The sequence below is a fragment of the Meriones unguiculatus genome, chromosome 2 (assembly GCF_030254825.1).
Source record: "Meriones unguiculatus strain TT.TT164.6M chromosome 2, Bangor_MerUng_6.1, whole genome shotgun sequence".
Classification (NCBI taxonomy): Eukaryota; Metazoa; Chordata; class Mammalia; order Rodentia; family Muridae; genus Meriones; species Meriones unguiculatus.
Window position 1 is genome coordinate 103,724,032 of NC_083350.1, and position 288,358 is coordinate 104,012,389.

The following is a 288,358-nucleotide window of genomic DNA, read 5'->3' on the forward strand; positions in this document are numbered from 1 at the left end:
AGGAATTATTGTTTTAAAACAGAGTCTCACTGTTTCAGAGGTGAGTTGCCTAGGCTGGCCTTAAAGCTTCTGTCTCAACCTCCCAAGTACTGAGAATACAGTTATACAACACCATAGACAACCTCCAGTCAATTTTAATAAAAAATAACATGCTGGGCCTCTTCTGGTAGCTCTAAGGGCAAGTGACTCTGTCTTCTGCCTGGCCTGAGTGGAGAGATACCATATTTTTTCATAATAGGGAAACCATAACTTGAGCCTGAGCCAATCACCTTTGTCTCCAAAGGGTCTCAGTTTCTCTAAGAACAGCAGAGCTAGAGTCGTCTACATCTGAAGCCAGGATGCTTCGCTCAAGACTTTTAGGTTATAAAAACCAATGAATCTAGATCAGAATTCATTAAAAATGTTTTCAGGGACTGGAGAGGTGTCTCAGAGGTTATGAATGCTTGCTACCCTTCTAGAAGGCCCCAGTTCAGTTCCCAGAACTCATGTCAGGCAGCTCATAATGCTGGTGACTCTAGCTCCAGGGGATATAACACACTCTGCTGGCCTCCTCAGGCCCTATCCCTGATCACATGACATATGTTTATACAGTATACACACACACACAATAATTATAAAAATAAGTCACTCTTAAAAATGTTTTGGGTTGTCATTTAAGCACTCAGAATGCCTTTCTGTCTGGCACTCTGGCTTCTTGTTGGTGCCTCTGAGCAGTCTACAATAGAAAAAAGAAATCAAAAAACAGAAAACAACAACAACAAACTGAAAGGGAGTTTTTACTCTCCACCCCCCACTCCCACCCCTGTTGCCAAGGGAAAACCTTTCAATGTGGGTAGTGAAAAGACTGTAAATAGTGCTTAGAATTCCATGGCAAAGTCTAACAGCCTAGTTTTAAAACTGGCAAAGGGCCCAAACCCACGTATCTGCAAAGAAAATGGACAAAAGACCAAAAGTCACCCAAACCATTCTTGGCAGCATTAAACATTAAGAAAAGACAGATCAAAACCACAGCAAAATACCAGTATACACACACACACACACACACACACACACACACACACACACACACTACAACGGCTCTCAACAAAAGCAAACAAAATCAACCAAGAAAGTAAGTAAAGGTGAGGATGTGGGGCCATCAGAACCCATGCATAGTGCAGACAGGAGTGTAAAATGCAGTCACCTTGTAATGGTTTCCCAAAATAAATAAAGGTAATTACTGCGTAACTCAGCAATTTCACTTCTGGGTATATGTCTCAAAGAATTGGAGGCCGAGACTTAAGCAAGTATGTGTACACCTGTGTTTAAGCCGGGACTAGTCATAACAGCCTTTTACTGACTCTTAATAGATAAAAACAGTGTGGGTGTGTGAACACAAGGGAATGTAATCAGCCTTTGTTAGGAAGGAAACTGACACAGGCTAAAACATGAATGACCTTGAGAATACTCAGCTAAGTGAAACAAGCCAGCCGCAAACATGAGTTCTGTGCAATTCCACTTCTATGAGGTGCCTGGAGTGGCCAGCTTCACACAGAAAGAAAGCAGAACGGTGGTTTGAAAGCTACTGAAATTTACTGTGACAATGGCCACTCTCAGCTGCTCCATCGTAGTATCGAATTCTCCAGTCCAATTACCTAAAATATAGCTCGACAATTGTTTAGACAGATTTGCAGCACAGGAAAAATTCTCATGTTGTATGCTAGTGACACAAAGTCCAGCATACTTTCATTGACAGCCAGGTTGAGCGATTTGTCATAGGGTATCAATTTGCTCCTGCAAGAGGTCAATCCTCTGATTGAACACCATCAAGCTTCCTTTTAGTTGAGCATTAATTCCTTTATGTACAACTAAGGCATGAGAGCATGTCTGATTGCATGCGGGTTGATGCCCCAGGTCCCGCCTCTGAGAAAAAGGTATCGGACTGGTCTGATGCTCTTTGGGTGGATGACACCTAAATGAACATCTGTACAAAGTCCCAATTTATTTCTAATATCAGAGATCAGACCTCTACTCTTGCCTGATACGTCTAAAACAAAAAGGGGGAACTGTAGAGAGCTGCGGAATGCTATGCCTTAAAGATGGAGCTGGTTTCCGCCTTCCACCTTCCCGATGGTGAGTGCTCTCTGTCACGAACAACTCCACATTTGGCTAAGGCCGAGGGTCTGGCTTGCTTCCATGTATGTGGACCTATCTGCATTGCCCCCGTGGCACGCCTGGGTTGGCTACCCAGAGGCTATTTAAGCTGTGGGCTGGCTTTCCCCGGGGTCCGAGGATTGTTCAATGTTCCTGAATAAACTGCATTGAAAAAAAACAAAACAAAACAAAACAAAAAACAAAAAAAAAAAAACATAATTTACACCCAAGAAAAAAAAAAAGAAAGCTACTGAAAGAAAGACACGGAGAGCTATTGTTTACTGTTTCCGTGTAGGATGATGGAGTGTTTAGGGAGCTAGATACCCGTGATGCTTGCACAGGAGTGTGCCTGCACTTATAGTTCCACCATATTGTAAACTTTAGAGTGGTTTGGATGGCTTTGTAAGCTCAGCATTTGGGAAGTAGAGATAGCAGAGTTGGGAGTTTAAAGTTCTGCTACATAGTGAATCTGAGGCAAGCCTGGGCTACTGATGTGTTCCTATTCCAAAACAACAACGAAGTTAAGTTAGAAATTTTTGTTTTATTTATTTTTACAAAAATAAAATATTTTTATTTTAACAAAATAAGAGCTATTATTATTATTAACCCTTCTATCTTCCAGAAGACTGTTACTTCTTTAGTCTTAATCAGGTATTAGACTAGGATATGGAAGGGAGAGGGGCAGTGGGTAACAGTGATTTGGATTTATTGGCAAAGCGAAGGTTCTTAACTTCAACTAAATGAAAACACTGCATCATTTTCAAGTGTGGAGTCTGACAGCGTGAGCCACATCTCAGGGAAAGCTTGCGGGGAGGAATGATGGACCCTACGCACAGATGCTCTCTACTCTTGGCATCTTCATTAGTCACAGCAGAAAACAAGAAGTCTGCCTTCATCTTCAGCACGGCAATAGTTATGTAAGTATTGCTCCATTTCATTGTCAACATCATTCATTTCCTTCTAATGTTGCTAATATAATCCAATATGACATAATGGTCGGTGGCTTTATGCACCTGTTCACCTTTTCCCACTATTCCATTTGTTCTTCCAGCCAGATCATCCTCAGCCCCTTTGTGTATTGTTCTCTGCTCCAGGAAAAGGTGACCCTGGGCGGCATCCCCTGGGCTCCATCAGTCTTGTTGGGTGGGGAGCCATTAAGTGGTGGCAACAGGAAATCAACAAGTGAGAGGAGATTGGTCTAGGGTTTCTTATTGCTTCTGCCTCATCCCCATTTGGGCATGACTGTATTCTCCTTGTTCACCATGCAAGCTGAAAGTGGATTGGCTCCCTTGACTCACTGCACCCTGAAAATGCCATTTCTCTCACGTAGTCATTCAAACCCGTGGGAGGTAACAGCTTTGCGCCACTGGGGGTCCCTGCGCCCTCTTGATCTCTTCTTGGTTTCCTTGGTCTGCTAAATACTTGCACGATCTTTTGGTCTATCATTTGAGCTTATCACTCCTTTATTCCAAGACTGATTTCCCTAGCGACTCACATGTCACCAAGGTAAAGACTGTCCTGATAATCGGACTTTTTTAATGAATAATGTCATGCTCACAGAGAAGAGACCAAATGGTTAAGCTGTTTTTGACACTTCAGTATCCACATCTCCTAAATGCTCTGAGTAATTTTCATTCAGCATAGGGGCCTGGGCCAAGGTGACCCCCAGTAACAGTTACTATCATTGTTTTGTGAGCACCACTGTTCATCTTATTTACTCATTTAAAAGTAGGTGATCCACCCTTTTTATTTGCTGCTATTTTATTATATTTGTTACTGAAGGCTTAATGCATGCTGGACCATTTAATCACACCTTAGACTGGTGCTGTTGAAGTTAGGATTACAAAAGAGCCATTTGGACATAGACGCAGGCTTCAGGATTCATGTTCTTCTCAAGAATCCATGGCCTGGCAGGACAAGCAGACGTGCTCCCTCTGTTCTTGAAGCTGGAAGCAAGCATTAAGCAAGTGATGAAAGATACAATGCCTCCTACCCGACAAACCTAACCTCCCCCAGAGAAAATGGTCTTAAGCTAGGAAGCAAGAGAATAAGCCAGATGCAGAGAAGCAGCTGGCCAGGCCTCTCCTCCACAGACTTGGGAACAAGTCGAGGCAGAGCCATGTCTCCTCTTGGATTTCCCTCTGCAGAGTCTTCCATGTTGATCTCATGGAATCTACCCAAAGCAAGTGTTTTCTTGACCACTGAAATACTGATCTTATTCTCCCCTGATTGGCCGCTGTTTCTGATAGAGCTCTTCCTTAGTCCTTGTCTATGCAACAGTTTCCACAGTGCCTTGGAACTCACAGGACCATGTTTTCCCGAGGTACCTGTGCGACACCCTTTCATTTTAGTGGGAGGGACCTGTAATTACTTGAAGGGAGAGCTTGGCTGATGGGTTCATTGACAGTGCCAGCCCCTCCAAATGCGCATTTACACTCTGCAACCTCTGTTTAAGAAGACTGCTTGCCGCATGAATTAGAGGTTATGGGCTGAAGCCACATCTGTCTTTATTCATGCATTCCTTATCTTCTTCTCCAGTTTTTTTTTTTTTTTCTCAGATTCCAAGTTATCTTTTTTTTTTCCTTTCTAACATCCACTTTTCCAGATTTCAAAAGGGTATCTGAAGTTAGAGAGACACTGTCTTTCTAAAGAGAGGGGTCTTTCCTAAATTCAGTTGTAAGAGGGAAAGTTGCCAAATGTTGGTCCTTAGATGTGGCAGAGGATTGGACGCACTGGGACTCCTGGATGGTTCCGCTGGGATCTGTCATCTCCCGACCCCTGGATCCGTTCTGGCCTATTCATCTGTCCTTTATTTTCTTAGCATTGTGTCAGGAAGGAAAAGAAATGCTGTGCCCTGCTGAGGCTGCGGTTTAGGGTCTGTGACTCATTGGTGCCCCAGAGTGCTGTACACAGTTCATGGTGAGCATGATCAGGGGCTGGAAGCTGCAAGTAACAAGTGGAGAGGTGTCCAAACAGGAGCCTTTCAAAGAACTTTCCAGCAACGCTCTTATCTACTTCCTACCTCGATTCCTCCCCACCCTTTCCTTTCTTCCCTGTTTACTGCCCTCAGATTATGTCATGAAAAAAAGATAGAATAAAGACCTTTAGAAACTGAAGTTCTAGGTACAGTCCGCTCCTGACTTTGGTATTAGAGAGAAGCCACTGAGTGCCTCCTGCATCTAGTTCCTCCTTTTTGTTGGCTAGATAACTGTTAAAAACCTGCCAGAAGCGTGATACTGCTTGGGGATGAGAGATGAAGAGAGCATTTGTAGTCTCTGCTCTCATGAGCTGACGTTTCCATAGGAATAAGAGTGGTGACCACAGAGAGAGAGAACCCAGCCTCATGATATGAAGTCAAAAGCATTTGTTTAGGTGTCCGTGCATTTGAAGCTATGAAATTGGCATAGGATTATACCTGCTTTACCTCCCAGACACTAAAGAATCCTTTAAAATGCAGCCTCGGCAAGAATGACTTCTGAAAGAACAAAGGTGGGGACTTGCACTGCCTGATTTTCGTGTTTACTATAAAAGCTATAATCACTTGGCAATGCGGTAGTCGAAGATAGATGTGTAGATCAATATGACAGAGTTGAGAGTTCAGAAAGAGACTTGTTTGTGTGGCCAATTGAGTTTTTGTTTTGTTTTGTTTTTAAATATATATATTTTTATTTAAATTACTGATATTTTCAATCTGTACATTGAATATACACAAGTCCTTTTTTTATAAATGCTCAAATATTTGACATTCAACATAAATTTTTTTTTTTTTTTTTCAATGCAGTTTATTCAGGAACATTGAACAATCCTCGGACCCCGGGGAAAGCCAGCCCACAGCTTAAATAGCCTCTGGGTAGCCAACCCAGGCGTGCCACGGGGGCAATGCAGATAGGTCCACATACATGGAAGCAAGCCAGATCCTCGGCCTTAGCCAAATGTGGAGTTGTTCGTGACAGAGAGCACTCACCATCGGGAAGGTGGAAGGCGGAAACCAGCTCCATCTTTAAGGCATAGCATTCCGCAGCTCTCTACAGTTCCCCCTTTTTGTTTTAGACGCATCAGGCAAGAGTAGAGGTCTGATCTCTGATATTAGAAATAAATTGGGACTTTGTACTGATGTTCATTTAGGTGTCATCCACCCAAAGAGCATCAGACCAGTCCGATACCTTTTTCTCAGAGGCGGGACCTGGGGCATCAACCCGCATGCAATCAGACATGCTCTTCTCTGGGTCCAAAGCCGCTGACCCTGAGTGCAGTGCTTAGCCTCGCATCCTGAGCGTATCATTTTAGCTTTTTATGGTATCCAACCATGCTTGGGGAGAATGTCCTGCTTCAATGGCTGTAAAGGCCTGAATGATCATGGCTGCATCACACTGTTGTGAAACTCTAATCTTGCATATATACCACAGGCAAACCAAGGAGACCAACACCAGAAGGCCTGCTAACACTCCCATGCCCGCCTATTCCTTCAGATGATTCATGGCTGCAGCAATCCATGGTGATAATCCTGTGGCTAGTCCTGTGTCCACTCCGGTAGAATTTACTGTCTCAACATAAATTTTTAGTGGATCATTTCTTCAAATTAAAATATCAAAAATATTTTCTATAATATCTAAATTTATTTGAACTGAAAGAATTGTGTTTTTGCAGTTTATCAACTACTTCTTTTTTTAAATTTTATTTTTATTAATTACAGTTTATTCACTTTGTATCTCAGCTGTAGCCCCCTTCCTCATTCCTTCCCAATCCTACCCTCCCTCCCTTATCTCCTCCCATGGCCCTCTCCAAGTCCACTGATAGGGCAGGTCCTCCTCCCCTTCCATGTGACCCTAGCTTATCAGGTCTCATCAGGACTGACTGCATTGTCACCTTCTGTGGCCTGGCAAGGCTTCTCCCCCCACAGGGAGAACTGATCAAAGAGCTAGTCACTGAGTTTATGTCAGAGATGGTCCCTATTCCCCTTACTAGGGTATCCACTTGGAGACTGAGCTGCCATCGGCTACATCTGAGCAGGGGTTCTAGGTTATATTCATAAATGGTCCTTGGTTGGGTTGTCATTCTCAGAAAAGACCCCTGTGCCCAGAATTCTTGGTTTTGTTGCTCTCCTCATGGAGCTCCTGTCCCCTCCAGGTCTTTCTATCTTCCCTTTCATAAGATTCCCTGCACTCTGGCCCAATTGAGTTTTGATAAATGGGGGGGGGGGGGTGTCAAAAGGAGAGTCCTCAGTATACAACTAGATATTTACATTAAGAAAAGTGCCTTGATCTATTTTCCACAATGTATTGAAAATTCAATTCAAAATAGCTCATAGAACTAAATCTGAAACCTAATAACATAAAGATTCTAGAATAATATATGTAAGAATAATCCTTGTTGGTGTCGAGTTATGTTCAATTTCTTATTTAGAACCCAGAAACATAAGACAAAAAAAAAAAAAAAGCACTTATTTTAAAACTTTGTAAAGGCAGACATGATGGTGCACACATATAATTTTAGCACTTAGGAGGCAGATGTAGTAAGACACTAGAAGTTTGGGGCCAGCCTGTTGTACATAGTAAATCCCAGCCTGTTCTGGCTACAGAGTGTGATCCTGACTCAAAAAGCAATCAAACAAAACAACAAAGAAAAAACAGACTTCATAAAGTTTAGATACGCTAGCTTGTCAAAAATGTAATTGAGAAAATTTAAAAGTAAGCCATTAACTGAGAAAAATATTTGTGAGGTATGTAACTGACAAGGGACTCACATCTGGATATCATAAATATATCCTTTAACTCGACAAAAAAGAATGCAAGTCAATAGCATAATAAAGTGAAGAAAATATTTCATACATGCTTCTCAATGGACAATATATGGTCAAAAGGAACATGAATGGATAGATGCTTAGCATGATGGGAAATTCAACTTAACACCACAGCGATGCTGTAGCACCCACACCAACTCAGCTAGGGTAAAAAAGGCTGATGACAACAAGGGTTCCTGCTGGCGGGAATGCAAAAGCAATACAGACATTTTGAAAAATGAAGTTCTTAGGATGTTAAACATACACTTACCATATGACCCAGATATTCTGCTAGTAGTTTTTGCCCAATAGAAACAAAAATGTAAGGCCACAAAAGACACACACATACTTATAGTGGCATTATATTGTAAGAGCCCTGAACAACAAACAATCCAATGGCCTAACAACTGATGTACAGATAAAAAGCGACCAGTGAAGATCAATGGAATGTTTGTAACTAAAAAGAGCTGAGTACTGACTGACCTGTGACCCAAAGGAATCTTAGAAACGTCACAGTAAGCAAAAGATTGACAGAAAAGAAAAATCTCATATTGCAGTGTATTCCTCCATTAACATGAAATTTTACATGAAGAATATAATAGACACACACACACACACACACACACACACACGTATGTGACAAAGCCGTAGAGAGAACAAGAAGATTGGCAGTTACAGGGGTTGTGGTTAAGAATGGCAATCAACTGAGAAAGAGCTCAAGAAAAATCGAGGGTAGGGTTTGGGTGATGGAAGCGTGTTCCAGCACATGTTTGTGATCACTCACACTTCAAGCTGGTGATTTTTATTGGGTATACGTTATACTTTAGCCAGGTACGGTGGCACACACCTGTAATTCCAGCACTCTGGGAGGCAGAGGCAGGCAGAGCTCTGTGAGTTCAAGGCCAGCCAGTAGAGAAACCCTGTCTTGAAAAACAAAACAAAACATAAATGTAAATAAAGCTATCAAAAATGTTATTTAGCACTGAGTGGTAGAGTTCTCATCTAGCCTGTAAGGGGCCTGGTTTCAACTTCCAGCACTGAAAAATAAGTACAACCCAGAATAATATATGCAAAGCCAAGTCTCGGGAGCTAAGGAGAAGTTTGCAGACAATGGGAGAAGTTTTGAGGTTTTTCTCACTCACATCTGAACCCCAGGGATCCGGCCATAACTTAGGATGTCACATCTGGCAGGACATCTGAAGTGCTGAGCATTAGAAATAGCTCTCCTCTGTCAGAAGCTGTCAGAGGTCATGAGCTGTGGCCTTGTGCTTTATCTGGAGAGTTAAACCCCGAGGGGATTCTCCTCAGCTGCTCCCGGGATGAGGGGAGAAGACCTGTGGGGATGAGGGGAGAAGACCTGTGCCGCGGCGCAGCTCCTCCTGGGTTTGACTTACTGTTAGGCCACCGCGTGTTCTCTTAACTTCAAAGTCTCTGTAGCCATCCAGTCAGTTACAATGCTTCCTCCTAGAATCTCGAGCAATGCTGTCTCTGCATGCTGCAGCTAGGACTTTGAAATTCTGGGGCAGTTGGTGTCTCTAAGACAGTGATTCTCAACCCATGGATCACGACCCCCTTGGAGCCACCTGCCTGAGACCATCTGCATATCAGATACTTAAATCACCATTCATAACAGTTATGAAGTAGCAACAACAATAATTTTATGGTAGGGGCTCACCACAACGTGGACTAAAGGGTCCCAGCATCAGGAAGGTTGTGAACCTAAACAATAGAAAACCAAGGTTCATTTCTGTTAGAAAACTGAACCCAAGCTCATCCCCCCCCCCAGAACTCTCCCTGTCCAAGCAAGTGTCTTACATTCCCACTCAAGGTTTCTTTCCACATCGTCAGAATCACGTGAGAAATCAGTGGAATCCTAGTGCTACAGACAATCCAGAGCTGTATTTTCCAAGATGTCTTCCTCAAAATGAAGGGGGTGAATTGGTGCCTAATAGGAAATGGGTGCCCTGGCCAAATGCATTTAGAAAATGCTAATTAACCAGGGTTCACTGTGTACTCTGGGCAGGCTTGGCACACACACTCTGATGGTGAGCATGGATGACGTGGCATGGGGACAAGTGTGGGATGAGATGACGGTATTTGATCAGAAAAACGTTTTCTTCTTTCAGATTATGGAAGAGCAATATCTCACCCATCATCGGTTTACTCTTTGGGGCTGGGTCCCACTCTATAGCCCAGGCTCACCAGAACTATTGGCAATCCTCCTGACTGTCTCTTGAGTACTGGGATTACAAGTGTGAAGCGTCAAGCCTAATTTAGCATGTCTTTGGTTGCATATGTAAATTTAAAAGTTCTAGCAGCTACATTTAAAAAGGTTCAAAAAAAGAATAGGTGAACTTAATACATAAATTTTATTTCTTGATTTTACTTATGTATGTATGTATGTATGTAAACAGGCTTCTGGCGTTTGTTTGTTTTTGACTTCTTAAGATAGGCTCTCATTTTGTAGCTTGGGTTGGCCTTAAACTAGCAATGTGGTCCAGGATGGCCTGCATCTCATGGTCCTCCTGCCGCTCTTCCAGAATGCTGCCCTTATAAAAAGCATGTGCTACAATGACTGACTTATGCATTCTTGTTTTCAAAACAGCTTTAGGTTTTTGTAGCAAAACTAAACAAAAGTACTGGAGTCCACACACAGCCTCTGCCTCAAATCTGCCTTGCGTCTTCTGCTGCCCTATTCTTTAGCTCAGTAGATAAAACTACCATTGTTTTTAATATTAATCAATATAAATTTATTCAAAGGATGGGTTGTATGTTTGTTTTGTGTTTTCTGTATTCTGTTTTGGTCTTCTCATTTGAAAATGTGGGCCCTAGCCTCACTGCAAGTGCTCATCAGTTACATGTGGCGTATGTCTCCCATGCGAGTACAGGTCTAGAGGGCCGGAGATCAGAGAGCCCAGTTCTGGGGACAGGGCTGGGGAGGCCGCCTAAGCCTCTTCCTGCAGTCACACAAATGCATTTCAGGGCCCCAAAAGTTTGCAGTGATTTTCCTGAGATAGTACGAATTAATACCACAGTGCACAGATTTCTTGACCCTAGAGAGAGATTCATTCCACCACCCCGTGATTCAAGCACAGATCTTTTCCTTCAGAGGAGGGAGCATTTCCAGCTTCCTTCTTTTGCCTCTGGGAGTCAGGCCTTTGATGCCTTATCAACCCAATTAGAATGAGAGACTTTGTCTAGGGACATAGATAGATAGATAGATAGATAGATAGATAGATAGATATAGATATAGTGTAGAATTTATGAACCCAGAACTTGTGGTTATAGAGAGTTAATGGTACATATTTATTCGTAAGTATAAATCTACACAACGCTATTTCCTTGTTTATCACCACGTTTCAGTGCCTTTAAAAGTTTTGTGAACATGTGGATCTATTTATGTAAAGAATAAGAATATGTAATGACAACCAAAGAGCATGTTGTTCACCCAGCACTGTGTTGAGTACATGGCATTGGTTCAACCATTTTGGGAGAAAGACAGACTTCACTCTCTGAGTGTTCATTATCCAAGAGGTGTCAGGGGCGAAAGGTATCACAAGAACTGGCAGTTCACTAAAGTAACCCCCACTTAAGTCCCGTACCATTTTGCTCCAGTTTCTGGACTGGCCAGCAAGCAGTCACTTTGTTGAGCGTAGCCTGGTTTGTTGTCAGATACAACATAAGCCTGAAACAATGGAAAGCTTGAAACAGTGGTTACAATCGGGGGAATTGCCAAAATTCCTGTATATCACCGAGTTGGTGAAAGTAAAACAGAAAAACCACAGAGATTATTTGTAAAGCCCCTGACAACTGAGACTTGGACGGTGGTCACCTGGCCTACAGTGGAGGAAAAGGATGAGGGGAACAATAACAGAGGTGTTTAAAGGGAAGGGCCTAATAGCAAAAGAACAGAAAGGTGCTTAGAAACTAGTTTTCAGTGCGTGTCCTATGAAGACATGGAGTCAAGTGTGAAATGAAGAACATTATGTCAGCTGCATGGTGCCACATGCCTGTAACCCCAAAATTCAGGCATCTGAGATAATAAGATTCCAGTTAGCCTACGCTGCAGGGTGCAAACATGTCCTAAAACAGACCAAAACAAGGAGACAGGGTGGAGCTCAGCTGGTAAAATGCTGGCCTAGCATGTACGATGCTCCGAGTCTGGTCACCAGCACTTTGTAAAACTGAGCATAGTGGCAGAAATCCCAACCTTTTTTTTTTTTTTTTTTTTTTTTTTTGAGACAGGGTTTCTCTGCGTAGCTCTGGCTGTCCTTGAATCACTCTGTAGACCAGGCTGGTCTTGAACTGCCTCCTGAGCACTGGGACTAAAGGAGTGTTCCACCACTGCACAGCTTATTTATTTTTATTCTATGTATGTTGGACATTGGCGTTTTGCTTGAGGGAGTTGGGTCCCCTGGAACTGGAGTTACAGACAGTCGTTAACTTTGTGGGTTCACAGACGGTTGTGGAAATTGAACCTGGAAGATCAGCCAGTGAGTGTTTCTTAACCCTGGAGCCATCTCTACAGCCCTTATTTAAAATTTTTAATGAAAACCTTTTTAAATTTTTTTTTCCCTTGAGAAGAACCATACAGTTGAAGCTTTAAATCAAATTTGATAAAATATAAATAATTTTATTTTATAATTTTAGAACTTGTACAGTTCTTAGCTAACTTTCCAAGAAAGTATTCTGATAACACACTCATTTGGGAGATAAGTCTTAGTTGACTTGATTTACTTTAAGTGATTTTTCCAGGTGTTTACCCTGGAAAGATAGGAGCAATTGTGTCAATGATATTACCATTCCGACTTTGCAATTGAGACAGAGAGATAAGACATGAGAGAGAGACTTACAGAGAGAGACAAAGAGATGGGGTGGGGGGGGTGGCAGGTACAAGTTTCCCAAGGTCACACAGCTGGGGTGAAGGGTGTTCTGGTCCTCAGTGAGAGCAGCTTCCAGACCACAGCTCACTACACAACACTGCCTCCTAGAGGGCGCACATATGCCGAAACTTGACAAACCTAAGGTTAGGTATGGAAAACGATGCTATAATGCACTTTTTATTTTTTGATTTTTTGCATACCTCACAGAAATGATTCTTCATTAAACATTTCATCTCAAGGTACCTTTGGAGTGGCAGATATGTGTGCTATCTAGTGTCTTGCCACTGTCTATTATACAAGCTAAAAATTTTGAAGTCTGAATATCCCAACTGCTAGTTAAAGCCTATTATCTTGTTTTCTTCCTGTCTACAGGGCATAGAAGGAAAATTAAACACATCTGATAAATGTTCGGTATCTAAATACCTTACCTTGTAGTTCATCTGGGAGGCAGACGCTAAATAAAAAAAAAAAAATAAGATAAAATAAAACCTTGCCGCTCACAATGATATGCTGCCTTTGTGTGTCTTTCAAGCACAGGGAAGATAATGGCCATGTGTAACTCTAGGCAAGAATGCTGATTTGCAGTCTCTCCAGGAAATTGTAGTGCTTCCGAAGACAATGCTCCCAGTCAAAATAGAGTAAGGCAAAGGCAAAGCTGGAGCTAATGATACTGTGTGTTTGGTTGGAAACAACCGGAAGACAACTAAGTTATCATAGCAGACAAGTCCACCCTATAATCCTCCTTTGTTCTTAGGTCTCTATCACCCATAGAATGGGAAAAAATAACATTTTTTTTCTGTGAGTACTTTGAATTTTTTTAGATGGGTCAGAAAAAAAAAAAAGCAGCCATGTCCTCTAAACAAATGGAATCTAGGGAAAAGAGAGACCAGTGTATGTCTTAAGGAAAGACTGGCCCTTCACTCTGATTTTTCCAAAGAATGTAAGAAAAATCCTGCAGAGTTCTCTAGGCTATGAGAGGGGGTGGCTGAGGCCAAGCAGCCAGAGAGAAGAGACAAGACAGGGCAGCTTCTGTAAAGGTAGACTACCAGCAACTCACTCCGTATTAAAATGAATTGTAGGCGGGGATTCGAAGAAAGATGTATACACTTGTGTTTGTAGCAAAACTATTCACAATTGCCCCAAAATGTAAGGACTCTAAGTGTCCACGGACAGATAGTGGAGAATACAAACATGACGCACTTATACCCTGGGGCATAACCCAACCCTGGAGAGAAAGGACATTCTTAGCATGACGCAATATGCATGAGTCTTGGCATTGTGCTAATCCAATAAATCAACCACAGAGGAATCAATGCTGTATGATTTTCATTTTTATATGCTGCCTAGAATGGTCAAGTTCTCAGAGACAAAAAACAAAACCAAACAAAAATGTTCTTTTCCAAGAGAGGGAAGGAATAGAGGCACCGGTGTTTAGCAGATACAAGATGTCAGCTGGGGAAAGTGACGAACATTACAGAAATGGAAGACGGATGCTTACACAACAGCGGGGTGTAGTGACTGCCATTGCATTTCTCACTTATAGGGAAGATTGCAGTGGCAAATCTTAACGCTGTTCAAAACAAAAAGCTTAGAAGCTGGTGCGAGGTGGCACATCCAGTTCCAGCATCTGGGGAGTGGAGGCAGGAAGATCACCGCCAAGTTCAAGGTTAGTGAATTTTGGGCTAGCGTGAGCTACCCAGTGAGACCCTGTCTTAAAAGAAAGCGAAAACGGTTGGGAAGATAACACGAGGGAAATAAGAGCGGTAAAGCAGACAAAAAGGAGCAGAGACCCACAGCTATTACCAGGGATTCTCAAGAAGTTCGTGCCAGTTAAAAAAGATTTGAGGATGAAGGGCATTCATGTCAGGTGGTAACTGATCGATTTTGTGCTCGTTGCCAAGGATTAGAGTAGGCGTTTCACACACAGGATTCATCCCTCACGGTAACTGTGTAAGTGTGAATTCTGCTGGCACATGTTTGAAATATAGCAAGATTAAGTGTCTGCTTGAGGCATGGAGTTGATGAGTTTCAGCAAAGCCAGGAAGCGAAGCCAGGGTGTTTAATGAGCACAACGATTCTCTCCTTTTCTTCAAAATTTTGTTTTGTTTCCTTTTGAGCCAGTAAGGTCAAACAGCTACAGAGCTGAGAATCAGGGCTTCCAAGCCGTGGCTGCATGGTGTCAACTTCTCATGCCATTGGAGACTAGGAAAAACAGCTAAGTTTATTTTACCTTGGTGTTAGGGTGTATGTTTGTAAAATCTCTGTCTTCACTGTGCCAAAAGCTGATTCTGTGACTCTTGGGCCATTGCAGTGGGCTCAGGTCTTTTTCACGCTGCCTATTCAAGGGAGGATAAAGGAAAATGGCGCGGCCCCAGGGCTCTACGGCCTTCCCCGTGATGTCTCGTCCGGACACCTCCGTACACCGTCTCCCCACAGTGTAGGTAGAACCCATGGCTCGCCTCTAACCACAGGAATGGGGTAACTCTAGTGAGTGTATTAAGTCACGGGGGACTCTTTCTTCCTAGTGGACCCACTTAGGAGGTCTCCATGGCAATAGCAGATTCAGAAGAAGTGAATCTCCATGCCATGAATCTAATAGCAAGGAAACAAATTCACTAACTTGAGGAATTACAGAGGCAAGTCCTCAGCTGGGAACTCCGTCTTGAGCAACTGCATCTTCATTTTCATCATGTTAAGGCCTGAAGAAGACGTTTAAGCACGATGCCAGGCCTATAGTAGTTACAACCTAGTTTTGCAAGTGGCTGTTGGTGGTGACTTGTTATACAGAAGCAAACAAAAGCAGGGTTCTAGGGAGGTAGCTCCGTCGGTAAATGCTTGCTTCACAGGATCTGAGTTCAAATCCCACATGAAATTGCTAAGTCTGGAGGCGTTCCCTTGTGATCCCACCACTGAGGAGGCAGAGACAGGAGAATTCCTACTGGTCGGCTTAACTGGTGAGCTTCACGCCAGGTACTTCCTCAAGAGTTTTTGAGGATGTCCTCTGGCCTCCACACTCACGTGCATACACAGGTCCACAAATACATCCCTCCCCCGACACACACATACACAACATAAGACATGCACATACATACAGGCATTAACAAAACCCAAGAAGACCAGACCATTAGTTTAACCTGCACACACACCATCATACACATACACACACACCTTGTTTGATAAATCAGGTAAGAATTAGGGCTCCGAGTAAGACAAAGAACCAGTGAAATCAGTTCATGAGAGCCCTTCTCCATGGGTGTCAGAGACCTTTTTCTCTGTTCTACCTCCCTTTCTTCTCTCTTCAGCCTAGCCATGCTCAACTGGTCCCATAACTGGTCCTGCTTCTCAAACTTTCTGTAGAACTCATCAGTGGAGGGTGTGTTTTAATCTCTTGGAGCTAACAAAATTTATTACACACATACACACACACACACACACACACACACACACACACACACACCAAATACCATGAACAGGTGGCTTACCCATGGGCCTGTGGGATGACTCAGAGGATAAAGACAACTGCCACCAAGCTGGACAACCTAAATTTAACCCCTAAGAACTGGATGGTGGAAGGAGAGAACTGACTCCTGAAAGTTGTCCTCTGACCTTGGCACAGGTGTGGGGTTATTTGTGCCCCCACAGTGGACACGCTCATATGAGATGAATAAATAAAAATGCAATGCTCTCTCCAAAACATGGTGCTCTCAGTTCAGAGGGCTGGGAGATCTGATACCTAGGGAGAGCCTGCTGCGCCCTTCATGGTCCTCTCCCTGGACTTTCCACAGTAGATGCATGTCTCTGTGCTTTTTGATAAAGGTTGTGTTCATGACCTTTATCAATATGGCTTCCTCATGACTTAATGACTTCCAAAAGGCCTTCCCTAAAGTACCACCACAGGGAGACGGAATATGAAGACTTCAATATAAATGGGCAGGGGACATGGACATTCAGTCCCTTACAAAGTTTGCACCTTTTACATTGGGATCATTAGAGGAAGAGAAAGGAATATAGTATAGCTTCATGGATGAAGCATAAACAAGAAAAACATGTTCTTAAAAAAAAAAAACAACTATCTGGCTGTTAGATTCTTTCTATCTTTCTGTGATGTTCTCTGAGCCTTGGAGACATTAAAGTTTGAGAAGGGCTTCTTGGAAAGATGAGAGGGGAAATGGGGCATGAAAATTCGCTGTATAAATACCAAAAACTCCTAACCAATAAATAAAGAACTTTTGGGAACAGATGGAAGAAGAAAATAATTAAATAGATTGGGAAGTGCAATGCATTCTCTCTCTCTCTCTCTCTGATACACATACATACTAACCTAAAATTAAAAAAATGAAACCTAAAACCTGTTGATCCCTTTATTTCTTTGTTCTGTGCATTATTATGCCAGGAGATTCTGCAAAGAGCCCTTTCTTTTATTTTAGTTGGTGTGAATCAGGGTCCAAAAGACCTCTCAGTGGTTTGCCTAACCTCCAGGATGAGAGAGGAAAGAAGAAAATTCTACCAGGCCTCTCTCTTATCAGAAGAGAAGGTTTCCTAGTGCTGGGAGTGGGAAGCTGCAGGTGAAAGGCTAAATTCTTTTGGTTTCAATGCAACAATAAAGCCTTTTATAAAAAAAAATAAAGAAAAAAGTTTGCACTTAAATGAATTGCATGAGTTGATTTCAATCTCTGCCCCCTTGCTGTGTCATGTTTGTGCTGGCTGAAGCCTGAAGTGTTCCCATACTGGGTCTCCTGGGGACTGGGGTGGGGGGAGAGGTCAGAGGACTGACAGACAGCATTCCAGCTCCCTGCCCATAAACCAAACAACCCTCCTGCCACTCCTGGGCGCTGCAGGCTTCACATGCAGCCAGGAGGGAAGAGAGGCCAAGGTGGCATTCCTGTCTTTTTATTAGATGGCTTGTGCATGAGCAGCTTCACCTGTCAAAACACAATGAAAAAATGGAAAGAGACGAAAGGGCAAAGAGGCTGGAACCAAGGGGACAATGATGTAAACTGAACCGGGGCCCAAAACCCAGTGTGAAATGTCTGAGTGTACCTCATTTTTTGGCTGCTTTCCTCTTAGCTGGTGTGTGTGTGTGTGTGTGTGTGTGTGTGTGTGTGTGTGTATGCATGTGTGTGTTTATATGTATCTTATACAGCAAGGATGTGCTGTATAGACTTATGTGCATGTTGAACTTCTGTCTTGCATAGAGATGATCAGAAGTAATGAATTTCTACACATTAAAGATCAAACATTGATATGGACCAAATGTGTCTTCTGCAAACCCAAATCTTAGAAGCTTAATCCCTAGATTCACACCAGTGGTGTTGGGAGGGGAGTCCTTTGGGAAATAATTCAGATTGGATGAGCTTGTGGTTGTGAGTTCCCCTGTACTAATAGAGCAGTGCTGTGAAAAGAGGGTTCTGAGGTAGCAGGCTTGCTCTATCTGACCGTGTGACAACCCCCATCAACCACATCAGGATGCAGGAAGAGGGCTCTCCCATAGGCCAGCCCCTGTCTGGAGTCACAGCCTCCTATCCTGTGAGTCAAGTAAATCTTTTTTCTTTATAAAGTAGCCTTGTCTGTGGTACCCAGTCATAGCAATAGAAAGTGGCCTAAGACATACATTGTCTTGCTCTGAGCGGGAACTTTCATTATTATCATTAGCCAATGATACCCAGCTTTTTAAAGATACAGTTTTAGGCCAGTAAAATGCCTTAGTTGGTATCCAGTCTTGCTGCTCATACTTGGAGACTTGAGTTCAACTTTAGAACCAGAGTAAAGGCACAGAGAGAGCCAACTCACAGTGCACCATGGTGAAAGTACCCATCTCTGCCTAGATTTCTCTCTCTCTCTCTCTCTCTCTCTCTCTCTCTCTCACACACACACACACACACACACACCACATATCCATACCCTTGATCACACAAAATCATAACATTTAAAATATAGCTGTGTAAATGAAATACTTTTTCATATTGTTCTCATCTAGTGGCCTGAACATTTGTTAATTTCTTCTCTCTGAAACTTTGGAACTTTCACTTTTTATTTATTTATTTTCTCTTTTCTTATTTATTTTAAGACAAGGGCTTGCTGTGTATCCCACACTGGCCTGAAACTCACCATGTTGCCCAGGCTGGCCTTGAACTTGTGACTGTCCTTCCTGGTGCTGGAATTATTTATTGGTCATGTGCCACTATATCCAGCTCGGGAGGAAGTTTTTACTTGCACTTCAGAACCCCTGTTGTAGAAACTCTCCCAGCTTCCCACTAGAAGGCAAAGAAGCCATCATGATGTTGGCTTGAACGTGAGAAACAACAGTGGGACATCCTAGGGAGATGTGGGCTTGTTTTCCGGGATACCTCTGCTTCATTGCCTACCTTCCAAGTAAAGAAACAGCCCTGGGACATGGGAGCTGTTGTTCCTTAGCTGTTGTTTCTTAGCTTGTCTTGACTGTTTTAAATTATTGGAACAGTCCAGGGCTTCTCAGAGGGCAGTAAATGGACAGTCAGTCCCATAAACAGTGTCAAGGCTAGTAGTTTCAATCTTGCTCCTATCTGAGACAGATTGTTTTTATTTGCGTGCGTGTGTATGTACAAGAGGAAGCACATTCTTACAAGAATGCGTGTGCGTGTTGAAGCCAGAGTCAATACTGGAAACCTTCCTCAGTTACTCTCTATGTTTTTATTTATTACCTCTCACTTTACTTATTTGTTTATTTATTTTTGAGACAGGGTCTCACAATACAGCCTTAGCCTCGGACTCCAGAGTGTTGGGATTAAAGGTGTATGCCACCTCATCCAGCTATTTGATTTCATTACGGTATTTTCAAATGAAGTGTGTTTTCAAACCTTCCTCTCCCCCACCCCTCTGTTAGCTGAATCACCCTCCCACTCCCTTGTACTCTCCCCCAATCTCTTTCTTCTTTCCTGTTCACACATCCAACTCAGGTCCCGGTGCTATTTAGCAGGTCCCTTTTGTCCCAGGCTCTGAGACAGAACTTCTAACAGCAAGTTGCACTTTAGATCCATGTAAGTTCAGAAAACCCATGTTAGATGCACACTGTACTATAAAATCAAGGGGACATTTATACCAAGCAAATGTACTGTGTCATTCAATGAAATTTAATGTTGTAAATATTTCTGTATTTATATGAGCTGGAATGATACTGTTTTGAGCTCTCTGTGGTTAACACACACATTTCTTGGGAAGAGCTCTCCTTTGTTTTGAAATCATTGAACTTCCCTTTTCGTTGGTGTTGAAATATCCTTTCCTCTCTGAAATGGTGACCTTTTATTATTGTTATGGTCAGCAAAATGAATAGTTTGGCAACCCTGTGGGGCTCTCTCAGTTTCTCTGGGAATTTCTACTGTTCCCAAAAAGTTAAGTCTGGGAACGACTAACCTAAGAATGCAGTCATTCCAAAATACAGAATAGACAAAATTAAGTTCTGTGTACATTACAAACTCAGAAACTTAGACTGTTGATATTCATTTGTGTTTCATATAATCAATGTATAAAATTTTGCTTTCTTCAACTACATATGTCCTTACTATGTTATTTTATAAAACCAAATCTAAAAAGAAAGTTACAATACAGCATTGTTTTGTAGCATCAAATATCAAAATACTTTAGAACATGTATTTTTTCATTGAACAATATGCTATGGAGTTGTTTGTTTTAACTGTTTTCTGTTGTGTTGTTGTGTTCCGTTTGTGAACTTGTACTGACATTTTTGTTCCTGCTGGCTGCTGAACCCTCTACAATAGTGAAGCCTGAAGTATGAGCTGAAGTATTTCAAATGGTTCTTATGTTTTGTATCAAAGGCTCTGACCTCATGGGAATGTGCTTCTCATATCGTAGTTGTTTTCCTGTACATTTTGTTATGGAAGGGAGCCATTCCATTGATGTGTGAAAATAATTCCCTTGTGAATTGGGTATCCTACTTGCAAATTTTTGAGCATAGGTACAATTTTGCTCTTCTCTAGAGCTTTCCAAAGTTGTAAAATAGGCACAGATTGGATCTTCCCCTCCTTTCAGTTCATGCCCCAATTCGGGTACCTCTGATTTACCCTCATTAGAAAGCAAATCCCTTTTCTTGGTTCATGCTGTCTCCTCTGTTTGAATGAGCTATGACAGGAAAACAATCTTTCTGACTCCTAGAGTTTCACCTGCAGCAGGCGTTTTTGAATCAATGTGTTAGCAGTAAAAGTGGGAGTAGTTTGTGATATTCTGCACTTAGTCTATAAACGGGAAGGCATGCTGTTGAGTGCAGATTAAGGCTTCTGCTGTGGACAGCCTGAGATCTCCACCTCTACTTAGATAGATGAGAGATTTTACTGATGCTTTTTAGAGGTTTGTCACTGGTAGGTGCTTAGATTAACTACTGAACAGTTGTTATGACTTAATTTTTGCTATTTAACGTTTTGTTGTTTTGTTTGATTGTTGTGTGTTGTGTGAGACAAGATCTCACATAAGCCTGTGGTCCAGGCTAATGTCTAACTTGTGATCTTTCTGCTTCAGCCTCCTGAATGCTAGGAGTATAGGTGTGTACCACTACAACTGGGTTCTCTCTCTCTTTGTGTATGTGTGTGTGCGTGTGTGTGATTTATTTAATCATTCTTAAATTCTGAGATAGAGCCTTGCTGAGTTGGCTATGCTGGCCTTAACTGCTCTGTAGCCAGACAGGTCTGGAAATGGAAATCCTGTTGCCCTCAGTTTCCCAAGTAACTTGGATTATAGGCCTGTACCAAGTCTGGCTTTTTGAGGGAGGAAAGAAAGGAGGAATGAATGGAGAATGGGGGAGGGGCTGTGTATCTGTGGCTGACATAGGGCCTTACTACCACTGCATAGCTCAGGCTGGCATCAAACTCAAGGCAATCCTCTTGCCTCATCCTCCCAGATCCTGGGGTTATAGGCCAAACTGGTACCATGCAGAGCTTTAGCTTCTCAAATAATGAAACCTTTGGCATGGATTTCTTTGCAGGAAATATGGAAGTGTAAGTGAGGACAAAACAGTGGAAAAGGAAGAGAACTATAAGCAGAAGATGTACAATTGTGGACATTCAGAGAAGGAAGAGGGTACAGAGATGGGAAATAAATATTCAGAAATTATCTCAATTTCTCCAACACTTAAAGCCAAAGCGGTATGCATGACTTGAGTTACTGATGAAGAGAAGAGGTTAATGTTTTTGCAGAAAGAAATCATTCGCTAATCCACAAATCATACTTTTATTTATTCTTCCATTGTGAAGGATACACATTTGTTAGCTTAAGTGAGATCTCCTGCCTTCCACAGTCTCCCTGTGGAAAAAATAATATTGACCAAGCCTCCAATCCTGCCTGACATGAAACTGATACACACTCAGAATCATGGAAATTTTCAGCTGGAAAGTACCTCTGAATGGAATTTAGAGGCATTAAAACCAATTGTGACCTTCATTATCATTTATAGGAAGTGCTGATAGATGCCAAAAAGCTAGAATGTTTAAACAGTTGCACAGATCAACAGCACGAATGAGGTCCCAGTTAACACATGCAAGATGACAGTCTGGCTGCAGGCTTTTGCACAGCTGAGGAAACTGAGATCAGGAAAGGATTGTTGGCAGCACAGAGATCTCTCAGTCCTTTGGCAATACAGCCAAATGCAGCCTACTGTCAAAGTCATTATTAATAATTCATATTGTTTCCTATGATTAGTAAAGCAGCAGTTACTATTTAACTCACTTTTATATAAATTAAAGACACAGACACCTGTTAGATTTTTAATAGCCTTAAGCCACCTGGGCTGGGCAGATACAAACTCCCTAAGCTCCTGGGTTAACTCCCAGCCACACATCCCAAGTCATCTGTTCCAATTGTTCCTATCTGGGCTACTTCCCATCCATCATACCCATAGATACCTGCTCATTGCTTTTCATCTGGGCTGCTTCTCTCTATTACGCTTATCCTCAGAGCCAGCTCCTCCCAGCCACATGCTTCTAGTTTATGCTTAACCCATAGTGACTGCTATCTTTGTTTTCTCTCCTCTCCTCTCTCTCTCTCTCCTATGATTCTTCTGCCCTTCAAGCCCATGAATCTTAGCTCCACCTACCTCTCTTCTGCTCAACCCTATTGGCCAATCAGGGATTATTTGGGAGGCAAGATTACACAGTATCACTTGGTGTACATGAGCATTTGCTCATAGAACAGCTAAGATCCTGGGGGACAAGCAATTACCAATCAATTACAAATTGCCAGACCATGCCATAGCAACACACACAAAAATCATAGGTCGTCTGCAAACAGAGTGTTAAGGCCTCACTCAGTTCAGGCAAACAGACTTTTGCTGTAGATCAGTAGAGCCTCAGAGGATGGTGGGAGCAAAGGGTGGGAAAATACTGAGGTAAAGAATCCAGACTCTACTTTGAAGGGTTCAATGGAGGGCCAGAATGCTCCTACCTAAAATGTGTTGCACTGAAGATCCTAAATTAGGATGCCAGACAGCTGTCTCACATCCTTCTCTGCAAGAGCAAGACACAGATTTCTAGAGACAAAAATCTGCCCACCTCCTATCCCTTCAGTATATACGCACTACTAAAGAAAGAGAGCCAAACTTATCTACTAAAGACACTTTGAAGCAGGGGGTCCTGCCTCTCATCTGGAATCCCAACAGCTGCAGAGTCATCCTCTGACTACACATGGGGTTTTAAGGCCAGCCTTAGTTACATGAAACCCCATCTTAAAAACAAATGAACAAAATTTTAGAAAGGACAGCTTGAAGAGGAATATAAATTCACTGACTTTGCTTAAAGACCTTTATCTGACAGGTGTTTGCTTTCCTCATGTAACTTGTCATAGACACAAATTTCTTTTCCTCTCTCTTATTGCATCAATTGCTGTTTGTTGCTAAGCTGGAATTGTTTGTTCACAGCATAAGCTGGAATTCAAAGTCATCTCTCTGAAAACAACTTACTCTTTAGATGACTTCCATGTATATATAAAACAGACACGCAGGCACACATGCCTATAATCCTAACAACCCAGAATCTAAAACAGGAGGATTGATGTGGGTTCAAGGCTAGCCTGGAATAAATGGTGATAGTTCGAGGCCAGCCAGTACTGCATAGTCAAGTCCTATCTCAAACAGAAAAGAACAACAGCAAACCAATAATCAGCAGCTGCTCTTTGAATTGAGCTTCATATCTGTTATTCTTCGAACCCTAAAAACATGAATCATAACAGCTGTAGTTTGAACGCACCCCTAGTTTTCATGTGTCAGAAACTTGTTACCTGTGGTGGTTTAAACGAGAATGGTCCCCAGAGGCTCATATATTTGAATGCTTGGTCCCCAGCTGGTGGAACTGTTTAGGAAGGATTGGAAGGTGTGGCCTTGTTGGAGGAGATGTGCCATTGGGAGTGGGCTTGAGTCTTCAAAAGCCTCCTGACATTTCCACTGCTCTCCTCCTCCCACTTGTAGACTGTAAACTCTCAGCTGCTGCTCCAGCCACGTGCTGCCACACCTTGGCTCATTCGTCATAAACTCTAACCCTCTGGAACCATGAGCCTAATTAAACGCTTTTTTTTTTTTTAAACTAAGTTGTCTTGGTCATGGTGTTTTGTCATAGCAACCAAAAAGTAACTAAGACAATTCAGGTACTTGAACTTTTGATCCCCTGTCATCACTGCTTGGAAGGTTATAGAACCTTTAGGAGGCAGAGTCTTGCTAGAGAAAGTACATCACTGGGGGCAGGCTCTGAAGTTTTGTAACCTGACTTCACTTCCTGTTCTCTCTGTTTCCTGTGCATAGATGAAATATGATCTCTCTGCTTCCTGATTGCCAGGCAGGCCTCCTGCTTCTGTTTCTGGTGCCTGTCCCACCAAGATGGACTGTATCTATTTTGAACCTGTAAGAGGAAACAACCCCACTCCTCCACTCCCCACCCCCCCCCAACCACACACACACACACAAACTAAACTGCTTTTGGTCCTGGTATTTGTCATAGTGGCAGAAAGTAACTGTGTATGATGAAGCGGTGTGGAAAAGTGGGGTTTGTACATTCACATGTTTAGGGCTTAGCACATTATTGTGTCTTTGTCATTAAGCCAATTGCTTTCTTGTACACTTGCTCTGTCTCATCAAGCAGTGATGCAGGAAAAGGATCCTCAGTAGGAGCTAGCACCAGACCTTTTCCCTTTCCAGCCAAAAGCAAAAACCAACCAACCAACCAACCAACCAAACAAACAAACAAACAAAAACAGCCAAGCAAATAAACAAACAAAAAAAAACCTTAATTGTTGATAAACTACCTGGTCTTGCAACCTTTGTTACGGTAACAGGAAACAGACTAGGACAGACTCATATTGAGGAAAGACTTCCCCAATTTGGCAGTTGAGAACTGATAAAATCTGGGTAGTACCTGAATCCAGTTCTCACGGCAGTTCAATGCTTAGGACATTTTCCTGACTCACCATTGAATCCAAGCTCTCAGCACAGCCATCCAGATCCTTCAGAACAGGGTCTTCCTGTCTCGTTCATGCCCTTTCACCAACCCTGGCTTGTTACTGACAATTCAGCAGCTGACTCACCTGAGGCTGTTCTTCCTCTTTCACACTGGGGCTATTCTTCCTCCTTCATGTTGAGTGTTCCCTCCAGCCTGCACCTCCACTCAGGTGCATGCTCAGTCCTCTTTGGGGCATGTGACCTTTGTCTATCAGGAGGTGTCCTCTGGTGTCTCTGAGGAATCCTTGCCTTCCAACATCTGCCTCCACAACTGATGCTGGAGCAGTGGTTTTTGCCAACGTTCCCAATGTTGTGATCCTTTAACACAGTTCCTCCTGTTGTGGTGACCCCCAAACCATAAAATCATTTTCACTGATACTTCATAACTATAATTTTGCTACTGTTATGAATTGCAATGTAAATATCTAATATGCAACCCCTGTGAAAGGGTCACTCAACACCCCCAAAGGGGTTGTGACCCACAGTTTGAGAACCGCTGTGTTAGAGTCTTTGGTTCTCCGTCCTGACTCCGAGCAGGCTTTGTGTCTCTTGTATTCAGTGCCTACCTTATAAAATCTGGCATCATCATGAGTGAGTCCTTTGAACTATGTCTCAGCATTTATGAGTGCTTAGAATTTTCAAAATTCTCCAACTCTTGCTCTGAGTACTACGTACCCTTGGTGTTGCTCTTTATTTCATTGTTTGTTTAGGTCTTCTGAATGAATGCAACAAAGGCACACCTTATCCCAATAACCTCAGACTGTCATGCTTGACACATAGGGGTCAGTGATAGAAGCTAAGCTCTCTCTTCAGACTAGGTTCTACCCTCTCCCCACCCAATCCTACTTATCCTTAAGGTCTACTCCTTCCGTGGATTCCTACAGTGATTGTGTGAAACCAAAACAGGTACAAAAAACCAATACACCTTACAGGATCAAAATGGGAGAAATATACATTGCCAGTTAAGAGGTCTTTTTTTGCCATTAAGACAGGAATAAATTCCTGTCTGTCCTTTGTTTGACCCATCTGTACTGGATGAACTTGATCACGAGTGGGCAGAGGATACACGGGCAGGAAATATGTCAGGATGTATGCTTGCTCCTGATTGGATGTAGGTTAGGAGGTACTCAGGCAGGAAGTACATCAGGATATATGCTTGCCCCTGATTGAACTTGATGGGGAAAACCTGTGGTTTTGCCTTTGTGAGCTCCCATAAAACCTGACTCATGGCCATTTTATGGGTGCCCAGAGATGGCCAGAGTAGACTTGATCAGAGTCCACCCTCCTGGCCAGTATTTAATTAGAGCTTGCTCCAAATTTGTCTTTAAATTATGGTAGTGGTCTTATTCTTGACCAGTGGGATTGGCATTTCACACAAACACACATACACAGTCATGTAATTTATCTATTCTATGTATGTCCATTTTTTATCATACAAGTTTTTTTTTTTTTTAATCAAGAAATGTCTACACTAAGTGTAGTAACTCATGCCTGGAGTTCCAGCAGCACTTGGGAGGTAGAGGCAGGAGGATTGTGGTGAGTTCGAGGCCAGCTTTGGCTATATGGCAAGATCTTGATTCAAACCAAAAATACAAGCAAAAGCATTGCCTGTGCCTCTTATTCTTTTAAACACTTCCTTTCCCTTATGGGTAAAGTTATCTTCCATCTTAAGTGTATCAGGTTTGAAAAGTTATGGTGTTGTCTGGAGAGTGATAAAGAAAAAAAAAACCTGCTATAATCTGCCTTCAAGGGAGAGATCCTTAAGTAATTACTATAGACATTGTCTTAATGAAAACACTTCATGAAACTGACAACACTCAAAATTCACATCTTTCCAGAAAGGCAAGTCCAGGACTGGGGAGACAGAGACATGAAAAATCATGGGACTGAGACCAGCCTGGGCCATGTCAAGACTATACAAAAATGGAAATGGGATTTAGACTTTATCTCATTTCTGACCTTTATTAAACAGACCCTTTAGAAGCCTCAGCTTCTACAGTTGTGAAACGTTGAGTGATTGTAGTTACTGGGGAAGGTAAGAAACGCAGCACTACTGAACACACAGCATAGCATCCTTTGTCCAGTGCTTGTTTCGAGTTATTAACAAAAACTTAACATTGTTTTCCATGCTCCTTTCATTTTTCCTCCCTTTCTTCCTGTCTATCTTTTGAGATAGTATCATGGGGTCCAGGCTAGCCTCGCCTTCCCTGAATAGTTGAGGATGACTCTGAATTTCCGATTCTTGCCCCCTCTATCTCCTCTGTGCTGGGATTAGAGGTGTGCACCATTGTACTCAGCAGCTCCTCTCTCTTGATCCCCAAATTCAACCAGTTGCTCAGCTCTAAGGGTTATGGCCCTTTCCATGCAGCCTCCCTTGACCTCAGCTGCTTCTCTCTCTTTGTCCTGTCACATTGACTGTCACAAAAAGAGTTCCCCTCCCCTCCTCTCAGTTCCTCTCCCTTCCCCTCCTGAGCTCGGGGAGAGCAGGAGTCCCTCTGGAGGAGCCATCTGTATCTGCACACAATGATGTATCTGCACACAATGAGATGAGTCAGATCCACTTTGCTGCAAGTTTCCTCCCTTTGCAGGGCTCACATCCACATTTAATTTGCTGCCTGATTTAACACCATCATCTGCTTTCAGCCCGAAATACACAAAAGAGAACATTTCCGGTGGGGGCGGGGGGGGGGGGAAGAGGAAAAACAAAACCCAGGCAGCTGAACTGGTTTTGCTTCGCTAATCCCACGTTGGAGGTCTGCTGTTGGCTTGCTTTTTTGATTATTTGTGGAGGGGCTGGGGTGTATGATGTTGAGAAGGTTGGCTTGGCCTGGTTATATGGTCCCCATAGTTACTAGAACCCCTGCGATTTGCCTTTCTACCACTGGGTTGTTTAGAGAAACGCTCACTGATCAGCAATGGTGTGCTTTTGCCGCCTCTGCCCTCGATGCTCAATATCCACTGCAAGCAATTCCCCTGGTGGGGAAAAGAGAAAGCAACGAGCCCAGTACTGAGGCATTGAACGGCTGGCAGGGAGTTTTAGAGGTGATTTCATCTACCCTTGTTTTGGACACAATCCTGCTTCTGCTATTTCAAGTAAAAATGTGTGGTGTTTGAGTGGGTCTTGATCAGCAAGTCTTCAAAAATATTCCAACCTTCTAAATGAGGGATGACTTCCTCTCCCCATGAAACAACCTGTGCAGTGGCTACCTGAGCATCTCCACTCACTTTCTTCATGTGGGAAAGAGCCACATGTTAGGCTTTTCATGTTAGGTGCTCGTCCATCCTTCTTTCATATGTCTCAGAGGTTAAATATGGATCTTCCTATCTGGCTGGTGGTTGGCTTGGAGAGGGCATATTAATTTGTAACTCTATTTTTGTGACACTAGAACTTGCACTCAGGGCCTTGAACATGCTAGGCAAATGGTTTGTGGGTTTTCTGCCCTAAAATATAGTGTGCAGCTTGTGTGTGTGTGTGTGTGTGTGTGTGTGTGTGTGTGTACATTTGAGTGTATGTATTGGCTTCTGGAAATGTTTCTTCACTCTTAGAAGTCTTAGCTAGGTGTGGTAGTACACACCTTTAACCCTAGTACTTAGGAGGCAGAGGCAGGTGAGTCTGAGGGCAGCTTGGTGTGCACAGTGCTTTCCAGGGTAGCCATGGCTAGAGAGAGAGACCCTGTCTCAAAACAAACAAATATGACTCAACAGAAAAAGCAGTACTTCCTTTTATCTGGGCATATTCCTTAGAGATGCAGCAGCATCCTGAATCCAGGACATGGCTGCTATGGTAATGACAGCAGAGCAGAGGTTAGGAAAGGATGGAAGTCTCTGATAATAAAATCGAACTGTGGAATAGACCCACTGAAGCTCACCACACCACAGATTTCTTGTTGTTAGATAGTAGAACTGTCTTATTTTTAATAGACTGGTGACTATCTATCTATCTATCTCTATATTTTTTTTAATTAAAAAACCCGACATTGAACTCTCTCTATAACCAAATAAAGCCATCTTGGGCAATAGAGCAATATCTCATACTCGATCCCATGGAGAAAAGAAAATAGTAGGATCTACTTTGTAATCAATAAATAAAACACATGCCAAGATACACATTTTATTCTAGAGGACTAGTAGGTTCTGTGTTAGGGAAAAGTAGTAGACATCAAATGTCACTTGCACTTGTGATGTTTTTAGTCAAAAGCATGAGCAACTGTTGAAGAGAAGATGTAGTGAGGAAACAAAACAAGAAGCTGGGGGATGACAGAACTTGTTTACAAGCGTGGCATTTGAAAGGTTCTGTGACAAGCTTAGGCAGAAATTCTGTCATTTGTGACAACATGGGTGGAACTGGAGAGTGTTCTACTAAGTGAGAGAAGCCAGGGACACAAAGACAGTATTTGGACCTAGCTCCATGAGCTGCACAGAGAGAGGAGAACGGTAGGGTTCAATGGGGAGGCAATGCCCAAAGTTAAATATGCAGAATAAGGTTTACTCTTTGTTTTTAAGTTTGTAGAAGCATGGGGCTACAAGAACTCTGGTATTCCCATTGTATTGGTTTATCTTGGTTGTCAATTCAGGAAGATCTGGGATCAACTGAAAGACACGTTTCTGGGTGAGCGTGAGAGCATTTCCTGGAAGGATAAACTGGGAGCGGAAGCACCACCTCCCTCAGAGTGGGCAGCATCTCCGAGCGCAGTCCAGATAGGAAGACAGCAGAGGGAGAAGCTGTTGCTTTTGCTCACCAGCCTCTCTCCCTTCTGGGAACTGGATCCACTCCGTTCCTGCCACTGCTGCTGCTGCCAGCCTTTGCCGACGTCAGACCCCAGCTCCTTCAGCCTTCCAGTGTGGATGGAATCCTCCAGGCCGCCATCACCGCACGGGAGCCCCCGGAGCATCAGCCTCACGACTGAATGACTGAACGACTGTCCCTTCTTAGGATGTGTGGGTGGCTGTTGTCGCGCTACTCAGTTCACACCGTATACCGTAGTGAATCACCCGTGAATGAATTCGTTCCCTCCTTTTTGTTCCTCTAGGGAACCCTGACAACTGTAAGCTTAGCACTTGTGGAAGCAGGAAGATTGGAAGTTCAAGGTCGGCCTCTGTTATGCCTCAGCCTTGCCAAACTTGTCTCAAAAATAAATGAGTGAATGAATAAACAAATACATTTCTAGGGAAGAGTAAATGTCAGATATTATCCACTAGAAAAAAAGTGCATATTAAAACTGATAACTGTGCTAATTAACTTAGTTATTCTACATCATATTCACAAATTATGACACTTAGAAATTATAAGTGATGACACTATAACAAAGATATTGTGACAGATCCTAGTAGGTAGTGGACCACAAACCAAAGAGGAGACTGGCAAAGTTTATTAGAAATGTTGGGACCTGTTAAAAAGATGGACGGTGTGGCTAGAGTCAGGTGCAAACAGTGAAAGGCCAACGATATGAGAGTACAGAAGAGCGGCCAAGTTATCAGCTTCTAACGCAGAGGTTCTCAACCTTCCTAATGCTGCGATCCTTTAACACAGTTCCGCATGTTCTGGCGACCACAACCATAACGTTTTTTTCACTGCTACTTTATAACTAATTTTGTTACTGTTATGAGCCATAATGTAAATATCTGTGTTTTCCAAAAGGTGATCCCTAGGGGTCGAGAGTACTGTTCTAATATTTGCATTGTAACCTAGGGGGTTACAATTAAAGGTACATCAAGCTTGAATACCTTCTAAAGTGCTCCAGCCATAAGATAATATGGATTAAAAGGAAGAAAGTTTATCAGCTGAGTCATTTAAAGAAGCACCCCCTGGCAAGAACTTCGTTGTCAGCTCTTTCCTGAAGGCCACTGCTGTCTTGGTGGGGTCATGACCCACGGCTGAGTTCTAGAATGGCTAGTGGAGACCTTCTAATTCCTAGTATTGTTCTTGCCCACATAGGAGGCCAAGCCCATAAATGAAGGTTAGGTGACTTCAGCTGCAAAGTAGGGATACAAAGGGAAGGGATCAGGAAGTGCCTTCCCCAAACACTGTGGGTTAATCAGTGAGGCAGTGTCAGCTCAATGGAAAAATTCTAAATTATTTGTGTGAGGGCTTTCTCCATGACCCTGGCTTACTCAAATGTTTTCACTATGGACATGAATGAAAACAGATATGGTAGCCAAATTTGCAAACAACAGATGCAGGGAAAACGGGAGTAATAATAATAAAAGCTGAAAGTACTTAAGCCCAGGTGTGGCTGTCATGCCCTTGTGTGGCTTCTTTCAACTTCATAATAAAATTCTTCTGAAGAAATAAAAAGTTTTGACAGCCCCAAATACCCTGTTCTAGAAGCATATGCGAGGACTGGCCTATTATGAGAACTTTTCTCAAAGGAGAAATTCCTGAGTGACCAAGAAATAGTAATTAAAGAGGAAAAGTGTGTTCTTTGTAGGAAGCCATACAGGGTCTGTGGCTCCTCTGCTCTTGACCTCTGGGTTAACATCAGTTCCCATGAAAACCAGAACACACTGCAGACGTCTCTCCCTTTACCCCTAAGTTACTGGGGATTGCACCAAGGACTTAGTAGCCACTACACATTGGGCAAGCATAGGACCACTGAATATACCTCCAGCTTCCCTTTCGCCATTTGCTTTTACTAAGTTTGTTGGCTGACCTTAAAGTCACTCTGTGACCTATACCAACTTTGAATTTTGGTCCTCTTGCCTGGGCCTCCAGAGTAGCTGGAATGGAAGGCCTACACTGCCGTGTTTTGATGGCATCTCTTTCAGTAGATGAGGGTCATAGGCCTCTGGGCTTCCTTCTCTGCTCTTGTTTTAGTGCTTTTCCTGTGCTGTCACCAGCTACCAGTGTCAATGAGTGGCGCCTCCCCCTTAGAGAAATGTTCATCCAAAGCCAAACTACAACAAATTTAGCCTAAACTCTCTTTTATTGACAATTCTCAGAATCAAGCAACACACAGTTTAAATAAAGTATATTCTGATGGGGTGAATGGAGATTGGTTTTACTGAAGGAGAGTCGCTAGGGAAGGTAGAAAGAGAGACACTAGGGAAGGTAGAAAAAACAAAACTGAACCTTTCGAACTTATTTTCCTCTTAAGTGTGTGTTTGTGTGTGTGTGTAAGCTCAGTAAATATCTGTCCTTCACTTCCATTTTGCAGGGGGTTGGTATTTACATACTATTTTAACAGGGAAAAAAGAATTTTGGCTTCAAGGGATGTTAACGTAGAGTTAAAGATTGCAACATTCTGCTATTTTCCTCATTCCCAGAAAGCTGAAAAGAGCTCCCCCTACTCCAAGTTCCAGCCAATCATTTTAAAATTATTTGTTTGGCTACCTAGATCCAACACAATACAGTTGGAACAAAATTGATTATGTTTAGTTAATCAAAATGATGTAATGCTGCCCCTTCCAGCTCCTACACCTGGTTACCTGGCTGTTTCCTGTTTACGGTTTTTCACAGGAAAGACCTGCCTTAGAAACAGACCGGCCTCACAGTCTGGCTTCCAAGTCCAGATTATGGCCCTGAGCAGTCAGTTTTTGTTCAGCATTCAATAAACTTCCATCAGTCTGAGTCTGGTGCCGGAACAGTCAGTATGCGGCTATTCTTGAACCTGTAATACATGTTTGGAAGTGGTGTAAACTGCTTCCATTAAAACTGTTGAGGTGAGGGCATCTCATTTACACTCCACCAAAATAACCATGCTCAGATGTGGTACTTACAGCACATCTTAATGTGGACTGAGACCAGCAGAGAATCTTTTTTTTGTTGTGGTTGTTATTGTTGCATGATGCTTTTCATATCGTCTTCAAAGACAGCCTCTAGCTGTTTAGAATGTCAGGGACAACCAATTCTGAGTTGACAGAAATAAGCTCAGGCTCAGCCAAAGGTGGATGGGATGAGCTGGGAAGGTAGGGCCATCCCTCCTGTACTCAGCGCTCACACTCAACACTCACACCCAGAATGCCACCACTGATGTTGGCACAATATGATAAGGGTTACCCCCAGCTCACATCGACCTAACAACTGAAACAGGAGTACAAAGCAGCAAACAATTAAAGGCTACTACCTCTCACTCGCTCACAGCTGCTGATCTTTGGAATGTGTTACTGCTTTCTTGATGGCTGGAGATAGCTATAGAAATGACTAAGTGAGTCTCAAAGGATCTTTTGTCCCACCCTTCTTCTTGGCTCCCTCCTCCTGAATTGGTCCCACTCATTTTCAGAATTTTTGAGAAGCAGAGATGGCCAGCCGATGACCTCCAGTTACACCTGCTTCCCTGACCTGGGTGGAGTTCGGGTCACTCTTCACAGTTAGCCAGCCCCACCCCTGCTCTGAGTACCCAGAGCCACCTGGGCCTGCTCCCCAGGAAACCAGACCATCCCAGCTTCTTTCCTTCCCTCTTTGCCCTGATGTAAGGGCTCGGCATCTCAGGTTTGTTTTGATTTTGTGTTCTTTTCCCTGAAGGTTAAGAAAACCCTCCACCTCATTATGTTCTGGAAGATTCAGCATATGACTTAATATCCCCCTAGTTTATGTTAAGTTTCAAAAGGGACAGATGACTGAGGTGACTATTTAACATATCAGCCTGGACCTGGTCTTCAGGTTCTCCCAGCATGTTCAGCCCCTACCTGTTACAGGTCATACCCTGCTGTCTACCCTGCACTCTCCAGCGCGGAGACTGGGCTGCCCTTCCGCCAGAGGCTCTTTCCTATGTAATCCAGACATTTTTGTTATGCACCTTTTCTTACCTTGGGCCTCCTGGCTGTTGCACCTGGTTCCCCTTTCCCCCTTCTCCCTTTCCCTCCTTCTTTTCCAGATGGCCCAGCTCACTGTGGTCATGTCCTGGACTCTTCCAAATATTCCTGCCTCTACCTATGCTCTTCCTTTGATCTACAATAAACTCTCTCCTCCACCATACCACGATAGCGTACCTAATCATGTCCCTTTCATTCTCTCCTTTCCTTTTTATTTCTTTTATTTCATTCGTTTGTTTATTGATGCTATGGCCAGACCAGGACTGCTAAACACCCATTCTTGCTCCTGTGTATGATTATCTGAACTTCTTGTTCTAAATGATCAAACAAAATGTCTGTCAATCATATTAGTCAGCTTCCTGCTTCCCCAGGGGCCTTCACCTTGGGCACACCCTGAGCCAGCATGCAGCCTTTGAGGACTCTCCGTGCAAACAAATGGCCTTCAGTAAAACATTCTCTGAGCTTCCCTCCCATTCCACCTCTCCACACCTATTTCTTGTTTATTCCTGTCTCTGAAAGAAGACAGTGCCCCCTCCATTTTTTTTTGTGTGTGTGTGGGACATACATGTGTGTATGTATAGAGACCAGAGGTCAATGTTGAGCATCTTCCTTTACCACTCTCCATCTTGTTTGTTTGATAACTGAGTCTTTCACTGAATCAGAGCTCATTGTTTACACTATGCTGGCTTCCCAGCAAGCACGAAGGATCTGCCTGTCTCAGTTACCTGCACAGATTGCCCCCAGCTTTTACCAGGGTGCTAGAGGTCCGAGCCCGGCTCCTCATACTCGTGCAGCAAGCAAATTTATTTATAGAGGCACCTCTCCAGTTCCTGTTTTGTTTTGTTCTGTTTCTGAAGGTCTTTTGGTTTCGTATGTTTTGAGAGAGGGTCTTAGTCTGCTACTCTGTACCAAGCTAGCCTAGATCTCACGATATGACGCAGCCTGGCTTTAAATTCATGGTGAAGCATCTGCCTCAGGTACAGCATGTCCAGGCAAGAATCCTGTCTGCTATACTTTTTGATATGTTTACAGACTCAAGTGACAGTGCTCCCACCGTGCTTCAGGAGCGCCACCTTTACCTCTCATGACCTTTCTACCCCTTGAGACCATCCTTTAGGGTGGTCTGGAGTGTTTGATGGTTTCTTCAGGCAGTGGCAAGGATCTCCCAGAGAAGCTCCAGCCCCAGTCTTACTTGAGTCAGAAAGCGATGATTTGTGCCTGCTTCATACTAAATTACAAGAACAAGATTTATTTTTTAAGAAGAAGAAGAAGAAGAAGAAGAAGAAGAAGAAGAAGAAGAAGAAGAAGAAGAAGAAGAAGAAGAAGAGGAGGAAAGAATTGTACTACCCTGGCATACATTAGAAAGCTCTATAGACGCAATCAGCCAGCAGCGTGTATCAGTGTGTAAGAACGGTGAAAGGACACGTCCTGGATTCTGTGTGGCATGTGCTTTCCATTTTCCACCAGCCATTCAGCTTGATGCTGTTGTCTTGCTGAGCCTTGTTTTAACCCCCTACCTGACACTGTCAAGTGCAAAGCTTGTAGCCTCAGTCTACGTGGTATTGGAAATATTTCTCTTAATTAGTCATCTCGTTTTTCAAATCACTCGGGGACATCTCTTAAGCCTCTGGCTTCTCTTGGCAAAGTTGGACCCCGAAACATGGCTTTGTTTCCCCGTAAGGTGAAACTTGCATCTTTTGACGCATGCCTCACCTGAATCTTCATGCTGGCCCTGGTCCATGGTGGACATAGTGCTTCTCTTGTTCCTGCTATACCTGGAAGAGGCAGAAAGGTAGGATGGCTGGCTCCACTGGCGTGGGGGATGATGGCAGACTTGCCTGTAACAGAAGGGAAGTGTTAAGTTTCAAACCTGGGACGGATGATTGGGGTGCCTATTTAGCATATCATAGCGGACCTGGAAGCCAGCTTCCCCCTACCTGTGATAGGGTATGGCTCGTGTACCCTGCCCCCTTCCCTGAACTCTCTAGCTCTGAGGACTGGGCTGCACTTCCTTATATAATCCAGACATCTCGGTTACCTGCTCCTTTTATTGTACTTTTGGTCTTCCTGACTGCTGCATTTGGTTCCCCTCGCCCTTTCCCTCCTGCCTCTCCTCACATGGCTCTAGGCCATGTTCACTCGAGGCTCCCCAAATGTCCCTTCTTCTGGCTATGTTCTCCTATACATCTACAAGAAACTTTCTCTTCCACCATACCTAGGCCTTTGCTTTCCTTTTTATTTCTTTTTTTTTTTTTCTTTTTTTTACTCAAAAAGCATGCCAGAGAGCTCCAACTAGCACTTTCCATTATAGAAGCCTTTAGAACTGAAGAGCCAAGACCTAGGGAAAATTGTTCTGTGCCTAGGTTATATGGGCGCATATGCACACTCACATATACGTGTAAGGTTAATGCAGAATTGACAGCAGTGTCGCAAGCCACTGATCTGACCTGGAGGAAACCCAAGAAGGCCTGTCCATTCTGATTTTTCTTGACCCCTTTAGGTGGCATTCCTTCCTCCTGGGTGTAGGGCAGGACCTCACTCTCAGACAAGGTAGGCTGGAAAATTTCTTTATTCAGCTGCTATGCATAAAAGCCACCACCTCCCCCACGGGAGGCCAAAGTTGTATCTTTGTGGCTGCCTCTTGGGGAGAAGGTTCTTTCAGTGTCTGTAGCCTGCCTTGGAAGAAGGAAAGAAAAGGGAAAGGGGAGAGCCATTGAGGCCCTCTCATGGCCCCAAATTTCAGGTACTCAAGCCAAGAGCCTTACTTTCGGGTCTTGGATTTTTGAGTGCCAATGGTATTCAAAGATGCTAAAATGCAAAGCGGCTCCACAGTAGCCCTGGTGAATGTTCTTGTTGGTATTTGGGTTTGTGGGCTTACACTGACTCGTGCATTTTGACTTAATGTTTTGAATACTTTCACAGATAATTGTTTAAAACACAATTGAAAGATTAGCTGAACATAGGAAATGAAGTGAATCCTTGAGAGAAAGAAGCAGGGAAATCTTGAGAAGAATCTTGAAATCCTGTTTGAAAGATAAATCCTAAATCCTGATTGGGGGTGGAGGGAGCATACGTTTGTGTGTGAAGTAGATAAAGAAAACTTTGGAGTCTTGCTCTTGCTCTTTCTCCTGGTTGTGAGTTTTCAGGCCATTCCACAAGCCTACCCTTGGGGACCTAGCAATGTCTTACATCGTCACTAAAGGGACCATTCCACCACCCGCAGCTTTATCTCCATCTATCCCCACATTTTCTCTCTGTGTTCCCTCTCTCCATCTATCCTCTGCATTCAGGCTCTTCTACCTTCTGTCTTCCTGTCTACATGTCCAACTGTTGGCCTCTACCTTTCCTCCAGGCCCTAACCCCTCTTCCCTTCTCCAAATAAACCTCCTCCTACCAGATATTTTGTGTGGCATAACTCCTCAGGGACATACCTTGGTATGGGACTGCCTGGTACATCCCGCCGCCTCATTATATGTCATAATACTGGTTCCTTTGATAACAGGTCTCTCACTGTAGCTAGGCAGGAAGTCTACAGGTCTGAGATCCTTCTGTCTTTGTCATCTACAGTGTTGGGGTTAAGGTGTACACAGTCAGGCTTGGCTTCTTGTACTAGAGCATAGCTCACATTTAGGTACTTAGGCTTACACAGTAAATACTCTTAGCCACGGAGCCATCTCTCCAGCTCTGAAAGATAAACATTTTGTAGGAGTCAAATTTCAGACTATTATTTTATCTTCAAACAATCAGTTTAATTGAGGCAATTCATTGGGAAAACAGATGTTTTCCTACTCTGTAACAACAACAACAAAGTGTGTTTTGTTGATCTTGAAGATAGTTGGGAGAGGTGGATCATTGTTTTAACAAAACCATTTCCTGACCTTCACTGAGTTTTTACACATTTGTTCTGGGGCTGAGGTGGGGTGTCGGGTGGGTGTGCATGCCTGCCGAAGTCAGAAGACAACCTGTGAAAGTTACTTCCCTCCTACCACGTGCATTTTAGGGATTCAACTCATGTTGTCTGGCTTGGCAGTAAGCGCCTTTCCCTGCTGAGCCATTCCATTTTCTTATCCAAGATGTATTGATTTCTGCTTCAAGTTTAGCCATTAAGCATTATAACAAAATGACTGTCATCTTGAACTGGCAAGGAGCTTAGGAAGTGACAGTTCTGTGTGTTGATATGTCACAGCTTTAAGAATATTTGCTCCCTACTTTCCCTTGAAATGTATGAATGTCACCTTGCACTGTGGTGGCTGGAATACATTTCTTGGTAACTCGCTTGCCTCATTTCCTCTCTGAGAGGTGTTTTCTTCCCCCTTGTAGATCCAGGCATTATCGAACCAGTTTGTCCATGACCGCAAGCTCCCAGTTTGTCCTTCTGTGACAATTCTTAACTAATTCTCTCCCTCTGCCCCAACTGTGGGCTAGGTATGAACTCTAGAAGAACACAAAAACCAAGAATTGGTTTCAGGGATGCTTATGCCTGTCTGAGCCAAAGCTGAGGCACGCCTCGTTCACATGGTCCACAGGCATCTCTCACTTGGTCTTAAAGTTTTAAGGTTCCCACTTTCAGTGTGACATGGGGATGGAATGTGTATTACAGAGGAGGGCCCACCTTCTTTCCCTCCAGAACCCGCAACCCCTCAGGCATTCCTCTTCATGTTCACAGAGCACCCCTCTCCTGCTTGCGTCTCTTCACCTGGCTTCTCCTTCCATGGAAAGACCCAGACCCAACGCCATTTCTTTCCCTCAGGAGAGGACTTTGTGTGTCTCTCCCATTTTCACAAATTGCTTTATTATTTTATTTTTTCCATTAACTTTGGTTTTGAAGCAAAATGTGAAAATATAAGCCTGGCTTTCGTTAAACCTCTCTGCTCGCCTTGCTCTTTCTTCTCGGGCTCCAGGGACAGCTCTCCAGCTTCTTTTAGATCTTTTTGAAGTGATCTAGCACCCTCTGAAGGCCAACCTTTACAGAACACCTCCAACTAAGTCAGGCCAGAGTCTACAGCCAAACAAGCTCCTTTGTCAAAACTATCCAGGAAAAATCTATTTCATTACTGAGGGGCATAAAAGCCAAAAATTAGCTCTTTGTGTTCAATTGCAACATCCCTTAATGGGATAGTGGACCACTAATGGGAAAGAAGGTTGAATGAAGAATAGCATCTCTCTTTACCACTCTGTCTCACACCCACATGTTAATGCTGCCGTTCTTCATTCCACCTATGACCAATTCATTCATTCAGTAGCACTTGCTGATACTTCCACTGGGTGACAGCCTTCATCAGAAGGTCTACTATGGAGAAATAGATCCTGTTTGCATTTTAATGAAAAAACAAAACACTGACCTCTAGATTTAAAAAAAAAAAAATGCACGGTTGGGTTAGTTTCCTAGCTAAAAATAAAATGAGTAAACACTCTGAATGTATGAAACATCTGACTATATGAAACAGTAGTCACAAAGAGACTCTAGAGGACGATGCTAAACAGAGATCTGGATGAAGAAGGGACAACTTTATGAGCAACAAGCAGTCTTATGACCATGGGCAGTCCAGCCCCACCCTCGCTACTAATGTCTGTGCTTGTGTTATGTGTTGAGGTACCCCACCGTGACTCTAAAGAAGGAGTAAGCTATTGCAGCTGCCCATCCCAGCATTTTTAGGGTGTTAGAGGTTTCAGGCTAGAAATCCGATCAGCTGGGAGCCATGTGGTGTCACTTGGTGGGGCTTTGTATGGTTTCCTTAGATGTGCAGGAGGGCTCCTCCTGCTGTTCATGACTGACTGTAGAAGCAAGGAAATAAAATTCCACTGTGTGAACAGTTCTGGGGGTGAGGATCAAACCCAGGGCTTAGAACATGCCAGGAGATTGATTTGTCACTGACCTACAGCCCTCATGTCTCATGGTAGATCAACTGAGACTAGATTTATTCTTTGAATTGTTAAAAGAATATATATATATATATATATATATATACACACACACATATATATATACTTAAACTTTTGTTTAATTTATTTCTTCTATTGTTTACTTAATCCTTTGTTTTATTTTGAGACGTATCTTATTTTCATAGCCCACACTGGCCTAGAACTCTCTATGCAACTCAGGCTGGTCTTGAACTAAAAATGCAATTCTTCCACTTTAACCTCCCAAGTGCTGGTATGATAGGCATGAGTTATCATGCCTATCTATCATCTATTTACCTGTCTGTTTGCCTGTTCATGCATCTACCCATTGATCTAGCTACCCTTATCTATCTATCTATCTATCTATTGTAGTAAATAAAAATTAATGTTGGACTATATAATGTTTATTATTATTTCTATAATTATTGTGGCATTATCATTTGACCTGCTTTTGTAAATAATAAGATACAGACACCTGTTAGATTTTATAATTGCCTTATTACCTTGGGTCGGGCAGATATTTCTACCTACCCTATCTCAGTAACCTCACCATCCTTCTCCCATCTCCCATCCAATGTCATCCACCTTAACTATTCCTATCTGAGCTACCTTTCATCCATAATCTTATGAATACTTGCTTTTATTCTTCATCTGGGCCTTTCCAAGCCATTATTGGAGTCCTTACTCCTGGCCCACCTGGTTTCTTCTCCACACTAACTCATCGTGGCGTCCTCCTTCTTAGTCTCTTCCTGTTCATCTGTTTCCCATGATTCTCCTGTCCTCTAAATCCCGGGAACCTTAGCCACGCCTACCCCATTCTACCTTGCCCAGGTATAAGCCATTTAGTTAACCAATCAGGTAGTTTCACACAACAAAGATAGGTGTATCCAGGCAGTAACCAGCTTCAAATACAAGCATCAGACCAACCTCCAACAAATATCTGTTATCTATCTAGTGTCCTTAGTAACACAGGCTAGCCTCAGTCATGATCGTTTATCTTTAGCTTCCCAAGTTCTGAGATTACATATATGTGCTACCAGGTTTGGCTTTATTAAATTTTGAGTAAAAAAAAGTGCTTTTATGAATAGTGAAGGGACTCAGGATACCAATTCCCTACAGTTTCATTCCACAGGAATTGTTGTCTTAAATGTAATATGATACTTCCCAACAAAAAAAAAAAAAAAAATGGGGCCAGACAGTGTGGAGAACAGTTCAAGGAGATATTGTTATAAGTTGAATGTTGAATGTCCCCCAGTGTCTATGTGTTAAAGATTTGATCCAGCGGTGGCACTAATGGAAGGTGGGATGACTTAAGGAAATTCTTAAGTCATCATGAGCTCAAAAGAGATTGTGGGACCCTGCCAGTTCCTTCCTGCCTCTCTGGCTTCCGGTGAAAAAATTTGCTATTCCAATCATTTTCTACAGATACCATACAAACCCAAAGGATCTACAAAGTCTTGGGCCTGAATCTTAATGTGAGCCTTCTCAGTTAAGTGTTTCTTCTCAAGTTACTTGTTACAGCAGCAGAAAGCTGAGTAACACTGGGTAATTCTTTGGGCAGAAGGGGTACAGATAGAGCAAAGAGAAAAAAGACTTGGCAAATCAAATGGGGTCTTTGAGACCTTGTTTCCATGCTCAGTCTTGCCATTGCTGTTATACACTAACACAATTGACTGTTGCCTATAGTCAAAAAAGGCAGAGTGATAGAACGATGCTAGATACATTGTAGATGAATAACATGGCAAACTCAAGTGACCAAAGGCAATAGGATTAGAAATAGGATCTGAGTCATTCCCAATTTCCTGAGGGTGTTTTGAAGACACTAGTCAATGGTCTTTAAAATAAGAGCATTGTAGTGGGTTGAAATTGCGTTCCTAGGGACTGGAAAGATGGCTCAGAGGCTAAGAACACTGCTTGTTCTTCCTAAAGGTTCTGAGTTCGAGTCCCAGCAACCACATGGTGACTTATAACCGTGAGGTCTGGTGCCCTCTTCTGGTATGCAAGCAGAATGATGTATAAATAATAAATAAATCTTTAAAAAATTATTTTTAAAAAAAAGGAAAGGAAAAAGAAAAGAAATTGTGTTCCTAGGAGCAGAATGCTGCCTCTGAGGCCCAGAGAACATTATCTATGCCTGGAAGGTGTTTTGGTATTTTTCCATGCTTCACAACATTTTTCAGATTATTTTTATCTAAGGACTTTTTGAACTTTGAGTGGCTATATTCCAAATCACTTCTACCCCCTTGTGAATCAGTATAATAATTGATTGTTGTTAATGACTAATGAATTCTGTGTTGTGGAATAAACTATAGTGTAGTATTTAACTTCAGTACCTAAACTCTTTATCATCTATCTATCTACCTACCTACCTACCTAACTACCTATCCTCTGTATATTTATCTACCACATTCTCTAGTCCTTGACTTTACTACCAGACTTATTATCTGATTCGCTTATTCTGCTTTTGTACAATCTCTTTCTGATCAGATTTGAACTACATTTGTATTTTTCCAGCAACTGAACTGAGCTTGAAACTCTGGTTGTTCGGAGTGTGAATTGTAGTTCTTATTCAAAATAAAATCATGTTATTGCTGACTGTACGAAAAATCTAAGTAGGATGGTCACCAAATTAGTATATCTTAAAATGGCTTATTCCTATAGACTAGAAAAAGGCTTCAAGAGCCTTTTTTTTTATTTACTTGATTTTGTTGTTGTTTATCGATTCTGGAGATTGAAGTTGGGTCCTTGCCTGTGGTAGGCATGCTGTCTATCACAGAGTTACAACCCCGACTATTCAAAGATAACAAGGAGAATAAAGGATGCTCACTGAGTCATCTCATAGTGCCTTCACCTGTCATTTTCTTTTCTTTTTCTTAAAACTTGCTTAAAATTGGCTTTCTGGATAAGATAAAACACCAGATAAACATTTAGTTGCTGTTAGGTGACTTAACTGCCATCTAATGGACTGTATGGTTTCTAACACAGAAGCTCTGCCTGAAAACTACTTAGCTATTGAAGTCAGTACGTGACTCGGTGGGTAAAGTCACTTGCTCCCAAGCCTGATGACCTGAGTTGGCCAACAAGTTGTCTTCTGACTTCTGCGTACACCATGGCATACATGAGGCCTTCTTTCTACACACATAAAATAAACAAATGTGTTCCAGAACCCAGGAAGCAGAAGCAAGCTAATCTCTGTGAGTTTTAGGCCAACTGATCTACATAGAAAGTTTCAGGTCAACTAGGGCTATGTGATGAAGAGTTGGGGGAGAGAAACAGACACAGAGACAAAGACAGAAACACAGAGATAGAAGCACAGAGAGACAGAGACAGACAGACAGACAGAGACAAAGGGACAGAGAGATGGAGATAGAGAGACAGAGAGAGCACAATTTGCTTTTAATGGCTGAGGAATCCATGAATCTCAAGGATCCTTGTCATGAGCATGCTGTGTCAGGAACATGGACAGACATCTTTGCATCTTTCTACAATGTATGTAGAAAGTTTTGAATAACAATAAATTTAAATTTATACCCATTGCATCCATTTTGCTGGCAGCATTTGCCAAGTATTCCTGATGTCCTCAATAGCTGGCTGAGGCAAACACAGATTCTTCAGTTCCACTGAGCCGATAAAATTAAGGTCACATGTTACACATCATATAGTGTGTGTGTGTGTGTGTGTGTATGTGTGTACATGTATGCACGTGCATTATGGAATAGCTGCAAAGGATTAAATAGGCAAGCAGAAATGTATGAGAATGAGAAAATCTGTGAACCCTGTTGAAGGAACCACTTAGGTCAAGCCTCAGCATCAGCATTAAGCCAGTCTCAGGGGTGAGTGGAGTTGCATGAGCAAGGTGCCAGACTGTAGAGGCTGTAGAGGTGAAGGGCACGTCTAATGGATAGATGAGTAGGTAGACAAACGCACAGCAGGCCCAGATGTACAGCAGGCACACGGACAAATGGATGGGTAGATGGATGGATGGCTATCTGAGTTGCCCGATCAATAGTGGGTGCTGACTGAGATGAAAGGGTACTTGGGAGTCCTCTGCCTGTGCCCTCAATGAACATACTGGGCAGTCAGATGACACAGATCATTGGAAGCTATTTCAACATCAGTCTTGAGTCTCCTCCTTTTTATGGAGTCCGGGTGAGGGTGTTATACCTTTTCCTTGTTCTGATATGTCCAGGAAGGTCTTAAGTATGGTTTAACTGATATGATACTTTTATGATGTAATTGAAATATACCAACCTGATCCTATGGTCCCAATTTACTTTGATAAATTTACCGTTGTTGGAAGACCCTGCTGTTAAGGTCACAGTCCACCATATCTGGATAGCTCTCTGAGCTTGGCACAAAATGGAGACTCCTTTTCTCAGCATGGCTTTCTCTTCTCTGCCTGACCTTATACAGAGACTGTCTCCAAGCACAGTGTCTGACCTTGCTTGGAGGATGACCCTGCACAGAGCCTCCCGGAAGCTCTGTGTGACTTAGCACAAGAGTCCTTCCCCTGCCTGTATGAAAACTAGGTACTGTCTTATGACCAATCAGACCTTTCCACCCGAAACCCTGAAAACCCTTATACAACTTATCCCCGAAACAATAAAATGACCTGGCTCTCTGAAGCTGACTCCTGGAAGTCTCCTCTGTTGTACTCATGGCCGTCCAAACTCTATTTGGTCACTTCTGTTCGCTTTGTTCTCGTGGGCCAGTGGCCAACAACCCCCAGGGAAAGGGAGGCCCACAATGGTCTGGCACATCTCTCACTTTTAGGAAGACCTATTAGTCTGTGCCTTAAGGGTAGTCCTGGACAGATGGTAGAGAAACACCATTGTACATAATAAACAGTAACCGAGCAGGACATTGCCTGATTTCATCCTCTGTGTTGTACACGGCTAGAATGGTCTGGTGTCCTCTCAGGAGACACAATTATCAAGTGGAAGCATCAAATGCTTTTCTTACTATCAAAGTAGAAAGCAAGGATCTTGGAGGAAAGAAAGAGAAAGAAAACTTTTAAAATTTTCACTTTCATTATGTGTGTGTGATTGTGTGTGTCTCTGTGTGTGTGAGTGTGCTTGCCACCCAGTTTGTAAGTTAGAGGAAAACGTGGTGGACTAAGTTTTCTTCTAACTTTTCATGGGTTTTAGGATTCCAACTACTAAAGTAGGAACATCTGCAGGTCAAGAGAATGGAATCTTTGGCCTGAGTGGAGAGTCTTAGCATTCCAGTTGGGTTGACTCTGTCATGTTGGCTAAGGGAACAGCTCTAGGAAGGCAGGCTCGTCTTAGGCCATGCTAAAGAGCTTGGTGAAACAATTCATTCTTTAACGACCTGTTATACTTTTTCTTCCCTATGCAGAAGCTGACAGGCTGCAGCCACATAAGAATCTTTAAGTCTGCCCATTTTCCCAAATTATTCAGAAAAATATAACTTTTCTCTGTCTTTTTTTCTCTGTTTTCTAAGCATACTTTCCTTGACACTTTGGACTTCCTTCTCTTTCTCTCAAACATCTCCCATCCCCGGCCTATGGGCTGTGTGTCTGAACCATGCCAGTTTACATGGCCTGGCTTTCCCCTTCTTGCCTGCCTTCTCCTCTGGACAATAGCTGAAGTTCACAGCTTGCTTGTCCTAGGATTTTTTTCTTTTAAACTCTGATGAAATTATCCTTTAGCTTTCATTTGAGTCTGTTTTTAAAAGGGGACCCCAATGTCCCCACTTCCATTAGGTCATCTCACTGGCCTCAAATAAATAATCTTTGCCAATTGGTAATGTAGTGTTTTTTCATGCGCTTACTGGCCAATGGTATTCTCCTTTCCCCATTCATGTCAGTTTTCTGCCTTTCACAAACTCTTTCTCTGGGTAGCTGAAGCTGGCCTAGAATTTATAATCTTCCTGCTGCATTCTTCCAAGAACTAGGGTAACATACACAGGTTCCTCCATATGTAAGCTTTGCATCTGGAAAGTCAGATTATCCAGAACCACACTCAGGAAGAATGGTGCCACCTGGAGCAGGCTCTGCTTGGGACACAGCATCATAAGGATGACACTGGCATGTTTCTGGAGGAGGCTTAGAAATATGGATAGAGCATGCACCGAGTTGTCCGTGGTGCTCAGTGCTCTTTTGTGCATTGGCCGGGCCTCTAACACTGACATATCCAGAGTGCTAGTAGAGTTTACTCAGGCTCTGGGACATGATCTGGGCAAAACTGTTATATGAACTGTTGTGGCAGACTCTGCCAATTGGCTCTCCAGTGTCTGTTTGCCTTCAAATTCCATGATACTCTTGGTGATGATAGAGATTTTGGAAGAGCACATGGCTCAGACCAGCTTTGCTCAGCCTTTCTGGCAATTAAGGTGGCCTTTGTCATTGGGATGTGAATAGGTGTGTATGTAGCCACTTCTGGATTATGCCCTAAAGGATATATATTACCTAGGTGTTGGGTTCTGTTTTGTTTAAGAGACAGGGATTCTCATACCTGAGGCTGGCCTTGAACTCTCAAATTCACTACGTAATTGAGAATGACTTTGAACTTCGGGTTCTCCTGTTCCCAGCTGTTGTAATTATAGGTATGCTCTGCTATGTGTTGCGATTATCGGTAGGCACCACTCTGTGTTGCTATTATAGGCACACACCACTGTGCTGGGTATATGACGTACTGGAGATAAAACTCAGAGCTTTTGCACATACTAAGAAGGATTTTACCAACAGGGCTAGAATTCCAGCCCTAGATTGCTGTGGCTTCAGTTTGGTTGTTTTGTGGTTGTTTGGCTGGCTCCATTGTTTTGTTTGCCTTAGGGATTGAACTCAGGGCCTTGCACATGGTAAGCAAGCCCTCTACCCCTCGACGGTGCTCCCAGGTATGGATTCACTGTTCATTCATTGTGCAGTGCTGAAGATCAAAACTAGGACGTTGGCCATGTCAGGAGCACACTGAGCTCCTCCCTCAGCCTCTGGACTCAGCTTGTTCATCCTGCTTCTGACTTCAGCTGTTCTTGTGGCTGCTATGACAATTTTCTCACTCTCGAAAGCTAATAGTTCTGTCAGCTTCCAAGGCTGCTGGAATGTTTGCACATGGGTCCAGATAGAATTACTCTCTCAGTGGCTGTTGGTGGGGCTGGTAATACAATCTAGGCATATGGTACTAGGTGGGGTAATAGGACCCTGTGAGTTGAACTTGATCGGTGAGACGCATGACAGGTAAATTGCTCTCCTTTCCTGCCCCTGACAGCATGTCCAGAGAGACCCTGCCTACATATTTTTCACCTGATAGCTTGTCTGGAATGTAGAGACAGGCATAACCATGGACCTATTCAATTCAGACTATTTCATCAGGGACTTGGGAGAGTGAAACAATAAAGTGTGGAGAGCATGGCTGTGAGAACCAGCTGCTCCTCTCACAACTCGGCACCCACACCTACATGCAGTATTTTCAAACCAGTGCAAACCCAGAATAAAGTAGCTGCTTGAAGGCAGCTAGAGAAAAAGGCCCCTTCCAGATACAAAAAGCTAAGAACTGTGGTGATCTTGTCTAAAACACTGCAAGTCAGAAGGCTGCCAAAACCATATCCCCCCAACTCAAGAAGCTGTAGAGATATGATTGAACAAACAAACTCCCCAAATTATTAATTATACACAGACATGCAGTTCTAAGAAATGGTACAGTAATATCTTCAGTCAGAAGCAGCAATTATATTGGGCAAGGACTTGGCTCTGCTCAAGAATGTCAGAAATGATTTTTTTTTTTCAGTTAATTTTGTATCCGGCCACTTTGCTGAAGGTGTTTATCAGCTGTAGGAGTTCCCTGGTAGAGTTTTTGGGGTCATTCCCGTATACTATCATATCATCTGCAAATAGTGATAATTTGACTTCTTCTTTACCATTTGTATCCCCTTGATCTCCTTCAACTGTCTTATTGCTCAGTAGCCCTCCTGTATACAAAAGACAAAAGGGCTGAGAAAGAAATTAGGGAAACAACACCCTTCACAATAGCCACAAATGACATAAAGTACTTTGGAGTAACCCTAACCAAGCAAGTCAAAGACTTGTATGAAAAAAATTTCAAGTCTCTGAAGAAAGAATTAGAAGAAGATATGAGAAGATGGAAAGATCTCCCATGCTCATGGCTTGGCAGGATTAACATAGTGAAAATGGCCATTTTACCAAAAGCAATCTACAGATTCAATGCAATTCCCATCAAATTACCAACACAATTCTTTACAGACCTGGAAAGAACAATTCTCAACTTTGTATGCAATAACAAGAAACACAGAATTGCTAAAACAATCCTCTACAATAAAAAATCTTCTGGAGGTATCTCCTTCCCTGATCTTAAGTTGTACTATAGAGCAACAGTTATAAAAACTGCATGGTACTGGCATAGAAACAGAATGGTGGATCAATGGAACCAAACAGAAGACCCAGAAGTAAACCCACACACTTATGGACACCTGATCTTTGACAAAGATACCAAAAACATACAATGGAAAAACATCCTCAACAAATGGTGTTGGTCTAACTGGATGCCTACATGTAGAAAAATGCAAAGAGATCCATACTTACCACCCTGCACAAAACTAAAGTCCAAGTGGATCAAAAACCTCAACATAAAACCAGACACATTAAATCAATTAGAAGAAAAAGTGGGGAATACCCTAGAACTCATTGGTACAGGAGACAACTTCCTAAACAGAACACCAACAGCACAGGCTCTAAGAGCAACAATCAATAAATGGGACCTCATGAAACTGAAAAGCTTCTGTAAAGCAAAGGACACCATCACCAAAACAAAACGACTGCCTACAGATTGGGAAAGAATCTTCACCAAACTTTTATCTGACAGAGGACTCATATCCAGTATATATAAAGAACTAAAGAAGCTGAAAAGCATCAAACCAAGTAATCCAAATAAAAAATGGGGAACAGAGCTAAACAGAGAACTCTTTGTAGAGGAATATTGAATGGAAGAGAAACACTTAAAGAAATGTTCAACGTCATTAGCCATTAGGGAAATGCAAATCAAAATGACCCTGAGATTTTACCTTACACCCATCAGAATGGCCAAGATCAAAAACTCAAGTGACAACACATGTTAGAGAGGTTGTGGAGAAAGGGCAACCCTACTCCACTGCTGGTGGGAATGTAAACTTGTACAACCACTCTGGAAATCAATCTGGCACTTTCTCAGACAACTAGGAATAGCGCTTCCTCGAGATCCAGCCATACCACTCCTAGGCATATATCCAAAAGAGGCTCAAGTACACAATAAGGACATTTGTTCAACCATGTTTGTAGCAGCTTTATTTGTAATAGCCAGAAGGTGGAAACAGCCCAGATGCCCCTCAACTGAAGAATGGATGCAGAAATTGTGGTACATCTACACAATGGAGTATTATTTAGCAATGAAAAATAAGGAAATCATGAAATTTGCAGGTAAATAAATGGTGGGACCTGGAAAGGATCATCCTGAGTGAGCTGTCCCAGAAACAGAAAGACACACATGGTATATACTCACTCATATAGACATATAACATAGGCTAAACCTAGTAAAATCTGTACATCTAAAGAAAGTAATCAAGAGAGAGGACCGTTACTAAAACACTCAATTCCCATCCTGAAAGGCAAAGAGGATGGACATCAGAAGAAGAAGAAAACAGTAAACAACCTAGAAACCTGCCACAGAGGGCTTCTGAAAGGCTCTGCCCTGCAGACTATCAAAGCAGACGCTGAGACTTATGGCCAACTGTTGGGCAGAGTGCATGGAATCTTATGTAAGATGTGGGAAATAGTAAGAGCTGGAGAGGACAGGAACCCCACAAGGAGAGCAACAGAACCAAAAAACTTGAACACAGGGAACTTCCCAGAGACTCGTATTCCAACCAAGGACTATTCATGGAGATAACCTAGAACCCCTGCAGAGATATAGCAAATGACAGTTCAATGTCCAAGTGGGTTACATAGTAATGGGAAGAGGGACTGCCTCTGACATAATCTGATTGGCCTGCTCTTTGATTACCTCCCCCTGAGGGGGGAGCAGCCCTACCAGGCCACAGAAGATGACAATGCAGCCACTCCTGATGTGATCGGATAGACTAAGATCAAAAGGAAGGAGAAGAAGACCTCACCTATTAGTGGACTTGGGGAGGGGCATGCGTGAAGAAGGGGGAGGGAGAGTGGTATCAGGAGGGGAGGAGGGAGGGGCTTATGGGGGGATACAAAGTGAATAAAGTGTAATTAATAAAAAAATAAAATAAAATAATAAAATAAAATACCATTTGCAAAAAAAAAAAAAAAAAGAATGTCAGAAATGACAGATAAATGGGAAGCTCTTTTTAAAATTCTAGTAGCACCAAAAATGTTGGGTGTTTTAGTCTACTAAAACAGAAATAGTACACTTATAGGTGAGGGGCACACAAGGCTCCACCCTGGCTGAGGTAAGGTGATAGCTGCTGGGGAAGAGACGATCTTTCTTTTTTGGGGAGGTTGTCCATGTTCTCCATTGGATGGACCCATCCATGCTCATACAGGAAGCACGTAAGCACTTAATTGAATTTAAGGGGTTACATATACAGATAAATAAATAAATATATGTATATATATATTAAGCAAAGAATATGAAGTTGGGAGGAGGTGTTAGAGGGGATTGAAGAGTAGAAAGGAGAAATTGGGGGTAGACATAATCACATTTCATTGTATAAAAGTACAAAATTGCATTCTTTTTACCCACAAGTAATTTGAATGTGACTAAATAGAACCATGATAGCCAGAATCTATATGATCATCTCCCTCCCCTCCTGCCTCTTCATGGAAGAAGACTATATCAACAACAACAACTACTATTACTTCTCCTCTTCCTCCCATCCTCCTCCCCTCCTCCCCTGTGTCCTCCTCCTTCTTCATCTCTCTCTCCCTGTGTTAATATGCCCTGTGTATGTTAATGTGTGTGAGTGCATATGTGCCACAGCACATGTGTGAGAGTCAGAGGATAACCATGGGTGTGTAAGACCTGGGGTCTCACAGCTCAGGAGTTCAAGATCACGCCCTTCCCAGGAATTCCCACAGACTACAACTCGATGCAAAAGCAAGAGATTTTTTTATTTCAATCGCAATAGGGTTGCCCCTTCAAAGATAAGAGACGACCCCGAGCATGCAAAGCACAGGGTTTTTATACTTAAAAACCTGGCCACTTTTGCTCTATACATTGATTGGTCAGCAAGAATAGCATGAAGATAGTTTACAGCTAGTTGTTTGCAGTTTGGGGCCATTTGTGAGTTTTCTCAAAACAATTTACCTTGCCCTTAATTTTTAAAAACTATCTTGGAGCAGTTCATCCTGCCCTTTGAGAGCTATCTGCCTCTGGCTTCAACTCAAGGCTATCTCAGAACAGTTCATCCTACTGTTCGAGAGCTGCATGCCTCTGGCTTTAATTCAAGGATGGGAATAGTCACAGCTGTTTTTCTTTTACAGTTGTTTGCATTCTTGGGTGGGCTCTCATCCTCCCCTTTTCTTCTTGCTCCAATTTTAACCCTAAAATTGTGGCTCAAGCTCAGAGAGAGGTTGATACTGCCTCTGGAGCATCAGGACCTGAGCCACACTTACACGTTCCCTGACGAAGGTGAGTGATCAGTTAACAATACAGGGTGCTATTGTGACAAGGAGCAAAAGGGTAGCAAGGGGTCCCAGTAAGGGAAGCACATAAGGGAGCAGTCCATCAAACCCACTCTAAAAAGGAGATTCTATTAATTTTCGTCTCCTTTTTTAAAGATCTTCTTGTCATTTTCCTTTAACAATGCCTGACTTACTAGTGTGAAAACAGCATTGCTCCTGTAGGGCTAAGCAGATTCCTCCTTTCTTGGCCGTAAGGAGGTCTAATCCCCTCCGGTTCTGGAGAACTACTTCTGCTAATGAATTGAGATGGTCTTGGAGGTCATTGATAGTGCTCGAAAGCAATTGCACATCACTAATTAACTGTTGGGACAGTTTGTTGTATTTATATAATGAAACACCCAAACTAGCTGACCCAGCACCTATGGAGGCAGTCAGCCCAATTCCCACTAACAGAGGTATGAACTGAACGGCTCTCTTCATTCTTCCAGCCATTAAGTCAAAGCTGGGGACTGGGACCGGCTCATCCCCTGGAATGATGCTAATATCAGGGAGTAAGGTTGCCTGTACACAGGTCCCAGTCCAATCTGCGGGCAAGAACGTATAGGCTTCATTATTCCCGCATAAGAAAACAGTGTTATTTCAGGGCAGAGAGCTGTGGAGATGTCAACTGTTAAATCACAAACGGCAAAAGTAGCATCCCCTACAGGTAGATCTGAGCTATCATTTTTGCAGGATTTTGTCAAGCAGGTAACATCTTGGTTGAAGAGAGGCTGCACTCCCATAGGGGGTGCTGGGTGGCAGGACCCCTCAGCAATGAAATAAGTGGCGTTAGAGGCAGGGAGTGCCAGAGGAACAGGCCGCCCTTGTCAGAGGCAGAGCCAGCAGTCACTTGCAAGCGAAGGATTGGTGTCATTTAGGAGGCTATGAGTGGCAGTAATAACATCTATAGTCTGGGGGTCTAAAATAAAGTTTCCTCTATTATCAGGAAGAACCAGAGGGTGGTAATTGAGGGATGGGTATTTTTTTTTTTTAATTTTTTTTTAACTCTTTAATGCGTGGTTTAACCTGTTCTTGTCTGACCTGATCCTGCGGCCCTCCTCCGTCTGAGAAGTGAATGGGAGGTACCTTACTCCAGCATACAGGCTTCCCTACCATCCCTGTACAAGGGGCTTGGAGTAATTTAGATCCATGGCCTCCTATTGGCATGTTGTGGGACCAATCGTCTATCCTCATGGCCCCCCTGACTTGGTTCAATATGGCAGTGAAATAGGTGATGTTATCTTTTCCAGTACATTGTTGCACAGCCCCATAGCAACTGCTATGCACAGCCTGTTGATAGGTATCACAAGGGCAAGGCCCAGAGCGCCCATTTACATAAGGAACCATTTTAGGCTTGGTTACACAATGCCATTCTAAACTTGGAGTGCTCCCTGAAGGTTGTGGGGCTCTATATGCCCATTTATCGCCACACTCAACTTGAGCATAGACCTTGTTGGGCCCCCAAATCTCACCATTTAGTAAGGCTCTGCCATTCATCACCCCACCCTTGCAATCACAGGGTTTACCATACATTGCTTCCAGGGCCTTGCAAGCCTGGTGAAGATTGCCAAAGCTCCCGTCAATAGTTACCCAATGGAGTACAAACAGCACCACCCAGAGGTACCATTGTCTGTCCACGTTACTGGTCGGAGAGTTCATTGTCCCTGATGAATTTCAGTTTTAACGGGTTGCTGGAGGCCTGGACTTTCCAGGTATTGGCAGGTTGATGAACAGCAGGCTTGACGTGCGACACGTGGATCCAGGCTGTGATGCTCTCTACTTTGATGGCAGGTGGGTTGATGAGCAGGACGTAATAAGGACCCTTCCACCAAGGTTCCAGATTCTGGCTGCGGTGTCGTCGCACGTACACCAGATCTCCAACCTGGAACTGATGGGGCACCTCTAAGGACCTGGGTGCATATGCACTGCCAACCTTGCTCCAAATTTCTTTCTGAATAAGCTGCAGTCCTTTCAGCCTGGACAACAAGTCAGAGTTACCACTAGTTATGTCAAAGGGGTTCCCAAGAAGAGTCAGGGGAGCAGGAACCCCATATAGTAGTTTGAAGGGAGTTAAGCCTAGTAGGGAGGGAGTATTTCTGACTCCAAAGAGGGCCAAGGGAAGGAGCACAACCCAGTCACTGCCAGTCTCCATGGTCAATTTGGTGAGAGTCTCTTTTAGAGTTCTATTCATTCTTTCTACCTGCCCTGACCTTTGGGGTCTATAAGCACAATGTAACTTCCAATCAAGCCCCAGAAACCTGGCCACCTCCTGGCTTACCTGAGCAACGAAGGCCGGCCCATTGTCTGACCCAATTACCTTTGGTATACCGAACCAAGGAAAAATGTCTTCCAGAATCTTCTTGACCATGACCAGGGCAGTTTCTTTCTTTGTGGGAAAAGCTTCCACCCATCCTGAGAAAGTGTCCACAAAAACCAGGAGATATTCATTGCCATACCTGGCTGGTTTAATTTTAGTGAAATCTATTTCCCAATGCATTCCAGGTCTAGTTCCTCTCAGCTGCTTCCCTGGGCTCTGGAAACTCTTTCCTATGTTTATCCTCTGACAAGGTTTACATGCCCTAGTCACTCTCTCAGTCAGGGCGGTGAGGTTTAGTATTTGGTACTGGGATTGGTGGGCAACTTTAGCCAATTTCTTTGTCCCCAAGTGAGTCCACTTATGTATCTGAGTTACTAATCTCTCAGCGTCTTCCTGTGGTAGAATGATCTTACCTTTGGAGTCAATCCATGTACCCACATCAGTGTCAAATATCCCCTGTTTTTGTTGTATTAGCTTTAAGTCACTTTCTGAGTAGTTTAGCCATTCTTCTCTGGGCAGTTCAGCGGTTAGTACCACTGGGACAGAGTTTCCTCTAGCAGCTGCTTTAGCCTCCTGATCGGCCATGTTATTCCCCTTTGCTGCCCTGGAAGTTCCCTTCTGATGTCCCAGGCAATGAATAATGCTTACCTTGGTGGGCAGCAACAAGGCATTGAGCAAAGCCAGAATCTTGTTTTTATTTTTTATCTCTTTACCGGCTGATGTTAGCAGGCCTCTCTGCTGATAGATGGCCCCGTGCACATGGGCTGTTGCGAAGGCATGCCGACTATCAGTATAGATGTTTATCTTTTTACCCTTTCCCAGAGTTAATGCCTGGGTTAAAGCAATCAATTCAGCTCGCTGTGCAGAAGTGCCCTCCGGCAACGCCTGGGCCCATATTACCTTATGTCCATCTACCACCGCTGCCCCTGCCTTTCTCTTCCCGTTTTCCAAAAAACTGCTCCCGTCTGTATAGTATGTCACCTCGGCGTCAGGCAGAGGATGATCTTTCAAGTCCTTTCTCCTGTTCCTCTGCTAGAACCTGTGAACAATCATGCTCTGGAGGGATGGATTTCTGGATGCGGCAATAAGGTGGCAGGGTTTCACCCCGTAGCCGGAGCAAAGGTGACTCTATCTTAAGAGCAAAGCCTGGTAATGTGTCGAGCGGGTGTTCGTGAGCCAGCGATCAGGTGGCTGCCTTATGACACTCTCAAGGGCATGAGGAGCATAGATCGTGAGATCCTGTCCCAGAGTCAGTTTGTCTGCATCTTTTCCTAGTGCCGCCACTGCTGCTACTATTCGCAGGGAGGTTGACCATCCTGCCGCTACTGAATCAAGCTTTTTGGATAGAGAGGCTACCGGTCTCTTCCAGGGTCCAATTTTCTGTGTTAGCACCCCTTTGGCCATTCCCCGATTCTCGGCCACATAGAGATGGAAGGGTTTGGTCACATCAGGGAGTCCCAATGCTGGGGCTGACATTAAGGCTTGTTTGATATTATCAAATGCATCTTGTTTATCCTTTTCCCAGATGAAAGAGTCATTGCCCTTTGTCAGGGCATACAGAGGGGCTCCCATCTCGGCAAATCCCGGAATCCATAGCCGGCAAAACCCCGCTGTACTTAAAAATTCCCTCAGTTGTTTAGTAGTCCATGGAGGGGGAATATGAAATACAGTCTCTTTTCTAGCCTCCGATAGCCATCTCTTTCCCTCTCTTAACCTATATCCCAGATAACTGACCTGTTTCTTGCAGAGCTGGGCCTTTTTTGCCGACGCTCTATAGCCGAGCTCACCCAGCTCTTGTAACAGCCGGTCAGTGGCTTCAAGGCAGGTTTCTTTACAATCTGCAGCTAACAGAATGTCATCCACATATTGGAAAAGAGTAACCTGGGGATTGGTGGCCCAGAAGGGCGCCAGGTCCCGGTGTAGGACTTCATCAAATATGGTAGGGGAATTTTTAAACTCTTGAGGAAGTCGAGTCCATGTAAGTTGGCCCGAGAGCCCTGAGTCCGTGTCTTTCCATTCAAAAGCGAAAATGTCTTGGCTGTTAGAGCTGAGTTAGAGACAAAAAAAAAAAAAAAAAAAATGCATCCTTAAGGTCCAGGACCTTATACCAAACCCTGTCAGGGGGAAGGGAAATCAACAGGTTATACAGGTTGGGCACGGTATGGTGTGAGTCCATGACCTGTTTGTTAACTTTCCTCAAGTCCTGTACGGGTCGGTAATCGTTGCTCCCAGGCTTCCAAACTGGCAGCAATGGAGTATTCCAGGCAGATTGGTACCTTTTGAGAACCCCTAGGTCAAGGAGCCACTGTATGTGAGGGCGAATCTTGTCACGGGCTTCCTTAGACATCGGATATTGCCGCACCACAATCGGGGTAGCCTGAGGCTTCAGCTATTTCTAAACTGGAGCTGTTTCTCTGCTTTTCCTAGGCCAGCCGTTTCAGCCCATGCCCTGGGATGTCTCTCTAGCCACCAGTCAATGTCTTTTTCCAGACTTACCACCTTTTTAAACAGGTGGCATTCATCTTCCAGTTGAATTGTCAGGACATGAATGGGATCTCCTTTATTGTCTGTCACCTGTGGGTCATCTGGTCTAAAACGAATATGGGCCCTTATCTTAGTTAGGATATCTTGCCCTAACAGTGGGTATGGGTATTCAGGGACAACTAAGAATGAGTGGGATACCCGGCCCACTCCAAGGTCCACCATTCTTCAGGTAGTCCATGAGTATTGTTTACATCCAGTGGCTCCTTGGACCCATGATTTCTTCCCTTTTTTTAGCTCCAAAGTCTAGTAACAGAACCGAATGTGGGCGCCAGTGTCCACCAAAAAGTGGACTGGCTTCCCCTCTACCTTAAGAGTTACCCTGGGCTCGGGGAGGAGGGCCGAACCTCATCCCCCCTAGTTGCTGTTATCACCCAGGGTTAGGACCTGGGTCTCCAGGGCTCGGGCGTTCATTTTTCTGGCTTTTTCTTCCTTTTAGGACAATCCTTGATCCAGTGTCCTTTCTCCTTGCATTATGCACACTGATCCTTAGACAGAGGGCCTCCCCGATTGCCAGGAACTCTCTCCCTATCTTTATGATTCTCCTGCACTACGGTGGCCAGGATCTTAGTTAACTTTCTGTCTTGTCTCTTATCCCTTTCTCTTTTTCTCTCTTCCTGCTCTTTCTGCTTTCTTTCCTCTTTTTCTTCTTCTGTCTCCTGGCTATAGAAAACCTTCTCTGCTACCTGCACTAAATCCTTCAGTGACTTGTCCTGCAAACCTTCTATTTTCTGGAGCTTTCTATGAACATCTCTGGCTGACTGCTCTATAAAAGTTATAGAGCAGTTATCACCATTGCCCTATGCTCATCTGAGGTAGGATCATAGGGCGTAAACCGATGGTATGTTCAAGAAAGGCTGTGGGAGATTCATCTGGCCCCTGAACTGTCTCTTTTACCTTCATCAAATTGGTGGGCTTTTGAGCGGCTCCATGGAGACCCGCCATTAGACTCTGACGATAGACTTTCAGGTGTTCCCTACCTCCAGGTGTGTTGTAATCCCAATTGGGATGGGTGAGGGGAAAGCCATCATTAATCTCATTAGGGAAGATGGGGGGCCTCCAATCCATCCCTGGCACATTCTTTCTCACTTCCAGGAGGACCCATCCCCGTTCCTCGGTAGTCAGGAGGACCTGCAAGAGTTGCTGGCAATCATCCCAAGTGGGCTGGTGTGAGAATAGGACAGATTCAAACAAATCTGTTAAGGCTTGGGGATTTTCAGAAAAGGGAGGGTTATGGGCTTTCCAGTTATAGAGATCAGCTGATGAAAAAGGCCAGTACTGAAGGGGTTGATTTCCATCGCCATCAGGGGGCCCATAGGTCCGCAAAGGAAAGTTCATAGAGTCTGGCTGAGCTGCTCAGCAGGGAGTTCCTGCCCATGGACTGCTTTTGCTTTCAGATTCTGGTGGTGACTGCAGATGTGCTAAAGGGCTGGCGGCACCCTGCTGCGGACCTGCTGGGGGATGAGTGATGGGAAGAACTGACGGGTAGGGAGGCGGAAGGTCAAAAAGAAGGAGATCTGTATCTGGAGTGGCAAGTATCTTCTTCTCCTTCACCTCACAGATGGCTGCTGGGGAAGTCTCTGTGGGAAGAATAAAGGGGCGCAACCAAGGAGGTGATTGACGAACTAGATCCTCCCAAGTCAGAATACAGGGAACCTGATCAGGGTGGCCTCCTGGAGTCTGGAGGGTCTTAATCTTGACAGCAAGGATCTTGTCAAGGCAAAGGGTGCCCTCCGGTGGCCATCCAACCTGAAAAGTAGACCACTCTGAGGAACAGAAAGTTTGCCATTTTCCCTTTTTAACTTCAACTGAAAGGTTATGTGGTCTATTTCTCACCTCCGAGAAATGATCAAGGGTGAGGGATAAGGGTGTAGTCACAGTCTGTCCCATAATAAAATCATGCATCAAGAAAGTCAAAGAGGCAACAACAATAGAGACAAAGAGAACAAGACAGGCAATTAGACAAGGACGCCCTTGCGGGTGGTACCACAGAACTCTGATTGAGAGGCTGCCTGGCAGTGGCCGTCTCTGACAGGAAACAGATGGGAGGAGGACCATCCCTGTCCTAGCCTCCCAAACTGGAGCATCCTCCAGTTCCCAGTCAAGAGATATTCTGACTCATCTGTCTATTGCAATGACTGATAAGATGACCAAAAAAGGTCCTGATAGGCGCCTAAACAGAAACAGATTGGTAAGACAGAAATGAGCAAAGCAAAACAGAAATCAGACTAACCTGTTCCGAGCTCGACCTCTGAGCTCAGTCTGATGAGGGTTGGGGAAGGGGCATGCCCTTTCCCGGCCAACACACCAAAAATGTAAGACCTGGGGTCTCACAGCTCAGGAGTTCAAGATCACGCCCTTCCCAAGAATTCCCACAGACTACAACTCGATGCAAAAGCAAGAGATTTTTTTTATTTCAATCGCAATAGGGTCGCCCCTTCAAAGATAGGAGACGACCCCGAGCATGCAAAGCACAGGGTTTTTATACTTAAAAACCTGGCCACTTTTGCTCTATACATTGATTGGTCAGCAAGAATAGCATGAAGATAGTTTACAGCTAGTTGTTTGCAGTTTTTGGCCATTCGTGAGTTTTCTTAAAACAATTTACCCTGCCCTTATTTTTTTAAAAACTATCTTGGAGCAGTTCATCCTGCCCTTCGAGAGCTATCTGCCTTTGGCTTCAATTCAAGGCTATCTTGAAGCAGTTCATCCTACTGTTTGAGAGCTGTGTGCCTCTGGCTTTAATTCAAGGATGGGAATAGTCACAGCTGTTTTTCTTTTACAGTTGTTTGCATTCTCAGGTGGGCTCTCAGGTGTTGGTTCTCAACTTCCACCTAATTTGAAACAGGGCCCCTTGTCACTTGTGGCTCTGCATGGCAGGCTAGCTAGGTCTTCAACCTCTAGGGATTTTCTTGCCTCTGCCTCCCAACTAGGAGTACTGGAGTTACAGATCTAGTGCATCTAGATTTCAGTGGGTGGGGATCTGAATGTTATTCGAGTTTGTGAGACCCCCAAATACTACCAGGAATCTACTCCACTGCAAATATATGAGGGTTTATTACAAGCTCAAGCCCAGGTTGCAGCAACCTCCTTGGTGAAGAGGAGGAGTGTGGCTGGGCTATCTAGGGAAACAAGGTTTTTAAAGGGAAAAACTGCAAGCGGCAGGTTACATGACTTGGCGTTACATGATTGGGTAAGGGAAATTAACTTTTGAAATGATTGGTTTACTTTAGGCATTAAGACCACAGATAGTTCTGGCCTGGCCATCTGGGCCTGTTTCCTAGCAACTGTATCTCTGGTGGGCAGGAAAAGAATTCGGTAAGCCTGATTCCTCCCCTGCAGGTGGCTGGACATGTCTACACCTAACTGGCCTTCGTTCAGGCTTGTGCTTTAAACTTTAAACCAATACCCAAAAAATCTAAATTTTAATTCTTTGGTCTCTCACGAATGCATATTCCTCATGCCTGCATGAGCCATTATCCTATGAGCCATTTCCTAAACCTGATTTCTTTTTTCTCAAACATTGTCCTTAGGATTCCTTCTTGTGTATGTCTCTGGATATTCACTTTTGCTTACTATTATTTTTAGAAGAAAGGGTCTTTGGTAAGAAAGGATGCTGTAATATAAACTATACTGTAAGTTGTTATAACCTGTTTGAACTTGTCTAAAACAACCGCCACCTGCACCCTGAGCGTGAAAGGAGCCACCTTGTCCCAGACTCCAACATGTCTATGTCAAATGTACTCCAAAGCACCCTGTCCTAGGTCAGGCTCAGCCCTGTCTCTGTAGCTGGGAGAAAGGAGAACAACAAACAGCTAAAGGTATTAAGAATGCTGCACCATTCTTAATACCTTTAAGAGTGAGAACTCAGAGAGAGGCTGTTTCAGCTCCCCCAATCATTTCTGCAAGACCTTGCGAGCCCCTGATTTGATGACATTATTTTTGCTTGTCTTTCTCAATCAAGCTACTACATTGCTTCTGTTGCATGTTGTAAGTGCCTGGTTGCCTGGTTTGATGTTTTGCTATCTGTAAGTCCTCTGCCATGGTGGCAATGGAGTAAGCCACAGCATCTGTATCCCTGACTTTCCGTTCTGCTCCTCTTGACCAATCTGCTTCATTGATTCTGTCCTATGTTATAGTCATATCTCTCTTTTCTTTCAAACAAGAATAACCTGAACAATTTATCATTGTGACTTCAAATAAACCTTCTCTGGTGTCTCAGAGAAGCTCTGCTAATTTTGTTCTCCCCGGATAATCTGGTTTCTTTATGACATTTGCAACTTCCTGTCTGTCTTGTCAAGCTATATAATGATTTTCTTTCTTAGGAGACTGAACCTCTCACAAATTCAAGAATTCACAGACTATCAATAATGATTCCTGAATGAACCTAAAAATCTATTTATATGGAGGTAAAAGCAAATGCTTTTACCTGCTAAGCAATCTCACTGACCCACATTTTATTTTCGGTGTGTTTAATTCTTATGTGTATAAATGTTGTGCTTGAAGGTACCACGTGTGTGCCTGATGTCTACAGAGATCAGAAGAGGATGTCAGATCAGCTGGAGTTATGTAGTCATGAGCTACCTTTGGGTATTGAGAACAGAACTTGGATCCTTTGCAAGAGCAGAAAGTGTTCTGAAGCACAGAGCCATTTCTCCAGTCCTCCATACATTTTTACATTCTTTCTTTGGGCCCAGTTGCCCAAGGTAGACTCAAGTCTTTCTCACCTGGATCCCTGGTCATTTATTCAAGTGTGCTGTTTCATCACCTGGAGTTCTTAGGTTATTATTTTATCCTACTCTGTCTGAGAACAAAATAAAAATGTATCCTGCCAACTCTTCAGTCCATGCACTTTCTTGTCATTTTTTTACCCTGGTTTTCCTTAAGGCCCCAATAAGCAGATCTTTCCTCAGTTAATCATAGTTAAAGCCATTAGTAAAAGTCTACACACAAACCTTAACACATCAATTACAGTTCTTTTAGGTTGTAGCCAATAAAACACAGAAGTAAACAAGTTTGCCATCCTATGCACAAATCTGGAATGTTAAAGAACACGGTGTTCTCATTTCATCGGCATTTGTAAGTAATTAATTGCTGTGTCACCGTGGCCTTCTTCCTTATCTTCTGCTGTTTTGGGAAATGTTTTCCATTTCTTGCTTCTGTTGGTAAAATTTGCTAGGCCAGGCAGACCTTCCTGAGGAAGAATAGAAAAAAAGAACATCCCACTGACACCTGGCAAAAAAATTTTATGGCAGTTGGGGTTTCTCTAAGCTCTTCACTTGAAAACAAACCAGAAAATTCTGTATACTTTTCCAAACCGAAGTGAAGTGAGGATCATTTTTGTTTGGCTTGTTGTTTGTGTTTTTTTGGTGCTGAAGATTAGAAACAGGGCCTTGCTCATGCTAGGCCATCATTTTACCTCCCTAGGCCCCTGGTCTTACTAGACTTATATACCACCATAAATGAGAATTTTCCTATTGGCCAACAATTTAGAAACCATCTCTGGACATGACACTAAGAAGTAAGAATTAGCCCATGTACTCACTCATGAGTGGATATGAGCTGTAAAGTAAAAGACAATCATGCTACGGTCACAGACCCAGAGAGGTTAAGTCACAACGAGGGATTGGGGAGCGGGGCAGGCACAAGGCTCTTTTGGGAAGGGGAAATAGAATAGATTCCAAAGGTGGACTGAGGGCAGGTGGAGTTAAAAACAGGAGGGATCGGGAGAAAATACTGGGAGAAATTACTGGAATTGGAGAGACGGTATTTCTGGAGTGAGGTGGAAACCTAATGCAATGGAAACTCTCTGCAAGAGTAATCCTAGCAATTAACCCTGGTAATGGGGGACACAGTGCCTTAAGTGGAGGCACTGGGGCATCAACCCAGCCACAAAAGCTTCCACTCTGCAGGAAGTTTGTCCTGTCTGCAGAGTGTTCTGGGACCACAGCCTAGCAGAATTATCATCAAAGAGACCAGAGAGACTTCATCCATCAGCTGAAGGGAGAGGATGCAGAGTCCCACAGTTAAACATTAGGTGGAGCTAGGGGAGTTCTGGGAAGGAGGAGGAGGAAGGATCTGAGGAACCAGAAAGATCATAAGAACATGGCCCATAGAATCAACTGACAGGACTCATCAGGGCTCCAGAGATCAGGAAGCCTGTAAGAGTCTGACTTAGTAGCCCTTCTGCATATGTGTTATGGATGAGTAGCTTGGCGTTCTTGTGGAAATTCTAATAGTGGGAGAAGGGGCAGTCCCCGACTGTTTGGCTGACTTGCGGGACCCTTTTCCTCCTACTGGGTTGCCTTGTCCCACCTTAATGTGATGGTATGTGCCAGGTCTTATTTTAACTTGTTATGGCATGTTTGGTTGATGTCCCTGGGAGATCTTCTTTTTCTAAGAGAAGTTGGAGGTAGGGTGGATCTCGGGGAGAGGGGAGGTGGTTGGGGGCCATGACGAGCAAGCCAGTAAGCAGCACTCCTCCATGGCCTCTGCATCAGCTCCTGCCTCTCAGTTTGGTTCCTGTTCTGGACTTCCTTCTGTGATAAACTATGGAGTGAAAGTTTAAGACCCCCTCCCCAAAGAATTAGTTCATGTTTCAAGGAGGGGCTTTCCACAAATGTGCAGGCCTTATTTCAACACAAGGAGGGACTCTTAACCTATGCACAGGTCTCAGAACAATGGTTCTCAACCATTCTAAAGCTGCGACCCCTTCATACAGTTCATGTTCTGGTGACCTCCAACCATAAAATTATTTTGATTGCTACTTCATAACTGTAATTTTGCTACTGTTATGAATCATAATGTAAAGATCTGATGTGCAGATAGTCTTAAGTGACCTCTATAAAAGGGTTATTCAAACCACCCCAAGATTTTGTGACCCACAGGTTGAGAACCACTGTTTTTATACAACACAACTTTCCCCACCAGGTGCTGGTTAGTTTTATATCAGCTTGACACAGGCTAGAGTCCTTAGGGAAGAGGGGCACTCAGTTGAGAAAAATGCCTCCATAAGATTGGCTTATAGTCTATTGGGTAGTTTCTTGATTAGTGGTTGATTTGAAAAGGCTTATCCCACTGTGCAACCCTTCAAGGTCCAAGAGATCCTTTTTGGCAACTTTCCAAAACTCACTTGCCCAGAAGGCATCCCCCCAGGAGGAAAAGTCTAACATCCCATTTTAGGCAGTGCAACACTGAGTGTATGAGAGAGCAAACCAATCAAGCCTGGAGGAGCAAGTCAGTAAGCAGTAGTTCTCCATGGCTTTTGCTTCAGTTCCTGACTCCAGGTTCCTGCCCTGCCTTTCCTCAGTGATGGACAGTGACCTGAAAGCTGTAGGATGAAATAAACCCTTGCTTCCCCAAGTTGCTTTGAGTCATGGTGCTTTCATCCCAGCAATAGAAACCTAGGACAGCAGGCAACTACCATTCCAAATAGTGCACCTGAAATTCTTTAGGGCGGATGCATTTTTAGGGCATTTTGCTAAAAGAGTACACAACGGCATTCCTTCTCTGTCTAGATGGGGCAGAAGAAGAGGGCAGTGAGCATTCTTTAGAACACCTGGGGAACTGTCTAAAATGGGATGTTGGATTTTTCCTCTGGGTGGATTCCTTCTGGCCTGCATTTGGGTTACTACAGAAGGCAAGGGAGTTTGGGAAAGAGGCTGGGAAAGATCCCTGGGCTTTAAAGGTTCTAGAGAAACTTGAAGAACAGGTTGAAACATTTCCTGCTGCAGGGCTGCGACAGGGTTGCCATGAGAGCCGGTCATGCCACTACTGGGCCGAGCAGACACAACGTTTCCTGTGGATCAAGAAGCCATCGTAAGGACTTCCTAATAACTGGAATAAAAGCATGCAGGTCCCCTTTCCTCCATACTGGCCCCTGCCGATGAGCTGCAGTAGGAGAACAGGAAGGGGAGGACAGATCACCTGAGCTAGATAAGAAATTAAAGTTTAATTTGGATGGAACAGAAATGTTCCACAAATGAAAGTGAGATTCTTCTCGCATTTGAGAATGATGCCACAGCGGAAGGATGGGTCTGAAACACAATCCAGGGGTTAAAAAAGGGAGCTCTTGTTAGAGAGTAGATGTTCAGAAGAAAAACAGTGTACTTGTCAGCACAGACTCAGCATGTCTAACAAACCTTTATAGTACCTTATTATACTATATTATTAGTATAATATAATATACTATTATATAATAATAATTATTATAAACCTTATTATAGTTTACTTTAAAACTAAGCTGTTGTACCAACCCTAGTCTATACCTGCCTTTCCCCACACTTGTAAAATCCGGACCTGAATCCAGTGAAGCCTCATAAACCATGCACAACCCACCCACCAGCTTATAGGAGTATATGCAGGTGGAGGAACTAGTTAACGATCCCAAGGGGATGCTGTCAAACCAATCCAGACTATGAGACGTTCCACAGAGACATAACCCTACTTCTTCTAAAAAATACAAGGTTTGTTATGAAGTTAATTCATGGTGCCAGAGTTAAAAACAAAAGGGAGAGAACAAACAAAGGAAAAGTGTTGTTAACTCCTCTCTTTGCTGTGATGAAGTATCTGACAAAACCAGTTTATTTGGGCTCTGAGAAGGGAGCCCAAATATATATATATATATATATATTTATGTACCCTGGATATGTGTGCGTGTGTGTGTGTATATTCCATCACAATGGGGAGGAGGTGGGTGGCAATAGCTTGAGGCAGCTAGTCACATTGTTGTACATAGACAAGATAAAAATATACAAAGAAGTAGGAAGTAGGGATAAGGCCAGGCTCTAACCATCACGGGTCCCCCCGCTGCGACCCACTTCCTCCAACAAGGCTTCACTCCCAAAGTTCCACAATCTTCCAAAGCAGTGCCACTCTCTGGGAAACAAGTGTCGAAGCCTAGGAGACACATTTTACATTCCAACCGCAACCAATATGAACTTATTTTGAACTCTATTTTGGAACATGCACACCATGTGTTTGTTTTTATTTAGACAACGTTAAAGCGATACGTTTGCAATAATCAAGGAAAGTTGAAAGTCAAGTGAATGTCAGTAATCCAAGCATTCAAGAGGCAAGCCTGGGCTATGTAGTGAGAGCCTGTCTCAAACAATTAAAAAACGGGATTTATAAAAATGAAAGAAAAGTTTAACTTGAATTGAATATTAAGTATATTACAGAACTGTTCATTTTAGGAGTGTAACGTTATATTTTCATGTTTCCTTTAAATTTCTATGCATTAGGGAAACATACTGAAGTTTTATTTATATAAAATATGCCTGGATTTAAAAAAAATCTACAGCAAAAACTATAAATTTCAGGGGAAAAAACATGAAAAGAATAGCAAAGTGTAAATAATTACTGAGTCATTATACTGAGCTAGATTAATGTATTTTAATTGCAAACTTAAAGCACAAACAATAGCACAAAAGATAATGTTAAGAATGTGCGTGTGTATAAGAAAGCCAAGTTATAGTAAATGAATGGGATTTACCATATAGAAACAGTTGATTTGTCTTTTCTTGGGTTCCTGTCTCGCCCTCCCTCCAAGAATGGAGTGGGTGGACAGTAAACGAAGAACAAAGAGACTTTTTTTCTCCACGTGGGAGCAATTTTAATGGGAGAGTGTACACTTTTAACAAGAAAGTAGAAATAGGTGCCTACTGCTTGAGAGAGACGGGCGTGTCACACTTCCTGCTACCTAGCTGAGAGATTGTCAGAAAATTTACAGCTCTCAGCTCTCAGGGTGCTCAGCAACAGCCCATGGCTGTAGCCAGAAGCTCACCAATGAAAGTAGCAAATGTGGTGAGTGGTTAGGTGGGGGTGGGGGAGTGTCCCCCGTGTCAGGACGGGCCTCACAGGCCAAGCCAGGAATGATGCATATCAAAGCAGGGGCAGTCATCCTTTGAGGCAAAGGCAAATTCTCTGCCTGGAAGTAAGAACAGAAACTCTTGAGGCAGGAGCTGGGGGCACTTGTGTGAATTCTCCTGCTTGTGGACGGAATCCAAGCAGGACTGTCTGGTGCAAGTTTTCACCCTGTGGGTTATGATTCCCACAGAGGTCACATATTTAATAACTTGCGTATCAGATATTTACATTACAATTCACAACTGTGGCAAAACTATAGTTACCAAGTAGCAACAAAATAATTTTATGGTTGGGGAATCACCACAACATGAGGAACTGTAATAGAGGTTCATAGCATTAGGATGGTTGGGAACCATTGGGATGGGTCTCAGGAGCAGTCTTCTAGGGACACCTGGAACCAATCTGGTCAGAGCTAAGTGCCGGCTATGAGCGTCACTCCAGCCAGGAGGCTGACTGAAATCTTCAAGCATCGTCTTTCTAAGACAGCAGGAACATCTTGAGGTTCCTTTCCGAAAGTGCCAGAAAAGGTCTTTAGATAGGGGCAAGTGGGTCATGATTCTGTGTGTGTGTGTGTGTGTGTGTGTGTGTGTGTGTGTGTAACTAAGGCATAGAATAAGAACAGATCCGGAGACAGCTGTGAGACCAGGAAGGAAAAGCAAAAGCCCCCTCCCTCTGCAAAAACAAAACAAAACAAAACAAAACAAAAAAACACCAAGTCCTCAGTCATGACCACTGTCCTACTTCTTACCAGGTTAACACAGAAAATGGGGAAGCAAAAGGAGATGTGGGACACCCCTCTCACACCACAAGCTTTTCGCATTCCTTCCAGCCTGACCCCTGTTTTCCCTGTGCTTTGTCAGGTTTTGGGTGGGTTCAGCGCCTGCTGTCAGAATGCTGGCAGCTTCAGCCACCCTTGGGGCTGTCCAATGGATTTTGGTGGCAGGTTCTCAAACACAGCCACTACCTTCATCTCTTACCCTTGGGGCATGAGCTCTTGATCTCTATAAAGTCCAAGCCCTGAGCTCCGTCTGTCCTATCACTCCTGCTTCTGAAGGTGTAACTCCAAAATGCAGAGAGAAGTGTGGAAGGCTTCAAATAGCCAAGACAACCAGGCAAAAAGGGCGATGCTGGTGGGGTCCCAGTACCTGATTTTAAATTATACCACAAAACCATTATAAACGAAATCATTTATTGCTGGCACAAAAGCAGAAGTGAGGATCAAGGGACTAAAACAGAGGATCTGGAAATAAACCCACATAGCTGTAGTTACATAATTTTTTTTTAATAAATGCATTAAAGCATTCCTCTTTGACAGCCTCTTTGACAAATGGTGCAAGCAAAATTGCATATGCAAATGTAAAAGAATGAAATGAGAGCCCTGTATTTCATCCGGTGGGGTGAAAAAGTAGACTCTGAATTCATTAAAGATTTTATTGTAAGGCCTGAGACTCTAAAAATGCTAGAGGAAAAAGTGGGGAAACTCTTCAAAATACAAACTTTTTTTCAGAATAGGTGTCCAATTGTTCATAAAATAATGCCAACGATTGGAAAATGGGATTCATAAAATTAAAATTTCCAAATTTTAAATCTATGGGCTCATAAAATTAAAAAGCTTCTGCATAGCCAAATAAACAGTCAAAGACTGGATGGACAGTCTACTGAATGGAAAAAAAAAAACCCAAACCTTTGTTAGATTTGCCTATTAGAATTAAATCTAGAGTATACAAAGAACACAAAAACAAAACTACAAGCCATCAACATACAAATAGCCAATAAATATACGAAAACTGTTCAAGCTTAGTCGCCAGCAGAAAGACAGAAACTAGAGCTGCACTGAGAGTCCATCTCAGCGCAGCCAGAATGGCTATCATTAAACAATGTACTGTAAGGGATTCTTATACAGGGCTGGTGGGAAAGCAAACCAGGCTAGCCACTATAGAAATAAGCATAGAGGGTTCTTCAAAACCTAAAAATGAGGCCATTGAGATGGTTTGCTGAGGAAAGGTATATGCGTTTGACTCTACTATACTATACCATACCATACTGTGCCATACTATGCCATACTGTGCCATACCATACCATACTGTGCCATACTATGCTTTGACTATTCTATACTATTCTATACTATACCAAATACTATGCTATACTTTGACTATACTAAGCTATTCTCATACTCTAACCACTTGAGTTTGCTCTTCAGAACCTCCATAAAGTGGAAGGCGAAAACCTACTCTGCAAAGTTGTCCATTGATTTCTTGTGCTCTCCCATATTGTGTGTGTGTGTGTGCACACGTATACAAAAATTTAAGTTTCTTCCTATTACATGTGTCCTTGAAAGGCTGTTCCTCCCTCAGGGGCAAGGGGAGGTAAAGGAGTCAGTCCTTGAGTTCATGTCAGAAATAGTTCCTGTTCCCCTTACTAGGGTACCCACTTGGATACTGAGTTACCATGGGCTACATCCGAGCAGGGGTTCTAGGTTATATCTATACATGGTCTACTGTTGAGGTTCAAATCATAAGAGGATGTTGAAGGCCTATGGGTCTAAATTATACTCAAGTCTTCATTATCATATGTCATTGAGAAAGACCAGCTGGCTAGCTGTCAAGAGACCTCAGAAAGTTCATTCAGATTTGTAAACTCACTCTGGTACAGGCTTTGACTATTTGTGGGCTTAGAACCTGGAATTTTGTCAGAACATTGAACATAAGTTCTCTGAGCACATTCATATAATCTAAGCTTACAGCAACTGGAGGAAAAATGTCATATGGTCTACAGTGTCTTGAGTATGTGACCCATGGTCTTTTCTCTATGGTAATAGTTTTGATCACAAAATACAGGTCCTCATAGGCCAGGCAGCTTAGTTTTGGAGTGTTAAGACTTAGGTATGAGTCATAATTAGACAAATAAAGAGTAAGGCACACTCCAGACATGTGAGAATAGGAATAAGATATATAATGGTTCAGAAACAAGGGAGAGATTGTATGATAAGGCCAGAAAACTTCAAACATCCACATAAACAAATAGAATAGTATAAATGAGATAATGTCAAGAGGCAAAGATAGAACAATAGCTGGGACAAAGGCATGTGAAAGCCCTGAGAGCCACAATAAGGAATTTGGGTATTTATTTTCAATATGGGTGTGCTGGTTAATTTGAAATTTCATTTGTTGGAGAAAGGTTTAACTGTGTTTTCAAATTCTGATTTCAGTGCCTTGAGGTTTGGTTACCGCTCTGCCACGGGCATTGTTAATAATGCTGAACTATGTCCTGTAACTATGTGATGAGAAGGAATGTTCACCATTATTCCTAACTGGTTGATTAAAATGTCTATACTCGAGCAGGGCAGAAGGAGGTAGGCATGGCAAAGGTTCAAGGGTTTGGAAGACAGGAAAGAGCGAGAGACAAGGACAGGAGGAGGAAGAAGACCCAGCCACGGCATAGTGTGGAAAGAAGCACATGGCTGGCATGGATGGAGGAAGTGGCCCAGACAATGAATGAGCAGGTATTTATGGAATTATGGATGAGAGGCAACCTGGGATGGGGCTGGGAGGTAAAGACAGATTAGGGGTTAGAATCTGCCTTGCTCTAGGTGATATGAGGCTGTTCTAAAATCTGTCAGGGTCTGTGTCCTTTATTGATTATAATAATGGGTTTGATAATATCACTGTAATAATTATACGGCTAAAAATAAACATTACTAGGCAAACCATTAAATTAACAGCAGCACTCATTTGAAAAAAAATTCCCCCATCAGATTGGCCTATAGGCCTGTCTGCATGGCAGCTTGATTGTTGATCAATACAGTAGGCCCAGCCCACTATGGGTGGTGTCAGCCTGGGAAAATGGTCCTGGGAGGTATAAGAAAGGTAGGTAAACATAAATCTGAAGCAAGCCAGAAAGCAATGGTCTCTACTTCAGTTCCTGCCTTCAGGTTCCTGCTTGGCTTGAGTTTCTTGCCTTGGCTTGTCTCAAAGATGGACTGTGATTGGGGTCTGTAAACCAAATAACTCTTTCCTACCCAAGTTGCTTTTGGTCAGTGTTTTATCACAGTAATAGAAACTAAATTCCAAAATAGGGAACAGGTGAGATATTTTAAATAGAGGAGAAACAATGAAAAAAATTTGTTCTTTAAGAAGATCATTCCAACTAGAATGTGGAGAATGAATTGAAAGGGTGAAACACTGAAAATTGAGATGACTAAGTGACCCAGATAAAAGTAAAATAGGGCAAAATGAGTGTGGTAAAATGTATAAAATTAGTTTATTGATTGGACAGAGAAATAAATCAGCAAACAGGAAAGGATGATATTAAGATTTCTGGGGCATGGTGGTAACAATAACAAAATAAAGAACTACTGTATATAAGGATACTTTGATTTTGTTTTCTATTTGTATCCCTTTTATGGCCTTTTAAAAAAAATCTCATTGCTCTAGACAATACTTCAAGTACTGTATTGAACAGTAGAGGAGAGAGTGAACATTTTTTTTCTTGTTCTGATTTTAGTGAAGTTCCACAAGGCCAAACATTTTAGTCTTAACTTTATTATACCTCTGGGAATATTGGTGCTGGGTTCAGGTCAGGCAGCTTGGTGTTACAGAACCTGTGGAAATTATGGATAGAAGTTGTTGTTGCATATTTTGCACTGAGGACTTTGTCTATGCACCATGTAATATGGGGCTAAGAAATAGGGCTAGACCAGTACGTTTTCTACATAACTGAGAATTATGGCCAAAGTCAACAACTGATACTATGTTAATAGGATTGGAAAGAAATGTGCCTCAAGTAATAGTTTTTTATCTCAATAATGTATGTAAGAAAGAAATAGGCATAGCAGTGTTTATTTATTTTTTAGACAAAGTCTGACTATGTGGTTTGGCTTCAAATTCATGAACCTTCTGACTCATTTTCTTGAGTGTTAGGATTAAGGGCTTGCGCCACCCCATTTGCTTTGATCTGGGTTTTGATGGACATAAGCAGTCCAGAGACATTACTACACTAAGAAAGTAAGAGAGAACAATGGATTGGAGGTCTTGATATCAAAAAAGGGGTTTTGGAAATGTTAGTATAAAAAGGGTGAACAGACAAGAATTAGTGGTCACATAGAATAAACAAAACTGTTATGTGTAGGATTACTGAAGGGTATTCTTACTTGACTATGCCTCAAACACTGCTTATTTTCATCTGGAGCAACTAAGTTCTATACTATATTATTCTAGTGACGAAATATAAACCACACAAGAATACGAAGATTTTTGAACAACCTATCTCACTAAACAGTAGACACAAGCCTATTAATCAGAGTATACCTAAGAATTCCAGGAAAGACATGGCTTATACAATAGTTAGCAAATTTAAATTAATTTTGAAAACCACATGTCACTTTTATCATCCTATATCATTGGGTTCTTGTATTGTCTGAAATACAATGCGGATCAGAGATGGCAGTTTGCTTAGCATGTGTATTATCAGTAATGATTTATAATGTGTTCCTTATAAGTGTGACTGTTTTGATAAAGACCAATACATGCTTTTTAAAAGGACATATTATTTTGTTACAATTTACCAAATACTTTGTTATTAATGTTTGAAAATAACATTGTTCTGCATTTTTAAAAGTTTAACACTTAATTTTTAATAAGCACACTAGGTATTGCTAGGTAGAATTTAAGGTTTATGTATCTTCTTGAATACCCACAAAGGACAAGGTTAATTTTGTAGTTCCCCAATCTTTCACAACTTAGTCAATATTAAATAGTTCCATTCAGGGTGAAAGTTGACCCTTTTGGCTAGTGAATATTGGCACAACTGTGGGACATGAGAATGCTGACTTTCAAATTTAAATAATGACATTATGCCTGGAGGTTAGTTCCAAATCTACATCTTGTGTAGAAATATAAGCATTAACGAGTTTCTACTTCATTTATGTGTTAATCAGACTCAGACTTAAAATTTCTTAAACTGGGTAAGGCTTTTCAAAGTGCAACATTTTTAATGACATCAATCGATGAAATACAGTTAAGCCCCACAGTATTGAGAGTAGAGAGAGACCCAAAGACCACACAGCAAGACCAAAGTCTGAATTGAGATTCTGTATTATGAGTTGAGACTCTGTATTAAGCCAGCCTGTTACTGCCTGGACAGAAACTTCTCACAGAACAGCCTCAAATGTATATTACAGGGAGTTTTTAGAGACAAAGAACACAGAAAAACTACATCCTGGTTAGCAGCTGCAGGGAGAAGCAAGTAATCAATTTAACAGAAGCCAAGAACAAGCAGTTATCTGGGGCATTTGAAGCCTAAGTTTATAGAACAAGATTTTTTATGCAATGGGAGCACATAGGGGCAGGGGCATCACTTTCAGTTTATATTTAATGTGCATTGGCACTTTGCCTGTATATATATCTGTGTGAGGGTATTAGATCCCCTTGGATCTGGAGTTACAGATAGTTGTAAGCTGTCACGTGGGTGCTGGGAATCAACTCTGGGTCCTCTGGAAGAAGAGCCAGTGCTCTTAGCTACTAAGCCATCTTTCCAGCCTTGTTACTTTTAGTTTAAACCAAAGGTTTAAAAATGGTTCCAGCTGAAACACAAAGGAGAAGCCTTTGCTCTGTCACATTCTCCACTGGTCTAAGTGAATGATCAAATCATAAAAGGCATCCTACTTTAAAGAAGTAGAAGTTGGTCTCAAGGATCATTAATTTGACCAAGTTAATCCTTTGTTTTCCCATAATTAGCCATGAAACTTAAAATGCAGGTCTCCATTCTTAATCTAATCAAACTGAGATTTAAAGGCCCAGCCAGTGCTGATAACAGAGTAGTTAACCTGGGAGACCAAGAGAATAGACACTGGTACCAATTACCTGATTCATGTTTTTGGCTCTCTTTTTTAAGTGCTTCCCAGCCATGGCAAGATTTTTGCTAATTATTCCTGATTGATTAGTATAGAAACAACAGGTTTCTCCCAAAGCCATACATAATTCTTCTTGTCTCAAGAGATGTCTAAGTCTCTCAGATTTTGTAGGACCTTATTGGGAAGGAAACATGTTGTTCTCATTTAGAGATGAAAACTCTTAATACCGCTAAGTTCTGGTCAATCTATTAATGTAGTTCTTAAAACTTTACTTTCCCATGGAAAAGGATGATGTGCCTATGGCTTTTGAGCCAGCTATGCTTGCTCCAGCCAAGAGTGAGATGAGGATTGGTGAAGCCCCCCCCTTTTTTTCTTTGTAGTCTGGGGACCATATTAAAACATATTCTCCCTTCTTCCCCATTGTATAGGTATACCTAGGGCAGAATGTGTAGAGAGGTGCATAAAAAAGGTTTCTTAGTTAAGAAAGCATCAGAAGAGGCACACTTAGTCAACCTACTAGTACCTGACCACCAAGTAGTCTCGGGGGCTTGGTAATATTGCTGTTCTCTAAATGTATTACTCTGGAAGGCAGAAAACAGACATCAGAACAAGGGGAAATGACTAGGTTAGAAGTTTGGAATATTAGACAAATTCCTTCCCTGCAAGTCCTCTAATGCTAATTTGGGTTGTCCCTTGTCACAACAGGTTTTTGAGAGTGAAAGAGCTGACAGTATGGTTAGTTCTTATCCCTATGAAGTATTGGGGGATATGTGGGAGGGAAGAACTCTAAGCAAAACCAGCAATCCTGGCCAATTTCTGGCTGGGAATGATTAACTAAATGAACCTTGTCAAAAATAGAAAATATGGTTGGGGATCCCCCAGCTTCCTGGACAGCAGGACATGGGACTCCGGCCCCAGGTTTGAGCTGTTCATTCCTTCTTTTTCCATCCTCTTTTTCCTCTTGGTTATACCATAGAGTCACAAGCAACCCTGGGTCAGGGTATATCACCAGAATCAGTAGGTCCCACTGTTCTTAGGGCCACTTGTTGGGCAGCCAGGTCAGTAGCTCAGTTACCTCTTGCCTCAGGGCAGCCTTTTTTTTATTTTTATTTTTTATGTCCTCAGCAGAGAATAGCAACTTGTAGGGGAAGCCACATAACCTTTAGGAGAGACAAGATTTCTTCTTTTTTTTCTTAAAGCTTTTTTTTTTCCATTATTAATGCCTATGAGTACTCTAGCTGCATGTACACCTGCATGCCAGAAGAGGGCATCAGATTGCTTGTATAGATCGTTGTAAGCCACCATGTGGTTGCTGGGAATTGAACTCAGGAACTCTGGAAGAACAGAGAGTGTTCTTAACCACTGAGCCATCTCTCTAGCCCCTTCTTCTTTGTTTTTGATGTCCTTTCCCCTTGCAGTGAGGAGCCCTTTTTCCCTATAGATCATAACATGGATACGCACAGTAGCAAAAACATAGTGACTGTGTACATAGTGATTAGCTTTTCTCTTCTCTATCTGAGAGCCTAGATCAGGATGGTAATTCTGCTTCCTGGGTTGAGGTACCTGTCCCTAAGGCTTGGGCCCAAATCATTTCTGTTCAAGTAACAACTGTAGCCCCCTGTGTACCTGGTTCCATCTTTAATGAATCTGTTCCCATTCATGCGGAATACTGCATCAGGCTCTCTCAGCAGGGTGTCCATTAGGTGTAGGCTGATTCCCTAGACCACCCTAGACTTACCTCAAGACAGTCATGTATGAGTACCTTCAGGTTGTTGTCAGGCAAGAGGGTACCAGGATTGGTGATTGAGGGTTTCTCAAACTAGACTTGAAGGTGGTCCAGGAGTATGGCCTGTTACTGGGGCCTCAGAGATGGGCCTTAATTGAGTGAGTATAAGATTCTGGCCCACACTTCACTTGTTTGCTTCTTTCTTTAGAATAGCAGTAGGGACCACATCTCTTAGACAAGTGGGCCATCCTGAGGCCACATGGTCTGATCATTTGAACAGGTATGCCAGTGTGCATTATCATGGCCCCAACGATTGGGTTAAAGCCCCTTTGCTCTGTTGGTCTCCTTTTGGAGTTCCTGTCCCCTCCAGGTCTTTCTATCGCCCCCCTCTTTGCTAAAATTCCATGCATTCTGTCCAAAGTTTGGCTGAGCGCCAGCTTCTGCTTTGATACCTCAATCAGTAGAGTCTGTGGTAGGCTCCTGTTCTGTCCCTGGGGGCCTTGCAGAGACTGATACCACAACCAAGGACCATGCATGGAGAGGACCTAAAACCCCTGCCCAGATGTAGCCCATAGTTTCAGTCTTCAAATGGGTTCTCTAGTAAGGGGAGCAGGAACTGTCTCTGGCTTGAACTCAGTGGCAGGCTTTCTGATCACCTTCCCCTGGGGGAGGACACAGAGGAAGACAAATGAAGCCAGACCAGATAGGCTAAGGTCAGACAGAAGGGGAGGGGCATAGAGGGAGAAAAGGGAGGGCGGGTAGGGTTAGGAGGACACAAGGGAGGGGACCATAGCCCAGATACAAAGTGAATAAATTGTTAAAAAAAAAAAGTAACTGCTTTGATACCCTGCAGGGTAGAGCCTTTCAGAGGCCCCCTGTGGTTGGCTCCTGTCCTGTTCCCTGGTTTTTCCCTCTTCTGATGTCCATCCTCTTTGCCTTTCTGAATGGGGATTGAGCATTTTAGCCAGAACCCTCCTTCTTGATTAGTTTCTTTAGGTGATCAGATTTTAGTATATTTATCCTATATTATACGACTAATATCCACTTATAAGTGAGTATATACCATGTGTGTCTTTCTGCTTCTGGGATACCTCACTCAGGATGATCTTTTCCAGTTCCCACCACTTGCCTGCAAATTTAATGATTTCCTTGTTTTTTTATTGCTGAGTAATATTCCATTGTGTAGATGTACCACAATTTCTGTATCCATCCTTCAACCGAGGGGCATCTGGGTTGTTTCCAGCTTCTGGCTATTACAAATAAAGCTGCTACAAACATGGTTGAGCAAATGTCCTTGTGTGCTTGAGCATCTTTTGGATATGTGCCTAGGAGTGGTATAGCTGGATCTTGAAGTAGTACTACTCCTAATAGTCTGAGAAAGTGCTAGATTGATTTCCAAAGTGGTAGTACAAGTTTACATTCCCACCAGCAATGGAGGAGGGTTCCCATCTCTCCACATCCTCTCCAGCATGTGTTCCCACTTGAGTTTTCTTTGGGCAGAGTGCAGGGAATCTTATAAAAGCAGGGGGAGACAGTAAGACCTGGAGAGGACAGGAGCTCCACAAGGAGAGCAACAGAAACAAAAAATCTGGGCACAGGGGTCTTTTCTGAGACTGATACTCTAACCAAGGGCCATTCATGGAGATAATCTAGAACCCCTGCACAGATGTAGCCCATAGCAGCTCAGTGTCCAAGTGGGTTCCATAGTAATGGGAATAGGGCCTGTCTCTGACATGAACTGATTGGCCTGCTCTTTGTTCATCTCCCCCTGAGCAGGGAGCAGCCTTACCAGGCCACAGAGGAAGACAATGCAGCCACTCCTGATGAGACCTGATAGACTAGGAACAGAAGGCAGGAGAGGAAGTCCTCCCCTATCAGTGTACAGAGGGGAGGGTGGGATTGGTAGAGGAGAAGGAAGGGAGCCACAGGCGGGATACAAAGTGAATAAAATGTAATTAATAAAAAATACAAAATAAAATAAAAGTAATGTGATCAGAATAAACAAACAAACAAACAAACAAAAGCCCTTTTGCAATGCCTTTTGTTTCATGGACAAACAGATAAAAAGATTTTGAAATATGTGGAAGTGCTAGGGCTGGAGACAAAGTCAGGGCTGTTTTTAAAGCATTAAATGCTCTTTGTTCTGTCTCAGTCCAGATTAGGGGCTCGGTGGCCCTCCTCCCTTTGTGCTGGTGTATAGAGGCTTTGCTGTTTCTGCAACTTCTGGTATTCAGAGGCAGCAACACTCAACCATACTTAAGAACTCTCAAACCTGTCTCTTAGTCTTTTGGAGTTGGGATCAGAAAGATGGCAGCAATCCTACTCTGAAATAAAATCCTTTTCCCTCCCCTCAGCTGGTAGCCAAGATAGGTAGCCTTTGATGTACAAAGTTGGGCCTTCTTACTGACATTTTGTAGACCAGTGTCTGTAACTCTTCGCAGCAGTCTCTCAGTGGCCCCTTTACAATCTAGCTCGGTTTTAGAGGCTTAGAGGAGGTCATCTACACATTAAGAATATGGCCATGGGAAACTTCTGATGGAAAGGAAAGAGCTCAGCACTTAGTGCCTCATCAAACAGAGTTGGAGAGTTTTTAAATCCTTTGGGCAACTTGGTCCAGGTAAGTTGCCCACTGTAACCTCTTACTGGGTCTGTCCATTCAATAGCAAGGTTGGGTTGACTCATTTCTCATTTTTCAGGTCCAAAACATTGTACACCTGTTTCTCTGGAGGAATCAGACTCACGAGAATGTATGGGTTTGATACCATGGGGTGGATGGTCTCAATTCCTTTATTCAGTTTCATCAGGTCTTGGATTGGTTGGCATAATGAGGTCCCAGGTTAAATAATAGGCAGGGGAGGTGTTTTCCAGGATGCCTGTCTCTCTAAACTGGACAATAGGACTCCATTTCCCCCTATGTTTCTAGAGTCACTGGGTTATTTGATCTGGATTGGGATAGCTGAACTAGTCAACAACTGTGGGAATTTGATGTTGGGCTAGTCCCAGGGATGGGGATGGAGGTTGGTTTTGCTCATACCTCCCCAGAGGAATTTTTGCTGCAAATCTGAGAAATAATCCAACTGTTTGATTAGGGGGTAGGATTTTTAGCTAGAAGATAATTTTGTGACAAACTGCAAGACACCAAAATTTTGCTGGGTATTTATAAGTCTGTGTCTCATCATCAGAGGTAATGTTGGCTTTCAATTTATGGAACAGGTGTCATCCCCAAAGGAGGAGGGGGTAATCAGGCATGATGAAGAATGAGTGGGTTACGGTTCCCCTTTCTAGTGTTACAGGTCTGGGGTCATTCAGAGATCCACCAATCTGACCACAAGCAAATTCTAACTATGTGGAGGCTTTATTTAGATATTGATGCCAGGACTAAAGCTGAGTTTTGGATTCTCAAGATGTAGCACCAAGACACATTAGTCAGTCAGGAGTTTATAATGGCAAAAACCATACAGTTACTCTCTGGTTACCTGTTGGCATACATCTTGCCTATGTGCAAGCATGCTATGTGTGTAAGCAGGAGCTCAATTTAGCAAACAGATGTCCTGCAACTTTGGTTATGTTGTGAAAGCGAAGCTGGTTTACAGAAGTGGAAAACATTGTTAGCATTATGACCTGTTACCTTGCAAGAACAATAGTTTTTGTTAACTTGTACAAGACCAAGTAATTACAGGATAGTCCTTAACATTCCATGAAGTTATTTTGAGCAAGCTGTCTGACAAGTACAGCTTCTACAGACTAGAGGCTTACGGGCTGAAGGTATTTTTCTTTCTCACATTCCTCATGCATGCTAATTAAACTTTAAACATAATGTAAGCCATCCTTGAGTTGTACCCTGAGACAAATTCTTGACTCTGTGGTAGGTACCTGTTCATACTGGGATCTAGTATGCCCAGTTAAAGTAATTAGTGATGCAAAGGCAACAGTAAATAGCAGGAGAAGGGCTATGGGCATTACAATGTTCGTTAGGGCAGTAGACTTATTAGCCAGGAGGACCCTGAAAATGAGAAGGGGAATCATTCTTTTTCTTTTTCCACACTGGGTCCTTTCTTTTTCTTTTTGTTTTCTTTTTGAATGTAGTCAATTTATCTCTAATGGTCTCTGAGTGGTTTGCATAGAAGCCATTTTCTCCTAAAGCCATACAAGAACCTTGTTTTGCACAGAGTAGGTTGAGTGCCTTGTCATGTTGTAAAACCACTTCAGCTAATGATTTTAAACTGTTCTTTAAACTGTTCACGAAGTTGACCACTTTGTGAGTTAACTTTCTAATATGGATAGGCCACGGTCTACTTGATGTCCTAGGTTTTGAGTTAATGTCTGCCATTTCTGTACCTGTGGTATCAAGAGTGATCCCTAAGCTTATGAGGAGAGGTATGAGGGGCTGCATGCTTCCTTCTGAACAGGGAGTCTGGAAAGTGTGTGACTACAGGTGCTGTCTTCTTGAACACACATCTGGGGAAACATGGATACTAAGATGCAAAACTTTAGGGTTTTATGCACATTTAATATAGATAAACAAGGAGACAACCAGTTAACACCTGCAAACCAAATAGTTTCTGCTGCGCAGTAAAGGAGAAACTGTGAACTGATGGAGAGGCTCCTGGCAAGTTTGAAACAATGATATTGGACCTGCATTTACTCTCAAAGTGGGTTCTAGACGTATCATAGTTCTTGGAATAAAAAGAGGTCCCTTCACTGTGGATCTGATCTGGGTCAAGGAATGGATAGCTGAGCGAACCAGTCCCCGTATGTAATTTGCCCAGGCTGAGAAGTGGAGGCTGGGTCCTGGTGTACACCGCACTACATAGTGTACACATGCACTACGCAGTGCTGGGGTTTTGCAGGAAGGCAGGATCAGCATCCAAGTGCAGTGTTAAGGTGAGTAGTATTTATAAGCTGGCATACTGAGTCTATCATGATCATTAGGGATTCTGGAAAGGTCAGAAAAGCAGCATTAGTGAGAAGAGGGAGAAAAGGTGCGGTGTCAGAAAGTGGCTTGACCTTGTATGTTCTGCTGATGGGGGTGGGAGACAGGAAAAATGATAAAGGTGGAAGTAGGTCTGGAAGCAGAAGAGTGCAAATAGGAGGAATTGTGGGTAAGATGAGCCAGGGAGGAAAAGGCACAAATATCAAGTGGCCTCAGGTCCTTTGCTTGGGAGTGGGACCAAAGAAAGGTGTATACTTAACCAGTATTCTAAAGATCAGTATCTTGGATCCCTCCAGAGGCATCAACCTATTCCCATCTCTATAGAAAGCACTAATGACCTGTTTCCCATCTGTTGTCTCTGTGGTCAAGAATTTCACAGGTAACTCTACCCTACTTATTAACCAAGACAAGTGAGGATGGGCTTTCTCCTCCCTGTTGGTGGCAGGTACTCTGGTACTTGCAGCTTCAGTGTGGACACCACCTGTAATTACGGCCCTTGTAATCTGAGTTTGTTCATATATGAACCTGGCATCTAAGTTTCAGTATTTTAAGTTTTGGGGTCAGATTTTTTTTCTGGGTAGGTGTCCCTGACATCAAAAATGAGGTGTACATTTCTGCATAGCCTGCTAACAGGCAGAAGGCATAACTATAGTCTTGTTGTGGTTTCCTAGAGCATTTAGATGAAACTTCCATGCACTAGGGTTCAGATTGTTGATACAGGGACCTGAGCATTTGGCAGGAGGGGATCCAATTTGGATTTCAGGGAAAATCAGGAGGGTGTATAGTCAGATAGAACAACCACATTAGCCTGAAAGTATAAGTCTTCTCAGTCATGTCCAATTTTCTGGAGCCTTGTCATCGTTTTTCTGTGACATGCCTGACCTGGAATGTGATGATGTCAGGTATTGATGCTGTCTACCTTGACAGCAAAGGGGTAGTCAGGATAATCAGCTATGGTCCCTTCTGGCTGGACCCCAATGCTTCAGCGCCATGTCTCTTGATCTACACTGCATCTCCTTGCCAAAAGTGATGTGGATGAGGCAGTGGAGTCTGGAATGCAGCCTTAAAGTAGGCCATGACCTCCTGAGTTAGCTGTAGAGCCTGTACAGCCTGAAGTAGTTGATTTACTAACTTCAGTGGTTAGTTTTAACCCTATTCAAGGGAAAATGGGAGGTCTCCCAACAAAATTTCAAATGCAGTTAAACCTTTTACTTATGGAGTACAATGTAAGAAGGGCAGAGAAAGAGTCCCACTCATCCTTCTCCAGAATTCAAGGTTAATTCAGTCAAGGTCTCTGCCAGGTCTGATTTATCCTCTTTACCTGCCCTGAACTTTGGGGATGATACACACAATGCAACTTCCAGCTGATTCCCAGAATACCAGAAAGGCTCTCAGTAGTTCTAGATATGAAGGCTGGTCCATATTTGGTCTTATGGATAGTGGGATTCAAAATCTAGGTATTATCTCTTCAAGTTTCTTGGCTGTGATCTGAGCAGTCTTGGTGCGAGAAGGGCCTACCCATCCGTGTATCCACAAAGACAAGTAAATACCTATATCTATATTGTCCTGGTCTTGGATCTGTGTAAAACCTACTTCATTTATCTGGTCCTGGGCCTCATTCCTTAATGCCTGGGATGGCACCTTATTGAAGAAAGTGTTTGTATATTGACAGGATTGACACCTGGCAACACTTTCCTGTATTATCTAGTCCATTCATGTGAGAACTAATAACTTATTTATAAGCCCAGTTAACCTGAAAGGACTCCTAGGTGAGTCCCTTCATGGAGCTGACTTGCCAAATGTCTTCCTAGTGCTTGATGGAGCACTTTTTCCTCATCAGTTAGTTTGAGCCATGCTTTGGTGCCCAGTTTTTCAGCTGGCCATAAATGTTTTTCTGAGTATTGGGGTCTGTCAGGTAAAATGGGTTCTGGGATGGAAATCGGGCATTTTACTGCTTGTAGGGCAGCCTCCTTGACTGTATTATAAGCCTTTGTGCTTCCAAGTCCCTTAAGTGACTCTCCTTTCTGATGTCTGGGACAGCAAAATGATAGCCACTCATTTTGGTACCCAGATTCCAGCTTTTAAGTTCAGGATTTCAGTCTTGCTTTAAATAGCTTTTCCCTCTGTCATCAGAAGGCCCCTCTTCCTATAGATGGCTCTGTGCAAATGCATGCTGGCAAAGGCCTATTTAATGTCAGTACATACATTTATAGCCTTTTCTTTCTCCAATTTGAGAGCCTCAGTGAATGCAATTAGTTCAGCTCCTTGAGATGAGGTCCCTGGGGAATATGTTCAGCCTAGAGGACACATTCCACAGTCACAACACCTATCCCAGCATACTGGTGTCCTCCTAGAAAAAACTGCTGCCATCTGAGAACATTATCAAGTCTGGCTACACCCATGGGGTATCTGTCAGGTCCAGCTTCAATCCTTACAATGTGGTGGTAATTCAAGGCAGTCTGTTGGACTCACTGGTCTCTGTAGCAACGTGGCTGGACATAGGGTAGCTCTTTCAGGAAACTTGACTCTCAGCTGGTCTAAGAGCAAAGCATGGTAATGGGTTTTATGGCCATTAGTCATCCATATATCTGGGGTGGTACTCAAGAGAGCTTCAAGTGAGTCCCAGAATCAATTTATCAACTTCCTTCGTCAAGAGGGCTATGGCTGCTACAGCCTTATGCATGCTGGCTACCTAGCTGTCCCAGGGTCCAGCTTCTTAAGAGAGGTAGGCAACAGGTTGTTGCCAGGACCCAAGTCTTCATGTTAGGACTCCCTGGGAAATGCCTTTCTTCTCACCCACAAACAAGTGGAATGGCTTGGTTATGTCAGGTAAGGCTAATCTCTGGTAAGGCCAGAGATGAGGTCAGGGCCTACTTCAGCTCCTGAAAAGCATGCTCCTCTCTCTGGTGTGGAGGTCCTGTTCAGTACCCCAGGCAGCCAGGTATAGGGGCTTGGCCAGCTCAGCAAACCACAGGCTGTGACCCATCTAGCTGATTTAAAGCTAAGTAAGTGGCCTTTAACCACAAGGAAATTATAATTCTGTGCTGTCTAAACCTGGATCCCATGATATAGTCTCATTTTTTTGGTTTGGGTATTCATCTTTCCAATGGCTGCTCCCTTCAGAGTAGGCACATTGATCTTGGGCATTTGTCTCTCCAATCGCCAATTTCTTTACAGTGGGCACACTGAACTTTCCTCAAGGGGGTGCTTTTCTTGATATCTGTCTCTTTTGGTTTCTATTTTTTTTTTATTTTTTATTTTTTTAATAAATCCTGTGCACCCAGGTCACTCTTCCTGGAGGGCTGCCACCATATTCTCAGATAATTTCCTGGTCTGCCTAAATCCGCCAGAATGTCCCTATTGTTGTACACTTGGGAGGCAATTTCAACTTCAAATCCTCCTGTTCTCCTCAAAGAACTGATGCTGACGAAGAAACAAAAACCCTCCGATTTTCTGGAGCCTCTCGTCAATTGAAGTGTAAGTCTGATTAGCTTCCTGAAGGCAGACAGAAATGTGGCCAGGAGTCATTTGGGCCTTGGATTACCTGACTTACCTTAATGAGACAAATCTGTAGGGCATTTAGCAGCAGCCCAGGGACTTGGAAGAGGTTAAGGGATTTCAATCCCACTGCCTGGAAGGAAAAACCTTCTCAACTAGTATAGGGCCACTGGTCTGTCTTGTCTTCCCTCAAGAGCAGCTTGTGAGCTTCCTGTAGGATTCCTTACCGCTCTTTCGCAGTGAAGAGGGTCTGAAGTAGCCACCAGCAGTCTGCCCAAATTGGCTGGTGTGGAGAAAACACTATTTCTAGTGAGAGATTAAACTCTGGGACTTCTTTGAGAAAGAGAGGTTCTGTAGTTTCCAGTTATACAGACTACTAGTGGAGAATGGAACACAAATCAGCACAGACTGAAGGGGCCTTTTGCCTTTCCTACCCTGGGAAGTCCCCACACCGGGGGCCTCCCTCAACGAGAAAGTGGCCCCTGATGAGGAAAGGGGTGCCCGGGGAAGATGTTTTGCAGCTAGCAGTCTGAGGGAGGTCTGGTGTGTCCTTAAGAGGAGCAGGTGGGGATACTCCCCCAAAGGAAGTCAGAAGGGACTTGGGGTCAGAGTCAGAAGAGGGAGAATGACGGGTGGTTGGGGTTGGTAAGAGGATCTATGCCAGGTGGGAGCTGGGTTTACAAGTGCCTCCACTGACATGTACCTTTGCTTGGCTGGTGCCCCAGATGTACAGGGTGGCAGTATGACTTCTCTGAGGGGCTGACAGGTCCAGAGGCCAAGACTTATCCCGCTCCTTAGTTTCACTTACTTTCTCTGAAGCAAAAACGGTAGTGTTAGGGGAAAGGTCAGGTCAGTAATTTTTTTATCCAGGATTGGGACTTCTCCACTAGACACCTCCAGGCCACGATGTAGGGGTGCTGGTCTGGGTGTCCTGGTTTATTGAAGACCACGTGTTGGACTTTGTGTATAAGAGAAAGGATGAGGAGTCTTGAGCTGGCTGGCCTACCTGAAACGAAGGTCAATCAAGAGAACAAAAAGTAGTTAATATTCCTGTATAGACCTGTTCTCTGGACTCCTGGGCTTTTCTCTAGCAATCCTTAAAACAAGACTTCATCAGGTTCAGGGGGCTTCCTGGGTAGAAGAGTTTCACTTTTCTCAACAAAGATAAACAAACAATCTTACACAAAACAGAAAAGACAAAGTTCTAAAATCTGGTGGCCCCCACCAGAATCCTGATCTAACAGCGAGGGCACTTCCTGGAAGCCCCACTGTGTCACAAATCAACCCTGTGTTTAGGTTTCCCACAAATCCCCAGCCTTGTGAGTTACAGAGAAACCTTACCTCCGAGGTGTTCAGATGCCTCTTTTTGCAATCTAGGCACTGGAAGCTGCTATAGGCATCCCCAAACACTAGGCCTATCTGACTTTCCTCTCAGCTCCCAGGTCGCCAGGTACTCTGAAGGGTACCTAGCTTCCCTCGTGCAGTCTAGGTATCTAGAAGCAGCTGGAGGCCTCCCAAGCACTGGGACTGCCTGGAGAGAAACACCTCAGAGAGCAACCTAGAATCTATGATTACAGAGAGGTTTTTAGAGACAAAGAACACACAAAACACACACACCAGTTGTCAGTTGCAGAAGGACGCAGGCCAGAAGCTAAGAGCATGCAGTTAGCCAGGGGTGGGAAGGTGGGGTGGGCGTTTTGACCCTGAGTTTCTAGGACATGCTTGGATGCCTTCCTACAGGAGGGCAGAAAGGAGTGAGAGCAGTTTCAGCTTAAAGCAAAGATGTCTCCAGCTGAAAGAGATGAAGAAACCTTTGCCCTGCTGCAAAAGGATAAACCCAAACTACTCTAGTTTATTCATAACCCAACCTCTTCACAGCCCTCCTCCCATGCTTTACAGTGGCTCTGGCTGCAATTAGAAGCAGGAAGGAAGCGGGTCACCGGGGACTGGAAAAGCAGAGGGAAGCCCAACACGGTTAAGTACGCCCCTGTTTCTCCGGCCTACGTTGGCCTGGTGCTTAGCGATCGACTCTGACTTTCTAGCCAAGATGAGGATCCGGCTGAGGGTCGGCGAAGTGTCTAGAGCTCTAGCAAACTTCCATCATAGGCTGGAGCTCGGCCGAAGGTAGCTCTGGTGCCCTTTCCCCGTGCCCCGGGTTAAGGACACTTCCAGACGGGACCCAGGAGTCTCCACCCAGCCTCTCTGCTGGGACGCAGCAGCAAAGCGCGGTCCACGGCCCAAGAGTCCAAGCGCTCGCCGGAAGAAGCCGAGGCAGCAGCTTCCTGCCGCCTGTCTGTCACGCTAGCCTCGCTTCCGATTGGTCCAAGCCTCGGGCCGGCTCCGCTCGGGCCCCGCCCCCCGCGGACGGACGGGCCGGGGAGGCGGGGCGGCAGCCACTCCGCCCCTCGGCCACGGGCGGGCCCGCCCAGCTGTCAGTTACGGGGGCGGCCCGGCCAGGCGGGCGCTCGCGGCTTCCCTCCTCGCTGGCGCGTGCTCACTGCCCCTCGCCGCCCGAAGTCGGGGCCGCCCGAGCAGCGTCCCCCACCGCGTCGCGCCCGCCCTCCTCGCCTCGGCTGCCGGTCCAGCCGCGAGCAACCCGCGTAGGGCGCCAGGAGAGTCCCCGCGGCGGCGGCTGCCGGCCGAACCATGTTTCGGAGGATCCTGCAGAGGGTAAGAGCGAGCCCGTCCTTCCGGCAGCACGTGAGCGGGCCGGCCGCGGGCCACCGAGGCAGGCGGGGCGGGGGGCGGGGGTGCTCCCGGCTCTGCTAGGCCCTGCAGCAGCGGCCGCCGAGGCCTGCTGGTCCTGCCCGAGCCGGGCTGCGGCTGGGCGGGGCGCAGGCCGGAGCCCCGAGGCCCGGGGCCGGCTCCCGCGCCGGGCTGTCACCGAGGGCCGGAGGGTGTGGTGCCCGCGCGTCCCTCCCCGCTCCCCGCCCGCGAGTGCGCGGCGGCGGGCGGCGGCGGGCGGCGGCGGGGCCCTCCCCTGCCCCAGCGTGCCTCCACCTCCCCAGGACAGTCACCCGTTTTTGCCCCTTTACTCTTCTGCACCGAACGGGAGAGTAATGGGAGAGCCGGCCTGGCGCTGGCTGGAGTCCTGGGACTGGAAGACGGTTAACTGGCAAAGTCAGCGGAGAAGGAAGATGTTACTCACTGGTGGAAACTTTTTAAAGAATTACAAGTGCATTTTCCTCTCCAAGCCCCAGAACCTCATTTTAGTTATCCCAGGAATAAGTGGATCAAACGGAAGATGCACTCGAGTTTAGTCTCTACCGGGGCTATCTTAATTTAAAATCTGGAAAATCTTGAGGGTGAAAAGGTAAGAGTGTTAGGAAGCCGTAGGTGTTTTGTTTAGGTACCAGTTCCTAGAATAACAATTAAAATCTCTTCTAATAGGAGTTGCCTACTCAGGTTTTTTTTGGATAGCTTCAATTCGCTCCCCTCAGAGAATGGTTAATATGAAGAGATGTTACCTAGAGAGTAGGAGAATTAGTTCAAAGGACAAAAACTTACTGTGTAGTAGTTAGTCAAGGAATGTGCCAAGGAGGGTTGAGTCAGCCAGTACACAGGAAGGGAAGCCTCATGCTTACACAGCTTCTGTGAAAGATTTAAGTCATTTGGTCATATATCAGAGGAAGAATAGTTAACTTCTGTCTCTGACTCTCTGTATTGACATTTGGTTTTCTTTTTCTTTTTTCTTTTGCAGTTGTTCTGGCATTTTTTTTTTTTTTTTTGAGGTTTTGATAAGGCAGTAATTTGGCAGCAGGCAAGGGCATGTCCTTTACTCTGCCCATCAGTTGCTTCGTTCAACAGTAAAGGTTTCAGTGCCTGATTGATTACTTGATTTACTTAAGAGACTTTTATCAGTCCTGGAGGAACTGATTACCTCACACCTCAGATTTTCTTTTTTTGTCATAGTTACCCAAGAGAAAAGGAGTTTGCCTGTGGTTTGCTTTACAGTTTATGTGTTTTCTGATTTGGGAGTTGCTTCTGGTAGCTACAGTTTGGCTTTCAAAAAACATGGGATGCTTTCCAGTACTCTTGAAGCTGTGAACCAGTGGGATTATGTGAAGGTCATTCTTAGTGTTGTTGTGTGTCTAACTGTTCAAGAAGCTTCTGTCAAAGCTAAAACAAATGGTATTTACTACGCTCATTGCTGAGATGTGTTAGTGAATTATTGTATTTGAATAAATCAGATGGCAACTGGGCTTCCTAGCCAGGGAACTAGAGATGCTTGTGAGGAAGTCGCTCTTTGTTGTAGGGGTAGCCTTGTGAATTTGTATGGCTAACATCATCTCTGGCTTTTATGGAGTAAATGACAGCCACATTTTTCCCCCCAATATTGTACCTGCAACCAAATAATATCTTCAGACTTTACCCAAATGTTCTCTAGGGGCTAAATTGCCCCTGGTTGGGTTCCACTGTGCTAAATGTATATATTCTTCAATAGAAAGGTTTGTAATATCTGTCATAGTTAACTTTCTCTTATACAGTGTGTATGTTGAGCTTCAGTAGAATTCAGGCACAATGCTAAGAGCTAAGAAATGGTTTAATAAGATTTCACCCTTCCTTTAGAACTCAGAACCTGGTGAACATTAAAAAGTCATTACAGTACTGTGAATGAGAAGGACGAGGAGAGCTCTGGGAGCCACTTATGGAGGAGGGAATTAGGCAGTTATGATAAGCTTCAGGAAGAAGGGCATATTTATAGCTTGAGAAGGAAGGACATACCAGGCAGAGGGAATAGCCTTTATAAAAGTATGGAATCATAAAAGGAGCAAGTGATCCTAGGGGGAGATGAACAGTTACGTTTAAGAAGTGAGACGGTATTCAGGGTTGGGTGGGAGATGAGGCTACTCTAGTGGGTAGTGACCAATTTATGAGAAGACCTTGCATCTCTTGGAAGGTGTTCAGGATTGTCTTGTGATGTGTTTGTTTTAATGCTTAGCATTTATTAGGGGTATTTTGATGAATCTTAATGCATGTGATTTATACTACTAATTTAGATCCTAGAATGTGTGTTTTTTATTGACTCTACAGGTGGTTTTTGCTAACAGGTATAACATGAATCTTTAAATTATGTAAATGTCAATCCTTTTATTTAACCTTACCCTGTCAACCTTATTATTCAGCATTGGTACTAAGATATAAGATTAAAACTACACTTACTGATTTGAGGTTTGTTTGAAACAGTCTCTATAATTCAAACATGTTTTGAATTATAGTTCGCTTCTCTAACATTCTGTTTTTAGGTGATCTTTAATTTGGATTACTATAATTTTCTTCTGGTTAGTGTCATTTAGATAATATTTTGAAAGAAGAAAAGGACATTGCATGAATAATCAGTTGTAACTCAGTCTTTGAACATTACTAATAAGTCTTTAGGGCACTTCACAGAAATTTTATTCCTTCTCTTCCGTATCTTTAATTAGTTTACTAAAGGAAAGGTGTTATTGAGGCTTAGACAGATCTGGAAAAATGATAACAGTGATGAAGGCATATAGTTATGTAGCTTGACTTTTGGCTCCTTTATTGGGTTCTTTTACCTACCACCCTTCTTCACCCCAATTCCTTCCAACTCCCTCAACGCTAGGTAGAAGAGAAAGAAGGATAGAGGGGAAAGAGGGTATAAATTTCTTTAGATTACTTCCTGCTAATTAGGGGTATTGAGTTCCTTGGGATAAGTCCAATCTTCCTTGTCAGAATATCTCCAACCAGCAATGAACAGTCTAGCGGCCAGCAAAAGCAGCAGCAGGAACCAGGAGCAGCAGGGACAAGCAGCAGCAGGGGGAGCAGCAGCCACCACCTCTCTTGGAGTTCTGGCATTATATATATATACACCCTCTGCAGTTTCCTCAGAATTCCAAGCAGAAATTATCTTCAGCTGGCAAAATCACAACCCTCCTGGAGCATGAGACAAATTATAGTTAGTTACTGTGGACAGTCTGAAGCAGCCCCATATCTGACACCTGGGATTAAAACAAAAACATATTCACATAATGTTTCTATGTTTTTCAAAAAGACCAAAATTCTCAGTACACCAATATGTATGTAAGGAATATTTTGATTAATGGTACTAGCCTAGCTGAATTTCTATTGTAGTTTTTTTTTTTTTTTTTTTTTTTTTTTTTTTTAAAGAAACATGAACAAGGCAACTTATAAAGGAAGGTGTTCAATTTATGTCTTATGATTTTAGAAGTTAGAGTCCATGAAGGTGGAGAAAGGCATGGTTGACAGGACAGCTGAGAGCTCACATTTTGATGCACAATTTTGAGGCATTTAGGGAGAAAGCCTGCCAGGAGTGATACACCTCCTCCAAAAGGGCCACACCTCCTAAGCCTTCCCAAAGAGTTCCGTCAGCCAGGGACAAAGCATTCAAACCAATGATCTATGGAATACATTTTCTTTTTTTTTGATGTATAATTTTATTTTTTTTATTAATTACACTTTATTCACTTTGTATCCCCCCATATGGAATACATTCTTATTCAAACTCTCATGGATACTTTGAGAAATATTTAAGGCTCCCTCTCAGTGGCCAGAAAGATGATCTGCATTTACTACATCAGGCAGTTTTCAGACTTTGTGCTGTTTCTTTAAAAAAAAAATTTTTTTTTTTCAATGCAGTTTATTCAGGAACCTTGAACAATCATCTTACCCTGGGGAAAGCCAGCCCACAACTTAAATAGCCTCTGGGTAGCCAACCCCAGCGTGCCACGTGGGCAATGCAGATAAAAAAATTTTTTTTTTTTATTTAGTAGTGGAGATTAGATTTTCTTTTGCTGATAAATATATAAAATATTTCTAAGGAAAGAATGTATTTAATTCAGAATTGTAGAAATGGAAGGGTTGCTTTTCTGATCATTTGGTTTATCTCTTTGTTTTTACACATCAGAGAATAGAAAGTGAATGGGATTCCTTGATTTATCTACATCAGTAAAGTTAGTAGATTCCAAAAACTACTGGAGACGAGAGCCGAATTAAAAAAAAAAGTAGTTGTTTAATTTCTTTGTGTTCAACCTGCATGTAGATCTATGCACCATGTTCATACGTGTTGCCAGTGAAGGCCAGATGGAAGGGGTAGATCCCCGTAACTAGAGTTATAGACATGTGTAAACTGCCATGAGGGTGTAGTAACTGAACCCTGGTCCTCTGCAAGATCAGCAAGTGCTTTTAACTACTGAGTCATCTCTCCAGTTCCTACAGTCATTTTTTTTTTTTAAACAATTTCCAAGTCTGTTCCCTTTTTCTGGAACATTGTTCCCTCCCTCTCCTTACTGCGCATTTGGTGTGGTTAGCACTGTGGAAAAGGCAGGATAAATGTGAGTCCCAATTTCTCTTTCAGGGACCGTTTATATGAAATGCTAAAGTAAATAATAGAGTCATTAAAGGCTCTAATGAAGTGCAAAGGAAAGGTCACACTAGAATTATTGTCATTTGAGGGGGTCTTGAAGAATGCTCAGGATCGAGAGAGGGAAAGTTTTATGGCAGGAAAGGAGATATGATGTAAGCAAAAATTTAGAAAGGGTGACCTTTCTCTCTCTTTTGCTGGTGTTTCTCCCTTAGAATAATACCTTTTAACACAATAACAGTATGTAGCAGTACTTATAACACTTGCCATGTACTGGATACTCAAGACAGTGGTGAACAGGCACATAAGTTGTTTAAAACCAAATGACTTAGAGATAGAGGTGTATTTAAAGCAGAAAGGTACTAAGAGAGAAAGCTGTAAAGTCATGTGAAACCCAACACTGTGGGTTGACTGTCTGGTTTAGCTCTGTCCAGTGCAAACATGAGTCATTTGTAAGCCAAGATTGGAAGTAGTCATACTTTTAAAAAGTAAAACAGAAATAAAAAGTTTAAAGTGTTCTTTTAAACTAGTATTTGAAATATCTCTATGTGTGAGCCATATAAAATTATTAAGACTGCATTTTTTGTTCTTAAGTTTTTGGAATGTGGTGTGTACTTAACTCTAATTGCATATCCTAACTTGAGCTAACCACATTTCAGCCATTCAGGGTCTCATGTAGCTAGGGGAACAATTTTGAACAGAATGGGTAGTTGAATGTCTGCAAACTACATTTTTAATGTCTTACTTGGAATAATTTAGAACTTAGAAAAAGTTGCAAGAATTAAATAATGCAAAAAGCACTTATATTCTTATTCATGTGGTTGTTTGAATGAGAATAACTCCCATGTGCTAATAGTTTTGCATGTTCTGTTCCTAGTTTGTAGACGATTTGGGAAGGACTAGGAGGTGTGGCCTCCAAGAAGGTATGCCACTGGGAGTGGGCTTTAAGGTTTCTGAAGCCAACACTAGTCCTAGTCTCACTGCTCTCTGCTTCCAACTTGCTGATCATATGTAGTCTCAGCTACCGTTCCAGGACAACACGCCTATCTACCTGCTCCTGTGCCGCCACTATGATGGTGATAAACTCATCCTCTGAAATTGTAAGCAAGTCTGCAACTAAATGCTTAAAAAAAAAAGTTACCTTGGTTGTGGTGTCTCTTCACAGCAATAAAATTAAGACAACACGTATTTGGCTATTGCTAACACTTTACTTGATTTGTTTTAACATTTGCTTGCTTTTCTTACTACTTTATTTTTCTCTTACTCTATTTTTTTTTTTTTCTGAGTCATTTGGGGCATGGCTTATTGACTGTTCTTCAATGAGAAAAGAAATAATTTCCTAATATTGATATTGTCGTTTGTAGTAATTCTCACACTCTTATTACCGGAACTGGAGCTAGATGTTAAATGTTTTGATTATGTTAAAATATTGATTTGTCACATTACTTTGGCTTTTTTAATTTTTATGCTTATGTATTTAGTGTACCTTATGTGGAGGCCAGAGAACAACTTGGGGGAATTGGTTTTCCCCTTCCACGCATTTGGATCCCAGGGATTGAACTCAGGTCATCAGGGTTGGTGAAACATGTCTTTATCAACTGAGCAACTTTGCTGCTTCTACTTTGATCTTTTAATCTGGGATATTACCACACTGTTTACATGTTTGAAAAAAAAATGTGTTCCCCCATCTTAGTTGTATTGCTATAGCAAAAATAATTTATAAAGAGAAATTTACTGAAAGAAATCCTTACAGTTCTATAGACTGAGAATCTAGGATCGAGGGACTCAACATCAGGTGAGGGCCTTAGTTCTGTGCTGTCTCATGGCAGAAGTGGAAGAGAGAGAGAAGAGCGAAGGAGTAAGAAGGCCCAAACATTTTATAACAGCCATTCTCTTACAGTAGTGACATAATTCCACTCACGAGGACAGAGCCCTGATGACCTGTTGGCCTCACCTTCAAGTAGTATTGTATTTGGAATCAGTTTCTCTGTGACCTTTGGGGAACACATTCAAGCCGGAGCACCTTTCTACATGTTTGCCTTTTCTCTTCGCCTCTTTTTAGTCTGGAATGTTTTCATGCTGAGTTTACTGCCTGTTGTGCTTAGATTAAAATTGTGCATTCTTGGCAAAGATACTGTTGTGGTCAGGAATGTTGTTTCCTCAGCTTATCACTTTTGGAGGTTCATGACGTCTCTGTCACTCATAGGTGATGCTAATTTTTTTTAAAGTATTTATTTCGTGTTAAGGATCTAACCTAGGTGCAAGTGTTCTATTGAGCTAATCTCAAGCCTCAAGTGACCTTTAATTTGGATTACTTGTCCAAAGTGTTGCTCAGCTCCTCTACTGTACAACACTAATTATTTTTGCTTTTTCTTCTTTTGCAGCCAATAGGTAGTTTGTGGGAAATACTTTAAGACTTTGAAAGTATTTTCCTTTTACTCAAAAAAATTTCCTATAGACTTAGCATATATTGTTGGTTCTTGCACAGTCTAGTCAAGTATCATGGCTACAAAATAATGAATATCTCCTCTCCAGCTTTTCCCCTCATTTGTCAGCTCTCCTTGCATTTCTCCTCCCTTTCTGCCTTCTTTTCTTTTCCTTTCTCTGTCTCCATCGTTCCTTCTTCTTCCTTTCTGAGATGAACTACTGAACTTAATATTGTAGCACTTTACAGCTCATCAGTATACTGATTCTTGGATGCTTATCCTGCTGTAGACTTGAACATTTGGGGTGACTTTGGGTGGTTCCTGTGTACCCATAACATATGTTTTTGAATACTTGTTTACTTTCTGGCATAGAAGAGTATTCCAAGCTGTTCCTGTACCTATCCTTTCCTGGTGCTGAAATTAGTGATATCTCTGAGGATTCTTGTTTGTTTTAATGAGGAATTTTCTTTGAGTTCAAGGTCTTGAGTTTCTTTGCTTGTTTCTTCTAGTGTACAGTTAAATCTGAAACCATCAGTTTAATTCTGTAAGAAGAGGAAATCAATATCCTATTCTGAAGTAGTTTTTTTGTGTGTAGTTTTTGGTTGTGTATGTATACTTTTTTTTTTTTTTCTTTTGAGACAGGATCTTGGTTTGTAGCTCAGGCTTGTCTCGATCCTTCTTACATGTTCTTCCTCCTCTTCTTCTGCATGTGTAGAATACGAAAGATATTAACATGTAAGAACCAGGTTCTTATATTTTTTTAATCCCAGTAGTCTGTTTGAATGAAAGATAGTATGATTCAGGGATAAGAATGTGAACTCTTATGGAGGATTTTGGGTGCAGTCTAGGCAACAAAGACAGCATCTCAAAAGTAAAATAAAAAGGTTTATGTTGGGTGGTGGGGAAGGGAGAATATGAACTCTGATGTCAGCTTTCCTGGTTGATGTCTACACCCTAACCTTACCTGCATGGTTTTGGGAGGTTAACTTGACTTTTCTGAAGCTCTTTGTAAATGTTAGCTATTGCTAAAATATTATTTTGTTGTTATAATTATGCTCCAATTTTTTTAAGGTTATATTAAACAATTGTTCTATCCTCTGGCTTGGATATGCATTACCCCTACTAAAATTCATTTTGAAGTTTGATTCTTACTGTGTTGGTGTTGGAAATCTGGGCTGGGGAGGTGAATAGGTCACAGGAGCACTGCCATCATGAATAGTTTAATTCCTTTCTCAAGAGGCTGGGTTGGCCTAAGCTTGCAGGCCCAGGCAGGAGAACTGCGTTTCAGCTCAGTCTGGGCTACATACTGAGTTGGAGGTTAGCCCTGTGTTATATAGTGAGAGCCTACATCAGAAACAAAAACAAAAAGCAGAAAATGGGTTTTCCTACACTGAGCCTGGAGTTTCCCTGGCTGTAGTGTTCTCATGTAGTGTTCTACAGCCAGATAGGTCCTTCTGCTGTTTTGCCACATGTGGGGCAGCAGGGACCCTGACATTTTGTTGTTAGACTTCCATTATCTCAAGAGAGATTCCCCCCACATACAAACACACACTGAAGTACCACAACACCCATATGGAGGTCAGAGGACAACTTTTGGTAGTAGATTCTCTTTCTGCCATGTGGGTTCCATGATGGGACTTGGGTTATCAGGCTTGGTAGAAGGTACCTTACTCTAGCCTTGGAGACATCTCTTTGCAACCCAAACCTCTTTAAGAACAAATTACTCATACTCAAGTACAATAACAAGAACATAGACTAGCCTTTTTTTTTTTTAAGATAAGCACTCAAACCATTGGCATCTCTATAACATACTATTAAACATTCACTCTTGGTGCTAACAGCTATGCCAAGGCTTACTGATAGAACCTGAGATGAAGAAATTGATTTTTAATGGATTCGACAGTTTAGTAGTAACAAAGCAATATGTGAGCAATAAGTGAGGACACTCAGAGGAAGGACTGGCAGTAATTATGTGGTGCAGGGCTAAGGGTGGGGCAGGGAGAGGAATGGAGGTTGTTGAGTCTTCCCTGTGACTGAATGACTTAGAAAAGGGAGAAAAGAGCAGTTTGGAGATAGAATCAGGCAATTTCCAAGAGCCTAATATAGCCTAGCACAGACTAGAAGGACTTCATTCCTGCATGTCGATGGAAGTAGTTACAACAGTTTAACCTGGAAACATGAGTGAGACTAAGCAGTAAGGAACTACAGGAAGTTATTTAAGGCATCAAATTTGCAATAAGGAAAACTTTCCAATATGTTTTTCGTAGCCAGTATTTATCAAAAACAAATTCTATTCTTGTATTTCAAATTGGTAGTGACTACTCAGCGTCTGTGTTAGTCTTTTGTAATGATGGCAAAATGCCTAAGGAAATCAACATAAAGGAGGAGAGATTTATTTTAGTCCATGGTTTTGGAGGCTTAGGCCTTGTCAGTTGGCCCTATCTCTGTGCATCATGGCTGAGAGATGGCTTACTGGAGCAGAGCTCCTTACTTCATAGTGGCCAGTATGCAAAGAGAATGATAGAGACAGGAAAAGACATACCTAGCAAAGAACATCCCCAGCAACATAGTTCCTTCAGCCAGGTGGACCTCCTGATAGATCATTCAGCTGCCAGTTAATCCATTGATGAAGTTAGTGAGTGGCTTGATTTACTCACCTCTAAAGAGCACCTCCAGCTGGGGACAAAACTGTCGACACATGAGTCTTTTTGCAGACACTTCATATTCAGACCCATAAGCATGTCTGTAGGAGATGTCTAAACTTTTAATCTTGCTCACAGGACCTTTAGTGCTTTATGATTTAGTAATGTAATGTGAATATTTGTTGGTTGTGTAGAGAGGATGATTTCATTAAGGGAAGGACCAGCTAGAAAGTTAGACTATTTCCTAAAATGGGAATCAATTGGGATTCTTAAGAAAATTCATTCCCTTCCCTCTTTCCTTTCCTTTTCTCTCCCCTCTTCCTGTTTATGTAATTTGATGATCAAATTCCAGGCTTTGTTCACGGTAAGCAAGTATTTGCCTGCTACTGAGCTATACACATGCCCAAAGATTCTAGCATCTCTCCATTGAATAAGCACTTACGGGCTTCTGGTTGTTATATCTGGTGAATAATGAGAGTTTGAATTTAGGTAGTAGCTTTGGGGATAGATAAGATTGAGTTTTCAAGAAAATTAAGCAGTGCATTTGATGGTGCTGTAATACATATTATTACTTTAATTATATATATATATATAATTATATATATACATAATTAAAGTCATATATATATATATATCCTTGTGAGCTGTTGCTTTGTGAGTGCAGTAGCCACAGAAACCAGAGGGAGCACTGGATCGCTCCCTGGAGCTAGTGTTTTGACCAGCATACATGGATGTTTGTAATTGATCTCAGGTCTTCTGGAAGAGTAGTATAAGCTTTTAACCATTGAGCCATCTCTCCAGCCCTGTTAAGCCTTCTTGACTTGAACGTAGTTTGAAGAGCTGAGATAATGGTTGAGTAGGCAAAGGTTAATGTTAGAAAGTAGGTAGAAACAGATTTGAGAGGAAGATGAGTATAAATTATAGGTCTAGATATACCTGTGGAAAGATGATCTGTAGACAGCTGGAGATACATATATTGAATTTTGGAGACAAATGGAGGCAAGTATTAAAAATGTATGAATTTTGATAGGAAGTCAAGTTCAATAAGAACTGAGAAATGTCACTGAAATAATTAAATCATACTCATCATTTTTAAGAGAATCTTAAGGAGAGTTAATGAATAAGGAAATAGAAACAAGCAGCACAGACTAATAATCCTCTAAATATGGAAGAAAGGAAATATAGAGTAATGAAGTATTAAATTCATGGTAGTTAACCTGTCATCCTTCTAGCATGTTCTAGCACCTTTTATTTGATATTTATTAAAAACTTTTAATTTGCTGGTTGTGATGGTGCATGCCTTTAATCCCAGCTCTCGGGGAGGGAGAGGCAGGTGGATGTCTGTGAATTAGAGGCCCGTCTGGTTTACAAATCGACTTTTGGACAGTCAAGGCTACACAGGGGAACCCTGTCTTGAAAAACAAACAAAAAACAAAACAAACAAAAGATAAAAAACAAAAAACCTCAACATTAATTTTGTGAACTCATTATAATAAAGTGATTTTTATTTCAAAGAAATTCAGAAAGAGGTTTTATTAATTTGTGTGTGTGTGTGTGTATGTGTGTGTATGTGTGTGTGTGTGTGTGTGTATGTGTATGTGTGTGTGTGTGTATCTGTATTTGTATATGTGAGCTTATGGGCTTATACGTATGTGTGGCTGTGGGATCCAGAAGAGGGTGTTGGAACTCTTGCAGTTACATCTATGAGCTGCTCAGTGTGGGTGCTGGGATGCAAACTCTAGTTTTCATGATTCAGCAGCTAGTACTCTACCTGCTGAACCATTTCATTAGCTTTTTTGTCTTGTTTTTAAATTTTTTAATTAATTTATTAATTTATTGAGATAGAGGGAGAGTGCGTGCATGCATATGCCTGTTTGTGTGCACTATGCTATGCATATGGAGGTTAGAGGACAACCTGGAGTCAGTTATGTCCTTCTAACCTGTGGTTTTGGGGGGTCAAATTCAGGTCAGCAGGCTTGGTAGCATGTGTCTACCCAATACTTCTGGCCCACCTTGTTGTTTTAAAAGATTATTAACTCTGATAATAAGTATTGTCAATTATATAGGTAGGTTCAAGCCTTCCAGCACAGTGTTGAGGAATTGTTTGGGTTAAGATTAGCCTTTGAGAATGTCTAGAAGGGGTTATCTTAAGTTAACTGATTCAGAAAGACCCATTTTAATTGTGGGTGGGACCATTCTGGGTAGTGGATCCTGGACTGTAATAAATGAAGAGGGCAATTGGATATGATTGTTATATGATCCTTACCAGTAGATGCAATTCAGTAAAAGTCACATACTTTTCTCATCTCAGTTTTTAATATCAGACCATTATATATAAGTATGAAAATGTGTCAGTTTTTCAGGGTGTCAGTGGTACCTTATTTTAACTTTCATAGGTAAATAGTTTAAAATATTTTAAGGATTTACAGCTATATACCATTGTACTGGCCGGTTTTGTATGTCAAGTTGACATAAGCTAGAATCATCAGAGATGAAGGAGCCTCGGTTGAGGAAATGCCTCCATGAGATCCAACTGTATGGCATTTTCTCAATTAGTCATCAATGGGGGAGGGCCCATGGTGAGAGGTGCCATCCCTGGGCTGGTGGTCCTGGGTTCTATAAGGAAGCAGGGTGAGCCATGGAGAGCAAGCCAGCAAGCAGCACTCCTCCATGGTTTTTGAATCAGCTCCTGCCTCCAGGATCCTGTGCTATCTGAGTTTCTGTCCTGATTTCCTTCAATGGAAATGTAAGCCAAATAAGTCCTTTTCTCCCCAACTTGCCTTTTGGTTATGGTGTTTTGGTACAGCACTGTTTTATGCCAAAATACATTTAAGTAGTAGGTCATATTATTAATTATTTTTTAAACAGAATCTGACTTTGTAGCCTAAGGTGGCTTGGAACTCACTGTTGTCCAAGGTAGCTTCAAACTCCTAGCAATTCTCTTGGCTCAGATTTCTGAGCGCTGAGCCTTCACACTAGTGGTTGATTCATTTTAAATAAAAAAATATGTCTCCTCCCCTTCCTCCCTTCCCCTCCCCTCCTTTCTCTCCCTCTGCTCCCCTTCCCTCTCTCTCCTGCCTTCCCTCTTCTCCCCTCCCTTATCCTCTCCTCCCATCCCAAAGTTTAGAAAGCTTTGGAAAGTCAGGTTGTAGAAAATTTAAAGAGACTATGGAAATCATAGTACCAGGAAATCAGAGATTCCCCAAGAGCAAATCCTGTTAGGTGAGATAAGACCACTACCAAAATTCCGGAGTCAAATTGGAAGCAACCTCTATTAAATATTGGCCAGGATGATGGACATTGTTCAAGTCCATATCAAGGATTCCCAGAAAATGACTGAAAAATAACATTAGTCCAGTGCTTGTAAAGTCCTGACTTTGTTCAACTGGGGACAAGCATACATCTGATAAACTTCCTACCTACATACCTCTGGCCTGTGTGTGACCAGGCACATTCTCTGCAGTTTGGGCAGCCAGCCTTGTTTACAGAAGTGAAATCATATGGCTTGTTATCTTGTATGATCAATAGCCCCTAGCATTGCAGGAAGTTATCTGTCCTTGACAAGGGGGCTTACAGGTTAGAAGCATTTTTGTTTTATAGATCTCTTCAATATAGTAATTTAAACTTAAACTTTAGGTATCATGCAAGAAGAGAAATCTGAGGATTCTACTTCTGAAAAACATGCAACTACTTTACAATAAGTACAGAGTAGAAGAAATCTTATATCAGTATAAGATATTGATATCAATATCAATATACCATTGTGTTCATAATAATTAAGACTAGGTCATAGGGTCATTGGAAAGGAGTTAGGCTAGTGCTTAACTTTTGATCCTTTCCCCCCAAAATATTCTGTTTCTTTATAGCTGTTTGGGATCCGTGTAGTAGATAACAATAAAAATCCAAACGCAAAACAATCCCTCAGTGAAAAAGACTAGGTATCACCAATCTCTTTCCCTTACATGTCACTGAAGACTTGAGCCTGTTGTCAAATACTCAAAACCTAGAGGGCAAATTTTATCAATGGATGAACAATCCTCTGAAGAGAAGGTTGGGACCATCATTATAGCCATTTGGAAAAATCACCTGACTGTCATGGGTCTGAGGTTTCAGAAGAATCTATTGTGCTTCAGTCCAGACACAAAACAAAACAAAACAAAACAAACAAAACCAAACAATAAAATGACCCATCCCTCTAGAAACACAGGCATTTCAGAAAGGTCGTAAGGACAAAAGGAATGTTAAGAGGGAACAAATGCAGACCTATAGCCGCCCCTTCTGCCACTACTCCAACATCCTGTAAAATGAAGACTATAGAGTCAAGTGTAATCCCACTCCATACTCATGAAGATGATCCCAAGTTTTGCCCAAGGACAGATGACAGAGCCATCATGATGAAGTGTCAGTGTGAGTCATCAGAAATATCAGCTTGAACCCTGTGGGCTTTCAAGAGTTGTAGGCCCTCTTTGTGGAAGTGACATCACTGCCATCAGTACCACTCTACTTTGGTCATTTCCTTTAGGGTACTTCTCAGTAGAGAAGACAGCCACCACACTGATGACAGAAAATGATGCTCAGCTTCTAAGACCTGGCCTGCTGAGCCACGTGGGCAGGAGAAAAACTAGATTTCAAACGGAGCAGATATAGATGTCCTTTGTGTTTAGTTCTGTAGTTTTTTTCAGTATGTTACTGTTTCTACTAGTTGAGTTGTTTTCTGTCAAAGAGACAGCTATTTTTGTTCTGAGAAATAAGCCTGAAGAGAAAGTGAAAGCACAGTAAGGTGGAAGCTGTTAACTCTGCCCTCTCCTATGGTAGAGCTCTCCACCTCCTTCTGTGTATGTTGTATTTGCTGTTTGCCTGATTTATCTGAAGCTGGAAGCTACAGCGCTGTCATCTTGGATAGCATGTCCTGGTACTAATGGCGAAACGTGTACTCGTTATGTCTAGCCCCTTTCATTTTCTTTTATATCCGGCCAGGGATTAGCTTTTACATATTTCATCTTTAGCATTTTAAAAAAAATTATGTTTTCCTCAATTGGTTGGACAGGCCTCAGGGTTCAGTATCAGCTATTCTTGTATGGCCCACTACTGCTCCCTCCATTGGAAAGAATTCTGGTATCATCTTTATGTCACAGATGGGACATTCTTCTGAATTGTGCTCTGGTATCCTCTGGCTCTCTGTGTTCAAACAATAGTTACACAAGATGGTGTTTTCTTCTTGTCATTCTTTAGCCAGACTGTCACAGACCCTTGAATACTAACAAAGATAAGTACAGGTTGACAGGTTGAATATCTTATTTTGGAAATAATTGGGACTGAAAATGTTTTAGGTTTCAGATTTGCTTGTATGCAAATGAAGTATCTTGGAGAGGAGAACAAAGCCTAAACATGAAATTAATTCATATTTCATATACATATTATACATTTAAACTAAAGCTATTCTATATAGTTTTAAAAATAATTTTGTGCATGTAATAATTTGTTGTGAAATTTTATACTTTTCTTTATCCCTTTCTTTTAAGTTTCTCGTTAGACAGGATCTTATATAGCCTAAGCAGGCCTCAAACTCATGCCTGTCGTGCCTCATCCTCCCCATTGCTGCTTGTGCCACCAAGATTGGTGAATTGTTTACTTGTGGTATCATGTTGTTCGTCAAAAAGTGTAAGATTTTAGAATGTGCCAGATTTTACGATTGGGGTGTTCAGCTTGTTAAATTTCAAAGCCATCAGTTTTCTTCTTTATTATGTTTATTTTATGTATATGAGTGCATGTATATGTGTGTACCACATGTGTGCCTGATGTCCATGGAGTTACACATGGCTGTGAGCTACCATGTAGGTGCCAGGAACTGAACCCTAGATCTCTGCAAGAGTAGCAAGTACTCTTATCAGCTGAACCATTTCTCCAATCCCAGTTTCCCCATTGTTATCCGGGTGGGCTTGTTTAATCTCTTTCCAGCATAGGAAATAAAAATTTAATCTTATATCCTAATTTGAGTGACTGTGTTTAAGAACAGTTTGTGAATTTCCTTGAGACTTTAATTACCTGTTGTCATTTCCTGCTTGTCCCAATTTAAATAAGAACAAACCCATAAATAAATGTTTAAAGTATATAAATGAAATAAAAAGGAATCTAGACTATCTGATTAGTTTTATTTTAAGTAAATATATTCTTAAATATAAAAGTAATGTAAGTATGATTAAAATTGTGAGAAAAAAATAGCAAAAGCAAAAATTGAGGAAAACTAAAACCCAAACCTCTTGTAGTTGTGTCTTGCTATAGTAATCATCATTTGCATTTTGAAATATTTCTTTTTAATGGCGTTACATACAACTTATATAATTGTAATGCATATGTGTATTTATACGGAAAGAATATATATGTGCACACACACGTGAGCACACATACAGAGAGCTCAATATGTAACCAAGGCTGTAAGTTGCAGGAATCCTGGCTACGCCTCTTGTGTGCTGTGATTTCAGGTATGTGCCCTCATACCTAGCTAGTTTATACTTTTTAATATAATTTTAATGTTTTAACTGGTAAATTCAGATTAGCAGGAATTCATTTTTTATTTGGTATTTAGATCAAATATATACTGATCATATGTAGTATAGAAATAAGGAAATAAAAAGGAATGTGGACTATTTGATTTGTCTTATTGTAAGTGTAACTATTTTTAAATATAAAAGTATCTTTGTGTGGTGAAGTAAACTTGTATTAAACTGTTTTCAATCTTGGGTACTTGTACATTTCTATAGAGATTTCTAACAAAGAATCAATATTGATCAGTGATTTAGAACCACATAGTTCTAATTAAAACCTTTTCCGCTATTTATTAGTCATGTGGCCTTGGCAGGTTTCTTAGTCTGTGTGCCTTCCTTCTGTTTTGGGTAAAGTGGGAAGCTTGTAGTTGCTCTCTTTCTCTCTCTTTATATATATATCTATCTTATCTACACACACACACACATATTTGTATATATGGATAATTATCAAGGTAGCTCTTATGCTTTGAATCTCTTTTTATAGTTTTACTAGATTTCAAATTCATTTACTATAGCATGTAGGTATTAATAAACAATAATGTTTGCGGATAAATGCTGCTGGGGACAAAAAGACATTAAACCTATGAAATGGGCGCTTGGTGGATCATAGCAAGTGTCAGACTGATAACAGTTGCCCTGAATGATAGATGGAGTGGGTGACGAAATGGTTTTGGTAGCATTTTCTTCCACTCTTTTTTTAATTTTAATTTTTTATTATTAATTACAGTTTATTCACTTTGTATCCCAGCTGTAGCCCCCTTCCTCATTCCCTATTAATCCTACCCTCCCTCCCTCATCTCCTCCCATGACCCTCTCCAAGTCCACTGATAGAGGAGATCCTCCTCCCCTTCCATCTTACCCTAACCTATAAGGTCTCATCAGGACTGGCTGTATTGTCTTCCTCTGTGGCCTGGTAAGCTGCTCACCCCCTCAGGGGGAGGTGATCTAAGAGCCAGCCACTGACTTCATGTCAGAAACAGTCCCTGTTCTCCTTACTAGGAACCCACTTTGATACTGAACTGCCATGGGCTATATCTGAGCAGGGGTTCTAGGTTATCTCCATGAATGGTCCTTGGTTGGAGTATCAGTTTCAGAAAAGACCCCTGAGCCCAGATTTCTTAATTCTATTGCTCTCTCTGTGGAGCTCCTGTCCCTTTCAGGTCTTTCTATCTCCCCCTTCTTTCATAAGATTCCCTTCACTCTACCCAAAGTTTGGCAATGAGCCTCAGCATCTGCTTTGGTACACTGCAGAGGTCCTCCTGCACTCTTATACCTTTTGAGTTTATGCAGTAAAGAGAACAATGAAAGAGGCATCATAAGATCATCATTTTCTGCCTTTTTCTGTATTTCCTTGGTTTTTTTTTTATTTATTTTTTGGTGGTGGTTGTTAACAGTATGTCATTTAGCTGCATTAAATGTTTTCTCTATAGGGGCAAAATGCCTTACCTGTCTTAGAGATATCATTGTGATTAAATATGTTTTATTAAAGTGGATTGAAGCTTATAAACATTGTATTTATTAGTTTTATTTAAACAAAATAAAAATTGAAAATGCCATAGAGATCCTGATACACACAGAATGAAGGCCAGTATTCTATAAGGGTTAGGGTTGATACTGCTGGTTTTCTTTGTGTGACATTGTTTATGTTGTGACACAGCTTATGAATATGTTAATACATTATGTTAATATATTAACTTTGATTTCTTCCCCTCTGTTTCAGACTCCTGGGAGAGTTGGCTCTCAAGGTTCTGATTTAGATTCATCAGCAACTCCTATAAACACGGTGGATGTCAATAATGAAAGTTCTTCAGAGGTATGAAAGTTTAATAGAGAATAAAATTTACTATTATTTAAGGGAAATTAGCAAATACAGTCATGATTGGAAACTTAATTATGTTCACAGGGAAATTTTTCAAAATTGTGTTTTTATAGGTGACTTTTGAGTTATTTTTACAAGTCTTCCACTGTATGATTGTAAGATTGAAAACCTGCCTATTAAGATTGAAAACTAATATTACCAACTTGTCTTGTATGTTGTCACCTCAATTTAATGAATATTTTAGTCTCTTTAAAAAGAACTCACACTTCATGTGTATGTGTGTACTGTTATAAACTGTTAGCTCAGCTTTAGGTTATGGGTCACACTTTTGCAGTATTTTCTGTTTTCACTTGTGACCTATTAAATTTTACTTTATCTTTGTTAACTTAATAAAAACTAGTGGAAATGTAAAAAAAGAACAAAAATTTCAATGACAAAGCCTTTATGTTGTATTATTACTTTTATTTTTAAGAAGCAAGTAATATTTGTTCATTATAGAAAAAAAACTATGGCCATAGTCAATATCAGTGGTAAAAGCCTTAAATGTTAGGCTAACTTCCAAGTCCAGGAAGAACACAAGGTGCCTGCTGTCCACAATAATCCTACATACCGCAATCGTGCATATACTGCCTTGCTGTCCCCTTTGTTCTTTCCTTTCTCTTTTGAATGGCTCTTAACTATTGCAGAATGCTTTATCCACATGCATTGACATGTTAATAGGATTTTTCTCCTTTACTCTGTGATAATTACATGCACTTTAAATAATACTGCTGTACCTTTGTGTTCTTAGAGTAAATTCATTTGAGAATGATGTGCTGTTACCACTATTTTAATATATTGTTGGATTTTACTTGTTGATTTTTTTTGAGGATGTTTACATATGTTCATGATACTGATTCACTTCTTTTCTTTTTTGAGACAGATCTCATTCTGTTCCCCTTGCTGGCCTGGTATTTGCTATGTAGGCAGTCAAAAAACCAAAACATTGTAAAAGTGTGCCAGGGTAGATATTGGTGTTACTAAGAAAAATAAGCAGTAAAGAAGGTATAGTACATGTATGTATATGGCTGTAGTTTTATGTAATTATCACTGAAGATTTCTCCAGTGGAAAAGGGTGGTGGAGGCATATCTTAGAACTGAAGAAGGTGAAGAAATAAGCTAAGGAAATAAGCTCCATTTGGGGTGAGGGATGGAGAACGCACTGGAATTTTTTGAGCTAAGAGCATTTCTGGTGTGGTGGTAACAAGCCAGGAGACTAGTGTAGCTCTAGAATACTGAGTGATCACAGACTGGCTCAGTGAGGTAATCAGGCCTTGTAGATGTTATGTTCACTTATTGGTTAAGTCTCTGAGGTATAAAAGCCACTGGAGACTCTTGAGTGGGGAAATGACAAGATTTGATAATGTGCCTGCCATGGAATACTCCGTTTAGCTGCTGTTTTGAAAATAAACTTAGTGAGTAAAGGGTGGGTGAATGGGGCCATTGAAGTGCAGTATGATTGTGGCTGGCTTCAGGGTATGATAGTGGAAGGGCTGGGATTCTGGGTATGTTCTGAATGTAGGTCCAGTAGAATGTTTTTGGTTTTGTGAAGTCTAAAATAATTTCTTGGTAAGTCCTTGAGCTTCATAAGGGAGGGGAGTTTGCCTTTTTTTACTTTGGTTTCAGCACTATATCTAATAGCTAGAGCAAAGTAATCATACAGTAAATGATTGGATGACTGGGTGTGAATATTTTCCATCAACAGTAATGACTAGCGTAAAACATACTCTAAACCCTTAGTGGCGAAAAGAAGGCAAACTGACAACAGTCATCTATTAAAGTGCTGTTCTGTTGTTTTAGGACTTGGGATGTAGGTGTCTGGAAGGCAACTCTTTGACTAGCTTTTTTAATTTTTAAAGGTGAATTTGTGGTTCTTGCACGTGTCCCCAGGATAATTTCCTTTTTAAGGGGTATGAACAAAGGAATAATGGAATTTGGAGAGATAGCTCTGCTGGTAAAGTTGTTGCCAGGAGGAACTGAGTTCTATCACCAGAATATTAAAGAAAATGGTAGTGATATGTGCTTGTAATTCCAGCATTAGAGAGGTAGAGACAGGAAGATCCCCGGTGTGTGCTGGATGGCTAGCATTGTCTGAATCTACATGGCAGGTTGGACTAGTGAGAGACCTTGTCTCAAAGAGGAATGACATATGAAGTTCCCTTCTGACTTCCACAGGCACTCATACATTTATGTATGTGTACCCACACATGTGCCACACACGCACCCTTACACGTACACTTGTGCTCATAGCGTGCACACACACACACACACACACACACACAGAGGACGGGGGAGAATATAATGATGATGATACTAGGTAATGTTTACTGAATGCTTTTGTTTGTCCTGGGTAATATGTGTGCTTTATATATTGTGGTAGACAGCTTTTCATCTCCTGAACTTAACAGAAGAAGGATGTCATAGTCAGTGTTCTGTTACTGTAAAGAGACACCATGATCAAGAAAACTTACAAAAGAAAGCATTTAATTGGGGCTTGCTTACAGTTTCAACAGTTTTTGCCATTGTCTTCATGGCAGGGAGCAGGATAACATGCAGACGGACATGGTAGCTCAGAGTTCTACATCCAGATCCACAGCAGCAGAAAGAGAAAGAAACTCTGGCCTGGGATGGACGCTTGAAACCTCAAAGCTCACCCCTAATAATATACTTCTTTCAACAAGGCCACATCTACTCTAACAAGGCCACACCTCCTAAGTCCTCTCAAGTAGTGACACTCCCAGATGACCAAAGATTCTATGAGTCTATGGGAGCCATTCTTGTGCAAATTACCACAAGGAAGAAGGGCTTATTTTGGCTTAGTAGTGTCAGTCCATGATTGCTTAGCTCTTTATTGGGGCTTGTGTTGGGTAGGACACTGAGTCAGAGAGGGCATTACTGAGCAAAGTGATTATCTCATGGCATTTAGAAACAGAGATAAAGACAGAGAAACAGGAAGGTGCCAAGGATAAAATGTTCCTCTAAGACATGCCCCCGGTCTCCGACTACTACTTAGGGATCTAAGTCTACACTTGTTTTTACACAAAAAACTTCCAAGTTACAAACCTGTGTCTCTATTGTTATATTTATTTACTTAGTCCATCATATTTTCAACTTCTTTATGTTCTTATCCATCCATTCTTATCTGACATAATCTCAAGCCATAAATCAGTATAATGGCCTGCATTTTAAAATATAGATAGGTTTAGTTTTTGTCTTGGTCACTGTTCTACTGCTGTGAAAAGACACCACAATCAAGGCAACTCTTACAAAGGAAAGCATTTAATTGGGGGGGGGGAGCTTGCTTACAATTTCAGAGTTTCAGTCCATTATGGTGGGGAGCATGGCAGCATGCAGGCAGGCACTGGCGCAGTGGCTGAGAGCTACATTCTGATATATAGGCAGAGAGAAAGAGAGGAGAGAGAGAGACTGGCTTTTGAAACCTCAAAGCCCACAACCTACAACAAACTTCCTTCAACACGCCCATACCTCTTAATCATTCTAATCCTCAAATAGTGCCACTCCCTGATGAAACTATAGACAAAGTACCACAAACAAAAAATAATTTAAAATGCATAAACCAAAGAGTATTTGAGCCAAAGCAGCTGGATACCATATTGAACAAATGAATCAAAGAAAATTTATAATGTGAAGAAGGGAACTAATTTTTAAAGTTCTACTTCAGATAACTGCTTTCACCTTTTGCAGATACACCTTGAAACTTCCCTGACCTGTAGAAAAAAGAGATTTATAAGATTTATTCTTATATATATTTGCATGCTCATGTTTTGTTTTATTATTAAAATAATCCTAAAAACTAAAAGTTGTTATTTCACAGGGTTTCATCTGCCCATTGTGTATGAAAAGATGTGTAACTGCTATTGACTTGTCGGAACATTACCAGGAGGTGCACACTGAACATGAGACAAGAGGACAGGAGCTTCTTAGTGACTCCAGTGTGACTGTGGGTCCTCTGCCTTTTGTTTTAGCAGCTTGGTTACGGGTTGCTCAAAATAGCTTTCTTCCCCTGTCTTGGTGTTGGTTCCCTTTTAAGCTACAAGGGAATATGGATTGCTTTTACTGTGCATGCCTAAGGGAAGAATCGGTGAGGAAAAAGTCTCTTGGGTAGTTTGCTTGGTCTCTGCTATTGTTTCCTTCTCTCTTTTGTGAACTTGTAAATAAATGCTTTATATGTTTACATATTAATTTGCAATGAAATTTGAAATATAAAGTGGTATTTCACTATTTGTAGGATTATATGTTATTTATTCTATATTAATGAATCATTAATGCATTCAGGTTAAAATGATTCTTGCATAGAAAGATTTTGTGTCTGAACAGCATTAGAACCTGAATCTGAAGTTCCATCTTTGTTTTCACTCTCAAGATCCACAGGAGGTGATGAAGTGCACGTCATCACCCATTGTGAAGTGTGAAACATTTCTGTTGCGCAGCAGTTCTCAACATTCCTAATTCAGCTCCTCATATTGTGACCCCCAACCATAAAATTATTTTCATTGCTATTTTGTAACTGTAATTCTGCTCCAGTTAGGAATTGTAATATAAACATCAGTGTTTTCTGATGGTCATAGGTGACACTCCTGTGGAAGGGTCATTTGAGAGGACAGACAGAGATGACAGGATCTTGTAAACTGGGCTTGAACTCACAATTCTCCTGCATCTGCTTCTTAAGTGCTGAGATAATAGGCATGTGCTACCATTCTTGACCAGGAGATAACATTGTTTTTGTATCAGTGCACAGGGAAAAGAGTAGAAGTTTTTAAACTCTTGTTTTCACGTGTTCAGAGTGCTTATTATTTAACTCATTTTGTTTTTTGAAGGTTTTATTATTTGTAACCTGTTAGTGGCCTACTGTTCAACTAAGTTCTTTTTTGCCAACTTTATATTTTAGTAAATAAATTTATAATGTAGAATATATATACATGCTATATATGTGTGTATATATGTGATGAAAGTACCACATTGCCCACATAGAGGTGAAAAGCTCTAATCTGTTGTTAGTTGGAGTCAAGGAACTTAACAAATTAGTGTTGGTGTTGGAGGACACAAAGCAGGATATGTAAAGGCACAGAGATTTGAGATAGCATGTTGTTCTCAGAGACACAGTCATGTTACTGTTGTTGAAGCTCATGGTACTGATTGAGAGGGGTTTGATCATCAGATTATCTGGGTTATTAGGAGAATGGCCATGAAGGAACGTGTGTGTCATGCGGATGATAAAGATAAGTGAATATTGGAGAATCTGTTTAAGAAGATGCTTCTGGCAGCTGGGTTGTTAGAAGAAAGCAGGCTAGGTATAGGGACGCTGTCTGGAATAGTACTACCTTCATCCATTCAGTAGACAGTAACTGAACAAGAGAAGCTGCAGTGAGGAAGAGGAAAACAAAGGACGAATGCTTAGGTGCGCTATCTTATTACCAGTGAGATAGAAGAGCCGTTCATAATTTTTAAGTTTGTAGTTCATGTTGAAAGGTGAAAGTTAGTTAAAAAAAAAAAAAAAGAAGTTTGAGAAATAAATCAAGGATTGGATTTACTTTATGTGACATGCCTATGGGATGCAGGTAGGGACATATATCCCTGTATGTATAGATCCAGAACTGCCCTGTGTATTTGGATTAGTGTGTAAGTGATAACTGAAACCACTTGCATTATATAGTAGGGGAAAAAACTGTGGTGGGAGGGTCAAGAAGAGCATATTGGAACATTATTTTTTAATTTTAATTTTTGTAATATTACAAGAACTTTTTCTTTAAAAGCAAAGTTCCTGTTAGATATTGTGCAAGAGAGCCGTGCACTGCCGGAGTGAACATACTCATGGACAACAGTTATCTTTATAGGGAACTGTTTAGTTTTTATAGAATGAGGAAAGATGACCGTCCTATACTTCCATATACAAACCTGAGCTTTCACAGACCCCAAAGTAAGAATGTACTTACTTGTTGCTGATAGTGCAGGTGTACATTGAAACACCACCCTCATAGGCGTTGTTTCACCTTTGTATCTGAAGTAGAGGAACGTTGTAGAATTGCCGTGCACTTGCTAAACACAATACAGATTTATTTCTAGCAACCAAATTAACAGAATTATACACAAAACTTCATGAAGTTATCACTAATATTTTATCTCTGAATGAGTGAACTTAAACATTTTGGGTGTGTGACATACTCTTGCAAAGTAGGTTGCATGGGTGAAATTCATAGGTTAGAGGGAAGAATAGGTTGGGTTAGTAGAGGCTGGGAATGTTTTCAGAATTGACATGCTTTGGTATTTGCAAAAGTAAGGACTTGGAGTAAGGAGTTTTTTTGGAGCTCTTGGGAGTGTGTGGGTGTCCAAAATGTGGGAAGCTTATTTCTTTATTATTGAACGCAAAAATTTAAGAGAGTAAAAGTTGAATGGTATTTGTTTTCTATATTGATTAATTATGCTGAAATAAAATGTAATATGTTGAATGCCATTAACATTTGAGAGGTATATAAATAAACCTCTTAAACAAATAATTTTTAGAGGACTACTAGATTGTTAATGAGAGAGTTTTTCTTGAAGCCTTTGACTTGCTAATATAGTTTGTAGTTAGATAACCATATGGTGGTAGATTTAATGCCATTTGGTTAATCATTGATTCTGTTCTATAAGAATATACTTTTCCATGTATCATCAATCTTCTCCTTTCTTTGTTGGCTTGGAACTGTATTTTAACAATTTGTGTTTTTCACAGAGCTATTATTACTATTATTGTTATTATTATTATTGTTCTCAAAATGACAGTATATATCTGTTGAATAAAGTCACTGGGAAGTTAGCATATTAAAAAGACCTGTCTTAAGAAAGTCACTTTCAAGGGTTAAGTCAGGGAGTTCAAGAGATTTTTTGCTTTTTCTAGCTAGCTCTAGCAGATAATCAGTAAGGGTGCTTCTCAAATGTTTTTGATGACATCCACTGTAATAAATATTTTTGTCATTGCTCAAAAAATTTAATAAAACATTGTTTACTGTTAGTAAAATAACCTTTAGTCTATCTACTGTTGAATATTAAAGTTATAACCTAGTACTCTGATTTCATGATTTAGTCCAGTAAACATGGAATTATAGCAGCATCCTTTTTAAAAAATTATGTTTAATTTATATATTTACATTACATCCTGATCATATCCCCCTCTCTCCTCTCCTCCTGGTCCCTCCTTCCCATCCTCTTCACTCTATCCCGCCTCTCCTTGTCTTCAGAAAAGGGGAGCTCCCCCACCTACAACCCACCCCAGCACATCAAGTTGCATCAGGACTGAGCTCCCCTCTTCCACTAAGGCCAGACAAGGCAGCCTGGTAGAGCAAAGTGATCAAAAACAGGCAACAGAGTCCATGTCATAGACAGCACCTGCCCAACTCTCTAGGTGACCCACATGAAAATAAAAATGTCCACTGGGTACATGTGGATAGGGAGCCTAGGTCCAGTCCATGCATGCTCTTTGGTTGGTGCTTCCTTCTCTGTAAGCTGCCATGGGTCTAATTTAGTTGACTCTGTTGGTCTTGCAGTGTTGTCCTGTCTAGGTCCTTCTAACCTTCCTTCCCTCTCTTCCACAGGACTCCCTGAGCGCCCCCTGGATGCTTGGCTGTCTCAGCATATGATTCGAGCAGCTATGACAGCATCCTTTTTTTTAATATAATTTTTATTTGTTACAATTTATTTATTTATTTTTAATTACACTTTATTTACTTTGTATCCCCCTCCAGTTCCTTTCCTCCTCCCCTCCCAATTCCCCCCTTCCTTCCCCTTCTCCATATATGCCCCTCCCCAAGTCCACTGGTAGGGGAGGGTTTCTTTTTCTTCCTTCTGATCCTGGTCTGTTAGGGCTCATCAGGAGTGGCTGCATTGTCTTCCTCTGTGACCTGGTAAGGCTGCTCCCTCCTCAGAGGGAGGTGATCAAAGAGCAGGCCAATCAGTTCATGTCAGAGACAGTCCCTGTTCCCACTACTATGGAACCCACTTAGACACTGAACTGCCATGGGCTCCATCTGTGCAGGGGTTGTAGGCCATCTCTATGCATGGTACTTGGTTGGAGTATGAGTCTCAGGAAAGACCCCTGTACTCAAATTTTTTGGTTCTGTTGCTCTTCTTGTGGACCTCCTGTCCTCTCTAAATCTTACTCTTTCCCACTTCTTTCATAAGATTCCCTGCATTCTGCCCAAAGTTTGGCCATAAGTCTCAACATCTACTTTGATGGTCTGCAGGGCAGAGCCTTTCAGAGGTCCTCTGTGTCAGGCTCCTGACTTGTTCCCTCTTTTCTCCTTCTTCTGATTTCCATCCTCTTTGCCTTTCGGGATGGGGATTGAGCATTTTAGCCAGAGTCTTCCCTCTAGATGAGTTTCTTTAGGTGTACAGATTTTACTAGGTTTATCCTATATTATATGTCTATATGAGTGAGTATATACCGTGTGTGTCTTTCTGCTTCTGGGATAGCTCACTCAGGATGATCCTTTCCAGTTCCCACCATTACCTGCAAATTTCACAAAAGTCTATATGCCACAAAATTTGAAAATCTAAATGAAATGGATAATTTTCTGGATTGATTCCACTTACCAAAGCTGAATCAAGACCAGGTAAATCAATTAAACAGTCCTATATCCCCTATGGAAATAGAAGTGGTCATCAAAAGTCTCCATCCAAAAAAAGCCCAGGGCCAGATGGTTTCAGCGCAGAATTCTACCAGACCTTCAAAGAAGAGCTAACTGCAATTCTCTTCAAACTATTCCACAAAATAGAAACAGAAGGAACACTACCAAACTCATTCTATGAAGCCACAGTCACCTTGGTACCTAAACCTCACAAAGACCCAACAAAGAAAGAGAATTTCAGGCCAATCTCCCTTATGAACATTGATGCAAAAATACTCAACAAAACCGAATACAAGAACACAGCAAAGATATCATCCATTATGACTAAGTAGGCTTCATCCTAGGTATGCAGGGGTGGTTCAATATACGGAAATCCATCAATGTGATCCACCATATTAACAAACTGAAAGAAAAAAAAAAACACATGGTCATCTCCCTAGATGCTGAAAAAGCATTTGACAAAATCCAACATCCATTCATGTTTAAAGTCTTGGAGAGATCAGGGATACAAGGCACATACCTAAACATAGTAAAGGCAATATACAGCAAGCCTATAGCCAACATCAAATGAAATGGAGAGAAACTTAAAGCAATCCCACTGAAATCAGGGACAAGACAAGGCTGCCCACTCTCTCCATATCTCTTTAGCATAGTTCTGGAAATCCTTGCTAGCACAATAAGACTTTACAGCAGTATCGATGATAGCCTTAATCATATATTAATTCTGGAATTGTCAGGTCTTTATGTTAGGCTTTACATTAGCTTTGAGCTTTTATATGTTAGCCTTAGGCAGACATTATCTCTCTATCTGTCTGTCTGTCTATCTGTCTGTCTATTATGTTAGCCCTAGGTTAGCATTTATTTACTTATTTATTGGCAGTGCTGGTCTGAAACTTACTCTGTAGCTGAGAATGACTTTAAACTTCATCCTCTGCCTCTGTTTCCCAGTTGCTGAGATTCTAGGTGTGCGCCATCTCACAGTCTGATTTCAACACTTCTCTAATAGAGCTTTGTGTGAGACACAGAGTTTTGATTTGAGCTTTTCCTTTGGTGACAAGATTATTTCACCATCTTACCTTTTTATATTCTTAGAAATTAAATTAGAACAAATCTTACTTTACTAATGGGAATATATAACAGTGAGAAAGATTTTAATGGAAGATGTTCTCAAGTAATCTAGAATAGCTGGGTGTAGTGGCACATGCCTCACTCTAGTACTCAGAAGTCAGAGGCAAGTGGAGCTCTGTGAGTTCAAGGCCATCCCGATTTACATAATGAGTACTAGGACGGTCAAGGTTGCATAGTGAGACCCTGTCTCAAAAAAAAAAAAAAAAAAAGAAAAAAAGAAAGAATGAACTGATATCTCATACTAGAATTCATTTCTTTAGCTATTAATTGATGCAGCCTAAAAGATGTCTGTGTTTTCTTTATGTTTTTGTATACTTTAAGCAGAATAGATAGTGAAATACCTTTGCTTGATATCAGAATTGGGGCTTACCATAAATTTCAGTTTATTTAATGATACAAATATGAATTTGACCATATTTCATAAATACAAAGTTATTCTTCAAAATTAAGTATTTTAAAATCTTTTTATGCCCTTTCTACAGGGTTTTATATGTCCCCAGTGTATGAAGTCTCTTGGCTCTGCTGATGAGCTTTTCAAACACTACCAGGCAGTTCATGATGCTGGCAATGATTCGGGTCTTGGTGGAGAGGCCAATCTTGCTTTGACACGGTACAGTGTGCTAGTTTTAAAATGAGATATCATCATGGAATGTGCGTTTGATGTAATTGCTATGTCAACATTAATTCCTTTCTGAAAATTGTAATATTTCATATTACTTAATTTAAATCTCTGCTCATTTATCATGCTCTTCTTCCCTTGTCTAGCCTGTCTGTGTACCTTGTTGTCAGGTTGAGTCTTAGGTGAGAGTACCAGAATGGAGAAGGTTCTCCATATCACCTCCAAGGAACAGAAACACACCAGTGTTACCACATCAACATGGTGAAGGGAGGTGACCAGGCGGGCTAGGTTATGCACATTTTAGAGTCCTGCTGACAGCTCTAGATTTTATGCTAACGGCATTAGAAAGCCATTTATGCTTATTGTTGGTAAATAATAGAGAATATTTTTTTTTGCTCCAGGCACATGACAATCAGTTATCTGATTATTTTCATAAGAATTGTTTTTATTTGTAAACTATGTGCTTTAAGAGTAAAATTGTTTTTCTAAGGGCTTTTATACACAAGACATTGAGTGTCTTTAAAATAACTGAGAAAGCTCTAACATTAATAGTTACTAATTATCACTTGCTAAGTTGTAAATTAAAAGCCATTTCCTCTCTGCCCGTGCATCTTTAGAGATGATATAACACTACTCAGACAAGAGGTCCAAGATCTACAGGCCTCACTTAAGGTAAGAATAAACATGATAATGCTTGTTTATTTTCAGAGTTTCAGGTTAAAATCTTTAAACATTTACTAATTAAAATCTTTTTTGTCAGGAAGAAAAATGGTACTCAGAAGAATTAAAGAAAGAATTAGAAAAATACCAAGGGCTACAGCAGCAAGTAATCGCATTTTAAATTCTTGAAGCATGTTTACTAGTTGTTTATGTTCATTGTTGAAAATTCAGCATTACACTCTTTTGTGAAGAGTTTGATATAAATAACTTACTAATTTATTTTTGTTTAATAGCCTATTAGATAGTCTGTATAATTCTAGTGGTGGAAGCAGATACGGGATGTTATATCAGGTGTGGTAGTACATGTTTGTAATCCCAGTACTTGGAAGACTGAGGCCAGGAAATGTGAGCTTAAGGACAGCCTAGGATACCTAGCAAGACCCTATCTCAATAAAGGATGGGGTAGAGGGTGCCTCAGTAATTAAATGGTGCTTGCTGCATTTGCAGAGGACCCACGTAAGACAGCTCACAACTGTTTGTAACTTCACTTCCAGGGAATCTAGTGCCTGCATACATGTGCTTGTGTATACACACAATTAAAAATCATCAACCCTTCCTTCCTTCCTTCCTTCCTTCCTTCCTTCCTTCCTTCCTTCCTTCCTTCCTTCCTTCCTTCCTTCCTTCCCTCCTTCCCTCCTTCCCTCCTTCCCTCCTTCCCTCCTTCCCTCCTTCCCTCCTTCTTCCCTTCCTCCCTTCCTCCCTTCTTTCCTTCTTTCCTGTCTCTTCCTATGTATTTCTCTCTACATACATTACTTTAAAAAAGAATCAGTTACCAGTTTTGTTATTCTAGTTTTCTGATTCTGATTCTATCTGTCTGTCTGTCTGTCTGTCTAATCTATCCCTATATGAATTACTTTAAAAAAGATTCAGTTACCAGTTTTGTTATTGTATTTTTCTGACAGTATATATAAATGGCTAAAAACATTGAGGTTCAACCCAAAATATAGGCCTCCACTTCCTCAACTCATCTCACTGGAAGTGCTTAAGGACAGCAACAATGGAGTTGTCATTTCTGGTGATAACGATTTCTGGAAACTGTCCTTCAAGACCTGCCTGTTGGTTTTTTACTGTAAACTTCTTTTTATTTATTTATTACTATATTCTGAAATAGCGATGTAATGCTTACTATAATTATCAAATCTTAAGTATTACATATATTGTATATGACTGGAACATAGTCTGCTTGTTACCAGGATCATAAACCAGCATGGGCATTTATGTCACAATCATGTTATTTTGTCACTTGGTCCTAGAAAACTTTCAGCTTTATTCTCTTCATGTGTTCAGTTATTGACTGAAATGCTATGTGGTATGTGACTCTTGGATTGTGTATATATTTATTTGTGTAAAGTACTAATACTGATAAAATGATTATCTGTGGGTTCTAGCTACTTTATCAAAAAGTAATTTTATATAAAATTATATCAGCTATATCTTAGAAAAAAAGAAATAATGAATTTTGGTAAGTCCAGAGAAGATAGTCTTGATTTTAAAAATACCTCTAACAGCTTTTATAATTAGCAATCTGCTTACACACTATCTTAGCACATTGTAACTTTCAGTTATATTTCTTCTTTTTTTTCTTTTGCATTTCAATCTTTGTACTGAGAATTACTTTCTGGATTGAAAAAGAGAGAAAAAAGTCAGTAAATAAAAAGATACCAGTCTTAATACTATTTAAAGAGGGTTTAGTATTAGTCAGTTTTCATGGTTCATTTGCCTATCTAACATGGAAACTGCTTACTGCATTTGAGATCGTGTGTGTGTGTGTGTGTGTTCATGTGTGTATGTGTTTGTGTGTTAAAACAAGGTCTTATTTAGTCCAATCTGGTTTCAAATTTGCTAATGTAGCTGAGGTTAACCTGAAATTCCTCATTCTTCTTCTTCCATCTTCAGAGTTCTGGGATTATAGGTGTGTGCTAGTGTGTCATATTTTATAAGTAAATTCTCTCTACTGTAAGTTGTAACTTTGTGGTAAATTTCTGTTAGAAGAAAATACATTTTATTTTATTTTATTGGCATTTAACAATAAACTTTATTTTATTTTATTTTTTTTATTTTTCTTTATTAATTACACTTTACTCACTTTGTATCCCCCCCCCGTGGTTCCCTCCCTCCTCCTGTCCCAATCCCTCCCTTCCTCCACCCTCTGCATGCATGCCCCTCCCCTGATATGGGAGGACTTCTTTTCCTTCCTTCTGATCCTAGTCAATTAGGTCTCATCAGGAGTGGCTGCCTTGTCCTCTTCTGTGACCTGGTAATGCTGCTTCCTCCTCAGGGGGAGGTAATTAAAGAGCAGGCCAATCAGTTCATGTCAGAGACAGTCCCTGTTCCTATCACAATGGAACCCACTTGGATACTGAACTGCCATGGGCTACATCTGTGCAGGGGTCTTAGGTTATCTCCATGCATAGTCCTTGATTGGAGTATCAGTCTCAGGAAAGACCCCTGTGCTCAGAGAAAATACATTTTATTATAGATGGTTGGGAGCCACCATGTAGTTGCTGGGAATTGTACTTTGGACCTCTGGAAGGGCAGCCAGTGCTCTTAACCCCTGAGGGTTAAGCATCTCTCCAGCTCTTGGAAATATATTTTAAATATTGTTATTTCTATCGGTCTAAGTCCAGTGTGTATTGAAATTTTAAAAATATGGTTTATTAGGAAATCCTTTACTATATGACCTGGGTTTAACTCTTTAGCATATAAAAATAATGTGAAAGAGATATTAATTTTTTTTCCCACTGCCTGGATGACTTTAACCTTAAGAGATACAGTTGTCATTGTTGTCCTCTTTCTTTTCCTTCTTCTCCTCCTCCTCGTTCCTCCTCCTTTTTTTTTTTTTTTTTGAGACAGCATCTCTCTGTATAGCCCTGACTGTCCTGAATCTCACTACGCAGACCAAGCTAGCCTCAAACTCTCAGAGGTCTCCCTGCCTTTGCCTCTGCCTCTGCTAAGATTAAAGGCATGTACCACCACGCCTGGGATGGTGTGGTTTTTTTAAAGGATAAAATATTTCTGTGTTTTACATTTAGTGTGTGTGTGTGTGTGTGTGTGTGTGTGTGAGAGAGAGAGAGAGAGAGAGAGAGAGAGAGAATACATACATATGTGTGGGTGCCTTCTTGCATGTGGAGGTCAGTCAACAACTTGTGAGAGTAGGTTTCCTTTTACCCACTGAGCCATCTTGTCAGCCCTTTAGTTCTCTTTTAGAGATGATTGATGATCCTTAATTTAAAAATTACCTTTAATTAATCAAATATTTTTGGTGGTGATAGTTGATGGCATATATAAGCTTATTTAATTTTCAAATATTGTAGGTGTTTTCATGCTTATACGAAGGGTATAATCAAGGTAGTGATTTCTTAAATCACATATTTATTGCTACATATATTCTCCCTTAAGTTCAGTGCAGAGAATACTATGAACAAATCTCACACTCAGTGAGTGTGAGTACACTCAGTAAATGACTTATATTAACTGCTTAGTGGATGCCAGTTATTAAAGTCCATTCATTTCTCAAGGTTGTAGAATCAGGCTCCCATGCTAAGCAGGTCTCATTAAAATATGAGGTTGCCTTCATGAGTGGTTTTCTGAGAGCGATACTTTCCAAAGAGTGCTAGCTGGTAACAAGGATCCCTTACTGATAGAGAATGGTGCAGGTGTTGGTGGGCAAGACTTGAAAGTTCAAAGGCTAAAGGCGTGTGGCCCTGTCATAGCTTTAGCAATTGGTCTTGGAGAAATAGTCAGCTGAATGCTGCCTGCCATGACTAAATCTGTCACAGTGTTAGCCTTGTATATCTGCAGTCTAGCAATTGTTGCCAGTAGCTTATATGTGAAATGTGATAAGAGCCAATGTTGCATTCTGGAGGTGGAAGGAAGTTCTATTATTTATTACAGAAAATATGGAATCTTGGATGTCATGTATTGATTTTGCTAGACATCTGATGACACCTTCCAGATCTGAAAGTATGAGATCTACCAGATTCTGATTTTTATCCAAATTCTGGTACTTAACGTGGTAGACATGGCAATTGTATAGTGTTTTCTTCTTTTACCACATTTATTTATGTGTTCTGTTCTAATTAAGGAGGCTAAACCTGATGGATTGATGACTGATTCATCAGCAGGTAATTAAAAACAGATTTTAAAAATTTTTCTTATCCTTCTTAAAATTTAATACCTGATAAAGTAATTTTATTTATGTTTACAGTTAATCTTTGTAAAACAGTAAAAATATTGTTTATGTGTTAGGTTTAGATAGTTAGCTGTGACACAGTTTAGTCAGTTATCTAGTTCATTATATTCTGAAGTTATTAATAAACTTCTAAGATTACCACAATATGATTGCTTAAAGAAGTTCCGGTCTATATTAGGGAATTATATGTCTCTACCTTTTGAAGTAAATGATGAGACTAGCATCTTTATAGCTGCTTTTAAGTGGATGGGTGCTCAGTGAATAGTCTAGATTAGACTCTGAGATTAGGTGCTGTATTTAAGGACTTTCTCAAAGAGTGAAGTGGCAGTAAGAGGCATTGGTTGCACATTTTGATTAACGTGTTCTAAGATCATTGTTGTCCTTAGTTACTTCTAAGTTCACTTTATAACTTTTTCTGGAGAATATAATACATTTTAAAGTGGGTATGATGGTATATGTCTGTAATCCTAGCACTCAGGAGGCCAAGGCAGGAGAATCACAAATCCCAATCTATCCTCAGCTGTAAAGAAAGATCTTAATATTGAAAAAAGAAAAACCGGACTTCTAAACAAACATTTATAGATATTTGGAGGCTATTCTAATTATTTTTATTTATAAGTTATGTTTTTAAATTGTGACTTGTACCCTAAATAAATCACATATGCTGAATATTTTGAAATATGAATATATTCTCCTTATATAGAATGGATTTACATTGATTGTATTTACTACTACATGAGTGTGATATAAATAATAAAAATTTAGTATATGTAACTGCTATTATATTAGACACATTGCTGTGTTCTCTTCTAGAGTTACAGTCTTTAGAGCAACAATTAGAAGAAGCCCAGACGGAAAATTTTAATATTAAGCAGATGAAAGATCTGTTTGAACAGAAAGCAGCCCAACTTGCTACTGAAATTGCAGGTATATTGAATATGAACTTTTTTAGTTAGTAAATAATTCTTACAACCTTTTCATCATCATAAGCCATAGATAACTATCTAATATTTGAAGTGTGATAAAACATTTGTTGTAGACTATGGAAATAATTAAAGAAGTTTAGTAATAAGAGTCACTGTGTAAATTATTTTGTTTTTCCTTAAGTATTTTCTCCTTAGTAGATTCTTTTTGAAATTTAAAGGTAAAATTTTTTGATATGCTCAATGATTAAAAAGTAGCATTTTAAATAAATTTAAATAATTTAAATAAATAAATTATATAGTATATTAGAGACGTAATACTTGGTTATGCTATCCATTTTTCATATCATAAAATTATGTGCTTTTGGTAAAATATTGTAGGTATGTACAATAAAATGCTAAGTTGCATACTTTTGAGTGGAATTTAACATTAATTTTATTGGTTATATTTATGGGTAGTTGAGGAATGTGAATTGGACTTAAGTGTGTAGAAGCTTGCAGATTAATATATGGGGATTTATGAAACATAACTTCAGGATTAATATTATAAAACTAATACTTGTATTGCTATCTTTTTTTTAAATTTTATTTTGTATTGCTATCTTTAATTAGATATAAAGTCAAAATATGATGAGGAAAAGAGTCTCCGAGAAGCTGCTGAACAAAAAGTGACACATTTGACAGAAGAATTAAGCAAGCAGACAACTGTAATTCAAGATCTGAAAACCGAACTGGTAATTTAGGAACATTTATCATGATGTTAATTTATAGCTTCCTAATTAAAATAAAATATATGTAGCAGCCATATAATTGTTAGAGTGCTTGCCTAGGATGTATGAAGTTTTAAGTTGACTATCCAGCTGAAGAAATAAATATTTAAAAATATTTAATGAACTGGAGGCAACAAAAATTTTTTATATCTTTTCACCTACATATATACTCTGACTTTAAAAAATAAAAAAGATTATATAGATTATATCATTAACTCCTGTTTAACATTGTTGTTTCTATCTAAACGTAATTTTTTGTTTTATATTTTTAAGTATTTCCTATATCTGCCTCTCTGGTGCTGTCATTTCCTTACACTTTATTTGTTCTTTTGAGACAGGATCTCACTATGTAGCGTTGGCTGGTATGGAACTTGCTATGTAGACAAGACTGGTCTCTGACTCATAGAGACTGAGGGCATATGCCACCATGCCAGACATTTCCTCACACTTCAGTTTTATAAATCCATCTAGTGTTAGGATTACTTCCAACTGGAATAAAATTTTATTTCAAATTCTACAAGTATAAAGTTCTAGTCATACTCCATGACTGTATTTGTCATTGGGTACTATGGTTCAGTGTTCTCTTTAGGCATTACAACCTTAGACCTATCTTGGAAATCTTTCTTTATGTAGCCCTCAATAAATCCATGAATGAATTATGGATTTATTATGCAAACAACCTATTGAAATAAATTATGGATTTATTATGCAAACAACCTATTGAAAACCCTAAACAAGCTTACATTTTTCTTCCTAATTTAAATTTTGTTGTTGTAGCATTGCAAGGGATTGACCCCATGGCTCCATGCTAGGCAAAGCTCCACTCAGAGCTGTTCTTCCTAGGATGGGGGCCATTGTCGTGATTAATATGCCAGTTCTTCAAGGGAAGCAAAGCAGATGTGACTGTGCTAGAGTGCAGCTTGATGATACTGTTAAGTAGAATGTAAAGAGGAGGTTGGCTTATTGGGGGAGGATATCAGTGTTCCATATTTGTAGTCTAAAAATTGGTAATAATGATTGTTTTTATTTGATCTCTCCTAGTGACTTACTCTAAAATGTATATTATTTTAGATTTTTAAAGTATAATATTTAATTAAAATGTGTGGTTTCACAGCTTCAGAGACCTGGTATAGAAGATGTTGCTGTACTAAAGAAAGAACTGGTCCAAGTTCAAACACTAATGGATAATATGACTTTGGAACGTGAGAGAGAATCTGAAAAACTCAAAGATGAATGCAAAAAGTTACAATCAGAGTGTGCTAATTCAGAGGTAATGGAGACACCTGGGAATGTTTACAGGACAGATTACTATTTTTCTAATGAATGATCCATGTAGTTAGAGAATTAAGGCTAGTCCGTGTTGATTGAATTTAACTTAATTTGGCAGGAGTAAATAAAGTATGATTTTATTTCCTACAGTTCCATTAACAAAGTTGAAATATTCAAAACCAGTTTCTTCTTTCCTTTTGTTCTTTTATTTATTTATTTTTTTATGACACGCAATCTCACTGTATTGCCCAGGCTCTTTTTATGCTTCTAGACACAAGGCACCCTCAGTCTCCTGAGTAGCTGAGACAGCAGAAGTGCGTCACAGAGCCTGGCAGCAGATTACTTTTTAATAGGCTTATTTCTAGTGTATAGACTTTGAGTTATGTAGATGAAAATAGTCTTTGCAGTATTTTGATTGGACTGTGGAGAGATGGCTCAGCAGTTAAAGCACTTACTGCTTTTGCAGAGGACCAGGATTTGGTTCCCAGAACCCACATGGCAACTCACAACCATGTTTAACTTCACCTCTAGGGATCTGACGCTCTCTTCCTAGCCTCTGAGGGCATCTGGCACACATGTGGTGCACAGACATAGTAGGCAAAAGACTTACACATGAAAAATAAGAGTATATAAATCTTCTTTAAAAATGCTCCCATCTACCACCATAATGATCTACTTAACCATATGTGGTCACACACATCTAGAGTTCCAGCGTCTGGAGGCTGAGAGAGGAGGAGGATGAGTTTGAGGCCAGTCTTGGCTACATGGTGAGAGACCTGTTTGAAGAAATAAAAACCAGAAACAAAAAGAAAAAAAAATTGTTGTAGTGACATTTCATTATGTTTCAATTTTTTAGCTGGTGATCAAAACACCACTCTGTTAATAAATACTAATATGCCACTAAATTATGGGGTAAGATTATTGCAGATACCCTATGTCTGATTCATCCTATTTTCCCTTATTCTCTTTTATTAGTGGGGGACTTACAAAAGTATTTTGTTTTAGTATGCATGACACTATGAGGTTCTTTGATGCTTGACACTAACTTACGATGTTTTCATGCAGATTTCCCCCAAATGGCACTTCATAACCCTAACCACATACTTTCACAAATTTCTCAGTAATTAAAGGGGGTTCATAAAAGGCTAAAAACCTTCTATACCTCCTGTTTCTGGGGACCTGACATTGTCTTCTTAAATTCTATAGGCATCAAACATATGTGGTGCCTAGACATCCATGCAAGCAAAACTCCCATATACATAAAATTAAAATAAGTAAATATTAAAAAAAGAAGATGCTGAATGAGTGTGATGAGGAAAAGTGTGTTTTAGACAACTTTGACTTGAGTGTATCCAGTCATTTATTTCTGTACTTAGTAAAGACTGCTATTGATTAGATCTCACTGCTGACTTATAACTTGTCAAACTAAAAAAGTACTCTCTTGCTTTAAAAATGCCATTGGATATTATTTGACATTTGAACATTTTAATGAAATTAATGATGGTTTTAGAACATACATACTTTAAAGTATAATACCCTCTGACTTTTTCAGTTGAGCATTATGGAGTCATACTTGTTAATTAAGAAATTAGCAAAAAGCTGGGCAGTGGTGGTGCACACATTTAATCCCAGCACTCAGGAGGCAGAGGCAGGTAGGTCTCTGAGTTCAAGGCCAACCTGGTCTACAGAGAGACAGCAGGACTACACACAGAAACCCTGTGTCAAAAAATAAAAACAAACCAAAATAAAACAAAACAATAGCAACAAAACCTTTATTTTATTTATATTTGAAAAATACATGTGGAAACGTGAAGTTTGATAATAGAAAATATTTCTGGATAATACTTAGGAATTACTGTGAACTTAGTTTAAAGGGTTTTTATAAATTTGTACTTTTACTAATTTAGATTAAAATAATCTGTAATGGAGGAGAGACTCAAAGTGAAAATGTTACAGCTTAAGGTAAAAGATTCAGAGTAAAGGAATTCATTGTTTCACACTTTCATCCTTAAGTAAATAGGGATAACTGTAGGAAGCAATGATTTCATTTTTTAGAAAAGATCTGCCTGGGATGAAAGGAAAGTTGGTTTGAGGATGCGTGTGCTGGCATATGCCTTTAACCCTAGAACTCAGCGGTAGGCAGAGCTTTAATTTCCAGGCTAGCCTGGTCTACGTAGTGAGTTCCCGATCAGGTAAGGGCTTCATTGTGAGACTCCATCTCAATAAAAATAAAAATTTAAAATAATGAGGAGGAAGGGGAAGAAAATGACTTATAATTCAGTTCATTGTACTCAAATTTGCTCAAGTTTCCACAAAAATTACTTCTACAGGGATTTTGAAATAAATTTAGAAGAACATTTATTCCTATTTATTAATAAGTTATCTTCTGCTTAAACTATAGTCTTAGAGAATCAAGGATAATATTAATCTCTGTTTGGTTAGTAGATATGCAGCGATGGATAGGACTCCCAGATATGTTAAATCGTTTTAAATTTTTAAAAAGTGGCTTAAGGCCCACCGGTGGTTACTTTAGTCCCAGAACTATGGAGGCAAAGGTAGGTTGATTTCTGAGTTTGAGGCCAGCCTGGCATACAGGGCAACTTCCAGGACAGCCAGGGCCACACAGAGAAACCCTGTCTTAAAAAAATAAAAAATAAAAAACAACAAACACAACAATCCCCTCCTCACCCTCCATAAAAGAAGTTGCATAAGAGTCAGACTAATACTGTCATTAGACATGGATTTTCTTGGAAACCGCTAGATTGGAGATGCTCCACCATGTCATTTTGCATACTGTGTTAGCTTTAAAGATGTCTCATTTGATCCTGTAAAGTTATTAGATCTGTTGTAAACATTAGGAATCCGAGGTCACACATCTAAAATAAAGAACCTAGGTCTTACTCTATAAAAACCCTTTAAACTAAGTTCACAGTAATTCCTAAGTATTATCCAGAAATATTTTCTATTATCAAACTTCACGTTTCCACATGTATTTTTCAAATATAAATAAAATAAAGGCCCAGCATTTCTCCCTTAACATCCTGTAAGTTATCTCATAATTGCCTCATGAGTGACTTTTGGCTAATCTAGTTGTTTGCTTGGTTTTTGCTTGTTTTGAAACAGGATCTCACTGTAGGCCAGGCTAACTTGTAACTTACCATGTAGCACTGGCTGCCTTCAGTCTGTCAGGTGCAACTCTCCCTGCCTCAGCCTCCTAAAATGGAAGCAAGAGAGGGAGACACCGTGCCACGCTTTTTGTGCTACCAGTCTTGTCCTGATGTTTATTATTACTTTAGTGTTTGCCAGAATTGTATGTTGTTATGTATTGAATAATAGCTGAAAGTATTTTTAGTTGTATCTAATATTGTTTCCATATTTAAAAAAATTGTATAATTAATTGTTTCATCTCCTGTATTTGTATCTTCATTTGCCTTTTGGTTTCTACTTAGTACGAATATGTTTTGTTAAAATTCAGTTCTATTTATTTATAGCTAAGTATATTAGTGAATTATGGCATTTAAAAATTTACTAGAAACAAATTATTCTTGATGTGGTTATTTTTATTTAATCAGAATCAAAACACATTAAAAGCCATTAAAAAAGCTAGAAGTACAAGTATATTTATCAAATGTTCTATAGTTAGGGTTGATTATATGTAATCTGGACTATATTATTAAATATACTTTTGGTTTATTCATAAAAACTTATATACCTTGGAGTTCATTTTATTTGTCTGTATACTTATAAAATTATTTTTATTCTAAAGCATTTGAAGTGCTTAGTAAGTATTGGAGATTTTATAGAATGCAGATTGAAGGTTTAAAGATTTAAAATTATTTCTAAAACCTTCATGATGGTAAATATCAAAGAACACTACAGTGAACTTAGATATGGCATGATATTTACTGGAGATGATTTTAAAAAATCTTATTTGCATCTTAAGTTTAAGAAAAAACGTTTGCAGGTATGGAATGACAATGATTATAGTCATGCATAGTATTTAAGAGTACGTGTCAGAATTGAATGTGCTTCTTTTAGAGCTCACATTTCTAAGTGTGCTTGAACATTTTTTATTGTGTTCTCAGTGTGCACCTTGTCAGTACTGTGTCTCACCTTTCATCCATCATTTTATTATTTTTTTCTGCTTTCTAATGGAGATGCTTAAATTTGAGGTAATGTGCTTTGGGAGACTTGTTAGTTTTGGTAATATCCTTTTCTACCACCTATTGTCATGTGCTGTTTTGTGTTTTAAGACAATCTTAGAATTTCACAGACATGCTCATTTTTGTTTTGTTAATCAAACAAGTTTTCATCCATTGTAAAGGATTATTTCTTAATAGTAGTAGAATATTCAAGCAATATGTCTAGTCAAAATACTGTTTCTTAGTTTTTTGTAACTTAAAGGTCCTACTAAAAACTCAATGCTAAGTTCAATAACATAGCAGTAAGGAAAATAAAAATTTTGTTAAGGCCTCATACTGTTCTAATGGGAGTACATATCTCTTAAATCTTTGAGGGGATTTAGAGAATATATTCATTAGCGCGTATATTTTGAATAAATACTAAACAGCAGAAACAATTCTAGGTGTTATGAAGGTATCACTATGTCCATGCCTGCTCATGTAACACTCATGTTTCTTTGTGAGAACTGAATACTGTGTAACAAAGCCAATCTTGATTTCTGTTAGTTAGCTCTTTATTGATGTGAAAGTTGCCTGAGAGAAACAATTTCAAAGGAGGAAAGATTCATGTTGGCTTATGGCCTCAGTCCAGGTTTGGCTGGCTGGATGCTTTGCTTCAGAATATCATGGCAGCTAGGGATTTGGCAAAGGCTGCTTGCTTCTGGAAGCCAGGAAGCACAGAGCCTGCAAACTGGGTCAAGATGCTCTTGATGACCACTTCTTCCCACTATGCCTCACTCTGAACATTTGCTTCACCTCCTAATAACAGGATCAGTTTATGCATTAATCAGTGGGTTAATCATTTGATTAAATCAGAGTTCTCATGGTCCAATCCATGACCTTTTAAAAAATGATTAGATCTAATGGAACACATGAGCCTTTTGAGATGTTTTTTATAAGCAAACTATACCATGGTAGGAAGTGAAGTGATAATACATTCTATAAAGAAGAAAGAGGAGGGAGGAGGAAGAGGAAGAAAAGAAGGAAGGAAAGAAGGCAAAAGGAGGAAAAAAAAAAAAAGGCAGGGTGTGTGCTGTGGTAGAGGCAGGATTAATGTGGGACAATTTTAGTTAGCATGTGTGAGGAAGATCTTGATCTGATTAAGGAGAATTTAGTAAGTGAGAAAAAGCATGAAGGTCTGTAAAGAGGAATCCTGGAAAGTGATTATAGCAAGTGCTGAACTATAAGCCATAGATGAGCTTGTGCTGGTCATGGCAAGGAAAGTCACTACAGAAAGAGAAAGACTAGGGGTGTCAACTGTGGTGCTATCTGAAGAGAAAATATATTTTATGTCCTTTAATTTTTTTCCTTAAAATTATTTTATTATTTGTTATTATTTTCCTTAAAAATCATTATTTTCCCCCAAATCAGCACAATAGATTATCATTTTAAAAGATAGAAGTGATTGGTTGATAATGTGCAATAGAGAAAGGGCAGATCTCATCTAATCCTCTTTCCCTCCGTTTCCTTACAACTAATGTCTACTACTGCTGCACCCTCTTCCCCCGCCTCTTTTCCTAGTGATCAGACTTAAAATGTTAAGTGCCCACATGCATCTAAACCAAATTGTTTTCTTAGTTTATTGTTACTAAAATGAAATAAAGCCAAGTGCTTGATCATCCAATTCAGTCATTAATATGTTTAACTGGTTTCTGAAATTTGAAACCATTGTTTTCCTAAATGGATAAAGCTGCAGTACCACTGAAAATACTTCAGAAATAAGTTCTGAGACCTCCGAGTTCATAAGAGAGCAGAAATAAGTTCTGAGCAGTGCTATTGTCACAGCAAACAGATCTCTCCAAGATTTCTTGTTTATGATGCAAAGACTAATTTGTAATGCACACACACACACACACACACACACACATTGTTAGTATCCTAAGAGTAGAATTTTAAATTTATGACTATCCATCTTGTAAAGTTTATTCATTATAAGGAATATATGTATTGGAAATTACTAACTCTATATTAAAAAGTAGAGCCAGCAAGAAATATTAATAATACAAATTTCATTTGTTAGTATCATTTGCAGTAGCTTTCTAATGTTTGAGCTTTCATGTATTACAGGTATGGCTTTTCAAAATATTTGCCCATCTGTTTTTCCTTTTTGTTTTATGCAATCAGACTATCTGAACAATAACCTTTTTTTGTTATTAAAAATGTTTAAATTCATTAAGACAAGTTTCAGTTCAACTGTTAACACTTGACCTCAGAGTAGCTTGGGTTAATAAAACTACATAGGACTTAAATTGGTAACTTTTTTGGATAAATATACTTGTATTATAATCAGAAAAATGATTCAGCCAGATCAAGCCATATTGTATGTTTAATCTGCATGTGTTAACATGAAAGGAAAGGCTTTTGCTGTGGAAGCTTGGAGAATCTCTAGACATAACTTGGTTTTCCTTTTTAAATTCAGGAGGCTCAAAATACAGATTTAAAACCATGAAATAAAAGTTGCAGTTTGATATTACCTTAGATAGATGACAGTGTCAGCATTTCAGTTGATATACTATTAAATATATGAATTATGCATCTCAGATGTATTTTAAAAATTAATTTTAAACAAAAAATTAGGTGTGAGTATTATGGTATTAGAATAAAGATCAAGTTGAGAAGTTTCAAGTATTACTTCAATTTAACTGCACCAATAGCAGAAAATGTCATATCTTCAAATCTTTGTGTACCTCCATTTCATTTGCTTTTATTTTATTTTATTTTTCAGGCTACAATAAGCCAACTGAGGAGTGAACTTGCCAAAGGACCCCAGGAAATTGCAGTGTATGTGCAGGAAATACAAGACCTTAAAGGTTCAATTAACGAATTAACACAAAAAAACCAGGTAAGAATTTTAAAGATACTTATAGTGGTAAATAGATTTTAATTTAATCCTTGGATTTAATCTTTAAGATTAATCAAATTAATTTAATTTATTCATACAATAGGACAAGGGGACTCTCTCTGTGTGTATGTGTTTAATGTTATATATATTCACATGGTTGCATAAACCAGTTTCCAAAAACTCTTTATATTGCAAAACTGCTTCTATAACCAAAGGACAATGCTCCCCATTGTCCCTTCCCTTAACTCCAGGCAACCACCATGTTCTCTTATATTTATATGTCGTTTATACACCTAAGTCGCTTATATAAGTGCAGTCATAAAGTCTTTGTGGTTTTGTAACTGACATATTTAGGATATTATCCTGAAAGATTCATCCTTGTACATTATAGCTGAAATTTCTCTTTACAGATGAATGATACTGCATTTTAAGTTCGTGACATTATACACCCATCTGTTAGTAAATACTTGGGTTGCTTTCTTCTTCCTGGCTATTATAAATAATACTGCTCAAAACTTGAGTATATCAAGATCTTTGTGACCCTGTTTAATTCTTTTGTTTATATATCCAAGTCAAGTTACTGGATTATATGGTAATTCTATTATATATTTATACTTACATACATACATTTATAAGATTTATTATTTAAAAACCTTACAAATGAATATAAACATGACACACCAAAATCAACCAGCTCAGTGAACTACTACACAATGAGAATAGGTATTCAGAATGGAAGCTGTGGAGCTTCACATTAAATTTTACACATTCAGTATCAATTATATCTTACATGCTTATGCACCACCAAAAAAAATCCATGCAGAATTAGAACTAGAGAAACAATTAGCTTTATGTCCTCTTTCATAACTTGTGTTCTCTTTCATATGTTGAATGTAGCCAGTGATGTTTATTTATGTGCACGTGTGCTCATGTTTATGAGGTACAGTATAAGATGAAGAAAGCTAGAAAGGTTAAATATATGAGGATCAGAGACTCAGTGCAGCTACAGGTACATTTGTAATGACAGGGATCCAATCCAGGTCCTCATGAATACAGTGGCAAGAAGTATTTGACCACAGAGCTGTGTTCTAGCCATATTCTGTTTTGTTTTTTTTTGTTGTTGTTGTTGCTGTTTTGTTTTGTTTTTTTATAAACTACTATACTGATTTCAGTTGACATTACATACATCTTTTTATGTTCCCCCTCTACAGGTTACACAGTTTCCTCATAGCCTCACCAACACTTGTCTAGATTTTGCACTTTTAGTTTCCTTGCCTGTGCTTTAGGTAACAAATAAAGAAATTATTGTTAATTTAACGTCATATATTTTTCTCTATTTTCTTTAAGAGTTTTGTCATCTTAGGCGTTAGGTTTATGTGTTAGATTCACTTTGGGTTAATTTTTTTATATGCCTAAGACAAAAACTCAGTTTCATTCTGCTGCACGTGGGTTTTTACTTTTCCTGATACCATTTGTTGAAGACTGTCCTCTTGTTGTATGGTCATGGAACTCTTTTTAACAATGATTTGACTATTGCTTTAGTCTGTTTCAGCCCCTGTAACAAAATGCCACAAACAGAGTAGCTTCCAATTAGCAGAAAATTGTTTCTTGTTGTTATTTAGACTAGGACATCCAAATTTAGGCATAAGAATTTCTGTCTTATAGTGTGTTGTCGGGTCTATAGATGGTGCCTACTTGATCCTTGCATGGGAAGGAATGAGGGATCTGAGGGATCTCTCTGAGGCATTTTACTTTTTCTTTTTAATAAGAGCACTAATCTCATTCATGAGGCTTTGGTCTAAACTCTAGTAGCCTCTCAACGGTGAAATCTCCTAATACTTTTGCCTTGGGGGTGTAGGATTTGCAGTTATGACTTTGGAGTCATGGGTGATACAAAGCTTGTGACCATAGCAACCACATATATGAATGTTTATTTCTAGGTAATCTGTTCCATTCATCTTTGTTTCTCTTTATGCCAGTACCACAGTGTAATTAGTAGTTTTTTTTTTTTTTTTAAGTTTTGACATTGGAAAGTGTGAAACTTCAGGTTTTTTCTTTTAGGGTTTTTATTGTGTGTTTATTTTATTTTATTTTATTTTATTGAGACAGGGTCTTGTTATGTGGCTGATAGTGTCCCAGGATATGCTACATAGCCCAGGTTTGCTTCAAACTTATAAACATCTGCCTTAGCCTCTCAAGTGCTATTATAGACATGTACCCCTGCACCAAGCATCTGTGTGTGTGCACGCATGTGTATTTCACTGCCAATGGTCTCTGCCTTAATTTTCTGATTAAGAAAGCATTGGTGTTAATGCTGTGGGGTCGCGCATGTGTGTATGAGTATGTAAGCCTTTGAGGTATGGACTGAGGCCAGAGGGTGACATGTCTTCCTCACTGTTGTCCACATTTTATTTATTGTGTATTTGGGTGTTTATTACTGGTAGTTCTTTTTAAATATGCATTTTTATTTTTAAAAGTTGTATATATTTATACACTGAATATGAATGATATCCATCCACCACTACCTACTTTCCTGTCCCTCTAGTGCTTGCCATCTTTTCTCCATCCAAGCTTATATTCCCTTAAAAAATGTTATTAATGATCTCCTGAGTCTAATTAGTGCTGCTTATATGTACAGGGGCGTGTGGCCATCTCCTGGGACAAGGGTAGTCTACCAGCAGCCAGGAACCCAAAAGGAGAGTGGCTCTCTCTCAGCAGCTGTTAACTGCAGTAACTCCTCCTCTGATAGGGGTGTGCCACTGGGGGGGGTGCTTATCAGTCTGTGCTGGAATGTTGACTGACCTGATCTTGTGCAGGTTGTGTGCTGGTACCTGAAGCTGCTGTGGGCTGATGCATGCATTAAGCTAGGTTGCATCTAGAAGTCAGCCTTTCACAGCTCTACTTCCCATCTGCTATCCCCTACATTCTTCTGCTCTTCTTTTAAGGTTCCCTAATCCCTAGCCGGTAGGTAGGAAGTGAAAAGAAACTTCTCTGACTAAAGTTGAAAGAAGCATAAAATTATTCGTATAAACATAAATAGAATGTTGTTTGATAACATGATTGTTCATTGAAACAATAATATGTACATAATTAATTGCCTAGCCTTTCTGATGTTTTTTTTTTTTTTCTTATAGTAATACTTGGTAAGTAATAGCTTCTCAGGAGTTAGTCACTATATAGAATCTTAAACTACATCAGTGGACTTTCTGTATATGTAACATTAAAATCCATTAGGCTTTCTTTCCTTCTCATATATGTGATTGCATTGCATCATTCATTTATCATGTTGAAAATACTGGCTCACCAAGTGAGTTTGATTTTTCAAGTATTGACACATTTCATTGTATAGTATCCATTCATCAACTTTACTTTTAATGTCAGAATAGATTTGAAGTGTGAGGAAACTGTAAAGCTCACGTAATGTATCTAGTTAAAAATAAATGAATAAACTGAAGATTCATTTGTCTGTCTTTTATTTATCTGCCTTCCCTTATTATCCTTTCTATCCAGTCCTCACTCAAACCATAATTACTGGCAATGATTCAATTCAGTTCAGTTTAATTCAATTAAAATATTTTAAATTTGTAAATCTCGGCATATAATCTTTTTTGGTGGTCCTGGAGATTAAAGCCTAGGGCCTTGTGCATCCCATTCAACTTTGCTGCAATGAATTATATCCCAGTGCTTTCTGTTTTTAATTTCTTTCTTTGAAACAGGGTTGCTAAGGTGTTCATGCTGACCATGAAATTTATATCCCCCTGCCTCAGCCTTCTGAGTATCCAGGATTGCAGGCCTATGCCACACATCCTGACTTGTACATTATCTTTTGAGGGATGCTATGTAAAATAATTTATGCTATTTTTTATGGGCCATTGGCCCCATCAAATAGATAAAATGTATAAATAAATAGAAAATATTAATTTGTGTTGTTAAAGTATTCAGTTTTAATCCAGTGTATATAAAGTATTGCTCTTAAAAATCAAAGCGATAAATGGAAGAAACTGTTTTATTTTTTAATAAAAATTGTATTAAACAAAATTCTGAACCTCAGATTATTTTTCATATAAATTCTAACTTTCATATAAATTTTTCATATAAATTTGAATTTTCATGTAAATAAAAAAAAATCATTGTTTATCCAAGGTTACTTATATAGTGGTGGTTGTGAAAGACTGAGATATTTTGGAGAGTCTCCTCTGTCATCTCTTTTTATCTGCACTGCTTTCCCTTTTAGTAGTCTTGGCTTTTAAGATATTCATAAGTCAAAGCAAGGACCAATAAGGCAAATACTTAAAATACTGCAATGTATTACCATTCTATTGTGTGATACATTTGGTCCATGTGTCTGCAGGTTTCAGAGCCACAGATTTAAGCAGCTGTGGATTGGATTTTTAATCTTTAATGTGTATGTATGTATGTATGGATGGATGGATGTACCAGTGTACCACATGTGTTCCTGGTGCTCTTGAAAGCCAGGGGAGAGTATTGCATTCTCTAGAACTGAAGTTACAGGTAGTTCTGAGTTGCCCTAATGGTGCTAAGATGCAAACGCTGGGTCATCTACAAGAACAGGTGCTCTTTACTTCTTTACTGCTGAACCATGTCTGCAGTTCTGTATGAAACATTTATGTTGTTCAAACAATGTAGGCATGATTTAAAGTCAGCGGCAGACTGTGCATAGGCTGTGTGAATGCTGCACATCTTATGTATGGACTTGAGTGTCCAGAGATCCCTGCCATATTTGCAACATGTTGGTACTAATGGCAAGACATGTATTTTATGAGCAGTATAGTGCAGTAGCCAAAGCCATGTTTCTGTCTCAGATTTCTACGTATTGACCAGGTTTGTCTGCTAGAGATAGTATTTTCTTTTCTTGGAATGAACATGGATAGTAAACAAACTAAGGTGTTAAGGGTTTCAGTAAATACATCAGTGAATATTGATTTTATTGTTTGTTTGGCAAGTGTTGTAATAACAGGGTTGGGTTATGGCCATGGTCAGTGTTTTCCTAATGTACAGCCCACTAAATCAGAAAAGACCATTACAGAAACATAAATTTTTAACTGAGTTGTTAAGGATGCTAAGGAGGATTTTATAATGGTAAAGGGATTAATAGAACCTCATGTTGAGAGGTAGATGTAAAAAGGTATGGAACCATGTAAGAGGAAATGCAGTTCATAAAATGAAAGATGCCAGATAATTATCTATAAAGCATTGAAATATCATTCTTTTTCATTCAGTCCTTTTACATGGGCAAGTAACAATTGGATAACAAATGAAACATAAGGAAATTGTTACTTTCACAAAATATGGAAAACAATTAAAAATTAAATTAAAATTTTTAATTTAAAAATTAAATTAAAATTTTTAATTTAAAAATTAAAAAGGAAGCTTTCATTACATAAATGATTACTATCTAGGCTTCATATGTACTTTGTAATTTAAACTTGAGTAGGGCACATTTTAGGGATAATAAATTAATTTACTTTCTAAATTAATGTGTTTTAAGAAATTAATTTGATTAAAATCATTAATGACTGCTTCTTAGTTAAATCGTATAAGGATCAGCTTCAGACTTCTCGGTAATAAATAGGAATAATATCTCAAAATTCATTGTAAGGATAGATATGGAGAATTGAAAGAAGTCACTTCTTTTTTTAAATTTATTTTTTTATTAATTACAGTTTATTCACTTTGTATCCCAACTGTAGCCCCCTCCCGTGTGCCCTCCCAATCTCACCCTCCCTCTCTCTTCTCCACCCATGCCCCTCCCCCAGTCCACTGATAGGGGAGGTCCTCCTCCCCTTCCATCTGACCTTACCCTATCAGGTCTCATCAGGAGTGGCTGCAATGGCCTCTGTGGCCTGGTAAGGCTGCACCTCCCTCAGGGGGAGGTGATCAAAGAGCCAGCCACTGAGTTCATGTCAGAGACAGTCCCTGTTCCCATTACTAGTAAACCCACTTGGACACTGAGCTGTCATGGGCTACATGTGTGCAGGGGTTATATACGCATAAGTGGCCATTAGACATATAATATAGGATAAACATACTAAAATCTGTATGCCTAAAGAAGCTTATCAAGCTAATCTTACCCTGGGTAAGATGATCAATCCTCATTCAGAAAGGCAAACAGGATGGACATTGGGAGAGGGAGAAAACAGGAAACAGGACAGGAGCCTACCACAGAGGGCCTCTGAAAAACTCTACCCAGCAGGGTATCAAAGAAGATGCTGAGACTCATAGCCAGACTTTGGGCAGAGTGCAGGGAATCTTATGAAAGAAGGGGGGATAGAAAGACCTGGAGGGGACAGGAGCTCCACAAGGAGAGAAAAATAAAATCTGGGCACAGGGATCTTTTCTGAGACTGATATTCCAACCAAGGACCATGCATAGAGATAAGCTAGAACCCCTGTACTGTTTTCTTTAATTGATTTTACTGTATTTTTAAACAGTCAATGTTAAAAGTTGAGTGCTGGGTTTATAGGCATGTGCTATCACCTCAGCTTGATAGAATTTGATTAATATTTTAGGACAAGTGAATTTTTATTAATCATTGCTTATCAGGCACTTTTGCTTTCTAGAGAGTCAAAGTGTCTGGAAGATGTGTGGAAAGGGTAGATTTTTCAGTGACTATATATTATATATAAGTCTGTGGGAAAGAAGATTAACTTATGAATAGCCTTAATCTTTTTTTTTCTTGGTTTTTTGAGAGAGTTTCTCTGTGTAGACTTGGCTGTCCTGGACTCGCTTTGTGGACTAGGCTGGCCTCAAACTCAAAGAGATGGGCCTGATTTTGCGTCCCTGAGTGCTGGAATTATATGTGTGCGCCACCATGCCGACAAATATCCTTAATCTTATAGCACATTTACAACTTATATGCTACCCAGTTGCTCAGTGTCCTCAAGCATGGTTATATTCTGAGTTCAGCAGCTTACAGTCTTCAGGAATGATTTTTATGGATCAATGAGCAGATTTACTTTAGCATATGATCAAAATGTTATTTTTCTAAATGTGAGCTCTATATGTGGCTTTATATGGAGACTATTTGAAGTTACTAATTAGTAAGACATGTGCAATAAAAAAAATGGCCTAATATGCTGCTGAATCAAGTATCTTTTCTCCTCTAGTCTTTTGTCTGCCACTTTGGAATGTTTTTGTTGCTTTGTTAAAGCATGTACGTGCTGACTGTTGAAAATTTACCTTCTTCTGGGTTTACCTTCTTCTGGGTTTATTGTTTATCCTTGTCTTAGTTAGAGTTTCCACTGCTGTGAAGTAAGTTGGGGAGGAAAGGGTTTATTTGGCTTACACTTTAGCATTGTATTTCATCATTGATGGAAGCCAGAACAGGAACAGGGCAGAATCCTGGAGGCAGGATCTGATGCAAAGGCCATGGAAGGGTCCTGCTTACTGGCTTGCTCAACATGGCTTGCTTAGCCTGCTTTCCTACAGAACCCAGGACCACCAGCCTAGGGAATAGCACCACCCACCAATCATTAATTAAGAAAATGCCTTATAGGTATGTCTATAGCTCAACAGTATGGTGACATTTTCTTAATTGAGGTTCCCTCCTCTGAGATGACTTTAGCTTGTGTCAAGTTGACAAAATTATCCAGCACAACTCTTTTTTTTTTTTTTTCTCTTACATACACTTACTTTTCTGGATGCTGCTTTTTTTATAATACATTTTTCTGATAATCACCTTAACTTCCCTTTTCTCAGGTAAATGTTCAAGAACCTTCACTGTGAGTTGGCATCTAGGCTTTTCCCTCTTAAGATTTTAAGTTTTGCTGTTACCTACTTGTACTTGTTTTCCCTCCCTTGCGTCTTACAACATACTTGCATATTTTCTTAATTCCTCTTACCACTTTTGAAAATAAATTCAAACTGTTATTTTCTTACTTTCAGATTTACCTGATTTAGCTCATTTTTTAAAAGTATTACCTGGTAATCCCCAATTGATATATTTACAACAGACCCCCTATACCTAAGGCTCAGAGAACATCATGAAAGAATGGCAGAGAGATTGTAAGAGCCTGTGGACCAGGATATCTGCTGCAAGGTAGCATCGTATATAACAATGATTCTGTCCATGAAATCTTAACAACTTGGTCACCTAAACAAGATCTGCATAATGACAACACCAGTTGACAACAATCATGGGTGGGGAAATGTCACAAGGTCCCAACTGGCAGTAGAAGAGCTACAACCAATAATGAATGGCTGCTGAGAAAGGAAAAGCCAATCTTCTCCAGAGTTCAGCCCCTGATGGGCCACCTGATCCCAAGTAGTCAGCCCTAAACACATGTGCTTCCAAACAACACTGACTGCTTTCAGTGGGGTTATGTATGTGCCTGTGTGCGTGTGGGGGGGTGTATGTAACAGTAATGAATAAGAGGACATGAATTTGAAAAGGAGTCAGGGAGGACACAGGAAAAGTTGGAAGAAGAAGAATGTGGGATGGAAACAAATAATGTAAATACAGTACTCGTGTATTAAATTTTCAAAAGTTGTAAAAACAAAAAGTTGTTCTCTTCCCTTTTCCTTTCCCTGGCAACTGAACTCTGTTTTCGTCATGCTTAAAAGGTGTTTAACCACTATTGATGATCTCCCAGCCCTCTTAAATGTTTCTGCTTATAAATTATTTTAGCTCTTTTAGAACGGCTATTTTAAACATACCTGTTTTACATATGCAATAATCTGTTTCACATGAAGGGTCTGGTTTTCTTCTGCACCGTCGCTTCTTATGCAGTGCATAAGGAATGTCCACAGACAGACCAGGTCCTCTCTGCATTACCTTCTTGGCATGTGCAGCTTTCCTGGGAAGTTAAAGTTTTGCTTGTATTTTATGTGATTTTAAAAATGTTCATTGTCAGTTGTAACAACAGTACTGAGACCAGCCTTTGAACTTAAGTTGATTTATCCAGATCTATGATTAATGGTGTTATTTGTGTGTGTGCTGTTTTTCTCTTTCTTTTTTTTTTTTTGCTAGTTTGAGTAAAATAAAATTATGAAGTTACTAAGTATTATCTTTACATCATTTATTTATATACCCAGAAAGACATTTGAATTCATTTTAGCTTGTGACTATAAAAAAATAGTCTTTATCCAGAAGGGAAGATAAAAATGCATATAGTAGGATCAGATACTAAAGAGGCAGGTGACAGGCTGTGCTAAGCTGGTATACTTGGGAAGCTGGTAGATCCAAGGCAGAGGCTTACAGCATATAAGTATTCAGAATAACTTATTGAATGAAAGGTCACTGTAACTTTTTAACTGAAGTAGAAACATAAATATGTGGCATACTGTCAAATAATTCAATATATATATATGTATATACATATATATATACACACACATATATGTGTTTTCAGGTTGTGGCAATATTTTCTTGGTAGCTTTTATTTTGTATCAGTACAGTTTAGTCATGATGACCAATAATAAAATTGTAAGTTGGTATGTCATAATTCTTTCCTAAAGTATTTTCTACACTTTTATACTATAATATTAAGTACTTAAAAGATAGTTTGAGAAACTGGAATAGTGAAAAAGTATTAAGCGTTTAAATTGCTATTTCAGAACTTGACTGAAAAGTTGCTGAAGAAAGAACTGGACTACACCCACTTAGAGGAGAAGCATAACGAAGAGTCAGTGAGTAGAAAGAATACACAGGCAGCCCTCCATCAAAGGGACCTGGATTGTCAGCAGCTCCAGGCAAGGTTAGCTGCGTCAGAAGGCTCACTGCAGAGGGTCCAAGCAGAACTCAGCGAGAAGGGAGAGGCTGCTCAGAAGCTCAAAGAAGAGCTGCGGGAAGTGGAGACCAAGCACCAGCACCTCAGAGTGGAGTTCAAGCAGCTGCAGCAGCAGCGTGAAGAGAAGGAGCAGCATGGGCTCCAGCTGCAGGGGGAAGTCAGCCAGGTGAGCGCTGTTCACGAATGACACCATTGTGAAACATTCATGAATTAACAAAAGTCGCTTAGAGTGCTGCCCGCTACCGGGTATATAGTAGGTTTTAGCTGTTGTGTTAATTCAGGTGTTCACCGTGCTTTAGTTAAATATTCTTGCAGGGCTGGAGACGAGGCTTGGCTATTAAGAGCACTGGCTGTTCTTCCAGAGGAACTTCGTTGAAATCCCACCACCCCTATGACAGCTCACAACTACTGTAACACCAGTTCCAGGAGATCTGATACTTTTTCTGGCCTCTTGGGCACCAGGCACACACAGGGTACACAGATACATGCAAGGAAATCACCCATACAAATGAAATAAAACTTTTAATAATAATAATTTTTAAAGTATAGTTAAAAAAATTAAGTCAAGTGTAGTAGTTCTTAACTATGGAAAACTAACAAAAATCACTGTGGGAAGACAAAAGAATGTGTCTGAATGTGCCTTGAGTATCACAATTTTTAAGTTTCATTTTATTTTACATCCCTCACCTTCTGTTCAGCTAGAACCCTTGCTCATCCCTGCACAAGCTCAGAAATTCCATCTGTCCTTCGTCCCCCAACCCCGCCCACACCGGGAAACCTCAGAACAAAGGAAAGGAAAGCTGTGCATTTTTGGCAGCTGGTAGCACTTGGGCAGGGATTTGGATGGCTGGCAGCACCTTGGTCTCCTGTATTTTTAAAATTTTATTATTATTTTGTATATGGGTGTTTTGCTGGTGTATGCATGCCTGGTACCTTCAGAGTCCAGAAGAGGGAGTCAAATATAGGAGAACTGGAGTTACAGATGGTTGTGAACTGCCATGTAGGTGCTGGGACTCAAACCCAGGTTCTTTAGAAGAACAGCCAGATCTCTTAAACTGCTGAGCCACCTCTCCAAACCTCATCTACTGTATTTTTTAAGAGAAAAAGAAAATAGGTACAAAATATGCAGTGCTTACTCATAATTTTATGTGATTTGTTATCATCCATGTGATTAAAATTCAGTTGTAGCCTGTTATTCTGTAGTGTCAGGTGTGAAGGGAAATGCAGTGGAAAGGTGGTATACAGTTAGCTGGTGAGGATGCAGTTTAGTAAAGTAGGTGGTGTGTGTGTTCACATGCACATGCGCATGCACACTTTGGTTTCTGTTTTAAAGTTACATAGCAAACTTCTGGAGACTGAGCGTCAGCTGGGGGAAGCGCACGGCAGGCTGAAGGAGCAGAGGCAGCTCTCCAGCGAGAAGCTGATGGATAAGGAGCAGCAAGTGGCTGACTTACAGCTCAAGCTCTCTCGTTTGGAAGAGCAGGTAAGCTAGCATCTGAACCTGATTGATACTACCAGATGACTTTAGACTTGAAGTGTCTCAAACATGTGAGGCTCACCTTTGTGTCAAGAACTTTAATTGTAATTATTTTTATTTCACATTGCAGCATTTCCTACTTGTTTGCTACATTTTAACATTAAAGATAACTACATTGTCTTGTTACTGTCATCCTCAAAGTTCTTAACAGAAATATACTAACTACATTTTAGCTTTCTCCAGGAAGCTGGCCCTTGGGCTACTGTGTTCTTCCTACCTAGGAAGAGCCACTTCCTAATGAGACCATCAGATACCTGGTGTGGATCACTAGCAGCATGTAAACACTGAGTTCACATTTACTTGATTTCATTTTTAATAATTAACCATCTCAGGTGTAATAGAGCTCACTGCTGCAGCTTCAGGTCCTACGTGCAAGTCCTAGCACCCCAAGAACTGCCTCCAGATCACCTGTTTGAATGTTAACCCAGAAAAAGTTGTAGTTGCTCAAATGGCACCCTTATGTGGTTAAAGAAAATTTTATGATTGAATTATGATTTTTATTTTAATTGAACAGATACTCAGGTTAAAATCTGTTAATTCAGCAGTAGATTTTCTTTAAAGGTAGTGTATTAGATGTAGTAGCAGCTCATATTCCTTCCTAGTATACCATAAATGTAACTATTAAAAAGTAAAAGAAATGCAGATACTGTGGTTTAGGTTATTGGGGTGTGTGTGTGTGTGTGTGTGTGTGTGTATAAATTGTATATTAACTTTAGCATATATGTGTACAAAGACAGTGATGAACTAATGACAGTCTGGAGAAAGATTTGTTTTCTTTTTAGGATGAGATTTAATGGTTAGAGGATGGATTCTTAATCATGAAATTATAATTTTATAAGTAATGAGGAACTGCTTTAAAGCTGATTTTTTTAATATGGCTTGAATTTCTTTTTCCTTTCCAACTTGAGAATTGACCAATATTGCCAGATATTTATGCTTATTATGATCACATTATGTCTTAAGTTCTCAGCTAACAGTATACATTTTTTTTAAGTTGAAGGAAAAAGTAACAAATTCCACTGAATTGCAACATCAGTTAGAAAAATCAAAGCAACAGCATCAAGAACAGCAAGCTCTTCAGCAAAGCACTACAGCCAAGCTCCGAGAAGCTCAGGTAAGCATATTCTCACTATTAACTTTCTGAGCAAAGCGGATCAGAGTCATTTTCCTTTTGTAGTGATGAACTGCATAATGCAAACACTTGATGGGTACTTTTGATAGTTTTAAGTGATGGTCAGAAAATCATATTTCTTTTAATTTCTATGAGAAAAAATAAAGTACTTTATTGTAAACCCGTTTAATACTTAATTCATAAAGTCTTCAAATATATTAAACTTATTAGATAAATTTATTTATTAAATCACCTAATTAGATATAAAGATTCAGAGATAGCTCAGCTGGTCAAGTGCTAGCTGTGCAGGCATGAAGCAGCTCATGAAGCTTGAGTTCGTGTTCCTGCCACCCAAGTGAGAAACTGTGCGTGGGAGCAGGCAACCACCTGTCGTCGCAGTGCTGAAAAGGCGGAGGCTGGCTGGCCTGCCAGTCCAGGCAGTCGTTAGTCAGGAGAGAGCGCGTCAGAACAAGCGCAGCCAGTGGAGAAGCAATGGAGGAAGGCAGCCAGTGCCGATGTCTGGCCTCCGCATGCGTGTGTGAACACATGCACATATACACCCTTCACTCAAGTTTTTACTTCTACAATGTAGTGTGTGTTATTATAGCTTTTACTTCTTAACATCATGGACACCAGAACTATATATATAGAAAAATATAATCGATTGGGTTAAATTAATACACATTCTATTATTACATGGCTTAGAAAGTAAAAGAAGTTTAGTTTTGTTATGTGTGAGCGGGATACATGTTTGGAGGGAATTTGTCGTTTGTACTCATTGGCTCCTTCTTTCTTTGATTTACTGAGTGTTTTTGAGCACTGGATGTCATACTGCTCAGTGCTGAACATAAGGAGGCACAGCACCTGCCCTCTGGGAAAGCAGTCTAGGGTGTACATGGGAACAACTGTGTGTCTCTGGGAACATAAGACATTTCTGCAGTAAGAAGCCTTTTTTTTTCTGAAGTTGAAGAATGAACGACACAGGAGTCCAACAAAGAGGGATAAAAATACCGGAGTCATTTATCACTTCTTTTGTTTAATCAGAGAACAGTATCTTTTGACTATTCTCAGCCAAGGAACTGATTCTGTATCATTTATGGCACTGAATAAAGTATTAAAAAAAATGGCTGCTCTCATGGAGTGCTTAGTGATTGAGGCCAACAATAACCATGGTAAATAAGCAAGATATATAATGATAAGTGCTGTAGTCACAGACAAAAGAAGGGCGAGGCTAAAAAGCATGTACAGTGCTATAAGTGTTCGGGTTACAGTGCTAGGAAGGGTTGCCAGGTGTCTTAGTTAGGATTTTTATTTCTCAAAAACAAACAAACAAAAAACAAAACAAACAAAAAAAACCTCACCATGACCAAAATACAAGTTTGGGAAGGAAAGGGTTTATTCAGTTTATACTTTCATGTTGCTGTTCATCACCAGTGGAAATCAGGACAGGAACTCAAGCAGGGCAGAAACCTGGAGGCAGGAGCTGATGCAGAGACCATGGAGGGTGCTTCTCACTGGCTTGCTCAGCCTGCTTTCTTATAGAACCCAGGACGACTAGCCCAGGAATGGCATCACTCACCATGGGCTGGACCTTCCCCCATTGATCACTAATTGGGAAAATTCCTTATATCTGAGTCTCATGGAGGCATTCCCTCAGCCGAGGCTCCTTCCTCTGTGATGACTCCAGCTTGGGTCAAGCTGACACAACACCAGGCAGCACACTGAGGGAGCTTCTGTGATGTGAAAGACCCGAAGCAAGGGAGAGGATGTGCTAGGGGGCATCAGGGGGACTCAACTTTGGAACAACTTTGGAAATCAATCTGGCGCTTTCTCAGAAAGTTAGGAATAGCGCCACCTCAAGATCCAGCCATACCACTCCTAGGCATATACCTGAAATATGCTCAACTAGACAACAAGGACATGTTCGTAGCAGCTTTATTAATAGCTAGAATCTGGAAACAACCCAGATGTCCCTCAGTGGAAGAATGGATACAGAAATTGTAGTCCATTTACACAGTGGAATACTACTCAGCTATTAAAAACAGGGAAGTTATGAAATTTGCAAGTGAATGCTGGGAACTAGAAAAGATCATCTTTAGTGAGGTAACCCAGAAACAGAAAGACACACATGTATATACTAACTCATAAGAAGTTATTAGACATATAATATAGGATAAACATACTAAAATCTATACTCCAAAGAAGCCAACGAACTTGGAAGACCTTAGAGAAGATGCTCAATCCTCATTCAGAAGGGTAAATGGTATAGATATCAGTAGCATGAGAAGATGGAACAGGACAGGAGCCTAGCACAGAGGGCCTCTGAAAGACTCTACTGATCGAGGTATCGAAGCAGAGGCTGAGACTCATAGCCAAACTTTGGGCAGAATGCATGGAATTTTATGAAAGAAGGGGGAGATAACAAAGACCTGGAGAGGACACGAGCTTCAAAAGGGAACCAACAGATCAAAAAAAAAACTGAGCCCTGGGGACCCTGAAGAGAGTGACCTCAACCAAGGACAATGTATGGAGAGGACCTAAAACAGTGGCTCAGATGTAGTCCATAGACTCAGTCTCCAAGTGGGATCCCTAGTAAGTGAAGCAGGGACTTTCTCTGGCATGAACTCAGTGGAAGGCTCTCTGATCACCTCCCCCTTGGGGGGTTCAGCCTTGCCAGGCCACAAAGGAAGACAATGTAACCAATCCTGGTGAAACCTAATAGGCTAGGGTCAGATAGAAGAGGAGGAGGACCTCCCCTATCAGTGGACTAGGGGAGGGGAATAGGGGAAGAAGAGGGAAGGAGGGTGGGTTTGTGAGGAGAGGAGGAAGGGGGCCACAGCCAGGACACAAATTGAATAAATTGTAACAAATGATAAAACAAACAAACAAAAATAACAACAAAAACTCTTGTGATAGGAGTCAGTCTCAGGAAGAGGAGGAGCTGGTTGGAGAGGGGTGAGCAATAGTTGTTGAAATGGACATGATCACAGAGATGCCATGGTTCAGAACATGGAGAACTGCATAGGTGATTTTAAGTTCTTAATTATTTTTGTCTCTTTGAGTAAAATTAGAAATTTTGGGGGTCTAAGCAAAGGAATGACTCAATCTAGCTGACTTCTCAGGATTTCTGTAGATGCTGTGTTTTGAGTAGACTGAGGAAGATAACAAGAGAAGCATAGAAATTAGCTAGGAGATTACAGTAATTAAGACAAATAATGTTATTTGGGTTTGAGTGGAAACAATGCAGGTAGTGAAAAGTAGTCAGATTGTAGGTACATTTCAGAGGTGAAGCTGACTGCTTTGCTGAGAGACTGATGTAGAATCTTGAGAGCGCAGTTAAGGATGGCTGAGAATCTTGTTGGATTTGTCATCATGGAGGTCTTTGACCTCAGTAAGAACAATTTGGACAGAGAAGATGAGAAGAACACCTGATGGGAGATTTCAAAAGAGAGAGAAGAAACCTGATTATGTGACTGTCGGCTACTCTGGGGCTTTACTGTTACGAGTAGGAAAGAAATGAAGTGTGAACATTTGGTACAAGTCAATAGCTAAGAGGGCTTTCTTGTATTCATCTAGGTGTAGACATAAGTAAAAGGGACAACCTTTCACTCTTTAGACAGTGTGTTCTGAGGGAGAGCAAGGGGCTCAGGTGTACATGCTTGGTTCCTCATTCTGTACTCACAATACATACAAATTGGTCTTCCCTGGGAACATAGGTGAGCGTTGCAGTACCCAGGCAGAGTTTAGAAAAGAAAGGTTATGGGAGGCTTCCTAGGAATGGCAGCCTGAGTTACTGAGTATCTATTTGTGGGATAGGTACAGGGATGGTAATAGAGAGAAGTGTACATTACAGGTAAAAACTGGGTAGACAAGGGTACTGAAGCTAGTATGAGTTAAACTGTTAGGGCTTGCTGAAGCTTAAAATCTAAAAATAATGTGGTTGAATAGAGATATAAGATAGATAAACATTTAAAATAAACTGATAACTTTGCTCAGTATAACTTCAATAAAGTTACAGAAACAAAATATAAATAACTGAGTAAATGAAAAATGTGGGAGCTTGGAAAATAAACATAAATTAGTTTTGAAACTTAAATGTGAATTATATGAAGAGTGGGTAGAAACCAGAGGGAAACTTGGTTTAGGGAGAATTTTTGAGAAACAAAGAGATCTGAATAGGTTTCTTGTCATGAAAGAGACTGATATGTAGAGTTACTAAAAATACTGGCAGAAGAGCTGCTTCTTGGAGAAAATCAACAAGATAGACAAACCCAGTTTGGCCTTTAGCCAAACTGACTAAAAGGCCGAAAGACACTATCCAAAACAACAAAATCAGAAATGAAAAAAAGGGGGATATAACAGACACTGAGAAAATCCAAACAATCATTAGGTCCTACTTCAAAAGCCTATATGCCACAAAAATTCAAAATCTAAATGAAATGAACAATTTTCTTGATCAATTCTACTTACCAAAGCTGAATCAAGACCAGGCAAATACATAGTCATATATCCCCTAAGGAAATAGAAGCTGTCATCAAAAGTCTCCCATCCAAAAAAAGTCCAGGGCCAGATGATTTCAGCGCAGAATTCTACCAGACCTTCAAAGAAGAAATGATACCAATGTACTTTAAACTATTCTACAAAATAGAAACAGAAGGAACATTACTAAACTCATTCTATGAAGCCACAGTCATCTTGGTACCTAAACCTCACAAAGACCCAACAAAGAAAGAGAATTTCAGGCCAATCTCCCTGAACATTGATGCAAAAATACTCAACAAAATACTCACAAACCAAATCCAAGAACACATCAAAGATATCATCCACTGTGACCAAGTAGGATTCATCCCAGGTGTGCAGGGTGGTTCAATATATGGAAATCCATCAATGTGATCCACCATATTAACAAACTGAAAGAAAAAAACCCATATGATAATCTCCTTAGATGCTGAAAAAGCATTTGACAAAATCTGACATCCATTCATGTTTAAAGTCTTGGAGAGATCAGGGATCCAAGGCACTTACCTAAACATAGTAAAGGCAATATACAGCAAGCCTATAGCCAACATCAACTAAACAGAGAGAAACTTGAAGCATTGAAGTAATGCCACTGAAATCAGGGACAAGACAAGTCTGCCCACTCTCTCCATATCTCTTCAACATAGTTCTTGAAGTCCTTGCTAGAGCAATAAGACAATTAAAGGAAATCAAGGGGATACAAATTGGAAAGGAAGAAGTCAAAGTATCACTATTTGCAGATGATAGTATACCTGAGTGACCCTAAAAAAATCTACCAGGGAACTCCTACAGCTGATAAACACCTTCAGCCAAGTGGCTGGATACAAATTAACTAATACAAACAAACAAACAAACAACATTAGTTTTCCTGTATACAAAAGACAAATGGGCTGAGAAAGAAATTACAGGAGGTCCTCCTCCCCTTCCATCTGACCCTAGCTTATCAGGTTTCTTCAGGACTGGCTGCATTGTCCTCCTCTGTGGCCTGGCAAGGCTGCACCTCCCTTAGGAGGAGGTGATCAAAGAGCTAGCCACTGAGTTCATTTCTGAGACAGTTCCTGATCCCATTACTAGGGCACTCACTTGGATACTGAGCTGCCATGGGCTACATCTGAGCAGGGGTTCTAGGTTATATCCATAAATGGTCCTTGAGGGAGGGAAGGTGGGATTGGGAAGGAATGAGGGAGGGCTACAGCTGGGATACAAAGTGAATAAACTGTGATTAATATAAAAAAATTAAAACAGAAAAAATAATAATAAGGTTAAAACCTGAAAAAGAAAAAGAAATTAGGGAAACAACACTGTTTACAATAGCCAAAAAGGACGTAAAGTACATTGGTGTGACTCTAACCAAGCAAATCAAAGACCTGTATGAAAAAAAACCAACAAAACAAAACAACACAAAAGCAAACAAACAAATCTCCAAAACCTCTAGTCTCTTAAGAAAGAAATAGAAGAAGATATCAGAAGATGGAAAGATCTCCCATGCTCATGGCTTGGCAGGATTAACATAGTAAAAATGGCTATCTTACCAAAAGCAATCTGCAAATTCAATGTAATTCCCATCAAATTACCGACACAATTCTTTACAGACCTTGACTGAAAAATTCTCAACTTCTTATGGAATAACAAGAAGCCCAGAATTGCTAAAACAATCCTCTACAATAAAAGATCTTCTGGAGGTATCTCCATCCCTGATCTCAAGCTGTACTACAGAGCAACAGTAATAAAAACTGCATGGTACTGGCATAGAAACAGACTGGTGGATCAATGGAACTGAACAGAAGACCCAGAAATAAACCCACACACTTATGGACATCTGATTTTTGACAAAGATGCCAAAACCATACAATGGAAAAAATATAGCATCTTCAACAAATGTTGCTGGTCTAATTGGGTATCTACATGTAGAAAAATACAAATAGATTCATACTTATCATCCTGCACAAAACTGAAGTCCAAGTAGATCAAAGACCTCAATATAAAACCAGACCCACGAAACCTGTTAGAAGAAAATGTGTGGAAGAGCCTTGACTTCATTGGCACAGGAGACAACTTCCTAAACAGAACAGTAACAGCACAGGCTCTAAGATCAACAATCAATAAATGGGACCTCATGAAACTGAAAAGCTTTTGTAAAGCAAAAGACACTGTCATCAGAACAAAACAACAGCCTACAGACTGGGAAAGGATCTTCACCAACCCAATATCTGATAGAGGACTAGTATCTAGAATATATAAAGAACTAAAGAAGTTAAAAAACAATAAATCAAGTAATCCAATTAAAAAATGGGTACAGCGCTAAACAGAATTCTCAATAGAGGAATATCGAATGGCAGAGAAACACTTAAAGAAAATGCTCAATGTCCTTAGTCATCAGGGAGATGCAAATCAAAATGCCCTTGAGATTTCACCTTACGCTCACCAGAGTGGCTAAGATAAAAAACTCAAGTGACAATACATGCTGGAGAGGATGTGGAGAAAGGGGAACACTCCTCCATTGCTGGTGGGAATGTAAATTCGTACAACCATCTTGGAAATCAAATTTCTGTTTTCTCAGACAATTAGAAATAGTGCTACCTCAAGATCCAGCTATATCACTCCTAGGTATATATTAAAAAGATGCTCAAGTATACAACAAGGACATTTGCTCAACCATGTTCCTAGCAGCTTTATTTGTAATAGCCAGAACCTGGAAACGACCCAGATGTCCCTCAGTTGAGGAATAGATACAGAAATTGTAGTACATTTACACAGTGGAATACTACTCAACAAATAAAAACTAGGAAATCATGAAATTTGCATGCAAATGGTGGGAATTAGAAAAGTTCATCCTGAGTGAGGTATCCCAGAAGCAGAAAGACATACAGGGTATATCACATATAATATAGGATAATCCTACTAAAATCTGTACACCTAAAGAAGCTAACCAAGAAGGAGAACCCTGGATAAGATGATCAGTCTTCATTCAGAAAGGCAAATGGGATGGATATCAGAAGAGGAAGAAAATGGAACAGGACAGGAGCCTACCATAGAGGGACTCTGAAAGACTCTACGCTGCAGGGTATCAAAGCAGAGGCTGAGACTCATAGCCAGACTTTGGGCAGAGTGCAGGGAATCTTATGAAAGAAGGAAGAATTCATAAGACCTGGAGATGACAGGAGCTCCACAAGGAGAGAGAGAAAATAATTTGGCACAGGGATCTCTTCTGAGACTGATACTCCAACCAAGGTCCATTCATGGATATAACCTAGAACCTCTACTCAGATATAGCCCATGGCAGCTCAGTGTCCAAGTGGGTTCCCTAATAATGGGAACAGGGACTGTCTCTGATATGAACTCAGTGGCCTGCCCTTTGATCACCTCTTCCTGAGGGAGGTGCAGCCTTACCGGCCGCTGAGGAAGACAATGCAGTCACTCCTGATGAGATCTGATAGTCTAGGTGCAGGTGGAAGGAGAGGAGGACCTCTCATATCAGTTGGCTGGGGGAGGGGCATGGGTGGAGAAGAGAAAGGGAGGGTGAAATTAGGAGGGTATAAGAGAGGGGCCTACAGTTGGGATACAAAGTGAATAAACTGTAATTAAGAAAAATAAATAAATTTTTAAAAACACTGGCGGAGAATTGATTAAAGGAATTAGATGTTACACACACACGGGAATATATTTGAGCTTATCTCCTAAAGCTTGAAGGGAGGGACCAAAAAAAGGGCACATTCAGAGAAAGAAAGTAAATATGGGCACATACAGACATATTAGGAAAAAATATTAGGAAAAAGAATAGAAAATCAAGGTAGATCATTTATGAAAAAAACCTTACATATCAGGGTATAATTAATTGTATGTAGCAATAGCTCAGAATCAGCCTAGCAGAGATTGCGAGTTTGGGGAGAATATTGAAGCTTTAAGTAGTTACTGAGAACATTGAGCTTGAGGGCCTTATTCCAATGAAAAAGATTGAAAAGGTGATTCTGAGTATTTAATGGAGACTGGAACTCTACAATCTGTGAGTATTTTTGCTTTTATTTTAGTTTAGAAATACAGGAGGGAAGAAACATTGCGGAACTGATATGCGGATGGTATTTTGTGGGGTGGTTGCCTGGGACATTTTGAGGTGACAGGAAGTGAGGGGTGTGGCTGCAAGAATAGTCTGTCTCCATGTGTGAGGTTAGAAAGAAATGCTGAGCTAGAGTGAGCCAGTTAGAGGAACCGGAGTGACTGGCATAGACGAAGATGGGCTGATAAAATTGGAAGATAGGAAGTTGTGGTCACAGAGTAAGATGCCATACTTTTTAGCTTTTATAATTTCTGCTTATTTCTGGTTATTACAAAATCCTGTCTGTGAGTAATTGCAATATGGAATGAGTTCAGTCCAGGGGTTAAGGTGATGTGAATGTTGAGGATGTACTCTTAATTATGTATATATTTTGTGTTTTGTAGGAAGTTTGCAGAAATTGAGATTAAGACAAAGACTAAATCAGGTCTCACTTCTTCAGTGAATGAGGTAGGGATTTATAGATGGCAGTAAACTGTAGAAAGTAGAATATGTGAGACTAGCATACTTCCAAACAAGCACAAGGTTTTTATAAGAGGATGATGGCAGTGAAAAAAGCAGGGAAGGGTAGCCTCCTGGGCCTTCTTTGTGGAATAATGTCTGCATATTAAAAACCAGATTCCAGTGCACAATGAAAGCAGTGACTTCTGCAGAAAGCTTTGTCCTGGAATTTGGATTCCAGAGTAGGAAATTGTGCTGAGAGGGATTCTTGGTGGCAGAAATAAAAGCTGAAAGCAAGAAGGTAATGTGGTTTTTCATAACTGAAACTTAGAGGCATGAGAAGCATGCTTGAACGTGACTGAATCGTAAATGTTTTAATTCTGACACAAATCATTAAGGATCCTGGGTGTCTACTTGCCATTAACATTGCATGGTAGACTGTAAAGCTGGGTCTTTATTCTCAGTAGAAACTGACTGCCGTAAAGAAAGTAGATACTCTGGATGTAACTTATTACAACATGCTCTGTATAATATTTAGGAAGAAGAGGGCTTTGCTGATTTAGAGTAGTCCTGCTGGGTATAGAAATGAGCTTGCAAGTGTCCATGTGTGAGAGTGCAGTGATTTGGGGGGAGGGGTGGTTCAAGACAAGGTTTTTCTGTGTAGTCCTGGCCGGCCTGGTATTCACTATGTAGACCAGGCTAGCCTCAAACTTAGAGATCCGCCTGCCTCTGCCTCCTGAGTGCTGGGATTAAAGGTGTGCACCAACATACCTGGCTGCACTGCTGTTTTCTTTTTTCCTTTTTTTTTTTAAAATTACATTTTATTTACTTTGTATCCCAGCTTTAGCCTCCTCCCTTTTTCCCTCCCAATCCTACCCTCTCTCCTTTATCTCCTCCCATGTCTCTCTCCAAGTCCACTGATAGGGAAGGTCCTCCTCCCCTTCCATCTGACCCTAGCTCATTGGGTCTCATCAGGACTGGCTGCATTGTCCTCCTCTGTGGCCTGGCAAGGCTACTCCTCCCTCGGGAGTGGAGAGTCAAAGAGCCAGCCACTGAGTTCATGTCAGAGACAGTCCCTGTTCCCCATACCAGGGAACCCACTTGGATACTGAGCTGCCATGGGCTACATCTGAGCAGGGGTTCTAGGTTATATCCATGAATGGACCTTGGTTGGAGTATCAGTTTCAGAAAAGATCCCTGTGCCCAGATATTTAGGTTTTGTTGCTATCCTTGTGGAGCTCCTGTCCTCTCCAGGTCTTACGAACTCCTCCTTATTTCATGAAATTCCCTGCACTGTGCCCAAAGTCTGGCTATGAGTCTCAGCATCTGCTTTGATACACTGCTGGGTAGGGTCTTTCAGAGCCGCACTGTGGTAGGCTCCTGTCCTGTTTCTTGTTCTTTCCTTTTTCTAATGTCCATCCCATCTGTCTAAGTGAGGATTGGTCTTCTTACCCGGGGTCCTCCTTCTTCTTTAGCTTCTTTAGGTGTACAGATTTTAGTATGTTTATTCTATATTATAGGTCTAGTATCCACTTAAAAGTGAGTATATACCATGTGTGTCTTTCTGCTTCTGGGATACCTCACTCAGGATGATCTTTTCTAGATCCCACCGTTTGTCTGCAAATTTCATGATTTCCTTGTTTTTAATTGTTGGGTAGTATTCCATTGTGCAAATGTACCACAATTTCTGTATCCATTCTACCCTTGAGGGAAGCCAGGTTCTGGCTATTACAAATAAAGCTGCTATGAACATGGTTGAGCAAATGTCCTTGTTGTGTGCTTGAGCATCTTTTTGATATATGCCTAGGAGTGGTATAGCTGGATCTCAAGGAAGCACTGTTCCTAATTTTCTAAGAAAGCAGAAAATTGATTTCCAAAGTAGTTGTATAAGTTTATATTCCCACCAGCAATGGAGAAGGGTTCCCTTTCTCCACATTCTCTGCAGCATGTATTGTCACTTGAGTTTTTGATCTTAGCCATTCTGATGGGTGTAAGATGAGATCTCAGGATCGTTTTGATTTGCATTTCCCTGATGACTAAAGATGTTGAGCATTTCTTTAAGTGTTTGGTGTATTGTATCTTGGATATATATCAATGAATAAGAAAGATAACACACTCAGCTTTATGTAGCATATGTTCTAATGGGAGATGGAAGGAGGTAAATAAACATGAGAGAAATGAGTAAGCTATGGGATGTTGAAATAAGTGCAGGGCAGTGGGAAAAAAAAGTATATAGAATATTGCAAAATGCTACAGTAGTAAATGCAATGCTCAGGGCAGCTTTATCTACAAGGTGACATTTGAGCAAACATTTGAAGAGGAGAGATGGAATCACTTTACTGTTAGGGAAACATTTAAGGCAGCAAGGTCATTAGTGCAAAGGCTGTGAGGTAGGAGTGTGCTTGGTGCAGTCGTTGAGTGAGTTCCATATATCTGTAAAGGGTCAGAAATGTAGGAAGTCAAGTCAGAATATTAGAAAAAGTAAAGTGTAACCTTTTTTTATTAAATTCGTGCTTATAAATAATACAAATTTATGTTATTAAATATGTGGTTTTAATTAATTTTTCACAATAAAATATGGTAGTTTTTAAGATGTAGGACAAATGCTTTGGATGATCAAAATAATTATTAGTCATTTCATGTGTAAGGAACAACGTTTTAAATTTTCCATCCTTAAAATAGTAGTTTTTATTCTTTACAGAATGATTTGGAACAAGTGTTACGTCAGATTGGCGATAAGGACCAGAAGATCCAGAACCTTGAGGCCTTACTGCAGAAGAGTAAAGACAATATTTCCTTATTAGAAAAGGAGAGAGAAGACCTTTATGCAAAAATCGAAGCTGGTGAAGGGGAGGCTGCTGTGCTTAGCCAGTTGCAGGAGAAAAACCATACGCTGCAGCAGCAAGTACGCCTGCGCACTGCGCTGTTCTAACCTCTACTCAAGTCCCTGTGGCCACTGAATGTTCTCTAAAAACAGTTCTGATCCTGCATTTCCTACTTGTTTTAAAATGTTATTTTTATATCATAATATCTATCATGATCATAGTGAAGGCATGTACAGTGCTTTGATGAAAGATGTCCTTAGTTCGTGTTCCAGAAGGACTTATTACCTATCTGACAAGTAAATCACTTCCTCTCTACTACTGGAAAGGTAGAGATATGACTGATCATACATATTTGCCTCAGGATCTGTTTCTGTTCATGAGGACTTTTTTATCTTCTGGGGGTTGCTGAAATTTTCACCTAACTTGTATTATATTTTTCTCTTAAATGCTAATAAAATTAGCCTTGCACTAAAAAAAAAAAAAAAATCTTGGTGGAAATGGGCCCTGAAATGAAAGATGATGGAATCATCAGACAAGAACTTTAAAATACTCCCTGGTGTTTATGGCTGTAAAGGGCAAACCATAATAATGGGACTAGATGTGGGAATGATACAAAAACTCCATATAGAGCTGCTAAAGATAAAAAAGTAAAACGCTTGAGTAGAAAATTGGCAGAAGAAAAAGTGTCAGTGAACATAAAAACAATAGTTGAAACCATTCTGAATAAAGCAGAGAGAACCGTGCCTCCATGGGCAGCATGTCATAGGCTAGCAAAGTGTAATGAGTGTCAGAGAAGGAGGACTTATCAAAATATAAATCCGTACATTTAAAGAGAACTCCCATGTACATGAAAAGAAATATCAGATGAATTATATTTCATCTCAATTTTTAAAATGTATGCTTTTGAAAAGGTATCTTTAGAAAAGAAAAATAAAAATTGAAAAAAGTATAATTAATCTCTCTTACAGCTTAGCGATACCTACAGTATGCAGGTACTCCAATCAGTGGGGAGAGCTGGGAAGGGAGAATGCAAGAATGACTATGAGATGCATTCGAAAATAGTTTTCTATAGTGAAACTACTCTTTCCCTTGATTGTGTCAGTAGTTAACTGAGTGTACACCTTTATTGAATCTCACATTTTATACTTAAGCTAGATGAATTTTACTGAATATCAATTCTAGTTGAATGAGATGATTTAGAAATAATATATCTGAATTTGATGTTCTTAGTGTTTGGGATACTATATATTTGACTTGTTAGTAATGAGAGGTGTGAGTATTTTTACTTGAAGAACCTTGAAATTAGCTGTTATAGAGCAGGTCAGTATTCTGATGGTACCTAAATGTGTTTCTTCATTTTTGTTGTGATTTGCAAACTTTGTAATTAGACTCTTGCATGTATAATAGCTAACTCAGCTGATGGAGAAGCTGAAGAATCAGTCGGAAAGCCATAAGCAAGCTGAAGAGAATTTGCACGACCAGGTACAGGAACAGAAGGCACATCTTCGCGCTGCACAAGACCGTGTTCTGTCCCTGGAAACCAGTGTGACTGAACTAAGCAGTCAGTTAAACGAAAGCAAGGAGAAGGTGTCTCAGCTTGACATACAGGTAATATGCTATTTAATGAGTTTTATGCATAAAGCATCAGTTTTAGATCATACATGTTGGACGTTTGTTTTGCTTTACATATTAGTAGAAAATGAGGATACAAATTAAATCACATAGTTTCTTGAGGTTTCCTGTGTCCACAGATATTTTTGTTCTTTCTTCCTATGTAAAGGTGATTTGTGTAATGTAACCTTTGATTCCTCTTTCCAAAGTACTTCCTAGTAGGATAGTCAGCACATTGTGAAAGTAAATTAGCACATTCAGTGTCCGCCAAGTACATCATGAGCCTGTTCTTAGTGCTTTACTGCTATAAGGGCAGTAGTGCCTGTGTTCTAGCAGTGTGGATTTGCACCAATGGCAGGGACTCTGATCTTCATGCACATAAAGGGACTAAAGATGTCACTGCTCCCCATCTTTTTTTTTGCCATTGGACCCTTCTGAGACTATAGTGGACCTATTACTCAATACCCTCAAATCTTAACATATTACATGGCTTTGGAAAACATGTCACATATATTTTAAAGTATTTCATGATTTTTAGCTCCTTAGATAGATATATTGCTATATGTAAATGAAACTGATTTGCCCAAAAATAAGTTATTCACAGTCTGATACACATTTGTCAGTAAGTTTTTTATAGTATAGATTTCTCTAGTTCTCACTTTGAACGCAGATAGAGATATGAATTATTTAGCATTATTTCTGCCAAGATTAATTATTGAGTTATTGAGAAATAATTATTTGGAACTTTACCTTTCTGCTTAAAATTAACCATATCATGTGTGTTTTAGATTATTTTGTGTTTACTGATTTTCTCTTCATTTAGCTGATGGAGTATCGTTTTAGCGCTTCTAAATATATTTCAATTTCAAATGTATTTATATTTTTCTACTTTTTGCTTTTCTTATTAAAAATGAGTTGTATTAAAGTTATTTCAATACTTGTTATTTTTGATAAAGAAAACCTAACTAATTTGATTTTTTTCAAAGTGTATTGTAGAAAGCCTGAGATTTTTAAATGTGTAATGTCTTGGCTTTTAATGAGAATCAAAAGTAAACTCTTTACATGAGAAGAATGAATCTGGAAAGTGAATTTTAAACATATTTATAGTTTGTTTTATTGTTTGGAGTCCCTTCTGAAATCCTTTATCTTTGGAACTATCATTTTCAATGGCATAGTTCAGTTTAGTGGATATTTTAGATGGTTGGTTGGTTGGATATTTTTTGTTATTGTTGTTTGTTGTTTTGTGGGTCTTTTTTGGGGGGGTTCAAGACAGGGTTTCTCTGTGTACCCTTGGCTGTACCTAGAACTCACTCTGTAGACCAAGCTGGTTTTGAACTCACAGAGATCTGACTGGATTAAAGGTGTGTGATATCATTGTCCAGCTTACTTTAGTTTACTGTGATACTGGTAGACTTTGGGCGTTTCCTTCTGAAAACTACAGTGGCCTTCCCAGAAAAAAAAAATATGTACAAGTTATTTGCCTTTATAAGATAGGGTCTAAGCATGTAGAATAGACTGGACTGGAACTTACAATTCTTTTACCTTTGCCTATTACATGCTCAGATCACAGACCTCTGTCTCCACTCCTGGAACCATTTCTTTCACAGAAAGACATCTTTCCATTGTTGTTTAACCCTGACTGGAGTCTTTGCTCTTCCCCACTTCTATTGGGAGATTTGTGTGTATTTCAGTGTCTCGATTATTACTTCATACCTAAGAACTTAAGTTTTGTGTCTTAAGAAAGGGAAAGTCAACAGTTTAATATGTGAATATTTAAATTTAAATACTTAAATTTTGTTACAGATTAAAGCCAAAACTGAATTATTATTATCAGCAGAAGCAGCAAAAACTGCTCAAAGAGCTGATCTTCAGAATCATTTGGACACGGCTCAAAATGCATTACAAGATAAACAACAGGTAGGAAACCTGATAATGTTTTGGTTGGTGTAGACAAGCTAACTTTTTTTTTTCATACACATGAAATCACATAAGCAATTATGGTACTTTGCATGTTTCTTTTATCTTGCATTTGTTTGATGAGGTGTTTTTTAAAACATTGTAGGAAGGAAGTAAATTTCTAAGGAAATTGAGGTTGACCATTACTTAACCTAAAAAGCTGACATTGAAAATATCCCCAATATAAAACTTTTTGAGCAACCATGATAGATTTGGAGCACATAGCATGTTAAGTTTCTTATTAAGAGTTCTTAACCTGTGAAGTCCATATTCCAAAACCTGAAGTCTCAAAATTTCTGGTACTAAGCATTTATTTTATTCTTTATTTTCTCTCTTTCTTTTTTTTTTAATATTAGTTAATAGTTTATTAACTTTGTATCCCAGCTGTATCCCACTCCCTTTTACCCTCCCAATCTCATCCTCCCTCATCTCCTCCCAGCCCCTTTCCAAGTGCACTGATAGGGGAGGGCATTTCATATATAGGGAATATTCTACTTGTACATAAATACAAAACTGAACTAAAAAACATTTAGGTTCCTTAAGAATCAGTTACAAATTGAGACGATAATGACAGATATTTGCCACTGTGGAGGGAAACAGAGTGACTGTCTGCCTGAATGTGTGTGTGTGTGTGTGTGTGTGTGTGTATCTCTGGTATCTCTGCATGTATGTGTGTCAGGAACTTAAGAATTGGTTGGGAGATGAGGTCAAGAGTCTGGGAGGTTTAGGTAAGAACTGGGAAATAGTAAGAGCTGGAGAGGACAGGGTCTCCACAAGGAGAGCAACAGAACAGGAAAATTTGAACACAGGGAACTTCCCAGAGACTCATACTCCAACCAAGGACTATTCATGGAGATAACCCAGAACCCCTGCACAGATGTAGCCCAGGGCAGTTCAGAGTCCAATTGGGTTACATAGTAATGTGAAGAGGGACTGCCTCTGACATAATCTGATTGGCCTGCTCTTTGATCACCTCCCTCTGGGGGGAGCAGCCTTACCAGGCCATAGTAGAGGACAATGCAGCCACTTTTGATGTGAACTGACAGACTAAGATCAGAAAGGAGAGGAGAACCTCCCCTATTAGTGGACTTGGGGAGTGGCATGCAAGCAGAGGGAGGAGGGAGGGTGGGGTTGGGAGGGGAGGAGGGAGGGGCTTATGGGGGGATGCAGAATGAATAAAGTGTAATTGATGAAAAATTTAAAAAAAAAAGGGAAAAAATAATTTAAGAACCTTAAATGACTTTCAAAAGTGGAGGAAAAAAAAAAAGAGTCTGGGAGGATAATCAAAGTATTTAAGAAAATGCCATAATCAAACTGCTACTCTGTTTGCTAATTAAAAATAAGATAATATTTTAAAATTTAGAATTTTTGTATTTTGTGTTTTATGCTAAGGAAAAATAGCTATAAGGATTGTATTTGCATCTCTGGTACTAAATGCAGAAAGTGTACTAGTGATCTAAGAATTTAAAGTAGATTAGTAATAAGTAGATTGGCTTAAAAAATGAGTCATACCAATAAGACGGGAATTCATGCAATTGAATGTAATCTAGAAAACTATCAGAAAGTTTCATGGTAAATTGTGATAAAATAAATTAGTATGTAAGTGGGATCCTATTTTAATTTTATTTACCCAATTATTTATTCATTTATTGTAGTGCTAAAGATAAAATCCAGAGCCTCACATGTGCTAGGAATGTTATCTCCCATTGAACTACCACTGCAGCCTATTATCAGTACATAAAATAAGTAGAAAAGAAATTAACATGCAGAGAAGATTAGAAAGAAAGTTATCAAAACATTTAACACTGATCACCCGTGGGTAACAGACTTACTAGTAATATTTATTGTTTTCTTTCTGAGAAACTGGATATTCTTTTTTTAACTTTTATTTTGTATATATTAGTGTTTGATTACATGTATGTCTATGTAAGGATGTGGGATCCCTTGGAATAGGCATTATAGTTGTGAGCTGCCATGTGGGTGCTGGGAATTGAACTTGGGTCCTCTGGAAGAACAGTCAGTGCTCTTAATCACTGAGCCACCTCTCCAGCCTGAAACTGGATCATCTAAGAACTTACTTAAGCAAGTGTTACAGATGTAACATCTACAATATTTTTGGAATATAATTTCTAAATAGTGCTTTGAAAATCGAAAACATTCAACTACAATGTAATAATTACTTTTCTTTTTCTTTTTTTACTTTTCTTAACTTAATGATCTGTCATATTTTTTAGCTTTTAGATAATATTTCTAGCAAATTATTAAAACATTAACTTACTGTGGAAGTAGCTCAGTGGCATAGTTTTTACCTACCATGTATGAGGGCCTGGTTTTGATTTAGTTATTTAAGGCTAGAGAGTTGGTTCAGGGCCTCGTTGCTCTGGTAGAGGACCTGGGTTCAGTTCCCAGTGCCCACATGGCAGCTCACAACTGTCTGTAACTACAGTGTCAGGAGATTTGATGTCCTTCTCTGATCTCTACCGGCACGTAGGCATAAAACACTCATATGCATAAAATAATCAAAATTGTTTAAGTTATTTCACGGTTACATAAATAAGCTTGGTGTCTTATGTTGTGTACAACTTAATTTTCCTTGTTAGTGGATAAAGATAACCTCTGATAAGTCATTGAATGTACCTGAAGTCTTTTTCCAGATATTTTCTTATATAAAATTATATTTTCAGTTATACTTTCACTGACTATCTGGGTGCTCCCAATGTGCTCCTTCAAATGTTTTCTTCAGGAGTTAAATAAGATGAGTGTGCAGCTGGATCAGGTCACCAGGAAGCTACAGGAGAAGCAGGAGCACTGCGGCCAGCTGGAGAGCCATCTCAAGGAGCACAAGGAGAAGCAGCTCTCTCTAGAACAAAAAGTGGAAGACTTAGAAGGTCAAATTAAGGTTTGTATAAAAGCAGTTGATTTTGTCATATTTTTACTCTGCAGTGTTGGAGTCTGATGACCTTCAACAGAGTCAAAACTATTAAGTAACAGAGAAAGGTGAAGGGGTACAAAATTTTAAAAATTACTCTTAATTAATTTTGAATTCCATATTTATTTGTAATTCCTTCATTAATGGATAGCTTTTATATATAACAATTAACTAGTGTTGATTTATTGTAAAGTGTAAAATATATCCAGGAGACACCAAACAGTATAAGTCTGCTGTTAGAAAATCTCTTCTCCCCTTTGATTTTTCCATTTCCCTACAACTTCTTTCAATGTAATATCTCATCTATGGTAGAACTTTTTCTTTTCAAAACTTTTATATCCCCTTTATATTTTGATTCTAATTTAGTAATGCATTTAAACCATTATAAGGTAGCTGAGCCTTACTTTAAGATACTTCTAAGTGAGGTGTTGATTTACTAAAAAGATGAAATAATTCGACATATCAGGGAAAACTTTCTGGAATTACTAACAGTTGAACAAAAAATTCTTAGGTTTCTATGTTCCTTACACTTTCATAATCAGTTGAAGTTGATATGTGATTACAGTATTAGGACACGACTGTTCTATATGGACATCTAGACCAGCGTAATACAAAAAAAAATGGCTTTTGCAATTCTGTTTATGGTTTGTTCTTTTTGAATGCCAACAGTAGTAGTAATGACAAAGTAGATATGGTTGAAAAGAATAGGTAATGATGTGTTACAGAAAAGTAAACAGAAAGAATTCTTATCTGGGAATCTTTCTAAAGTAGTTGTAATTGGAACAAGAGTATCTGGGGTGCTGTCTCACAGTAATTGATTATAGATAACACCTTATACTGTACATTTCAGAAAGTCAGAAAAAATGATTCTTTGAAAGTTTTCTGCACAGATAAGAGGCAAATGAGTTATGTCTAACTTATGTGTAATATTATTAGGCTCTTTATTGGCATGTATAATGTCTATGTTTTCATGTTTTATTAAAAAGTAGTTAAATGAAGGCTAGGGAGATGGTTCAGTCAGTAAGTAAATCCTGTCTTGTGAGCATGAGAACCTGAGTTTGGAGCCTTAGTGCCCACATAAAGATGAGACACGCTGGCAGGTCCGTGATGTTTGTGCTAGGTAGGCAGAGGAAGGAGGGTCCTTGGGGCCTGGGCTTGGGCACCCTGGCTGTGTCTTCAAGCTTCAGTTCAGTGAGGGACCCTGCCTTACAGAATAAGGTGAAGAGTGATTGGGAAAGACATTCAGTGTTGACATTTGTCCTCCAAATGCACACACTCCCCAAAAGCACACACATGAACACACAAACACACACAAATGATAATAGAAAGCACATTGCTTCTATTTAAACCTATGTGTAGTAGTTTGATTTTATAAATTTGAAAAAATCTGACACATTATAATATCTATGAGACACCTAGTACACTATAACCAAGACACTAAATAAGCAAAGTTAGAAATTTTAAGTGTTGTATATTTAGGGTCGGTACGTGTCAATTTGAGGACTATGTGACACATCCATTCTTTTTTATGGTTATTTTATGGTTGTTAACTACATACATGTAGGTACTTAGTTTTTTTTCCAAACTTGAATTAACAATCGTTTGCATTTTTAATAAACATTTATGTTTAAGTTGATTTTCTTAAAATTTATTATTATTGTTGTTATTTACAATTTATTTACTTTGTATCCTGGTTGTAGCCCCCTCCCTCATCTCCTCCCAGTCCCACCCTCCCTCCCTTTTCCTCCCCTATCTCCCTTTCTTAGCCTATTGATAGGGGAAGTCCTCCTCCCCTATTGTCTGACCCTAGTCTATCAGATCCTATCAGGACTGCCTGAATCCTCTTTCTCTGTGGGCTGCCTAGGTCACCCCACCAGGGAGAAGCGATCAAGGAGTAGGCAACCAAGTTCATGTCAAGACTGTCTCTTCTCCCCTTAGTAGGGTACCCACATGGAGACTGAGCTGTCGGCCTTTGGTTGATGCATCAGTCTTTGCAGTCCCTGTGGCACAGCTTTTTAGGCTTTGTTGGTCTTTTTGTAGGGCTTCTGTACCCTCCAGGTCCTTCTATATCCCCCTTCTTCCATTAGACTCTTGCGCTCTGTCCAAACTTTGGTTGTGAGTCTCTGCATCTGCTTTGATCCCCTGCTGGGTGGATTCTTTTAGAGGACATCTATAGTAGGCTCCCATCTTGTTCCCTCTCTTGTACTGTTTTCGGTGTCTATCCTGTTTTCCCTTCTGAATGAGAATTAAGCATCTTCCCTAGGGTCCTCCTTGTTTTTAGCTTCTTTAACTCTGTAGATTTTAGCATGTTCTTATAATTAACTTTTAAAATAACCACTGATTTATGTAAAAAGCCTATTCTAGATTATCTGACAGACTCTAAGCAGAACAACTCCCTCAATCAGTGGTTTCAGAATGGGTTTTTATATATATATTATAACTATTTTGTATATTTTGTCAATAATCATTTGAATGCAAACCAAATGTTATAATATTTAATAATAGAGTAGTTCTTGTCAAAATTCAAATGGATGCTATACTTCATCCACAGAAACTAGAAGCTGATGCTCTTGAAGTTAAAGCAGGCAAGGAGCAAGCTTTGCAGAGTCTCCACCAGCAGAGGCAGCTGAGTGCAGACCTACAGCTCAGAACTGAAGAGCTGAGGAAACAGCTTGAAGAGGAGAAGGAAGTGTAAGCTGACCTGCTTTATAGCCCTAAGGTTTTGATTGTTTGCCTGTTCTTAGAGATTCACGTAGAGTTGATTTGTTTTGGTGTGTGTGTGTGTGTGTGTGTGTGTGTGTGTGTGTGTGTGTGGTTTCTTATGCCAGTAACATTAATGCCACTATTACTTGGTTAAAGTGAACTTCATTTTCTGTTGTTCTATAATTTTAGTCACTTTTCAGCAGTGGTGTGGTACCTGTTCTCTTGAGCATTCATTTTGAGTTGTTCACCAGTTTGAAATAGTTAATGTAAGAAATTTAAATACTGGAATGTGTGTGTGTATCACCTAAGAACCATCAAGTGTCTACTCTGAGGTACTGTACTAAGTACAAAATGGAGTTTTACTCATTAGGAATGTTTTTTTTTTTTCAACTTTGTATGGATTTTGTAGCTTTGATGCTTTTGAGTACTTCATTTGCTTTCTCTTGCTGTGATGAAATACCAAAAGAAATGGAAAAGGAGAGGAAAAGGTTTACTACATTTTATGAGTTAAGAGTCCATCATCAAAGGAAGCCAGGACTTAGAGGCACGAACTGAAGCAGAGGCTATGGAGGAGTGCTGCTTACTGGCTTGCTCCCCGTGACTTACTCAGCCTGCTTTCTCATACACTTAGGACCACCTGTCCAGGGCTAGCACTACCCATAATGGGCCTTGGAAGTAGCTGGTCTTAGCTACTTTTGGGGTTCTTTTTTTTTTTCTCACCCTTTATCCCTCTGGTTTTACCCCTATCAGTAGATAGGAGATAAAGCAGGATATAGAGGAGAGATAGAGATCCTTGAATCTGATTTCTTTCTTGTTTCTTCTTTGCTTATAGCTGGTCTTTGCTACTTTGTGGGTTCATTTTCCATCTTTTATCCTCCTCCTGCCCTTTTACTGCCTATCACCAGATAGGAGAGAAAAAAGGATATAGGGAGAGAGATCCTTGAATCTATATAAATTTATATAAAGTTCCCAGAATTTCAAACATTACACAATTGGAGAAACTATTTGCAGTTAGCAAAACCACACCTCTGGTAGACCATGAGGCAAATGATAGTCAGCTACTGAGGATAGTCCAAAGCAGGCCCATATCCGCACCTAGGATTAAAACAAAAACATATTCTTACAATATTTCTGTGTTTTTAAAGAAACCAAAATTTCAGAATTCTCACTACAAATCATCAGTTAAAAAAATGAACCACAGAGTTACCCAATAGTCAGTCTGATTGAGAGTGTTTTCTCATTTAGCTTGTGTCAAGTTGACAGAAAAATAATCGGTGCATTGAGTGTTACGAAAACAGAAGAATTAGTGTACATTCTTAAAATTGTATTTTTCACTTCTCATTCTTATAGCTTATTCATGCTGCATTAAGAAAACTTATATTTCCCCTCCCCCAAGGGAGGAGCAGCCTTGCTGGGCCACAGAGGAGGATATTGCAGCCGGTCCTGGAGATACCTGATAAGCTAGGGTCAGATGGAAGGGGAGGAGGTCCTCCCCTTTCAGTGGACTTAGAGAGGAGCAGGAAGGAAATGAGGGAGAGAGGATGGGATTGGAAGGGATTGAGGGAGGGGCTACAACTGGGATACAAAGTAAATAAACTAATTAATATAAAAAATAAAAGTTTAATTAAAAAAAGAAAACTTGTACTAAGGATCCATGATAATGGATCACTTTATATGTTTTATTGAAGTTAGATAAACCATTTGTCTTTACTTTTAAAGTAAAATGATTCCTTTAAAAATATCCTACTATATTATGTTAAGTGTTTTGATATTCAGATTCATCAACATATGATATATTTCTACGGAAAGAGACAGATCTGTATTTGTTTAGGGAATAACACTCTAACTCTGTACCGTAGGGATCCTGGGAAACTTTTGCTGCTTGTTGTAGACCCTCTCGGTGTCTGACTTTCTCTGATCACTTACTATGGTGCACAGAACTGAATTAAGTTAGGAAGTATAAATAACTTCGCTCTTTCTAAGGAAAGCATGTGCATCTGATGAGCTGTTTTAAGGTTCTTAAAATTATTTTTTCTGATCCATATAAAAAGTTCAAGACTTAGTAGTCTTTTATGAGTAATTTTGAATGATAAATTTTACATTAATTTTAAAAATTCTTTTTAATCCAGAGTGTCTCGTACAAAATTGGATCTGCAGAATAAATCTGAAGCCCTTGAAAATATTACACAAACTCTCAGTAAGAAAGAAGAAGAAAAAGTTGTCTTGAAGCAAGAATTTGAAAAATTAAGTGAGGATGCAAAGACACAGCACAAGGAGCTGAGTGAAAGGCTCCAAGCGGCAGCCACAGACCTGAGAGCAGTGACAGCACAGAAAGAGGCCCTGATGGCAGAGCTGTCTACAACAAAAGATAAACTGTCACAAGTTTCTGATTCTTTAAAAAACTCCAAAAGTGATTTTGAAAAGGAGAATCAGAAAGGAAAAGCTGCTATATTGGATTTGGTAAGCTGTTTACGTTAACTTAGGTAGACGTCATCTTAGTCAAAATGCCCTAACTGGTATGTGTGTTGGGTTCTGGTTTATTTTCTTCTATTTTTCTTTATAAATGATAAACAATGTATAAGTTATTACAGACATTTTTCTGTGTTACATTTCTTTATCAGGAAAAAACTTGTAAAGAATTAAAGCATCAGCTTCAAGTACAGACAGAAAGTGCACTCAAGGAGCAGAAGGAACTGAAAAAGTCACTCGAGAAAGAGAAAGAGGTACAGTTTTCTTCTAATATAAATATGTAAAATATAACAGGCCTTTGAATTTTCCAGGTGTTTTCACCCTGATACAGAAATCAAGCAAATTTTTTTTCTCTAAAATGTGATGGCTCATGTGTTTATTTTAAAATTGCTTGTGTTTTACTCATCATAACAAAATTTAAACTAATTTAAAATGTAAAGGACAAATAAAGAAATATAATTAAGAGAAGCAGAAAATTAAATCAATTGACCATGAGAATCTTAATTATATAGGGTTAAAGACCATTAAAACTGAAAAATTAATAGATTCCTAAACATGACTTATTTCATAGCTTGTCCTGGTTTGTTTTGATAAAACACTGACCAAAAACAGGTTGGGAAAGATTTATTTGGCTTACATATCTGGATCACAGCCCATCATTCAGGGAAGCCAAGGCAGGGACTCCAGCAAGGCGGGGACTCCAGAAGAGACCGTGGAGAAATGCTCTTTACTAGTTTGTTCCCCAAAGTTTGCTCACTTAGTTTCTTATCTGTCCAGGTCCACCTGTCCAGAGGTGGCAGCACCTGCTGTGGGCTGGGCCCACTCATGTCCATCAACAATCAAGACATTGCCCCACAGGCTTGCTCACAGTTCAGTCTGGAGACAGTTCCTCAGCTGAAGCTCTTCCCACATGACTCCAGTTTAGGTCAAATTGACAAACCTTCACCACCACAGAGACAGTGATAATATTTGATGATGACTGTATAGTGGCAAAAAGATGTTTCTGGACTACTACACAGTAACCAAATATTTCACATCATTAATGTTTCTGAAATAAGTCATATTTAGAAAGTGGCCAGCAGGTTCGAACCTCTGCCAAAAGTAGTGTGTTGCTTGCAGCAGATACATAGGGTATGTGTTCTGAATGAATAAATGAGTCAAACAAGTTTCATTTTCTTTTAGACTTCTCAACAGTTGAAGGTAGAACTCAGTTCAGTCAAGGGAGAAGTCGCACAGGCTCAAAATACATTAAAACAAAAGGAAAAAGAAGAACAGCAGCTTCAGGGGAGCATCAATCAGCTGAAGCAAGCAGCTGAAGAAAAGAGAAAACACATTGAAGTACTTAAAGGAGAAGTTAAAAATGCTGTTTCACAAAAGGTATTGATAAAAGAATTACTTTTTTTTTTTTTTAGTTTTTTAATCACTTTATTGTAACTGAATGCACAGATTAAAAACATCACATAGCTAGGTAATGCTAGCCAGTCGAACACTTTCCCAGTACCAAACTGTGTGATTCTCATAAAACATTTTTTTTTTCAATGCAGTTTATTCAGGAACCTTGAACAATCATCTGACCCTGGGGAAAGCCAGCCCACAGCTTAAATAGCCTCTGGGTAGCCAACCCCAGCATGCCACGTGGGCAATGCAGATAGATCCACATACATAGAAGCAAGCCAGATCCTCAGCCTTAGCCAAATGTGGAGTTGTTTGTGACAGAGAGCACTCACCATCGGGAAGGTGGAAGGCGGAAACCAGCTCCATCTTTAAGGCGCAGCATTACGCAGCTCTCTACAGTTCCCCCTTTTTGTTTTAGATGCATCAGGCAAGAGTAGAGGTCTGATCTCTGATATTAGAAATAAATTGGGACTTTGTACTGATGTTCATTTAGGTGTCATCCACCCAAAGAGCATCAGACCCGTCCGATACCTTTTTCTCAGAGGAGGGACCTGGGGCATCAACCCGCATGCAATCAGACATGCTCTTCTCTGGGTCCAAAGCGGCTGACCCTGAGTACAGTGCTTAACCTCGCATCCTGAGCGTAACATTTTAGCTTTTTATGGTAGCCAACCATGCTTGGGGAGACTGTCCTGCTTCAATGGCTGTAAAGGCCTGAATGATCATGGCTGCATTACGCTGTTGTGAGACTCTAATCTTGCATATATACCACAGGCAAACCAAGGAGACCAACACCAGAAGGCCTGCTAACGCTCCCATGCCCGCCCATTCCTTCAGATGATTCATGGCTGCAGCAATCCATGATGATAATCCTGTGGCTAGTCCTGCGTCCATTCTGGTAGAATTTACCATGACAATGGCCACTCTCAGCTGCTCCATCGTAGTATCGAATTCTCCAGTCCAATTACCTAAAATATAGCTAGACAATTGTTTAGACAGATTTGCAGGGAAAATTCTCATGTTGTATGCTACTGACTCAAAGTCCAGCATACTTTCATTGACAGCCAAGTTGAGCAATTTGCCATAGGGTATCAATTTGCTCCTGCACGAGGTCAATCCTCTGATTGAACACCATCAAGCCTCCTTTTAGTTGAGCATTAATTCCTTTTTGTACATCTAAGGCATGAGCTACATTGGCTAAATGATTATTCAGGGTCTGAGCAGTCTGCCCAGTATGACTCCTGGCTAATGCTGCGGTGGTAGCTCCAACAGCCGCCAATGAGATGGCAGTAACAATGGCGGCTGTAGTTCCAAGATCCCTTTTCTGTCTGAAGAGTCATAGCATGAGGGGCATCAACGGGCACAGGCACCCAGCGAGGCATGCAAGTAACCAGCTAGTAAATTTACTAGCATTCCAGCATTGGGCAAAAAAGCAAGTATCATTACCACAATTACTTGGCTCTATCTGGCTAATAATGAATAAAAATGGGGAATATAAACAAACAGGTGTGGGCTTATAGGAAATATTATGAGAAGCCTTAACCCCCTCGTTGGAACATCCTGCATCAGTTCTAGAACTAGCAGTGGTGGTGTCCGAGGTCTGAGTAGGTTCAGGAGACCATTGCCCCCAGGGGCGAGACGTGCTCCATGTAAATTGACTAACTCCATGTTTTCCTCCACTTTTGAAAGTCATTTAAGGTTCTTAAATTATTTTTTTCCCTTTTTTTTTTTATTTTTCATCAATTACACTTTATTCATTCTGCATCCCCCCATAAACCCCTCCACAAGGAGAGCAACAGAACCAGAAAATTTGAACACAGGGAACTTTCCAGAGACTCATACTCCAACCAAGGACTATTCATAGAGATAACCCAGAACCCCTGCACAGATGTAGCCCAGAGCAGTTCAGAGTCCAATTGGGTTACATAGTAATGTGAAGAGGGACTGCCTCTGACATAATCTGATTGGCCTGCTCTTTGATCACCTCCCCCTGGTGGGGGGAGCAGCCTTACCAGGCCATAGTAGAGGACAATGCAGCCACTTTTGATGTGAACTGATGGACTAAGATCAGAAAGGAGAAGAATTACTTTTTATAGGAAGAAAAAGCAGAAGCTAAGATAAAATGAGAGTTCCGTTATAGATGTATATATTTAAAATTTTGTAAAATATAGGTTATATTTGATATATGATTTAAGTCTGAGTCTTCATTGTAATGTCAGGTAATTTATTATTTAAATTTTCCATAATCCTTTGTCTAATAATCATGAAAATACATAGAAGTAATGTTTGACATTGGGGTAATTACTTATGTAGCATTTCTATTGTCTTAGAAAAGTTTAAAGAAATTTATAATAAATCATTCTTACAATGGAAAAATAACAAAAATCATAAAGTGTAATATATTTAAAAACTCAGCAATGTTAGATGTTCTTGACATTTTTATATTATAGCAGATGTTTTTATTTTCAAGAAGAAAGCAACAATTTATTGTTAACCAGTTTCATTCTTTTTTTTTTTTAAGATTTATTTATTTATTATGTATACAATGTTTTGTCTACATGTATGCCTGCTCCAGAAGAGAGCACCAGATCTCATTATAGATGGTGGTGAGCCACCATGTGGTTGCTGGGAATTGAACTCAGGTCCTCTGAAAGAGCCAGTTTCATTCTTAAATGTGTTCTCATCTTGTCCAGAATGAGCTAGTGAAAGAAGATGGATTTAGTATTAAACACTTAGAGCAAAGGAAGGTCTTTCTTACTGTTAGTTTTGTATGTTAGCTGGTCTTTAGAGAAGAAGGTATAGTCCTTACTCTGTAGGGTAACCGAAATGGCCATGTGTCACAAACAAACTTTGGGCAGAATTCAGGGAATCTTAGGAAAGAAGGGGGAGATAGAAAGACCTGGAAAGAACAGGAGCTCCACAAAGAGAGCAACAGAACCAAAAAATCTGGGCACAGGGGTCTTTTCTGAAACTGATACTCCAACCAAGATATGCATGGAGATAACCTAGAATATCTCAGATGTAGCCCATGGCAGCTCAGTGTCCAAGTGGGTTCTGTAGTAAGGGGAACAGGGATTGTCTCTGACATGACCTCAGTGGCTGGCTCTTTGACCGCCTCCCCCTAATGGGGGAGCAGCCTTGCCAGGCCACAAAGGAAGACAGTGCAGCCGTTCTGATGAGACCTGATAGATTAGGGTCAGATGGAAGTGGAGGAGGACCTCCCCTATCAGTGGACTTGGAGAAGGGCCTAGGAGGAGATGAGGGAGGGAAGGTGGGATTGGGAGATGAGAGAGGGGGCTACAGCCAGGATACAAAGTGAATAAACTACGTAATATAAAAAATAAAAATTTAATTAACAAAAAGAAAATGTGACATGAACTCAATGGCTGGCTCTTTGACACCCCCATCCTGAGGGAGGAACAGCCTTGCTAGGTCACAGAGGAGGAATTTGCAACCAGTCCTGAAGATACCTGATAACCTAGGGTCAGATGGAAGGGGCGGAGGACCTCCCCTATCAGTGGACTTGGAAAGGGGTAGGGAGAAGATGAGGGAGGGAGGGTGGGATTGGGAGAGAATGAGGGAGGGGGTTACAGCTGGGGTACAAAGTAAATAACCTGTTATTAATATAAAAAATAAAAATTATAAAAAAGAAAATGTCAATCTTTAGAAAAAAATTTTTACTTGAGGGGTTGGAAGGAAGAAAAGGAACTAGAAAATGATGTGATTATATTTAAATTTGAAAACTAGAAATAATAAATCAATTTTAAAATAAAAAAAGAGTTGGTCTTTAAAGAAGAGGGTACAGTCCTTTGTCTGTAGGATAATTGAAATGGCCATGTCATTCAGAGTTGGTCTTTAGAGAAGAGAATACAGTCCTTAGTCTGTAGGTAACCAAAATGGCCATGTCATTAAGAGTTGGCTGCTGTACTACTAGAGTAAAAATTAGAGATAATGCATATGAAGCTGATATTTAACAGTTTTCAGTTATGCCACATAACATAAAAGTAATTTTCTAAAAATATAGGCAGTATAGAAACATTTGTCTTTTTGTGCTTTCATATGTAATCAGAAACTGGATTATAGTTGTCATAGTGAATTTGTTGCACATTTTTTCAAGATCCTTTTTAGTCTTCAATAAGTCCCTGCATGTATGTAGTTTATGCTTTATGCCATGCTTATCGTTCTCATTTTTTTCCCTCCCTCTCACCTCTGGACTATTTCATCCTAAGAAGCTCCTGCACCACTTAACCGTCTTTCCTTTTTTAAATTATTCCTTTTATTTTTGAGATTATAATTACATCATCTATTCCCTCTATTTCCTCCCCTAAACCCTCCCATACCTCCTTGCTCTTTTTCAAATTAAAGTCTTCTTATTTTCATTGTACATATATAAACGTGTAGTAACAATTAATGAAACCATGTCCTTTTTAAAAAAGTGGCCACCAAGTTATAATTGGGTTCCTGGCACAAACATTAGTGTGGCATTACTTACTAGAACATAAGCAACACACCAGTGGCTATTCCACTGAAAACAAATGGCTCCTCTAGCAGCCATTACCTGCTAGTGGCTCTTCAGCTAGGACCAGGACCTCATGAGCCTCTCGGTGTGTTGAAGGACTCCATCTTGTGTAGGCCTTGTTAGTTACACATTTTAATGTCTTTTTGTGTGTGTGTGTGTGATTTATTTTTGAGATGAATTTTGCTGTGATAACAAGTTTGGGCTGGAAGTCTCCATCTTCCTATCGCAGCCCTTCAAATATCTGGAATTATATCTATATGCCACCATTCCTAATTTATACATATTGATATTTGAGCCTCCCTCTCCCCAACTCCCAGAATTCAGTATCAAATCCAGGTATTTCTGAAACCTTATTTTTATATCATTATAATTTAGTGAGTTGAAAATAAATTTTATGTTTTGTTTTCATTAAATTATTACGATTTTTAAAGGTTTTAGAGTAATATCTATTTCATATGATTTATACAGCTTCACTAGATGATACCTAAAATTAGATTGTGGTAAAAACATGGAAGAAAAGAAGTGAGCTTCTAGAGAAGAACGTATATAGTAATGTATGACCTGTGATGTAACGGGTGTCTTGATTCCCAACCATTAGCTCTAAGAACTCTGGGAAAGGGAACTGGGTGGATAGTGTGTAGCAGAGAATAGCTAGCGCTCTCTCAGTCCTCAGGCAGTTAACGTCCGTCCCTGTCAGCCCACCTCCTAGCTCGCGTCCCACTGTCAACAGCCTTGTCCAGGGTAATATGTTTGTTTTTCTGATCTGGATCATTTTGATAGATAAGCAACAGATGTCTCAGGCTTTTGCATCTCGTGTCCATTAGAACTCATGAAATCTTCTTGATGTTTAATGCCATGTTGTCATTCTGGGTGCTAGAGATACAGCTGTGAACAAAACAGACAAGTGCCTGTGCTTGTGGAGGTTATACTTTAGGGCCAAACACAACAGCAGAGTGGTTCGAAAGAATGATGGGGCAGAGTCTTACTAAAACCTAAATGATTATAAATGCCTCCCTGGAGAGATGTATGTTGCACATGAATTATAAAAGCCACCAGTGACAAGTCTGGGACTGGTGACACATACCTTTATTTCAGCAATCAGGAGGCAGAACCAGGCAGATATCTGTGATTTGAGGGCAGCTTGTGAATTCTGGGGTGGGCATGGCTACATAGTGACACCTTGTCTCAAAAATAAAAATAAAACAGTAACAACAAAAAACTCTGTCCATGCCATGATTTGGGGCTAATTAATACAGATATATTAGAGCAAGCTTGAGGAAGAGTAACAAAAGAGAAATAGACAGGTACTCCATCATCTACAGGCAAATTGTTGGACTTACAAGATTACAGAATGATAGTTTTTGACCTATGGATACTTTTAGTCTATTGAGGGATTTATTTTCATCAGATTTGACACACCCAGTTTTAATATATGACTAACTAGAAATGAAGGAGCACTAGAATAAAGGAAAGGCACCCAGAAGACGCTGCAGTGACGAGGCAGTTCTGTGGAGGCACAAAGTATGGAGGAGAATGGGCTACAAAGTATGGATTGGAAGTATAGTTATTGAGCCTTTATGATACACTACAAGTTGAGAGATATTGGGAGAATCAAGGATAACTTTGAATTTGTGCACATGGATGTTTATTTGAGTGACGTAGTTTTTTTGTTTGTTTGTTTGTTTGTTTGTTTGTTTTTGATGGGCAAAATCCAGAGTTCAGGTTAAGAAAGGTATCTGTGGATTGTTCAAGAGACATCATGAAGGTTCCTAGATAATAAGAGCTCAAAGTTCAGAGCTTAAAAATACTTGTTTAAAGGTTAAAATACTTGTTTAAGGTTAAAACCTTAAAATACAGAGGTTAAAAATACTTGTTTAAGAAGGGTGTTTAAAGCTATAGTTCTAGAAGAGATCTTTTTTTAAAAAAATCCATAAAATAAAAGTGGGGCAATGCCAGAGGTTTGGAGTTCTACAGTATTGAGAGCTATAGTTGAAGAAAAGAAACCAGTAAAATAATCTGAGGAGAAATGACCAGTAGAATTGCAAGGGAGCCTGAAACATGAACATTTTGGAAACCAGGGCAGGAAGATGCGTTAGGAAACACAGTTAAGTATCAAGTGGCTCTAAGTGATGGTTTTGAAACATGAGGGATACGGATGACATCAGCCTCAGATTCACTAAACTAATATATAATTTTATCTTTACAAAAGTTTAACTGACCACCATGACTATATATATATTCATAGAATGGATGTAGGGATAATTCTATACTTGTGTACTTTTTGTTTTATTGAAAGAGTTGTTTTTTCCCCACATAAGATATCCTGACTATGGTTTCCCTGCCCTCTACTCTTCCCAGTTCCTCCCCACCTCCCCTCCCCTCAGGATCCACCCCTTTCTGCTTCTCAAAACAAATAGTCTTCTAAGGAATAGTAGTATAATAAGATGAAAACTTGTGTGTAATTTTTAATGATCAAATTAGAGGAATTAGCATTCCTCTTTCTTTTAAACATCATTTTTTCCTGTTGAGAACCCTCAGACTCTTTCTTATCTTCTAGTTCTTTGTAAAACATACAATAAATCACCATAAATCACAGTCCAAGGAGCCTAATTCTCCTAGTAAGTACTACTCAGTACCTACTCTTCAGTCTCTTTATTCTCCCAATGACTTTGTCCTTCTAAGCCTCTGCCAGAACCGTTTCACTCAATGAGAGGTAGTTACTTCTTTTAAAAGCCAAGCATATTTTATTTACCATTATGCAGACAATTTTTAAATATGTCATATGTTTATATCTCTCCCAAATATTCTTGGTTTTAGAATAATTTGAACTTTGTGAAATCATTTTCTGTCTTGATATTAATAAAGATGATTTACAGAAGTTCCCAGAGTTACTCTTGAGTTTTCAAGAGTAGGAACTACATATCCATTCAGCACAGTAATGGCTTCTTAATTTTTTCATGTAGTATTTTTTCTTAGTTTAGCCTTAAAATGTCATTCAAGAAATCCAGGACTGTGCCTTCTCATAGCCCCAGCGTTGCTTGGCTCCTGAGAGCGAGTGCCTACTACTTTATAGTAGGTGGTCTCTCTTTCCCTCTGATGATGCTTGCACTTAAATAGGGACTTGCTCGTTCTGTAGTTCTCTGACTTGTACATTTAAAGTAGGTTGTTCTTTATTAAAATATGAGCTTAGACCAAAATGCACTTTAGCTGATTATCCCAGGGTTTGCTTGTATAAGTTTTGTTTTCTATTTGACGGCTTTTAACTGCATTCTTTTTGAAACCACTCCTGCATGTTTCAGACAGAGCTGGAGACGGCATTGCAGCAGCAGTCATCACAGGCAGCCCAGGAACGTGCAGCAGAAAGAGAGAAACTGTCAGCGCTTCAGAGCACCTATGAAAAGTGCCAGGCAAACCTGAAGCAGCTTCAGTCTGATCTCTACGGCAAAGAGTCTGAACTCCTAGCCACACGGCAAGACCTAAAGGTATAGTAAACTGCAGTATGTTATAAAGCCCAGAAAACAGTTGCCTAATGGGCAAGGAAAATTAATATTTGCAAAATACCACATTTTTTTATTCAACTACTCCTTTAATGTTTTTTGAATCAACTTATTTTATGTATATTAAATCATAATATACATAATTAAAATATACATAAAAACTTATTTTTAAATGAGTTATAGAAAAATATTTTGGGCATATGTTATTACACTGTTAGCTTTTCTGATTTTGAAGCCTTATCTGAGAATAACTATAGAGATTGGCTGGCTATAAGCCCGTTGTGAAAAATACAAGTGGTTCTATTGTTATCAAGCAAAACTGACTTTTAGTGTTATGTATTTGTCAGCTTTCTAAGCTTACAGGAATGCCTAATGATTAAAATTAGGCCAATTAAATATAGCCTTAATTAATAATACTATATAATTAAATAAAGCGTCGTGTTTATTAACATAAAAAGTATAAATAAAAAGGTAATCAAATTTTATGCAGCAGTGGCATGGTACTTCTGTGAAGGTAAGTTTGCTCTTACACACAGGACCTGGAGACAACACCCTTGCTCCTTCCCTCAGATACGGTCTCTGTCCCTGTTTGTTTCTTGTCCTTCTTTTTCCTTTTATCATAGTAAATCTTTCTTTTGTTTAAAGTGCACTAGTGTAAAATTTTGTTGAGAATCACCAAACATTAAAACATTTTATTTATTTATATATATTGTATATATTTTGTGTTTTATTCATGGGCTCTTGTAGGGAAGAGTTCATGAGGAGAACTAAGCCACTTAGATATATGAGCAGGTCCTGAATTACAGGTAGCGCTTGGAAATACAGTCTTGACAAAGATGGAGAAAGTGAACAGAGTAACCTGGAGTGCTGATTTATGTTTGGAATTTATGTTTTTAGGTTTAAAAAGTAGGCTCCGCATTGTAAAGTATATTAAATGCTTAGCAGAAAACAATTTAATTTTTTACTGGAGTGAAAAAAAAAAAGAAAAAAAAGGAGTCAAGTGAGAAGCATGGGTCACCTAGTGGGGAGATCAGTTAAGATTTTTTTCTCTCCTTCAGGGGATCTGATGCATGAATGTGATGCCTGTTTATTCAAGCAGGCACATTCACACACACATAAATAAAAATAAATTTTAAAAATCTTTCTTCATGAAGTCTGGTATAAAGATGTGAGTTGGTCAGAACTGGGATTAGAGTTAAGAGAATAGAAAGGATAAAGGACAGAGTTCATAGCAAGCCAAGTGGAGGGCAAGGGATCAGTCATAAGGACTTGACACAGAAAGAGGAAAGTGGGGGCAAGAAAGAAAGAAAGAAAGAAGGGGAAAGGAGAGCTATCCCCTTCCCCACCACACACACCCTGAAGGCACGGGAGGGTGGTTAGTAGGTAAGAAAACTTACTCCTCCAGAGGATCTGATGCTCTGACATCTGTGGGCAACTCGGACATTTGATGCACAGACACACATACAGGCAAAACATACATACATATAAAAATACAATTAAATCATTTTATTACTGTTAAATTGTTGTGTTTGTTTTACAATATATTGAAAGGTAGAGAAAGTTTGAGAAGTTTGGATTTAACCTAAAGGCAGTGAGGCTCCACTGGAGGACTTGCATGAAATCTGAATAAAAGAAAGCAGAAGGGCAGGCCCAAGGGGTTTTACAAGGTATGATGGAGCCTCTTTTTTGAAGTTTCTTTTGCAGGGAAGGCAGGACTAGTAATCCAACAGGACAGAAGGTGGTTGGAGCTGTTTGCTTTACTCAAAGCCCCCTTCTTTTACCACCAATTCACTAGATTTATTTTTGATAAAAGTTTGTAAAAACTGTTTTAATGATTCTAAAATGAGATGTGTATAAACTACCTTTTTAATGAACAAGTGTCTAAGGAAGCACAAGTATTAGTAGATCAGGAAGAGAGATGGTTGTCAACCACTTTTTCCTTTTGCTTCAGTGAGCCAATCTCACATATGAGAGAGAAGGGAGAAGAGAGAACATTCTGTGTCATGACATTTAGCTGTGGGAAGGCTTTCTGTCGTAGCTCAGTGTATACCTCAGGCTAACAGTGTGTGCTTGGACACCAATAGGGTTGAACAAGCCTGGCTTTTTCTGTGTCGTTAGCCCCATCTGCTGGATCGTTTATGGAACAGTTTGCTCACTGGGTATTTCTATTGGCTATCATCAGGGCTGTTATTTGTCCAGGAAGAATAGAAATGGAATTCATTATACAATATAAATTCGTAATATAAATTTATGTCCATGTGAAATGAAAATTGTAGGGTTATACAGAATTAAACTTAAATCTTATTTCAGTACTTTCTCGTGCCATTTTATCAGACATCAGAAAAAGTAAGAACTAACATCAAGGTTTTATTTGAAAGAAGTATGGGAAGGCAGGCTTAATTTAAAAAACAACATTGGAAACACAAGGGACCATAGCAATTTTTTTTCACTAGGATGCTATAATCATTGTAAACACTGTCAAGGTTGGAGGGTGATCTACTCAGTGATTTGCCTGTTGCCATGGGTGAGAGTAGGGTAAAGATAGTTAAAGAGCAAAGAAATGGACTGGGAGGAGCATCCTGAGGTAAGCAGTGCTGAGCAAATGAAACATGCATGGCAGTACTGTGTGGGAACTTACCATGCCGTGCTTTGTAGGAGTGTAGCACTGCATGTTCAAAGACAGGGTAGAGCAGTAGCCCTTGGCATCTTTAAAAAGACTTCTTGCCTTTAAAGAGCTAATTGAAGGGCTTCAAAAGTTTAAATTCTTAGAGTCCATGCATGTAAAATCTTATAAACCAATGACAGTTGGAGGTTTTGTGGGCATTTTGAAATTCTTACAGAAATTCTTAGGGGTACTACTGCTCTCTTGATTTTATTAGTAAGCCTGTTGAACCAGAATCTCCATTATCCAATTATAGTAGATTTATATAGTAGGCTTTGAAATTCATCCATTTCAGCGCTGAACACAAATCCATGGTCTTATGCATGCCAGCCAGTACTCCGCACTGACCTACACACTTCCCACCCCAGCCCAGGTGGGGCTTTTATTATTTTTAAAGTCTTTTATTATTTTTTATTACTTTTATTATTTTAAAAGTCAGTTTTTCCTTGATGATATCTGGGCCAGTTAGCACATGCCTCATTTTCCAAGGATCTCACTGTTTTCCTGGGTACTTGGTGGTAACCATTTACTTGGCTTCCTTCTGCTTACACACTGATCTTCTGTAATGAGGATCATTTTATGCAGGGTACTCAGTTAATAATGGAAGCCTGACTAGTGGAAAACAAGGTCACTCTGGGTATAACTGACAAAAAGTCTGAAAGGGTTTAGAATTCTACTGACTGTTATTAAAATTTGAGCTTTATATCTAAAAGATTCTGAACCGAGGGAGTTCCTGGGAAGTGGAAACCTTCCTTTTTCAGGAAGCATAATCTTAAAATTAAATCATATTTGTTTGTTTCATTATTTATTTATTTTTTAAAATATTTTTTTATTTATTTTATGTATATGAATGCTCTATCTTCATGTACACATACATGCCAGAAGAGGGCATCAGATCTCAATATAGGTGGTTGTGAGCCACCATGTGGTTGCTCAGAATTGAACTCAGGACCTCTGAAAGAGCAGCCAAGTGCTCTTAACCGCTGAGCCATCTCTCCAGCCCTCATTATTTATTTTTGAGGCAGTGTTTCACTTTTGTTTTCTAGGCTGCACTCAAACTCATGCGCAATCCTCCTGCCTTAGCCTCTCAGGCACTGAGATTATAGGCATCTATGCCCAGCTTCTCTTTTATTTTATTAAATATGTTTTCTGTGCACTCCTGGCTGGCAGAGGTCCTTTGTTGAGTTGCATTATCTGCCTCATTTTCAGGGCAAGTGCCTCTCTGGTCAGAATCACGTGCTTCTGTGAGGTCTGGTGAAGAGTGTGTTAGCTAGTCCTCCCTCCCTGCAGACCCTTAGCAAGAGCAGCTGAGAATGGCAGTTGCTTTACCTAGGACCATATCCCTCAACTGTAACCTAACAGGCAGAAACGTGGCCCTTTTTTCCACTTCAGTTCCCAAAACTGGGGAGCCTTAGAGTAGTCAGTAACTGTGATAATAACTCACCTCACTTTGTATTAGTTATTTTCCTCACTGTTGTGACAAAAATCTGACAAAACCAACTTGAAGAAGCATTTTTTTGACTCACAGTTTGAATACAGTGTCCACCATGATGGGAAGTCATGGAAGCAGGAGCTCAAGGCAACAACAGGTCACATTGTATCTGTAGGGACAGAGATGAGTGCTACTGCTCTGCCTCCCTTCTTTTCTCTTCATTCAGCCAGGACCCCAGACCAAGGAATGACACTGCCCCACTTAGGGTGGGTCTCTCTGCTTAATTAACCTAGTCTAGCAGCTCCTTCACAATATACTCAAAGGTTGGTTTCCATAGTGATTCAAAGTCTATTAGCAGGACAGTATTGATGCCCACATGAGGTGTCAGGAACTATATTAGCGACATCACTTGCTGTACCACTGAGACAGGCACTCAGACAATAGACCGATGGCTGACTAGAATACAGTGTTAAATATAAGGCTAAATTTGTTGAATCAGATTGATAGCTGTGAAATATCCCCCATCATAAAATTTTGTCCTGTTTATTAGTGTTTACCAGGTCAGGGGGCGTAGATCCTAGAAAATGTATATGTATTTGTATACATATTTAGCATTCAACTGTATTTCTTTCTTTCTTTCTTTCTTTCTTTCTTTCTTTCTTTCTTTCTTTTTTTCTTTCTTTCTTTTGGGGGGGGTGGTTTTTCGAGACAGGGTTCCTCTGTGTAGCCTTGGCTGCTCTGGACTTGCTTTGTAGACCATGCTGGCCTTGAATTCACAAAGATCCGACTGGCTCTGCCTCCCAAGTCCTGGGATTAAAGGTGTGTGCCACCACCACCTGGCTGTATTTCTTTTTAAATTGTTCTCTTTCATGTTTCCACTGGTCTTTTATCCAACCATATATATGTTCTCTAATATATTTGATATGGTTGTTTCTCATCCAATATTCCTTCCTATTATAAGTACTCAGTAAATGGTTTTAGATTATTTGTAGGGGTTTCAGAATAAACCTTCACTTTTGTCTTCCCTCCTTCTCCCCCTTCCTCTTTTCTCTTTTCCTTTCTCCCCTGCCTCCCTCTCCTGATACAAGGTCTCACTAAGCAGTTTTGGCTGGTTTGGAATGTGTTATGTAGACCAGGCTGACATCCAACTCACAGAGAGCCACATGCCTCTGGCTCAAAAGTACAGGGACTAACAGTTTAAGCCACCCGGCCCAGCTTTGGCCTCTTAAGATCCTAATGGTGCTGAAAAGTCCTATTGCCTAGTATCTTTTTCTGATTATTTCTACATTTAACTAAGTTTATGTACTTAGTTTATCTAAGTTTATTCTTCCTAGTGTTATACCTGCTTACAGTATTTACTGTTTTAATTTACTGTACAGATTTGTAGCTTGAGAGCATTAGGTTATTCCAGATAGCCCAGGTATGGAGTAAGCTACCATGTAGGTTTGTGTAAATCTGTTCATGTACAGATCTTGTAACAAAGATGTCCAGAACATGTTCTCATCATTGATGTGTGATTATCTACTATTTGCTTTTATTAACTGTTATGCTTGTTGAAATTTACTAATCATAATAACTTGAGAAAATGATTTTTTATAAGTCTGTAGAAGAGAAGCTCTCTCTGGCACAAGAAGACTTGATTTCAAACAGAAATCAAATTGGAAACCAAAATAAATCAATTCAAGAACTGCAGGCTGCCAAAGCTACTTTGGAGCAGGACTCGGCGAAGAAAGAACAGCTGTTAAAGGAGCAGAGTAGAGCACTGCAGGATGCTCAGAGAGAAAAGGTACCTGCTTCTCTGCTTAACCCAGACTCTAGACTTGCACAAGTCTTGAAGACCTGCAGGCCAACCCCCGGTCCAACTCAGTGGCTCTCACAGGACCTGAGAGTGTGTGAGAATACGCAGTCGCTGGAGGCTCTGTGCTATGAAGTGTTTCCTCACCACTTCCTTGTGATGTCAACTCAGTTTTCTTATACTTTTTGTGGTTTTATAAGCATGTTTTTCACACAATAGAAATTTTTGGTATATTCGAAATAGAAATTCCCTTTAATTATAAAAATTGAGTGTTTTTAGGAAGGAGGGTTGTAAAGCTGAAATGGCATTCATGATTTATATGTCAAGTTTAGATAGGTTTGACAGATGGTATTTAATTGGTGCTTAACTGTAATGATTTTAGCTCAGACGCATCTTTTAGTGTTAACTATCCCTAGTAGAGAATTTTTAATTTTTTAAAGATATTTATTTATTTATAAGCTATTGATTGAAAAGTCTACCCAGAAAAACCTTATTTACAGCAGTGGTAATACTAGAACTTGTAAGAATGAATAGTACTACTGTATTTTACTCTGCCTAGGTACCATTACCTTATAATATTCACTGTAACTATTTAATCTCATTGGTGACATTATCAAGTTAAACAGGAAGGGAAGGTGCATAATCTGCTCCAGTTAGCCTCAGTAAAGAAGTAGCAGGGTCATAAATATGAAAATTTTAGCTTACCAATTTTCAAGAAAGTAGACTCTTTAAATTTATCTATGATTTCTCCACAGTCAGTGAAGGAAAAAGAACTAGTAAATGAAAAGTCTAAACTGGCAGAGATGGAGGAAATTAAGTGTAGACAAGAAAAAGAAATTACTAAACTCAATGAAGAACTCAAGTCTCACAAACAAGAAAGCATAAAGGTAAGTTAAGATAATACAGTTCCCTCTCGACCATTGTATTTTTGTCCTTGACATTTATGTGTACTAGATTAGAGAAACTGAGAGAGAACATACCATGTGCTAGACAAACTATTTTACTGTTTTTGGTAAATACTGTGGACAGAGTGCATGAATTTTGTCCATATTTATTGCAAGATATCCATATTAAATATACTTTATTCTCTAATTATGGAATAAAGCAAAGCAGCTACAGAATAAGCTTAGATTTGAAATGATGAAGTAGAAAATTAAATAAATTTGTTTATAAGTAATAAATTTACAAACATGTAAGATTTTGAATTTAAGGGAATTTGGTTTTTCAATTATTCTTCTTCTTTAAATCCCTTTATAATCTTATGGTTTAACATTTTATCCCTTAGAAGCATAGATAGAGTTTCTGTTGGTTGCAGAAACTCTACCATTTGCTTTGTAAAGTGTTGTGCATTTTCATGAGAAAGCTTAGGTGTTCTCTCTGAGGCCTTCCAATACATGTGTGACTTTGTAATCGAGTGTGTACTCAGAACATAATACTATGTTTGATGACTAAATGGTTACTCAGTAAACACATGTTAAGTGAACAAACTGAAAGAAATGTGTAGAGATCTTTCTTTGATAGGGTAATTAAACACATGTATGTAGAGTATCACCTGAATGAAATGATTAGTGACTAGGAAGTAAATACCTTGTACTTTAAGTCAGCGGTTTGAAAGGTTGAACTAAAAGACTCGCCTTCTCACAGCACCCAGGACCACTAGCCGAGGGGTGCTACCACAGGCAGCTGGGCCCACCCACATCCATCAGGAAGATACTTTACCGGTTTCCTACAGGCCATCTGGTGATGGCATTTTCTCCCTTGAGATTTCTTCTTCACACATAATTTTAGCTTGTGTTGAATTAACTGAAAATTAGGCTATAAATAGGGGTGATTTGTTTCTGGCTTTTTTTCAACAGGAAGTAACAAATCTCAAGGATGCCAAACAACTTTTGATTCAGCAGAAATTAGAACTTCAAGGCAAAGTGGACTCACTGAAGGCAACTCTTGAGCAGGAGAGGGAAGGTCAGCAGCTGCTACGAGAGCAGGTGAAGAAGGAGGAAGAGAAGCAGAAGGAGGAGTTTTCTGAGAAGGAGGCGAAGCTGGTCAGTGAAACATCATAGCGGAAAATGTGACTTAAAGTAGAGCTTTGAATCAGTTCAGGAAGATTTTCTACCTAGAGAGTATGATTGAAGTGGCTTTTTTATATTAAAATTAGAAAAGAAATCAAATTACCTAAATAACTGGTAAATAAGAAATATTTTATTCTGCAATCACATTTTAGTTTAGATAAATGAAAATCCAACTAGGTGTAATGGTAAAATATTTTTTAGTGTAGAAACAAATAAGTGAACACACAACCAAATACATAAAAGTGTATGGTGAATGAAACTAGCCATATTAAACACATTCATTTGGCCAAGGTGAATTTTGAAAACTGGGAACAGAAACATTGGGTTGGAATTATGATAACTGAAGTCTGCTTTTTTTTTCCTGCACTGTATTTACCTCATAGGAAACATCTGGCTATTTTTTACTGAACTGACTCCCAAGATCTCACCAGATAGCTTTGCCAAATGTCCTCGTCAATTTGGAAGTTTGCATTACAGCTTTGGTGGGATGATAAGAGGCAGGGAGAGGGTCTAGCTTTGTTGACAGGACATCCTCATCCTCTTACCATGCACATCTTCCCTGTCCTGCTACACAGTAGAGTCTCAAAGTGCATCACTCTGTCTCTACTGAGAATGTTGCGGACCAGCATTTCTGTATTGTAGCCTTTAAGCAAGTGTATTTAAATTATACATGTGTGCAGAATCAGGATTTTAGTGTAAAATAAAATGTGTCCTCTTGCCTTCTTTTCAGGAGAAAATCTTTCCAGGAGAAGCAATATGATTTATATCTTGGGTATTTTAATTTCAATAAGTGGAAAGTTTATTTTGTACTACTTATGTAATAGCTTCCCCCTTCCCTATTTTTTCTCAGCATTCTGAAATAAAAGAAAAGGAAGCAGAAATGAAGAAACACGAAGAAAATGAAGCTAAGCTTACCATGCAGGTCACAACATTAAATGAAAACTTGGGTACTGTGAAAAAAGAGTGGCAGTCTAGTCAACGGAGAGTTAGTGAGCTTGAGAAGCAAACGGATGATTTACGGGGTGAAATTGCTGTCTTAGAAGCAACGGTTCAGAATAACCAAGATGAAAGAAGAGCACTGCTAGAAAGGTGATTGATGTCTGAAGAAATTAGTTTGTACTTGCTGGGTGTGGTGTTGGCAGCAGTGCATGCCAGCACTCACAAGGCAGAGGCAGGTGTCTGAGTTGGAGGCCAGCCTGGTCTACAGAGTGAGTTCCAGGACAGCCGGGGCTACACACGGAAACCTTGTCTCAAAAAAATAAATAAATAAAAATAAAAGACAAAAAAATAGTTTGTACCTATTACAAATAATAGAAATGTCATATTCCACATTTTTTCACTTGACAAAGAATTGAGGAAAGTGTATAAATCCTGCTGGTATATAAGCAGCCATTAAGAAAATCAGACCTTCCTGAGTGAGGTATCCCAGAAGCAGAAAGACATACAGGGTATATACTTACTCATAAGTGGATGTTAGACATATAATATAGGATAAAACTACTAAAATATGTACACCTAAAGAAACTAATCAAGAAGGAGGACTCTGGCTAAAATGCTCAATCCCCATTCAGAAAGGCAAAGAGGATGGACATCAGAAGAAGGAGGAAACAGGGAACAGGACAGGAATCTGCCACAGAGGGCCTCTGAAAGGCTCTATTCTGCAGGGTATCAAAGCAGATGCTGAGACTTATGGCCAACCTTTGGGCAGAGTGCAGAGAATCTTATGAAAGAAGGGGGAGATAGAAAGACCTGGAGGGGACAGGAGCTCCACAAGGAGAGCAATAGAACCAAGACCCCTGGGCCTAGGGGTCTTTTCTGAGACTCATACTCCAACCAATAACCATTCATGGAGATAACCTAGAACCCCTGCTCAGACGTAGCCCATGGCAGCTCAGTGTCCAAGTGGGTTCCATAGTAATGGGAACAGGGACCGTCTCTGACATGAACTGATTGACCTGCTCTTTGATCACCTCCCCCTGAGGGGGGAGCAGCCTTACCAGGCCACAGAGAAAGACAATGCAGCACTCCTGATGAGACCTGATAGACTAAGATCAGAAGGAAGGAGAGGAGGACCTCCCCTATCAGTGGACTTGGAGAGGGGCATGCGTGGAGAAGGGGGAGGGTGCTACAGGTAGGATACAAAGTTAATAAAGTGTAATAAAAAAAGAAAAAAGAAAATCAGACTTTAAAAGAAATTAAATAGCTGAAATTAATGTATTATATTTAAAATTACCAAAGTATTCTATTACCTCTATTCTAGAAAGCTCCTTAATGATTTTTTTAATAATAATTTTCTCTTTGCCATCTATCCCATAAGGTGTCTTAAAGGCGAAGGTGAGATAGAAAAGCTTCAGACCAAAGTACTAGAGCTGCAAAGGAAGCTGGACAATACCACTGCGGCTGTGCAGGAGCTGGGCAGGGAGAACCAGACCCTTCAGGTACGGCGCCTCGGGATGTGGGTACTTCCGTACTCTCCAGGTTCTCTCTTAGTGAACAGCAGCTTGCCACCTTTAGAAGACGCCTGCAGGGATGAGAATGAAGCTCACTGGTAGAGAACTTGCATATCATATGCAAGGACCTGGGTTCAGTTTCCAGTACTGTACAACACAGAGAAAACCAAAATGACAATAAGACCCATGTTTAACAAATGTTTTCAGATAACTACTGTCCATGTAAAGATATTTTATGGATTTTATGAGTAATTGTGCAAAAGATAAAAAGGTAGTTGTTTCAGAGACCTCTCACTTGAGAGTGACATCATTCTAGGATTGTCACAGAGACAAATTTTTAAAATTCATGAATACAGAGGAATAAATATGTGGTTTAAATAAACAAGTGATCTTAAGCCAGGCATGGCAGTTAAGACTTTTAAATCTAGCACTAGGAAGAAAGAGGCAGGGAGATCACTTCAAGTTGAAGTCAGCCTGGACGACATTATCAAGACCTTGTCTTATGGGGAAGAAAAGCAAAAGCAACAGTGAACAGAAAAAGAAGTGAGTTAGGTATGCTGTCACAATCATGAGGAAAAATTGATTGTTGTAATGTAATGAACATGAAATTTCTAGAACTTTATAATTGCCAATGCCTCTGAAGAATAAAAATCTACTTAATTTTGTTTTGTCATTCAGATATATGAAGGTAATTCTGACAAATGTAGATTGACTAAAGTATTTCTAACTTTTAACATTTTGTTTCATATGGCATGAAGTCAAAATTTTGTAAATTCATGGCAACAAATAAGAAATAATTAATCATTCTGTAGAATGTTATATCATCTAATTTACCATAACTTATTAAAAACAGATCAAACACACGCAAGCCTTGAACAGAAAGTGGGCAGAAGACAATGAGGTGCAGAACTGTATGGCCTGTGGAAAATGCTTTTCAGTCACAGTGAGACGGGTGAGTGGTTTCTTTATGGAGCTACATTTGTGGATTTCTGGGTGACAGGTGTTTTAAGCATCAGTCTACACATGTGAGTTTCTGGTTATCATATGTGCTTAAATTTTAGTTTTAACGTCAATCACTTTTTCTACCAGCTATTCTCTGAGACAGTTGTTTTCTGAAGTACTGCATAGATATTTAACTTGTGTGTGTCAGTTATATTTGAGTTCTTTGAAAAGATGTAAAAGTAGAGAGACTTAAAGAAATAAGTAATTCTGCTACATTTAAATTCCAAGTGAAGATAGTGTTCCTGAGGCTTTTGGTGAGCAGGAATAGTACTTCATTTGATAGGAGCGCTTTAGCATTTTAAAATAAAGGCAAAGGCCATCTAAAATGTTCCCATGATGCTGGGTCAGTGTAAGGAGTGAAACTACATAGGGAATAAATTCACATGTTGAGATAACATCCCACCGTCACGGTGTGGTTGTAACAGTTGTGTAGTTTTATAAAGCTCTTGCTATAGGTTTGGTGCTTGAAACTGTTTAACTTTTGTCTTGCCAGCATCATTGCCGACAGTGTGGAAATATCTTCTGTGCAGAGTGTTCAGCCAAAAACGCCTTAACTCCTTCTTCAAAGAAGCCTGTTCGTGTCTGTGATGCATGTTTCAATGATTTGCAAGGATAACGGGTTATCACAACTGCAGAATAGTATCACACTAACATTAGACTTTTAATAAATTTGATTTGGACTCTGGTTGCATACTAGGCCAAATTGGAATTCGTATATTTTGGAATGTTACCAGTATCAAGTAAAACTCTTCTATTTTTGTGAGACTTGGGTTCATCTTTGATTACTTTTTTCCATTTAACCCCTAAAAAAACTTTCATGCCAAGGTCAGAATTAGCCAATGAAATGTAAATAGTCTTTGGACAGAAAATAGCAATGTATTTTTTTAAATATAATTTAATTATTCACAAATGATGAATATAATTCTTTAGCTTCTTTCTCACAAATTCTATGTGAAAATGTATGGATGGATGTTATCACTTGTTGCGGTTTCTGTTGCACAGTAACAGTGACTGTGTTACGTGTTATCTTGGTGGAGTCATGCACAGGAATGTAACTTTCTGACTTTCTCCTATATAATTCTGTAGCTCAGTTATGTTGTTATGTTATACACTTCTTACTTGAGTGTTATAAATGCAGTCTATGCTAAAATCATGTGTTAATCATGAATTCAAGTATGGTTTTTGTTTGGGCAGTATCAATTAAATTCTAAAGTAGAGATGATGAACTCTTACATAAAATTAAGGGTTTACTTTATGGTACTTTGAGATTGTATTTATAAAAGTAGAGTTAATTTGTTTTTCTCTATCATATTTCAGACACTCACATACTGTTCCCCTAAAAAATTATATGAAACTTCTCACCCTAAGCTGGAGAGTGAGTAACAGAACTGTGTGGTGGCCTGGTCTTGTGTTTTGGCTGGTAGAAAATCTTCTGCAGTTAGCTCACACTACAGCCTTACTTTGTCCTTCCGTCATCTTAAGGAAGTTTGCTTTCTAAATGAATCTTCTGTCCCCTATCTGGCTCAATCTTTGTAAACATAGCTCAGCTTCACTGTAATTGTGCTTGCAGCTTAGCCATTTTAAAGCTAGGAACTGATACTGCTACTGTCCTATCTGTGAAGACAATATAAAATGGTAAGAAAATAATAAAATTCTACTTTATAATTTCTTTAACCTAGTAAGAAAGAATGCTTTGAAAGTTTGAAAGTTGACTTCATGTTTCTGATGAGGGGTCCATGTTAACTGGGAAATCTTTTAACTTTGCAAAAATAGTGCTATGAAATTACATAACAGCTAAAAAAAATAGAGTGGTGTAGCTCCCTCAAAATATACTTAGGAACTCCTAAATTATGATAAAAATGGAAACATGGCTGCTAGATCCCTTAAGGGTCATTTGTCTGCCAAGTGATAGGACTGAGCTTTAAGTTCCCACAGTCCTGTAAGCTGCGAATTAGGAAAGCATCTGAAGATTGAGCTTGCTGTATCTTAGTTTTTAACTGTCTCTGAAGAAAAGTATACAGTTACACATTGAATCATTGCAGTAATTTAATAATAGCAGAGAAATAAGCGCACATAATTCATTTTCAAGAAAGAATTTACAACGCACTTGCTGTCAGAATTATGCTGTAGTCTTTATGTTTACGACATACTTAAAACATACACAAACAAGAGACTGACATGTATTTTTTAATTATTAAGCAAAGTTAAACCTGCTGTCAGTAATTACTAAGGACACTGATTAAGTTCCAGGACTTGGATAAATATTTATCCTTGAGCTTATATGAATGAAGTGATATAATGGCTCTATATTAAAAATAATAGTTGGGTAATATAAACTGAGCTATTCATGCATTTTATATCATTGTGAATCCTTTCAAGTAGTCCTAATTCTACACTTTTTGTTTTTGCATATAAATACTTTGAAGTATGTTAGAAAAATGCAGATAATCACAGCACCACGCCATGAACATTTTGGGTCAAAATGTTTGTTCCTTTCATCCTTTAATTGAAGACACTGAAGACCTTCCCTTGGTTCACCTCCACTTTGCAAAAACTAGGGGTGGCAACAAACAAAAGCATATGTTTTTAGGTAGTTTTCTTGTTCCCCCAACCAATCCTATGTCATAGGCTCCAATAATTTCCCTCCCACATGCGACTATACTGCTGACACAAAGGAAGCCAAACCATTTTTACTTCGTAACTATTACCACTCTAGTATGTACTGGAAACAAAATTTAAGATGCTTTTGTAGTTCAATTAAAAAGCCCTCTTCTGAGTTCTTTTCGGCTGTACATTTTAGATGTTTGCTAGAAGTGGTGTGCTGTCCGTGGGTTAGAGCTGGCACATACAGAGTTCCAGTTCTTAGCTAGAACGCAAAATATACTGGCATCAGGTGTTGGCAAGCTGCAAACCCCGGCACAGAAATGTGAGTTAAAATCAAGTTGTACTACGTTTGTGAACAGTAAACTATGTACAGAATTGTAATACACAGCAGGCACAGCTGCTGATATAAGACTTACTCCTTCTGAGGAAAGAAAAGAAGGAAACAAAACACAAAAACCTCAGTGCAGTGTACAAACAAACATTTTGTTCAACTACCTCTTAAAGTGGAATTTAACTAGTTTAATAGTTACCTTATCGTAATATTAAATAGCAACTGCCAAATTTATGTTCCCATCCCTCTTAAAAAGTCTTTATGATTATTTTATATAGTTTTGAGGTCTTTATGGCTACTTTTTTACTCTTGCATTTGCATAAGATGTTTAGCCTCTAAGTGGAAGGCAAATGACAGTCGTATATTTTGATATTTGTGACCTGTTTAACTATAGCAGTTTTTTTTAATGCACTTTGGCTATAAAAACCATGGAGAACTTGATCTATAAGATTTAAATGTGCCATCAATTTAGTATTCCTAGATATAAGCTTGATGAATGATCTTCTGATTATAATGTGCCACATATTGCCATGTCTTAATTGCCCTTGCCTGAATTTTAATGATCAAGTTGTTATTGTTGCACATGTGAATACTGTGTTTAAAATTCCTGCATTTATGTAACATTGTATAAAATAGAATTAAAAAACCACTGTGTTCTTTCTGTAAGAAGTAATGAACTTACTGTAACATGGTCCAGCCACAAGTCTGACATTCTATGCTTCTCTGAATTGGATTATATATCCATAGCCTCTGTACATAGTTTTGCATGAGCATTTTCTCCTTTAGTTTTTGGGTTCATTATTTATATTGTGTTTACTACTTGTGATCATGTATTTGTGCCTTATTTTGTGAAAGAGTTTAGCTCAGTAAATACTATAATTTCTAGTCCCAGTGATTAGAAAGTTACTGATTATAAATATAACTGATAAATACAAGACTGCATATAAATCTGTATAAGGAACAATGGAAGGATCCTTATTGAATTGCCACTTCTTTTTGTTTGGTTTTTGGTTTTTTTTTTTAATGTTAAAGATGATATTAAAGAGCATTTCTTTCTAGTAGCTGTTATCCTGTGACTGGTTGCTTTGCCTCCTTTAAAAGAGAGCACGTTATTAGTTGTTCTTTGTAAGTTCACCAGATATTAGGACTTTTCGCTTAGATACAGACAGTGGCCATACTGTAGAACTTAAGACAATAATCAAGTTCCTGACCTCAAGAGAATTCATTCGTGCCATTTTGATTGAGATGTTCCCTCTTCATTCTTCAGAATAAGTTTGTGGAAAATGAAAGCTAAAAAGAAATGTTAAAAAATGTAATCAATTCCTCCTTTCATTGTGTGTGTGTATACACACACATACATATATATTTAATACCCATATGGCTATTTAAAGATGCTTTTGTGAAGATACAATCCCCAGTTGGTTTTTGTTACCTTTTCTTCTACATCCTGCTGTTCTAGAATGAATTATTTATTTCCCTATTTAATTCAAATATTCATTAAACTGAGTAATTTAAAATGCACATTCTAAAGCATGTGATGTATCATGTTAGATATTATTTTGTGGGCTGTATTGAATTCATAGTTCCATGTAACCTATCCTAAATCTTTTTGTATCTTTTCTCTTAACTTTTATGCTAACTTTCCCCCTAAGGATATTTACAGAGAAAACTAGTCCTTACGTATATAAGTGTGTAGTTTCTGGACTAAAGGAATCCATGAGGTTACCTCATCTAGTTTATTGTTAAAACTTCCTGAAAAGTGAATATCAAACTTCCTTCCTAAAAACAATTTATACAGCCAGAAATTTCTTCATAAATTTTACCTTACAAAAATCTGTTTAGCTTTTTTTTTTTTTTTTTTTTTTTTTTTGGACATGATTACTTCAGTTCCATCCAGATGCCATCTCTAGGAACTTACTAGATGTATATTTTCCTCTTTCCCTTTCCTCCCCTCATTTTTTTTTCTTTTTTATTCTTCTAAGCTAGCATGGAAATTAATGGGTTTCATGATGGTGTTTTCATACAGACTCATTACACTTTGTTCTTACCCATCCCTTTCACTCCCCTCTCCTTACTCACTCTAACAAGTTACTGTTTCTTTGTGTTCCTTTTTCATGGACTCCTCAGGACTGTCTCGCACCCTGTAGAGACACGTTCTCCACTGTAATAGCGCCTGGCCCTTGCACAGAGGCCTTTCTGCTGCACCTGATCTAGTGAATAACTGCATACAGCTTCCTCTGGCAAAACCGCTCTATCCTTCACTTCAGCTTAATTAAGGAGATCAGCTAAGGCTTCGGCTGTCTGTAGGAAAATTTGATACATTTGTTATTTCCACTCTGTAAATTACAGAAGTTACCATGCCTGCAATTGAAATTTAGACTTTTATTGGTATATTCTGACCCTACTCTGTTGAATGAAATTAGTAGTATATTCCTTCATGATAAATGTATTAGTTCAAGCTGTTTTTCTTGATAATTCTAGTGACATTGTAAACCCTTTCAGATGCAATTGACTGCAGTGTTAATTAATATTCATATTTATATAAAAATGTCATGCACACAACCAATCTTAAATCCAATGAGATTTATTGGGTAGAGATGGAGAGAGGGCAGGAGAGAGACATGGTAGGGGGAAAGAGTGCCCTGACAGAGTGAGAGAGAGAGAGAGAGGGAGAGAGAGAGAGAGAGAGAGAGAGCAAGAAGGCAAGAGAGAGACAAAGTGGCAGGTTGGTCCTTTTATGGAGCAACTGAACCAAGTAACTACCTGGCAGGCGACACATGATGACATCATAGGTTGCTAGGCAACCCAGAAGCTGGCTGCCTAAATACTAACACACATGCCTCTCAAATCCAGAAAATAACTTTCTAACAAACATAATCATGAAGGTACAACATTACCTCACTGTTTCAACTCTCATGGGAAAGTGCTAACTGGTAAATGGAAAACAAATACTTATTTTCTTTCTTAAAGCAGTTTAGTTTTCCCTTGCTGTTCTCTACTTCCAAGTTAGAACATTTTAAATATACCTAAGATAACTAAACTGACCTGGAGAATAGAAATTTAAAGGTTGATATTAAACTCTATACATTTATTTCTTGATATATTAAAAGAAATGAAACATTGTACCAAACATCACCATTGTTTGTGGCAGGGCTATAAAGCAAGCAATTTACAAGTGATGCAGGAAAACTGACATTGTTAGGATCCATCTGCCGAGGAAGATGCCGGAGTCTGCAGTGGACACACAGTGGGCACAGGTGTCTTTCTGCCACTTTATTCATTGTTCACCTTTGCCTGTTGTAGCACCATTCCACTCTTGCCTCTTAAGCCAAAACAGACTGAAGCTTTGGACAGGCTGGGTACCAATATGCCTTTGTTAAGAGACTCACTGCAGAGTTCTGTTGCAGTTCTTATTCCTCTAGACTTAGGACTCTCCTGGCTCAAACTCTGAAATTGTGGAGTACATTTAGAGTGCATGCTTTTTATTGTCTTCGTGAGCTAGATAACTTTTTTCACGTTTAAATGAACAAATACCTTAATCCCTAGCCTATAAGAAAGTCAGCACATATTTCAGGCACCTAAATTTCAGGGATTCTGAAGGTGATGTAAAGAAGGAGGTTTCCATAGCTTCCTGACTCTTGGTACACCCAGAGGTTGCTCCTGTTTCTTGTGCCATTGTGTTTTCTGTAGAAAAGTGGGGAAAAGCGTATAAACACAGATTTGTATTTTAACTGAAAAATTCTCACATATTTGTGTTAATAGTCTCCTTATAATTGTTGGCTTTCTTTCTGACATCTATACACACTTCTGAGTAGACAGGAAATTGCAAATGGAGTAAACTAGTTTAGTGTTCAAGTTGGATAGACAGACTTGGGCAATAAGATAGGAGCTGCAGCATTCAGAGATGAGTCAGTAGAAAAATTGGCACTGAGAACATAAATCATTGGAAAGCTGAACCACATTTCTTGAATGCCAATGAAAAGATAGTTTGTTAATTAATGTTATAAATGGTGAACTAGTAGATTGAGTTCTGGGAATGGTAGGGCACATCTGTAATTTTAGGACTTGGGAGTCTGAGGCTGGAGGGTCATGAGTTTGATGCCAGCTTAGGCAATGTAGGAAGTTTCAGATTACTTGGACTACTTGGGTGAGACTAGGTCTTAAAAAAAAACAACTAATAATAATAATAATAAATTGCACTTATTATATTATCTGGCCATATTGTTGCCTTTATGGAAAATTTAACAAGAATGACAATGACAGGAACCTTTAAAAGATAACCAAGTCAGGGTCAGGCAAGAGCTCATTTTTCTCCATAGCTGTAAAAACAATAGTCTAGTTTCAAGACTGAAGAACAGTCTTAGCCCAGCTCATTGCTGCCTTGGAGCCTCACACCTATTTCATTTAACAATAGATTGTAGCATCTAAAAGGTGAATTATGTGATCCAAAGCATTTATTTCCCTTACAAAGAAAGCTGAGGCAGCTGCAGGTTGTGTGGCAGGAGAAGGTAAAGAGGCTTGCATGCTCTTCAAGTGAGGATGAGGCTTCTTTCTTTTCTTTTTTTTTTTTATAAAGTGAAGGGAAAAAAAGCTTTATTTCCGGCTGGGAGAGAAAGAGCAGCAAGAGCAGCAAGAGCAGCAAGGCCTCAGTACTGATTCGCAAGTGAAGTTTCTGATGACAATATGAACCACATTTCTTTCTCTGCCCCTCCCAACATCTGCCCTCTCCAGAGCTGGGGCAGAAACACAAGATATCCCAGTTCACCTTTAAGAATCAAAAATTTGCAAAATGAAGATACATACTTGGCTGTTTTCTGTTTGGGCTTGTAATGAGAATGCTGCTATACATTGTCAGAATCTATTTTCATGTTGTATAAGAAAAGCATTCCTCAGCCCAAAGACTAGAGCAAGGTATTAACAAAGGCAAGCAAATCATTTACTGTGAGCTCTAAACAGTTTCTTAGTACAGGAACCTGGGGTTTCCCTTTTATTTGGGTCTGTTTTGTTTTGAGAGCAGGAAGCTTATGTAGGATGTGATGAGGTTTGGTGTTTGCTTTAATGAGAATAATAGTTGATAAAGCAATGCAGCTGAATTCAGTGATGGAAAATGGTCTCAGAACAAGCCAAGCATAATCAGGGAATTTCCTGTTTGCATATTTATATAATAAATTTATATAATAAAAACATAAGAACTAGTGTGATTTCTTATCCCTATCCCCAAATGTTACTCTTTAAAGAGAAATCATACTCAAACAAGGTTTATGAATAGGATGCTGGAAAAAAAACAAAACAAAACATAAAACCACCCAGATGCTTCCCAATGAGTCAAGAAAAACAAAACAAAACAAAAACAAAATCACTTGATTCAAGTGAAATGTATTATCTATAAAATTACATGAAATGCGAAAATGAAAAGAAAAGCAGTTTTGTGTTTCAAAGGCAGTTGGGTCTGACATTCTTTCTCTAAGTGATCTTGAGAAGGCAGAGGGTACTGAGACAGCAGAACAGAACCTTCTCTTTAAAGCAGGATCTCCCAAAAGTGGAAGTCTGGTCCTTGAATTATTATTAAGACACAAGTGGTAAAATTCTGCATCTTCTACATTCTTTATACATATTCGCTGAGATTCGAAAAACCACAGCAGGGCTGTTTCTTGGTCATGGCAAGAAACAGCAAATGACACATTGTTGGCTCTCTTCAGGGTCAGGACTGCCTTACGTTTATAAATTTACCTCAGATCTACTGAGGTAGGTTGGGCTTTGTTTCTGAACCAAAATGACTTTTCTTACTAGTAGGGACCATTCCAGCATCACACACTGGCAGTGTTCCAAACCTCACAACTGCCTCAGTCTGCAACAAAGTCTGCTGATGTCAGGTCAGAAGTCCAGTTTCCCTAGGATGAGACGATTTGAACATATTAAATGGCTTCCTGGGGGGGGGGGGGAGTCTGGCTGTGTTTTACTCAAGAGCCCCTTGCGGCAAGTGGGCCTTCAGACATCATGTTGCTCTTGGCTGGTGTTTGGAATCTACCAACCTCAGAAACTGAAAACTGCAGTTCCAGTTGGCACTCACGTTTGGGGAGAATATGGACATAAGGGACTTCATAAGCAATAGGACCTGGTCTAGGCACTTTTACAAGGTTCAGTAATGAGGTAGTTTTAATATGGACGGAAGCTACTTTCTGACATTTTAACATCAGAACTAGATTGATTTTTAGACATCCACTGAGTGTGTCCTTTAAAGGAACAATCGTGGATCACCTAATTTCTCCTTAGAAATGAGCAACTGGAAATGGAAATGTTGGCTAGTTTTTCCCAAGTCACAATCTTATATGTGATACAGTTGTAGTTTAGAATCAGCTGTCTGTCCCTCCAGCACCCATATTCTTTCCCACTCTAAAGCTGCTCTGCCTCATTTGAACAATCACAGTAATACATCAGAATTTTAAAAGGACCAAGACATGCACACTAAAACAGGTGACTGGTTCTTTTCGTATTATCAGTAAGTTTTATAAAAGTAAGGTGAGGAAAAACATCTCCCAGGATAACCCACTGATGGAAAATTTCTCCTGGAGTTTAGTTCTTAACCCTGGCAGGGCTGTGACTGAATTGGGCACTCAGCCAAGAAGCTTCTCACTGGAGGTTATTCTAGAATCGTTCATGATAGGTGCTGTGATGAGAATTATCTGGTGTCCTATACATCCTGACCCCTTGAGTAGGGACACAGCTTGCCCAAGTGGCACACACCAAGCAACGTCCTTTCCAACACTGCTCCTAAAATGCTATGGCTGTGTCCTGTACTGTATTTGGATGCTGGCTGCCCCCTTTGACATGGGACATTGCTCACATGTCAAAGATGTGGTCCCCAGAATGACAATACGGGGGGGGGGCAGTTGACCCTTTAAGAGATGGGGCTTGGTGCAAGGTCTTTAGATTGAGGTTTGCTGGAAGGGGATTGTGGAACCTTGATTAATTCGTAATTTAGTCTCCTCTCCTCCTTCCATGATGTGAATGGTTTTTCATTGCTGCATGCTCTGGCCATGATGTCCTGCCCCACCACACGTCTGGAAAGCTAATGAGTCTAGTTGACCATCATTGGTTTCAGACCAATCAAACACAAATGGTCTTATGCCTCTTAGTGTCGCCTTTCTTTCTGTCCTATTGGAAGCATGCCACAGGCTATGAGCTTCCTGTTGTGGACCCTCTCTGCTTTGGGGTAGGGAGGTTGGAGAGGTGGCATCCCATCAGGAATTAGCGTATGGGAGACGTTTGACCATACTGCTCAGTTACAGACCATAACTAAATGTGCTTGCTATGTATTTGAGCAGTCATTCATTCACTGTTCAAGGCTGCTCTGCTATACCTGGGCTAGTTCACTGCTGCTGATTGATGTTCTGCGCTTGGCCACAAGAGTGGAAATTGATGGATTTTTGCTTCTTTCTCATGGTCAGGAATTCATGCCCTCCTGCTAAAAACAAAACAAAACAACAACAACAAAACCACTTAATAGGAGATTAGTGGCAAACATTGCTGGATAATGGGACTGTACACATACCTGGTGTGGGTGGGGACAATGCTTTGCCTACCAATCTGTCTAGTGGGATGGGCTGATGGACTGATCAAGCCTTGTACACAAACCACCCTCTTTTATTATGGCTTGCAGCTCTGAGTCAGTGAAGGACATGTTAATCTTGTGTCCAAGCCTCTGAGTTTCTAAAAATCAAAAAGAAAAGAGTGCAACGTATCAGGAACAAATATCAGTGCCAAAGCCTAAGATTTACGCACAGCACTTGATGCTGAGAAGCAAATCCGTTGACATCTAGCTTAGTATTCTTTCTAGATCTTGAAAAGAACTTTCTCAAAGCTTGGGGATTTAAAACAAAGTGCTTCCAACGTCTAGGTTATTTACTTGACTAAATAATGATTGGCTTGCAGAGCTGAGAAACACTGTCTTTAACATCACATCATTTATGTGGTTTTTATTTCCAGGACTTTAATCTGCCTCAGAGGAATGAGGTAGAGGAATCTCCTATACATATGTATGGATCTAATGATGAGATTATAAGTAGACTTCATGCCCTAGAGATTTTAAGTAATTCGAGGAGTCTTGAATACATACAATACTAATTTTTAACAAGGTATGAAGATTGTGTTTTGCATGACATCTGTTGAACACAAATAGCAAAGAGGGATAGAATGGATAGCGTTCCTTATTTTGAAGGTTTGTTGCGATGAGCTGCTGTCCACTGAGCACATTATCTGGGGGTATGGCCAGTGCACTGCCACCAACTCATGTGCTCTGATCTGTGCCACTCTGAGTGAAGGCTGTGCTGACATCAAGGTTTCTGAAGGGGGTGGACAGACTTTCCAGAACTTGGATTGCTCAGTCATGCAAGTCAGAGTCACACGAGATAGGAGGCCAGCTGGGCTTGATGGCGCACACCTGTCCCAGTACTCAGGAGGCAGAGCCAGGTGGATCTCTGAGTTCAAGGCTAGCTTGCTCTACCTAGTAAGTTCCAGGGCAGCCAAAGCTACATAGTGAGACCCTGACTAAAAAGTCAAACAGACAACAAAAACAAGCAACACAGGAAGCCATATAAATGCCCAACATCACTTTTCAGTATTTTCCAGCTCTAACCCATCACTTAGTACTAGATTGACTTATGGTTAAAGATTCTGTTCATCTAACCAGCATGCCATCTTCAGGCTTAGTTTATTAAAAGTTATGAGATACTTAGTGATACTAGTGTCTATAGCCTGTCATGAAATAAGTGGCCTAAGCATGAGCTATCCCTGAGAGCTGAAGACTAGTGCAGTTCCTCTGACCTCTTCAGGGCGCGTGTCTGAGCACTGGAGAGCAGCTGCCGCTCCTGATGCTATTCACGCACAGCACTTGGGAAGCAGACTGCGAAACAGGAGGTGATAGTGATTCAGAACATCCGACTGCTGGCTTAAGGAACAGCAAAAGCAAGTGTATCGTCACCGTAATCCTAACACTGACATTGAGAAACAGGAAGCAAATGCTCACTCTCCACACGTTTTATGACTCTAGTTCCTAGTTTTGTCTGTGATGCATTTTGTCCGTGGCCCAGCAGTGCACCAGGATGGCTTCTGCATTTCTCATGAAAGTAGGCACCAAGACATAAAGGCTCCCTGCCATCTCAGTGTCCTGCTCGAAATCATCATTTCTCAAAAATGCTGTGAACACTGGATGCTCCGTATCCTGTGGCTGTGCGCAGCTTACAGCCTTATCCCTACTCTGGTAGGCTTCCTGCACTGGCCAATATGGACAGAGATGCCATGGGTGCCTGGGGGTCCCAGCGGGGAGGGAGTGCTTAGGGTCTGGAGGGGGTGGGCTCTGTGGGATTCCAGGCCAGCTGGCGGTGCCGGAGACATGACTCTGGGACAGGGACAGTAACTGCTAGACTTCCTTTGTGAGTACACCGGCAACTCCTAGATATTTGGAGAAACCGCTTATGAGCACCTTTATTGGTGAAAGAGTTCCAGTTCCCGTGTGTGTGTATGTGTGTGTGTGTGTGTGTGTGAGAGAGAGAGAGAGAGAGAGAGAGAGAGACAGAGAGAGAGAGAGAACCAATCTGCACATGTGTCTCAGTGTTATATGAGCCTTGGGCAGTAGGGAGGAATTTGGGAGTAAAAGCATTTAATTGGTGGTGGCTAAGATGCTGGCAATGATCTGTTTGCATCTAGGTACCAGCCATGTGACTAGCTGACTGTCTTGGGAATCTCCATGTTACATGCCCAGAGGCAGGCAGAGAAACAGGGAGGGAGCTTGTCCCACTCCTGCCGCCTCGGGGTGAGATTTTAACTCTCAAGTTTGAGATTCCTGGGGCTTGAACATGCTGCTCCTCACCAGTCCCATACCAGATCCCCTGGTGGCAAGGTCCACGTGTCCCACAGGTCCCTCTGCATTGGCAGGCCAGGCATGAAGTCCCAGGGTTTAAGGGACTTACCTTTAAAAGTATATGAACTAAGTTGTTCTCAAGATGTACCTACGCCTTGCTATGCTTGAGGAATGTAACTTGCTATTTAGTACTTTGTTTTGTATTGCACGGGATCAAACTTGATATGTGAGAATACCATGCAGCTTTGACAGCACCCATGTGGAACTATCTCTGGCCTCAGTCAGAAGCTTATTTAGGAGTCACACCACGTAACTTTTTGTTGTGCTCAATTTTTGTAATTAAGAAATCGTCAAAGAGGAACAGACAGACATTGAGGAATCTTACGCTGTCTGAAGAAAGAAAGAAGAAAATGAGGCTTGAAACAGTAGACAGAACTCATTTTTCTTAAATTAAAGAATCTTTCATAAAACAAGACAGGGAAGGCTAGAGGCTCAGTGAGGTTCCTGTCGGCAGAAAACAACCTGTCAATTTTGAATTGATTTCTTCCTAAAGCACAGCTTTCAACTTGAAAGATGCTATATATCTGGTGCATTTCTAGTGGGTCTAAGATAGCTTAGATAGTTTTTGAAGTGGCTTTCACTAAGCTCAAGACAAATCCATCAGCAGAATGAACCTGGCAGCATTTAGCCTCTTTAAGTGTCTGTCTGGGAGTCACTGCGCACACACAGACACACACACACACACACCAACCACCAAAACCACCAACAACAACAAAAGCAGGTGTTTTCTGTCTGTTTGTTTGTTTGTTTGTCATTTCTATGTACCATACTTGTTTCCCCATCTTGAAGCTCCTTCCCTCAGTATAGCTGTATTTGGAGTAAGGAAATAATCATGGTAAAATGGGTCACACGGGGGCGGGGCTTGATCCCACTGATTAGTGTCTTCACGGGGAGTCACTGGAGAGCTCCCTGGCCCTTGTAAGGACACAGGAAGATGGAGATGTCTGCAAGCCAGGAAGAATGCCCTCCCCATGAGCCACCAGTGAGAGGAGCCGGTGCCGGACTTGCCTCCAAATTGCCAGAAAAATCTGTCTTTGAAGTACTGTCTTCTGCTGGTTTGTGCAATAGCCCTCACCGACCACATGACTAGGTCTCGTGTTCTACGGTGTCTTTTGAATATCTAAATATTCTCCAGGCCGCTTAATTTTATTTATTCACTTTTTCCATCTTCTGATACCACTTTTGGTAGTCATTTAAGGCAGACAGGCCTTTGTACTTTTCCCAAAGACTGAAACAGTGGGAGAAGAGGAGTTGGCTATTGTAAACTAGTAGGAATTGGGAAGAAAACTGCATAAACTTGGGTGATTTAACAGGAGGAATATTCTGATTAGAAGCAGGATGTGAAATAATCAGAGAAAATATAGGGAAATTTTTATTATACTTGTTATATGCGAATGTGTTATTCTAGAAGTGAGGTTTTACATGCCTTATTCCCAGAAATAAAAAGACAATGGTTAAACTAATAATATACAGACATTTGGGACTCAGTTATATCCCTTTCAGATTAGAGGAAAGACTAGTTACATAGCAAACGGATGTTTTATTTAGACTTGAAACATTCTAGAATTTAAAAAAAGAATTTTATTTCATAATCATTATTAGATACTTCCCTTTTCATAAATCAGATGATGGCAAAAACTACTGATCACTCCTCAAAAACCATTCTCCCCTTGATAGTAGTGACATCTGTGAGTTTTTGTGGGCACATTTTCATGGAGAACACATGCCAGCCTCCCTTGCAGCTAAATTCTGACCAATGGGATGTGAACAAAATGTCCTTAACTTCTGTCATCTTCGTGAAACACTGGGCCAAGTGCTTCTATCGTTTCTTTCGTTCTTCCTGGGTTGACTGTAGACATAAAATTTAGTCATCTTGGACCACACAGAAGATGCAACAAAGCAAAGGGAATCTTGGTCCACTTCATAAAGTGGATCAAACATTTGGCTTAGAATTTAACCCAAGGGAAAAAAAAATACTCCTAACCTTTAAGTCAGTGGTTCTCAACCTGTGAGACATGACCCCTCTGAGGGTCCCATATCAGATATCCTGCATATCAGATATTTATATTATGATTTATAACAGTAGCAAAATTACAGTTACAAAGTAGCAACAGAATAATTTTACTGCCGGGGATCACCACAGCATGAGGAACTCCTATTAAAGGGTCAGAGCATTAGGAAGTTTGAGAACCACCACTTTAAATGATTATGTCTGTCTCTGGTGGCTGACTCTAGGCAGCACTAAATCTTTGTCTTAGTTTGGGCTGACATAATGAAATGTCCTAAATCCAAACAACAGAAACTCATTCCCCACAGTTCTGGATGCTGAGCAGTTCCAGAGCCAAGCACTGGCCCACAGAGTCCCAGTCAGGGCTGTCCTCCGGGAGCATCCTTCTTCTATTCCGGCTCTAGAGCAGCCTGAACGGCGGGGCCTCCCCAGGTACTACAGCTATTGACCAGCAGTGTGTCTGCACTTATACTTCTGCTGAATACCAGTCATTCTGCTGGGAGCAGTATATGTGACCTGTACGTGGTCAAGTTCCAAAAGTTAGGAAAGCCATATTTGATGGCAATATTACTTTGTTTATTTTTTTGTCTCTCTAAAATGCCTTTCTGCTTTATTTGTCGAAGCTATATGGGGCAGCAATCATCCAGTACTTAACATTGTAATATGGGGGGCTGGAAAGATGGCACAGTAGGTAAGAGCAATCTGCTCCTCTAGAGGTCCCGAGTTCAAGTCCCAGCAACCACATGATGGCTTATAACCGTCTATTCTGGACTCTAATGCCCTGTTCTGGTATGGAAATTCACATGTAGACACAACACTCATACATAAAATAAATAAATTCTTTTTAAAATAAAAAAAGGCTATAAGTTGTCTTCTTGCCTCTCTCCTCAAGTATCAACTTTCTTAGAAATCAGAAATACCAGACCTTACAAATCCCAACATTGGAGCCTGGTGCACATTGGCAGAGAAGTAATAAATCCTGTTACCTCCTGAGCTGGGGAGTGAAGCCAAAAACAAACAAACAGACAAACAAACAAACAACAACAAAACATGGGGAAAGAGGGAAACTCAGTGGTGATTGACCAGTACAGCCTGCTAGGCCAGTCTTCTAGGCACAAAACCCGCACTATTACTTTTTAAAAAAGACTGAAACAAAGTTGGAATCATGACCTACGTCTTGTGTTTGAGCCAGAACTCTGCTTCTCATCTGCCAGGTGAATTTGAACATGAAATGAAGTCTCCTGAATCTAAGGTTCTACACCGGCACCTCCCAGGAGGGAGACAAGGTATGGAAACTTATTTGATATACGACACCTGTCCTTCGTATTTGACTCCTTTTAAGTCCTGACACTAACTTAGGCTCTCTCCCCAAAGTACAACACTGAAGAAGGAATTACTCCTAGAGTCTTCTCATTGGACATCATGGACAACAGGCACCATTGCGTCCCCAAGGGCTTCACAGACACAGCAGGTGCCCAAGCAAGATTTCGTACAGATGAAGAAATAGAAACTGTGTGTGTTTCTGACAGGCAGCCCGCTGTCATCATCATTCTACTTATGGAACACAAACTTCATGTGCAGAATTCTTTGAAGTGTTTATACTTGTATGAAATTGCTCATTCTCACAACCAAGAGAGACCACAGAAGCGGGGATGGGCCCTGTGACAGGCACGAGGTTAGGCCAGAAGAAAGGCTGAAGTGTGAGTGGGCTGGGCATGAACTGTGGATTCCTGTTTAAGGCCTTCTGTTAAGAGTCTGCTCTTCATTGGGATAATTTTATTGTACACTGTGAAGAAGTGTCTCTGTCCTTCCTTGCCTGCCTAAGGCACTTTCTGATTGGTTTAATAAAGAGCTGAATGGCCAATAGCTAGGCATGAGAGGAGAGTAGGGACTTCCGGGCAGACATGAGAACTCTGGGGGAAACTCTGAGGCAGAAATCGCTAGCTGGAGGTGGTGGAAGAAATATGTGCCCCTACTGAGCCACTTGGCAGAATGGAGATTGGTATAAACAGATTAATTTAAGTTATATGAGCTGGTTGGAAACAAGCCTAAGTTTTCATATATTAATAAAAGGGCCCCGTATCATTACTTGAGCAGCTGGCGTGTCGATAGTCCGTCGATAGTTCTTAGTTCGCATCTGCCTAGCATCTCCTGCTGCATTCCTCATCTCCCTGTCTTCTTTTTTGTCTTTCTACTATCCCCATGCTTTCTAGTACTCAAAATTCACCTCAGCCCATGTTTTAGCTTGAAGCCTTTGCCAGGCATTCTAGAGTAAAGACTCTAGTGAACTCAGACTGTGGTCTGATAATTAGGACTTCCCTACTAGTGGAAAAGGATCACATAGACTCATTATTTTATATTTTTCAGGGTTTCTACTCAGTCCAGTGTGTGGTATTTAATGGATCCTCAACAAACCCTCAGTAGCTTGATTGTCTGTGTCACTTACTACATGTCACACCTTGAGGTGAGTTCTTTATGAATGTCATTTTCTTCGGCAATGATTTAACAAACTAAATGTAATGGTCTTGCTTTACAGGGCAAAGTAGAGTGCGCTACTTCGCTACTACAGTGAGAGGTCTTTTCCATCTGGATTCTGTCTGATTCATGCCCTCCACCACTTTGGAACAGGTGTAGGTACAATTTCTCTCGCCCACTAACTTACAGCCTAAGCAAAAAGATGTTAGGTTTTAAAATAAGCCATTTGTATAGCCAGGTGCAGTGGCACACACCATCCTAGCACTCGGGGAGGCAGAGGCAGGTGGATCTCTATGAGTTCGAAGCCAGCCTGGTCTACAAATCAAGTTCAGGACAGGTAAGACTAAACAAAGAAACTCTGTCTTGAAAAACAAAACAAATAAAGCTATTTATTTACCTGGGAGAGTTAATTTTTCTTCATAGATAAGGTGCTCATTAGTTGATGACAAGAGGTTTTCTGTTGGGTGTTCTTTAATAATGTGCTTCAACCCCTGGCAAAACAAGGGAGAAAATAAAAGTTGTTTGTTTGTTTGTTTTCAGGAAATACATATTTAGAAAATGAGATTGCTCAGATTGCTTTCAAAGGAAATGAACATGTTCAAGAGCTGGGCCAGTGAACTCTACACTGGAATTTACTAACAAGGTCCAAGATACTTGGATATTCTGGTAGGTGGACATGGGAATGGGGAAGAATGGGAACCTCTCAGAAGGTCCCTCCCAAGAACTGCATGATGACATCACTGTCTCTACATCTAATGCCTCTAGACATTAACTTTGATGGGTTAAACTCGACTGTTCAGGTAGACAGCTGAGGACTTTCAAAGCCTATTGTATTCCCCCCTACACGACAGACTTTGGAAGGACAGGAAACTGATCCTTTCTGTACCTCTGGAATGAAAAACCTTTTATCCTTGCCCCAAAGTGGAGCTCATACTATAATCTCCTGTAGATGTCTAAATTTTTGGAAATTGTCAAGTGTAGTAAGATTTTTGGTGGTTTAAAAAAACCCAGTTATGTCATGTAAACATGTTTTTGTTTTAATCCCAAGTGTGAGATATGGGGCCGCTTCAGAATTGTCCACAGCCTCATGAGTGTTCTGGCAGGGGTGTAATTCTGCCAGCTGAAGAGAGTTTAATTTTGGGGACTCCAGAGAAGGGATAAAAAAAACAGAGCCCCAAGGGAGGAAGCATGATTGTTCCTGCAGTTTTCTGCTCCTGCTGTTTCTGATTTGCAAGTGAGAAACCAGACAATAAGAAAAAATTGGAGATACCCGAAGATTGGACTTGCCCTAAGGAACTCAACAGGAAGTCGTCTAAAAAGGTCTAGATGCCGCCTCTCCCCACTAACCTTCTGTCGCTCCTACCTGGTTTTGGGGTATTGGAAGGGATTGGGGTAAAGAAGGGGGCACATGTAAGTAACCAAATAAAGTAGTGTTAAAAAAAAATAATGCCAACAGTTAAGCCACTTCATTTTTCTTTCAAGATCCCCCGAAGGACAAGACGTACCCAGTGTATATTTTAAATGCATGTAATGTCAGGACATAAATTTTAACACACATGCACAGTCATTATTTAGAAGTACTGCCTGCCCCCAGAGACAAATCATAATTTAAGTTCATTAGCTTGTTGCTTACATTTCTTAGGAAACTTACTGAGATAAAACCAGCTTCTTTGGAGAAAAGCGATACCAATAGCACTTTATTGGTGTCTTTATATTCCACAACACAAACAGCTTGAAGGGGGAATTTTTAAAAAAATGGACTAAGAGAGACAAATATAACATTCTTTCCTAGCCTTGAAGACTCATTCCCTTTATGATGAAGGTGATGAGCTCTTTTTGGCAAGAACTCAAACTTTCCAGTAATTTTCCAAAACTTTCTAACAGAATGTGGCTTTGAGGTTTGATTCAGGAAAACACAGGTGTAAACCATCGATCTGTAGAATCCCATGGGCAATGGAAGCCTTCGGAATGAGTCAGTCCCCTTTAAGGCCATGGACTTAAAGTAGGCCACCCAGAGCTTACCCTACAACAATGAGGATCTTTCATTGAGCAATCTCCTGAGAACTCTCTTTTATCTGCCCCTCACACCTGACCAAATGAACAATAACAATCAACTTTATTGCATTTCTAAAAGTTTAATTAAATTTGTTTTTTTTTATTAAAATGATAAAAGTCAATCACAAGTTCTCAGATAATTTTGAAATTTTAATTAGAAACTGGAAAAGAGAAAATAATCCCCTCAAGTGAGTGGCTGTTTTGATTTTAAGTTTGCGAAAGAACATAAACATTAATTTCTGTCCTACCCATATTTTGATGTGCAGTAAGAAATGTTGCAGAACCGCTTAAATCTCGGGGAAGTTTTCATAAATTATCTTTGTACATCTGTGACAGCATGGAACCTCACCATTTTCTTCATGGTTTTCTTCATTTGTGGGCCTTGTAAGCTCCTCCCTTTCCTGGTTTCCGGTGTAGGTGGGCCTTGTTAGCTCCTCCTCTTCTTCATACCTTCCGGTCCCAATCATTTTACCAGAAAGCCTATGCCAGCAGTCAGTGTGCCTCTTCCCACCCCACAGAGAAAGGTTCTGTTTTAGATATCATGGTAACTTCATTCCTGTTTTACCTAAAGGTCTTATCTCAATTTGATCATATAATCATTAGTCTCAGTCTGCAGACTCCACAGGAAAGACTGTATTCCTCAAGGGAGGGGTCTGGCCTAAGTTTGTACGTTGTGTATCATCCTCACAGGTAGCACTTAGTAAGTGCTCAGTAAAGCTCAAAGTGTATGTGTGTGTGTGTTTTAATTCACTGTCAAATGAGAACAGATAGAGACTGGGTTATAAAGATCACAGTAAAGGCAATGAGGGAGGAGGTGCCGATAGCTCCCTGAGAATAAATAGTGTTCATAAACCAGGGCTGCACATTGTCCTCCTTTTCTCTTCATTCCATCTGCTGAGGTATTGTCAAGAGTGTTGGTGGGTTTGAAAGTTTTGAGTCTTTCTGAGCCTGGCACCTTTTTCTAAAAGAAGCACTGAACCACGTAATTGGCACACTTGAAACGGTTTGCTACAAAAACTGCTTGAAATCGAAAACAGACTTGGAAATGATTTCTCCACAAATGCAGGGCTTTGTGTTAATAAAAACCCGAAGCCTGTGATGCCTTAGAGCATCATCGCGACTGTTGCCGAACCCGATGACCGGAGTCCAGCCTGTCACCAGCCCCCAGATGACAGGGATCCAATCCCGGGTCCACGCGGTGGAGAGAGAAATGACTCCTGAAAATTGTCCTTTGGCCTCCACACGCGGGACCGTGGAATGCGGACATCTTCTCCCAAACAAGGAAGTAAAAATGTAAGTTTTAAAAGTACAGGAGATGCAACAACAGGGTAACAGAATTTGCAGGTTATTCTTGAAAACATTGATTAGCAGGGAAAGAGGTGATTTCTGTATGAGAAGGTTAGAGCAGAAACTTCCCAGGAATCAGAGTAACAAAGGAAGTCAAGTAGACATACCCAATCCAGAGGTTGTAAAACTAGGGTTTTTTCCTGTTCCTGTCCTAGCTCCCTAACAATGACACGTAGACCTAAAGTTAGTGTAACAGGTGACTGAGGGGGCCTGGCAATTCCAGTAAAAATGACCCGCCCAGTCACCTCACTCCCCTGTCTCTGTCTGTCTGTCTGTCTGTCTCTCCATCTTTCTGCCTTTTCTCTCTCTGCCCTCATGGCTCACTCAGGCACTAACTCCTTGCTCTTTCCTTCCCCCCCAAATAAACCTTGTACCAGACCTGTTGCATGGTGTGCAATTCCTCACATATAACACCTATTATATTTATTAATTGCTTCAGGCACCATAGCTGGGCAAATATTGATGTATCCTAAACCAACTATGCTGGCCTGGCCTGCTCCCCAGCCATGTGGTCCATCATCTGCCATCTTATTCTCACTCTGGCACCTCCTTGTTCATCCATGTCCTCATGGTGACTCTCATAGTGACTCCCTAGTGCCCCCTCCCCTGGGCTTTATCCTCTTCTGCCCAGCTACTGGCTGTTCAGCTCTTCATTAACCAATCAGAAGTGGTGGAGAACAATTTTACATAGCACTGAGACAGAAGAGGCTTTATGATAATGACAATGCCACTGTCTGGACTATCAAGAGCTGAAAGTGATGAGATAAGCTGCAAACCTGCCTCCAGCAGAAGGTTCTTATTTCAAATCTATCTCTGAGTAGAATACAAAGATGTCTTACTTCCTCTATAATGTTAATTTTTTTCTAAGCTCCCCACCACCACCAAAGAATGATTTCTCTTCTTTTTTAATGCTGTCTGAGGTCCATCCTAAGGCCTCATGCATATTAGGCCAATGGCCTACCAGTTAGCCCAGCCCAGCTTTTGGTTTGTTTGTTTGGTTGGTTGGTTGCTTGTTTTGTTTTGTTTTTGATGTTTCAAGACAGGGTTTTTCTGTAGCCTTGGCTGTCTTGGACTCACTTTGTAGACCAGGCCAACCTCACAGAGATCCACCTGCCTCTGCCTCTCAAGTGCTGGGATTAAAGGTGTGGGCCACCACGCCCAGCTCAGTTTTTGTTTTGTTTTTAGTTATTGTTTTATTTTACTTTATTTTAAGATGAGTCATGTTATGTAAACTAGCCTAGTTTCCAACCCCATGAAGGTCTGTGCTTGCCTAATGACTTTTTGACACATTACTGTCGTATCAGCTGACTTTGGCTTACCTGAATTAAAACTCCTCAAGGTTTGCAAACAGCCTCCAAAACTCCACATCCAATGTCATGAATTTACAGGCATTTTAGTGTATTTATAAAAATCTTTTTTAAAAAAACACAACAAATGCACATTAGTTTTGGTTTTAAATATTGAAGCTTGCCCTTTGCAAAAATATTAAACATAAACCTTCTGGGAATAATTTTACCAGACAACATAGGAATCAGCATTCCCGGGGTCTAAGCATCTTACTTATTATATTTGTGGCATTTAAGCTTCATAACACACACTGGAAATGAACTCCTCAGCATGAGGTGGCTGCCGCTTATGTGAATCCTAACAGCATTTCTCTCAAATATTCCTTCTAAATGTGACTTCTGTGCTTCCAGGTGCCAGAGAAATCCCAACGGTTCTTGTCTGCCAACTGCACTAACTTGAGAACAAAATAGCACTCGTGCTGTGTTCTCATTTCTGCCTTCCTCTGCCAAGATCCCCCGAGCCCTTTACCTCTAGAGAGTTTCAAACAAAGAGTTAGTAAGTTAATAACTTATAAGTGCTCATGTGTTGTGTTGTGTGTAAAGGTGTTCACAAGTCATGAAGGCAGAAGGGAGTCTTGGCTGTTGGGCTTGGTGTCATTGCTTTCACACATCATGGGAGCTAGACTGTGAATTAAGAAAACTACCATCCTCACTGGGCCTCCTGCTCCTCAATCTATGAACTGAAGAGAGTAGTAACCAACTGTGAAAAACGAACAAGGGGGCCGACTCCTCCCAGAAGTCAAGGTATGAAAAGACTGGACTTCAAGAGTCAAGCTTTCTCCTCTTCCCATCCCCACAGTATGGACTGAGTGCACAGAGCAGACAGGTCTTGAACAGGCCTCAGAATTGCCTGGAGGCCTGTTAAACCAACTCCTACTAACTCCTACTCCTACTACCAACTCCTACCCTGGAGCTGCTCTTTCAGTAGGTCCAGGATGGGGTCTGGGATGCCAGTCTTAGAAGTTCCCAGAGGTTCAGATGCAGCTGCTCTAAAGGCCCTGTGCTGAGAACTACTGCCTCGGAGCTTCCCAAAGCTGGAAGGTAGCACTGGTGTGCAGGAATCTATAGTATCCAAGCACATCAAACAGCTTGTTGTAAAACAACAGCAATGACCACAGACAAAAGAGCAACAGTAAAACAAAGCTGCAAACCCTGCAGGCTTGTAATTACAACTCCCCTGCAACAATTTAGAATAGATGCTCTTATCACCATAACTGTCTTCCTTTATAGAAATATTTGCCATTTTTAAAGATATCAAGTTCTCCAGCATAGTTATTTTACAATTTGAATTATGAGTTTTCAATTCACAAGCAACTCTAGAAAACTCACATTGTTTGTGCAAAGGGAAGTATGTTGGTGTTAGTTTTTGAAACTCTTGTTTATGTTTCTTTTGTCTTTTTCTCCCTACTCTACCCCAACCCCTTCCAATACCCCAACACCAGGTAGAAGAGAGAAAGGCCTAATGGGAGAGAGGACACAGTTCTTTCTTGGTTGCTTCCTGCTGGTCAGGGTCATCAGATTCCTTGGAGCCAGTCCAGTCCTCATTTTAGGGAGATCTCAACTTCCTCTCTCACAACAGCAAGTAGGAACAGCCTTGTTCTTTCTCTGGTTCCCACACTCTCTGGGCTCTGGCATTTATTCTCTTTCCAGAGTCCTCAGATTTAAACTATCTGCAGCTGGCAAGGAGCTCCTGTCAGAGCTGGCATAAGGCAAATAGTCTACTGCTGTGAACCATCTGAGTCAGTCCCACATCCCACCTGGGACCAAAACAGAAGTACATATGTGCTGTGGTGCTTTGAACAGGCATGGCCCCCATAGACTCATGTGTTTGAATGCTTGGCCCATGGGGACTGGCACGATTAGGAGGTGTGGCCTTGTTGGAAGAAGTGTATCACCGTGGGGCCTGGCTTTGGGGTCTCCAATGCTCAGTGTGCATCACTATTTCTTCCTGCTGTCTGGGGATCAAGATGTAGAACTCTCAGCTCCTTCTCCAAGACCATGTCTGCCTGCATGCTGCCATGCTTCCCACCATGATGATAATCGACCACACCCCGGAAACTATAAAACAGCTCCAATTAAATGTTTTCTTTGATAAGAGTTGCCCTAGTCATGGTGTCTCTTCACAGCAATAAAACCCAAACTAAGACATGGACTTAAATCAACTAGAACATATGAAAATAAATTCAATTTTTCTAAGTTTGAGGCCAGACTGGTTTACAAAGGGGGTGCTGGGTAAGGCAGTGTTATATAATAAGACATTGTCTCAAAACAAACAGCAAGAGAAAACAAACAACAACAACAACAAAGGTGAGATTAGAAAAGCAAGATTGAAGGCTGGAGGGATGGCTCAGCAGTTTAAGAGCACTTGCTGCTCTTGCAAAGGACCTGGGTTCAGTTACCAGCAGGCTCACAATCACCTGTATCTTTAATTTCAGGGACTCTGACACCCTCTTCTATACTTCACAGGACATGCACACATGTGGTATATACATAGGCATGCATTTGCACACACATACACACTCAAATGTACATTTAAACAATAAATCTAAAACAAAAAGTGAGATTGCTTCTCTCTTGATTTCTTATCTGACCTCTCCATGAAATACCACCTGCTTTGTTGGAATATATCAAGAAGATGCTTGCCTGATGAAGACCCTCTATCTTGGAATTCTCAGCCTCCAGAATCATGAGCCAAATAAATTTATTTCCTTTATATATACTCATTGTGATATCCCATTATAGCAGCATGAAAGAGACAAAGACCATTACAAAAAAAAAGCTTTTTAAAACCAACTTTAAACAGGGAGGCCTGTAAGTTCCTTAAGTCAGAGTTAGCTGCAGGGCTTGAACAGAGGTTTACCTAACTGATTTTTTTTTTTTAATTATATTTTAAATCCTGGAAGTCCTTGGAGTTTAAAAGCACTACAGACAGAGGGAAATGAGGATACCACGTGGCCCAGACTACTCTGGAGTATTGGCAATTGGTCTGGCATTTTGTATTCTAATGCTAAATACTGATCGCCAAGATATGGTTGCCATCCAGATGAGCACAAAGTGACATTGTGTAAACTTTGCTCGCCAACATTCTCTGACTGGTTAAATAAAGTAGCTGACAGTCTATAGCTGGGCAGAAAAGAAGTAGGCAGAGTTTAGGTGCTGGGCTTGGAGTCTCAAAGGAACCTTGGGGTCTCAAGGAGAGAGAGAGAGAGGGAAGCAGAAGATGTATCAGGAGAAGAGGAAGCCAGAGGGAAGGAAGTTGTCATGGAGCAGGATGGACCATGAGCACGTGACCATGAGGTCTGGCCTGACTAAATGGAAGCAGCAAAGGCAGGAGCAATTATGGCAAGTAACTTGGGGCATGTAGCTGGGAAATAGCAAAATAGCTTAGAGGGTTGATATCTGCCCAGTTATGGTGCTTTAAAACCTATAAATAAATCATAGTCCCTCCGTGTCAATTATTTAGGAAGTAGTTGGGGGAGAGAAGCCCTCTAGAGTCTAATATCCATATTCCACAACAGTGTAGTCCTGAGGAAGTGGCTCCCTTCTCTCTGTTGCTGTATGCATCTTCTGAGAAGTTCATTTCCTCCTCTCCAGAGTTTGCAGCCCTGGCCAAACCCCCAAGCCTTATTTCTACACAACATTGTGCCTGTCCCGTGTCATCTGATCACTCCATACAGTATGTGACATTGTGCCAGAAATCTGTGCCTGAGACCCTATAGCTGAAGTACTATTCATACAGAAGCAAAAGCAGAGAGGAATCAGAGGGAGGATGTTGTATTTCCATGATGGTGGCTGTGAGCTCCTTGGTCCAGGAATGTGTCACCACAGGAGAGAATGGGAGAGAAGAGAAGCACATAGCAGCCAGGAAGCCAAGGGTTCTAGCCAATTCTGGGAGGCTGTTTAAAGAAAAGAACTGGGAACTGGGCATGAGTAATCTTAGCACTCAGGAGCCTGAGGCCTGAGGCTCCAGAGTTAAAGGCCAACCAATCCTACAGAGTGAAGCCCTGCCTCAGACAGACAGGCAAATAAACAACAGAGTTTGTTGCCTAAATAAAAAATAATCACTAAATTTCCTCCATAAGCTTTGAACGAGCATAGGTCTCTCAATTTCCTTTTGTTTGCATGGAAGAGAAAAATCAAGGTCCTAAGGAACTCTATTCATATTCTCCATAAACTACAATTAAATTAAAAACAACACTACCACTTTAAGAACCCATAAGCTGCCCAAAAATAAGTGCATTCACTAGTGAAAAATTTCCACATGGTTTCTTGCTGCTTTCTCAATGCCTTCTGATTGGGGGTAGGGGGGTGGTTTCTGCTGGATTTCCATGACTTCACTTCTTCCAGGTCTTGCCCTGCACAGGGCAGTTGTCCTATCTGCTGTTGGCTTTGGCTGACAGTGCAGTGAGTCATTCTGCAGGTTTCTAGTCCCTGTAGGCAGGACCTCCTCATGTTACCCACACCCATAGCTTCTCCCTGAGGCTGGAGGATGACCGCTACTCCTTACTGATGCAAAGCCTTTGAGTGTATCAGGAAAAGAACTTGGGCTGATGTTTGGAATTATGCTTACGATTTTGTGAGTGCTCTACACTTCGTTTCAAGCTTTAAAGAACTTAAACCTAGCAAGAGATCTGATCTCACTGGCAAGGCTTGTTGAAATTAAATGCTCGAAAACCATGATAGACATGTAGAACTTGAAGAACAATGTCAAAGTCTTTTGCCCCTAACAGTTTACTTCTCAAACTAAAGATCAAGGCCCAGAGAGGCAAACAGCAGTCACAGACACAGTCATACATTGATTACCAATGCAGTAAGTTCTGAGAAAGGGACTTACAGAAAGATAAATGACTGTTGTCACCAGACCATCTCATCTTCTGAGCTGTCCTAGATGTGCGCTGTGATTAAGCAAAATGCCATCCTGTGACCTGACATGTCTGTAACTCTTCAGTGTTGGAAGGACCCTGCTGTTTGAGGTTGCAGTCCTCACAGTCCGGATAGCCATTCTGAGCTTGGCATTAAGGTGCAGGACTTCCTCTCCCCAGCAAGGCCTCCTACTCTCTGCATGACTTCATCTGAAGAGTGTCTTTAGACACAGATGCCCCTAACCACATTTGACACAGCTCCCTGTCAGCTCTCCCTTCCCTGCACCTATAGGAAAATTAGGTACTGTGCTCTGGTTCGTGTGAGAGAAACTTGCTATTTAATGCAAATCAAACATGCTTGTAGTTCTAACCAATTATGCACCTATCCTGGGCACACACACCCCCGACTCCCAAAGGGGAATATAGCCTTTGTTCTCTGGAATTAAAGTTGATTTAGCTCCTTGAAGTGGTTCCTCTCTGTTGTACAACTTGGCCTTCTAAGCTCTGAGCCTCAACTTCTGCTCCTCCTGCCTTTGTGGGATAGGGGCCAACAACCCCCCAGGAAGAAGGAGAACCACACTTCAGACAGGGCACCTTTCCCCTGACCCCTATGTCCTGCCAGGCCTGGGCTCCTCTCCTGCTCTTGGCTATCAGAATCAGTAAAGCAAGAATCTGACAACAGTGACCACATTTTAAAATTTTTATTATTTTTTAAATTTTATGTTCATTGCTATTTTTTTGCCTGTGTGTGTGTGTGTGTGTGTGTGTGTGTGTGTGTTTCTGTGCGTGTATGTATTTGTGAGGAGTCAGAATCTCTGAAACTGAAGTTACAGACAGTTGTAAGCCACCATGTGGGTGTTGGGAATTGAACCCAGGTCCTCTGGAAGAACAGCCAGTGCTTTTAACCACTGAGCCATCTCTTCAGCACCCACCAACCCATCCACCCACCCACACCCACACCCACACCCACACACACACACACACACACACACACACTTTTTTGTTTTGTTGTTGTTGTTGTTAATTAAGTAAAGCAGAGGTAGAAAAAGGAAAGTAACTCAAGGCTGTAGAGTTCATAGCTAGCCTGTAATAATGAGAGAAGACAGGCCACTCTCCAAGCCAGACATGTGCTGGTTCTGTCTGTCTTTGCTCTGCTTAAAGACTGTTAGAAACAGGATTTTCAGACACGAATTCTTGAGCGTTCATCTTCTGTTCATCTCTGGCTTCCACCAGAATGAACTGAACCTCTAACAGACCTGGCACTTGAAGCCACAAACAGTTCCCAGCCATCTCTGAAACTATAGTCTCACACGTAGAACCTCAAAGTGCGATAGCTGGAAGGCAGAAGCTGGTGAAAATGTGTACTGTGAATCTTCCATTTTACTCATGAAAGAAAACCAAGTATAGGACTACCACTTATTGTTATTGTAATTAATAATACTTGTTTAAGGTTTTTGATTTGGGTCTGGAGAGATGACTCAACAGTTAACATTATGGACTGCTCTTGCAGAGAACCCGAGTTTAATCCAGCATTGAATGCCAAATCGTTTACAACCACCTGTGATTCCCGGGTGACCAGGTGTCTCTGGCCTGTAAGTACTTGTACTCACAAATATGTATCCACACACATATACATAAACCTGTAGCATATCTTTTTAAAAAATCTTTAAGATATCTGATTGCTGGATAATATACAATTATTGCAGAAAATGTGAGAAGCAAGAAAGAAATACAGCAAAACTTGAATATCCCAGCCCTTTAATCATTGACACGTTTTTCTGACATAATTCATAATTTTTAAATACTATATTTATATGGCCTTCTGTAATTTGCTCTTTAAACAACATATTGTTAGTAGTTTACAAATGTATTTAGTATTCTATTGCAACAGTCTGAACTACCCACTTAAAGAGTACATATTACCAACTGTTCCAGGAAGGAGCCATCAAATAACAGTGTGGAAAGCTTTGCAAATCGCCTTGGCAATATTTCAGTTGAATGTTTATCATAATAGCCCAACTTGTTCTGTTGTTTTCAGGGCACACGACACTGACATAGATCTGAATGGTTTGGAGCAAGTTAATCACTGTTGTGAAGATAAACAGAAATTCCCAGACCATCTTCTGTCACGGGTAAGGGGTCCTCTGAGGAGAGGATCCTTTAACAGTCTCCAGTGTGCAGAGGGGTTGTTCTGGGCCTCCCTGGTGGGATTGAAGGACTCACAGAGGAAGCCTATTGTGACAGCAGCCTTCACAATAACAAAGGAATCTTGGAGCCAGTTGGGGACCTCCTACAGAACTTGGGACTTAGGCCTTTTGTTTATGACTGAAATCACAGCGACTGCATACTGTGAGGAAAATAATCAGCAGCCAGCTGGAGAAGAGAATAAGACAGTGGAGGCAGCGCAGAAGTTTGGGAGGAAAATGTGCGCCAAATTTGCAACCTGAAGTGTGCCCACTGTGGCCTCCGCTGGTTGATCAACCTCCTCATCTGAAAGGTGGATGTTCCAGGAAGAAGAAGGACAGATGTCCCCAGGGATCACATTAACTTTTAAAGTCACAGACCCAACTAGTGCCTGCTGCTTCCACAGTGATGGTTTTGGTTAGGAGAGGTAATGGGAAGAATTCTCTGGACATTTGCAAAGACACAGAGGAAGAAGGAACGTTGATTCTGGGGTTTGAGTTCAACATCTAAGAGTAAAGTGGTATTGACCTTGCAGTAGGCAGTGGTGACACACAAGTGGAGTGAACCAGAAGATTAAGGCTGAATGTGAACTTTTGTGGTGATTGAAAAACTATGGCGAGAATGTATGAGTCCATGCACTTAAATTATGACATACCTAAGTAAGGACACGTGTGACCAGAAGCAATGTGCAGTGGAAGTTTTGGTTTCTTTAAAAACTCAATTATGTTATGTAAGCAGATTTATGTTTTAATCCCAAGTGTGGGATATGGAACTGCCTTAGTTTGTCCACAGCTGATAATCTCCTCATGTGGCTCAGAGGGGAGTATCGTCTTTGCCAGCTGCGGCTAGTTTAATCTTGAGGACTCTGAGAGGATATAAATTCCAGAACAGAGAGAGAGAGAGAGAGAGAGAGAGAGAGAGAGAGAGAGAGAGAGAGAAAACAATGCTTCTCTGAGAAGAGAAGCTGCTGAATTTGCTGGTTTTCTGGTTACCTAGACTGCTAGATATCCTGACTACGAGACTGTTATTGATCCAAAGAACCTCGCAACCCTAATCAGCAGGAACTAAGTCTAAAGAGGTCTACCTCCCCTGTCCCTTTTAACCTTCTTTTACTCCTACCTAGGGTCAGGGAATTGGAAGGGAGGTAGAGGCATTAAGGAACCCCAAATAAAATAGAGTTAAGAAATAGCACCTACAGCAATTTCCTATTTGTATAATAGCATAATCTATATTAATTTTATTACTAATATTATTATTGATATTGGAAAAAAAGAAAAAAAGAAAAATGTAAAATGGAGTATACTATATATATTATTAGATATATGGGAATTGATGGGATTATCACTTATATAAATAGAAATTGTTTAAATAAATTAAATAAATTAATTAGATAAATTATTTAATTTAGACAAAGAAAGGAAGTACACCTTAAGATTTAAAAATGGAAGCACCAAAACATGATGTTTTCTTCTTTGCTCAGAACACTTGACAATTTTATTACAGTCAGCCCTCTATGTGTGCTTGATACCATTTTATATAAGGGATTTCATCTTTCTTCCTTTGTGCATCACTACACCTTCACCCTAGAATACAAACAACTTAGCATCCTCCCTGCCATTTACACACCAGTCTGACCTTTTCACTCAGCACTTGATAAAGCCCAGTGCTCCTACATACAGTATCCAGCACACACTTTGTATGGGCTTGATGGAAGGGCGCAATCAACCCCAACGATTAGCAGGGTGCCATTTTTCTTAGTAAAGGTCCTTTCTTCCTGATAACACGGTCTAGCTGCATGCATCCCTGAGAGCTTGCTGCTCTGGAGAAGCCTCAGGATGTCTGGGGTAGAAATGACCTCCACTTTATGTTCATCCTGTTTTTATATGAGAAGACACTGGGAGAGACCACCCTATGTCAGAGCTGGCAGGAAAAAAAAATCACGTGTCTGTGAATGAGTAATGAACAGCAGCCCCAGTGACCATGGAGTTGCCATACTATCATCAATTTACATTTGCAGTTCATAGTAATAGACCCTGTCCCATACATGCTGAAGAAGAAGGAAGAGGAGGAGGAGGAGGAGGAGGAGGAGGAGAAGGAGAGGGAGGAGGAGCAGGAGGAGGAGGAGAGGGAGGAGGAGCAGGAGGAGGAGGAGAGGGAGGAGGAGCAGGAGGAGGAGGAGGAGGAGAGGGAGGAGGAGGAGAAGGAGGGGGAAGAGGAGGAGGAGGAGGAGGAGGAGGAGAAGGAGGAGGAGGAGGAGGAGAGGAGAAAGTCATTCATACTCCTGGCTAAAAGAATAAGCAGTTTTCCAAATTCTAATCAAAACTTCCATTATTGGTATCAATATGACTAATACTGATAAAGTGTTGCAAACACCCAGCTCTGGGGACATCTCCCTTATCACAGACAGTGTAGATTAGAAATGATGACTTCACCCCACTTCGGAGGAAAAGGCTGGAAGCTGGGAGTTTGGGTGAAGCAGCTGGGTGCAGAGCCCCAGGTGTTTGTAACAGCATGGTCTGGTGCTTTGTATTTGATTGTTAACTATGTTGCCGACACCCACATACCCTGGACAGGACAGACATGAGGGGCAAGACAGAGTGAGGGGCAGAGCTAAAGTTCTCGGGCTTGGAGGACAGAAGGCTCATGGGAAAGAGACCGGGGGAGGGGAAAGGAGAAACAGAGTTGCCATGGAATAGGTAAAGAATCTAGTGGGCCCAGAGGAGGAACCCTGAAATTCTGCATGGACAGTAGTGGCCCAGATGAAGAGCAGAAGCAAGTATTTGGAGATTACGGATGGGAAGTAGCACAGACAGAAATGATTAAAGCAGGCAGCATGGGGTGGGGACCGGAAGAGATAACAAAACAGCTTAAGTGGAGATATCTGCCCAGCCCCAGGTAAAATACGGCTTATCTAAAATTCTATCAGGTGTCTGTCTATATTTCTTATTGATAACACTGCTATAATAATTATAACTGTTTAATAATAAACATTAGCCCCCCTTTTTTTGCTAAAACAAATGTTTATTTCTTCTTTTGAATTAATTAACAAAATGGGGTACAGTACCTTCCTATAAGGCCCTACTGTGTGTGTATTGCAAATGCTACTTGCAGGGGAATGCAGCACCAGCCCTTCTCTTGTCTCCAGAAAACAATAGGGTGGAGGCCAGCTCCCTTTCTCTGCCCACAGCAGACAAGAAGGAAATGTTTGGCTTGTCTGAGGACCTCCTTGTCTTAAGTCATAAAGACCTGGGGCCTACGGATGTAGGTTGATTACTCTTCAATAAATGACAGCAGCATGAAAGGATCAGAATATCCACCAGGACGGATCTGATGATATCTGAGAACCTGCTTTTGTAATACCTCATTAATGTTTTAATGTTCACCACATGCATAGGGCTGATTGCAACCTGGGCTGTGTACACTTGTGCAAGTTCAAGCTCAAGGTCAAGGGAGCTCTTTCTAAGCCTTTTAAAAATCAAGTTATAAAATTCATGTTGCAAAATGTCGCTCTGTTAAAATTGCTTCTTCTTCTTTTTTTTTTTTTTTTGCAGAACTCATCACCCACTGGCAATTAGCCCTGTTTTGCTGCGTGAAATAGCATTATCCATCGTGTTCTGGAGCTGATGCTATGGATAGAATGATCTCATCTCTATTTCCCCTGCCATCTGCCTTCATACAATGGAGTGAAGAGGCTCCCTTGCTCTTACTTTCTTAGTTACAAGATGTTTAATTAAAAACAAACTGACAATATGTGACACCACTCCTCTCTTGCAAAAGGCCATCTTGACTTTTTTGGATTCTAATGGGCAACACATAAGAAAATACATCATTACTTATAGTAACAGGGTAAGGATCACTGTAGGGCTTTATCAAAGCTCCCTTCAGGAAAGGAGCTGAGTGGAATTCATTGCTGGCTTTCTCCTCTCCCCGAGAGTTCCAGAATGAACTTTTACACTGTGGTCAATCGATGGATGATACAGTGTCACAAGCTAAAGACTGGTGGTCTTTCACCCTTGGGTAATATGATATTTTTTCTTTACTGGGCTTCTGTTTCTCCATCAGTGATGAAGAAGTCTACACACTGCAGGAAGTATGTGAATCGTTCATTTAAGACAAAAAAATTATAGCAGGCCGGGCCTGGATGGCCTGGCCTTCATTGTCACACCCTGTCCCCACTGACAACAAATGCCAAGCAATGGCTATTGTCTGACCAGACCTCGTTGCCCCTAGATGCTGTTGTACAATACTCCTGAAACAAAAAATGTCAACACTTGACTCAGCTTTATGGCGGGGCCACTACTGCCATCATGCCTGTGTTCCTAGGTATTGCTGTGAGTTGAGAAGGAAGTCAGTCTACAATCATTCATTCTCTGGATGACCAGGAAACAGAGATTCCATCCTGGGCTTTTGGGTTTTATGCCATATATGCTACTAATCAAAAGATGATCAGAGCAGGATGGTGGTGGCCCACATCTTTAATCCCAGCACTCAGGAGGCAGAGGCATTTGGATCTCTGAGTTCAAGGGCAGCCTGCTCTACAGAGTAAGTTCCAGGACAGCCAGGGGTACACAGAGAAACTCTGTCTCAGAATACAAACAAATAAAAAGTTGGGTAGAGCCTCTTAGCATCATTTTCTGACCATTTAACCTACAAAACATGTATCTTCTAGTCTGACTTCTGGATTCAGCAGGAATGGCTTTGTAATGCTTCACCCAGAGAAGTCATTAGCTGAAAAGTGCTCCCTGAAAAGGTCATGCTTGAGTGTTTTTACTGCCATCTGGACAGGACCTGATCAGACTGCCTAATTACCCCCTGTTACTTTTAGGCACATATTTGATCTTCAGTTAGATGGAGTGTTAGTCCTGAGATTCAACAGAAAAACCATTTTGGGCCTAATTTAAAGCAAACTTTATTAAATAGTAAATACTGACCAAAAGATGGACTTTGGTCCAGGACGACTCATAGGAATTTCCCAGCTGGGATGGCCTCAAGCAGGGAGGGTGTTGCAGGGGCTAATATAGGCCATAGTACTTTCTTATGAGGCATACTTATTTCTGGGGAACTACAATTCCTGGCATTCCAAGAGGTTGCCTGGTTCCTGGGGCTTATAGGTTAATTTTGGGTATTACACTAATCTCCCTTAGAGACCAGTTAGAATCACACTTTTCCTCAGATGACCAGTGGTAAATTATCACCTCCAATTTGACCTGCCATGACTGGACCTTCTGACCCTTGATAAAATTCTCCCCTGTGTTTCTAAACTTTGAGGGTAATTTGGAGCCTTGTGGAATTTTTTCTAAGTATTGAGAGGATTTAAATGAGTCCTTGTTGATTGCACACTGCTTTAGGGCATGACTCTGGGATCTGAGACCCTAAACTACATGCCTTTGAAGATGTCTTCATGTCTTCTAGTTTCTTTACGACTATGCTAGGCAGCTCGTACCACATAAGGGGACCCCACGCAGCAACCACGACCTTGTTCTTTATTGTGACATCTGTCTGCTGGCATCAGAATCCCCTACAGAGCTTCTCAGGTGATCCCTGGTCCAGCAACAAAGTCTAGTTGCTGGATACCAACCCCAGCATTTATGGTTCTGAAGGTATGTGATAGGGCCATGGCATTTGCCTTTCTGACAAATTCTCAGCCCATGTGGAAGCTGCTGGCTTGAGACCAACCCTGGGGAATTGCTGCTCTGGTTGTGGATGGCATAAATGCATTTTGAAGCAACAAAGGACATGCTCCTGTCTTGGGAGTCAATGTAGATTCAATCAATTCAATTTCACCTAGGTCTATCATATACATTGGGTGTCCATATAAGAATTACTTTGTGAAATGAGATGGACCAAGAGAAAAACTGGCTTAAAACCCACCAATATGGAAACATTTTCAGTCTCCTGGTTCTTAAGGACTTCCCTGTTTCTGCCACTAGAACCATGAGGAAAGCCTCTCAAGTACGCCAAGTGTTACATTCTTTCAAAGCTGATGACCCAGTGCCATGGCTACATTCATGATTCATCCATCTGTCACCATTGCTTCTACTTCCACATGATGCCACCCTGGTTGAAAGACACTGTTGTGAGGCTGAAGATCAGGAGTGGGCAATTGTACGTCTTATGGCAACTGCAGATGAGCTGCCACTGTGCCCACAAGGGCATCTGATCCCGGATGCTCACCTTTCCTGGTGCACCTGTTGTAGATGCTGCTAGACTTGGGAGGAATAATTTGACAAGAGAACATTCCGAGGGGAGGCCCAGACATTATCTTTGTAAATGGATCAGCTGGTTCCAGTAACTCATGTCTTGTAACTGTTCTAGGTGAGGCTTCCATTCAAATGGGTCCATCCATTCCTGAGTTCTAACCAATCTTAGTCATTTGGAAAGTCCCTTTTGCTTGTAACAATCTCTGCCCCACAGCAAGTGCACAATGAAAGTAGACAGAATGAATAGGACTTGGATTCTGCAGCAGCAGCAGCAGGCACAGATAATCAGCAACCGCATCAGACACTAGAAGGTCCCCGGGGAGCACTTGAAATCCAGGCAGATTCAGCACCACAGCTGAACCCTGCCTGCGCTAGTGGAACCTGGGCTCGGGAGGAAAGCTGAGAGCTAGGGTGCAGGAATGTCATTCTTCAGACAAGCGGATCATTTAGGTGTGGCTGCCATCAACTGTGCTCTCAGGAAAAGTCAGGATCCTTCAGTCTTGAGGCATAGAGAACAGCCTTTTCATTCTTATTGACCATGTGCAAGCTTAATTCACCCAGAGTGAGAGGGGATAGATGGAAATGGCAGCACAAACAGCGCCCTGTTTGTTCTGCCTCAGAGACTGGAAGAAAGCCTTCGAGCCCAGGCGTCTTTGCAGATGGTGCACACAGAAATGAGCAGGATGCATGGAGGTGACCCCAGTGCACCCAGCAATTTAAAGCTGATTGTCCAAAGTCAGTAGTTTTTATTTATTTTCGAGAAAAATGAGGAGAATTGCTAGGAAAGTTGAGATACTTCAGGGGCCCTTTATGTTGTATAGACATAGCAAAAATGTAAAATGTAGCAAAAATATAAACCGTATAACCAAGTCATGCAGGCTCTGGCCCCACCTGCCTTCTTGTATTTGTTACTTTGTTTACGAGAACAGGGACTGGCCTGTCATCGAGGTGCTTTATACCTCCATGCCAGGGATGCAGAGCACTGCTCCCGTCTTCCTGGGTCTACTGCTGCTCATCCGGGAGATTCAGACCCCTGTGGCACTAAGGCCACAATGAGGACTATGCAAATGAAGTTAGGCTCAGATTTCTTCAATTAGCTCCACTCCCTGGAGTTTTGGAATCTGCTTTTACCTGCCCCTTCTCTGTGTTTCTCAAGCAGACAAGTAGGAAGAAATGAAATGATCCTCTCATGTTGTTCTCCCTTGTGGAAGGTGATTTCCTTTCAAAGGTCACTTTTGTAGGTTCCTGTCTTAATTCTTCATTATCCTAAGCTCCTGGCTCCTCTAAATCCCACTGTTCAGTAAGGGCTCAGTAAACATTGTTCAGTAAATGGAACTATAACAAAGCCTGCACTCTGTGCTCTGGTGATAATGAGCTGCTGAGTGCTAGTCTCCAAGCTCACTTCGCATCTTACATTTCCTCTTCTGTTTGTCTTCATTGCCTCAGTGATTCCTCTCTAAATTCCATCCCAGACGGCTCCCTATTCATTCCAGAAGGTTCTTTCCTGCCCCCTCCTCCCTCTTCTTTCCTTCCTTTCTCCCTCATCTCTCCCTCTCTTCTCCCACTCCATTTCTTTCTCTTATAAATATTTCTGACATATCAGAGAATTTAATCATTTAGCATGGGCTAGAGTAGTATTCAAATGAGCTTATTGAAGAACCAGAAATGTTAGCCTATGTAATAAAACACTGGCAGTCTTCAGATAATTTTAGTTTTATACTCTGGATCCTAAATGAATAATTATATGTATATACAAACTCAAAATACATTTTGACATTACTCCTACTCGCTTCTGTCCTCTCTGGAGTTTTTTCTAAGCTAAGATATCCATTTAGAATACTGACACAGGTCAGTATTGAGTTGACTTTGTCCATATGGAACAGAGAGAGGACATCTGTTTTATGCAGTCTTTGAGCCACGACCTTGGCTTTTCACCTTGGCAGTCAAAGTACAATGATACCCATTGTGGAAGTGTGGGATTGCGTCTGGGCATAACACAATCTGTGTGGATAGATGTGAAAAAAAAATTTTCTTGAAGAGTGAAAAATGAAGATGGACAAATAAAAATATCAAGAACCACAGTTGTTGAGAGACCAAAAGATTAAAAGTCAGCAGCTATTATTATTAAAGTTTAAGGCCTGAACTAAGACTAGGTGGGTGGAGAAGTCCAGTAATGCCCTGAGGGGAAGGACCACCTTACTGCATTCTTTCCCCACCCACTAGAGATACAGTTGCTAGGAAACTGGCCCATCCCCCTAGGGAGGGACACCAGGTCATTAATGGTTTCGGGACCTTCCTATAGCCAATCAATTCAAAATGCAACATTTTGATCAATAGATGCTTGCCAGGCAGGAATAACTCCTGCCTTGGGCATGCTGGGAAGGACCAGAATCTTTAAATCACCCAACTAACCTGAGCACAGAGCTCTGGACTCTCACCCCTTCGGCCATGGGGGGTGTGAGCCCAAGCTGTAGCTTGTAATGATTTATAATAAAAAGAACCTCATGTATTTGCAGCAGAGTCTATTTATTCCTGGTCTTTTGGGGTTTGTGAACTGGGCAGAGCATTGCAATCAAGCAGAGATGTAGGGAAGCAGTTAGGAAGACACAAAGACTGGTACAGAGAACACTGTCTTTTTTCCCTCAAGCTCTGAAGTGGATTAGATTCCTGAGTGCTCTGGAAAGGACTGAGATCTGTAGCCTTAATGCAAACAGCTGCAGTAACATCAGTTGAACTTAGGGTTATGGGTGTGTCACTGACGGTTCAAAATTGTTTTCTTATTTTTGCTGTCCTAGACACTAAAATGTCTTCTTTTAAAAAGAGACATGGATATGTTCAGGTCTGGGATCATTACCCACTGGAAATAACCATTAAAATGAGCCCCGAATTTGTACCCACTCCCCCAACAAACTGTTTTTATATGGGTAGGTACAGTCTGCATAAAGAGGAAGGAAACAAAATTTTAAAGTACCTGATTTCCTCATGACAAGATTAAACTTGAAAACAAGCCACTTAATAAATGCAAAATATGAGGGTGTCCAGCAACCCATTTAGTTTTGTATGTTACAATATATTATTTAAACCTTCTCTCGTTTGGGAAAACGTAACTAAACAGTTATTTTTGAGAAGCCCATGTGTTGTTCTGTCAGGCACTTGGCTTGGCCCATTTCTTGAGGACAAATTTTTGGATCTAGAGAGTTGCATTACTGGGATCCTCACCCAAACAGGGCAACCCTCTAGGCCTTAATACCTCCTGTGTGTCCTCCTTCCTTTTCTACCCAGAAGCCCCAATTTAGCCACATATACACTCACCCTGGGTTTTTATGTCTCAAGCTGGTCAGATCCTAAGACATTTCCATGGAAAACAGCTTCATGGCTGCTGGGAAAGTCCTACCTCCCTTCTGGTAGCAGGACATTTTCTTAGTTTGTCTTCCATTGCAGGTGGGAAGATTCCTGGTGTGTGTGGGCAAAGTCAAAGAATAATTCAGAGAACCCCAGGGATCTGCTACACTGCTGAGCAGGCCCTGTACTCAAGAATCAACACTCAGCAAGAAAAGTGCTCTTGTGTGCTAGAAAAGTTTCTGTGGCCAGAACCAATGTGAACACCAGTCACACGCACATTTTGTAAGCAATAGGTCATTCTTGGTGAATACTCTTCTAATTTAATTGTCTGGCTTTATTGAGCCCCGACTCTCCGTAGAGATGCTGCTAAACATTGTGACCGCATGATCATATTGATTTTCATAAGCACCATAAGAATTTTAGGCTAGTGGAACCGAAGCTTAGAAAGATGGATAAAGATTTAGTTTCTCATTAGTGATCCACAGGGTCAGAACTCAGAATCCAAGAATAAATGTTGGATTCCTATGTTATGTACAGAGGAAGAAAAGGAAGGCTTTAAGTCACTATAATGGAGGAAAAAATTAAATGGATATAGTTTCTTCTACCTACAGATAAATATAGTCCCACCCCTCATCAAGGAAGTTCTCTATTCAACACATGGATACCATTGCAGAGACCCACAACCAATCAAAATGCAGAGCTGCGAAGGCCAGTACAAATAACACATCTGCAAACAACTCCTGCACCCACGGCTCAGGCAACATTGGGGAAGAGGAGGCAGAAAACCATAAGAGCCAGAAGATCAGGGAGGTTATTCTGAGACTGTGTCTCTTAGGAATGTCAGAAGCAACACGCATAAAGTCTCAGCAAGGTGACGTGCTCATGTTTACACGAGCTGAAAAGGGACAACAACAATAAGTATGCTAGAATGGAGAGAGCGGGGAGCCCACAAGACCTCAACCCACACGAAGAACTACAGGCAACTGAGGACTGCTGAGAGTCAGACAAGTCTTCTCCGTGAAGAGCACACCAGCTGCTTATCCAGTACCAAACTGTCAGTTCTGAAAACATACATGAGTAATGTCATACAGACTGAGTAGGTTGCATATACATACATATGGATGTGGATATATATATATATATATACCTATGTATATATACACATATATACATATCCATATATATACATTCCTAAATATATATGCACATATAACATATATAAACACATATGTGTGTATATACATTCCTAAATACAACCTACTTAATGAATGCATACATGTATACAGATACATACATACAAGTAATAACAATTAATGAAAAAAGAGGTCATGAGGAAAAAAGAGAGAGCCAAGGAGAAGTATATGGGAAGGGTTGGAGGGAGGAAATTAAAGGTTGAAACAATGTGTCTATATTATAATCTCAAAAATAAAAGAAATAAAAATGGATACAGTGATGGCTACATCCTTAGAGAAAGAAGAAGTACAATGGGTTGAATGGTAGTCTGCCCTCAAAGACATGCCCACATGCTCACCCACGTGCTCAGCCTTGGACTGTGATCTTACGATCAGAAGAAGGTTGCAGATGCAACTGAATGAAGGCTCCTGAGGCGAGATTACTTCGGACGGTCTGGGAGGGCTTTAAAGCCAATGCCAAGTTCCTATATAAGAGACAACAGGGAAGAGACATGGGTAAGTGAGAAGGCTTTCTAGAGAAAGACAGGACAGTTCAGGAGTTGTGGCCTCCAGTCAAGAGAAGCCCTGATGACAGAACTGGATAGAGCAACTTCCTCCCTCCCTAGAGCCTTCAAAGGAAGACTCATTAGGCCTGCCTACTGGATTTCAGATTTCTGGCTTCTGGGACTGAGAAGTGAAAAATGGCTATTTCCCAATGGCCTGCGGTGACACCACTCTGTGAGTGAGGGTCCTGACTGAACAATAAGAGAAGTAAACGGAGCACCAGAATGTCTCCCACCACGATGGAATGTGCCCTGAAACTGCGAGCCAAAATAAATGCCATTTTCCTTAAGTTGCTTTTGTCAGGGCACTTTGTCACAACATCAGGAGAAGCAGAAATGGACCGACAGATTCTAACTGTAGCTCTACTTCGTGGTGACTATAACCCAAAGTTCTGAAGAACATGGCCAAAGATCTGTTGCCAGAAAGACCTGGAGACAATCCAAACTAATGCTCTACATCCCAGGAGCTTAACTCTGGGTGTGCTGCCCTCAAAAGGTAACCCTGCTTGGATCCTGCTTGGAAATTGTTTATTGTATTAGAAATTGTTTTTGTCTGATTCCTTCCTTGTTTCAAATGCCTTGCCATTTGGTTACCATGACCTAGTTAATTTGGGTATATTTAACTACTGCTCCTTTTGACAACAATGTGTTCATTCTCATGAAAATGCTGTTTCCCTTTCAGCAGCCGGGACAGACTGATGATGAGGTGAGACAGGTAGAACTCTGTGAACCTTAGCCATTCCAGGAAGAGCTCCTAGTCCACAAAGTCTCGCTACTTGCTTCCTTCTATGTGAATGCCCTTCGCACTGCAACCCATTTTGCTCCACACTATTTTAGTGCTCTGATGATGTTAGTAACACATAGTCCCTGACCTTGATTCAGCCAAGTGGCTTGCTCAATAAAATTAAATGAGATTCAGAGCCCAAGTGAAAGAAGCTTTGCATGTCTCCACTGTGCTCTTAAATGTCTCCCATCACTGTAAGAAGAATGTGTCCTTTGTTCCAGGAAAAGGTACAAGGGACACAAGAACTCTATTTCCCATCATTGTAAGAAAAAGGAGCTGACGTGCCCATTTGAGCCCAGCCTAGACCATGTAAGCCCCAGTGGACCCACAGGCTTACAATAAATGATCATTGGCTATTATTTCAATGTGTGCAGATGATTTGTTATAATAGCAAACAGATACACCAGACACAATAACTTTTATTTTCCTCTACTGCTTCTACATGTGAACTGATGTCATGTTGACTGATTTTCCAAATGAAATCGGGCCTTTCTTGCTAATATGATAAATCAAGAGGGGAAGATTAGGCACAGAGTTGTCCTTCCCTGCCACAGAAACTCTTTCTCCCCGGGTGAGAAGACAAAGCAATGGGGGGAGGGGAGATGCTGCAAGTTCAGAGCTGGCTGCTCCACTTGCATTGTAATTGTAGGTGAGGACACAGAGTGTTATTGGAGGTGTTTTAAAGGTCATGCTCATTTAAGCGGGACATCTTGTTCCTTTTATCCCCAGTCCTTTGAATTTCCTTTTGAAAAGCTGGTGAATATTTTTGGCCATTCTGTTTCCCCTACCAGATAATACCATTTACTAAATGGATGCTAATTAAGCCACAGGGCCAACGCGTTGAGAATTCAAAACAAAACTCATGAGCTCTTGTGACTGTTATATACCCTGTCCCCTACAAGCAGGGCGAGATGCTCCACTTTTAAAGAGGACTCCAAATGTCAAGAAACTTGTAGCCTCAATAGTAGAGTGATTGGCTTTGTTTAGTTTGGATTTTGAAAGTGTAGCAAACAGGCTTACATGTGGGAACATAAAGAGAGACAGACGGAAGCCTAAAGAGCTATGTCACAGCTCTGTAATTAAAAAAAAAAAAAAAGATGCACACATGCCTGGGCTGATGATGTAGCTCTTCTCCCTGAAAGAGACTTCAAAAATAATTGTTTTCTTCTTGCTCAGACTCATCTAGAAGAGGCGAATCATTTCACACTTGAAACTAAAATGCTCTGGATTAGTTTGAGGGTAAAGGTGGGTTGGGAAATAAGAGCCTTGAATAATGGATTCTTTCTCCTCCTTTAAATCTGCCACCAGAGTATCTTTAAGTGCTGTCTATTTGCAAGAGGGCCATTCGTTGCTGTACAGTGCCTTAAAGACCATCAGTGGCCTTACTTAAAGTATCTTCAAGGGCACAGGAGAGAGTGAGCTAGATTTGACCTATTTTCCTTCTATCTGAAATGCCATTGTTTGACTGGAAAGGGCAGTACTACTAAAGGGGGGGGGGGGGATGTTCTGACACATTTACCTGTGTCATCTCGTGTGGAAGGGCCTCCTGTCTTTGGGTGTTGTGGCAATCCTGAGATCTTTTCAGTTACAAACCAGAGGCCTTGCCAGAGAATCTATGTGTTGTGCTGTGAAGCCGGGCAGAGTGGCTTCTTCGTCTGTGGGAGGGATGTCTTCCTGACAGGCTGAGGGACAGCAAGGACATCCTCATCAGTTGGCTTTGTTTGTGGCTAGATTGTGTTGGCTGCATTGATGGTTCCTTTAGGGTTTGAAGGAGGCTTTGTTTGGGGTCTCAAGGGTGACAGTAAGTGAGAAGAATTCTTTGGACTTCTAGGTAGGCTCTTGGGAAGGCAACTTGAGGAGCCTTCAGGATGCCTCTGGCTTCCTCTGGGGGCTACTTTGACGATGTCTTCTTGCTGAAGCAATGAGGGTGAGATCTCCCGCTCACTGACTCTAATTTTCTCAGGCTAGGAGAGGTGGAAATGCAGCCAGAGGCTTGCTGGCCAAACCGGAGAAGGTTTCCTGGCTCTCAAAAAGTTTGATAGATTTGGGGGGAGCATTGCCTTTGGACACGGGAACTACATCCTTTCCCTGAGGCTAGGAGCACCCATTTCTGGAAGTTTCAGGAAAACATTATCTAAATTGCTACTCTTTCGCTCAAAAGTTGTTTCTTCTGTGTCAGTGCTCAAATGCCACCCATTCTGTGGCGTTTCTTTGTTCCTTCTCAATGGAAATTACAAGGAGGTTGCTGCATTTTCAGGGAGGAACAGCTTGTCCAATCTGAGGTAACAAAGAGACTGAGGTGCAAAAGGTGTCTGAAATGTCAAAAGGAAGCTTTTAATTCAGAGGAGGTAGAGAGAACTACATTTTCATTGGTGCCCTTGACATTTCGAAGATAATTTACCCATGTGATTTTGGTATAGTGAATAGCATGTTAAACCCATCTCAATAGTAGATTGATGTTCACTTACTGTCTACTTACTATTCCCAAACAAAAGACCTTTAAAGACTTTGGTAAATTAAGAGACTCCAAAGTCACATCTCTAATCTCCTTTTGATGATTCTGTTTGAAGAAAAGCAGACATACATGAAGTTCTCCTTTATCATATCATTCTTTGTATGTATGTGTTCATGCATGTATGGTTGCATTTAGTGCATTCTAGGGATTCCTGAATGGGGAAAACAAAGTCCCTTCCCTCAAGGTTTAAATAAGGAGACATGCTTTCAAAAATAACTGATGTGAGCCATGCATGGCGACACACATCTACAAACCCAGGAGTATTGCAGACTCACAGCCAGCCTGCACTACATAAGAAAGACCCTAAAAGACTCTGGATATCACGAGGTGGCCTGTTTATCTTGATGACAAGCATTCTTTACAATTTGCTTCTACAGAGTTCCCTTCCCACAAATTCCTTCTCCTGCTGCAGTTTTAGCTGAGCCTGCCATTTGGCAATGGGGATCATGGGAATATGGAAAACGATCTGTGGCATTGGGGCAATGCCAGTTCCTACCCATCCATCTTATCAATGACCGAATCAAAGTCAGTTCTTGACTGTTCACAGAGAGGGCACTCTGGAATAGATGCTAACGCTGTCGCCCGTTGCCATGGGACACTGGAAGGTGGGCGTGGACGGTACATGGGTTGTTGGTGGATGAGCACCGGCAGTTAATCACATATTCTGAGATGCTCAGCAATTTTAGTGCTGCCACCCGAAATCCTCTGGAAACGTGTGTGTTTGGACAGGACAAATCTCATAGTGGTTAATCATTCACTTTTTAGTACAATATGATTTTAACTTCACCAATAGCACTTTTTGGCACTTACTTCCTTGACTTAATAATACTGAATGCTGAAAACCAACAGATGTTCTTCGTGACCTGACCTTGTCCTGACTGTGGTTCAGCACTGGGTAAAATGCTGTGGCTATGCTCATGTTTATTGTAACTCTGTGCTCCCATTATGCTATCACGTACGGCCTCCACACTGAAGGGCCCCACGCCCAAACGCTCCCCACTTTTATACCTCAGTGTACTTGTGTGCTTGTCCACGGCAGACGCTCGCTCCCCTTTGTTGCATTTACTCAGTCGCATACCTAAGTCCAATAACGGTGTAGCAAGGCTCTTAGATTTATTCTTATCTGGAAAGAGGAGGAACCCAGTGTTAGGAGATTGCCATGACAGTATTATGATATTGACTCGGAGAACTTCATACTCTCTTAACTTACTCTGACTCTTATTTGGCTAAAGGTCAAATGAAGCTAACGGCTACTGCAGCATTGTTTAAAGAGAGCTGCTGAGCTATCAACCGAAGTCAATTTAATTTGTCCTTACAAAGAAATCTGAAATTGTGGTGGGGTTTGCTGTAAGTTTTAGAGCTGAGGGCTCCAGCACTGCATGTCTTCACATGTCAAAACAGAACCTATGAGGTGCCATTTCTGAAGGGTAAAGGAAATACTTAGTGAAGGTGGGGATACCTGGTTTTGGTTTTGTTTTGTTTTTTTCTGGTTGTTATTCTAGAAAATGATTTTACTTTCCCTGGAGAAGAATGAAAAGAAGCCTTTTCTGACCATTGACAGATGGGCCTGTTATAACACTTAGGTCCTGAGCCTCCTGGCTGGATTCCTGGAGGGGCTGGTTCATCATTTCTCAACAAACAGAAGGCTGGCCAAGGTCTAGAGTTCTAGGATAATTTCCCATGTGCACACATTCACAGGGATTCTGTTACTTTTCTCCTGTGGAGGATTTCTTGGGTTCTAGGCAACAGCGATGTTACCAAGATCCAGGAGGCTTCGTGGGTTCATGTGCAATAACTGCCTCAGAATTCTCAGTGCTTCCCTTCTGCCATTTTAGCTTACGGACTTGGCTTTGAAGGTTGCGGCCATCATCTGACACAGGTGTAGGGCCACTGGTAGGGGGTTATTTAAACCCAGTAGGATTTAAGGTGCAGCAATAATAAGTACACATAGGCCAAGGCAACAGTCACCGAGCAGGACTCACCACCAGACAGGAGAGACCTGGGATATAGCAGGGCTCTGTGGTGTTTTGTAGGAAGGGCCCAAACTGTCAAACAGATTACATTAGCTTCATTCCCAGCCTCACTGCCAAATTGTGGTGTGACCTTTGGGACAGAGAGATCACTTTGCCTACTTCCAAGCTGCTGCATTTATAAGAAGAGCATCAGAAGGCTCCCTTCCAGTGTTGTTGCAAAAATTAAATGAGATAATGGCCGTGTCTCCTGTGATGCCCCTTCACAGCGATCCCCCCTGTGGAGCTGACAGAGTCAAACTGAACGACAGCCCTGCGTCTGCCGTCTCTTCCCAGTTCTTTACAAGAGTGGATCAGTATGAGCTCACGATTCAGAAGACTCACCAGCGTTTAACTCCCAGGATTAAGCACCCTACAAATATTCAGGTATTGTAAACACCAAGAATTTCAGCTTTGGGGCGGTAAAGGCAGATATGTAGGGGGTTTGGGGCCATCCTCCACTATATATCAAGTTTGAAGTCAGCCTGGGCTGTGGATTCTGTCTCTAAAACAAAACAAAATCCAACAAGCACACTCACCTTGCTCGTGAAGAATAGCACTGTCTTAGGAGTTAAGTCACATAGATCAACCATTCACCAGTTCTGCTAGACATGGGAAGGCCAGATGCACAGGGCCATGCAGAATTAACAGGATCTCAATAAACAGAAAATGCAAGAGGGAGTCCAGAGAGCATCAATATCTTAATACCGTTGGGACTGTGTCCACACCAGCCTCAGGGTGAGCACAGCTGCACATCCTGCTGCCTGGCCAGAGCTTGGCAGCTGGGTCCACACGTGTGGGATGGACCCTCCCACTGAGCCTTAGCAACCTGGTTAGAGCTGAAGGGAGGAACTGTCCTTGTCCCTTCCTTAAAGAGTTTCTAGGTTTTTTTTGTTTTGTTTTGTTTGTTTGTTTGTTTGTTTATGAAAAAGCCAGAGGCATGGCCAGCACGTAGGCTGCTCCAGGAAAGGTCGGCTGATTTGTTTTTACTAAACAACAGTAGCTCTAACATAGAAACGATACAAGGGTGGCTTCCAACTCTCCCAGCACCTCAGTGGGGCCCTCTAGGCACCTATGATCTTTATTTCCCTCAAGGCTGTCGCAGTCCTTTCGAAGGACTTACCCATCTCCCTACACCCTTTCAAACCTTTTTTTGTGTGTGTTGATCTATTTTATAGATGGTCTGATTTGGTACCGTTGAATAATAGAAGAAATGATCATTGTTATAAGAGGCAAATTGGAGAGCACTGATTTTCAAGGACTTGAAATACAAATGCACCTCTTAAATTTTTATTAGCTCATACCCTGAATGTTGCTTGCTGACTACACAGGCTTTTTAAATGTGTGCAGCATTAAAAAAAAGTCAGACTATTCGTAAAAACAAATTCAAATTAATTTGGACCCGCCCGGGCCACAGTTTACTCTATGCTTAGATATCTAATGGTAACCGCCTCTAATGGATGAGATCACCAGGTGTGTGTGTGTGTGTGTGTGTGTGTGTGTGTGTACACACATGTGCGCATATGCATGTATGTGCAGAGGCTACAAAGGCCTTGTTCTTCTGTCAAATATGCCAGGCTGGCCAGTGAGCCCAAGGACACTCACCCACACCATGCTTGCCCTTTATTTTCCCTGGGGGATTGAATTCTCAGTTGCTTACAATGCAAACACCTTGCTGGCTGAGATATCTCTATAGTCTGATAGCACCAAATTGATGTCAAATTCAGTATAGACTAATGGATCAGCGTAGCACACTACAGATCAGAACTCCCGAGCTAACGGGATCCTCCTTCCTCAGTTTCCGTGTAGCTGTGCCTAGAGGTGTCACCCTTGTGCCTAGCTTAAACCTTCTAACTAACTTCCTAAAATGCCCACCTGCTGAAACTATGACAAGCGCTTAGTGTGAAATGCTTGTGGCTCTGGTTCGCAAATTAGGGTTCCACCAAAACTCTCCAGTCGAGCCAGGTTTCTGTGTTGTAATAAACCCATCAGGCTCTTTGTAACTGGGTCAAAGTCTGAGAACCATGGGGGGAAAACAACAGTTATAAACTGTAGCCTGTCACAACCTCTGTATTGTCTCTGATTCTCTCCCATCCTTATCAGTTAAAAGAATGTTTACTTTGCACTTTGAAAGCCAACTTGACCACCTCTCCTGACCCCATGACCATCACTACCACCCTAAGCCCAGTGTGGAGTACCAAGGACTAGTCATTTTGCTAACAGAGCTGCTATGAAGTGGTCTGAGTTCCTGCCTCGGCTGCCTAGAAGTGAATAGCTTCACTTCGGAAGAAAGAAAGATGAATAAAGTTTTGTAGCTTTGGCTGTGCAGAGGGAAGGTTGTAGTTCATTTGTTAGTGCCCTCACGCTCGTACAGGGGCTTGTAAAACTGCTCTCCTGGGATAATGATAATGTGATGTTCACCCTCAACGGAAAAAAAAAAAAGCCCATTCTCCAGTTGCAACTTAAGAAATTTAAATGGCTAGAGAAAAGCCACAGAGAATGATAATAGTGCCTTCTCCACATGATTTGTCAAGGAGACTGGGTCAAGGAAGTCTGTAGGGATAAGGATGGGGCCTCCAAGATGAAGCACAATTTCAGGACCCGATTCTCCATGAAGACCTTGGGGAACCACACTGACCATGAAGGTGGCCGTTTGTCTTCCTGTGTGAGTCACAAGATTCTCTCCATCCCACAGAGGGAGAAGCTTGCTCCAGCATACTGGCCCGTTCTCTGGTTTCTCATCTGGAATGTTTGGGTTTGGCTGGCAAGCTGCTTTGTTTCCATGAATAAGCAGTTCAAAGGCCACAAGCTGTGGAGCTTTGATTGGTGCTACACAGTTCTCTAGATTCTTTGTAAAGGTCAACCAACACTAAAAAGTGGGTCACAGGATCGCCTGTCTCTGAAGAATATTAGCTAAGGTGGCCATACTGCATTCATATGTCCCTACTTCCATATTATCAAGGAACTGGTTGAGGACAGGGTTCTGGGTTCAGATAGGACAGGCAATACCCAGTTCATCACAGTTTCTACCACTCTGCACAGTCTCCCCAACATGGGATAAAGTTGTCATACTTAGTACAATTGCAGAGTTTATTAGCGCTATAAATAATTAGCCTTATACTGGAAACAAGCTCAACAATCCTTTCAATAGAGTATCCATCACCAACAGATAAATGTTTTTGATATGTTCCTAGGATGAAGGACTGTTCTATCCTCAACAGTTCTAGACAAAAAAGTCAGGGTGTAGGATTTTATTTTTGTGAATGAAAAAAACAAAAAACAAAAAAACAAAAAACAAAAAACAGGCAGAAAGATCAACAGAAATATACATGGTTTCTGACACAATCTACAGTTGTATGCAGTTATCTTTAAACTTTATGACTAATCCTTTGCCTGATTCTATTTCTTACTTTCTTTGGTGGCTAGAGTATTTCTCAGAATGTCATTTAAAGAATCACAGCAATCAGACATTATTGATTAGATCATGTCTTCAATGCATACGATGAATAATCAGTGTGTAAGACTGGTTCTAGAACATTAGACAGTTAAGTAGCCATTTACACTTTTTTGGTCTTGTTTCTTTCAGTGACTAATACTATTATCAGTTGCTCCACATTTTGTTCAACCTTTTGTGCATGGTTAAATTCTCAGGGTCAACTAAATTAAGCAAGCAAAGATTCCATAGGATCATTTTTTTTCTACTATTTGAAAAAAGAATCAATAGTATGTATGTTTATCTTCTGATTTTTATTGAAAAAGAGACTTTTAAAAAGATGTAGTATATTTTGAATTTAATATCTGAAAAAGATTTCCATGCTCTTTAAGGAAAAGGGTGCAGGGAGATTAACAAAGATCAATGTGTCTCAAAAGGGCTCATTATGGTGAGCGTGGAAGGTGTGCTAGAGATGGGGCCAGTATTTCCCAGGGTCCTGGATTTAACGCAGGGGCTCATCTGTGATGAGCAGGCAGGCCACCACTGAGACACATGCCCAATCCAGGAGAGTACTGTTTATAAAAATGATAAAATCATTGTGCAAATTCTGCTTAGGCTTACCATTACCACCGGGGCTATTTGGTAGAATTAAATGTACTGACATTCAAGGCCTCTATACTATTCCAAATTATGAGATTATAATTACCCAACCATGCCTCTATTGATATCATGTCTACCTTTTATAGGGCAACAGATTCCTAAACTACAGTGATTTTCTCTTATTAGCTATATTCATTTTTTTTTTAGGTTTAGGCAGAGCTAACTTCCCTTCCTCTTCCTCTGACACAGAACCATTATCCCTCTGAATTACAGACATTACTAATGAGGGGAAGCATCTCTTGGCATTTTGTAGCTGTCTTTTGTTGACATTGTTCTGGATTCATTGTCTCTTCTCCTCAGACTCCACACCTGTGTGGAATGTAACCACTTACTGTTACATTCATTCTATTATTTGGCAGCTCCACCCCCTTGAACTTTAGGGCTTTAGCTTGGAAATCTTTCATTGGCCTGTCTTTGATTTTCCCAATCCTGTCTTTGAGCTCTAGTATACTATTATTAGTATACTACATACAGATATTAAGCTTATATATACAGATGTTATCTTGTATATACAGATATTAATCTTATCTTAGGGTTCTTAAGGTTGGATATTGTTTCTATTGAACTTCTGGAATGTATAAGTTTTTACATAAATTCTGATTACATGTTAAAACTTTCTCTTTTTTCTAATTTTGTAATGTCGTGCACATTGTATATTCTTGCTCTCCCCTGTTTAGTCAGCTTGGTTGGAAGGATAATGACCCCAGTCTTGTATGTTTTAGTGTGTACAGTTTGCTGCTTAAATGCAGTCTAACTCTTCTGAGCAAATGTCTGAAAGATAATATACTTATTACAAAACACTCCCTCTAGTGGCATTTTGTATATGAGACAGGAAATCTCATTGTCCTCATCTCCCACCATCTCAGGACTCAGCAATGCTTTATGAGAAAGATTATTCAGGCTTGGGAACTGTGCTGGATAGTTTTGTGTCACCTTGACATGAGTTAGAGTTATTAAGAAGTGGGAACCCCCATTGAGAAAATTCTCCCACCAGGTTGGCTTGTGACACATTTTCTTGGTTGATGATTGATGTGGGAGGGTCCAGCTCACTGTGGCTGGCATCAAACCCTGAGTTGGTATTCCTGGGTGCTATAAGAAAGCAGGGCGAGCAAGCCAGCCAGCAGTTTTTTTCTTCCTGTGTTGCTTTTGGTCATGGCGTTCTATCCCAGCAACAGAAACCCTAACTTAGACAGGGGCTCCTCCAGTTCTCATGGCATGCTAGCCTACTCGATCACCACAAGCTGAACTTCCTTCTCCTGCCCTGAGCAGTTTCTGCTAGTCCCCAGCTAATAATAGATTTAGCCTGTGCCTTCAGAAAACAAAAGAGCAGGGTAGGTTCACATAGAAAAGACTTTCTGATTTTATTGCTTTCTTTTGTTTGTTTGTTTTTCTGGTGTTATAATTGGAATGTTATCTGATAGTGTCCCCTGCCTGGATGGAAAGAATGTTGTGGTTCCCAAAATTTGTTGTAGCTTTATTTCTATGAACATGAATTATATTAAAATACTGTGAGTTCATGCTGATCTAACATTTAAAACTTGGTAGTTGATTTGAACAAATAGATATCTAGCAACTTTTTGGTGTTTTTAACTGCCCTTTAGGCAATGTTCAAGGAAGATTATAAGAACAACATGAGGGCTGGAGACAGCTCAGTGGTTAAGAAAGTGTACTGCTCTTATAGAGAACAGAGTTTTATTCCTACCACCCACATCAGTCAAGGCTTACTGAGGCTTATAACTCCAGCTCCAGGGGGATCTGATGCCCTCTGCTGGTCTTTAGGGGAACCTGCACCCATGTTCACATACTCACATGTGCACACACATACATAAACTAAAACAACAAAAATAAGCCTTAAAATATCATAAAAGAGTTTATTTAGCATATACTATATTTTAGGCAATGTCTCTCAGTAAGTCCAAGATGGTAACAGTATGATTTTGGGTGTATGGATATAGAGGTTGAAGTTTGAAGGGGTTAAGTGTATGGTTCAGATAATCAACCACAGAGCTGTAGCTTAATTGGTTTATCTGACTTCCATTGCTCTCAATCATTTTACTAAAAGCATCTATCAGGAGGAGACTAGGAGTGATCAGTCAGGGTGTGTATAGGTGGTGCCTGCCCCGTTCATAACCTGTTCCCTCTGGGGATCAGATGTACTCTAATGACTCTTTGGTATCACACAGCCGCTCATTTTAAAGACACACAGTGAGAAACATGCAAATGCATTCACACTTAGTAGAGAAGATCCTTTATAGCATTACTTCTTCCTAGCTTTAGCCTTCAAAGTGTTTAAACCCAATGTGTAAAAATCAAGCTAATTTTCCTTGTACTTTCTCACCAACAGACCTATCTGGTTTTGAGGGTTTCTTGTTGTTGTTGTTTTGTTTGTTTGTTTGTTTCTTCATTTGTTTTGTTTTGAGATGGAGCTTCTGGATCTCCCGCTTTTCTGGAACTTGCTCTGTAGACCAGGCTGGGCTCAAACTCAGAGAGATCCACCTGCCTCTGCCTCCTGAGTGCTGGGATTAAAGGAGTGCTCCACCTTACCTGGCTTTGTTTTTCAATTTTTAAGGGAAATTTAAAAACAAATTTTAGGTCAGGGCATTCTTAGAGTTAACTTTGCTAGAACTCGCATTGTTTTAAACTATTTTTTCCTGATATGAGTGTGACACAGTGATTATGCAAATGGAATGCTTCTTCTCTTTCTTTCTACACTTTTCTTTATGTAGGTCCTGCAATGTGCTTGTATATTTTTGCTTCTCAGCCACAAGTGTCTAATTAGAAGGCCTACAACAGTGCTACGCTGTGCTGATTATATGTGTGTTTTTTTCTTATTTAATTTTAGCTTCAGGAAAGTTTTAACTCCTGTGATAATTTCTTCTTCCCTGTAGCTTCTGTTTGCAGCAGAATTTGTCCCACGAGTTTCTAAGTAAGTAGGGACAAAATGAACTCACAGAAAATATAGGGATGACAGTAGCTGCTGCTCCTGGTACAAACTTCTCAGGGGGAATTAATCTTTTAGCTGCTGTCAGAAAAAAATTTAAAAATATGTAAACAAACAAAACCAAAGCCCAAACAGAACAAAACTACAAGCCAGATAAGGGGCCACCATTCCAGATACCTTCATTTTTCAGTTACAGACCAACGCCCAGAAAATGAAACGATTTGCCCAAGATTATTTATCTTTTGGTGAGCCTGAGATAAAACTGAAAACAGACTAGTGTAAAAATCCAGAAATCTTATCTTTCGTTTCGGAGTTGTTTCTAAAGCCCTTTTCTAAAGATCATCCTGGAGGCTCTCCTTGGTGCCACTCTAAGTGAGGCTGAGGAAAGACTTCGGAAACCCTCATTTTTACCCCCCTGCAGCCGAGATGAGACTCCCAAGACCTTATAACTGTCATCCTGAGTGCAATGTTTGTACCAGATGCAAATATTTAAGAAGAATTTTACCAGCATGTAGAGGTTTGAGCAAAAGGCTAATAAGAAAGAGAAACCTTTCTAATAAGCCTTGGGACTGCTGTCCTCGTCTCCAGTCTTGAGTGAGCCACTGGCGCCTGCTGGTGTCAAGCGCTTAAGGTAAAATCCTAGACAAAGAGCGGTGAGTGATTTACAAGGACAACATGTTCTGCTGCCTAAGAGGAACAGGATTTCTAACTGAAATCCAAAAGTAACAAGAAAGAGAAGTTCAGAGAAAGCTAAGATTACCTCTCTGGAGGGGCGCAGGATGGCATTCTGATAAACATTTCTCAGCCAGAAAGGCCCAGCTTTCTGTTTGCGAGTTTCCATGATGGCTGATCTCGACCCTCTGGTGTGATGTTATAGTAAGCTGTGTGGACAGAGGGGCATGTTACCACAGGCTTTCTGTTGCTTGTGCAAGCTGACTGTAGTGCCTACATGAGGGTCAGCAGAGAATATTCTCCAGGCAACATGAGAATTGCGTATGGAAAGGAAACACACACACACACACACACACACACACACCAGAAATTCACCAGGCAGAAATCCACTACCTAAATGTGGTAGGGCATTCTAGGGGAAAGATCACAATGGCATGGACACAGCTCTTAAATAATAAAGTATGAAAGACACGTTCCCATCTTTAAGCGTACCTTGAATGCTCCTGAATTTACATCACACTAATCAAGCATATAAGTAATAGCATCATTTCATAAAGACCTTTTACATAGTTGAGAGTCTTTTTCTTAATCAACACTCAGTGTAAATGCATAGTGTGTGATAGTTAATACAACTGATTACTTCCTGTAGGCACTTACTGATTCTTTAAAAGTATCTTCTGGATGAAGAGAAACTGATAAGATATTTACAGCATGAGTTGTTGGTGTTTATTGACTAATAACCTCATTTTTTTTTGTGAAGATGTTAGGGTAGTGTAAAGGAGGACTGTTAATTTTTCAGTTTTCTTTTATTCTGAACAAAAGAAAGTTTTTATGGAGACACATGCCTTGAAGATTATTGTAATATTAAAATTTGAAAAATCCTGGGAGTGCAAGAATATGAGATGGTTACGTGAACTCTGGGCATGCACATTTAAATATATTACATTGCATTAAATAGCATGTAATAATGTGGGAAAGTGTTTATTATATATTATATAACACAATGGAAAATAGTAGGGCGTCAGCTTTCTTGTGCTTTGAATGGTCAGAGAGGAGCACGATATTTGCTTAATTGTTACCACGCCTCCATTTGAGCAGATGCTTAATACATTTATGTTGTTATTGAGATCTCAAGCTCAGAGGAAGTTATTTGAAAGTGTGAAAATGACCAAGACAAACCTGAAAATGTGAATTTTTATCTGGAGATCATCTTAAACGAGGATGTATATCAGCCCAGCTAAGTGGCTACAGAGTATGTCCCAGCATGTGGGGGATGGGCTCAGGTCAAGGAAGCTCTAAGTTGTGCCTGGTACAGTGACTTAGGGGCTGCTGAGGGACAAAGCAGCATAACAGCTGGCATATCTACTGTGTCTGCTTTGGGTGAATCATCTCCCTTTTAGGCTCTGGGCACCAAACTCTGCTTCATCCACCTCAAGGAAAAGGCAGGTCACATTGCAGGCAGAAAACAAAAAAGATCCTTTGTTCTCTAATCTCCCTGGAGACTAGTTTCTACTGACTTTGCCTGGGGATTTCCTGGAGTCCTAGGGTGCTGTTCTTTGAGGAGGTACAGGGCGTAGCCTGGAATGGTCAGCGGGTATCAATAACACCTTTGGCTTCTGTAGAGACCATTGGCATCTCTCAGTGCTGCCACTCTGGGCATCTGTCCACCTTGCGAGTCTCAGCTTGCAATCCTCACACATTCTCTGTGTCCTGCGAGTAAGTGTACAAATAAGTAAGACACCCTTTTCTCGGGGTTCCATGCAGAGATGCTCTGGAGAGACTTTTCTTACCCTTCATACTTGCTGGTTCTTTCCTCACTGTCCTCAGGGGACCAGTGATGGAGCTGCTTAGTAGGCAACACCATATAACATTTGGACTAAAATAACCTATCATAAGGCCTCAGGATTTGCAACACTCCCCTCCTCTTCTCAGGCCTGCATGAAACAGTGTTTCAGTGGTTATATCAGATTCTTTGGATGGATTTTCCTAAATGTTACACAGAAAGTGATCATTAGGAGCAAATTCCAATCCCCAATGGCACCCTCTTTCTCTCTCTCTCTGTCTTCTACAGTTGGTTTATAATAAGGGAGCTATTTTTATCTCGGTATCTCTGACTCTGGTATCTTCCAATGGGTTGTTAACTCAGGCAGAGAACAGGTGCATGGATACTGATTTCACAAACCTCAGCATGAAGCTACCGAGGTTCCTTCAAGCAGTAATTTCTTATAATGAACAGGAATGACTTAGTGAGACTAAGTAATGAAAGATCTTTAAATTCTTGCTCAGGGCTCACAACTTAAGTGGATGCTCCTTGAATGAAGGACAAAGATACAACCAACATACAAATACCTCAGGTCAAACTACGAGCGCCTGTGCTGGCTAAATATAAAATGACAGAGAGTGAGAGAGATTGCTATGCAATGGGCAGTGGGTTGCTTAAGTAAATGGAGAAAGGAGCCTTTTGGACAAAGTCCTTGATCATTTCTAGGCCCATCTCTGGCTGTCCTGGGTGTCCATCTAGCTGACTCTTTTCCAAGCATCTGGCCTATATCCTGTTTATAGCTGAAGTGAGACTTGGCTAAGCATACAGGGCTTAGAACGGCTTTCTAAAGACAGCCAGGGTTAAATAGAAACACAGAGTGTTGAGGAAGGAGGTGAGCAAGGGCTGGGACCAGACAGCAGGCCAATGCTGTAGAGGAGTAGAGGAGTTTTTAACAGAGGTGGGATCAGACATCATTCTTCCCTGGCATGCCAAGGCATGGCAGAGACACAGGCGGTCAGCATGGAGATCAGATGCCCTGGGACCATGGGCACTGCTGTCCCTTCCTGAACCCATGCTTCTAAGACACAGTAGAAAAGAACAAGACATGGCATCCCAGCACTATTTCCAGACATTTTAGATAAAGAAAACAAGACATGGCCACGATGGTGGTGGCTCCTACTTCTTGAACATTTCAACACAATCTAGGCATTTCCCCATGTTGTATCTTTGAATCTGTTTGTCAGAGGCTTATGCACTTAATTTGGCCATCTTACCTTTTGTGTCATTTTTTACAAAGAAGTTAACTGAATTTCTTAAAGCCACAGAGCTGATAAATAGATTTGCTACTTTTCCATTCAACTCCGAAGCCCATGGATAAATAGCCAGATTATATGCCTAGTCTACATAGCTCCCTTGAAGACACCTGCACTGTTCAGTGAGGAGGAGTGTCACAGTAGTGAGGTCCTTTTTGTCTAGTCCAGTTTGGAGGAGAAATATTGACCCCAATTCAAAGATAATCAATTAGTAGTCATCATGACATTTTTGTCCCAAGAAAGGTTTATAATTTTTTTGTAACAGATGGAGATAGTGTAGTACATTCTTGCTCATCAAAAGCAAGAGGCTTTGTAGTTTCTTCACTGCTGTAGAATAGCTTGGCACCGACCATACGCTCTCAGTTAAAACCTAAAAGACAACATGCATACGCATAAAGGACTGGAAGGACACATCCAACTGGACAGACGAGGACTGCAGACGGACCTGTTCTTTGCTTCCTTTGTGTTTTTCCTGTGATCCACACATTAATAAAAAAAAAAAAGAATAAGAAAGAGGAGAAAGGAAGAGAGGGAAGGAAAAATGGAGGAAAAGATGAAGGAGAAAGTAGAGGAGGAAAAGGACTGTGAGAAAAGGAGGGAGGATGAGGAAGAGGAGAGAAGGAGGCAGAGTTTGCCTCTGATTGACATCAAATGGCTGTGCTCCAGTTTATGGGCAGCCAGGCCAGCTGTGAGCTCCTTTTCCTGAAGCAAGCCAGAGGGAACCTTTTTCTTCTCCTTTGATACTCTCTGGCCATGTCACAAAGATCTTCCTCAAGGTTCAAGGAAATGGATGGGAGAAATCTCTAGCTGGCATCCTTTAGTCTTCTTTGTTGCATGCACACACATCTCTCTACTGTGGAGGGCTGCTCCTATGTTGATGAATTGTCTTCTGTATTTCTCTTCTCCACAGTAAGACTGTAGAATAATTTCCTGCACAAAAATTAACTTTTCATTTTTAGTAAGAAAAAAGCTGGATTTTTCAAAAATTTCCATATCTGGGTTCAACATGCTTTTCCAACTTTCTCTTCCCTTTTTGACCCTTTACTTCTGTCTTGGAGCAATCATCTTTCCAGTCATGCCTGTACCTCTTCTTGCTCATTCTCTCCTGTTAATTGATCATTCTATCTTGTTGTATAGAATACTTTTAAATCCAGCACCCTCACTCAGGATTTTATCACTATCTGTCACTGAGTGCACTCCTTTCCTCACAATCTGAAAAAACCTTTTAAGTCTCTACTGATTTTACAAGCCCAACCTGGCAATAACACAGTAGTTAAAAGACACTGAGCAGATTATTTCAACAGAAAATGCTGCTGTGCTCCTATGGTCTTGTGCAGAAACTCTTTAGTAGGAAAAGACACAGATAAGGGTCATGTTATCATGTCCTAAGATGAGGACATAGTTAAGTTTCTATTGCTGTGAGGAGACACCATGACCATGCCAACACTAATAAAGGAAAACATTTAATTGAGGCTAGCTGACAGTCCCGAGGTTTAGTTCATTCTCACATGGCAGGAAGCATGGTGGAACTCAGGCAGACCTGGTGCTGGAGAAGGAGCTGAGAGTTGTACATCTTGATATGAAGGCAGCAGGGAGAAAGCATGAGCCACTAGGCCTGCCTTCAGCTTCTGAGACCTGAAATCTTGCCCCTGGAGACATACTTCTTCCAACAAAGCCACACCTACTCCAGCAAGGCCACACCTTCTTCTTTTTTTTTTTTCTCATTTGTGAAATCTATATTTTAAAAAGACGTGAGGATAGGAGAAATTTCATTGGAAACAGTAGGACAACTAGCAAGATGCAGTCTAGAGCTATAAAATGTAACAGAACAGTACAAAGTTCACAACATACATGTCCAGAAATGTCCTAAAGACTCTCATGATTTTGTAAAATGAGTATATACTGCTAGGCATGGTGGTACACAACTGTAATCCCACTAATTAAAAAATGCAAAGCAAAACAAAACAAAAAGGTAAGTGTACAGAGAACAATACAGTGAGATATGGGAACAATAAGGGAACAATACAGTCAGGTATGGTGCTGGAGAAGTAACTGAGAGTTCTACATATTGCTCCACAGGTAGGAGGAGAGAGAGAGAGATACTGGAGCTGGCTTGGGCTTTTGAAACCCCAAAGCCCACTTCTAATGAGACACTTCCTCTAACAAGGCCACACCTCCTAATCCTTCTCAAGCAGGGCCATTTTCTGATGACTAAGCATTCAAGTATGTGATCCTATGGGGGGGGCATTTTTATTCAACAACAGTGACCAAGATAACTCTTATAAAAGAAAAAAAAACATTTAATTAGGGACTTGCTTATAGTTTCAGAGGTTTAGTTTATTATCCTCATAGTGGGGAGCATGGCAGCAATCATTGCACTGGAGTTGTAGATGAGAGCTACATCTTGATCTGCAGACTGGAGACAGACAGACAGACAGACAGACAGACACACACACATACACAGAAAGACTGAGAGAGAGAGAGGCAGAGACAGAGACAGAGACAGAAAGACTTGACCTCGTATGGGCTTTTAAAAACTGAACCCCCAGTGACATGCTTCTTAATCCTTATAATCTTCAAACATTTCCACCCTTTTGTGACTTATTGTTCAGTATATGAGCTGATGAATGTCATTCCTTTTTTAAATTGAAGATTTATTTATTTTTATTTTATGTACATTGGTGTTTTGCGAGGGTGATGGATCCCCTGGAACTAGAATTAGAGATAGCCATGTAAGTGCTGGGAATTGACTCTGGGTTCTCTAGGAGAACAGCCAGTACTCTGAGCCATCTCTCCAGCCCTGGGTGTCATTCTTATTCAAACCACCACAGTGTCTTTGGCTGGGCTTGGGGTGGGATGCTGAGCATGCCTAGTCTCTTCCAGCTGGTCCCACAGAGGAAGTGAACTTCCGTTTACTCTGCACTATAGCGAAGGCTCCTTCAGCCCCAGAGTTTAGGGGAATCAGTTCCTTATAGACAAAAGTGCTCAGGGATCTCGTTGTGGTCATACTCTCTGATCCAACAACTACCAAAAAAGCTGCTGGTTTGGCCATCTCTCTGCCTGTTCCATTGCTTTCTCATAGACAGAAGCAGTGCTGTTTCTGCGCAATCTGAATCCTCAACAGTCGCCATGGCTCTTGTTCAGGCAGTGGTGCACACTGGCTCAGACCTCTGTGAAAGAAAGCACTGCTGCTGAAGAAGAAGTTGATGCACGCGTATTGCACAAGGCGAAATGCTTCTGTTTCTCTGGGGTGAGGCACGCATGCAGAGGGAGGAGGGAGGGTGGGATTGGGAGGGGAGGGAGGGGCTTATGGGGGGATGCAGAATGAATAAAGTATAATGGATGAAAATTAAAAAAAAAGGAAAAAAATAATTTAAGAACCTTAAATGACTTTCAAAAGTGGAGGAAAACATGGAGTTAGTCAATTTACCTTTGTGGGCGATTCAGACCAGATTTGGGAATTAACTTTTCCAGTGACACTTTTGTCTATTTTCTGTTTTGTATGTCCAGGATGCTACTGACTCCTAAAGGGAAACAATGTCCCCTTTGGCTTAAGCCGTACCCAAAGGAGTTGCTCTCCACTGTAGAAGCGTCCAATGTCTGACCAATGCTGAGAGGAGGCTCACTAGGAGGCTGTGCTGGGAAAGTGTCCACAAAGTTTTTTTTTTTTTTTTTTTTTTTGTCTTGTTATTTTTTGAGACAGAATCTTACTACACAGCCCAGGATTTTCTTAAATTCATGATACTCTTGCCTCTCCAACCCTCAGTGCTGGGACTAGAGGTGTGTACCACTGCACCTGGGTTCAAGAGGATTTTAAGGGGTTGTTGATATAGCTCACTGGGTAGCGTGTTTACTCAATGAGTTTGATCTCCAACACTGTACAAAACCAGGTAGAGTGGTGGTATGTGATTGTAATCCCCACATTTGGAATGTGAAGGCAGGGGGATTAGAAAGCTCATACTCATCTCAAGTCATCTTTGGCTATACAGTGAATTCAAGGCCAGCATAGGTAATATGAAGAAAAAGGTAAAACAGTAGGGTCAAATGAGCTCAGTGCTCCAAGACCCAAGCCATGGGGCCAACAACTGCCCAGCGTAACTTGGGCAAGTCGGTGGCTTCTTCCAGAATGACCAGTAATGGAGGAGCAGAGTTCCCGAATCAAGAGGCAGTGGTGGGAGCCTGGTTTGGTTCATGCAGACAGAATTACTGCTTCAACATGACGCATGAAGATCTGTCTCACAACAAAGTAAAGCAAAACAAAACACACACTCACACAAACAAACAACAAACAATAAAAGAAAAATGGATGAGATGTTAGTACCTGGTAACTGAATCTTCCAGCTTCCTGTTTGTCAAATACAAGTCTTTTGTACATTGATTCATCTCATTCATCATCCGGTGGGCAAACTATCATTTTCACTCTTCCTTCATGGAAAAATGTTTTCTAAAATTAGCCAGTCCAGTTGGTCATGACTATGATTATAATATCAACCAGAAGGGCATGCCTGACAGGGATGGAGGATGTCACACTGACCTTTTACCGATAGCTTTAGACCACCCCTTCCTGAATTTCCAAAGTAAACACAGAAAGAAAATTAAACAACAAAATTAACTGCTAAGAGCATTAAGAGTAGCATTATATGGCTTCATCATGTCTTGCTAAAACAAAATGAAAATTGGTTTTCACTGCCAAAAGACCCATGAAAACCAGAGGGAGATTTCTAAGGATACAATGATAGAAATTCTGTGAGGTATCTGGTGGCAGGCGCCCACGTTGGCTTCAGTTAGTAGCACAGCGATTCTGTACCAACACTGCAGGAAACAGAGCCTGTTGTTGGCTGTAGGAGAACCCAGGGACAGGTCTGTTCTGAAGGAGTCCAGACAGGGGTATAGTTCACCTCCACACTCCTGGGCAACTACAGTCTTAGCTTCTACCTCATCAGGGTGCCCTCAAAATGGTATTCCAGAGGATGGAATTTAGGGATTGTATAGGGGTGGTGGAAGAGAAACTCAAAGGCTTCCCGATGGTTCTGAGTTTGAGACAATCTGCAAAAAAGACTGCCAAAAAAAAAAAAAAAATCTGCAAGAAAGACGGCTCGATTCCATAGAGGTTCTCAGTGGCTGTTCAGTATCTATCGTCTTTGAAGAGTCCCATGGGAAAGAAACCTTTTTCCTTTGTGTAGCCCCAGTTCTCAAAACACCTGAGTACATACTCTCCAGCCACCGCTTTGCTACCAGATTCCCGCAGGGGATCTTACAACCTGCCTGCCCTCAGCCCTCCAGTGCTCCCCGTCCCTATCAGGAGAGAGTAAAACCTCCATGGTCCTGTCCCCACTTTCCAGCTCATATACCACCACATGGATCTTTGCCTTCTGTACTTTCTCGTAGATCATTGCATGTGCCAAGGGAGTTCTTTCTCACCACAGGGCTTTGACACAACTGTTCCCTCGGTGAAACTCCGCTTCTGGCCCATTGTCCCCTAGTCCTCTTTTTACCCTTGCCTGTTAACCTCAGGCTTGCTTTCTGAGGTTTTATGTTCTGTGGGTTTCACTAACCATGGTCAGCTCTTATCCAAAAATAGTAAATGGAAAATTCCAGGAACGGGCAATTGGTAACCTTTAAATTGCAGTCCTCTTCCAGCAATGTGATAAAATCTCACTATATTCTTTAGTGTATCCACTCTGTGGGTCTCACCCAGTCCAGGCTGTCTCCAGTCCCTTGGTGGACATCTCAGTCTTCAGGTCAATGGTTGTGGTATTTGCAGTTTGTGTGTATACATGGGGCTTGCGACTCTCTGTGTTTCAAGTGTCTACTGTGAGATGGGTTTCCTAACTCTTGTAGATAATTTGTATAATTTGTGTTGTTTTTGTTTTTGTCACTGTATCAAGCAATTTTCCCAAACAGTTTAAATATTTGCCAACTTCTTTGCCTCTTCCCCTTATTCCCTGGCTCCCCCGCCCCCCGTCTCCGCAGTCCTGTCTGTGGAGGGGATGTGCTTTGATGCTTTTACCCTTAAACACAATGCTCACCTTCCCTTCCTCCACAGCTCTTACAGGGTCTCACCAGAGCACAGACTTACATCCCAGTGAAGACCTCCTGCGGTCTTGCTCATGACTGTGTGGTTGAGGTTTCCTGCCTAAATGTCCTCAGGCTCATGAGTCCCGGCCAGATGGACGTTACAGGTTTTCCTAGGGCCTCCTCAGGGTTTTGCTGTTTCAGAGGAGTCAGGATGTCATCTGCAGTGATACTTCAGTGGGGGAAGAGACTGCTGGGTCAAGTGCTACAAGCCAGAGGCTAGAACAGGGGCTCTCAGACTGTAGGTTGTGACCCCTTTGGCAAATCTCTAAAAATAATTACACTATGACTCATAACAGTAGAGAAATTATAGTTATGAAGTAGCAACGAAAATATTTTCACAGTTGGGGGGAATCGCTATAACGTGAGGAACTGTGTTAAAGGGTCACAGCATTATGAAGGTTGAGAACCACCAGACTGGAATGTTGTTTGTGTTTCCCAAGACTCTGGGCCTCTGAAGCATGGGAGAGGTTCCAATTTCAAAGAACCCTCAGAAAAAGTCTCTTCAAGTTCAAAGTCAAAGCTACTTTTGTTAAAAAATGTATTTCTAGGACTTACTTATATTCTGGATTTAAAAAACAATATACTTTCATTTCCCCCTTTCTATAATTCCATTTTATTATCCAGACCATTATATTTCTAACATCTACCCAGACCGTATGTATTAACAAATCAGAAGACAGCAGAGCCTTGAAAAACTTTAGTGGGCCCTAAGCCCACTCTTATGTCCAAAGTATGTCAGCCAGTACTTCTTCTACAGAAATGCAAATGAGGTTGCCAATGTCTGGTTGCCCCAGTCATTTTGCTTCTTTGCAAGGGCCTGAGACAAAGACCTGCTCCTCAGTTAACAAGAGCACTCACAAATTTGTGTTCTCTGGCATTGTATTCAACAGAAATAAAAGGGAAGGCCTCAGCTCCTTCTACCATTAGAGCTCAGAGTTACCTGGGAAAACACAGATGCTAACCGGAGCTGATCTGGGTTGGTCTGGGAGGTTGGAGGGGCAGAAGCCCATGGTCACGGTTGCAGCCCTTCCTTTCATGGCTCTCATCCATCTGTGCTGTCACCCTTGTGCTGGTTGGGAGGTAATTTCATCCTTGCTGCACTTTCTAAAGGCTATCAATTCTTTTGACAGTTAATAATCTCATGGTGGGATGACATCCAAGGTCAAGGCTCACCAAGACCCTAAAATATACCACCGGGGAGGGGAGAATCATTAATAATAATGAAAATAATAATAGAAAAGTATTAAAATATTCACAAATCTTCAGTCTGGTTTCTTTTAGACTCTTAATATCTTTTATAATTTAAGATCCATTAGTTTATGCTAATCTCAATATAAATTCGAAGCTTATTTCCTTTGCAGGACACTTAGAAGTCAAACCTAAGGATCGAATTCTAATCACAGTGTGACTGTAGGTAAATGTATTTGCTACCATATAAACTACTTCCCTCGCCAATACAAGGGAATAGGTCACTTTTCATCTATATTGCACAAAGCAGTGAAGATAAGTATACTTAGGGCAGGTGTAAAAGCTGCTCACATCACACCTCATATTACCGTTGTCCTTCCTTGTCTTATCCCGAGGATGTTTTCAGTCTTAAAATCCACTGCAGTTCCAAACATACGAATTAAGTGTTTTTGTTTTCCTGCATGTTGGTAAAGGAAGGCACACGCAATGTGTAGATCTCTCTTCACAGTCTGGGAGAAGAGACGGCCTGATGTGAGGGCCCTGTGCTGATAGTTGATGACTGACTGGGTGGCAATCACAGATAGGGGCTCCTTGAGCATACCCCATTCTCTAGCACTCTCTTAACATTCTCTTCTGTGACGACATTTAACATTAATCATTATGCCAACATACTTGCATGTTTGGTTAAGACAGTTTGAGAATGTCTAAATGTGGAGATGGGTTTTTAGTAAGTGGCTTCTCTTCCTGATGTCAACTAGCTCGTCCCCACCTTCTTTACAGTGGCTTTATCCTCACTCTGGGTCAGGTGTACAAAGACAGCAGCCTGACGTTGGACAACTACCACGTGGTTGCGACTCTCCCCAAACTGAGGAAGCCCATACACCAAATCCTTTGCAACCCAAGAGCTTCTAACAGCCAAGCGTCGCCATGGGTCAGGTCCCTGTGAGGAGGGAAATGACAGAGAGCCAGGATCAGTGAGTGGAAGGAATAGGTAGCATTGGAAATATAGCTTTAACAGGAAGAGATGGAGGGAACTGTCAGTCAAGCCTCACATCCCCAAGTGGAGTCACTTCTCTGGCTATGGCCTGGGGACAGGGAGAGAGGGAGGTTGTGGTTTTAAGAAGGCAAGCTGGATGGAAAGTTTTGTTTTTAGTATCCTCATATTCGATATTTTGGCTAGACTTAAGGAATGATTAAAAGCAATATAAATGTTCAGAATTTCATAACTGACTACCGAAGCCACAGGCAAATAGCATTCAAGCTGCCGTTCAAGCCAACAAGTGCAGATGTTTGTCTGATTCGGGGGTGGGGGAGCAATTTTCAAATGCCTGTATTGCCCCAGTGATGTTATTAAGACAGCTTATCTCTTGGTGTCACATTCATGTTGAACTCATTTTCCACACGCCCATTTTATGTCCTTTAATGGAACGACAATGAATAAATGTTTTCATAATTACAAAGGTGATAACTTTAAAAATTATACAAATGTCCTCATTTATAAAACCATGAATATAAAAAATGAGAATTCAGGTGTGAAAAAAGAAGAACTGTATGCTGTTGTGTAGATAGTAAGCTTCTTGTCATAAAGATAAGTCTGTGAGCCTGGGTTGTAACGTGTTTATCTCCTAGGTCACTCAACAAAGTTGCATGAATTATTTTCTTGATTTCCACAGAATTACCTAAATTACACATTGTTTTAATTCTCAGGACGTTATGAGGTAGAGTTTACTTACCTTGGCTCCATTCTTGTGTGTAATATGAATAAAAACACAAGATCACAAGATAGGAAAATTGGTCCATAAAACCATGTAAGCCATTACGCGTTTCCCACATCTGAAGAGCAAACCCGTACTCATGCAGATCCCAAATCTCTGCAGACTGAGGTAGAAGGAGACCAGGGGCTGGGAAGGCTGACATTGGGGGTGACTGTTGCTGTCTGTATTAGTAACTTCTTCCTCTGTTGGGACCAAATATCTGACAGTAGCTAGCTAAAAAGGAAGGGTTTCTTTCGGGCTCACAGTGGCACAGTCCAGTCCATCCTGGTGTGGAAAGTGTCATGGCGGTATTGGAGCAGCTGGTCACCTGTATCTGTGGTCAGGAAGCAGGGGGAGTTGTGTGCTGGTGCCCAGCTCCCAACCTCACCTCTTTTCTTTTTGTTCAGCTGCAGACCCCATCTTATGCAATGATGCTGTCAACATTCAGGGTGAATCTCCGCAGTTAAATGCTTCTGGAAACACCACCACAGTTACGCCAGAGATGCGTTTCCGTGCTGATTCTAAATGCCAGCTCTGCAAAGTTACCGTTATTCCCAGGGCTGTCTGACTCTGCAGGGTGCTAAACCCGAAGCCCCGATGACTCAAAAGTAACTGCCCCAAGAGCCAGTAAGAATTTAATCAACGCCTGGGTACAAACTCTTTCAACCACAAACCTGGAATCTTTTCTTAATTCAATTGGTCATGGCTCCAGGCCTGAATGCCCTGATAGAGATCGGAGTCAGAGTGACTTAAATGAAAATGAAAGAGGCGAAATCCAAATGTAATCAGATATTATTTAACTCATGACTCGCACGTCACGTGGAAGGATATAACTGGAATTCTGAGACTAATGAAAGCGCCAGATAAGAAATTGCCTCTATGTATTTTCAACTTGTCTCTACAGCTTTTAACAGTACAACGTCTTATAAGGACAACAACAGACAAAAACAGATTCCAGCCTTACTCTTGTATTGAGTTTCCGTGTCAGAGCTGAAGAGAGAGTTAGATGCTCACTAATCCTGGAGAGGGTTTGTCTTCAGCTGGTGATGTTGGAGGGTTATGGACTCTTAAAGACGTGGGGCCTGGCAGGAAGCGGTCAGGACATCTGAAGGCGTGCCAACACGGGGATGTACAGGGCTGGTCACAAGAGAACGTGATGCTCCTCTGCACTGGGATTTTTCACGGAGCAGTTGGAGTCGGTAACTAAGTTAAATACAGTAACAGTTTGTACACTTTTCTGTAACTAAAAATCTTTTTAAAATGTCATTTATTCAAAACAAAAGGTCATAGTCTTTTCAGAATATTTTATAGCTGTGTCTATTTAGAGAAATCGTGGCTTATTTTTCATATTCAGTTGACTTTTGGGGAGTATCAAACATTTACACTGTTTCCAGAAGGATAAGTGTAGGACCAGCATGTGGCTCAGTGATAGAGTGCCAGCCTGGGCAAAGCCTTGGTTTCAACCCTTAGTGTCACACATGGAAAAATAATTAAACAAAATTCGTTTCTAAGTTCTATCACTGGATTATTTTGGGAGGTTTCAAGCATATACAAGAGTGGATAGCCTAACAAAGTCCCAGGTTCCCACTTCCAACCTCCAGTTAGCATTATACCTCTTCAAATTTATTTGTTTTTATTTTACGTGTGTGTGTCTTTTGCCTGAAGACATGTTTGTGTACTGCGTGCTTGCAGTGCCCCTGGAGGTCGGAAAAGGGCATCAGATCACCAGAACTGGAGTTGAAAATGGTCGTGAGCCGCAAGGTGAGTGCTGGGAACTGAACCCAAGTTCTCTGCAAGAACAGCCGGCGCTTTTAACTGCTCAGCCCTCACTCCAGCCACCAGATTTTGCCTCTTTTATTTATTGTCCTAATTCTCTATTCCTCTATCTTCTTTGATTAGTGTAACGCCTTTTTTACTTTCTATTTTAAATTTTAATTAAAATTAAATTATTTCAGACTGGCTTTGACTTTTCTATGTAGCCCTTCTGATTCTCTAACCTTTACCTCTCAAGTACTGAACATGTCTTGACTTCAAAAACAGTACTTTAATGAGGGAGCGAGATATATGAAAACAAAACAAAAAAATCTGTAAAAATTTTTTATAATAAATAATTAAAAAAAACGGTACTTTAAAGATTGGAGTGGTTTCAATCAATATCCAAAGGGAGCCACATGTAGTAATTGGCTGAAGAATCTTTTGAATTTTCTCTAGTCCACTGGTGACTTTGTCAGGTAGGTTGAGCTATGAACCTAAGGCAAATCCCTCAGTTGTTCTTGTCAACAGCTTGCTATGTGCTACAAGAACCTGTGACGGCCTGGCTTCGGTGGGCTCAGGCTCTGGGGCAGTGAGAGTCTGGCGGTATGTAGGGTATTAAGACAATCAAGACCATCTAAGATATTTCATGTTTGCTTGATGGGCTCTGGTTCTCCAGGAAGTTGCCCTGGATTTATGCTCTTGTGGCTCTGGTTTGTCTTCATCAGCAAGTGGGATGTTCCAAAATAGTTCCTGAAGCACAGGGCTTCTCTGGTATGTGCTATGCTGGCATATTGCACTGGCCAAAGAAGTCACAAGGAGAACCAAAAGAAAGGGATACGTACCCCACCTTTTGATGGGATGAATTTCAGAGCCTGATTATAAAGGGTACGGCTGTGCAAGAATAATGTGCCATGTGAGGGGACATGTTGTGCCAGCTTAGGGGAGCCAAAGCTCGTGACAGCGTCTAATTCCAAGTTTGGTAAAGCTGCAAAAAGATCTTGACATCAGCGGGAGTATTCATACCATGGCAACTGGCAAATGCTACAAATGAATCAGTCATTAATCATTTGCATCATAGTGCTGGCTGGCCTTTGTTCATGTAAAACAGGATGAATGCCACTGCTTGGGAGTAGCTGAAGATTTCTTTCATGGTGGAAAATAAATATGGAAGGGGGAGGAAGAGATTCCCTTGGCATTTTTTCTAGCACCCAGAGTCTACGGACCTTTGATAGCTAAGCTGTATGAGAGAAGAGACAAGTTAGAGAAAGAAGTGCCCCTCTACTTCTGTGGCTTCTAACCTGCTCTTCATCGTGTTTCTGAGTGTTTTACCATCTTTTGTGGCTTTAGCAAGATGTTAGAAACAGAAGCAGCTCTGTGTGCTGGGATGCTGCTGCTAGCTTTAATGTTCTGGGTCGTTATTTGCCACTGTGCCAGTGCAAGAGAGAGCTGCTCTGCCACTGTGCTTGGTGATATTAAAGCCACACTGCTTCTCTTACATTCTTCTCATATTCTCTTCTATTCCAGCCATCTCTCCAGCCCTACACAGTTTCTCAGCGAGGAGTAAGAAATAGAATAGAGTGAGTTGATCCTGAAGAATGTTTCTGAAGAGGGCGCTCTGTGGAGGAAAATGGGTGACGTCATGTAGATGCCCGCAGAGAAGCTCTTACTGATATATAGTTCATGCAACACAGCACTTGAGGCTCTTTGGAGCTTGTCAAAAATGCAAAATCCCAGGCCCCACTGAGACCCAAATTCCAATCTGCAACTGAACAAGATTCTGAGTAGGTTTTGTGCATGTTAGAGTTGAGAGTGAGCTACTTGGTGGTTTGTTCATGGCCAGAAACTATCATGAATCTTATTATAGAGTATGCATGTGAATCTTTTTGTTGTTGTTGTTGTTCTACGTGTACATGGTATACATCCACGTGTGTAGGCATGTGGACATGTGGGAAGTGAAGGTCTGAGGTTGACATTGGGTGTCTTTCCCCTCTCTCCACCCTCTATATTGAAACAGGGTCTCTTAAACTCAGAGCTGGTCAGTCATGCTAGCCACCTTGATTTGGGGGTTCCTTCTCTGCCTCCTGAGTACTGGGGTTTTAGTTGGTTTGCCACACTGGCCCAGCATTTTGCCAGGGAGCCAAAATTCCATGTTTACTCCAAATGGCAAATGCTTCACCAGCTCCACCACCTTCTCGGCCCCTCATCTCTCTCTTGTTCATCCTCTATTCTAATTCCTAGTCTGTTTTTCTGCTTGTTAGCTTCCATTTAAGATCTGTGCTTACTGAATAGCTTCTCAGGACCTACGTTTCATAACCACTGTATTAGAAAACACATTAGTATGTCAAAAATAAAGATATGTCGACATTGGGAGCAAGAGACCATGAAAGCTAGCACTTCACCCACAGTGACAGAAACATAGAGGTGTAAAATGTGGAAAATCCAGATTTAGCAACATTAGCTAGCGTACGCTCTTGGGTATTGTGGTGGTTTTTATGGGAATTTCCTCCATAAGGTCATATATTTAAATGCTTAGTCACCGGGGAGTGGAACTCCTTCCACATTAGAAGGATTAGGAGGTGTGGCCTCATTGAGATAGGTGTGGCTTGTTGGAGGTAGTGAGTCACTGGGGGCGAAGTTTGAGGTTTCAAAAGCCTATGGCATGCCTAGTCCCATTGGCTCTGCCTGTGGATCAGGATGGCGCTCTCAGTCACCGCTCCAGCATCATTCATGCTGCTGTGCTTCCCAGCATGAGGACACTGGACCAAGCCTCTGAAACTGCAAGCAAACCCCCAATAAAATGCTTTCTTTCAGAAGAGTTGCCTTGGTCATGGTGACTCTTCACACAATAGAACAGTGACTAAGACAGGCATATAAAGGCAGTTGTGAAGATCTGAAAAAAAAAGAAAAAGTTGGGCCAGAAAAAAAAATCTCAGCATGTTCAACTACTTGTCCCCAAGATCAGTGACCTAGATTTGATCCCCAGCATGCTGATGGTGGAAGAGAATGGACCCCACAGGATTCCCTGTGACCTAAACAGGCATATTCACTTACATATTTTAGCATACACATCCCTGTCCCCGTATACAAATAAATAAATGTATTAAAAAAAATTTTTTTTAAAGAAAGCTAAACCATTTTTTCCCCCTAGAGACAGGGTCTTTCTACATAGCCCTGACTGTTCTGGAACTCCGTGTATAGACCAAGCTAGCCTTAAACTCAGAGATCCACCGGCCTCTGCCTGGGATGAAAGGCATGGACCACCATGCCCGGCTCAGCAGCTGCCCGGCTTGGTTGATTCTTGAAATAGTTCTCCCCTCCCATCATTATTTTGATATCACTTTAGATATTTTGCAGCCTTGAATTTCATTCATGCTTATAAAGCTACGTGGAATCTTTTCTGAGGATGATGCACAGTATAAACAAGCAGATAAAACAAAGATTTTTTTCCAGGGAGGAAATACCATCTTTGTAGTGGCTACAATAGGAAATAGGATGATTTCTTAAAGGAAAAATAAGCACGGCTAGAAAGCTCAGGAGGAAGAACTGTGCTCTTCATACCAGCAGTGACCTATCGATGATGAAAGAGTCAGAAAGACCAAGGCTTTTGGGGATGAGAGCGGAGATGGCACGGTTCTATTAGGGCTGTGGCTGAGGGCGCTATTCACGAGCGAAGGACAAGTCCCCAAAGAGGAACCTTCATCAGAGATAGTTAGTGATTTGCTGGAGATGAGACTGAGTATTGTGAGTGCTTTCAAGCCTGGTGCGGGCACCAAGCAACCACAGACCAAAGTTGGAGTCCACCAAAGCTCACACGGAGGAACCAATGAGTTCCTGTTAGTCTTACTTTCAGAGCAATGGGTGAGGGTTTAGGGGCAGGAGGTAGGTGAGTTTCCACCCACAGTGGAAGGTTTGTACCCGGTACAGATGGGGACTCCCAGTGGCTGCGTAGTCCCGTCCGGAGTCCCCGAAGCCAGTTCAATTAGCACAAACTTGCACGCAGTTAGTTGCTGACTATCCCATGATCCTCTCTGCTTCCGCCTCATATGTGACCGATCATCAGCAGTCAACAAGCCCAGCTGGGATAGTCTTTGGCAAGCAGGTAACCCCTGAAGATGTGGCATGGCCCCGGAGGAGAGTCCTATTCGACAATGGAGTAGACTCTAAAAGGACGAAACTATGGTTGTTTTGCCCTTAGAGTGATCTAAGCTTCTCGGGAGGTAAGCCGTACCACAGCTTACAAATCTCTCCTCTTTCTGAAGTGCGGGGACACTGATGCGATCAATGTCGAGGTCTAGCCTTTGACCCTTGACCAGTGTTCTTTCTCATTTACCTTGTGGCGTTTTGGAGGAGCAGCTGGCTCCAGTGGTCTATAAACTCCATGAAGACCAGGATTGCGTTAAGCTTTTCAGTGCTGTGGGGTACTTGGCCTACAATAGGCCCTCCATACATACTTGTTGGCTAAGTGAAATATACACTGTCATAAGCTGGCTGAACTTCTTGATGCTTTTAGGGAGTGAAATGGGGTTAGAAAGTGTGAAGAGTAGTTAATTTATCGTCTAAGATTCTCTTCTCCAGGAAGGGAGCTCAGTCCCTTGAAGATAAATGATTTACTATTTTTATCACCTTACATGATCCTTTCACTGCTCCAGCGAGGAAGTTTTTTTTTTTTTCTTCTTCTTCTTCTTCTCTCTCCTTGGCCAGGGAGCTTTTTACTTATTTAGAGTTAAGGTCTGTTGGTTTTCCTATCTCTGGATATCCCAGAAGGTGGGTTATTAAAAAAAAAAAAAAAAAAAAAAGATGAGCTCGTGTGTGTGTGTGTGTATCTGTCTGTGTCTGTATGTCTGTCTGTGCAAATACATAAATTAGATCTTTATGCCAGACCCACAAATCGAGTTGATGATCTCCCAGCGGTAGCATGTGCTGGAAAAAAAAATCTTTTTTCAGTTCAAACCAATACTGTAGCTTTTATTTTGCTCCAAAGAGATAACTGAGGCAACTCCTTGCTGTAATAGCTCAGCTGTGATCATTCCTGGTAATTGCCTTTGAATGGCTTGTCTTCAAGTCCTGTGTGTTGGTGTCAGACTCTCTAGTTAGGTCAGGCAAGGACAACTAAAGGCAATCTGATGGCTTCCATCTGGGCCGTAAGTGCTGCCTGCTCCCAGGTGTTTGGGCAATTATCACTGAAAATTCACCTCAGGAGAGGAGCTCAGGGAGGGGAGAAGAGAGAACAAGCCATCAGCTCCTTGAGATATGACAGAGGCTGGAGCTCAGATTGGCTGCTAGGACGTTCTCAAAGGCCCTCTGTTGTCCAAGTTCACTTTGTTTTTCTTTGGAAGAGTTAGAAAAAGGTGTTTGTTGGCCGGCCTGCCAGCTGTGCTCTGAGGCGAAGCAGCCTGCTTAGGCTGGAGTGAAATAGTCATTTCTCCACCTTTATTAGTTATTCCTTTGCACTGAAGTTACCCTTCCTAAGGGCAGATACAAAGATCATGTTATGTTCAGTGCCAAAGGGTGGACCCAAGAAGGTACTGGCAGGAGGTGTAGTGGCTGATGATGGCTGGCTGGTTTTTGTGTAGACAAATTAGCCAGGAGTTTTTTTTTTTTAAGTTGGCGTCGGGACTTAGGTCCTTTTTCTTCTTTTTCTTTTTTCTGACATAATGAATGAACCATGTTGAGCTTGTTTGCAATTATACAACAAGTCCCTATTCATTAGCAACCAGAGCGGGGTCCCAGTTCTGGGACCTTGAAAGTGCAGCTCCCTGATCAGCCCAAGGTTGAGCAATTTCAGCGTTCTGCTGTGGTGCTGCCAGCTCAGGTGTCCTGGGAGCGCTTTGATGTTTGTGTATGCTGAGAGAGCCGAATCTCTCGCACTTGAATTTATGGGGCTCGGGGATCGTCTGTTTCAGGGATACGGGGTAACTACAGACACAGGAGTTTCAGTTTGTTCTTGTGTTCTGAGAGAAGGGAATTATCGTATAGCTGCTGGGCCTTGGATGATCCAGCATTAAGTCTCTTCATAGGAGTTGCTCCAAAGGCTCTTCTTCACTGAGACAAACGAGAGTCCATCTGATACAAGCCTCTGGCCCTGATCTTCATTGAACATAAAGGATAGGAATTCTAATTTTTAAATATTTTTCCAAAACAAAAGCTAATTTATCATTTTGGGTTTTTTTTAATTATTTGCTTATTATTGTTACTTTTGCTTTTTTTGAGATAGGGTGCCACTATGGGGCTTAAGCAGGCCTTGAACTTGTGATCCTCCTGTCTTGGCCCCTCAGAGACTGAGATTATAGACACCAGCGATCATGCTTGCCTCCAAAAGAAACCTGACCCTTGCCTTGAAATTGATCATGGCATTGTTTGTGTGTTTGCACTTGTGTGCTGTAAGGTGGGATGTGGTATCAGGGAGGGCACGTGGCGGGGTACAGTGGGGACAGTGTGATGGGAGGGGTCTAGCGGGGACAGTTTGATGCTGTGTGGTGGTTGTGAAGAGGCTGTGGGCATAGTGGCACTTAGTTATTTTTAGTTATCAGTCAAAGTATGTTCATGTTCATAGACCCTTTGATCAGCACTTTGGCCCAGATGACCAGGGTGTAGAAGAGGCCTAAGGATACCATGTGGACCTAAGCCAAAGCCAGCTGCTCTATGTCCACCCCATCAGTTTTGACAATTGTCTACCATACTGTGCCTGAGCTTTCTTGCCTGCACAAGAAACTGAAATCAGTATTTATTTCAGAGCTTCATTGTGATGGTTAAATGTATTAAGTGTCACAACCCGTGAATGCATTTATGAAATACAATCTCCTTATATTTAATTTATTCAATGTAAATCTATATACCTTAAGTATAATGTAAAAATAAAGTACATATATATTATAACATACAAATATGAATTTAAAGTAAATGTGAGTATTTTATTAAATGATATTTTCCCTAAACATTTGGAATTTTGTTAAAAAAAATCACAACCATGAACCTTATTACATTTAGAGGTCTTCTTGGTCCCCCACATCCATCTTAAAAGAAGGAAGAAACCTCACCACATCACCATTTCATCTGTTTTTATGTTTCTTCACAGATGGTGAAAATACTAAAGTACAGACAAGGATTATCCACAATGCAATCAACATTATCTATATGGAATTATAAACTTAAAATGTTTTCTGATTTAAAAATAAGCTTGGCTGTCAATGCAGCTCTGCAGGTCTAGCTAGTAGGGCTGGTTTCTGTGTTTCTGAAAGAGCTCGGATCTATGCACCTTGCTCTCCTTGTGAAGTCCTGGTTTCCACGGCCTGGGCTGGGGCATTGCCAGTCTCCAACTCATTTCTTCTTCCAAAGAGATTCCCTGAAGGGCTTCACGAGCCTCTGTGGGGAAGCTGCCTCTCTCCTCCATGCCCTCCCATGTAACTCATGGGTCCTCTCAGACCTCCTGAGCAACCAGTAGTAGTGGTGGTGCCTCTCTGCTCTCACAAGGTGGCATGTCACTCTAACTGCTATTCCTTGGAGGATTTTTGTGGGGGTGGGGTTGAGTGGGAAGCAAAATAAACTCTCAGTTTGCTTCCTTGAAAAACCTTTCCCATCAAGCCATTCCATGGCAGGCAGCCTTGGCAGTTGGTAGATCTTCACCGGATGCTGTGAATGCTTTTCTGGCTCCTTATCCAGGTAGATGTGGATCGTGGGTCGCCAAGTTCTCTTGTTCATCTTGACACCCCACAGGCTGCCGGATCATCAAGTTGCATTGTTGTACGATCCTTGCACATAAATCGCACTGTTGTCAGAGTCTTCATCCGGATCTATAAGAATGCCTAGATCAATCTCTGGTCCTTCAGCCATGGGGGTCACCAGGCTTAGTAAGGCCACTTTGGATCTCTGGCACCCATTCCACTGTGTCCTCCTCCTGGCCCACCCCTGGTCATGTCTCCTACCCTGCCTCAGTATCAGGGAGACACTCATGTTCCAATTCTCTTTTGCTGTAGAAAAATTTCCAGACTCCTGCCCATAAAGACTCACATTTGTAGTGGTCTTTTTTTAAAGTATTTTATTTGGGGTGTTTAGGCCTCTACCTTCTTTCCACCCCCCCCCCGTAAGAGAGAGAATGTTAGTGGGATGAGGGGCACAAACCCCTTTACTTCTCCCGGCTGTTTAACGTCGTCAAAGGGTTCTTTTGGGGGGATATACCAATCTCCATCAACAGCAAACAGCAGCCAGTAGTCTCTTCAAGCTGCTGCACCCTGAAGCATTTCTCTCTCTCTCTCTGCTCCAACCTGCCATACCATCTGTCTCTCTGGTCTCTCGAGCTGCTGCACACCACACAGCATCACTGCACACCATCCTTTCTCTTTCTCGGGGTTCATATTTATCCCCAGAGTCCTAGACCACATCCCTCTCTGTGGCACCTGGCACGAGGTAGACATTACCAGCTGGCAAAAGCCACACCCGCACAAGACAGTTAACAGCTGTGGACAAAGTAAAGCTCAACTGAAATCCCACACTTGGGGTTAAAACAAAAGCATTTACGTAACATAACTGAGTTTATAAAGAAACCAAAACTTCTATTACATATGCTGCTGGGACCATCTTGTCAGAATCAAGTCTGCTGTGCTCAGTGGCTGCTCTGTTGGCAATATTGACTTGAAGCCAGGCTTTAGGGTCCAGTGTGAGGAGGGGAAAATTAGAGAGAAATTGCCAACCCATAGCTGCTTTGTTGGCCACTGCTACTCTGCTATCCGTAGCTGCTGGGTTGCTCATGGGTATTCTGCTGAGAATGACAGCTCTGATCATTTAGTCAGCCGTGGGGAGGAGTGGCTGGCAGGAGGATAAGATGGAGGTTCGCTGACTGGCTGCACGGAGGAGCTTCCGGGTACCTGGCGATAGCTGCAGTTACTCTGCTCATTTCCCAGGCTGGGCTGATTATACCTCCCTTTGCTAGATTGGAGTTGACTAGTCTCAGTGGCCTTGTTATCATCCTGTGGTCTTTCATGTGTGGTGGCTCTTACCCACTGTCAATAGGCTGGGTAAGCAGGCTGGGTGCCATATAGGACTAAGCTGCCTAAGAAGCCTGGGTTGTGGTGACTGGAGCAGTGGTTGTGCAGTAAACGCCAGTATCACACTTGGACAGGCTGTAAGCCCATGGGCTGTTGAGCGGTATGCAGTGGGAGGCTGTCCGTAAGAAGTCCTGTGTGCAGTCTGCCCATGGGTGGATGTGGTCTGAGCATAGTTGACATCAGTAGGTTGTCCATAGGTTCCATAGTTTTGGTGCCCATCTGTCTGGGTGGTCTGTGTATATCCTTAGATTGGATGAGTGCTGTAAGTACTACAGCCCAGCTTGACGGCAGCTTGGCTGTAGGTACTGTAACCTGCGGACTCCGTTTTCTCTCCTAAATGACATTTTGAATGTCCTGGAAAAAAAAAGTCTGTCACTTAAGGAAATCCTATAAGATATCTTTTCAAATAAAAGGTGATTTTTCTCTAATATATGTTTATTATACATGTATATGTATTATTATGGCTTCTATCAGCTAACCCTAACCAAGACTCCAATACCCTAAATGCTCCCAGAGGCTCTGCATTTTCTATATTTTAATGGAAACAGCAATGAGGAAAGTTGCTGAGGAGGGGATGTTTAAGGAAAGAGACAGGAAAAGGGGGCAGGTGTGGGAAATGCCAGTGGCCCCTCTACTGGCTAGAGGGTTGCCTATAGCTTAGTGGAGAAAGTGCAGCAGCGTGGGGTCAGAGTCCAGGAAGGTAGCTGTGAGACTGACTGAGCAATGCATGGTCAGCGGGTGGGAGGAACGGTCAGGGTTGGAGGTGGCTTATGGCCGCCCCACCAAAGGAGGCTTATGAAACATTTTGGGGATTCCTCCCCCAATAGCTGGAGATGTTAAAGGCTTAGAGCTAAGATCACTGTGGCTTTGAGTTTGCGTTACTCTGGTTAGGATCATTCAGGTGTCACTGTAAATCTGGACCTTCAGAGTTTGTGGTGATGGATATTATCAAGCTCGTCATCAATTCCAAATCTTTTCATTAGTTCTAAGATTTTTCCTTGATTTGAAACTACTGGATTTGATGAAAGAGGAAGCTGTAAAATGAAATAAAAATATTTTGAGTATTAACCTTTCTGTTGTATTTGTTTGTTTTGAGACAGGACTTTCTTTTGTGTAACTCTTGCTGTCTCAGAACTCGCTATGTAGACCAGGTTGGTCTTGAACTCAGAAATCCATCTGCCTCTGCTGAGGCAGAGCAGGACAGCACAATTCCCCATTCTTTCCCTTGTCCTCCAACAAGGAACAAAACCTTTAAGCTCACCCTAACATCCAAGATCTATTGAGTAACTAGACAGGCAGCAACTAGTCACGTTTCATTGCTTCTAATATTAAAGTGTATTTTGTAGTCAAGGTTAATACTGCTGAGTAGTGGTGGTGCATACCTTGAATCTCAGCACTTAGTAGAGGCACTCCCTGCCTCAGCAGAGGCGGATGGGTTTCTGAGTTCAAGACCAACCTGGTCTACATAGCTTCATCTTGTCCTTCAAGGGCAGGGAAACGTGAAATGGTTAAGGTTCAAACCACGGTAAGGACAGGGTGAAAATGGAGAGAGTCCTAGCAGGGGACCGGGACATTGTGTAAGGCCTCACAGCTCCTTTCTTAGCTCCACAATAACAGCCAGACATGGCAGGAAGAGAGCACTGTGTGTACGACTTTGTTATTCTAACAACAGCCTAGAGGGACTTCGAGTGTGCCCATTGTACAGTCAAGGCAACTGAGGCTGGAAAAAGAGCTATTCATTTGGTAAGTTTCAACTAGTGTCTGTTTGGCAACAAGTCGTGCTCACCGATGTAGACTATCTTCTTAACCAATGTGACTTCTGTTTTCCCTGACAAATCAAGACATCTTTAAAAAAAAACAAAACAGATTTGTCTTTCTCTTTTTGTCCCCATCCCCAAGTCCCCCAGGGTACATGTGAGGGCTCTTTGCAGCCACAGCTTCATTTTTCAAGTTTGTTCTGGAGGATCCACATGGTGGCAGTGTAACCTCACTCAGTCCAAATGCGGGGGGGGGGGGGCGGGGGGAGAGAAACATACTTGTTTCCACTGCACTGGGCAGGCCAAATCCAAGGCTGACACACAGACTGGCCTTAATTAGACTGGCCTTATCATTCTGCCCTTCCTGGGCACAGACACACGGAATGCATTCCCCGCCAGCCACTCGAGGGGGCGAAGATTCCAGCGACCCCACGCCCGATGATGGTGCCGACTCTAGAAAGCACATCTGAGAGCATTCCCCCAATACCCCCCAAACCCAGGAACTGCCAGCCTATCCCTTCCAAACTATTCTGTATCTGATGCTCCTTCCTTTTTGGGCTTTCTGCCGAGGGGGTCTGTCTTAAAGGACAAAAGGAGTGAAACAAGAAGAGAGAAAAGGGGAGAGAAAGAGGGTCGGCCTTGGCTTCAGAGCACAAGGAACCCTGGAGCTCTTTAGCTGCATGGCAAAACCACACTTCCTAATGCGTGGGAAGGCCTAGCTAGTGCCTGCCTGTCCTGCAGGCTGTGAGATAGATACATCAAGCTGTAAATTCATGATGAGCCTTTCAGTGCTACATTGTGGAAGCTTTTTCTTCAGCGGCTTGTTTTCTTTACTTCCAACTAAGAAAAAGACTAAGATTCTCCCATCTCACTGGAGGAAGGAGGACTTGACCGCCAGGACAGAAGCCAGCAGTGGTCTGCAGACAAAGAAGGTTCTTGTCCATCTAAGAACATGAAGAATATGTGCAAGGCTGACGGGACAAAGATATTTTTGTTTTTCTAAGTCATTGTGAAGTAGATGGTGACCAGAAGCTTTTATTTTTTATTTTTTCAAGATTAGTGGCAAGACTCACATTTATAATTGCTTTGTTTCTGAGGAGTCTTCAGGACCAGTTGGTTTTAGAGCTGGGAGGGAGCTGGGAGAAGGCGTTCTTCCTGGCTGCCTGAGTTGTCTGAACGTAAGGCATCTGCATGCTTTTGTTTGTAACCCAGCCGGCTAGTCACTGGGTTTATGACTTAGGACACACAGCTGTCTCCAACCCACATCCCATGAGCCACATGCATTCCAGGATAACTTAATGTGCTCCAGTATAAAATTATAAACTTATTTAAAATACAAGATTTTTTTTTAATATATAACTCAATTATGTAGTTCTCAAGGATGAACTTTGCAGATAAGAAGGTCATGTTGCAACATCAACAGGTGGATCCATCTCAGAAGGCCAGTTCCTCAATCCAAGTTTTCTCATCTGGAAAATGGGGGCAATTACAATAGCTCCCATTTTACAGGTTGATGGAAGATTATGGAAAGGTCTAGGTAAACACTGACTGTTCTTAATAAATGTGCCCCAGTATAAGAGTAAGAATGTTTTTTTGGAAGATTTTATTTATTTAATGTCTATGAGTATTCTATCTGCATGTACATTCGCAGAGGATATAGATGGTTGTGAGCCACTGTGTGATTGCTGAAAATTGAACTCAGGACCTCTGGAGGAGCAGACAGTACTCTTATAACTGCTGAGCCATCACTCCAGCCCCTGCAAAAATGTTTTTTATGGGCCATGTCATGTTGGATAGTACTCAACAATGAAGAGACAGAAGAGAGAGCTGATCTGGTTTGGAACTCCACCTAATGATGGCTCAGGTCCTTTCAGGGCTCTAGCTCTGTACTTGGATCTCTGAGAGATCCAGGTGTCTTCTCAAAGGCAGCTGATTTTCTTTATGCTTATATTGCATAACTGCTGACCAACAGACCACCTACAGATAGTACAGATGAGAGCCTTGCAGGGCACTGAAGTCAGAGAGTCTATGGTCTCCATGGGTCCCAGAACACGTTTCAACAAATGGTGGATTTTCTTGACCACAGTGCTTCCTGTTTCTTTCCGTTTGGAGTAATGCTCATGTTTAAAATCAGATAACCTAGAGCCGTCTTCCTAACCTTCCCCATGGAGCTGAGAATGATCACAGAATTCCCTGTGCTGTCCAGACAGGGGCTTTCAGACTGGGTCACATGGCGGCTTGCTAGAGAGGGTGGGTCTCAGCACCACACCCCTGACCTGCTGAGTCTGGGAGGTCGTAGCTCCGGGTGGTTTGTACTTAACACAGCTCTGGGTGGTGATTCTCAAATCTGACACTTCTCCCTCTAACCTCAAAATAGGTCCACGGGAAAGTTCTGTGCATGTGGCCAGGAACCCAGCCATCCAGATCAGGTTGCTTTTTTTGATGACCTTATTTGTATTTGTCATGTTATCTCATTTTTTCCCTGTAGAGAAAAAATGGGATTTGCAATCTTTCAAGCCTTTGTGTGTGTTTGTGCAAATGTTTTGCTTGTGGCTGTTGCTTGTTTTGGCAAACTACAAGGAGAAACATTCACTGAGGTCCTCTCAAAGACAAACAAACAAACCAAAAGACAATGAACAGCAACCTCCCCCAAACAAAAATCAGTCACCAGACAACACGTAACATTCTATTTCCTAATGATCGTTACCCCCCTGTCTGTGTGTGTGCGTGCACTCATGCACGCACAAGTATGAGCACATATATGTTCATCAGGAAGAAAACGTAGTCTGTCTTCATGAGGATGTGACAATAGTCAGTGCTGTTTGGAACAGTGAAGTACTAATAATATTAGTTCTACGGCCAGCATTATTAAAGACAGCACCACGTGTAATTTACAAACGGCCGTCACATACATTTTTCTTAATTCTTACTTTTGCTGTATTCTTCCTTCTGAATTGGAAAACTGAGCTTTAGAAGCTTACACCTTTCTCACTGGCAGCATGAATTCGGGGAGGCACCACAGGATTCAAACAGTTCTTTCTTTTGAGTAACTAGAGCGGTTGGTACGAGCGGCCGGCTTCTACGTGACAGGCACTGTACCAGGTGTGTTTTGTGCCTCACTCAGTCCACCGGAAAGCTCTCAGACTTGGGATACGAAGTGTTGCTATTTGAGTTGTACAGCTTTGGTGACTGTCTCACAAAGAGTAGCTAACAATCTCAGGATGGAATGAGCTAGGATTCCAATGTTGGTGTTCTATAAAAATTGAAGTTATGGTACACGGTAGGATGTTTTGCTACGTGTGTGTATACACTATGGAATGCCTAAATCAGTGCTTAGCATACACATTGTCTCAGAAACTTATATTTTTTGTGAACACTTAAAATGCATGAACAATTTTCAAGCTTACAATATTGTTAACTGAAACCATCACGATGCTCAGCAACCATTTTGAGATTCCTCCTCTTGGCAAAGTCGACCTTGGGTCATCTGATTGACATCTCCCTGACCCTACCACCCCTAGTCCTGGAAAGTACCAGCTTCTCTATGATTCTGTGAATTTTGCATTCTTACGCTTGTGTGGGTGAGGATACGTGGTATTTTGTCTCTGCTCCTGGCTTGTTTCATGTAACATAACGTCCTCCAGTTCCTCCATGTCATCTACAATGATGGATTCCATGATTCATTAAGGTTGATTCCATTGTGTATGCTATCATATTTCTTGGCCTATTCATCGGCTCAGGCATTCAGATTAGTTCCATCTCTTGACAATCAGGAATAATACTACAATGCAAATAAACATGCAGATGTGCTTTGACATGCTGGTTTCATTTCCTTTGCATCTGCAGCCTGTGGTGGAATCACCGGATCATGTGGTAGTTCTATTTTTAATTTCTTGAGGAACCTCCATACTGTTTTCCAGAATGTCTATATTAATTTATACCCCCACTAACAGTACACAAGAGTCTTTTATTCTCATCCCTCCCGATGCTTATTGCCTTCTGCTATTTTATAATAGTCTTCTAACCAGCACGGGCATTGCTTTATTGATTAGTGATACCAGGAATGCTCATTTGCCTGGCACCATTTCTTTACCTTTGGAGAAGTCTCTTTAATTCCAATTTTTAGTCATGTTCTTGCTTTTCTTACTAGTGTATTATCTGACTTCCTTATCTAATTTGGGTTTTAACTCAGTACATCCTGAGGTGTAAATCCTACATTTTCCAAGCTCATTGAGTCCTGAGATTGTGTGGACGCAGGATAGCATCAAGAAAGAGGGAAGTACAGTGTTCTTAAAAGGGACACAGTGGCATGTGACAGGAAGATGTCATGTGACCACTTAAGCAGTGAGAAACCTGGCCAGAACCACCTGCCCAGGGGCCGACAGCTAACTTTCTTTAGCTTTGTTGTAATGACATTTCTAGCTCTTTAGCCTTATAGAATTCGTTGTTCCCATCATGTGTCTGATGCCACATCACATCTGAAAACCTCCCACAACAGAGAAAAGGGCAAGTCATCAATTCAAAAGACAATATGTGACCAATTCTAGGAATTTCCTGCGTTCACTTTTCCCATTAGCTTGACCATGGATGGGCTTCCAAACCTCCAGTGCACATGACATATTTTAGGGATTCCTCCACTCAGTCTTTGGGTATATACATTTTTTTAATAAAAAAGTAATAAATCTCCTAGATATTTATAATTTGTTTCTAATTTGTAATAAAATCTCTCTAGATGTTGCACTTTGCATGTCTCCAAATTCTTTCCCTGGCAGTGAGAAGAATGTGCTTAATGTGGGAATTAAGCACTGGAATGTTGAAGTCTGATTCTAAAAGATCCCAGGCTTCCTGGCCCTTACTACTGGCAGCATCTTCAAAAGCATGATATGCACACATACTCTCTCATTCCATAGGTTCTCTGTTCTGGGGGTTGTCTTTACTTCACTGCTTGTTTTCTTGACTGTTCAGAGCCTTTTACTTTTTGATATATAATTGCCTATTTTTTTTTCTTTTGTTACCTATGCTTTTGGTAATATTCCCAAATCATTACCAAAACAAGCACCATCGCGCTTTCTACACTTTATGTTCTTCCAGTATTTTTACAGTTTTATTTTTTGGGCATAAGCTTTTCATCCATCTTAGGCTGGTTTTAAATATACTGTGAGATGGGAGCCCAAATCAGGATGGCCCTGCTTTTTGCCTGCAGGAAACACAAGAAAGATCAGGCAGGACTCAGTCAAAACTTGGTTTCAAGACACATGACTGTTTGGGGATGAGCCACCACCCTTCTGTCGTTCTAGTTCCTACTGGTGGTTTACTTTACCAATGTCATAAAAAATTAGATTGCCATATGGGTCTAGAAGAACTTCACATGATTCTGTAAGTAGCTTTACCTAAGGTTCCAAGAACCCACACTCGAAGCCAGTGCTTCTCAACCTTCCTAACGCCGTGACACCTTACTGCAGTCTTCATGTTGTGGTGACCCCCCAGGCATAAGATTGTTTTGTTGCTACTGTAATGAATGACAGTGTAAGTACCTGTTATGAAGGATGCCTGATATATGACCCCCAGAGGGGGTGTGACTCACAGGTTGACAAACATTGCTCTAAGTGGTTATTTTAGTTCAATTCAAGGTCAGTTCTGACTTTCTAATTCTGCGAAGCATCAAGGTTTAAATTCCAGCTTAAGATGTCTCCCTACTTACCCAGTAGGAAAGTACTTCGAATGGGAAGACCAGAAAGATTTAGATTGCTATGTGCTGGCAAATGGCTTTGCCAGCATTTGAAGGGTGCAGAAATGTACACGGGAGAAAGTCAGAGATCTTTTAGAATCAGACTTTCACATTCCAGTGCTTTCCCACATTAAGCGTGGACCAGGATGGGAGGCTAACGTTCAGGTCCCTCCAAGCGTGTCTGGATCCTTGCTCCTTTCTTTTCAATACAAATGGTCCGTTTCTCTCTTTCGCCTGCACTGGTGCTAGGTCTTCAAACGCTGAGCGCTGCATGTGGGGCTGACCCTCTTGGCAAGCCGTGTATCATCTACCCTCTAATTGGGTTTGCTGGTCTCCAGCTTCAGCCAAGTGCAGGCTAGGATTTTAATGAGCAGCCGCCCAGCCCTCACTGTTATCTGTGGTGCCAGGAAGCTTGTTCCTTATTCTTGAGGAGTTATTTGTGCCCAGGATAAAGCCATAGCCACAGGATTATTCAGAAACTAGTTTCTGAGCTTAGATTTCACTGGTTAATTTTGGGGGGGGGGGACTTTAGGAATAATTTTATTGAAATATAACTCACACAGCCTATAATTTACATACTATACAATTCACCCACTTATAGCGTATAATTCAGTGTTTTCTAGTCTCAGCCAGCATCGTAATCAGTTTTAGGATACTTTTTAATTACCCCTAAAACAAGCCCTGTACTTTGAAGCATGACCACCCCGGCTCGTAGCTCCCACCTCTAGGCAGTCACCCGTTTGACTTCTGCCTCTGCAGATTCTAATGTTTTGAACATTTGATGTGTGTGACTAAGTCACTGGGCAGAGCCAGCTGGTCTCTACCTGTTGCTCTCCTGCCTATTACCCGTGCAACCTCTGGCAGAACTCAAGCTCCTCTGTAGCTCCTTTCCTTGCCAAACGAAGATTTTCCCACTTTCCTTCGTGAAAAGCGTCTTAAGTTCTGCAGTCATTTCACTTTCACAGCTAAGTGGAAAGGGTAGGACAAAGACCCCCCCGTGTGTTTCCCCAAGTGTGTTCCAATTGTGAGAATTCATCCTCCCCTTCTTCTTCTCCCTCCCTCCAGCTCCTTCAGTCCCCCTCCCCCCCTCCTGCCCTGTCTCCCTCTGTCTCTCCCTCTGCTTGTATTTCTTCTTCCCACTGCTTGAAAATGACTTGCAGATTTGTGTGTGTCCCTGTGTGTGGCAGTGTATATCTCCTCAAAACACATTTGTTGTCCATAACCACAGAAAAGTGCTCGAAAGCAGGGTATGAACACTGATGAAACCCTAATCTCCAGACCATGCTCAAATTTGCCAGGTGCCCTAGGAGTGACTGGGCTACTTTTGTCTTTAGTCCAGTTTACTCTGCAGTTTCTCAGGAATTCTTTGCTTTTCTGACCCTGGCAATACCTGATGGGACAGGCCTCTGTTTGGGCCTCTGAGGTTTTCTTGTGACTACACTGTTAGGTTTTGGCACTGTTTTCCTTAGAGTCTTTCTGCACAACGCAGCTTATCCCATTTCTAGTGATGTGTTTCATCATGCATCTGTGCCAAAGGTTTCTATATATATATATATATATATATATATATATATATATATATATATATATAATCATTTTTCTTTCTGCAAGGGTGAAGTGTCTTAGGATAAGCTACTGCATAAATATCTAGTTTTTCATCAGAATTTACTCACTAGCTTTGGGGTCCTTTGATGATGGGTGGAAACCGATTATGGTTGTGAAGATGGCCACCTGATGATATTCTTACTTCTCTGCTTTTCCCGGGCTCCTTTTGTGCTCGCCTGTAGGATGGAACTTCCCCGTCATTGCCATGCCCATTGCATTCTGTTACATCATTATTTTTGCTCAAATGATTCCAGATTTGGCGAGTGGCATCTTCTTCAGTCTGCTCCTGTGTTATTTTGACATGCCTCTCCTCCTCCCAGTGTTAAATACTTCCTTACTCCCAGGTGCAAAAAAGCTGTGGGAACTCATTCTGCATTCATAGTTCTCCAGCTCCAGGGAGCAGTCATTTCTCCAAGAAGCTTGGATTTCTCTTAGTGAAGAGAGTGTATAAATTAATATACACTGTTGTTCCTAGGATTCACCACTTCTAGACACTAATAGAATAGAGAGCTAAGAGATGCAGGTATTCACACAGTCAGCCTGCTTGTCATTTTCTGTTTTCTTCTATGTGCCTGTAGATGAAAACATGAGGTCTAGGCTCATTCAGGCTTTTCCCCTTCATATCCTTGGACAGTTGGAAACCTGGCTCTCACTATTTATGTATTGCTAAATATGCAAATTAATAGAATTAATTATGCTTATTTTAGTACTCTTCTTTTCTCCTTTCCCAGAAGCTATGTTTTTGTTTGAGCATTGCCTCCTAGAATTGTGACTTTGCCCCCTCCTTGTCACTCTCTGAGGTTCTCTTTCTGGAGACAAGGTTAGCTTAGGCTGCATCTCACTCTAGTTCTTCTCTCCTTACCTATGCAGTTCTATTCTGTCAGGTTTTACACCAAGCTGAGGCCAGTTGTGAACATCTGAGAAGCCCCTGAGACTTGATGCTGCCTTTAAAATTGACAGGTAGTTTGAAGTTTGGGTGTATCCTGCTTTTTCTCTCTGCTAAAAGCATGGGTTTCATTGAGCTTCATTTGTTCTTGTTTAAGGCAATATAGGGTGTTTGGAGTTAGTGGTGAAGTTGTTCCTCAACTCTCTGAAAGTTGTCCAAATAAGAATGTTATACTGTGAAGATAAAGTACCAGAATCAATGGAGAGAGAAAGGGAGAGAGAGAGAGAGAGAGAGAGAGAGAGAGAGAGAGAGTTTAAGGAATGCTGTACCTATAAAGTTACACCAATATGTCTGCCTAATGACCTAATGACCATACCAGTTGAGGATCTAACATGGTTGGGGTAGATTTCACAAGGGTCTTCTTTTAAATGAAGAGCTATGTACAGTCAATGACTTTAGGTGTGTGTGTGTGTGTGTGAGTGTTGTGGGGTAAAGAATCAGTTCTCTTCAGAGACAAGCCATCTGATAGGTTATCCTCTCCCAAATGGGTCAGCCCTAAACACATGTACAGATAAGCAACATTGAATGCACTAACGAACGGTTTGTGTATGGATAGATGACAGATAGTCAAACATATATGTGTGTGGTGTGTGTGAGTACAATAGTAATTATAGACAATGAAGTCATGAATTCAAGAGGGAGTTGGGGGGACATGGAAGGAGAGGAGGAGAAAGAGAGTTGATGAAATGATATAGTTACAGTATACTTGTGTAAAATTGTCAAAAAAATTTAAAGGTTAATTCTAGATCACCGCCCCCTGAGGGGAGAGCAGCCTTACCAGGCCACAGAAGATGACAATGCAGCCATTCCTGATGTGATCTGATAGACTAAGATCAGAAGGAAGGAGAGGAGGACCTCCCCTATCAGTGGACTTGGGGAGGGGCATGCGTGAAGAAGGGGGGGAGGATGGGACTGGAAGGGGAGGAGAGAGGGCCTTATGGGGGGATACAAAGTGAATAAACTGTAATTAATAAAAATAAATAAATTAAAATTAAGTTTAATTCTATGAAGTTAATAGCATAGTATCTGTCATCAAGAGTCAATGTTAATAACAGAAATGTAAAAAAAAATTTCTAACAAGGATTTGTATATTCATTTAATTATTTTTATCAAAGTAATATGCTCTAAAATTACCATACAGCTTCTACAGAGAAATGGCCATCTTAAGATCTACCCTTCCTACCCTAGTTCATGACTCAGGTCATCCTCTGCTGCTTAATATCTTATTGCTAGATAACATGTTTATAATTCTTGATTTATCTATTTTAAATAATAGAAATGTTTGCTAACTCAGTCTCAGCCCCACTTTGCTTTCAGGTTTGATGGTTTACTAGGAAGATTTTCAAGACTCAATATAATAACGGTGCTCATGTTTGTTTGTTTGTTTGTTTGTTGTTTGTCTTGCACTACCGTAACTAAGTGCCCAAGTCTGTGTAGCTGATAGTGAGCAGAAAGGTATGGGCACATAATTCTGGAACCATGAAATACTAAATCCAGGTGATGGCCTTCTGTGCTGCGTCATTCCAGGGGAGAAGGCAAAGGGGCAGGTGACAGTGGGGTTGTCCAAGCCAAAGCACAACAAACAGGAAGTTTGCACACATAAGCAGTGTGCGCATAGGATGAATTTGTGTGATATGGGAAACCTACTCCTAAGAGCACAGTATTGATCTAGACATGAAAGCAGAGCTCTGGCGTACCATCAGCCTTGCAGTATCACTTCCCAATTGCTGCACTGGAGAGGAAGGTTTCAAAACATAAAAGTGGAGCATACAGCCACACCATAGCTAAGTATTGACTTTTTCTTTTCTTGTTATTTTTGTTTTGAGGCTGTCCAGACTAGCAATGAAATTAGGCCAAGCTTCTTGCCTCACCTTCCCAAGGACGGTGATTATGGGGGTGTACCACCATGCCTGACTAACTATTGTGTTTCAGTAGCAAAAGGATGCCTGGCCAGACCATCGTCAGGGAAAGGTATACCCACTGAAGTTCAGAAGAGGCAACTACAAGTTCCCAGAATCCTCTTCTGGGGGAACACATAACACACACGCGCACGCACACACACACACACATGCATGCACACACACACACATATCACATACACAATTCTAAACTTCTAAACCAAAAACTGGTGTTCAGTACGAACCATATTGTTGTTACAGTTTAGGCACAGTGAATCACTGAGAACTTACCATGCAAGCCAACATGCCAGCCAAGAGCCAAAGGCAGATCTTATAAGCAGAACAGTTGGCTTGTTATGCTAATGTTTTTCTGCACAATAGTTTTGTTTAAAAAAAAAGTTCCTACTTGAGCCAAGTAATATTGTAATATTCCTGTGATTAATTCCAAGAAATTTGAATAGATCTCCTTTCTTGGATAATTTTCCCCTCAAGTCAACAATTGCTTTGTTTAGGTTATTGTAAGCATTTGGTTGCTTAATTTTGCATGGTAACTATGACTGATTATTCTCTAAAATCTCAAACATAACTGGTAAGAGCGTGGCAAGCAGAATGATTAAGAGGCAATCTGGGGCCATGTTATAGGAAGTCTCGTGTGCCATGTGCTGTGAACTGAATGTCAAATGTGTACATTGAGGTTGTGAGCGGCAATAGGTTGTTATTAGGGAGGGGGAAGGACTTTGGGAGGTAACTGGGCCACCTTGAAGAGGAAGAAAGAAACACAAGGAGCCCCATTCCTAACAAGTACTGGGCTTGCTGGACAGTCCTGCCGCAATTGGAAACTTTGAAGTTTAGAGCCCCAATGGCCCATTACACTTAGGGCTTATAACCCTTTGTTGGAAGAACTTAGACTTTATGCATGCATTTATGTATATATGTATGTATACACACATATATACATATACAGAGTCTCATATAGCCTATGTGGGCCTCAGACTCGTTATGTAGCCAAAGCTGACACCTAATCCTTGAACACCTCGAACACCTAATCCTCCTGTCATCCAAGAGCTGGGATTACAGGCATGTACCACCATGGCCAGGCAATATGGTGCTTAGACAGAAGCCAGGGCATGCTATGAATGCCCTTTCCTTGCTGAGTCACATGCCCAGATCCCTTAATACCATTCATATCTCCCCGGAGACTTGAGATCCACACACTTCCACATTCCTATAAAGTGGTACAGAGTAAGCACTCCTAATCTGAAGAAAAGGAAAAAAGATGTAGGAGGGAGAATCAGACACAAAAGTAAGATCAAACATCAGGAAAACATCAAATCCTTCACCTTTACATTGATGTCCAGAGCACATGATGTGATGTGAGCTGCCGTCAGCTTAGGCAGCCCCTCTGTCACAGCTGTAGCGTGTACCACTCGGCTCTCTTCAAGGCTGGCTCCCCTCCTTGCCTGTGGCCTTCTCCGTAGATGGTTTCTAATACTGCAGGGTCTCCACTGCAGCTTCAGCTTTACAGTTTATTGTCCTCTCAGGGGAAGCCTGCGGAGATGCTGGCCTCCTCCCGCATTCATTGACACCTGAACAGAAACCTACATGACCCATAAGGCCTGAATTTTACATTCTGTAAAACCAGCACCTTATGGGCCTGCCACTAGCTTGAACACTAGCCTGTCCCCACTTGCACCGCAGCTGATATGGCTCCTGAGTCCCCAAGCATTTGAACATGGTGAAACAGATCACAAAGAAACAACTTCCTGGGTATTGTTATGCCAGCAGGACACCCAAAGGTCTGCTGGAGCCTGATATTTCATAGTGATTAGGGTTGCTGGCAGAGGCTGCCTGTGCCATGGTGGCCAGGAGGCAGAGAGAATAATAGAAAAAGGCCAGGATCAGAGGCCAAGATATGCTATTCAGAGGCACATTGCAGCATCCTTCCCCACAATCCACACCTCTCAATAATCTATCCAAATTTTGAATCGATCAATAAATGGACTGCTGATCAGGTCAGGGCTTTCATGATCTAATCATCTCTGAAAGTGCCCTCAAGACACACCCAGAAGGGAGCTTATGACACCTCATGGGGTTCTCCCAGTACAATCCATTGAAAATGTGTATTAACCATGATACCACAACATATCAATGAAACAGGATGCTTTAAATACCTCTCTATCACAAAGGAAATGCTGAAGAATTTAGTTCTAAGTCCCTGGACTGGGAATTGGAGGAGCTGAGATTTGAACCCAGCTGGCTGTATCACAGAGCCACCTGAGCCTCCATGTGACTTCCCTCATCTAAACCTTATTTGGAGAGGGATGACTGCTTGAACTACGGGGGCAAAAAGCATAGCTTTCAGAGCAGTCAATAAAGTTGTAGAAGCAGTGGTGCCAAACTAGGACAGAGGCCATTATGGAGGCTTATAAAGAACACAGTAGAATTCAGAGAAAAGAGTAGACATCTGAAGTGACATGACATGATTTGGATAAAGCGAGGCCATAAAATCATGGAGGTTTAGCAGGGGTTATGACTGACAAATGGATAATCAGCCAACTGTGTCAGCTGAGGTGCACAGAGAAAAGACACAGAGTATATAACCAAGTACGTAGTCAGGAAAGAGGGCTGTGGGGAGACAGAGCCCTTGTGAAGTCTAGGGACAAGATGATAAGGCTCCATTTGGTTTTATGGTGTAGTTCTTGATGACCAAGTCACTCCACTCATCCAGGAACTTTTTGAATAAGGACAACAGACTATGGGAGGCGGCTGGCTTCTGCTCATGGCGGCCCCTCTGAGGGCATTTCTAGAACTCTCTCAAGGAGTAGAGGAGGTTGCTTAGACTCTAGAAACAAATGAATTTCAGGGGAGATTCCCTTTCTCTGTGCAAGTTCCCTTCCATCGGATTTCCTCCTCATTTGCCATCAAGAAAAGGCTCTTTCGATAAAAGCTCTTTTCTTAGCAGAGAGAAGCAGCAAAGTTCAGTGTTTATGTGAACAGTTTCCTTCTTAAAAATATCATTTTTGTGTGTGTTTGCATGTGCGTGTGTATCTCAGTATGTCTGCATGTGTGGGGTCAAAGAACAACTACTGAAGGTTAAGGTTACTTCTTTCTGTCATGTCCTGGGATCGAACTCAGGCCACCAGGCTTGGCAGCAAGCTCCCTTACCCATTGCTGACTATATTGCTGACCCAGAAACATAAAAAAACAAACAAACAAACAAACAAACAAAAACCTTCCCTTTTCCTTTCCTCCATTAGAGACAGAAATGAGATCGTTTAATTCTTACATGGAAATATCTTTTTGAAATTAAAGCATGTGAACAGAAGGGTCACCTACACCTTACGTGTACCCCTAGGTCTTAAGTGTTACAAATTCTAAATTGCCATTCGGTGGTGAAAGATGATTTGTTTTCTTCCCCTTGTAAACACCCAAGGTTAAGCACACCTTAGCATGGATAATCTAGGCAATGGACTTTTGTTTATTAGAATAATTTATAAAACCTGTCTTGTATATTCCCCTCTACTGTCAATTACATGCTTCCGAAATGGAGCTCAAGGACAATTTTACAGAGAGATGTCTATTGGCTGATTTCCCCGCTGGTATCTGGCACTGCAGTGACTTTGAGGGATCCCTTGAGCAGCAATGGGGTACACATCATGAAGACAGCCCAAGATTTCCATGGGATAGATGAGTTCCTCTCCCCAGTTCCAGCAAGCTTCTGTCAACTAACATTCTCCTTTATCCTCTCAGCCTCCACTTCCCTATCTGTCAACTAGGGAATCTGATGATAAGCTTAGAAGTAACTATGTGACTATTTCATATTTTCCTTTATCATAGAGTTTTGGGGTATAAGCTGTTTCACTTTTGACTTTATCAGTATCTCCCAAACCCATCTTTATTGTCCAGACGACTTTGAACAAGCCCTTGGGTATCTCCATCAATGCTGCTAAGACATGGACCTTATTATGGCTTACCTCTCTGCCTCAGGATGCATCCTTTTGTTTTCAGGGGTCCATAGACATCAGCTTATTGGCTACTTCCATTGAGGTCTTATTCTCTGCTCACTTAAGATGAGCCCTTGTTAAAGGCTTCCCCCCTCACCCTGTCCTTTGTCCTTATCCTCTGGGCAGATAGCCACTATGCATTTCTGTATATGGCTTGACAATTTCCTGGTTTTCCTGGAAGGATATGCAATATGTCTGCTAATTCTTTTGCAAGTCCCACCTATATCCTGGCACATGGGTAGACACTTGGTGAATATTTGTTGACTGAATAAAGGGGAAAAAAACCCCAACTTGAATCCACTGAATAAAACCCATAGAGCAAAGAAAGCATATTGAGTAGTTATAAAAATTAAGATATACCAACAACTATATCAGGTGCTAAGGACAGTAATAAATGAAAAAAATTATTTGCTTTACTTACGGGTTACATAGGCATTTGGTCCATTAGAACACATACATAATTTACAAGCTAATAGAAAAGTGTTGAAAATGGTACTTGAGGATATATGAATATACAAAGGGAAGGTCAGGTGAAGAGCTAGAATAAATATTTAGACCAGAGGGTGCTTTAAGGTTAATGAAAACAAGCCGCAAACGTGAGTCTATGCTTGCCAGGGGCCAGAGTAAAAATGACAGTTTGATCAGTTCTGTGATGGTCACCATCCTTAGGGAAAAATCATTCTAGTTCCCTGGAGGCCGGGAGTGGGAGAACACAGTTTTTTTTAGTCTCTCTCTCTCTCTTTTTCACCAGTGGTAGAAATTTCTTTGAAGGGTCTGCACTTATTTTCTCCGTGGCTCCCTGAGTGACTTGGCAGCCTTCCCAAACCCACAGCATTAGAAGGTCAGAGATTCTGTTCCCAGATTCTTTCCTTTCTTGTCCCCCTGCAATTAACAGATGAGCCATCACTGTGGCGTTTCTGAGAGCCAGAGTGGGAAGCCCTAAATCTGACAGGCACTAACTCAGTGGTGTCAGAACATCCCAACAGATACCCTCTTGTTAGGTCCAGAGTTAGTCACTTAGTCTCCCCCCAACTCAGCTTTTTGCTGTGTGTGGGGGGAGGGGACTGATGCTGACTTCAAAGGGTATTTGAGAAGAAGAATCAGTTGCTCTTTGCCCAGCAGAGCCCATGCTCCATAAATGATTCCCTCTGATGCCGCTCCTACTTCTTCTAGAATTGACATGAGAATCACTAAAGATTATGTGCATTTGAAAATTCCTGTGTGTGTGAATATTCTAGAGGCCCAAGAAGAGCAGTGGCCTAGTAAACCAAAAAAGAAAAGAAAGAATTGAATTTCTTAACTAATAATTTCTCCCCTTGAATTTTAACTTTTAGGTATGTTAAAACTTATTTCTGCCTTATCAATTTACTAAGGATGGCTTCATAACTTCTAATATTTCGACCCTATATAGATGAGCATATAAAATTTAAAAGTATATATGCATACATGTGGGCGTTCCCGGAAAAGGGCTCACGGCCTAGGGCAGCTTCTGCAGAAGTGACTATGAAAGTAGTTGCCAGTGGAAAGTACAACCTGATGTTGGAGAGTCTGTCCAGAGAAGAACATCCATTGGCCAGCTTGGAGATGGTGTGGAGGAAACTGATTGGTTGCCCTAAGCTATGCAACCTGCTGCCTCTTCCAGAATAAACAAGGGTGCAGCCGCTTGCCCTCAGTTTATTTTCATCCAATTCCTGGTGTCCCTGTGGTGACTCCGAGCCACTTACCTCAGCCTGAACCCCCGGCCCTCACCCACGGGCTGGATGCTTGGGAGGAGGAGCAACACTTCCAAGGGAACAGGGCCTTCCACGCTCACACAAGTTAAGCGGAACCTGAAATTACTTACATTGCTAAGAGTCAAGAATGCTCAAAAATTGAGCTATGCTCAATCTTCACTCCGAAAGACAAACGGGATGGACATCAAAGGAGGGGAAAAATAGGCAACAGGACAAAAGCCTGCCACAGAGAGCCTCTGAAAGACTCCACTCATCAGGATATTGAAGTAGATGCTGAGACTCATAGCCAAACTTTGGGTAGAATTCAGGGAATCTTATGAAGGAAGAGGGAGATAGAAAGATCTGGAGGGGACAGGAACTCCACAAGGAGAGCAATAGAACAAAAAGTCTGAGCCCAGGGGTTTCTGACACTGATATGCCAACCAAGGACCATGCATGGAGATAACCTAGAAGCCCTGCACAAATGTTGCCCATGGCAGCTCAGTCTCCAAGTTGGGTTCCTAGTAAGGGGAACAGGGATTGTCTCTGACATGAATTCATTGGTTGGCTCTTTAATCACCTTCTTCTGAGCTGGGAGCAACCTTATCAGGCCACAGAGGAAGACAGTGCAGTCAGTTCTGATGAGACCTGTAGGCTAGGGTCAGATGGAAGGGGAGGAGGACCTCCCCTATCAGTGGACTGGGGAAGGGAAAAAGGGTGAGGGAAGGAGAGATTGGGCGGGGACAAGGGAGGGGGCTACAGCTGAGATACAAAGTGAATAAATTTTAATAAAAAATTTTTAAAATAAAAAATACATATTAAAAAATAAAAATACAAAAATAAAAAGTTGAGCTATGTTGTGTCTCTCACCTTCATTGTCTTTACACTGAGATTTTGGGACCACCATTTAGCTGGCCCTAATTGCTGTCAGAGATTTCTTTACGTAGATTCTCAGAAGAAGTATTTTGATTCTTCTGCCAAATTTCTGACTTAAGAAAAATAGTAACTCAGATTATGAGCACTGTGATCCCTGAGAAATCTTTCCCTGCTTCTCTAAGTCACTCAAAGCAGATTTGTCTGTTTGAGAAGGTCCTGAGAAATGCAAAGCATCTTCATAAGTCACTTCATATGTGATGGCTTCGAGGATAAAGTCACGAAAATGTATTCATTGCTTTGTGCTCTACAACAGCATCACCAGAGGAATGAGATTATTCGGATAGTAATTTCTCTGTTTGGTTTTTCTTTCTGAAAGAAAATATTCTGGTAGTATGATGGATCTAAAATTAGAAATTCTGTATGCGTCTCATTATAGTTTGGGGGACAAAGGAGCTGAAACAATGGTAGTTTAAAAATAAAATTGCTTGGTTTGCTTGGGCAGCGTCAGAAGTGTGGCTTCTCGGAGCAGCAAAAAGTGAAGGCTATAATTATGTGGCTGTAGTGTAGTCGCAAAAGTATATCCAGCCTTAGGCATGTTAACTGGTAAAAGGTGATCAGAATTAGACAGAGAAATCCAGGGCGTTTGCTTTTCTTTCAAGTGTCTAGGTTTACTAGTCCATGGATATTAAATTAGAAAGCTTTCAATAGCAATATCCAGCAAGAGTTGACACTAGCTCAGCTGGTAGGACATCCTGTTTTGAACATCTGTTTTATATTATCTCCAACACATTTTTGACTTTAAATGAAACTTGGGATAGTAAGCCCAAGGGAAGGCCCTCAAAGCTGTTGTTTGGGCTCCAGAAAATACTATTGCACAGTCCTCCCTGGGGACTAACAAAGGGACGTTTATAGCTGTGTCACCCCCAACAAACCATGTATTGTATTGCCTACATAGCATCCGTATTGAGCAGTAACATGAAGGTGAAGCTACCATTTCCCTTTCATGGAGTATGTGATGAGTGGGAAAAGCAAAGCCCTCCTACGGCGAGGCTCAGAGGGATGGCAAAACCATCCTCTGATGTAAGCACAAGTGTTTACCAATGATTGACTACTCAGTTCAGAAACTCAGCTACAGCCTCCTCCTCTGGATGACTGCAGCCTTGAGACGGCTTCCTCTGCAGAGACTTCCTACAATATTAGCTAAACACGCCTCCGGTTCATCTCTATACTGTAAACCCACCTTCTTATCCAGCTGTATATAATAACTGTCCCCCTTCCCCCATTCAGATATATAAAAAAAACACCCTGAGGCTTCAGGTCACTGTTGCAGTTGGTGTCCCCATCAGAGAAAGCACAGCCCATCGGTTCCCAGCTTTTCTGTACACACGTGTGTCTGTCCTTTCTTCATCCCTCCTCATCCTAGTTAGTTTGACCCCTGAAGCCATGCAGAGCGCAGTAAGAGTACTTACTTAGGCAAGGGTCAGAGCACTTCTGCTGTATCATCTCTTTAACTCTTAGAGTCGGTATTTTTACTCCCATTTTTTTTAAAGGAAAAAAATCAAGGTTCAGAAAGTTTACATGACTGCTGTTATGCGTGATGGGACATACATCCTAATTCAGCAGATTATGTCTTTCCAGTGGCCATTTGTGGACATATGTACAACTGATGTGAAAGTCACAGAAGGATTGCTTATCACTCTGTGAGGGAAGAGGGCTACCGTGACCTTTGCTACTGTTTAGGTTTTTAGTCTCCTTGGTTCTACTCCTATGATCCTTCCTCCAGAAGGTATGTAGTGGATGATGGCTGAGGACTTTACACATACATAGGTTGTTTCCATGCCTTGAGGTCGACATGCTTGTGTGATTCTCCTCTGTTAGAGTGTGTTCAAGAGCAAGGGGCTTGACATGTTTGTTTTCATATTGTGACTAGTCCTGTGTCTGTACAAAGTCAGTACATAATGAGTATTGCTTGGTAGACTCAGAACCTTTGTGATCTATTTGTGCCTATGTTACAATCAGAGTATCTTAGCAGTGGACATCAATAATGGCATAAAAGCAGCTGGAGGAAAGATAGTTACTGCTGACCAAGAACGAGGAACTCAGCTGAGAGTTATTATTTGCTTGCAAACAGGTTGCACTCATAGATCTTGCCTTCCGGATTGTCTTTACCAGGTTGTATTTAGACTTTTAGACTTGCTATCACAAACTGATGTTTTCAATCTGGTTGAGCTGCTCAGCTGAGAGCCAGTTCTGGCTGTACTCTCTATGTTAATCTTTATGGAGATATTTTTAAAAATCATTTGAGCTTTATTGTATTTCTGTACTTATTTGATAAAATTCATAGAATGGAAAATGAAAGCACGAGAGTGCTGATTTTAATGATAAGTGATTTGGGCTCATAAGCTTAATTCAATTTAGAAAAAGATGGAAATAATCAAGATGCCAAAAATGAGGACATTTTAGCCTTAATTGGATATATTGACTTTAAGCCAGTCAACGGTGATTTCACTGTTGAAGCAAAGGACATGGTTTTAGAACACATGTAAAATTTTAGGGAAAGGTTATTTTCTAAATGGAATATAAATTTTATCATTCTTATGGCACATTGGGCATGAAGACCTGTTTAGGGGATATGGATAATGATGTATAATCTTTAAAATTTGATTTGTGTGTGTGTGTTTGTGTGCAATGCTTTATGTAGAGCAAAGAACTTCATGTTTTCTTAAATCTTAAATGCTCCTTCAAAGTAGGCAGAGTCTTCAGTATAAAGAAACTATATGCTCACAAAGTGGCAAAGCAGTAGTTGGTGAGGACTGTTAGAACAGAGAAGTACAGCTGAGTTGCGTAAGAAACAGAATGGGTTTCCCACAAGTCTAGAGGCTGCAAGTCCAAGATCAAGTTATTGGCAATTTTCCAAGGCCTTTCCCCTTGGCCTGCAGATGGTGGCCTTCTCCCTGTACACAGGGCCTCAGTCCCGTGGGCCCATGTCTATAGCATGATGTCTTCATCTGAAAACACTGGTTTTATATTGGGTTAGATAATATGAGATGGCTTCATTTTGTCCTTGCTACCTTTAGGGTTTTTTTTCTTTTTTCTTTTGTGTTTGTATGTGGAGTGGGCTCACATATCATAGTAAACACTATGGTCAGAGGACAATCTAGTTGATTTTTCCTTCCACCATGTACAAACAGGGCATTGAACCCAGGTCATCAGGCTTGTCCAGAAGTGTCCTTGTCTCTGGATTCTGCTGTATTTACCTTTAAAGGCCCATTTTCCCAATGCAGTCATAGCTCGCGGTCCTAAGGGTTAGGACTTCAAATTGTAAAATTTAGGGGCATAAAATTCAAGGCACAGCAGTATGATATCATCCAAACCTAGTGATCTAAACTGTTTTAAGGAAGTGATAGTGTCGTTCTTACAGATGACAAAGAAGAAAGTTATAGTCGGGGGACTGAGGTAGGAAAAGGTGGCTCAGAACACCAGAAGGAGAATTGGTTCAGGGACGTGAGAGGGTTTTTTTTGTTTGTTTGTTTGTTTGGAAGATAATAACACAAAACAAAACCAGAAACCTTGCAGCACTAAGCAATGTGACTCTAGTCTGAGATTAGAAAACTAGGCCAGGCACATATTACTACCCTGGGAAATTGTATAGAGACTGCTCTGAGGCAAAATGGCAAAGGCGTCTGGAGAGCTTTAATCACCCTAATCAGGTCGTCCCTGGGACCAAAGGGGTCTGGTTACACATCTTCAAAGGCTCTGAACTACTTTCTGCATCTGCAGGCTGAAAGAGTTATGAAATCAGTTGCACAGAGAGACAGAATTAATACGACTTGATTGAGCTAAGATCATCATATTCTAAAAAGCAATTAAAATTATTCTGACCTTTGAAAAGTAAATCGTCAAAAATTTCTGTTACGTTTGAATCAGAGGGAAGGCAAATAGTGAGTTTAATAAGTATGAATGAGTTATGTCATTAAAGAACCTTTGGGAGATTTTAATATATTTTCTTTCAAAGAAAATTTAATAGTCACAGAAGTCCAGAGCTTTACATTTCCTTTTATGTTGAAGAAGATTGGCATTTCACGTATGAAATATATCACAAAGCATGCATCTTAGCCCAGATTTTGTTAATAGCATTTCTCTCAAGTGTTCATTTGTCTTGTCACTTCAGTTGTCTGCACTGCAAACACGACAATAAACAGGGCGGCTTTTGAGCAGTGAAAGTGTTGGCTAGAGCAGGTGAGTATTCACCTGTTAGGATCTGAATCCTAACAGAACCTCTGAGTTGTCCATCAGTGCCAGTAGATTATGAGCTTAATAAGCCTGGCATTGGGCATGCAAGTTAGAAAAGAGCTTGACCGAAAATACAAAGAAAGCAGAGAAGATGGAGAGAAATGAACAGACGGGATATGCATAAAGGACCCCTCACTGTCTATTAGCTCTGATAGACTTTAGCACCATCGCTGTGCAGCCAGCTGCTTAGATCAGGGGTGCAGAGTCAAAAGGGAGAGTCATGCAGCATGACAAGTCTCCACGTAAGAGTTGCATTAGTAGCCGGGCCGTGGTGGTACACACAGCGCATGCCTTTAATCCCAGCACTCGGGAGACAGAAGCAAGCGGATCTCTGTGAGTCTGAAGTCAGTCTGCTCTACAGAGTGAGTTCCAGGAGAGCCAGGGACACACAGAGAAATCCTGTCTCAAAAAACCAAGAAAAAAAGAGTTGCCTTAGTATGACAAGCACATGACATTTCCAGGAAACTAACTGATCTAAATGATTCTCTTCATTCATATTTACTTTTAAATGACTGCCAAGCACCTGATGTTTGCTTGTCATCCTAATGGGTTCTTTCACTGTCAGGTGCCAGTCTTGAATCTAGCGATGCCAGTGGATGGAGACTGCTGCCCTTGTACCACTTGCATTTGAGCTGGAGGAAACAACAGCGTGGAGTTGACTGTTAGGGAGAAAAATAACAGGGAGTAGTGAGGGAGACTGTAGTTCTAAAAGCTTCTTTAGGGAAGGGCTTCGTAGCCAAAGTTTCAGAATAGAAAACAAAAGTGGGCACTGAGACACTGACTTTGTTACCCAAGTGTATTGAGGGTACCAGAGTGTTTCACTATAGTTGCCCTAAAAAGGAAGTTTGGGATTTTGACAGGAAAATTGCAATCATTTTACAGTGAAAAAAATATGGAAATCAACCCACTCAAATGTGCACCAGACAGTTCTGATATGCACTGTTCCTTTCTTGTTGCAGAACAGCAAAAAATATAGAACCCTCCATCTTTGGGTATTGATACCCGCACCCAGGACATAGAAGGAACCTGGCAAAAACATAGATGTTCTGAATATGTTTGAAGGAATCTAGGCTGAGCCACATTCTTTATCAGGTCATGTACATTAATGTCCTCTTCAACTTAGGATATATTCACCCTAATCCATCACTATAGACCAGCTGTCTCAGTTAGGGTGTCTTTGACAACTCTCATAAAGGAAAACATTTAATTGGGCTGGCTTACAGCTCAGAGGTTTAGTCCATTGTTATCAGGGTGGGAAGCATGATGGTGTGCAGGAAGACATGCTGGAGAAGGAGCGGAGGGCTCTACATATGGATTGGCAGGCAGCAGGAAGAGAGAATGCCACACTGGGCCTGGCTTGAGCATCTGAGACCTCAAAGCCTGCTCCTAGTGACATTGCCTTCAACAAAGTCACACCTACTCCAGAAGGCCACACTTCCTAACTGCCACACCTAGTAACAGCGTTATTCTCTGGGGACCAAGCTTTCACACACATGAGTCTATGGGGGCCATTCCTGTTGAAACCACCACACCAAGGCACACCTTACGCAAATAGTTCCCTCTGCACCTTCTCAGGTAATCGTGGGTCACTGACACTGAAGCTAGAATAATCCACTGGAGATCCTTATGTGGTTAGAGACTTGTAATCACAGCTAGAATAAGGCTGTAGGAAGAGCTTGGAAGCCCTCCCACGAAGAAGCATCCAGAACAAGTGGCATACACTGATATGTCCCATTTACCCATCGTGCTTGTTAGTTTTTGTCAACCTGACACAAAGAAGAGTCTCCTGGGGAAAGGGAACCTCAGCTGAGGAATCACCAGCATCAGACTGGGTTGTAGGCAAGTTTGTAGGGCATTTTACCTAGTAATGATTGATGTGGGAGGGGCCAGCTGGACAGTACTGTGGCCAGTGCCACCCCTGGCTTTGCAATCTATTTGGTGGAAAAATAAAGGAAGCTGAGTAAGCCGTGAAGAACTAGCCAGGAAGCAGCATTCTTCCATGATCCCTGCTTGACTTCTTGCCTCTAGGTTCCTGTTAAATTCCTGCCCTGACTTCCCTCAGTGGTGAGCTATGACTTGGAAGTATAAATGAAATAAAGCTCCCTTTCCCCCTTATTTGGTCCGTGCTTGATCACGGCAACAGAAATTAAACGAGGATGGCCGTCAGTTCCCCGCTTTTTTTAGTTTGGCGTGGTATAGAATAATGAAATCCAGTAGCTCTGTGATACTTACTGCTGCTCTTTCCAGCTAGAGAGCTGTACTTTGAAATGTTGTCAGCCGGCGATTTGAAATAATTCTTCAAATGACCGTTTATCTTAGCATACTTTTTCATGTGTGTGCATCTGCGTGTGCACCTATGTATGCTTGCATGTATTCCCTTTGCAGATGCCGTAATACACAAGAATAAAACCAAAATGGAATCTGTTCCATCCTTCCATGAGCAAGTACTTGGGAGAATGATTGGCAGACGGAGTTACAGTGGTAGTATTAAAATTCATGAACCAGAGAATTACCGGTGTGAAATATACAAAAATGCAGTGGGTGCTAAGTATCTTTGACATATTCTCTAACACTTTAAGCATCTTGGGGAAAATGTTAGAAGTCTGTCAGGGACATATTGGATTTTCCTAAAGCATATGGTGATGAAATAGAATATCATTTTATGAGAAAATACTGCCATACTGTCTTCCTGGCCCAACATATCATAATCATTTTATATTTCTCTTTTGTAGTTGTCTTTCTTTCCTGCCTGTCCCCCGTCCCCAAGTTTTATTAGAATGAATTTCATTCCTGGTTTTGGAAGAAAGTCACTGTTTTATCCTTATCTCTTTCTTTTGGTCATTTCTTTGTTTTCAGTCTTCATTCTGGGCCTTTTGTTTTCTGCAATGAAGTGTTTCTACTGAGCCTCAAGAATAAGAGTGGGTGTTTTGATCAAGTTTTTGTTTTGACTACACTAGGAGTTTTCTTTCTCTTCTGCATGGGTTATGTGTGGCCATTTCATCCTGGCTCTGAGGTAGTTGCTTTTATCTCAGACCTGGCTAGGTTACAAAAATGACAGTGGTTATTTTTCAGCTTGCATTGGAGAAAAAGTCCATTTTCATTTTAAGAAGATGATGACTAGAAAACAGTATA

The 288,358-nt window shown here is 41.0% G+C and overlaps 2 protein-coding genes and 1 pseudogene across 4 annotated transcripts; 1 reads left to right on the forward strand and 2 right to left on the reverse strand.

Annotated features, from left to right (window-relative positions):
- The first annotated feature begins 85,714 nt into the window (after positions 1-85,714).
- On the forward strand, positions 85,715-190,097 carry Eea1 (early endosome antigen 1). 3 transcript variants are annotated; one of them, XM_060377948.1, is made up of 30 exons: positions 85,715-85,959; positions 103,968-104,060; positions 107,941-108,066; positions 114,340-114,467; positions 115,094-115,148; positions 115,237-115,302; positions 119,281-119,320; positions 120,202-120,315; positions 120,924-121,045; positions 122,196-122,351; positions 129,257-129,373; positions 138,950-139,288; positions 140,456-140,605; positions 141,654-141,773; positions 153,482-153,685; positions 155,013-155,213; positions 157,020-157,133; positions 159,916-160,071; positions 162,653-162,792; positions 164,934-165,264; positions 165,426-165,527; positions 166,456-166,650; positions 174,487-174,669; positions 180,379-180,564; positions 181,329-181,460; positions 182,430-182,615; positions 183,493-183,731; positions 184,960-185,080; positions 185,946-186,044; positions 186,588-190,097. In XM_060377948.1, the coding sequence occupies exons 1-30, from the start codon at positions 85,936-85,938 to the stop codon at positions 186,708-186,710; spliced, it is 4,362 nt and encodes a 1,453-aa protein (XP_060233931.1). In that variant the 5' UTR covers positions 85,715-85,935; the 3' UTR covers positions 186,711-190,097. The 3 variants fall into 3 exon arrangements, with proteins under 3 accessions (XP_060233931.1, XP_060233932.1, XP_060233933.1); XM_060377949.1 differs by lacking the exon at positions 115,237-115,302; XM_060377950.1 differs by lacking the exon at positions 107,941-108,066 and having other exon boundaries at positions 85,716-85,959.
- A 3,557-nt stretch (positions 190,098-193,654) lies between these two features.
- Plekhg7 (pleckstrin homology and RhoGEF domain containing G7) lies at positions 193,655-230,276 on the reverse strand. Its single transcript, XM_060378623.1, is given in 17 exon segments — positions 193,655-193,930; positions 196,582-196,636; positions 196,639-196,694; positions 196,697-196,739; positions 199,193-199,278; positions 203,829-203,922; positions 204,318-204,430; positions 205,836-205,936; positions 208,165-208,206; positions 208,208-208,245; positions 209,420-209,440; positions 212,401-212,534; positions 214,126-214,203; positions 221,586-221,796; positions 228,966-229,199; positions 229,232-229,309; positions 230,193-230,276. Coding segments are annotated over 17 exon segments (1,602 nt in total). The 3' UTR covers positions 193,655-193,796.
- Positions 230,277-261,733: 31,457 nt separating this feature from the next.
- LOC110553278 (RNA-binding protein EWS-like) lies at positions 261,734-267,841 on the reverse strand (annotated as a pseudogene).
- Between the last annotated feature and the right edge of the window lie 20,517 nt (positions 267,842-288,358).

Bases quoted from the DNA above. Each gene is read 5' to 3' on its own strand.
- Eea1 (XM_060377948.1), top strand. From the start codon at position 85,936: ATGTTTCGGAGGATCCTGCAGAGG. The intron at 153,686-155,012 runs GTACGCCTGCGC...CATGTATAATAG, and splicing joins ACCATACGCTGCAGCAGCAA to CTAACTCAGCTGATGGAGAA. The intron at 155,214-157,019 runs GTAATATGCTAT...ATTTTGTTACAG, and splicing joins TGTCTCAGCTTGACATACAG to ATTAAAGCCAAAACTGAATT.